This window comes from Falco rusticolus, chromosome 4, assembly GCF_015220075.1.
Source record: "Falco rusticolus isolate bFalRus1 chromosome 4, bFalRus1.pri, whole genome shotgun sequence".
In the NCBI taxonomy this organism is placed as follows: Eukaryota; Metazoa; Chordata; class Aves; order Falconiformes; family Falconidae; genus Falco; species Falco rusticolus.
Window position 1 is genome coordinate 26,055,058 of NC_051190.1, and position 279,686 is coordinate 26,334,743.

Sequence of the window (279,686 nt, forward strand, 5' to 3'; positions counted from 1 at the left end):
ATGCTCCTGCCCTACAGGACACCCCTGTCCCCTGGGATTTCCCTGTCCCCCAGGATTGTCCTGTCCCCGGGACCCCCCTGTCCCCCTGGATGCTCCTGTCCCCAGGCCCCCCCTGCCCTCCGGTCTCCCGGGTGCTCCTGCCCTGTGGGACGCTCCTGTCCCCGGGACCCTTCTGTCCCCCGGGATGCTCCTCTTCCTGGGACCCCCTGTTCCCCGGGATGTTCCCTTCCCCAAGACCCCCCTGTTCCCCGGGACGCTCCTGCCCTACGGGACCCCTGTGCCCCCGGGACCCCCTCGCTCCCCGTGCCCGCCCCTGCCGAGCAGGGTCCGAGAGCCCGCATAGCCCGGGCCCAGCCCCGGGGGCCGCCCGCCCGGCGGCGCAGCGCTGCCCGGGTCCCGGCCCTCGCGGCCGTGCGGGGGGCGGCCGCGCGGCGGGGGCGGCCGAGGCGGGCGGCGGGGCTGGAGCGGCGCCGGGTTTCCGCCGGGCGGGAGGCGGAGCGGGGAGGCGGCGGCCGCGGCCCGGGCGGAGCGCAGAGCCGAGCGGCGGCGGGCCGGGGCTGTCAGCGCGGCGAGCGGGGAAGCCCACAGCGGGGCCGGCGCCGGGGCCGGGGCCGGGCGCCGCCGAGCAGCGCGCACCGCCAGCCCTGCGGGGGAGGCCGCCATGGCGGGCGGGCGCTGAGCCGGGCGGCGCGGAGGGCGGGCGCGGAGCGGCGGAGCGGGGCGGCGGAGCGGAGCGGGGCGGGGCGGGGCGCGGCCGGGCCCGGCCGGCCGGCCGGGGGAGCGGCGGGCCGGGGCCATGCCATGCCCGTAGGGAGAGATGCCTTTTGGAAATGGAGACACTGGATCACAGCGCAAACATGGCGTCCCCGCGGCGCGGCTGCCCCTCTCGGGCTGGTGCCTGCTCTGCTCCCTGCTGTGCGGGGGGCTGGCGGCGGCCCGGGCGCCCCCCGCCTGCCAGCCCTGCGCCGCCGGCTGTACCTGCACCGGCCCCGCCTGCCTCGTCAACTGCTCTGCCCGCGGGATGGAGCGGCCGGGGAGCGGCATCCCGCCGGCCGCCGCCGCGCTGTGAGTACCGGGGGCTGGGGGGGCTGCCCGGCACCTCAGCTCCTCGGGTGTCCCCGGGGCGCCGGCTGTGCCGTCGGGCCGGGCGGGGGTGGGACGGGAGACAGCGGGGAGAGACATGGCAGAAAGTTTGCCGTCAGCCTGCGGGGTCGGACGTGGGCAGCGGTGGCCCAGGCGAGGGAGAAGGGAAAACAGCTCCAGTATGTGAGGTATGCGGGCCCAGCCTGGCAGCGCGGCTCGGGCTTCGTGCCTTCGGCTGGCACAGGGCTGCAGGCCCCCGGGCCAGGGCTGCTGGTCGCCTGGGCTGCTGGTCGCCAGGGCCGGGGCTGCAGGCCCCCAGGGCCAGGGCTGCAGGCCCGCAGGGTCAGGGCTGGCCAGGGCTGCAAGCCCCCAGGGCTAGGGCTGTTCAGGGCTGCTGCCCACCTCCCCCGGGTCAGGGCTGCTGGCCCCTGGGGTCAGGGCTGTGGGGATGTGCCCGGCTCTGCTGCTGGAGCAGTGTTTTTAGGATGCTGCCCAACCATGTCATCTTGTAACGGCTGGACCTGAAGATCTTAAAGGTCCTTTCCAACTGAAATGGTTATTCTCCAGTTCTGTGTCTTGCAATGCTGCTCGTGTCTTGCCAAGCACTGGGACACGCTGGGTAATGCCAGCGTGTGAGGCCAGAGACACCCTGGCTGGTATGCGGGGCAAACCGGGCACCCTGTGGGCACCCTGAGGGGCTGCTGTGCCAGAGGTTTGTGCCGGGAGCTTAATTTCTGGAAGTTCTGGGGGAAATTGCAAGGGGAGAACGGTGTCGGGAAATGAGTTGAATGTGGTTTAAGGGCTTTTCTGTTCACAGAAAAGCCAAACGACTCAATAACACATTCAGATGAAGATTTCTCTGTGGAAGTGCTAAGATGGGATGACAGTTGTGTCCAGATGCTGATTTTGTTGTTTTGGGTAAATTGGTTGGAAAGGTGTGTTTCTTGGAGGGGCGTTAGAATGGTCCATGTGCTCAGTCACTTGAATAAGGTTCCTGTATGATGCAAAGAACAGACTTGAGGGAAAAATGTTGTTTTTTTTTTTTTAATTTATTTGCAAACCTAAATTTGTTTTCCTTAGGGAGCAACTTTTTGTTCTTGAGGAGACAAAAGCATCGAGTGATTCATGCAGGAGAGATGACGTGGGGCCCGTTGCAGTAGAAAAATCTCACATGAACTAATTTCTACTGGTATTTCAATAAGTTAAGGGTCTGCTTTTCTTTTCGGATATTCTTAACTAAGTTTCCACTTTTTAGTGTCAGTATAGACTAAGAGAGGTTGCAGAAGTTGCAAAGTACCACAGTAAACATTATATTGTATGTTGGCAGGATGTATCTAGACTAACTTCAGGAAAATGTGCATGTCTCTAAATCTGGCAGACAAGGTGTTTTCCGACTGTTTTTCTTACCAGATATGTTTAGATTTTCCCGAACAAACTAGCCGTTGTTTGTTGCAGAAAGTCCCTAACTGGGAAAAACTGATTTTTATGAAGGGGTTTCTGATGTTGCGTTATCTTTTGTCGGTGAGATGGGGATATCAGCAGCTCTGGGGACTCAGTGTGCTGTTGCGACAGAGGCAGAACGTGCCAGCACTTTGCTGGTCACTTGTAGAGCAGCCTTCTGAAGACTGTGATGGCGAGTCCTTCATTTGGCTTTTTAAGGACTTGGGGTTATTACAGTGTGTTTTGAGGATTATTAATTTTGTTAGTAAGTGTTTGAGACTGTTTATATTATTGTTGTTCAGAGGCGTTGAGTTGTAAAAGCTCCCAGAACATTTTGGAGTAGATCCTATTTTGCAGTGACAAATTGAAGTTGGACATAAAGCTCTCACAGGTCAAGAAAACAAAGTGCCCAGAATATGGGAAGGGGAAATGTACTGAGCAAATGGACTGCAATGGCAGGATAGTCTTACTGACATCTTCCTCTGATTTTGATAGAAAAATGTTTGTTTTATAGCACTGTTGAGAGCAGTGCAGTAAGGGGAAGAGCTTTGCTCTGCTGAGGGATGATTGTCTTTGGAATTCAGACCGTAGAGTCATCTTTGTCAGCCAGCAGATTATCTTGTGTGTACAGTCACGACTCAGCTGAAAACGTGTGTGCTGGTAATATTCTGATGACTGGTATAAGATGTGCTGAAGCAGTCTGCTGTGGCACATGGATTTCCTTTGGGGAGAAGTTTACTGCCCTGTTTGACCTCCTGATGATGGGAAAGAAGACATGTGTACTTAACGTCGTCATTATAACCATGAAAGATTTACAGATTCATTTCTGTTGCGATGAGAGGGACTCTGGCTCATGACACAGTAGTTATGCAAGCGGTTCTCACTATTCATTTCATGTTCCCTTTATTGAAAACTGACAGATAAAGTAAATAAAGCTTTTAATGATAGCTGTCCTTTTTCTTTTTTTTTACTGGTCTGAAACAAACCCAGTCGTTAAGAAGGCTGAGTTAAAAAAAATTCCCAACGCCAAAGCTTCCCGATTCTGCGGCAGGCGTGTGTGCTTGCAGTTGCACTCAGCAAATGTGGTACCGTACCGTACCTCTAGTTTTAGAAGTAAGGCCTAGGAAATGAATTCCTCTTGTATCCGACGTTATAGACGTAGCAACTTTGAAGAAATAAATGCCAACTTCAGCAGCACTGTTACTAGGATTACAGAAGAAATGCCCCATCCAAAGAATCACTAAGGAAATAAGCTCTGCTGCTTGCAGACACTACATACCTAGCTGGAAGCAGTCTCCAGGCAGACCGAATGGGAATATTGGCCCCCTCTCATCTCCAGAGTCAGGTTCTTGAAATGTAAGGCAGTCTGGCTGGAATCAAGAGCAAAGTCTGTTTTTCCAAATAATCTGCAGTGTGCAACATAAAAATCCATGCTTCAAGAGCAACGTGGTTCAAGTGGCAGCATTTGCGCTTCTGAGTTTCTCCATCTGAGAAATGCTCTGATCTGATCTCTTTTAAAGTGCTCTGCTTTTAGGGCTACTGGATTTTGTTCACATTTACTTTGAGACTTAGATGTTTCATGAGCCGGTATGACTTTTACCTCCAGTTGAGGAATGAAATACCTCATAGACTTCCCTTGCAAATACTGACTATTTCTGACACATTGTCGGTATCATGGTAGTCTTGAAGTGGATGTTAGAATCTTGATTTAAAAGACTAGTGTTGAAGCTCCCTTGTTTTTCCTTCATTAATGTGGAACACTATTTGCGGATGGGGAAGAAGGAGAAGCTGAAATCAGAGAAGCTCTGCTATCGCCACACTCCTGCAGAAGCAGAAGCTTTGCAGATTTGGGGGTCGTAACTTTCATCCAAAACCCAGCAGGGTTTTTTTGTGGATTTGGCAGTGAGCCCTGGGGTTACACTGCCTAGCTGGTGACTTCACCTAAGCAAACCTTCCTAAAATAAACAGATTTTATGAATCAGGAACTTAGAGTCTGTGATATTTTAGATTTCAAGAGTGATTTAGATTTTGTTATGTGATGTAGTAAAAGCCTTTTTAAAGCTCAGGGTATCTTCAAAAGCTATTGCGGGGGTGGGGGGGCAGGGACGGAAATCCAATTAAAACTAAAATCCAGTTCAGGTAAAACCACAAGCGGTGGAAGTGTCTATACAGTAGTGTCCAGTCCACAAAGGCAAAATAGCTTTACTGCTGTTTCTAGAAAAAACTTAAACAGTCTGGAATGTCATTCTTTTAAGAAGCTGTATCCCCAGCAAAAACAAGGCTGTGTTTCTCTTTAGTAAGAAATTTTGGAGGGGGAAAAAGGCCCAAATGAGGTGCTAGATAAATATTTTGCAAATGAGATTCATTCAGCCTATAGAAGGGACCAATCACATAAGCAAATTGTAACTATCATTTAAGCAGGAAACAAGGAGGCAATTCTGTATTATTCTATCAGAGTGTCTCTGGCGTGAGTGAAGTGTCACTGCTATTGCCGCTACAGCAGTGGCATGAATCTGGGTTATTTATTGTGCTCCTTCCTAAAGCTGCAGTGAAATCTGAGCGCTGTTCCCGTGGCTGAGGAACTTACTTTTTTTTAAAAAAATTAAAACTTTGGTGGGTTTTTGGTGGTGTTTAAAAAGATGTCAACAAAAATGTGCTGCTAGGTAAGAAAGGGCACCCACCAGACAGGTGGCATTTGAAGGTGATCCTGCTCCGTGGCAAAAGTTGGAATTAAATAATCCTGAGCAGCATCGAGCTGTCTCACTTTCTTGTTAGTAGCCCAGCATTTAAAGATTTTGAGATTTGCAGTTTGGTGCAGCCAAACCTACAATCCCTGGTAGTGACAGAAAATCAGGCATTAAGAAACCCTAGTTAAACATCTCAGAGCCCCACTGTGCAGCGGGAAGACCTGCTGCTGGAATGCCCACTCCTGACTCTGGTCAGATGTTAGTAGAAAGGAAAACTGTTGCATTGATTTTTCTATTTCCTGCAATTTTTAAGTTTACTGGTGGTGTCTTTCTGCATGTGGCTTTTTCCGGTTTGGAGTGAAAGTGTGGGCCCGCTCCTGCTCATCTCCTGCAGACAAGACCCCTGCCACATCTCTCATGTTTCACCCAGCTGCTTTCATTCTGCTCTCACAAAGAGGGGTTTTAAAAAGAAGATCACTCGATCAGAAGGCAGGGTGAAATGGACTCATATGGTTTGTTAATGCTTCTCTCCCTGTTTGTAACTTAATGGGATTCCTTGTATTATCTCTTGTCATGCCACGTTTTCCACACTGTGGTTTCTACAATGCATTTCTGCGTCATCCTTTCTCCATTTCTTCAAGCATTGTTGTTCTTTGATTGATCATTGCAGTTCAGTTTGATTTTGTATCTTGTCTCTTATTTTCCCCCATATGTCCCCAAACATTTCTCTGAGTTGTAATAAGTGAATAAGAAAGTAAGCGGGGGTGAAGGACAGCTCAGGAGCGAGGATGTGTTTTCCTGTGCCAGGGTGGGGCAGGCTGGGAGCTGCACAGCCAGGGGTTCCTGCTCTTGCTGTGAGGAGAGTGCAGGAGGGAGCGTGGGGGGGAAGGCACTTGTGGATTAGTCCCACGATAGTTAACAGCATGATTTAGGCAGCCGCTGTCAGGCTCAAAGCAAAAATTTCTGTCTCTTCCACAGTGGAAAGTTGGCAGCTGTGCTAGTGGGCTGCACTTACGGTGCTGTTGCTATTCAGAGGAATGGCTGCTACCCCACGTCAGCCCACGCTTCTCCCACCCCACGTCAGCCCACCCTTCTCTCCAGGCCTTGCTGAGGTTGGGCTTAAAGGCTGGAAAGCTACATTGACTGCTGGGTGCAGAGCTACCGACCACGTACCCCTTGCAGCTTCAGCCACCTACACGAACGTGCTCTGCCAAAGGTTGCTGCCTGTCCCAGGAGGATGAGTGTCAAATCAGACTTCCCTGGCCCTTATTTCTGCCTTGGCAGCAAAGAATTAGCTTGTTTTTTATGTTGAAGGACTGTTGTTTACTTAGACACTGAAGCTAAGTTGGCATCTCTATTTACCAAAACTAAAAATGTCAAACTGAAATATAATATTAGTTTTTGCTTTGCAAAGGGCACAAAAAGCAAAGAGCATGTGATTACAGCTGTCCCTATTTTTTTAAAGGATAGCTATCATCAAGAAGAGCATCAACAACATGCAAGTTGACCATCTGTAGCATTTGTGGTATATTGTAGGAACCGTGACCACTAAACAGATTTTGTCCTCACTTTCCAGCTCCTCCCTTTCCCTCAATAGACTGCATCCTTTTTGATGATGTGCTACCACTGGATTTAAACAGAGATAATCAAACAAAGCACAATATTAATCAGTCAGCTGTTTCTGCCAGTCTTAACGGTAAAAATAGTTCCCCCTCAGGTTAGAAATGAGTACATCTCATTTCTGGCTCTTCCTGGCATCAGGCTACTAAAAACTTTAATAAGCAGAGATCAGAGACAAAGTTTCAGATGTGGTATACGGTCTTGTGTTATTTTGTTTAATCCAATGTCGTTTGTAATTTAATTAGCAACCCGTGTTAAGATAGTGTGGTATGCTGGTTTGCTAACAGTATTTGATGGAAGAAAAGAAATGATGTTGTTCACTTTTTGGTAGCAAATCTCCCACCTGTGGCATTTTTCAGTTGCAGTGCACGTGTGTTAACCATGTGGCCCTCCTTTACCTCCAGCCTGGGGTTTACGGGCTGCCCTCCGACACCGCTGTGTTGGGAGGTGATGGGATGCTCTCTTCCTGCCGTGGTTGTGCTGGCGTATGCTCTTGAGCATGATCAGAAGGCTGTACTCACTCTGACAGCAGGCATAGTCTGCAGCAGCTTTTGCTTTTGATGAGCCTGTGGGACAATCTGTAGTGACATGCATTCAGGGCGCAAGCCAGGGCTCAGCCAGCCTGTTCCTATTCCTTTGAAATTTGTACATGAACACCGTACCATGCCTGTTTTTCTTTCAGCAGCAGCTGGGCAGCTTGTATTCTGCACGCCTATACAGACAGCTGCTTGTATCAAGAAATGCATTTGGCTCTATGCAATGCTATTTTGCATATCTGTGATGAAGTTATGAGGGCTGATCCCTGTTTGAGATTTCCAGGGTGGTGGCTGTAGCCCTGGTTAGATCCTGCGCCCACCTCCCTGGTCAGGCATCACTAATGGTACTTGCAGATCCCCAGCAATGGCCTCTGTGCAGCTCTGTTGCAACATCCCCTGGCAGTACCTCGGCCCTGGCTCCCACAGCATCCGTGCTGCTCTAGGCTCCTCTAGTAGGGAGGAGGACCTAGGTAGATCCAGAAGCAGAAGAGCAGTTTTCCTTGCGGCTTTGGTTGAGACGGGCAGTGAAGCCTGTCCTTCCTCTCCCTGGTATGGTGGCTTGTATGGGATTCTGTAAACACCTTTCCCTGCTCGTTTGGAGGCACTGGTCCTGCTGGGAACGGGTTAAATAGATTTGCTATAGCAAATGCTTCATCGAGGTGGGAGTGGCTCTCTAAAAAGAGGATCTAGGGTGTGGGTTGAGTCCTCCTGAGGGAGGAACCCGAGGAACAGCTAAGCCTGGGAAAGCAAGAGCCCAGACAAATTGTGTTGGCCAAAGTTGTTAGTTTCTCTCTCAAAGCCACGCCTCGGGAAGGGGGTGGAGTGAGTCCGGCCTGAAGCATGCAGATTGTGTTTTAGGTCATGTTGGTGAAAGTATCTGTCTCTAAATCCCATCAGGGACCATGTGTGGAAGCTGCGGGTGATTCCTGCTGCACTGCAAACAGACCCAAAGTGGTTAGCTGGGGAGGGAATACACTGTGAACACAGAGCTGTGAGTTGAGGGGTTGCATCCTTTTACCATGTTGCAGTGATGTGAGCATGAGTCCCTCTAATAGCCATCCCCCCCCATGACTGTTCCTTTTTGTGTGTTTATTTTTGTAGGGCAACCTCATGTTGCTTGAAAGAAGACTACAGAAGTGGCTATTTTTATACTTCTCTGTTCATCTGCTTGCTTCACAGCTGGGCTGGTTGTGTTTTAGGGGTTGAATACAGCTTAGCCTTTCCAAGTGTGGCTTGGAAAAAACAGATGTTTCAGTTCCTGTCTCCACTGCCGATGTTCCCATATGCCACATTTCCAACAGTAGGACATCAGTGCTGGCACACAGGCCCTGAACTGCGCATGGGGGGAGGCCCCGCGGGGCTCTTCTGCTCTCCAGCATCCGTGTGCCATTTGTGGAGCTGTCAGGAGAGCCGGCCACACAAGTGTTAACTTCAAGGAGATGCACATGGCTCCTCGTCAGCACCTGTGTGCAGCCCAGTGCCGGCGGCTTGCTGGCAGCGGGACTGGCGTTCTGTCAGTATGGGAATGTTCACGGGTTTTGCCTCATGGGTTGCTTCTGTGCTATTGCTTAATGACTTTCACATGCAGAGGCTGCATAGCTGGTTGTGAGAGAGAACCATCCGAGTCACACTCTTCAGCCAGTGCCAGGCAGTCCATGGGGTGATAAGAATAATAATCACGGGCCCCATCCCGTGACGCGTGCTCCCAGTGCAGTGTCTGTGCCATGTTTCCTCCCCTGGGGTTCAGAGAGCTGAGGGAACGGTTGGAAACTGCAATGAAGTGCAGAGTGGAGTCTCTTAAGAAAAGTGTTGCAGCCACATTCCGTCCACTTAGCTGTGCTTTTTATTCCTTCAGACACCTCTGTTTAAAGCTGCATTTCTTCAACAGAAAGAGGAACGAGACAGGGTTTTTGGGACAGTGTCTTGCCTTGTCACCCACAGACAGTCACAGGAGCATTGTGAAGACCTTGTGAAAGCATCTGTGCTCTGCTGGAGCGTGTGCAGACAGCATTGTGTGCTGCCTGGAGTGTGGAGCTGGCCCGCGGCAGGGTGGTGTTTCACCCCTCCCCAAATGAAAAGGGCTGGAAAGCTTTCTGGAAAGAGTGAGTTTTTAAAAAGAGGAGTTTGGATATGGAAAGAGCAATCAACTGGCACTTTAAACATTTTCTGCTGCTGTACCACCTCTGGGATCTCATAGTTTAGGCACAGTGTGGACACAGCAAAGAGACAGCCCTCACCCAAGACCTGCAAAAGTCACCCAAGTCTAAGCAATCCTGCAAAAGCCTAAGCTTGGAACACGGGCACTTGCCTTTGAGGTGTTAGTGGAGCTGCTGCTATTCTGGTCTCATAAATGATTCCAGCAGGCCCTATAGCAACTCCTCAGTGATTTGTGTCACGAAACTGCCCTTGCGCCTAAGCATAGCCCAATTAAAAAAAAATCTTCTCCTATTTCTAAACCAAAACAAAGTACTCATCTGAAATAGTATGCAGGGTGATTCCCTGGGAGAAGAGTTTCCATTGGAAAAGATCTTGGCTTCTGACCAACTCTGTAAAGCAGTTGTGGAGGGCAGCTCATTATTGCTACCTGGGTGATTTTCTAGAAGAGGACTGTTAAAACAAGTAACAAGTTGGTGAAGCCGTTAGTCAGGATCCGTTCTCGGCTGCTTCACTACACGGTAAAAAAAAAAAGGTTCCCTGTCCTCCCGGACTCAGGAGGCAACTGGAAGTAGAGAGCCACTGAAATGAACAGAGTGACGTTGGCCAGAGATTCATAAGTAATGAATTAAATCTGTGCAGAGCAAAGGTTTTTATCAGAGTGTGGGAACGTTATTTTACTCCTACAGAGGGAAAAAATGAAGTCACTGGCTTTATAGACTGAACTCTGCCTAGATTTGCAGCCTCTGATTGCATGGATCAGTGCAAAGTTTGTATCAGAAGTCTTAAAAAATTTAGTGTAGACAAAGCTGAGGTGGTAGGACAAAAGCTAGAAGAGGCCAAGGGTTACACTGTGCTAGTCTTTCAGTTATGTTAAGAAAATTCACTGTAGCTAATATATGCGGTGGATTGCATTCATACCAGCAGTAAGTAACGGCCCTACTTAAGAAAAAGAAAAAAAGAAAACTGCTGCCTCTTTGTGCAGTAAAGCTGTTATAGGGCATAGCACATACTAGACAGCACCATGGAAACAAAGCTTGAGCTGTCTGGGTGGTACTTGAGGTTCTGCTACACTGACACAACACAATTCCCAAGTTTTAATTTAGAAGAGAAGACACACCCCGTTTTTGGAGGGAGTGCCAGAAGCATCACTGGTTCTTGAGTCTGTGTTTCATACAACACAAAGTAAGTTCAGTAGCCCAACAGCCAGATCCTGAACTGAGACCCTTGGCCCTCACTGCTTTCCCTCTTGTCACTCATTGCACCCAGCGGTTAGCCATTTCTTGAAAATCTTTCTGCCTTTCCGGTGCTTGCAGGAGAGTAAACTGTCAAGGTAGCAATGTCACTGTCCTTGAATAATTTAGTTTCTGATTACATGCACAGATTGCATCCGATACAGCCACGAATTTAAGTTACATTACTTTATATTTGCTTTGTGCTGAGTGTAGTGACCCGTGTTATGCAGCCAGTCAGATTGGAGTGTTACCCTCTGGCATAATTCAGAATCTGCAGCATTTAGAGCGTTAATTACAGCTAGCCATCAGATCTCTTAAAACAAGCCAGCAAAGCCTACTGCTGCATTCTGACTTCTTGTGGATTAGCTGTGACCCATGCAAGTCTGTAGCTTGATCCCATAGCTTCAGAGAGAACTGGGAGAGGACACTGCGTCTGGAAATTAATCTCCAACACCCCCACTCCCACAAGATGCAAAGCGTCTCCTGACGTAGATGCACTATAGCTGCTTGGGAAAGGTACTTCGTAAGTCATCAGAGAGCCCTGGCTCTTATGGGGGTGTGCAGCCCTACTTCTCATCCTCTCCACTTGCAAGTGGTTGGTCTGGTCAGCAACGTGGAGCACCTTTTTTCTCCGTGTGCAGGCTGACCACAGCTCTGGTTTGTTCCCACAGAGGGGAAGTGGCAGTGGAGCTGGTGTTGTGTTTATTGGCTTGCTCTGCAGTTCCTGGAAGTTGCTAAATTCTGCAGCAGCCATGGAGGTTGTGTGCAGTGTGCTTAAGGCCAGGGTTTGCTTCCCCCTCTGTTCTTCTCCCCTCTGCAATCAGGGAACTGACGTGCATACCTTAGTTTGGGAAGAAAGCCGAGCTACTGGGGGCAGTGTTGTCTAACAGCTGGAACACAGAGGGGAAAGTGGGACTTCGCGGTTTTGTTTTCAGTTCTGACCCTGGTTGTGTGGGCTGGGCTGTCATTGATTCATCTGCGCTCAGTCTCCCCTGTCTGAGCAATGGGGCTGGTGCTTCCTTGCCTCGTGGGAGTATTGTAGTGGTTATTTATGGGGATTAAATGCTTGTGGAGGGCCTCAGTGCTTGGCTGCTGGATAGATGCCCTGGATTTCTATTTCCTATTGCCTGGTGCTCTGCCATCCTCATGGAAGGCAGCAAAACGTTATCCCGTACCAGCTCCTGGGAAGCTGAGTCTTCACACTCAGCAAGGTAAATGGCTGGGCAGCAAAACACACACATGTACTTGTTTTGACAGACTTGTTGGTAACCTCGGTCCTGCCTTCCCACCCCTGCTTGTGCTTCAACCTCTTCTTGCTGTCATCCTCCAAACTAAGCAGGTACCTACTCTGTGGCAGGTACCGGACGGAGCCAGCCGGATCTCACTGCTAACGTAGCTAGAGAACCATTGCTTTTTCTTTCGAAAAAAGGAAAGTTTTGGTTTCTGCCTAAATGTATTTTTTTTGTTTCATGGCAGTGCCGTCAGTTTCCCAAAACAGAGACCCCCCAGCCCCAAACGAGAAGGCAGCGCTGCCTCCAGCCCAGGGCTGGCTCCTGAGAGGAATGTGGCTGGTCCCTGCGGCCCCAGAGGGACGTGGTGCTGGGAGCGTTTCCTCGCCAGGAGCAGCCTCGGGAAAGGGCTGTGTGGTGCCAGGGGTGGATGCGCCAGGCTAGAGCCATGCTGGGGGACGGCATGTCCCCCCCAGCAGACCTGCAGCCATGCTAGGGCGGCTTGCTGCAGGGTGGCTCTCCAGGGCCAACACCTCACTTTTTCCCCCCAAAGCATCCTACCTCAGCTAGCAAGCCATTTACTTCAACCAGGCAACTTTTTACTTCAGTTGGGCCCCACTTTACCTCAGCCAGGTGACTTTTTACTTCAGTTGGGTCCCACTTTACCTGAGCCAGGCGACTTTTTACTTCGGTTGGGTCCCACTTTACCTCAGCCAGGCGACTTTTTACTTCAGTTGGGTCCCACTTTACCTCAGCCAGGCGACTTTTTACTTCAGTTGGGCCCCACTTTACCTCAGCCAGGCGACTTTCGACTTCATCCAGGCACCGCTTTACCTCAGCCAGGCACCAATTTGATCTCACCGGCTGCCATACTGCTTCAGCTGTGGGGTGGCTTCTGCTGTCTTGTGCCATTTGCCTCTCCCAGGTAAGGCAGCCCACAGCTCGGGGGTCTGGCAGTGGGTTGCTGTGGCGTTAGCAGTCTGGCCCTGTTTCTTGGCCCTCCAGCAGCCCTCCTGGCTGCCATCACCCATCAGCCTGTTGCAGCCCCTGTGGCACCGTGGGGCCCATCATGGCTCTTGGCAGACAATGGGCCCTCTGGAAACTTAGCGTGTTGTCTGGGCTGGTGCATCCACCTCCTCTTCTGCCTTTATGGCCTCTGCATGGTCAGCACCCGTCGGGCACACAGGGCCTTGGTGTGGTGTGTGCCTCACACTGATGCGGGGCTCAGCCACAGGGAAAGGGTGCCATGAGCCACCCCGTGCCCCAGGCTGGGCGCCCCATGGGGCTGAGCTGGGCCTGCCGTATCCCGGGGCTGCCGTGTCCCGGGGCTGCCGTGTCCCGGGGCTGCTGAGCCCCAGGGCTGCTGAGCTGGGCCTGCTGACACCGCTGCAGTGCGGGTTCGGGATCAGGCAGTCGGTAGCTCTTGGCTGTAGTGCATACTACAAGATCCCCGCTGTTAGTTGTTTGTTTAATGATGGCTGATTAGAGGGAGAGGAGGCTGGCCCTTTCCTCCTCCTTAGGGGGTGCGTTTCGGTATTCTGACAGGGAGTTTGAGGATGTCTTGATCCTCTGCCTAATCAAACTCAGTGAAGGGCAAGAAGAGCCTGGTCTCTGCTGCGTTGCTGCCACTGCAGCCTGGAGCACGGCCTTCCAGAGGGAGTGGTTCTGACTTTTACAATACGAAACACATTTCAGCAGCATCATTTTTTTTTTCTTTATTGAATCTAAAGCGAAAAAGCCCTCAGCAGGAGCTTGAGCTTACTGTTGGGATGAGACACAGGCACGTGGCAGGGATGGGTCCCAATTCTTCTGGCTGCAGTTCAGATTTTACACTTGTTTCTTTTCACTTCTCGGGGTCCTAATTCTTGCTGGCTCATGGGCTGTCTGGCAGTAGCGAAGCCATCATTGGCCACCTATGAGGAAGGTAATCAGTGGCAGTGTGGGTGGCAGAAGATCAGCGCAGGGGCAAGTGTGGGCATCTGGTGTGACTATGAGAATGGTCCTGTCAGATTTATATTACTGAATTAATCTACAGAATTAAACAGCATGGTAGACTTGTATTGTTTTACTGTGTTTCTGTGCAGGCCACAGACAGTTGAGAGTCTTGGCATTGCAGCATCAGGTCCTGGCTTCTGCAGAGGTGTGTTTTAGTCCTTCCTACCTACTCTTTCAGATGGACCACTTTGTGCTGGGCAAGGGCTGCTCTTAAATCCCACTTGGCTGTCAGTATGTGGAGGCTGTGAAATACCCTGGCTCTCACACTGCAAGTACCGGTTTCTGGGTTTTGGGGTACTGGATATCTATGTATTTAAGGTCTCCATATACATTTTTAGCTGGTGTCTACCTGCCCTGACTGTGCGCTGTGAGGGTCCTGGTGTTGAACAGTTGAAGCAGACACCTGTTGTGGTTGCACGGGTGGCTCAGCACCACTAACTGATGAAACCCAGGCATGACAATGGGAGCGCAAGAGCCATTTACTCACGTGTTGCTCTCTGTGCCAGGGACTTTGGTGACAGGCTGTGGTGGTAAGTGGCTTTCAGCAGATGCTTGTGAAATTGTACAGTCCTTCTCCTAGTGGGAGGAAATACTGAACTTTTAATGTTGGACCCAAAGACACTTTGTCCTGAGAGCAGAGCAGAGCTTTCAGGCTCTTGCCTACTGCTAGTCCTTGGGTGATGAAGAAGAATCTGGGGATTAAATTCCTGACACATCAGCAGTGCTGGCATCTTTTTGTATGTAAAGGTACTAGAAAGCCCAATTCAAAAGGCAGAGGTTTGCTTGGATCTCCAGTGCATGGCATCCTGATATGTGTGGGTTTGTAGAAAAGACCCAAAGCTCTAGGAACTGGTTTTTATATCTGTTGTGCTGTGAGGCCTGGGCAGGATTGGGACCTTGTAGTGCTGGATGCTGTACGCAAGCATACTGCATAACAGACGTTATCCTCAGGATCTTGCAATAAAAATAGACAAGGCAAAAGAAAAAGGAAGTCTTCCTGTTTTTCAGCTGGGTAAGGCTGTAACAGCTTTATGCTCATAGAGAGTAAGGGAGTTGCCTGAGGTCATACAGGGAGTTTGTCCGAGCCTGGCACTGAGTCCTCCCAGTCTTCTGAGGTGCAGCTGAGTGTGATAAACACGTGGACTTGCACGTGCACATGGGGCCAGTCCGATGTGAAGCGTGAGATGACTTGCTGGGGGTGGACATGCATCTAACTACCACTGATGTGAAGCATCTTCAGACTGGCAGAGCTGCATCCATTGTAAAGGCAGCACAACATGGCTTAGATGTGGTTCATTTCAGAGTGGGGAGAGCAACACCTAGTCATTGTCACTTTAGTCACTTTAGCTACTTTGTGAAGAGCTGTCCCTGCACTAGCCCCTGCTCCTGGTGTGCGTGGGGGTCCTGCCTTTGCAGGCCTGTGTAGAGACTGTTCCTCCGTGGTGACCTCCAGGAAGCACGATTCATTTAGGTAAATTTGGTGTGACAAGAGGAACAACATTTCATCATGAATTTGTGCCAGGGTTCTGGATTAATCATTACTGCACTTAATGGGTTTTAACTCAAAGCTAGAACCATCTGCATCACCTAATGACTCTCCAAGCAAAACCAATGGGGTATCAGATTTTGGCATGGTTCTGCTACCCGGAACTGGGGTTTCTGCAAGGCATGAGGGAACGGAGAGTAATGGTTAATAGGTAGGATGGAGTTAATCATTCACTGAATTCCTTAGCTACAAACTCTCTCGTTGGTATGTTTTTTTGGTGCATTGCTGGAAAGGAAATTGGGGTATGCGAAGCAAAACCATATTTAACAAGTCACAGTAGCCCTGGTGTGTGTAGGATTTCTTGCCTTTTGCTGAGGGTGGAGCTCCCATGTGGGAGGAGATGCTTGGAGGATCTGATAGAGCTGAGCAGTGCTGGGAAATTTGATATATCTGCACCTTTCACTTTGGATGCCTGGGCCAGAGACTGAAGAAGGAAGTGTCTGGCCTTTCACCTGCCTGAGACCCAAGGCAGAGACCTGTATTTTTCTTGCAGCAGCCAATGGCATCACCAATGGCTCAAACAGAAGTGGGAAAACTTATCTTAATTAATAAAATAGCAAGGATCCAATTGCTTACAAGAGTCCAGCCCTGCCAGCCAAAACATGAGTCAGCTACCTCTCATAAATCTTGAGATTAAAAATAAACCAAAAAAGGCCAAATGTTGTTGCCTTCTGAGTTTTGAGCCCGAAGTCCAATGTAGGAAACATTTGGAGACATCTGTGCTTCTTAATAAGGACATGTAGAGGAAAAGAAAGACTTCAGCAAGATAAAAGGGAAGGAAAACAGAGATTATAATTTAATGTCATGATTCCAGGAGACAACTTTAGGGAACCCACCACTTCTTTTACAGCAAGGCTGAGTATATCTTCTGATTCCTTTTTTGGGGGTAAAAGTGGGTCATCCAAAGCCACGTACCGTGGGACTAGATAGAGGAACTGCTTAGGATTCAGGTGAGGTTGATACAGGCTTTGAGGTTCCTAAAGAGGCAGCTGAAATCTTGAGGATCATGTTTAGAGGATTTATCATGTGAACAGATGGATTGTATGACATTTCTGCTGTTTAGAGGTAAATATTTAATCTGTAGGTAACCCAAGGCTGAACTGAATGCTGTACCAGACAGAGCTAGCCTTCGATCCAGGAATCTGAGTCTGCCTTCCTCTCCCTCCCAGCCCTGATTCACTTCCCAAACACCATTCAGACCTTGAGAAATTTTATCCCCAAGTTTCTGGCTTTTGCCTCTTTGTGAGGCTAAAGAGTGGTTGTAGAGTTGGGGGTGGTGGCTGCAGGGTGGTTGCAGAATTGGGGATGTGATGTGCCCAACTGTGACAGATTGACTGTCCAGTGCTGGCTGGACCCGAGAGGTGTGACTGTAATTGGGACCTGTGGGTTCAGGGTGTATTTAGTGGGTAGCACCAAATAAAAGTACTGTGAAGTATTTAATGGGAAGGGCAGGTTCTTCCAGCTCACTCTTTCATTTCAGAGGTCTTAATTCTTCCAGCCTCACTTTCTCCACTATTTTACCAGTATTTTTCTCATGCTTTCTCAGGACTCCAGTGAAAAATTGTGATTGAAGCCTGATTCTGATCTGTCTTGTAGTCAAGATCACAGTGTTGTTCAGCTGAGTACTGCAAACCTACGCCAGGAGTTACATAGGTGGGAGAACAGATTCAGACTTTTCCGTACTGGTAGAGCTTGTGAGCCTTTGAATGCCAAGTCTAACAGCTCATGCCAGCCCCTGGGGTGTCTGCACATAATAGACGTGGATGGATTGCTTGTGTAGCTGATTGTTTCCAATTTGAAACTACACCCCCTAATTGCTCACTGTAAGTTAGCAGGACTCCCCATGTAGAACCTTGTTAGACAGCACAGTTAATAGGAGAGCAGAGGGAGCATTTTAAAGTGTGTTGTTTGATGATACGTTGAACTAAGGCAGATTTGTCGAAGAGTACCGATGCCATTGATGGAGAAATCTTGCTGTAGTTCTACTCCCCATTTCTGAGCCAGCAGTCGTAGGACTGGGCTGTCTTCACATCAAGAAAGGTAGGTTGTTACAAGGAAAGGATGGATTTAATTTGCTGGCACTTTCTTGCACGGCTTTTTTTTTGAGTCTTTTAAGATCCCAGGTAGGATGAGCATGCTGGCTGTTTCCAGGATCCTCTGGGAGCTGCCGTTGTGCAGGAAGGGGCTCCTGGAACCAGCTCTGTGGTTGCATTTCTTGGGAAGTCTCTCCCATTTCGTTCCATGCTGTTAGTGATGTTCCCAACCCAGTTTGCCTCCTCCATTAAGATGAAGCCACAGTCTGGCAAGGAGGGGGAGAGGTCATGGGGGGAGAATTCTGAAATCACTCGAATCCACGTTCAGAGACATCCAGTTGCGAAAGACTTTTCCTGGTAGGGGAAAGTGTTGGTTCCACAGGGTGTTTCATAAACCACTGCCTGCTGCCTTCTTCCTGGGCCTCTCTCTGTCCCTGCTGCCAGACTCTGGCCAATTAAATGTGTGCAGTCAATCAGAGTCTGCTGGTCACTTTTCAGACAAAAAAAAAAAAAAAAGGGGGTGGGGTGGGGAGAAAATTGCCAACCTTTTGGAAGCGCAGGGCCAAGTACTGTTCTCAGGAGCACTGCTGCAAATGCAGAAGAGCCTAGCTAAGTCAGGAAAGGTCCTGCAGCACTTCACTGAGGGCTGAAGCCAGCCTCATGGGGAGAGTCACCTTCTTTCTTTAACTTCTGTAGCAGTGACCTGTAGCTCTTCATATTTTTCCTCCTGCCATTCTGTCTTACCCTGCCACATCAGTTACAGTTGCCCTTTATCTGAAAGAAAGCCATATTTATATATCACTTTTGCTCACCGAGTCAAGGAATGCAGCAGCTTGTCCCTACAACACCTCTTCAATCACAGATTTGCTGGTGAACTCTTGTCGCTGCTCTGTGCACATCTAGCACACTGTTTATCACTCACTTGCTACTCTGCTGCTCTGTTTGGCTCTCCTGTCTGCTATGACAGGCAGATGGAGCAAAAAAAAGCCAAATGAGAAGGAAAAATAAACCAGTTGGTGTTAGTCATGCTGCAGAATGTGTTAGCAGTTCAACAATGGCCTTAAACACCTAGTGGGATCCAATTTAAACCCATAAAAGTGAGGAAATCCAGACTTGGAGCCTGTTCTTCTACCTGTGTAAGCAGCCATGCATGTAGCAGTTGTGGCACAAGCAGCCTAGGAAGGCGGGTTTTTTACTCCATTAAACAATTGTCATTTGTTTCCAAGGATTTTCTTTTATTGCTGCTCCTATTTCTTACAGCAGGAAATTAAAAAAACGCCAAACATACAAAACACAGATGCAAATTTTTATTTGCTCAGATTATGCTGGATGTAGGAGCTTGGGCTCCAGGTAGCTTCAAAAAAATTTCATAATATTTGATGATGAATGTAATAAAACTATATGAAATCCAAGCTCAGGCATCTGAGACCAGGAGATCTGCCTTTGTGTGATACCTGGGAACACTAGTAACAAGTACAACCCCCCTTCTGCATTTACAACCCAGGCCTAAGCATGGGCAACTAATGGTTATCTCACTTCTAATGCGTTGCCTTCCCTCTTCACTTCATCTGCTGTAAACCTTGGCATGATCCCATTATCTTAGAAGGTTTCCAAACCCCGTAGGAGCTGGGGAGCTGGACTCCCTGCGTAGGACCCAAAATGCCTAATATACCTTAGAGTCATCCCTCGCTCTCCCTGAGTCTCTCCCTTCTGGGATATCAGAAGAGCCTCAGCCCCATGGTGAGGAGTGAGGACGGAGGTTTGTGAACATCCTGCTGCATCTCTGAGCAAGTGCAGCAGCCGGCAGCCCTGGTGCAGGTCCCTCCGTGTGCTTGTGTGTGCTGACCGGGAGGACTCTGCAAGTAGGAAGCGTTTGCCAGACATGGCAGGCAGCGCTCAGAGTTTTCTGGCAGGAGGGTGTGGAAAATGTTGGAAAGGAAAATCGGAGCAAAAGCAGTCTGTAGCTCAGTTTGCCTTGAGATCAGATGTGCACACAGGGCTGGGGACCTCTGCATCACATGCTCCTCGGTCCCTCTGCTGGTATGAAATCCCTCTTCAGTCACTGCTATACTTATAATCCCTACATGCTCCTAACTTTATTTTATTTGATTTTGAGGGAAACAGTAGCTTTTTGATAACTGTCCAGGGGATAAAATGGGACAGACAGACTACTTACTGGGAAAAGCCTTGGGGTCTTTGTTTTCCTGAACCCACCGACCGAGTCTAAGCTGCTATTTGTATTGAGAGAGAGGGGTGCAATCAGTGTGGGTTGACGCTGTTTGAATAGGCATGACTGGGCAGTGATCCCAGCATGACTTAGCCAAATGTGGGACTGGTTTTGTCTTTGAGTGCATGACCCAGGACGTTTTCTGACCAGTGGTGCCCAGGCTGTGCTTTCCTCATCAGCTGGAAAGCAGCATTCCCAGCAGCTCTGCCCTCCCAGGCATGCACGAGGTGCCCAGCAGTCTGTCAGGGCAGTGTGGCCCTGAGCTGAGTGGGGGACAGCACAGTCGTGTTGCCCTGTTGGCTGCTGCTAAGGAGAGGGAGCTCCAGTATTTGTCATTGTCCCAGAGAGATCTGGGCTTAGTCCTGTCAGCAGAAAGCAGCACCTCTCATCTGACAAATCTGCAGAGAGCGGACTGTGGATTGGAGACTACCTGTCCTCACATCGGCAGCATGATGGAGGATTGAGTTCTTGCTCCATGACATCCCTTTCCTAGTGCACCGGTGATTCTTCTTTCTGTCTTAACTCTGCTTTCACATGGGATTGCACCCTTAGAGAGCCGTGGCTGTATTTCAGCCGTGGATTACAAAATCCCTGTGCAGAGAGGGTGCTTCAGTGAGTTAAATTGGTAATGTCCTTTTGGATCCGAGAGGAAGAGGGGTGCTATGGAAACGTAGCTTGTTATTATATGGGAATGAAATTTGTTATTTCACTCTTCTGCCTCAGTTTGTGATTACACCATGGAGCAATTTTTAGCCTTGGCAAGAAGGTGATTTAGCAAAAGACCAAAGATGCAGCTTAACTCAGTGTCTACTATAAATCCTGGGAAACGATGATGCCATCTGAGGCTCCGCGCGCTTTGAGAACTGGGCAGATTTTCTTTCTGCCAGCAGAGCTGATACAAGGTCTGATTTGTGAATGTGATACTTATTGACATTGCTGTGGTGTCCAAAGATTACCAGGGATGTTTTCCAAAACCCTCCAGAGTCTCTATATGGAGCCTAAGAAGGGATCAGACTGTATTTACATGTCCTGCTGTGCCAAGCCTGCTCTTGGTAGCCTTCCAGTCTCTGCAGTACTCTGAGCAGAGGCAATGGATGGTGCTAGCAGGGCACAGAGCACACCGGTGCCTGCTTTGCCTGCTACACAGCACTGGAGAGCAGGCTGCATGCCTCCGCTTGTTGGGGGCACGCTGTAGTATTTTCTTTGGCTTGGCATTGTGTGGGTTCATGTTTTTTTCCATTTTAAACAGAGCAAATTTACTGGTGGTTTGTATTTACCGCTGACACCCTCTTACACAATCACCCTCATGTTTTTTTATCTTCAGCTTATGAAGAATAGAGTAATTTTGTATTTAATCATTAAATTGAGACATAGTCTAAGGCAGTTGCCTGAACCTGAAGTGAAGCACCAGCCTCGCCAAAGACTTCTCAACAGCAATGTCAGTGTTTCATTTTGAGTAGCACTGTGCTGGAGGGGGGACGAAACTTTGGGTTTCTGTTTTACTCCACAGAAAGTGAAACAACAACAAAATCAATCTGTTTACGATAGGAAAAAAAATATCTGTGTAGAAGTGGTGTGACTTTTTTTTTTAAGGTGCCTGTCTCTGCCCCAGTGACATCAGCACTGTTGGGTCTGTAATGGTTCATTTCTCTTTTCTTGGTGTGTGCTTTGATAACTGTGTGATGTGCAATGGCTGTGGGTATTAGACAGCAGTAAACACCAGTAGTTCAGGTGAATCATCAGAGGACCTGTGCCTGGGAACTTTAAAGAGAAGCTGAACTGAGGAAGATTTAAGCTGACTAATTGAGAAAAGATTTCTTAGAGGAAGAATCAGCTCCTGGGGAGAATCCCCTGTGCTGCAGTCATTTGAAACTGGAGTGGAGAGAGACTGGGCAGGCTGTGCTGGGGCAGACCTTCCTGTACCCATGCTCTGTTCCCTGCGAGCCTTTGGCACCTCTGCTCCGTGCTGGGTTGTTTTGGTGAGGGGAGCAGGTAGGGAGCACCACGGGGTGCTGAGCCCCTGAGCCACTGTGTCAAGTCCCAACACATGCTTTGGGGAGTAGGCAATAATTTAACATATTATACAGTTTGATGTACCTGTACCTATTGACCTGGGAAAGAAACGTCTCTTGGCTTTGCATATGAAAATAGAAAAAGGAAGGTTCATAGTATAGGCTGCTGTTGCTGAGGTTCACCCCTGGGCACAAAGCCAGCACAAACACGGCCCATGAAACCACTTCAGCCTTATTCTGAGGTCTTGAGGGGGACAGGAGTGTTTCACAGGCCTTGTTCTGGTCTTGTACACAGGGGAATGCTTAACCCTGGCTAGCTGAACCACAACACTTGGGACTTCTCACCAGGGCTGCAACACATGGCATCTTGAGCAGATGCAGAAATTAAACTGTGGACTCTGGCATGTCCCCTGTCTGTTCTTGAAAATATGATTAAGAAATCGGGGGGAAAATGCATTGCAAAAACTGCAGGGAAGGGATGCTTGCCAGAAAGAAAGAATAATTAAAGAAAAAGGGTGGCTGTAGTAGAAGAAAAAATGCTGATTGTGAATCATCAACTGTCCATGACTTTCCCACTGTAAAAGGTTGAATGGTCCAGTCTGTGTATTTGTGCTGGCAGTGAGTGATCTCTACAATAACAGCCATACCCTGTTTAGCTTTGCTACTATTTGGAGAATCTGTGCCAGGATGTATTGGAATCCCCCAGACAGGCATTTAGAAGATCTTTTAAAACTGGGGAGGCTGTGGGAGCAAAAACCCTTACTCGGTCTCCAGAGAAATTGGCTTTGTTTAAAAAAAAAAAAAATCCACAGTAGGATGCTGAAGTGTGGTGAGATGTTTAATATGACAGCTTTTAATGCGATCAGGAAAGGAATACCTCCCAGTAGTATTTGCAGGTATTAACCCATTAGGAAGATTAGCAGAGTTGCAAGGCCTTTTTCTTTCCCTAGACAGTTTATTCCACATAATGATGTTTTAAAAAAAGGATTATAGGCATTGGTCCTGTGGGAGAAAGGAACAGACACTGCAGCAATCCTCTCTTTAACAGATCACTGACATGAACTGTAGCCTGAAGTGGTTGAAATTATCCTTTCTGTGATTCCCTCACAACAAAATCAGACCAACTGTGTCTCCATTATCTGTCAAATTTGAGGGAGAGACATCCCTTTTCTAAAGTTGATCAGAGAAAGAGGCACCTCCTTGTGAGGAGAGGATTGTGGGTACAGCCAGCCGGTCCCACCAGCTCTCTGCCCGCTGTGCTTCCACTAGGAAGCAGACTGGGATCTCTGAGCTTCTTCCCTGTACATTGTGGAAAGGCTGCTCTGATTTCCTCCTGTTTTTCCCCAGGCTGAGTTAAAGCGAATGCTCTGGAGCTAATGTGTTCTTGACCTGAGAGCGTGTGTGACTTACATACCTGTGTGGATGATATATGTGCCAGGACAGGGGATGATGCCTGGCACCAAGCTGTGGATGTTGCGAAGGATCAGGGCCCTCTGTGTCTTTCCCCAAGGAAGCATGGAAGTTCTCCCTAAGAAGCATGCACTTTCTGCTGGCTCAGCTGGTGGTGGCGTTTGGATGCAGCCCCAGCTTGCCCACTTAGCCTGCAGCAGGAGTCCTTCTAGGCAGCATGTTGTAGGAAGAGTCTGCAGTTGCTGAAGGTCTTGTGGGCTGCAGTAAAGCAGCACAGAAGCTGTGTTACAGCCAACAGAGGCAAGCCCAGGAGGGTCTTTGACTGAGCCAGAAGTCGGAGGTAAATTGTTCTCATTGCTCTGGACAGGTGGAGGTCAGTCGGTGTCAGTGGGGAGAGTTGAGCTGAGGGGAGCAGTGTAAAAGCAGGTTATCTCGAGGTCAGCTGCGTCTTTCCAGGATAAGCTGATGCCTTGACTGAAGCATTCTTCCAGAGCTCTTTCCAGGGATCTGTCCTTTGGTCTCCACCCCGTACCTCCAGATATGTTGCATAGTGGATTTATCAGCCATTAATATTTGGCAGAAGTGTCGGCAGTTATTCGTCCCAGGCAGATCATGTTAAAGTTTTGGCTCTCTCCTGTCTGGAGTTGAAATTTTCCAAGCAGCGAGTAGAGAGTTAGATGTGCAAGTCCTGTTTAACTCGTGAGATCCGAACCTATGCTTTCTGCAGCGTCAGGCTCGTGTCTTTCCAGCTGTATCACTGCTAACATGTCGGTTGTGCCTTCTGTACCCATGGCACATTAAGGAGCTGTTGGCGTCTCTTAACGTACGACGTGTGGACATGAGTGGGTCCCTGGGGTACTTCTGTTGGCTTCAGGGCTGAATTTGTCCCATGCTGATTGAACAACTTTTGTCCTAAAATCCTCTGTAATTCTTGCGATTTTGTACTTTGCCCTTCTCGGCAGGAACATTTGTTGGCTGTTTTGATGGGTTGAGTAGGGAAAGGCCCATCTCCTCCGATGAAAGAGATATGACTAAACCCCAGAGTTTAGCTGATAATGATGCAAAGAGTGCTAAAACCAGGATGGGTTTGGAGGAGGACACTGAGCAGACTCCTGTGCACAGTGGTACAGAGAAGAACCAGAAATGTACCTCACCTGCACCCAGGCCTGGCACATGTTCTGACTTGATGAGGACCTCCACCATGCTGGCAGCAGCATCGGTAAGACACCAACCCTGAAGAAGCACAAAGCATGGCCAGTGACCAGAGCAAACCTCCGCTGATGGCTTCTGGGTGATGGGTCTGACCTGGCTGCTGGAGGAGCCTCAAGAGAAAGGAGATTTCCATCTTTGTGCTTTCCCTTGAAACTCCCAAGAGGGAGGGCAGACAGTTCCTGTGGTGGGTGTGTGGTCAGCTGTCTCTGCTGAAGCCTCTGGGTTTGTATGTAAGCCAGGATTAGCTGGGTGATGGAGGATAAGGAGATGGCAGGGGCTCCTCAGCCCATACATGCTCTGATCCCAGCAGTGGAGGCAGTGCTAGGGAGAGGAGCAGCGTTGTGTGGTTTCCATCCCGTGCATACAGCTTGTACCGCCCGTGTCTCCTCTTGCTGGAGTGAGCGGTCAGCTCTTCGCTGCAACAGCAAAGAGACGTCTGGAGATCTCCTGCAGGGGACAAATGGGTTACTGTTTCCCAAGCCTGTTCACAAGGTCTTTTAGAGGGGGCAGCTCTGCTGCAGAGCTCGGGGCCCTGCTGAGGCCCAAGCGAGCTGCTCATTTCCCTTTGTACCTACTTCGGGGCCTCTGAACATCAGCATTTTTTGGAGCAGAAATATTCTGACTGCATCACAGAAGACTTTCTAATGCTAAAAGGAAGCAACCCAACCACACACATTATTAATGCCAGAAACAAGCAAATGCATTTTGTACTGGAACCAGCAGGTCTATATTGGGTTCTAATTGTTTTTTGTTTTCAGAAGGAAGATGTTTAAGGATCTATAGTGAACATATTCCAAAAACATTCAGAGCAGAGCCCTCCAACCCAAACAACCACATTTGAAAAAGTAAGGAGGAGCTCATGTTGGGACCAGTACCAGCACAAGGAGATTAAGGAAAGGCCTGTCCCTCGGTGTCTTCTAAACCATTTCCCTTTTCTCTGTCTGTCTGTCTATCTGTCTGTCCAGTTGCAGAGCAGAACGTCTCTGTGTTTTTACTGTGCCTTGTGATTTATGGCACATAACATCAACCAAAGTTGCTGTTTAATGAATTCCTTGAGCATTTCTATTTCAATAAGGTTTCATCGTGCTGACTTTGAATTATAGTGCCCTTGTGCTAGAACGATGTTTACAACAAAACAGTAGATTGGAAGCCCTTTCTCACTGGGAATTGTGGAAATATTGTTATCTCAAGCTTCAGAAGGAACTGTGATGCACAGAGATCACCTGAGATTCAGGCCCACCTGCCACCAGAGCACCTCTGCTGTGGTCAGACTGCACACCTCCATTTGGTTTAGGCTGCTTAACTAATCAGGTTTGCTCCCCACCCACCGCCCCCCCTTAAATAGAGGAAGCTTCTAGATTTGATTCTAAATCTCCGTTATTGCCCAGCAGACCAGAATGTGAACTATGCATTTAGGCAGTTTCTCCGAAAGTGTTTTGTTTAGCTGATAGACACAGCAACTCCTACAGAACTGGATCCTTTAATGAAGCACATATTTAGGCATTTAAAACAACAGTCCCAGATTGTTTCTGTATTTGAAGAAGAAAGTCAGTTTGGGGGCATACTGTTTGTCTGTATGTGTGTCTGTGTATGTATATATCTGTTTATCTCTCTGTCTAATTTCAGACCCAGAATATTGTAATGCCTAGGGATCCAGGGGGAAGTGAGCCAGGAAAGGAAAGGACATGTGCTGTGGGAACTAGGATAAATGATATTTGTTGGTGGATACTGCAGCAACACTCAGAATTAGAAGAGATGCTGCAAACCTAAAACCTCAGCCAACGTTTTAGAAATCACCCCTGATGTTGGATGCCTCTGGAACAGAGGGAGATCAGGGTTTCAGGAGCTGTCATCTGCAGACCCACACGGCTTCTGCTGGACTCGGCTTCTGATGGGACTGCTGCTGGCATACAGGTCACAGCAGCCCAGTAGCACCTAGGTCTTTCTCTGGGCCACCTGAAATTGTCCCAGTGCTGGTCTGATGTCCCTGCCAGCACCTCTGCTCACACATGGCCTCTCCTCATCTCCCACTTTCCCATCAGCATTCCCTGAAACGAGTCATCCATTCCCATGTCTCTTCTGCCTTCGCAGCTCCCAACAAACACTGCTGCAGTCACGCCACCCCCATGTTCACACTGTGTACCTGGGGGGAGGAGGCAGTGAAATTTGGCACAGGCTAGGCTGAGCCCTCATCACCTGGAAGGACTGGATCCCCTGACACAGCTACAGACTAGGAGAGATGGAGGAGTCCTCATCAGTGAAGTTTCTGGCTATGATTGTGGTATCTTCAGCCTGATGAATAACAGAGCTTTGCCCTTGTTTCTGTTGGGAGAATAGCCCTTCCTGAGGGCCTGCAGGCTTTTTTCTGGTTGCTGTAGTGCAGGACTTGTTTCCCTTACGTACTCATCTCACTTCTCTTCCTGCTGTTGGTACAGGCTGCCAAATGTTTTGTTTCTTCCTCCCCCATAGATGTGTCTGTATCCAGTGCTGGTTTTGTTCCTGCTTTCCTTTAGAGACTGTTTTTTTTTTAACATCAGTTGCATTTTTATCATATTTAGATCCTGTCAGTTAGAGATCACTGTGCAGCGTGTGGCAGGGGAGGAAGATGCTACACTGATCATGTCCCTCTTCCGTTGCCTGCCCCGTGGCCATCAGGATCAGACCAGGTTGGCTGAAGACCAGTGCCCAAAGGGTTTAACCAGCAGACCTGTGGCTTCCCCTCCTCTGCAGGCCATGGTGGGAAGCAGCCAAACCTCCCTCCAGCTCCTCCGGTTTTCATCTTGCTGTAGAGGGCTGTGGCAAACACTGCTTTTCATAGGTGACCGAGAGACACCCCTTGGCTTTGTGTCTCCTGGGTTTTAATACAAGACAAAATTGGGCACCTGAAAGAAATGTGGACCCCAGGCCTGGCTGAAATCTCTTGAAGGAGACCTCACAGAAGGGAATGCTCATCCCCGTGGCTAGCAACAGCGTGGCAGGGCAGCGGGTGTTGGGTCCCTGGGTATCTCCTGGCTCTCAGTGTGGGAAGGGGTGCACGGCACTGGGATGGGGCCGGAGAGAAGCTGCTCTCCGGGCTGGAGCTGGATGAGCGTTACATAACGCACCGCTCCGCTCTAGAGACACGTTCAAATGATTAATTTGAGGCTCTGGCAGCCGCTTCCCTGTAATAATATTTTAAACATTACTTTTCCACTGATCCTTGCCAGCAATCGTTATTTTGCGCTGTGGAGGCTGTAAAATTTCACTTCAAGGATGGGTTTCACTCCCGTTACAAAATGTGTCTGGAATGTGCAGATGTTTCCTTCGGGGAATAGTGAGCCAATCCGCTCTAACACATCATCCCCACGGGGAGGATTCAACGTGCTAAGCAGCCCTATTCACAAAATCACAAACAAACACACACACAGAGCCCTGTGGAGCTGTACCCGGGCCGGGCATGTCGCTCAAAGCCCTGTTGATGTAAAAAGCCCACCGTCTCTGCTGGAGCTGTGGAAGGCTTAGGTCTGGGCTGCTGCTGGGCTGCGGGGACACATGTGCTGGTCGCAGAGAGGTCCCTCTGCAGCCTGTGGGAGCTGTGCGTGCTGTTACTGCGATCGGCTTTTACACAGTGCCACATATTGCTGTTTTCTGGAGATGGATTAAAAGGACTATGAAAATTTTGGCTTACTGGGTGCAGATGAACATCCTGCAAGTGTCCAGGGGGTTTGCATGCCAAGGACAAAGAAGAGTTGCTGTAGATGCAGCAGAGTTAGAGAAGATGGAAAGATGGTATTTAATTGAACAAAAAAAAGTGCATGGAGAGTGGAGAATGCTCAAAGATGCTTTTTATGGAACAGTCACTGGTGGGTGGGAACCCCAGCAACTGGGACTTCAAATTCAGGCTGTAACCATCCCTGAGGAATATCTTATGGGGCTGGTCCTGTTTTTTGTGGGAGGATCCAGAAGATCACTAGTTTTTTTACTTGTGTAATTCTTTCAGTATCATCTTCACTGCATGGGCTAGGAGAACAAAGCTGTTGGGGACATCAGGTCCTTAAAGAGGACACCTTAAAGGGGTTGTCTGTCATGCACACAGGCATCAGTGCCCGGAGCAGATCTGCTGGAGTGCCTGCACTCTGTCCCATGCCACCTGCTCCACCCAGCTCTGAGCCTTGTGCCTCCTGCACAGCTGTGCCCATGTCTGCAGGTCAGGTCGGACAGTCTTCTGGGGAGGGGTGCTGTCTTTCTGCAGCTCCAGATGGTATATCTGAACTGTCTTATCTGTGTTGAGCTGTGTTGCTTGAAACCCTGCCTCAGGCATTGTGAGAGCATTTGGGACACACAGCATCTCTAGGGAGAACCTCATTTGGAGTGCTAGATAGGTTTTGATGATGAGGTCTGCCTTGATCCTTATGTGCCCCTCTGTATTAATCAATATACAGGGCTCCTTATGCCCTGCATAAAAACCAGGTGGAGCCTGGAGGAGAAATGAAAGCAGTTACGGAAAATAAATATACAGTACTGGGAAAGAGAGATGTTGATAGTGATGAGTATGGACTGAGAGCTCAAGTTCATCAAACACTGATAAGCTAAAGAATGCAAAGAATAGTCTGTGGCTAGTGAAGTCAAGAATAAAGAGTTTTTCAAGTATATTGGGAACTAAAGGAATTAAATGACATTGGCCTGTTAATAGATGGTCAAATTATCAATGAAAATACAGAAAAGGCAGGACTGTTCAGTAAATATTTGTTTTCTATTTGGAAAAAAGCCATATGATGTATTTGTATCATATGAGGATGATGAAACACTTTCCACTCCAACAGTAACTGAAGAGGATGTTAAACAGCTGCTATTAATGTTAGACCTTCTTAAACTAGCAAGTTCAGATATTCTGCATCCAAGAATTTTAAAAGATTTGGCTGAAGAGCCCTCTGGGCTATTTCAGTGGGTTTTGGGGCATTAGAAAAATTCCAAAGGACTAGATCAAAATGAACATGGTGCCACTGTTAACAGAAGGTAAATGGGGTGGTACAAACATTTATTAGGCTAGTGTCCCAGTTTTCTACCCCAAGGAGAAACAATACAGTGCATAGCACGGACATCAGCTAAAAGTTAAAGGGAATAGTGTAATTAGTGGCAATCAACATGGAAAACTCACTTATGGAAAATAGATCTCGTGAACCTCTGCCTTATGAGTAAGTTTACAGATGGAGTGGATGAAGATGACGTTGATGTAATACACATATGACTTCTGTAAGGTATTTGACTCAATGTCACATATTTGTCAGAAATGGGAATGAAAAAAATCACTGCATAAATTAAAGGGATTAAATACTGGCTTCAGAATGTAAGAATGAACTGGAGTCATCATAAAGAGCAGTGAAGTCTCAAAGATTGATTACTGACTGCCTCTGTAGTCTTATTTGTCAAGAGACTGGAGGATAACAAAAACATTAGCAATACTGTACTGGGAGTGCCAAAGCACAGAGGAGGAAACGCAGCTCTGCTTTGGTCGGAGAGCTGTTCACAGAGAGGAGCAGCGATGCTGCTGAGTCTAAGATTGTACATCTGGGAGCAAGGAAGGCAGGCCTGCTGTGTAGGATGGGAGCCTTCTCCTGGAAGGCAAGGACTCAGCCAGGGGAGGTGTGGTAGTCAAGTGTGTGATGAAGGACATGACCACCAAAATGACTAGTGCAACCCAGGGATGAGTAAACAGGGAACTATGGAGCAGAGGGGTTGTATTTCCTGGTGTCCTTGCTTCGTGGAGAGCACGATGACCTAAAGAATCCAACCAGAAGCCCATTTGAAAGGATGTCTCCTGAGAGGCAGCTGGTGTTTGCTGCTCCAGCAAGTAGGTGGTGGGTGACTGCAGCCTGGGGAGTATTTGTGGTTAAACCCAGAAAACATAATAGAAGGACCCTCAGGTTAGTGGACAAACGGAGTGAATCCTGCACCTGGGAACTCAGGCTAGGCAAATTCAGACCAGAAAGAAGCCTAACTGACTAACCCTGCAACAGATCACCAAAGCTGGTGGTGGCCATCCCATCCCTGGGAGTCTTTATGGGAGCGTTCTCTAGAAGGATGGGGAGCTGCTTAGGCTTGATGCAGAAATTGGTTGTGAGGAGTTGGATGGCTTGTAGTAGGTGAGTCGTTGGGATAAATGGTCATGTTAAAAATCTGTGAGTCATTCTCCTTGCTCTTTGTTAGTGCAAGAAGCAGGCTGCCAAAAGGGAAGGGTTAGTAGCTTTGTGGCCTGTTCCCCCCTTCCCCAAAACTGGCTCATGTATTGGGTAGGTCCCAGGGCTTCAGAACATCTGGAGAGCCTGTCCCTCACTGAGGAGACTACAGAAAGCAGACATAACATCAGGATTACAAGGAAAACACAAACCGGATTGTGCTGCAGCCGTGGTTTGGCCAGGTCTAGTGTCCTGAACATGCTGCACTTTTCTTTTTGCTCCAGGCTCCCCTGGTTTGTGATTTTCTGTCGCAGGCAGTGGGCTGTGAACTCTGTGGTTGTGCTCAGCATCATTGTTTTCACAGAGCAGCACCACTGATTTTGCACTATTTTTAAACATATCAAGTGCTAATGTGACTGCCCCAAATATCAGAATTTTCTCTCTGGAGAAGAAGAAAATAAGGGGCTCAGCATCTCTCCAGCACAGGCTGTGCTGCAGAATTGCTGGAAGTCATTCTGGGTTGCAAACAAAGCACTGCCAGGCCTGGACCTGGTTGGGTGTTTCTGGTCTTTACTTGTCCTTTTCTCCATGTTGTCTGTATGTAGTTAGCATCCTGTGCCTCAAGCTGAAGGCTGGTGGTGAGAACAGGGAATCTCTTAAATGAAATGTTGTAAAACATATTGGAGATGAAAATCAATTGACAGACAGGGCTAAAATAATACACACAGAAATGTTTTTCTTAAGCAACCACCCAGGAACTTGGAAACTATCTGGTCTGTTAGAGATTGCTGTTAGCTAAAGGTCAAACAAATTTGTACTGTCAGCTATAAAAAGGAAAGTGTTTGAGGGGGTATTGTCACCTGTGGGAAGTGACTGTTGAGATCTGGCTGCGCGGCCAGCAGTATCTGTTAGGTTGGCTCATCTTCGTGCTGCTCTGACAGCAGGAGGTCTGAAGTGGGGAGCATGCCATGGTCACCCCAGCCTGCTCCTGCATCCAGAGGGATGAAGGACACGGTGAGACTGTCCCGCAACTGCCTCATGGCATTTGGCCATGAGACTTTACCTATCGTGTTCTCACACTGGTTTGGATCCAGGCTGCCTTCTTCGTGTCTGCTCTACCTCCATGCATAGGTGGCTTTGGCTGGTAGGTGATGTTACTCCTAAATCAGCAGTCCTTTGTGAACCCCCGTAATGGCCGTGTTTTGCTGCCTTGTGGCTTTGTTTTCCTCTTGTTTGTGTGCTGCTGGTGCTGTGTGGTGCCTGACAACGTACTGACTGTTCTCCCAGTGCGAGAAATGAGAGAAGTTTGTCCCAACTGTTTGAAGAAATTACTTTGGATCTGATACTGCCTTATCCATCTTACTGTCTCTCAGCTGGCTTGCGCTCTGAATTCAGCTAGGAAGTGACATTAAGTTTTTTGCAAATCTCCTCAGGGCATTTCAGATGATCAGGCGGTGCCTGGTTCACAGCTCTTGTGCTGTTTTGATGCCCAAGTTGTTCCACTGTTCCTTTTGGGATACAAAACACAGATGCCCCAGAAGGTTTCCAAGGAACAGGCTATGCAAATATTTTTTCATGCTGTGTCAGTGTTTGCAAACTGGACGTGTGCTTTGGAGAAAACTTCCCTGGAGTTCTCTGCATCTCTTGGCTCCAGCTCCTGTGTCAGCTCAGTGATGTATCGCTGCTATCGGTACAACTGCATCATCCAGAGCCTCCTGCATCCCGTGAACCTTGCCTGTGGGTCCCGTTTGTTGTGTATTGCAGAATTTATGGTGCTGGGGAAAAATAGCATTGTGGTTTTGTTATTTCTCACAGAGAAATAATATCCCTAGAGGGTAGCTGTCCAAGCAAAGGCCTCGCATTAAAATAAATACAAATAGAATAAATAATAAATAAATACAAATAAAATAATAAAAAACCAGGATCCAGAGATTACCTGCTTCATCCCCTGTCCCAGTGGTGAGTTGATATCAGCACTACCTAAACATTTATTGAAAACCCTTCACTTTCTGTGTGGAAGATTAAGCACTTAGTAGCTCAGCTGTGTAATTCCTAAATTACAGCTTACAGAGGGCTTACTTTTCATGGTAAAATAAAATATTGGGCTCTGAACATGCTGACTTGGGAACACTCTGGGTTTTGAAGCGACCAGAGCTAGGCATTGAAAGAGCTCTGTTTTGGCATGCAGTGTCATGGGACTTGGGGGCTCCCGAGACAGATGCTTTTTTGGGGAAGAAGTGGGTATCAGTGTGGAAAGTGGTTGGATTTGGGCTGCAGGCGGCTGATATGGTTCGCTTGAGCTCTGCCATGTGTGCTGGAAAGATGCTTGGTTTCATTGCATCTTTGGTTTCTTAGCAAACTTTCCATGAAAAGTATATTTGCAGGGCTGACATTTAGCTGGATGAAACTGCAGACAGCTTGTTTACGTGCAGCACTAATTATGGACATTAACTTTATTTAAATATTTGGGTTGCTGCTTTCCCAAGCTGAAGGTTTTCCCTGTTCTCATCTTTTAGCATGATGTTGCAGAGGCAGAGCAGGGCTGGGTGATGCCTGATGTTTCAAGCCTTACTTTATGCCACATTATGTCACCTCTTGGCAGTGGAGGGGAGGACCATGTCCAGCGGCAGCTTCGGTCACTCACTCAGGAGGTTCAGAAGGTGGGACCTGGCATGAAAAGCCTCTCTCATAACAGCGACCATCCCTGTAGCCAGCTCCTTGTCCCACCAGCATGCCTCAAGAAGCTCTTGCTGACCCCCACCAGCACAGGAGGCCCCTGTGACTCCCCTTGTCTTTGGCTTCATTGTTTTGGTGTTGGGAATGAGGAGATGACCCCCACCAGCACAGGAGGCCCCTGTGACTCCCCTTGTCTTTGGCTTCATTGCTTTGGTGTTGGGAATGAGGAGATGAAGTCAGTTGCAGTCTAAGAATAACTTGTAAAATGAGCTGTGCTGTGGGTCCCCGTGCAGACAGCAGCGCTCTGGTTCCTGGGAGCCTCTTGTGTGAAAAAGCCCTCGCCCAGCCCCCCTGGCCGGGGAGGAGAGGGACGGAGCGCATGGTGCCATTGCCTATGATCCAGCCCTGCCAAAACATGACGTCACTCCATGAGGTAACGCGTCCCCTTTGTTCGAGTGGCTTCATCCCTGGTCCGACTTTATAACCATATTTGGGAAAGTCTGTGGAAAGCTGCTGGCTGTGGGGATCCGAGGAGCTGCTCCTTGAGCCTCAGCTGCACTGCAGCCAGCTCCCACCTGGAGAGTGGGGATGCCCTGGCTGTGGTTGGGGTGCCCTGGCCATGGTTAGGATGCCCTGGCTGCGGTTGGGATGCCATGAGTGGGATACCCTGGTCATGGTGGGGTTGCTCTGGTTGTGGTTGGGATGCCCTGGCTGCGGTTGGTCACCCTGGATGGGATGCCCTGGTTGTGGTAGGGATGCTCTGGCTGTAGTTGGGATGCCCTGGCTGCAGTTGGGTCACCCTGGATGGGATGCTCTGGTTGTCGTTGGGATGCCCTGGCTGCAGTTGGTCACCCTGGATGGGATGCCCTGGTCGTGGTGGGGATGCCCTGGCCATGGTGGGGATGCCTTGGCCACGGTTGGGATGCCCTGGCTGTGCATCCAGCAGGCATGTGCAGCCTCACCTCTTCTGTCTGCTCTGGGGATGGAGCACAGGCACAGGAGCAGAGGTACTGTGGGTGAGCAGCAGCTGCCGTGTCACTTGGGGTGTCCCGAGCTCTCAGCTCAGTCTTGTGCAGGGCTCAGGGCTCAGTCTTTCCTATGCTTCTTGAAGCACAGGCTCGGGCAGCCCCTTTTCCTCAGCTGCCAGCAGGGACACCCACTACTCAGCTTCAACCCTGAGCTCACCCGCTCTGCTGAGAGCAGAGTGTTTTACGCTGCCCTGTGTGCAGCCTCCAGCCTCTCAGCGGGGTCGTGAAGAACTGACCCCAACCCAGCAAGACGAGTAAGATTTACTGCTGCAGATCTTAGGGTCACATTGTGGTGATGCTCCGGGAGAGGCTTGTGGCAGGACGAGGCGAGGCGGTGAGGTGGGGAAGGAACATTGCTTCACTGCTGTTGCTCGGAGGGGAACCCACAGAGATGGAGTGATGTGCTTGTGGTCCTGCAGTGAGTCTGCAGCAGAGCTGGGAGTTACCTCTGGGTCTGCTCCATGTGAAACCCACCCGCTTCCTGGCACAGCTGCCTTGCAAGGGCATATGTCAGAGTGCTTTGCAGTTCTCCCAGGAAAGCACAAAGTGTACAGAACATTGCAAAAATGTTTGTATCCTTGCCTTAGATTTTCGTATCAACAATTACGATTTTGCTGTGGGAAGAAAAACATTTAGTTTTTAGATGAATATTTGTGAAAAAGCCTTTTGGGGCAAATTCCTTAGAGAGAGCTAAGACTTGGGCCGGCATTTGAAACTCATAATTTCAAAATGAACAAATAAATTGTCATCGTGCTGTGATAGCCTCAGGGAGATGAGGGTGCTCACTGCTGTCTGCCAGTCTCAGCACGCAGCCCTCTGCTCAGGATTCGCTCTCAGGAGCTGCTGGTGTCTCCCTGAGCCTTTCCCTGGACAGCCCTCCACCTCCTGCATTTGCTCCCTGACAGCCTTGCTGTTCTTTGGGAGCTAATCTCCGCAGGGAGTTCCTAGGCACACGGACAAAGTGCAGCCTCCTCTGGGGTGGGATGCATTGGTTCACAGCAACCCACTACATGGCTCTGGGAAAGAAGGGGGTGAAACCCACCAGCAAAAGGCCCCTCTTCGTGTTCAGCTGCAGCTCTTGGAGGTGATGTGTGGTGGGGCTAGAATCCCTTTGCTTTGGAAAATCCCTGCTTCAATGTGATTGAAACCAGTAGCTGGTGATGAAGATCTCCATATGCTGTTGGCCCCCATCAGTACTGAAAGGCAGAGAGCTCATGGTGCAGGAGAGCGGCTGAGGCTGTTCCAGCCTGCCAGCCAGGGTGTCCCTGCATCTCGTGCAGGATGACAGCGTTGCTGCCCGCATTCGGCACACAGAAAAATCTATGGGTTTTTTTCACATTTTGGTAGCCACTGTGGCAAGAATCTCTGTTCCCCACTATGCACACAAGTGCTATTACTTCTACTGTGCTTCCTAGGAGAGGTGCAAGGCAAAAGACAAATTAAAAAAGGAATCAGATCAGCAAAACCCTTTAATTTTTCCTGGGTAAAGCATGCAAAACCACATAGGGTTTTCCCTCCTCTTTTCTGGAAAGTCTGTTATGTATGTCGGGCAGTATCAGTGCAGCACTGCTGCATGGGGCACTGCGCTGCCTTTTATTCCTGGAGACTAGAAAAGCATTTGCCATGGTAACACGTAAGACAGCATTTGGGCTGTGCAGGCGACCTCTTGGGCAGCTTGCTGCTCTGTCAGCGGATGGAAGGCTCTGGAAGCTGTGGGCTTCGTTGTGCCTCATAAGCCATCTCACATGGCCCTCTGTCACTTGTCTTCTCTGGTTGCAAGGTGTGGAACGGTGCAGCCTGGCTTTTGGTGAGGGTGAGAGATGGGAGCATTGCTGGGCATTGGTCAGGGCATTGCTGGGCAGCTGCTGCTGCTGGCGGTGTTTTCTGTGCCTTGGTTTGCTGCTCACTTTGGTTGTTGCATCTCCTCCCTGGTTGCTTGCAAGGCAAAGAACTGCCAGGGACTGAGCACTTTTGTATCCTGAAGGTGAAATTCTGTGAGTATTTTGATAAAGTATGTGGAGTTGAGGTCAGAAAGGGAGAACTGCTCCCACTGGAAGATGTGCTTGGGAAAGAGGGCCAAGGCAGTCTGGGAGAAGCTCTGGAGTCAGAAGTGGGGCAGGGGAGATAAAGAAGTACATTTATTCAGTGTTCACAGTACAGAAAATTAGGCAGTATCCAATGAAGTGATGCCTCTAGCAGGTTTCAACAAACTAAAGAAAGTACTTCTTTTTTAAAGCATGTGAGTTATGGAGCTTGTTGCTGTGGGCTCTTGTGGAGCCCAGGCTGGCTCAGGAAGGGGAAGACGGCATCAAGGAAGATCCATCTGTTGGTGGCTGTTAAATACAACAGTTCAGTGCAGTCTCTGGCTCTGAAGGTCCTCTGTTGCTGGCTGCCAAGAGCTGGGAGGTGTGCTGGGGAAGGATTGCTCGTGCATCTCACTGAACACCTGGTACTGACCACTACTGGGGATGTGATCTGGGGCAGGATGGACCCTTGATCCAGGGGGCAGAGCTGTTCCGATGTCCCTGCAGCCACTCCTGCTGTTAAAACACAGTATCTGGACCAAAATGAGGGCCAGCCCTGTCCCCAGGACTATTACTGGGGTCACACAAACATGAGGCAAACTCCATTCTAGGGGGGGTCTGTCCTGGATCAGGGAAGACTGGTTGGTTGGGGAGGCAAGTGGGGAGAGCCCAACCTGCATGATCTACAGGGAGAAAGTGCTTTTCCCCAGAGGACAGTGTCTGTTGCAGATGCTCCATGCACTCACCCTGTGTGTCCTGTCGGGCCAGCCTGGCTCAGGAAGATGGGTTGGAAGATCTCCCTTGCCTACAAGCTGCACCCGGCAGCCTGGAGGGCAGATGCTTTATTCCTCCTGCACTGTTGCAGGTCCCTTAGTGGCCACTGTAGAGGCTCCTGTGCAGACTCTGGGTGGAAATATGACTGTACCCAAGCTGCCGTCTTTGCCTAGCACCGCTGGAGCTTCACTGACCCACAAAAATCTTACCTTTTATTGTGGCTTACAGACCTGGAGCTTCTTCTCTACTGAACTGCTGCAACTCTCCCTGAGCCTGCACACAGGCTCCTTTCTGCACAGACGCTCCTCTCTGTCTGTGGATGCTTTTCCCATTACTGTTCTGGCTGGGGTCCATGCACCAAAAGGGCTGGGGAAGGCACAGGCCAGCATTGCCCCCCCTTCCCTTCCCTCCCCTCCTTTTTTGTGAAATGAAGGCAGAGCGGGCCCGCAAATGACATAATGAGAGCATGACATCAGGCTTGGCAGATGGAGGCGTGCTATACTCTGCTCAACATTATATGTTCTGCGGAATTAAGAAAAAAACAGCAGTGCACCAAAAAAAGCCTGTCCACCACAGCGCTGCAGAAATAAACCCTCGGCTGCCCTGAGCTTGCAGCTGTGGGGACGTGGAGCCCATCTGAGCATCAGGAGGGGACAAAGTGGGTAGCAGCCAGCCCTGCTGCTTGCTTCCATCAGCAGCTGCTGGAGGGCAGCAGCTATGTGAGGGCACACCAGTGCTTGATGCTTCTTACCCCCAGAAGTTACCCAACCCCATCTGCAGGAGATCTCGCTGGCAGTGTTTGTGACTGATCCATCCTCATGCTCTTGGTCAGAAAGGCTGCTGTTATCCCTGCGGTACACGTGACTCTGGCAGGGTTCAGTGGTGCACCCAGCATCACACAGGGAGTTGGTAGCAGGGCTAGGATGGAGCTGAAGGCTCCCAAGGCTCGGGCTGACACCCTCGTTACTAAATGTTCCCTTATCCGAAGCTTCACCTTCCCCACATTACTGAATCCACTTCCAGAAGTATTTTAAAATCTTCATTTGCTAGGCATGTAAGGTGAACATGTCTGCTGCAAGGGGAGCTCCCTGTAAGGCATCTTTTGCACAGTTGTTGTTCTATACCATAGTGTGGAGAAGTGGGCCAGCTGTCCCAGCCTCCTCTGGCTTACATGGCTCCGTTTTGCGGGTGCGGAAACTGAGGTAGGATTGAGAAGTTGTGACTTGCCCATAGCTGCCCTCTTCCAGGCAGCACAGGGTGTTCTCAGTATCCCCCATGTCACAGTAAACTAAATTTTTCTTTCTTCTCGTGGAGAGTGCGGCAGTCTGTGTGCACCGTGCATTTCAATGGAGAGCCTTGTTTTCTGCTGGATTCAGTTCTGCTTTGAACCTGCTATGAATTTCCTCCAGCCCTGGCAGTGGGCTGGGAAAATACAGTCGTGGCAGTTTGTGGCACCAAGAGGCTGAGCTCTGTCCCACAGCCTTTGCGTTGGGTTTTATTGCTCAGTATTTCCTGATTACTTTTTTTTTTCTGCAACCTAGCTTGGTTCACAGCCATCTTTCCCATGCCAGGAAGGCATAATATGATTTTCCATACAAGTTGGAGAGGGACCAGTGGGAGAAGGCAAGCAGGCGGCTGGCAGCCCAGCTCACTGTCGCGGCTGGAGGTGGCAGGCACTGGCATCCACCGCTGTTCCTTGCTCCTCCAAGCTGTCCTGTCAACAGGAGCTCTGCTTCCTTTGCAGGCTCTTGCACCCAGGAGGTCTGGGGAGTTTGAAAGTTGGGAGGTTTTGTACCAGTTTCTCATCAGATCTTGAAGGCAAGGGTAGAAAATAGTGAGGGAATTGGGCTCTGGGTTGTAGGTACCGATGGGCTGCCAGCTAGTGCCTGGTCTGAATGGAGTTCAGCAGCATCTGTGGGTGCTGGACAGGAGCTCAGGCTGTGGAAGACAAGAGGGTGGGAGCCAAGGTCTTGAGATCCCTTGAAAGAAAGCACGTGAATTGTAAAGTGACAAAGTGTCAGGGAATAGACAGGGCTTGGTTAATTACTCCAAGGGTTCAGAGCATCTCGCAGGCTCTGAGGCAGCCTCACCTGTGAACCGAGCCCCAGCTTTCTCCTTTGAAGCCCACTGGTGGAGCTTTTCTGCATGCTGGGCTGTGGGTCAGTGTTGGCTTTGGGTGACGGTAGTGGGTACAGGATAGATATGTGAGCTCAGATGGTATCTGCCTGTATCAGCTTGGGGATGTGTGTGCGGAATGGCAGCCCAGCTGTATTATCGGGAGAAGAGGAAAAAGGTGGAGAAGAGGAAAAAGGTGCAGGAGCCCTCTCCAGCCTTTCCACCATGACGCTGTGGAGGCTCACTGGGGCACCCCAGAGACACACATCCAAGTGGCCTGACACCCTCACAAGCTGTCCTGGCCATACAAAGCAGCGCAGTCCTGAGAAAGAGGGTTGAGGGCTGTCACTCATTAGTTTATGGGGCACAGCTCCTGCTGACCTTTCCTGAGCAAAACCTGCTGGCTGAGCCACAGCACCAGGTGTCCTGCACCCTTTGAGTGGATCACTCTTGTTCACCAGGAGCTGCTTCCCCTGTGTGTGCTGCTCAGTAGGCAGTGACATCTAGTGTCAGTCCAACACAGTGTGTAAGAGCGGCACCGCAAGAAATTACTGCCTCTGTTTGCATTTTACCTGTTTGAGGAAGCTGGTGGGAGCAGCAATGCTACTGTGCATCTTCCTGGAGCAGGTACCAGGTCACAGTCATCCCTGGTCCTGCTCTTGGGTAGGAATGAAGCTGACTGACCCCTGGGGGTCAAGGATTTGGGGTCTTAGCCTTCACTTACCTGAGTTTAAAAGCTTTCTCTGAGGTGAAATGGAAATAATGATAAGGGATGTTTGTAAAGGGATGGGGAAGGCTCCCAGCTATGGACCAGCCCCTCCACACCTGGCACTTGTGGCAGAGGGATGGAGAAGAGCAGACCTACCCTGCTGGAGTTCTTCACTTTCTACTAGCCAAGTAGCAAGATGGGAGAGATGAAAAGCTGCAGAGAGCTGCAGAGGAGGCGGCTGGGCTTGGGGCTGGGTGTCCCACTACCCTGCACGGCTCAGGTGCCTGCTTGTGCCATCTGTGATGGTGAGAGCTTCGCCCTGCTCTGCGTACTCTCTTCTCCATGCAGCCAAGTGGTGCTTTTGGAGAAGCTCTTCAAAATGGCAAAGCCCTGATCTTGTAGCAGAATGGTTTGTTTTGGAGGTCTCTCTTGTCTGGGCAAGGAGTAAGAAGGCATCAGAGGTGAAACACCATTTCCTTCTGGCTTGGGCTTGAGATGCTGCCTAAAAACCAAAATGGGTTATTTCCAAGTGTTTTAAAGGAGAAGAGAAATAGTTGTACTGGTCTCCCTGTAAGGTAACTGATTGGTGGTCTGATCCTTTCCAAAACTGGTCAAGTAATGCAAGAAGGTGCAGAGTCAGAGGAGCACAATTTACAGAAAATGCTCAAGCAGGAGTGGAGCAGGAGCCTCCCTGAGGAAGGATCTGACCTGGCTGGCAGCAGTTGGGATTCCAGTCCAAGCTATCTTTTGTGTTTGTCTTGCAAGTGGGAGCTGGAAACTGGTTTGGAGGTGACTTTCTTACCCGTGTGCAGAATGTGACTCTCATGTGGTCTGCATCACTTCAGCAAAGGATGCTCAGTATTATTTAACTATTGTCCCAGCTACCCTGAGACAAAGGAACACTGGCTGGATTGGGTATTTTTGCTAGCATCCTTTTTTTAAGTGTATTTGTTGAGCTTTTATTTTGCACATTTCTTGGACTTCCTTATTGGTGTTGCTGGTGAACTCTTCTGAATCGACTCTTGGCTTGGCAACGAATTCCCACTTAGCAAAATCAGGGAAAATAAACCTTTTAAAGAGACATCCATCCCTGTTACTTATCCCCAGTTTCCTGGAATCATACGTAATTTTCCTGCCAGTTTGGCAGAATTCTTTTCATTTGGATAAATTAAGTTTAAATGTCAGATCAAACAAAGAATTAACTGATTAGGGCATAAAAATAAGAGGTGAGACAGCGAGGAGAAATTGTGAGAGATGCTTGCAGGAAAAAAGGTGAGAAGGGAGGTGAGCAGGAGAATGTCTGTTGACACAGCACGCTGCGGCTGCAGTGAATCCAGCCCTGTCCAACTCCCTGGAGCTCTGCCAGAAATCCTTGAAAGATAACAACCATTGCATGGGCTCAGAATAAGTATTTTGATGCTGCTAGAAGAAGGTTTTGGCCAAAGGAGGTTCATCTGAAACCAAAGAGTGGAGTTTATTGGGAACAAGTGGCGACCTATCAGGGAAACTTTCACTTCTTAGCTGAGTGACATTTTAAAATTGAAAAAGAGGACATGGGGTGAAAAGAGCTGGACTGGAGGACAGAAACAATTTTATTTTGGATGAATTGAAGGCTATTGGTGTTACAGGGAGTGATCAGAGATTTTTTAGAACAGTGTTCCTTTTATAAAGACAATCTAACCTGATTTTAAATGGAAAATATTCTTTGTTACTACTTCTTTCCTTTTAAGCTTTTCCAAACAGAGACAAAAAGTAAAAGACAAAATGTAAAAGTTGAACACATCAGTTGTGTAACTAATGATGAGTTCTTTGGCACTAGAAATGGACTTGGAAGTTCCTCATAAATTTTTCTCTAAGTTAATTACTACTTCAGTCTAAAGTATTTTTTATTACTTCTTTAAACATATATTAGATGAATATTTTTGTCAAAGGATACATCAAACTTAGTAATACATTTGTCATGTCTGTAATTACTCTAGATACACTGCAGAATGGTATGCATATAATGATAGTTCAGATCTTTATCTACACATTATACAAAGCTTTGAGTAGCAAATGCTTTATAGCTGGGAAAGGTGTTTTCTTTGGCGGGGAGAAATGCTGTGCTCCAACACATCAAAACCCTCCAGTCTGGAGTCTGGATGGAGTTTGGAGAGAGGCTTTTCTAAGGTCTAGTAATGGAGGAATGACAAAATGAAGTTGAACGAAAACTGAAAATTGTGTTTTCTTTCTCTAGGGATCTTTCCAATAACAAGATCAGTGGTTTAGATGTTCAGATATTCAAAAGCCTGACTTCTCTGGCAAAACTGTAAGTACACATTCCGCCCTTCCAGTCCTCCAGCTCGCCATGCACATTTGAGCTGGTATCTAGAACACATGCTTGTGTTTCACAAGTTAGCCTTGTTCTTGCTTGACCTCATCTGTCGAGCCCCAGACAGATGTGTCCTTGGATTCCTTCCTCAAGGTATTTAGCTGCACAGTCTGGTGATTTGCTTACGGATGTTCAGAGTCAGGGAGGATTTGACCTGCTGTACTGCTAGGTGAAGAGGAGATCAAGGCAAGAGGAGATTTATCACTAAATCTGTGTTAGTACATGGAAAATGATGATAAAGCTGCGGTATCCAAATCCTATCTATCCTGACAAGGAATTAGGTACTGAGTCTGAGGGTCCTTTGAGGAGCCCAGCACTAGTGGGGGACAGACTCCATGTCTCACTGCTCTTCTCAGCTTGAGCTGTCCTGTTTTACTAAAGCTTTCCATACTCTGTGTGGGCCAGGAGAAGAGGAGAGCTTTGACCATTAGCAAACTCACTGGTTCACTGCTGATCAAATGAGTTTGCACTGTTACCTGCTGATGGTTCTTAGAGAAGATTAACTGTTTTTTAAAGAAAGACTGGACTGTCAGACCGAAGCAGGCACCAATACAGCTAGCACCAAAACCTGCTTTAGTGATTCCAGCTGAGTAACTGGCAGTCTGGATAGCCTGCCATCTTTACACCTCAAAAATCTAGAAGGAGGACTGATGGAAGGGCTTGGAGCACTGAAATGGACTTGAGCATGGGAATAGGCTGCCTGGAGAGGTTATAGAATCTCCATCCTTGGGAGATACACAAAAGCAGTCTGGACATGGCCCTGGGCAGCCTGCTTTAGGTGACCCTGCTTGGGCAGGGGGGTTGGACCAGATGACTTGGACCAGATGACCAGAGGTCCTTCCAACCTCAGCCACACTGTGATTCTGTGACTTAGTGCCTGGCTGGACATTTTTCTATTATATGCATGTGACTTTTGAGACTGAAGGTGCTCAGAAGGTAACTGGAACCCAAGCAGAGCTTGGGACAGAGGTTGATCCTGTGTGTGGGCCAGGAAGTTGTTACCAGCATGATGAACTTTCCTTTTCATTTTACCTCTTTTACAGAGATATAAGCCACAACAAGATTTCTACATTAGAAGATGGAATATTTGATAATTTATTTAATTTAAGTGAAATGTAAGTACATCCTCTTTGTTTCCCAGTTCTTTATTGAGACCTTTCCTTGAAACATCTCTTCCTTTCCTGGTGGGGTGGGATATGGTGCCGTCTGGGGGAGATCTGGGTGTGTACCTAACCAAGCAGCTACCTTTTAGACTCTCAAGTTCTTCCTCAAGCTGTGTCCTGCTCCTGGGTCCTGTTGGTGCCCTTCAAGCCTTATCTCTTCCTAGAAATCGCTTCTGTCTCCTGGATACTTCCGACCTCTGCCACTACCTTCTTGGCTTCTCTGCTTCACTCCCACACCAGCCCTGCTGAGGTTCTTTGGCTGTGCTCTGGGTCACACTTACCGTTCCTGTTTGTATGGTCACACCTTGGGACTCTCTGGTCTAATAAAAAGGGCACTGACCTGCAACGCAGGAGGCGCTGACTGAGGTGTCTAAGTCACTTGAAGATGTTCTCCCTAAGTGATCCACGTTCTTAGGTTCATAGGTTTTTTACTGAAGTAATTAAAATCTGTGGTGTTAGGTGAAGCGAGCAGAAGCCACATTTCCGGGAGAGATACATGAAGTCACAGCACAGAATGGCAGTTCTGCATCTGAACGAGCCAAAGGATTAACCCCATGCAGTTGCTCTTGGCAAGCAAGAAAAAACCTCAGCCACACATTCTTCCTGAAGACATGACACAAAGGGCATTTTCAGCTCTGCATTTTTGCTTACAAGTGGCACCGAAAAGACACAAAGGATCCAGGCTAGGTCCGAGTGAGTCTGCCCCTGCTGAGGCTGGCTGGCAAAGTGGTGCTTTCAGGGTGAAAATCCTGGGTTCAGCCCCTGTGGCAGCCCAGCCCAGCTGGCGTCAGCTAAACAAACAGCTTTCCATCTCTGTCCTGTTCACAGCTGAATGCCGAAGGCTGTAATTTGGATCAAGCTTAGCTGCAATTAAAGTTTCCATCTTTTCATTAGGCTGCCACATGGAAAGATTATCATTGACTTTGCATTTCTTTTTTGACAGATCAATTTTATTCTCTTAGCTATTTTTTAATGGAGCTGTAAATAGTCTCCCTTAGCTGGAGAAGCTGCCATTACATCCAATGGCTGTTAGATGGCAGACTATTTTAAATATAAGATTGTGTCTGTAATTCGCTTCTAATTGCAACAATTATTTGTAGAGTTAAAAAAGTACTTGAAGTACTTGCCTAATTCTAGCCTCTAGAAAAATCACGTTAATTATTGCTTGATTCCCTATTCATTAACCCTCCTCGCAGTTCTTTCTGAAGCATTTCAGTGGAGTGGCACAGATGGGAACAGTGAGGGATCTGCACACTGCTGTAATTAACACCTAGCACATGTCAAATTAATGCCTGAATTTTGTCTGATCTCCCTGTTACAGAAACTTAAGTTGGAATCCATTTGTTTGTGACTGCAAACTTTCCTGGTTGCCCCATTGGGTGGAAGACAGACAAGTGAAAGTTATTCAGGCATCAGATACGAGATGCGCCCACCCCCCTGAGGTGGCAAACCTTTCCCTCTTTGATGTCTTGTTCGTCAATGCTACTTGCGGTAAGGAAACATTGTGGGCTGCCGTGGGAGAGATGCCTAAACCAGTGGAAACAATGGTCCCGAAGGCAGCTGGGGATCACATCTAGACCTCTTTAGACCTCAAGCCACCAGTTCTAATCTAATTAAGCAAATAATGGTAGCATATGACTGATGCCTTAAGGGTTGAGTTGGTCATACCAGGGCTGAGACCAACAGACTCATTACAGACCAAGCTTCAGGCAGCCATCAGATGACACTAGCTTCGTGACCTCTGGCCTTAGGCTTTTATTCTTTCAGTCTGACTTTAGGCAGTGATAATCTCACTGAAGTTGATGGGACTTGAGGACATGCTAAGTTGAATCTTTGCAGGTGACAGGGCTCCACATCGGGAGTGTTGAATGAACGCTGCCCCCATCTACAGCCCATCGCCTGCTCCGGGTGCTTTCTGACTGCCTTGGCTAGCAGAAAGGTTGGACAGTGTTTAACAGGAGAGTGGGAAGGGGGAGCCCTAAGAAAACTTATCCTGCCTGGATGCTGAGCTACCTCTGAGTAACAGAGAGGAAGGGAGAGCGAATGCTCCCCCCAGCAGGCAGCAGGCATCTCCTTTAATACATGATGGGAAGGTGGAGTGATGAAGGCTGTGGGAGCCAGAGCTGGTGGGAGCCAGCTGAGCTGCCTGGTGAGGTGCAGTGCTCCCTGGGGCCAAAGCCCAGGTGGTGGTTGCTCCTCTTTCCTCAGCAAGGTTACCCCAGCCTTGCAGCACCTTGCAGGAATTATCAAGGAGACTAATACCGACACTGTTGTTCCCTTGATAATTAGTTGTTCCCCTCTTGAACTACTTTAAGTTAGTGTGGAAACAATAATGGGAGACTGTCTTCTCGGTAATTTAGTGTGATGGGAGTAAGCTGGGGACAGCCTGCCAGCTACTGACAGTTGTTACTGAGCAGCAGGGAACGAAGAAGTACAACCAGGCTGGTGTAAAAAAGCAAAGTAGTTCCCATGCCGTGGTCTTCCTCATGAGATTTTTCTTAAGAAAAGTGGCTCAATGTTTGCAGGAAGGCTGTGAAGAAACCCAGACAATTGGATGGATTTGATATGGGAAGATCACACAAGACTGGAGCTGTTGAGATGTTTGGGGGGAGATGTTGTAGCAACCAGCAGAAACAGAGGAGCAAACATGGCTCGGTTGCGTGGGCAGAATTGGAGAGGAGGCCAGGCAGTCCCAGCTGGGCTGCGGCTGTGCACATGGCGGAGGCCCTGCCTGTGTGTTTGTGGCAGGGAAACGTTGCTCCTCTTGCAAGGCAATGAGCAGGAAATAAAGTCCAGGGAATTAGCTGTTGCTCTGAGACCGGGGCTATTGTGGCTGCCATCGTACATGCCTGCATATCCATGCATATGTGTACTTGTGCTCACTGTAGCCAGGCACATGTTCCCATGAATGCATACATGTGCGTCCTTCTGCACCCCTTAGGTGCAGGCTGTGTGTGGCGTTGCCCTCTTTTCTAGCACCAGATATTGTCTGCAAGTCAGTGGGAAGCTCTTTGCTCTCCCCATGGAGGAAGATGGCTGCAGTGTCTGTCCAGCTCTGTCATGGGCTTGGTGAAGAGTCCGATGGTGTTTCCCCCGTGCCCCATCTGCTCAAGTGTGTTTCCTTATAGACTTTTTGCTGGAAGTCCCAGGCAGCATGCAGTGAAACATCCTGCACCAGACCAAGCCAAGGTACAGCCAAGGGACAACCTTTTGTCTTGGTCTTACTTGGTGGCTAGTCCTGTGGGCTCCTTTGAGGGTCAGACTCAGTGGCTCCATGTCCCATAGGACTGTCAGGCTCTCTAAAGACCCATTTTATTTACTGAGTGTTGCTGCTCCATAAATCTGTGTGACCAGCTTGTAATTTCTGTCATCATTAATTAGCATAAAGAGTTTGGAAATTGTCGCTGAGGGATTAAAGGCTTCCCAGGCAAGTCTCAAAAAGGAAGTGCTGGGAGTAGGAGCTGCCCAGGAGAAGTCCATTCCCAGGAGTGTGGGGTGGCGTGTCTTGGAGGGTTTCACAGTGTCAGTTTGCAAGAGGATCTTCTGTTCTGTCCCCCAGGAGCTCAATACATAACGTGTCTGACAAGCAACCACACAGAAGGGACTGAATTTGTCATCCTCTTCACATCTGTTCACCCTGGGAACCTCACTGAGGAGACTTGCAGTGCCCTCTGTTATGCTGAAGATCAGGAATATGGAGGTTTCAGCACCCAGGAGCAGTGTTTGTGTGGTACTGCCCATGAAACAAACTCTTCCTACGGTTGTTTGCCATTTTGCACTGAGCATTTGTCCGGGCAGGCCTGTGGTGGCCCATCACTCGTCCCCTCTCCCTTCCAGGCACAGCTATCTGTGTCTTTCACAGGACTCCAGCCCCGGTACAGCCTACGCCAGGCCGTGCTCTTCAATGTCAGTATTCCCATTGCTGTCAGCACTTTACTGTGGGAATTTGGGGACCAGACAGAGGTTCTCAACACCACTGGAAATACAGCTGTCCACATGTATGCCTTACCTGGCCAGTACAATGTCACTGCCACCATCTCTGTGGGCACCAAGGTCTTATACGTGCAGGCAGAAATTGAGGTGGTGGCTTCACCCCAACAGTTAGAACTGCAGTGTCCTTCCTTGGTCAAGACTAATGAGAGCCTGGACATACGGATCCGCAACAGAGGTGGCACAGGCCTTGCAGTGTCGTACAGTATCACCGCAGAGGCTGGGGAGCTGGGCAGAGGTAAGCAGGGCTGGCTGGCTGGGTGCTGAGCAAGGGAGGGGTGGCAGTGGGTTCTGGGCCTTCCCTTTCCCTTCCTCCCTAACGAGGAGAAAGGGATGACTCCTCTGGGGCTCCCCTGACTGACCAGGCGGTGTTTTGCACTGTCCTAGGCCAGGAAGATGACTGCACAGGGTGCATTTCAACAGCAAAGGGGATTTATGGGCTTCAAGAAGGACGAGACATTCCTTCCTCACTCCCTGGATTGGGTTGGGGTGTGTGGTCCCATAGAAAGGACATCATGCGTGTATTCTTCTACCTGATGCAGCCGTTCACCCCCTGTGTCCCCCTGATGGCTTGGTTTTCCCGGGCAATAACCACTGCTATCAGCTGGTGGTGGAGAAGGCTGAGTGGCTGGAGGCCCAGCAGCACTGCCAGGAGCATGGCAACGGAGAGCTGGCTTTTGTGAGCAGCCCTGAGATCCAGAGCTTCTTGGTTGCTCATGTCATCAGGTAAGCGAGAAGGGTAAGAGTTAAAATTTCCTAGGGATGAGTCTTGTGTTCCTGGGGTCACATTTGCAGAGGGTCTGGAGGGAGGGTCCTGCCGAGCCTGGTGGCAGCCAGCCAGGCTGGAGAGACACACGGGTCCAGGCTGAGTACGGGGAGATGGTAGGGATGAGGCTGGTGAACAAAGAGGAGGAATAAGCAGAGCTTGAGCCCTTGCTGAACTTGGCTCCTTTGCTTAAAGGCTGTGGAGGGAAGAAAGGGAACGGGGCAGAAAGGCTGGAAGTCAGAACTGGGAGTTGTGGGATTGCTTCTGGTGGGCATCTCCTACTCTACTTTGGTGCCTGTGTGTACATCTGAAATGGTGCAGGGTGGTGCAGGGTCAGGAGCAAATGGGGCTGGGCCAAGCAGACCTTCCACCTCAGAGTTCAGCAACATCTGCCCTCTGGGGCTGGGCGATGGAGAGGGTCTGTGCTTGTGTCCATGTGGCTGCCAAGCAGGGCCTGAGGGTGACCTTCCAACCAGCTCCCTCCATCAGCAGAATTACAGCTGGATTGCCCCACGTGTGACACTGTGGCGTTGAGCAGCCACTGTAGCAGAGCCCAAGCCAGTCCTGCAGTCCTGCCCCCGAGCTGGGATCCCACACCCTTCCAGACATGGCTGCAGCCTGAACCCAGACCCTTTCCACTCTTCTTTTGCATCCTGAGGAGGAGCAGCACTCCTCTCTGAGTGTCAGGCTCCAGCAACGTCTGTTCCACCTCAGGACTTGGGCTTTATAAACAGAGAGCACTGAAAGTGTCAGCCTTTGATTAAATCTGCTCCTCTCAGAGCACTTTCTGCAACCAGCCATCTTGGAGAGAATGACCAGGAGAGCTTTCAGGGGCCTGATGGCTCTTGTCAGCGCTCCCAGATGCAGATATTGGAGATGGCCTCTTAATAAACATGGCCCAGAAAGCGCATGCAAAGGGAACAGCTGCGTGTGACGTAGGCTTTGAACAGTCCTGTTGAGGGTCTGACATCCCCTTCTTCCCAAACTTGTATCCTTGCCCTGTTCCTTTCACACTGGGATTTATCCTGAGATTGCAAACACGTGGTCCCTGCTCTGGGGAAGAGGAGTCTGTCCCTCTCTGTGGGTTAGGAGCTGGTCACTTGGTGCTCTGATTTATCAGGCATTGCGTGCAGGGCTTTTGATGGACTGCAGTGCAAGGAAATCATGAGACCTCAGAGGGGAATGAGCCGCCCAAGCTGTTTCCCAGCTGCTGCCCCATGTTGCTCTCCTCCCCAGCCCCCTTTATTTCATGTATTTATTTTATTAATCCATTCAGATAAACATGAATGAGGCAGTTCCAGGATGCGATTTCCCTGGTGATAAAAGACAAATCAGCCGAGCTGCAGGTTTTTGGAACATGCAGCCTCCATAGTTTCTTGTGGGAAAATGACAGAAGCAGAAATCTGTTTCCCATTAGAACATGCGACAGCGAGGACTGCTCTCTCCTCCCCTTCTCTCCTGCCGTTTGATGGCCTCCCCAGGAGCAGTATGTGCTGAGCTGGTCCCCTCCCCACCTCCAGAAGCTGAGTGCTCCAGCCCACACCCCTTCCAGGGGACCCCGCTTTCCCCTCTGCGGCAGCGCAGGGAGCCCCCCTCCTCTTCCAAGCCTCCTTCAGGCTTTGTTCTGCTCCAGGCAAGGCAGCATGGTCCATGGTCCTTCCTCAGAAGCAGAGGGGTGCTCACATCTTGCTTCAGAGAAGGATGTCTAGAGTTCTCTTCTTCCTCTCTGCAAGGTAATGGGCCAAGCAGTGGGGCAGGGGTGGGAAACAAGCCAGACACCCTTTTTCTTTTTCCCTTTTTTTTTTTTTTTTTTTTTTGATGACTTGCAGTTAGATCATAGCTGGAATTAGAACAGGAAAATCTCTATCGAGTTTTACTGGTGGCAGCAAACAGGCGGTTTCCTAGCCCATTCTCCCTAATCCCCTGCCAGTGGTGCGGGAGCAGAGCACAGTGGTTATTTATTTTTTAATCTTATTTGCAATGAAAACTACTGATTCACAGAACAGTTATTTTTGTTGTCGTTTTTCAGCATGACCTCATTAATCATTTCATCTGGCATGAGCCTAGTGGTGGAGAAACACCAATGATCTTCCTGGTCTGCTTTCTGCAGAGCAGTTGTACCACGCAGGGAGCACACTGGAGCAGAGGGGCAAGACGTAGCAGGACTGATAGCAGCCTGCAGGAGGGAGCATGGAGAAGAAGCTGGGGGCTTTGAAGGGTGCATGATGAGGCTGTTACCCACCCCCCAGAAGTTAATATGGAACAAATGCCTCACTTTCTGCTGGGTGCGATTAGAAACAGTTGTCCAGGCTGTTTGTGGCTATGAAAGACCACTCAGCACTTTCCACCAGAATCTCTGCTGGGATTCAGCCAGTTTCCAAATGTGGAAGGACATTTCATCTTCCTAAAATGATCCTGGCAGTTTCTTGTGTATGTGGGGTTCATTGGCCTCTGCTGCTGGTGTTTTGTTCCCCCACGGCTGCTGCCTTTCAGGAGTAGCTGAGCATCTCCACACAGCTGCATCAAAGAGAACAGGAGCTCTCGTGCCTGGCACCATCCGAGGTTTAATCCTGCACTGGTGCCAGTTCCACTTGCAGTGGAGAATTGACTAGTGCCAAATTCCACAGATCTGCCCAGATGAAGCACAGATTTTCTAAAGGATGCAGCTTTTTCAGACAGTGTTTTGTATGACCATGCTGTTCCTCTTAAGTTATGACTCAATACAGGCTTAGAAGTGTCCATGAGGGTCATTTGGAGTGCAGTGCAGGCAGGCTGTTTTAACAGACTGCTCTCCTGAGAGGGGTCTGACGTTCAAGTCAACCTGCTGATACTCCTTAGTTTGCAGCTAGTCCCGCTTCTCTGTATTGTGTGGGGTTTACTCTTTACGCGGGAGAGCTGGTCTCAGCTTTTCCAGCCCCTGTGAGTGGCTGTTGACCCTCTGTACCCTCAGATAGCATAGTGATATTAATATATTAATACGAAGAAAGCAACTCCGGCTTGGGGAAGGAGATGTGCAGTTTTAGAGTCCTGGGAATTTCTGAACACACTAAAACCTTATGGTTCTCCTCTCCAGCCAGTGCCATCTCCTGACCCTGTTTCATTACCCTCACTGATGTCTTTGTACCAGTTGAGGCTGGTATGAATCAGTGTTCACCAGTATGTCACAAGCTCTGTGGTGCCGATGGAGCCTTTAACTTGTAAACTGAGCAAGTGAGACTGGCATTTTGGGAGTGGGGTGACTCAAGTTGTGGGACAGTGATCACCAAGCATCTGACTCAGCTGCACACAGTGGTCCCCTGAGCTGCTTCTCTCTCCCAGCTCCGCTGCACTGTGGTGTGTTGGTGTTGGTTGCTCTGTCTGGATCCTCTTGGCTCAGCTCTCCCCCCTGTTTGTCAAAGGGCAGGTGGCTTTCTGTAGCTCTTGGGACAGAGGTTTGAAGGGCTGGTAGACAGCAGGATGGTGTGCCATGAAAAAGCTGTTACTGAGGAGCCAGGTTCTCGTGGTGGAATGGATACTGAAATCCTTCAGTAACTACAAGGCTCTGTTAAATGCAGTCTGTGACACCCAGATGAAGCTGTTGTTGTTAAGATGATTATTTTTATAGAGAACCATAGATGGCATCAGTCCCAGATCTTTCTAATACTCATGATTTCCTGAAATCCACCCCCCCCCTCCTTCTTTTTCTGTTTGAAGGAGCCTCGATGTCTGGATTGGGTTCAATGATTTTGCAAGCACTGGAGCACAGCAAAGAGGTGAAGGATTTAACCTGGAGAGCTGTCAGAACTGGCTGCCAGGAGAACCACATCCATCAAATGCTGACCACTGTGTCCGGATGGGCCCAACAGGCCAGTGTAACACAGACCTGTGCATGGCCAAGCATAGCTACGTCTGCGAGTACAAGCCAAAAGGTGGGCTCTGCTTCGCTCCTGCTGTCTGCTGGCCTTGTGGGCAGGCAGGTGTCCTGCTCACTGGCATGTACCAAGGAAAAATAGAGCTGCTCTGGGGGGGTTGTCCAGAGCATCACCCTAGATCAAGTGGGACTGGCAACAACCACAATATTCCCAACAGAGGTTTGATTGATAAACTTTCAGAAACTTCTCTTAGCCCAAAGGGAGGAATTTGGCCCACTTTAATCTTTGCCATCAACAGAAGTAGAGAGGGAAGCAGAGCTCTGAGGCAGAGCTTTGGAAATAGCTTTTCTCTCTTATTTGACCAGTCTCTGCGGCTGCTAGGATCTGAGGCCACGGTGCTGCCTTGGTAACTCTTGCTGTCCTTCTGTGGCACCTTGTAGTCTGAGATGTTGGGGTCTTGTGAGATCATCAGGCCTCGGAGATCATTAGGCAAGGTTTTATGTCGTATGCTGTGCAGGTTTGTGTTTATGCAGCCTCCCAGATCTTCCCAAATGGTGTAGGGAGTAAAAAAGAGAAACAGAAAGGACATGAAATGTGGGAGAAGATTTAGGTAAGAAGGAAGAGCCATTGCTAGGAGGAGAGCTCACTGGCCCTAGTAGGAGGGACAGCATCAGCTGTCTGAGTGCAGTCTGCAGAGCCTGACCTGGCTGTGAATGAGCCAGAGGTGTTTGCCTGGTGGAAACCAGCTGGTTTGGGCCACATTTCTCATGAAGTGCAGGTGGGGAGGGAGGATGGGGAGTACACCTTGTGCTCAAAAAATCATGGGATTTTGGAAGGGAGAAGTATTTGTAGAGTTCCTAGAAGTCAAAAATGCTGAGAATTGCAAATGCAGACATCACTTGTGCAGGATGAGAAAAATAAGAACACCTGTAAGAAGAAGAAGGAAACTATGGGATTACAGCAGCTACTTCTCCGGTAAAGCTGAAGTTACAGATTCCTGAGTGATCCAAGCCCTCTACAGCTTTGCTGGATGGTTTGAGCAAGCATGAGCAGGATGGGGGGAATAGCTTCAGGCTTTGCTGAGTCTCCTGAGCTTTGTTCACATATTTCCTTTGTAAACAGGAGTTCTCTTAAATGCCAAAAACTTCTTTGTGGGAGACCCTGTGTCAGACACACATGAGGCTGTGAAAAATGTGACAGAAGATGCGCTGTCAGCTCCATGGCAAGCTGTGGAGGTAAGAAGGGTTTGCTCATCCTGCTGCTGCAGAAGGTGCCCAGGAAAATGCAGGCAGGTGAGAGCCTTGCTTGTTTTGCAGGTGATGGTGTTCCCTGAGCTGGCATTCAGGCACGAGGGATATTTGACTGCCCTGGAGTTTGTAACACAGGATCTGCATCAGCCCGTTCAAGTGAGGTTCCAGGTGCATAGACCGATAGATGGAGAAGGTGAGGCATCTCCTCTCAACACTTGTGATATTGTTAGAGCTGACACCATCAGAGCCATGGCAGGCTAAGTGTGTGTGGCCTTCTTGTGGCCCCTCTGTCTTCAAAGGTTCAGACATGTGGTTCCATTTTTTGAGGACACTACAGTGCAAAATCTGCAGGTATGGTTGGACATCCTGAGATGTCCAAGTGCTTGTCCTGGAGAAATTGATAGAGGGAGAAACTTGTCTTAGTGTGTGAAGAAAATGTGGGTGTAAGGAACATATGTAGAAGTGAGTTAATCTTCTGAGCTATACTTTAATACTTTGGGAAGACATGACATGTCAAATGTTGGGAATGTGTTTTGGTCCATCTAGTCCCACAGGTTAACAAGGAAGAACATTTTAGTGAGCCCAATTCTTCCTGGTAGACGAGATAATCTAATAAGCCTTTTATTCCTTGTACAACAGCTCAATAGTCACAGTTTTGGCAACAGTTAATTTTGCAGCAAAATGTTTGCTATTGCCATAGGGTTGGCTGGTTGCAAAAGGATATTTTTTGACACTGAAAAGCTGATACTTTGACATGGAAACTTTAACTTAAGAAAAGTTGCTTAATGTGTTTTCAGTGTCAAAGCCAGCTCTACTTTTGTTTGGTCTTGCTTTGGCTTGAACATAGATCTCTTTTAGATTGCATATTGGTGTGTTCTCACTGGAAAAGAGGCTAACTTTGTTTTTAATGACCTTCATGCCTTTGTGAACCTTTGCAGTAAAACAAGGACACTTGTCTTATATAGCACCATGATGTGTTGCAGTTGCAGCTTTTACTAAGAGTGGAGCCATCATCAGTCAAAGTGGGAAAAAATGGGGAATTTGGAGCAAGGGACAAGTGCGCTAGAAGTGTTACTTGTCAGAATGTGATTGTTGCTTTCTCTTTCACTTCTTGCAGACTACCAGGAGGAAAAAAATGCTACAGAACCATTCTACACTTCTCAGGATGATGGGAACTGGACACTATTTGAATGTCCTCCTGGTTTCCAGTGGTGTCATTTGACTAATTTGTGCTCATCGCTAAACAACTGCTGCAACGCAACTGAGTGTGCCAACAGTTCTCTTGCCAGCAGCTCTACCCCCGTTTCCCTTCAGCACAGTGAAAGCCAGCTCAGCTATGAACTCATCGAGGAGTTTCTCTTTACAATACCAGCTGGCCCTTCTTCCCGGTATCTGGTCAGTGTTTATTAGCTGCTATAACCAGTGCGTAGGTGGGGCAGTTTTCTCCTGAGTGCTTTCGGTAAATAAAGAATTGTTCCCAATTTTCAGATGGAGATGCCAAAGTCCATTCAAATGAAGTGACTTGCCCAGCGTCACACGTGCCACCGCTTTCAATCTTCCCTGCTCTAAGCCATGGACTCCCGACAGTAACCTGTTGCAATAGCATAGCTGGTCAAAAGGCTGCGCAGATTTCCTGGGCTGTTCCCGTTGCACTTATGCAGTGGGGATAGAGCATAAGGCTGGCTTCTGTGTTAGCGCATTTAATTCAGAGTGACCAATGGTGAAATGTCTCCCTGTGCTGTGTTTGCATCTGCAGCTTCCAAGTTGGTTTCCACTTGGCAGTAAATCCAGCTGTCTTGCCCAGGCAATAGTTGGGTGCTGAGTGCTCTTGATTTGAGGCATTAATCCAAAAATGTCTCCTCTCTCTGCAGGTCACGTTCAGAAAAGAAAATATATTTGTCAGGTCTGAGGATGTCTTCAGTATCCAGCACAATGCAGGCTTGGGCTTACTCCTCCAGTGCCAACCAAGTACCACATCCCCTTACAGAACCAACGTCTTAAGCATAAACTCTTCGGAGTCGGCACTTGGCTTGTCTGACGGCTTCATCGGTGCCACCTGGATGAACAACACTGTTTGTTCTCTCCGAGTTTGGTACGCTGAGGAGCAGCTGGTCCCGGTGATCAGCTCCCACAACACGGGGCTGGAGCATCCAGGTCGCTACACGGTCAGAGCCAGCGTGGACAACGGGGTCTTCAGCACCAATCTGTCCTGCAGTTTCTGGGTGGCTTCCCAGGTGTCAGGCCTGCGTGTCATCCACCCCGCTCCTCAGGGCGGCAGGGTCTACCTACCATCCAACCACACTACCCTGGTCATCAAACTCTCCTCAGGGGTGAATGCAACAGCTAGCTGGCTGGGAGACAACCGCACCTTCCCCTTCGAGGGGTCCTGCCCAGCGGCTGTGGCCCTGCTGACAGCAGACTGTGCCAGGGAGACCAATGACACCTGGTTTGCAGTGGTCAGCCTGAGCGGCCTCAGGGAGGGGATGAGCACCCACACGCTGGTTGCAGAGAACACTGTGAGCTCGCAGAACATCACTGTCACAGTGAAAGTGGAGGAGCCTATCCGTGGGCTGCGGGCCACCCCTGACCCTGAGAGCAGAGTCCTGCTAAATACACGAGTGGTGAGTGATTACTGCTGCTTTTAATTTGTCAGTAGCATTTTTAGCTTTTAAGACTAAGGTGGTGTGTTTGGCTCATGAGGAGGGCAGGGGCTCAGCTCCACGGTGGTTGGGTGTAGCTCTGCTTGCTGCTAAGCGCCAGCTCCCAGGCCATGCAGACAGCGCCGCTGCAGGCAGAGGCATGTGGCAGAAAGCACTGGTGCTCTCCAGCAGGAAGACAGCTCAGCTGTACATTCACTTGGGTTCCCTTAGAGGTAAGGCAGTACCTCCTGTGAGGTGGGTACTGCCTTTCCAGTTCCACAGAAAACTGGAGGCATTATAAAAAGCCAGTATTTACCTTCTTTTGACTTGTCAAGGTAGTTATTCCTTTAGGTGTTAAGATTTGCTCTACTAAATCCTTACATCAGCTAGCTGAAGCTATAAAAATGTTTCATCCATCTGTCAAAGTCTTGGAGTTACTCTGGTGTTTGCAGTCTTTTTTTCCTCCAATCCCCTGTCCCCAGAGCTACAGCTGAGCCCTAGAAACCTGTTCAATAACTGCCCCTTGGTATCTGTGAATGCTCTGTTCAACCTCTGGCTGCTTACGGCAGAACCCTATGCCTGCAATGCCTGATGGTCTCACCCTTCCTGGCTGCCACGGTCTGCTCAGGAGGCACTGTAGGAGTGAGGAGGGAGACTATCCTGTCCAGTGCAGTTCAACCATTTTAGCCTTTGGGTCAGGCACCGTCAAGGGATGAGGGTCAGAGACTCATCTTACAGGTGTAGCTAAAGCTGAGTTGTTTCTGCAAAGATATGGGAAAGTTTTTTAGCCAGCAAGAAAGAGACCTGATCACAAGAGCAGAGCACTAGGATGTGGGGGCAGGCAGTATGTGTTCTGCCCCCTGCTCTGCTGTTATTTATGGAGTCAGAGTCTGCATTTCTTTATCAGCAGCAAAGCCACAGATGATCTTGCACCTCTGTGTCATGCTTTGAGGGCAGTGTCTTACAGGTGTGTGATGCCTCCCAGTCTGGCTCTGCTCCTTCTCCAGTTCAGCTGGAGGTCTCCTGGGAACTGCTGTGCATGCTTTTCTCTTGCACTAGTATAAAATGTTCTCATGCCTTTCAGAGCTACATCCCTGTGATGGAAGCTGGGTCAGATGTGACTTTCCGATGGACAGTAGATGATAAGCCATCTTTCACTTTTTACAATGTTGTCTTCAATGTTATCTACCAAAGCCCAGCTGTGTACAAGCTTTCGGTAAGCCAAGGCCTTTCCCATAATACCATTTCAATCCTGGGTTTCCATCTCGTCCCGCAAACTAAGCAGGAAAAGCAGCAGGGAGAGGAGAAGGCAGAGATGAGTTGAGAAGGTTTTCACCTAACAAGCTCGCCTACTATTTCTCACTGAGCTGCTCTTGCAAATGCAATAGTAAGTTTCTTCCTATTCTTCCATTACAGCTGACTTTGCTGTCTTCCTCGTCTTTACTTTCTCCTCTTTTCTCCATGTTCTCCTTTCTGTTCATGGAGTGTCTGTTCTTACTCCTCCCCAACAGGAATGAAGCAGGGAGCCCTGTTGCAGGGTGCCAGCCACTGCTTTGGCAGGCAGGAGACGTGAATTCAGGCAGAGGCAGGATGCAAATGTAAGACTTTCATAGGCAGCACAGAGCTTCTGCCACAAGCTCTTCTGGTCTCTGTCCTGTTCTCTCTGTGCTGGTGCAGGCTGGAACACTGGGCTTTGTCATGACCCAGAGGAATGATAGAGCAGAGAGTCTGGGCAGAGGGAGGTATCTGTTGTGGAACAGGAGTTTATCCCTGGCCAGAACATCCTTCTGTGTCATGCCCTGTACTGCCACGCAGAGTCCTGGTCTGGCTCCAAGCTGCTTGATCCGTTAGCAGGGTAACTGCTGGCTTCCTGAAGAGACACCAGCCCTGGCTCTGAGGGCATGCTAGCACTAATCTGCTTGGTGCAGCACTATGCTGAGTAGCACTGATTTGCTGGGTGAAGCACTCTGCTGACAAGCCTGGATTGCTTTCACTTACAGAGCTGACAAGGTGGCATTAGGCTAGGGTCTGCTGGATTCAGTGGAACAGACCCACAGAAGCCAAGACATGAACTTCTTTTATCTGTTGGGGTGGGAGGTCTCTGCTCAACTGGGTTTGAAGGATCCTTTCTGTCAGCAGCTCAGCTCTCCTGCAGGCGAGGAGATGGCAAGATGCTTCATTATTAGGTGCCTTGTCAGTGTTAAATGCCTATATAACCTTGAGGATCCTGTTCTACTTCTGTCATGTCTCTTCAGTCTCTTGCCTCCCTTTCCCTCCTCTGCCCAACTTTGCTTTCCCTCTCTGTGCCCACTGCACCCAGGACGCTGGAGCTGCACTTGGCGTGCTTTTGTGAGTTTCTCCCATCCCCGCTCTCTGTGCTTGGAGGCACTCATCCACCACTGTCCTGTGGAAACTGGGTGGCTCTTGCCCCCTCGGTGGCAGCAAGTGCCTGGGCTCAGCAGCTGGGGACTGTGCAGGGCACCTCAGAGCAGGCAAAAGGGTAACTAGCAAGTTCAGAGCCAGAGGAGTCCCCACATGAGAAGATCTTCTCTTGTCCTCTTGCTGTAGAACCAGTCAGTCTTGGACTGACTTTAGTAGTGAAGATGTGGTGGTTCCAGCAAGAGGTGGCTTCACCAGGTAGGTGACCTTCCAGTCCATGCTGCTTTCCAGTGCCATTCAGGCTGTTGCCCCTGTCTCACTGTCCCACAGGCCGCTCTTCTCTGACCTTACCTGCTCGCCTGCCTGGTGGGACCTCTTCAGTACAGTGAAGCCCCACTCTCAGGAGAGGGCAGCAGGGAAGGGTGATCCCAGATGCATTCTTTGTCCCACTGTCCTTCCCAGCTCACCGCCTCCAACCACGTCAGTAACTTTACGGTCAATTACAATGTCACGGTGGAGATGATGAATAAGATGAAGAACCTGACTGTGTTGGGTGTCCTGCCAGTCCTCCCGCAGAACAGCACCGTGGAGCTTACAGCAAGAGTTCAGGTTGATTCAGCTGTGGATGCTCTTTTCCTGTGAGTCCTTTGCAAGTTGCCCAAACTTAGGATCTTACTATGCATAGCTTACCAGTCTTGCCTGCACTGTTTCTCTTCCCAGGGCCAGCTGATGTCAAATGGCCCATTTCTCCGCTGCTGTCTAGTTAATTTGAAATCTCTGCAAGCGTGGTTCAGTCACACTGGCTGGGACCTATAGTTGAGGCTGAAATACTTTTCTTTTAAAGGATTGCAACATTGCTTTAATACTGGGTTCTTCCTCTTCTTACTTGTGCTGTACTCCTCTCACAGCAACAGTTCTGCAGCACTGGGCTCAGCTACTGCTCTGATACTTGGCATTACACTGCCTGTGGTTTTTCTGGAAACCCCAGGCCTGAGCCTGAAAGACAGTGCTAGGCCAGGCCAGTGTTCCTCTGGGATTTCCATGAGTTTCCTGCTGTGCTGTGTAACACGGTTTGCATGTTTCTCCAGGTGGGATTTTGGAGATGGTGTCCAGAAGACATACCTGTTCCAACCTCCCTACAACAAGTCTTTCCTTGTTCCTGATCCCAGTGTGCATGAGGTTGTAATTGAGCACAACGTTTCACACGTCTATCAAGACCCAGGTATGCTCAGGACAGTTCTTTGGGGAAGAAGGGGCTCAGATATTTTACTTGCAAGGGGGCTATAATACACCTTCAAATAAAACAATGGCTTGAAAGTCATTACCTCGTTCCTGAGCAAACAGCCAGAGTGACTGGGAGTCTCCAGCAATTGCCATCCTCTGTAACTGTTTCCAGGAGAGGTTTGTCCATGTTGTAAGAAGCAAGACCACCACACACAGTCCCCTTTTTGGGCAGTCACAGCAGACAGACGAGTGGCAAGTGAGCTCTGTGCTGATGGGAGAGGGTAGGGAGCGCTACTGTGGGCAGCAGGATGGGGGTCTGTTTTGTGAGCAAACAGAAAAAAAATCTTTTCTCCATATCTGTCAGACTGGCTTCTTACTTGGTGTTTGGTCCTCACATGGATGGCCTGGGTGTAATTCCTGCTTGTCCTGGAGCAGAGGAGCGAAGCCCAGGGTGTGCACAGTGCAGAAGCAGAGTATCTCCCTGCAGTCCCCGTCCTGCTTCCCACACTGCTGCAGCACTGAGCAAGTTGTTGCGCAAGCGTGTCCTCACCACTGGTCTTTTTCTGCTCTCTTCCAATGCAGGAGAGTATGCCTTGGTGGTTGTCGTGTCAAACCAGTTTGAGAACCTCACCCACTTGACCCCAGTTCACATCCACAGTTACCTGACTGATGTGAAGATGGAAGCAGAGGAGGATGTTTTAGTTGTGAACTGTCCGGTCACCTTCAGAGCTGATCCATTGCCATCTCCTTATGGCGTCGTGTACACCTGGGACTTCGGGGATGGGTCCTTGCTGTTCACAGAGAGCCAGTCTACAGTGACATACAGCTACCCCAGAAGAGGGGTGTACAACATCACTGTGACTGCCAACAATACCATAAGCAGCGTGGAGACAGTTGAGCACTACCAAGTGTTTGAAGAGATAACTGGGCTTCATGTTTCTGCAGATGAGGCAGCAGAGCTGGGAGCATCTGTGACCCTTAATGCTTCCGTGCAGACGGGGGACAGCATCACCTGGATATTCGATATGGGGGACGGGACGGTGCTGAGGACTCAAGTGCCAGTGGTAGAACACGTGTATGTAAAGGACATCAACTGCACCGTGAATGTGACAGCTGTGAATCCTGTGAACTCTGTCTCCCAAACTGTGCCCGTTAGGATATTTGTCCTGGAAGTACTCAAAATAGAGCCTACTTCTTGCATCCTTGAGCACCCGGACGTGCAGCTGACTGCATATGTGACAGGAAATCCTGATGAATACATCTTTGATTGGACTTTTGGAGATGGCTCGTCCAATGTCACAATCAGTGGGGACCCTGTGGTGATGCACAACTTCACCCGCAGTGGGACATTCCCCCTCTCCCTGACTCTCTCAAGCAGGTTTAACAAGGCTCACTATTTCACCAGCGTCTGTGTGGAGCCAGAGATTGTCAATGTCACACTTCTCCCTTCCAAGCAGTTTGTGAGGCTTGGTGAAGAGAGCAGCTTCCAGGTCAGTGCCGTGCCTCTCTACCAGTACCGCTACCGCTGGGATTTCGGGACCAATGAGTCCACTAGATCGAGTGGGACTGAAGTGACCTACACCTACAAGAACACAGGGGTCTTCCTGGTCACAGTGACTGTCTCCAACAATGTCTCTTTCAACAACGACACAGCGTTTGTGGAAGTCCAGGAACCGGTTGGGGTAGCAAAGATTGAATATAACGGGACAAGTGTTTTGGAGCTGAACCAGATCTACCTGTTCTCTGCCAGCATGAATGGAACCAAAGTGAGTTACTGTTGGGACTTTGGAGATGGCACTACCCAGCCCGGGCAAATCGCCGCCCACTCCTACAACAACACGGGCCATTACACTATTAGTGTGGTGGGCCGGAATGATGTGAGCTTTAATGAGACCGTCATTGATGTCACAGTGAAACGGCGGCTCCAGGGGCTGACCATCAATGCCAGCAGGACAGTGGTGCCGTTAAATGGTTCAGTGAGTTTTGTAGCCACACTTGTAGCTGGCAGTGCCATCCGCTACTCGTGGATCCTCTGTGATCGGTGCACTCCTATCCAAGGCTCGTCCACAATTTCCTACACTTTCCGGTCCGTGGGCACATTCAATGTCATTGTGACAGCAGAGAACAAGATCAGTTCGTTGCAGGACAGCATCTATGTCTACGTCCTGGAACAGATTGAGGGGCTGCAGGTGGCTAGCAGTGACCTGGTAGAGGACATCTATTTCCCAACGAACAAAACACTCCATTTGCAGGCAGTGGTGAGAGAGGGAACAAACATCTCTTACAGCTGGGTAGCCCAAAGGGATGGCAATGCTGTGCAGACCTTCACTGGGAAAACCTTCTCCTTGGTTGTCCTAGAAGCTGGAAACTACACTGTCTATCTGAAAGCCACTAATATGCTGGGATGTGCAACTGCTAACAGGACACTGGAGTTCATTGAAAGCATTGGTCTTTTAAAGCCTTGTGCCTTCCCCAACCCAGTTGCTATTAATGCCTCTGTTAACATAAGTACCACCATAACCAGTGGCACTGGCATCACGTACATTTGGTACCTAGAGGATGGCTTCTCTCCTGTTACTTCTGAACCCTTTATTATACACTCCTTCCAAAGCCCTGGAGTGATAGAGGTCATCGTTGAAGCAGAAAACAAGCTGAATTCAACCAATGCAACAATTCCTATCTGTGTAGAGGAGGTCATAGAGGGGCTGAGTATAGGGACTGCAGAACTGGACTGTAGATACGTCTCATCCGGCTCCACAGTGGTCTTTGAGGGGGAGCTGCAGAAAGGGACTGAAGTGACATGGCTTTGGGAGGTGCCAAATGGAACGCTGACTGGCCAGTCTGTGGCAGTCATGTTCCCCACAGCAGGGTTTTATACAGTCTATCTGAATGCATCAAATGACATCAGCTGGGCTCTGGCCAGCAGGAATATCTCAGTGCTGGACAGGATTCAAGGACTGGAAGTTCTTGCTAGCAAGAAGGTGGTGGAGCCAGGGGAACAGGTCACCTTTGTGATCAGGATGTTGTCAGGTACCTCTGTGAGTTACTTGGTGAGCATAAGTGGGGACTACTCTGTGGTGCTCAATGGGTCCAGGTACACGCATGAGTTCACCAAGAGTGGCGATTACTTGGTAACTGTGACAGTGCAGAACCAAATCAGCATCGCACATGCCCAAGTGCTCATCTCTGTCCTGGAGGCCATCCGTGATGTCAGGCTCCTGAACTGCTGTGAGGAAGGCATACCCACAGGCACGGAGAAGAGCTTCCATGCCCAGGTGGGGAGTGGCTCCCGTGTGGCATTCTCATGGCAGTTCTCCCTGTGGAAAGAGAAAGGACGATCTGTGGTCACTGTGGCAGGAGAGAGTGTTTCCTACACTCCAGAAGCTGCAGGGCTGCTTGAGATTCACCTCAATGCCTTCAATGACTTGGGAGGTATCAATATCACCAGAACCATCCAAGTCCAAGACCCAATAGTCCAAGTCTCCCTCACTGCCTCCAATGCCTTTGTCAACAGGACAGCACTGTTTGAAGCAGCAGTGGTGCCCAGCAGCAGGAGTGTTGAGTTCTTGTGGACCTTTGGGGATGGTTCTTCCACTCAAATGACCAGGGTTGCAGTGGCCAACTATTCTTACGTGAGCCCTGGGGATTACCTGGTGGAGGTGAATGCCACCAATCTCATCAGCTTCTTCATAGCCCACCTCACTGTCACTGTCAAAGTCCTGGAGTGTGAGGAGCCAGAGGTGGAGTTAGCCTTGCCCCCTCAAGTAGTCATGAAGCGGTCCCAGAGGAACTACCTAGAGGCACAGATTGACCTCCGAGGATGCATCAAGTACCAGACAGAGCACCTGTGGGAGATCTACCAAGCACCCAGCTGCATGAACTTGGATGACTCCAGCAGGATCCGTCTGCCAAATGTTGATGTGAACAGGCCCCAGCTAGTTATACCAAAGCTTGCCCTGGAAGTTGGGAATTACTGCTTCATTTTTATTGTCTCCTTTGGAGACACCCCACTGTCCAAAAGCATCTTTGCCAATGTGACTGTGATACCGAGTAAGCTGGTCCCAATCATTGATGGGGGGTCATACCGTGTATGGTCCAACACTCAGGACTTAATCTTGGATGGGGAGAAGTCCTATGACCCAAACTTGGATGACGGTGAACAGACTCCGTTGTTATACGATTGGTCTTGTACATTCTCCTCCAAGGTAAGAACAGTTTTGCACAGCCAGAGAGGGTTTGGGAGCCACACAGCAGCTCCGCTACAAACATATGTCTGGGTTCAAATGGTACTGGGGGAAGCTTTTGTGAGCATCTTTAACAAAGCTGCTCTGGAAGGAGGGTTGCAAAGGTTTCCCATTTCCCAGCTCAGGATGGTGGTACAAAAATTGCTGTGAGGAGCTGTGCAGTGTAGCCTGCTGCAGCCCGGTGCTGCAGTGTCCTTTGCACGGCAGAAGTGTTGGCACTGGCAGCTGAGGCATCCGCGTCACCGCTGCCTCTGCACTTGGCCTCTGGTTCGTGGTTTCAGTGTGGCCACTCCATAACCTGAAGGAATTGCCGAGCTGCTGATTGCAGCCTGCGGGGCTGAGGGCTCTGCTTCCTCACCTGGTAACAGTTAAATGTCTTTAATTTCAGCAGGGGCTGAAGTTAGACTTTGGAGGAGTCGAGTGAGCACAGGTCATGGTCACTGTGGGCACAGGCAGGTCACTGTCCTCACATGCTGAAATAGTCTTGACACTACGGTGACAGAAGGGCAGGGGAGAACTGCCCTTCAGATTCTTACGGGAGATCCCCCTCAGAGCATTTTTGATTGAATGTGCAATTCTTTTGCTGGTAAAATGTCATTGTTTTCTATCTTTACCTCAAAACAGAAAGTTGTGGAGTGTGTGTGGCTTAGACTTTTGAGTTTAATGTGAGCTTTTTGTGTTGTTTGGCAATGTTTGTAAGCTATTTAGTGAAGAATTAATTGCTGTAAAATAAGAAATTGATGCTCAGATGAAACACAGGAGTATTCCAAGTATTGCTTACTAACCTGAAGAATAGGGTAATGTGCTTTATTGCCCACATGCCACCCCATTTCTCCCACCCCAGTGGTGGCATTGCACAGTAAGATCTGTAGCAGTGACTTGTGTGAACCTGAATGTTTTGGCTGTGGACTAACCTGATGTGCACCCGTACCAAGGAGGGTTTGAAAGTTCTTTTCTCCTTGCAAGCAGAGCTCGGCTGCAGGGTGCTCTCTGAATTTCAGTGCCAAGGAAGGAATTGTCACAATTTCCAAAGCTCTGTTAGAAGCAGATGTGGAGTATACGTTCGACCTCACCGTCAGGAAGGAGGGTATGAGTCCTGAGGCAACAAATCAAACCGTACGTACCACAGACAACTGTCGCTTTCTGTCCTTGTGTGCCTGTTGCTGGAGACAGCCGAGCTGGAAGTCCATGGCCCTTTTCATAAGGAATTTTCTAGAGGAGAGCGCTGCTGGCTCGGGACAGTGGCCAGCTATGGGTGACTTCCCAGGCTGTGTCCCCTAGCCCCATCTGCGAGCCAGTGCCAGTTCAGCTGGGGTGGTGGAAGCTAACACTACCCACCTGCCCCAGCCAGCATGGGAAAGCAGGGGAAGCAGATTTTAGGGCATCGCTGGGGCTCCCTAACCCATCTCATCCAGGTCATTGTCAGGAACCGACATAGGTATTTCTGTGACACATTCATCTTACGCTGCCTTGGGCAGCACTTTCTGCTTGTCCTGCCAAGTCCTTTTAGTTTCTTCCTTCCTTTAGACCTTGCATTCATCCGTTCATCCCTTTCTGTGCAGAGGCTGTGTTAGTGACCCAGCCCTGGATGGTACCGGGACTGAGGGTCTGCGGCAGCAGCACAGCAAAGGAGCCCATGATAGGTGGCTCTTCCAGCACCCTGTGCAGTACCAGACTCCTCACATGGCACAGCACCAGGCTCCTCCCCAGTTTTTGCCCAGAGAGAGCTTCCTAAGAGCTGGTACTTAATTTTACTGTCAATAGTTCCTCTCTTCTCTCCTTGTGAATTTTTTTAAGGGAGGATTTTTTTTAAGTGCATGTTGTTTATGTCAAATTAAGCTTAACGCTGAATGCATCTGCAGTCCGACAGCAGTTATGGTTTATGTCAGAAACATTCATCGTGGTGTGTTTGGCAATTAGAGATACAGTTAGTCTGAAAGTGGAAACTCTTACTGCCTGGGTCTTAAACCAAAGCTGGAGGATAAAAAGAAAAAAATTAAATTGATAGTCTTTCAAGGACATTCCGTACTATCTGGTTTCCATGCATGAGCACAAAACAATGATTCCAGTGTCGCAGGAAATTTGCAAATACTGTAGGAATGGATGAAGCTTCAAGGCACTTCAGCTTAGTCCTGTGGAATATTTATCCTCTTTTAAAAGTCTGCCATATTAAACAATGTCTTCATTACTGCCTTTCTTTGAATTCAGAGTATTCATTATGCCAGGGCAGAGGGCTCTGCTGAATGCTGGACAACCCCATTTCCTAGAGGATTAAAGGAATTTAGACAAAGTACTGGGGTCAGAGCTCAATAGCCGTTGTGTCTGAGCCATCAGTGCTCTCCTCTCTCCAAGTGCTTTGCCGAGGAGGTGTGGTAGACGTTTTGAGATGTGCAACTTAGATCTGAGCTAAAAGCCTGGAACACATGCAGCTCTCTGGAAAAGGTCATTCTTCCAGGCTGAAGAGCAAAATGCATTTGATGCACAGTGGGAGTTGTGTTTTCTGGCTATTTTTATCTCTCAGAGACATAGGTAGTGCCAGAAATGATGATGGTTCTGCACAGGCAGTGGACTCTGAGAGCCCAAGGGTTGGGTCCTAAAACGTGACGTGATTCTAGTCCAAGCTCTGTAGGTCAGAGCAGGGCTGGGGGTGGACAGCAGGACCATGCTGGCTTTGCACAGGGCAGCGTATTCTCAGTAAACTCTGGCTTGCCCTAAGCCCTCTTGCTAGTCTGGACTGTAAACACTTCCCATTTAGCCTTCCGAGTCGAAGACAGGGACCCACAACCCCACAGTCCTCTGTCCACGGCAGATCTGTTGTGACCTTACCAGGTCAGGCATTCCGCAGCTGCAGAGGCAGGACCAAGAATTTGGCCTACAGGAAACAAAGGAGAGCTGCAGTTGTTTCCCAGGGCAGGTGCTCACCAGATGTTTGGTCTGTGCTGTAGTGGAGGGTTTCCTCCTCCCAGTTACACTGTCCTCTTTTCCTAACTGTAACATGGATCCCACTTTTGTAGGGTTAACAGCTGTCCTGGGATGGCTGGTCCACCAAAGTGCTTCAGTTAGCATCATCTCTGCCCAGCAGCACAAGCAGGACTTGCTGAGAGTTCAGCACAGGGTACCAGAGGGACATTTTGAAAGTGATGTGTCATTAAAAAGTGTAAATAAAGTAAATCCAGAATTACCTAGATTGGCCCAGTTTGGCATTGGATGACTCTTGAAAATCAGTGACAGAACTGGCCAGTGTAAGGAAAGTGATGTAGCTTAGATGATGACCTGAAATCCTTTAGAAATCCTTTTCTGCTGTTCCCTTAGCACAGACTGGGCTGTGGCAGAGCAGAACCAGGTGCTGGGATGTCTGCTTAACTGTTAGATGTATGTATTTTTGTCTCAGATCTTCTGATGGAGTCTCTTGCTTTCCCAGGTATTCATCAAGAGGGGAGGAGTCCCTATCGTCTCCCTGGAGTGCGTTTCCTGCAAGGCTCAGTCTGTCTATGAAGTTAGCAAGAGCTCCTACGTCTACCTGGAGGGGACCTGCCAGAACTGTCACAACGACTCCAAGCTTGGGGTAAAGTCATTAGCTGGTCTTTGCTTCACCTTTGGTGGACTTCAGGGAGAAGCGGAGAGTCAAAGAGGACAGGGTGGAAAGAGCTGTGTGAGAAATAAAGTCTGGGACCTAAATTGCTGTGGAGACACAGAGGGGAAACAATCGCTGACTGTTAATGCAGTGGCAGGCTGAGTCTGGCTGAGGGGACGAAGAAGGCTGTTTGATGCTCGTCTCCTCATCACAGCCCCTGGAACTGGCTGCAGGACTGGCTTACAGAGTCAGAAGTTTAAAGCAGGCCCTGTACGGAGCTTGCTTTGTGTGACATGGGGCTTGTTCCGTGCCTCGGCAGCATGGAGGAGGCTTAGGAGGGCCTGTGAAGGAGGTTCCTCATGTCCTGTAACCACTGGACCCCCTGTTGAGATATCCAGAGCTTTTCTTTGCCCTGGGTTGTGCCTGTAGGCTACAGGACACATGGCCTGACGGTCCTCCATCAGTGTCTTGACCTACACAAGGGCAAGTCCTTGCTGGGTCATTTTCAAGCCAAGCTCATGAGTGACCAGCTGTTTCCACACAAAAGCCACTTTTTTCCTAGAAGAGGTCTGTACAGTGTTTTCTTCTCCCTGCTGGTTGGCATTTTGCCCATTATTGTGGTGGCTCAAGCAGAGGTTGTTCTGTCTCTTCTGATCCTCCAAGTCCCTCATGCCCTCCTCTAATGACAGATTCCACTCCGCAGCATCTCTGCAGCCTGTTGAATGAAGCAGGTCTCAGAAGTGGAAGTCTTGTTGTGAGAGCTAGTCTGTATTGCTCCCAGCAAGCCCAGCATGTACTTGTATGGCATTTTCTGGCTGGCTATCTCACTGTTCCTCTTGTTATCGCAATTGTACATTTGTGCTATTAACAGTAACCATCCAGGACACGTTCAGCTTGAAGCATATAAAACATGGTATCCCATGGAGACTCCACCAGTATTTAATTTATTTCCTGTGTTTTGTATTCTGTATTATGAAATATTCTGTCGGAGGGTGATGTAATCCCAGAGACTAAAGTAGATCTCACAGTGGAAATATTCCCACCAGACATTTTGGAAAGGTTCCAGTTCTTGTTGCTGTAGCACACAAGACTAAAGCTGAATTATCAACTGCAAATTTGGCAGATGCTCCCACTAGAAATCTGTTACTTTTTATAAGAAACTCAATCTGAAAACATTTTAAGGACATAACTTCAGATTTAAACAAAACCTCTCCTGTCTTTTCCCCTCTTCCTCTCTATAGAGATGGGCAGCACACAGCTTTAAAAACAAGTCTCTCATCCTGGACAAAAAAACTACCTCCACTGGCGACACAGGCATGAACCTGGTCTTGAGGCAAGGGGCACTGAAGGATGGGGAGGGATATACTTTTACCCTTCACATCACAGACCTCACAACCGGGGAGGAAGGATTCGCCTCAATCGATCTGCTCCCCAACCAGCCACCTGTTGGAGGGTCCTGCCAGCTGTCTCCGGAAGGACCCCTCAGGGCACTGATGGCAAAGGTGCACTTTGAGTGTGCAGGTGAGAGCGAGCGGACAGCGGTGCTGGGCACTCTGCTCCTCGTGGGCAAAGGTTTCTCATGACCAGTGTGTTACCTGCTGCCCTTCTTCCCACAGGTGTTTTCTTTACTCTGAGCTCCTACCCCAGGTCACTGTTGCCCAGGGCTGAGTTCAGAAGTGGATCTTTCCATTTCTGATCCCCAAAGCCTTGACCATGAGGCTTTGTGTACCCGAATTATGGTGCTCTAAAACACATGGTAGCAGGCCTACCAATTTAACATCCTAATTCATGTAGCTGAATGGTGATATCCAGGCCAGGGCAGTACTTGTGGAAGGAACTGGCATTTCAGTGCAGGAAGAAGAAGGGAGGTGCCAAAACTGAGTCACACATGGGAAGAGTCAAAAGACAAAGCACTGGGGCCTTCTCTGCCATGTGGGCTGGGTGTTCCCGTCGGCATTTACCTTCTCAACCAGCTGCAGAGATGGCACAACACGTCTAGCTTTGGAAAAGTGGCCTGGCTGACATCCTGTAGTCTTGGGCCGAGGATTAAGTGCCTCTAAACCATATTTCCCCAAATTAGTGTTAGAGGTTAGTGCTGTCTGTGCACAAATGCTGAGAAGCCACACTGCAGAGATGATGAACTCGTCTGATTCTGGGGAGGCTGGTCACCAAAGCACTTCTGGGGGAGAAGCATGAGTGTATTCAGCATCATATGGTTGTAACTTTGGCGTGTTTTGAGCCACTCAGAGTAATTAGGAAATTGCTGTCTCTTTGGAGTGGTGGGAATTTTAGCTGTTAGTAATTGTTTTAAGCTGAAGTGAAACACGCAGGATACAGACTCACTGGTCACATGTCCAGTGCAGTGAGCCTGGGCAGAACCAGCACCTTTGGTGGTGCTCACTGGGAAATGCACAGTGAATTTCCCAACTGTCTGGCTCCCACAAGACTCCTCATAATTCTTGGGAGCTCCTATGAAACCTTTATGCAGGTTTTATCCTAGACTCAGTTATTCCTGAGATGTTGAACTGCTTGAGCACTGTGCTGAGCCTCTGTCTTACGTCAGCTTTGCAGGGCTTGTACAGAAGCTGCAGCCTTGGGTCAGTGCTGTTCCCAGCCCCAGTAGGGTTATTCCCATTTTTATTTTGCTCATGAAGTCTTCACAAATCCCTTTAAATGTTACGGGACCCAGACAACTAGGCAGAAACCCCTAAATATCAGAAAAATTCAGAGAGGGTCAGAGCTTTTCATTGGAGGTCCTGAGACATCCCTGCAGCCCAGTGGAGTCCTCAAGCTGTCCTCGCCCTGGGGACAACATGTCCCTCTGCCGGAGCAGGGTGACACCTTGCTGGGGACAGCAGTGAGGGCAGGTGCCATGCGGAAGGGCTGGGCAGGGTGGGACATGCTGGGGGAGGAACGGGGCACCGCCAGGCAGTGCCAGCTCTGACGGTCAGGCTGCGCTTTGGGACGGTGGCTGCAGCCCCCGCTCTGTGCCCTCGACCCCGTCAGACCCCCTGTCTGGGTTTGTTTTGCAGGCTGGCGAGACACAGAGGACGCGGAGGGCCCGCTGGTGTACATCCTGCTGGCGTCTCGCCACAGGGCTGGGCACTACCATGAGTTCTGCGTGTACAAGGGCAGCCGTGCAGAGCACAGCGCCTTCCTGCCCCCGGGCTTCCATGAGAGCGGCTTTATGGTGTCTGTGGCGGTCCTTGTTCAGGACCAGCTGGGAGCCACCGTGGTAGCCATTAACAGGTAAGACCCACCGCTCGCAGGCTGGGCTTACGCGGCCGCGCCAGTGTCCGGCCTGGGCTCCTGAGTCAGTCCTACGGCTTGACTGCTGAGTCCCTGTCCTGAAGGGCTCGGCAGATGCTGGGTGAAATGTTTTGCTCCTGGAAGAGACTGTTGGTGGGAAGGGGAGGGGAGGCTCAGCAGAAGTGCAATACAGAGAATCCAGTCCTTGTGGATCATCGCTCAAGGGGGAGACTTCCCCATAAGTTACTGCTTTCCTTACCGCTTACCTACCACCTCCTTAATTCCCTAGTGACACCTTGCTTTGAAGGCACAATGTCACTTTGGCAGAAGATCTCTTAGCTCTGTGCTCCATCACCTTCCGCTGCTGAGAGCCAGGGAGGTCTCATGGAGCCAAAGTGGAGAGCACATGCATTTGAATAGGGTGGAAGGACTGACTGCAGCTTGAGTCTCAGCGGGGCCGGTACTGTGCCAGCCCAGTTATCCCTTCTGCAAATGCCTCTTGGTTTCCAGTGCGTTCCATGCAGGTGACAAGTGCCCACAGGTCTTTGGGCAGCATCCTGAGCTGGTCTCTGCTGCCTGGCAGAGCTGTAGGACTGCTCCTTCTCGAGGCTGATTTGGAGCTCCCCATGCTGTACATGTGCTCCTGGCCTCCCAGGCTGGAGCGCAGTCCTGCAGTGCCTGCAGAGGAGGATCTGTGTCCCAGCTGTTCCTCAGACCCCAGGGAACAGTGCCAAAAGCAGTGCAGCTTCTCCCAGACACTGACTCTGGTTTTAAGTGCTCTTTCTGCTCCATCACACTGAACCTGAATTTTCTTCTCTGGGTTCAATGCAATGTGTGCATCCTCCACCTACAGCTTCGCAGAGCTGGACCAGTGAGGAACCAGGATGCAGGTCCATGATGTTCCTACATACAGCTTGTGCAAACTGGGCACCAGGGCAAGGTTCAGCAATGCTGTCTTTGTTGTTTAACCACCTGCTTCCCCCTTTCTCTTCCTTACCAGCGGAAAAGCAGATTCTGCCTCCTTCCCCCAGCCCTGTTTGATAGTTGCACTTAACCCAAATCCCTCTTTCCCTTGGCAGCTCCATGGAAATCGGCTTACCTGAGGGGTTCCCCAGCCTCTCCCACTGGCTGTACAATCAAACTGACACGGTGCTCCAGGGCTTAGTGAAACAAGGGGATCCTCAGCAGGTCATTGAGTACTCTCTCGCCCTCATCACCATCTTAAATGAGGTAAAGCAGCACCCGCTGCCCAAGAGGGCCTCCAGAAGGCCTTGCAATTGCCAGTAATGTTATTTGGCCAGTTTATGTACAGTGGTGTAGGGAAATGATTAATGCTACAGTTTCTCATGTATATCAGTGTATGTCCGTGCTGGGAGCTGGGCTGGACCTATTTTCATGCATCAAAAAGGTTAGCAAGCTCCCAACACACAATGACCAGGGAAGCAGAAGGGCTGCAAAATAAAACAAGGATCCTAGAGAAGGCACTGGCTTGGGTATCTCCCATGCCACCTGCTTTTTTGTCCTCATATTCAGATAGTTTTTCCTCTGTACTGCCAACCTTAAGTCTAAACATTGAATTTAGAAACCAGAATCTTAGCTCAGATTCCCCCAGCTCCTTCATGCTTCCCCTGAGCCAGCCATCACGCTCCAGCTCAGCAGGGCTGGAAACTCCTTGTAGCTGCTCCAGTGATGCTATGGGTGCTAAGGAGACCTTGTTCTGACTGCTGAGCTAGTGCAGCTAGAAGGATCTTCTGCCTGCATACAAGGTCTTTAATCCACAGTCCAGGAGCATCATCCTCCTGGCAGCATTCACTTTCACTTGTACCTAAAGTAGTGCTGAGCCCCTCCATGTGCATCTCTATAGGCAAGGCAGGGATTTCGGTCAGCTGCCCAATAAGAGCCTGCTGCATGCCTGGAAGCCAGGCAGGGGTGATCCCCCTGAGCCAGGCTCTTTGCTTAGCTGGATAAGGACTGCACACTGGTATACTACTGAGCTGTCAAGTGCAAGGCTGTTAAGATAATTGCTTAGAGAGCACAAGTGAAATTGAGAGAGTTCTACTGAAAAAACAGCTCATGAGATCACCCTCTGGGGAAGAGCACAGGCAGGGAGATACAGAGTGCAGGGAAGAGGTGACTTAGCACAGCTGATCATCCTCTGAAACAACCTGATACATTTCCTCACTTTGCCTGCTTTTCTCCTTCCCAGTACGAGAGGTCCATGCTTCTGGAATCTGAGGCTGGAAATGAATTCGAACTCCGGACCTGGACTCGCAATAACATCACAGAAACCCTGAACTCGTTGAATGTGAACACAGTTGATGACATCCAGCAGATCTCAGCTGCCTTGGCGCAGTGCACGGTATGTTCCCCACTACCGCCTCCAGCCTCCCGCTCTTCCAGGTGCAGCTTAGATGCTCTTCAATTCTTGATGTGCTTCCCTGTCTCTCTGCCCCACACATGCCACACAGGGAGGACAGGTGTCACTTGTTGACATCATTAGGGTTTCTGTGGTGATGTACTAAGTGTTGTGAGCTCTGCCCCTTGCCATGCCACCAATCTAGCAGACGTTGATAAGATGATGTATTCACGTGCTGGAAGGCAGCACCTCAGAACTGTGTGCTTTTTCTCGTACCAGCCCTGGTGTGGCAGCTTACTAGCAGCAGGTTCCTTCGCTTGCAGATGGAGTCTGTAGGAGATGCCACAACAGACTGGAGAAGCACTGGAATAAATTGTTGGGGGAGTCACAGAATCTCTGAGGACAGGCTGGACTCCTATCAGGAGTAACACAAGTAGAGCCGGACCTGCCTTGAGCCAAGGGACAGTGCCAAGGACTGATGTTCCTTCCAGCCCTGTTTCTACCATACAAGATTAGAAACACTGCTCTGCTCTGCTGCTGACTGGAAGTGCTGTGTTCCCCAGCCAGTGTGCAGTTTCAGCTCCCCGGTGCTGGGGCTGCTGCCTGGTGGATTTAGGAGTGGCTTTATGTGTTTTGTCAGATGGGCAGAGGGAAGAGAGCCCAGTTATATAATGTGCTTGGGGTTTGGTGGTCAGCCAGTCTGCTCTGGCATGCTCTTCCTCCCTGCCCTCCCAGATCTTTGCTTTCGGGACTGGAGTCTGGTACCCTGGCCTTGGCTGTGCATCACCTCCCCAGCCAGGTCATCAACCTTGCTCAGCAGGAACAGGCTGTCATCAAAACGATGGACAGACTACCGCATCCCACCCACAGAGTCCTTATTCTGCTGCTGCTTTCTCTGCTTCACAGTCTGGAAACCTCAAAAATCACTTCTTTCTGTTCATCTTTGTTCAGGGATTTTGGGGTTCAGCACATGTCATTCTGATGCTGGGTTGGTTCGTTCCTGTGTCTCTGACGTGCTCTTGCCTTGCGACTTGATCTCGCTGTGGAAGCTTAGGTCTAGAAATAGAAATTTTTTTTCCACGGGAAAAGCTGACACTCCAGGATTAGTTTGTGCTCTGGTTTGGAATGAAAAGCTTAGAAAAACAGTAATCTAGAATTTCCCAAGCGGTTGAGACCAGCACGGAGTTCACACATTTCCTTTCCTGTAGAAGTGTCAATCAGTGCTGATACTTTCTTGATTTTACCTACAGAGAAGAGGAAAAATCAGAATGAATTTCTCCTGAAGGGGAAAAAAAATATCTTAGTCGTCTTAGTCAATTCTCCTTCCTAAGTAGTAGCAGCTCCCCTTGGGTGGTTCTTCCCCATAACCCTTTTTCTTCCTCAGCTTCTTGATACCTGACTGTGCCTTGTGGACTATAATTTCCACAGTATGTCCTTGCTTAGCTTACAAATAAAAGCAGAAGAGGGGGAATTCTAGACCTGAAGATGCTGTTTTGATTCTTCACCAAAACATATGGTGAATCACGTCTGAATCCTATGATGCTTAAAAGAAAAAAGATGAATAAAAGCTAGGAATGGGTTTGTGGTAACAGCTTCCATGTGTTGCCTCAGTCCCTCCCATCCAGCCCTTGAGAGTGCGGGGAGCTCCAGGCCATGGCTAGAACATTCTGTTTCTTGGATACATCTGGGAGCAGAGGGAGGGACATCCATCATGCCTGAGTGGCAGGATCCCTCCCACAGCTTTCAGGAGTATTTGGACACTGAAATGGATTCAGTTAGGGCTAAATCTTGCTTCCATTGAAGATAGCAGAGTGGATGGAGGAATCCTATCCAGCTCCTCCTGGTTGATTTCTGTAGGAATAGTGTGTAGCCCTGAAGGGGTCCTCATGAGATACAACAGCAGGAGAGATGCTTGGTCCTTACACGTGAATTCCAGGAAACATGAATATGCTGCCCTATGTTGCTCTTTCCAACCCTCAAGCAACCTCCATCAGACTCCTGGCATGCCTGGCTGTACGCTGGCAGATTGTAATGTGAGGGGAGGTGGATGGAAGAGTCTTGGAGATATCGTTTCTTGGCATCTCTCAGTGTGAGCAGAGCAGCCACAGTCTCTGCAGTCACCTCATAGGGGCTGGAAGGAGCAGGGGTGACTTTCAGAGTGCAAATGGTGTTTGAACAAATGTTTGAACGAATTGTTGAGGGACTGAGCCAGCTGAACTTGCCCACAGCTGCTTTTGTCTTTCCCTGGGTGTGCTCCTTCAGACTGTGTTTCCCTTTGCAGGTGGTGAGCAAGGAACTGGTTTGCAAGTCATGCCTGACAAGGACCTTGAACAAGCTAGAGACCATGATGACCATTCTACAGGGAGAAACGACCCAGGGCACTGTGACACCAACTGGCATCGCTGACAACATCCTCAATATCACAGGTGAGTTTTGTTCTTGCAGGGACAGGTGACAGTTGACCCGATACTGCTGAGGGCACAGGTCTCCCTGTGCAAGGAGCTGGGCAGATGTCTGCTGAGAGCAGCTTTGTGGGCTTTCTCCTGTACCATTAGGAGTTTGGCCTTTTCAGGCTGTTAGGAGAATCACAGCTAACATTTGGAGTGTGGCACCCCAGTACTTTCTTCTGCTTGCACTTTTCTCAGGGTTGTCCTGGCTTTGGCAGCTGTCTCTGCAGACATTTAAATATGACAGTTGTCAATAAACTCACTAATCGTTCAGGGAAATCCCATTTTGTAAACAGTGAGTAACAGCTATGGCTTCCAGATGCTTGCCTTCCTGGTTGCAATCTGAAGGGTACCAAGCTTCACTGGGGCACCTGTGAACACTGGGTGGGAATTCCCACCTGGTTACCCTGGGAGGATGCAGACACCTTGCTTGTACTCCTTGTTACGCGTTTCTGAGTGTTCTCCACTTCATAGTGCAAAAACATAGTAACATATGTTTGCTTTATCTATTCCTTCCCTGTTTCCCAATCTGCCATTCTAGTCACTATACAAGAGGAAAATAAAGCCTGTTGTGATCAAGTACTCACCACCAAACTTTGTAGATTAGCTGAGAGACTGCAGGAATTGCTGACAGCTCTATTTTTAGCTATGGGCTACTGAACACTTTGAGTGCAGAAGGTCACGTGCACAGTGTAGACTTACAGTGAGAAGACACTGAGGAAAGACTTGTCTGATTGTTTTGGGAAGGTATCAGATGTTATCTAGACTGTAGCAGTTATCTAGGCTATTTACCACTTCCTCTGTTTGCATCTTTATTTCTTTCCTGGCAGGTGACCTAATTCACCTTGTCAATACAGTTTCACAAGAGTCCAAGCCCCAGGAGCTGCTTGCTGATTCCCACAATTTGCTGCTAGCTCCCAAAGCCTACAACCTGTCTTCCAGCCTGATGCGCATCCTCATGAAGTCTCGGGTGCTGAATGAAGAGCCTCTTGAGCTGGTGGGAGGAGAAATTAAGGCCACAGGCAAGCGGTCTGATCCCTTTAACTTGCTTTGCTACGAAAACACACCAAACTGCCAGTTCTCCATCCCCCAGGCATTCAACACCACCCTTTCCAACCTGACGGATGTCATTCAAGTCATGTTCCAAGTGGACTCCAATCCTTTCCCTTTTGGTTACATCAGCAACTACACTGTGTCCACAAAGGTCGCCTCCATGGAGTTTCAGACACACAACGGGGTGCAGATCCCCATTGGGAGCCTGGACTCAGAGAAAGCCATCACCGTTATGGTGTCAAACAACACAGATGCTGACAATCTCTCTGCTGGCACTGAAGTCATCGAGGCAAGAACATCTGTGAACTTAATTGTGATTATGGAAAGCAACAACAGAGAAGCAGGGCTGCACTTCCAGCTCACTTACAGAGTCCTGAACGGTAGTGTGGACAGATCCAACTTTCTGTGCTCTTTGCTATTTCTTCCCCTGGGAGAGGAGGGCTGGGTGTTGCAGCAAAGGAGACCTCTGTCAAGAGGTAGCTGGTGTGGGAGGGGATGTCAGGTGTAGCCAGCAACCGCATGGTTGAGTTTCCATCTGTCGCAGGCATTATCCAGTTCCCAGTGTAATCCTTGCCTGTGGATTGTGGCATGGAGAAGCCTTTTGTTTTTCTCAGCCTTTCTGTTGAGCCACATCAACACCAGAGGGAGTTTGTCCAGTCTGTGTCTTGGTCAGGTGTAGTGGTATCGTGAGTCTCTTCCTTAGGGGTCGTCTGAACTGCAGACTGAGAGGGTGCAATCTGGAAGAGCATCTCTCCTGGCTTTCTGCATTCCTGATACTCCTCCCTGAACATCCACTGCTGGTAACAGGCTTGTCATTGAGCTCTCCCTGTTTTTTAAAAGTACTTTTTGTTTTCCCTCCCCGTCCCCACACAGATCGCTACATCGCAAGCGAGCCTGAGCCATTCATTATGGCTTATCTCCATCACGAACCAGAGCCCAACGAGCACAACTGTAGTGCCTCTAAGAAAATCGGCCTGGATGCCCTGGCTGGAAGGGACCACAAGCTCTATACCTTCTTCACTTCACCCAGGTAAGAGAAGCCTCCCGTGTAGTACCTGTCACCCACATAGGCCTGTCCCGTGGATGTATGTGAGGGATGCTCAGGGCCTTGCCATGGTTCATACCAGGCTACTTTGCAGGGCTGATGCTGCTGTAGCTATTCACAGTGCTCCTCTGTCCTTGGAGGAGGCAGCTCTCCCGGGCAGGGTGCTGCAAGCTGCCATTCCTGCACCCCTGTATTGGCACCTCTTCAACCCTGGCATTCCCTCCTTCCCAGATATCTGCCGCTGGTGCAGAAGGAGCTCAGTGCTCTGTGATTTGCCTTTCTGATCCAGGTGAGGGAGGGTTCCCCTTTTTAGAGCTGTAAATCCTGTTCCCTGTGAGTATCACAAGCCCTGATGATGAATCTCCCCACACTGCCCTTTTCTCTGCTCACTTGCCTGATACTTACTGTAGTCTGATTGCTGCTTGTCCAAGCTTTCATCCTCCGTGCACTGCTGATCCCAGAGCTGCCCATATTTACCGGGACTCTTTCTCCGAGGGACTCCCACTGACCTTTGCACATTCAGGGCTTGCTTCGTGCAGCTCGTGAAACCATTTCCCAGAGCAAAGCACCACGCATTAGCCTAGTTCCTGATCTGCAGTGCAACCTGCATGAAAGCACCTCTGTCCTCAGAGCTCATCTTCCCAATGTGTGACAGGAGGAGAACACACTTTCCCTCCTGGGCTCCCGTATACCCTGCTTGCCTGCTGCGTGGCTCATTAAGCACTGCTGTTGTGTTGTTGGGTTTTGCAGCAAAGCTCTGTTCCTTTTATCAGAGCAGTCAATCTTGTGACTTCAGTTGCTGCCTTGCTGCCTTGCCTGGGAGCTTGTGTGTCCGTGCCTCGTGTTATTTATGAGCCATTCTGAGGCATTATCTGAGAAGAAAAGATAGGCAGCTTGGGAATAGGTGGGGCAAAAGTGGAGCCACTGTTGTGTAAGTTGATACAGCTTCCATGGCTTTTGATAACAGAATTTTCGAAGAGGGATTAATCGTCCTGATAAGCATATCTGCTCCCAGCCAAGAATCATAGAGTAGCTATGTAAGTGTTGTGTGGGTCAGTGGGACACAGGGAAGGGCAGGTGGGAGAGCTGTGCAAGGCTGCCAGCGCAGCAAAGGGGATGTGCAACATAGTGCTCCATGTGCTGAAAGATAAAGCAGAATTGAAGTGGCCTGTAGAACCCTAGAATGTAAATTACAGCACATTCACTGGGCTTTTCCTCCTCGTTGTGGGCTTACTTGTCTCTGCAGCAGGGTGCTTTCTGTGGGCACACATCCACCAGAACAGGATTAGCGCCCCTTCAGCAGGCGAGTTAATAATGACTCCTTGCTGTCTTTCCTTTCTCCAGAACGGATGACACCATCCAGAAATACTACTTCAACATCACGAACCATTTCAGCTGGTCCCCGGTGGAGGTGACTCTGGGGCTGTACACCTCCCTCTGCCAGTACTTCAGTGAGCAGGAGAAACGGTGGAAGACAGAAGGGATCATCCCACTGGAAGAGACCAGGCCAGACCAGGCTGTGTGCTTAACCCAGCACCTCACTGCCTTTGGAGCCAGTCTGTTTGTCCCCCCAAACTCTGTCCAGTTCATCTTTCCTGTGAGTAAAACAAAGCAAAGCACTGTCACACAGAGCTGTGCAGTGTTACCACACACTGAACGGATTGTAGTCACCTAGAGGAAAGCCTTGGGCTCCCATTGACTTCACATTCAAGCTGGGTCGTGGTTGACTCGTGCCCAGCTAGCACAAGTACCTGAGAGTCTTTAGGAGCTCTGTCCTCTGATGGTGAATCCTGGCTGCTGCTGCTAAAAAGAGACCTTTGCAGATGGCTTTGGTCTCTACCTGGACACCTCGCAGTGTGTTCACCTCCTAGTGCGATGCCAAACACTCCTCCCAGCTGTCACCCAGCACTGTTTTCTCCCAGGGAGCTTGCACCCGGCAGCTGCTCCCTGCCTCCCAGGGGTGTTCAGGCTCTTCCTAGCTCGCTCTGTGTGACGTAAGTGGGAGCAGAGAGCTCTCGGCAGCTGCTACAGCAGCTTTGGCCAGCTGCTGCAGTATGCTGCACATGGCCTGTGCGGGGAGAGGTCTCTCTTTGCAGGTGGTGTCATGTTGGTGAACGATGGTAATAGCCAGGAAGGAGGCAGCGTGACTCCTGGGGAATGGAGGGGGGTCCTCCTGGGGAAGGAGAGTGCCTTTCAAGATACATCTTTTCTTCTAGGCTCCAGGTCCAGGTCTCAACTACATCGTTCTGCTGACATGTGCCGTCTGCTTTGTGACCTACTCGGTGGCTGCACTGATAGTGCACAAGCTGGACATGATTGACATTAACCGAGTAGGGGTGATACCCTTCTGTGGGAAGAACGGGCTGTACAAATACGAGATCCTGGTGAAAACTGGCTGGGGCAGAGGATCAGGTTAGTCCCCAGTCTATTCCTGTGCTTGATTCCTAGTGTGACATCTGTGTGGTTCCCCTGAGATCTCACCTCAGCACATCATGCACCAAATGTTCCCCTGCAGGGCCCAGAGTTGGTGTTTGAAGCAGCACTGAGCAGGCAGTCGGTTCAGGGCTTCCCACAGCATTCACAGTTGTTATTTTGTGATGATGGGGCAGGTCAACAGCTGTGGAGAAGAGCGTACTGCCCCACTCCTTGCTGTTGGGGTGGGACAAGCAACTCCTGCTGGAAGGAACCACCCAGTACAGCAGTACGCCCAGCCTGCTTTCCCTGGCTGGGCTGTGGTTGCAGGAGCAGCCCAGAGGCAGTGATTGTTCCTCACTTCTGACCCTCTCCTGCAGAAGCATCCAGGCCTTGTGGGCCCTTTAGGTGGACCATTTTGCTGTCCTCCAGCATCCGTCACTTGTTCTGCCACCTGAATCTTTCCCAGCGGCATGAAGGCAGAAAGCTTGGCTTTCTGATCCACGGCTGGGTTTGTAGCTAGAACTGCCAGAAACATCACCCTGGACTTGGAAATCCAGGCAGCTGGGATGTGGAAGCTCTAAGCAAGAACAGATTTGGAGTGCCACCATGTCACCGCCAGAAACATGCTGCCATTGATCTTAGTGTAACCACTGGCAGCAGCTTTCTCCTGAAGCTCTCCCCCAGGACCATCCAGGTTGAGCAGGTAGACCAAGGAGCATCTGGCAAATGGTACCGGAGAGAAGTCAAAGAAAACAAGTCTTTCAGCTACTTGGTGGAAAAAACATCCAGAATAAACATCTCCTCCCATTAGGGTGTTAGCAAGGCAAGGAATGTCAGAATAAGTCCCCTCCAGAGAGGAAAACCTTGAGCATGCCAAAGTCCATGCACCAAGCCAAACTGAGCAGCTGCCCTCCACAATCTGTACAAGCTGTAACACAATCCCTGGGTGTGAGATGGCTCTTGAGCACATTCCTTCCTCCCCAGCCTCCAGGTGGCCCTTCTGAAGGGTCATTGCATCTGGTACCAGGTCACTGACAGGAAGGCAGGGCTGCGAAACAGCTCCACCTTGGGTGGACTTACTGAACCCATCAACTCTGGCAGGTACCACGGCCCATGTGGGGATCGCCCTGTACGGTGTAGACAGTAAAAGTGGTCACAGACACCTGGATGGAGAAAACGCCTTCCACCGCAACAGCCTCGATGTGTTTCAGATCGCAACAGAACGAAGTCTGGGGAGCATCTGGCGCATCCGCATTTGGCACGACAATAAAGGTGAGACGTGAGGGGGCACATGGGGCTGAGACAGCCATCACAGGTCACAACCGGGCTCTGGGCCAGGAGAGAGGTACCTGGGCCTACAGTCTGGACTAAGCCTGATGGGAGACCGTGGTGACCCACTGGCTTGGGGGAAGATTACTGGGGAGGGGGACGTGGAGTCTCCATCACAGGGAAGTGTGAAAACTGGTCAGCTGTCATCCCATACACATACAGTGCAACGTGCTGTGCACTGTGGCAGCGTCTGTAAATGTCTGTACAGCCCAGGAGGTGACCTGGCTGTGCCAAGCGTTTTGCTTGGGTACCTGCGTTTCCTATCGATGAAGGTAGTGTCACGGGGTAACTTCTGCTGTCACACTGACGGGCGCTTGTGCTGCCCTCTCACCTTTGCAGCTTCACGCAGGGAATGTCTGACATGAAACACATTTCTTCATCTCTTAACTTTTAGGACTCAGCCCCTCTTGGTACCTGCAGCACGTCATAGTCCGGGACCTGCAGAGCAGCAAGAGCTACTTCTTCCTGGTGAATGACTGGCTGTCGGTGGAGAGTGAAGAGAACGATGGCATGGTGGAGAAGGAGGTTTATGCTGCCAGTGAGTGCTCAGCCCCTGGGGTGTGGGGCTGGGATGGCTGAGCAGCGTGGCAGTTCTTACCGTGTTGGGGAAGGGCCCTCGCAGCAAGAGACTGCAGAGAGCCCATAGAGCCTGCACACTGGCTCCTCCACGCTGCACTGATGTCTTGCACAGCCAGGTGCTCTGCTGGGTCCTTTGTGCCAGAGGACAAGGCGTAGCAGGGACCCAGCTGTGCAGGAGGGGCCATATAGATGCAGCATGGATAGTTCCTTCAACATCAGTCTGCAAGGAGGACCGTGGCAGGCCCAGCCGGGTCCCCTCTGCGGTGCAGCTGGCCCTGAGAGCCTCTCTCTTTTTGTGCTCAGGTGAGACAGAGCTGAGGAGCTTCTCCCGGATCTTCATAGCAGAGCTGCAGCGAGGTTTCTTTGAGAAGCATGTCTGGCTCTCCATGTGGGACCGCCCGCCCCGCAGCCGCTTCACCCGTGTCCAGAGAGCCACCTGCTGCTCCCTCCTCATCTTCCTCTTCCTCTGTGCCAATGCTGTGTGGTACGGCGTGGTGGGGAACGTACACCTCAGGTGCGCTGTGTCCCTTGGTGCTCTGGCCACTCCCTTACCTCTTCAGGGTCACTCCTGCACTTCCCGTTACGTAGGGCAGGACAGACCTTATGTCTGCTGGGAACAGGCGACTTGCTTGTGGCCCTGAGTCTGCCCTTCCCCTTCCAAAGAATGTGGGACCAGGAGATGGATGGTGGACAACCAAAGACAATCAGCAGTTTTCCCCCTTACCTGGTTTTGCCGTGTCATCTGTTAGTGTAGCCCATGCCCATTTCTTTCTGTACACATCTGAAAAACCCAGCTGTGCAGTTTTGTCTCACTGCTTGCTTAGCTGGCAGCCCTGAGTGCTCTGCTAACACCAGTGTCTGATCTCTCTTAATTCTTTCCAGCAATGGGGCAGTTTCTAACCTGATCCCTGTTAACGTGGACACAGTGGCTGTTGGTCTGGTGTCCAGCGTGGTGGTCTACCCTCTCTACCTGGTCATTTTATTTCTCTTCCGGATGGCTCGTGGCAAGGTAACGAGAAGGAGTTGCAGGCTGCCCAGGTGGCTGTAATGCCACCGAGTTTGCTTTTCTGAGGCTAGATTCTGCCCTTTGTGGTACATCACTTTTCCAGGTAGTCTCTGCATTTTTCCAGTTGTGCCTCTATGCTGCCCTGCACCATGGCCAGACCCTTGGCAAGCCTCTGCCTTCCCTCTTGAGCTGGGAGCAATCCCTGACCTTAGGGACAGATCACTGCCTGGACTCCAACAGTGCCCAGACAGAGACCAAAAGGGCAGATTTTAAAAGCTGCCTAGGCACTTACTCTCTCTTGGTTTCAGTATGTGATAGGTACCCAAATGCAGTGTAAAGGTATGACTCTTTGCTGTATTGGCGGGAGTTTGAGAGATGCTCAGTAGAGCATTTCTAATGAAATATCTACCCTGGGTACAAATTCAGCTGTCTGAGCAGAGCTGTGGTTAGGCAGCTGTGAAGGGATTAGCTGGGGATTTAATGACTAGTTAGGCACAATTAGCAGCCCCATTAAATACTGCAGCCGGCTGCTCAGTGACTGATGAGCAGCAAATGTCCCTGATATTTTTTGTTCCTGTAAGCACCTCTTGCTTTGCAGGAGGTTGCAAACTCATGTGGCTTCCTGAGGACTTGTACCTGAGCAGCCTAGATGGCACTGGGCTGCGGTACCTGTGGGCACAAGTGCCGAAGGTGCCTGTGGGGCAGTGGAGGACGTGCATGTGCCTGTTCTCAGCTCCCCTGGGTGGGCCGGGGGTCCCCCAGCCCTGCCTGTGCAAGTGTGGAGCTCCCCAGCAGAGTAGCGAGCTGATGAGATCTGCTGAGCAGCAGGGCTCCGAACCACTGTGACATTGTCACCTCCACCCCTCGCTCTTCTGCTCAAGCCTTCCTGTCTCCTGCAGGTCTCCATCAACCACACCCTGACTCACTCAGACCAGCAGTCCTTGGAGATCGACAACTACCTGGACTCCTCAATCCTTGACAGCTCCTTCCCCACCTTCCCTGGGCTCCAGGCAGAGGTAACCTGCTTTTCACCCAAAAGCTGGGCAGGCTGTGTGTGCCCCTGTACGGACCCAGTGTCCATCCACAGCTGTCGGTGCAAGAGCTGATGCACTCGAGTGCTTCTGGCAGATACTGGTGATGGGGGAGAGCCACAGCCCTTCGTCTCTCACCTGCATCTCTGCCCAGGGCAGTCCTGGGTACCGAGCACAAGCTGTCTCCAGCGACTGCTCTGTGTCTGTGAGCATGGGGATTCCCAGCGTGCCTGGGCGCTACCTCTGGAGGAGAGCAGGCTCCCGGAGGCGTGGACCCAGGGCTAGCAGCAGCTCAGGCTCCAGGTTCCCAGTGATTGCTGATGTTAATAACCTGTTGTTTTAACCAGCCACAAAACAGTGTCATGTGCCTGAAATGCTTCTGCTTCCTCCACAGGCCTTCTCTGAGCAAACCAAAACAGATCTCTTCTTGGAGGACTCCAAAAGGTAAGTAGGTTTCTGAGGATGGAGCGAGTAGTTTAGTGTAGTTCACTGCTCTGGTAGACTGGGGTTGTGCTGTTGCCCTTCTAGACAGTTCCCTACACACTAGCACAATTGCTTTTCTCATGCTTCCCATTTGCCCTGCATACCTAATTGCACCCATTCCTCTCTTTTCCTGCAGCCTCATGCGGTGGCCCTCTAGCGAGGCCCTGCTCAGCTGGCCAGACCTCCTCAGCGACCCCTCCATCATGGGCAACACCATCCAGAAGCTGAAGAGGGGCCGGGCCAGCCGCCACCTTGGACTCGAGGCCCCATTGGCAACTGAGGAGGACAGCTTGTCGCTTGGTGTTCACCAGGGACAACCTCGATATTTCTCTGCCTCAGGTGGGTGTGTGAGTAGCAATGGCTCAGTTGCTGTGCCAGGGTTTGAATGCCCCAGGGAAGTGCGGAAGGAGCAGTCTGGTCCCTACGAGCCCTGGCTTAACCCTGGAGAAGACAGAATAGCCAAACCTGCCACCATCACCACTGGCTTCAAATTGAAAGGCAGAGGAGGAGGGTTGTATTTTCTTAATGGGAAATCCAGTCTGGCAAAGCAGAAAGCCCGTTGTAGATCAGTCTGAAGTGAGTGGTCACCACTCCGTCAGCAGACTGGGAGCAAGGAGAGATGCGTTCCCATGGGATCTGAACGTTACAAAGCAACCAATGCTTCTTCACTGGTTACGAAGCCACAGTGTGTCTCTGAACCTCTGTAAATGGCTGGAGAAGGAGAAGAGCTTGGCCTCCTGTACCAGTAGTTTCATTTCAGGCTCTGCAGCCAAGCTGGGGATAGACAGGAGCTAGAAGACAGGGATGAGGGGAGGGCTGTCCCATGAAGAAGGACCTCACCCTGGCCCTCCTTCTCCCCAGTTCCATCAATGTGGCTGAGCCAGAGCAGTACAGACCCATCCCCTGGTGCAGCGCTGGGTGCTGTGCTCCTGCCAAAGCTGTTTGCACACTCTCTTTCCCCAGATGAGGATCTGATCCGGCAGATCCTGGCAGATGGAGCTAGTGGCATCTCCCACTCCCAGGACCTAGGGCCGTACATGAGGGCTGAAACAGATCTGATCTCAGGCCTGTAAGTATTCGGGGAGTGGAGTCCCGCCCTGAGCCAATGCTCCTGTCCCTTGCCCTTCCACTCAGCTTCGCAGTGGCCAGTATTGCACAGCCAGTTCTGCACGCAGCCACAGTGAGCTGTGCTGGGTGTTGAGACACTGCAAATGCCTTGTCGTTACTCATTATGTTCTTGCTGGCCATGATTCCTCCAGCCCCCACAGCCAGAACTCCAGGAGAGGGCATGGCTACCCTTCCAGGAGCCACCTGGACTATCCCCTTAAAGCCCCAGCTGAAGATGTGTCTTCAGAGCTTTGCAGGCTGCTGACAAAGTGCCGGGACATGGGTTCACTTCATGGCACTGACAGGAGGGAGAAGGGGGGGGGTTGAATCTCTGTTGTGTTATTGTGCCCAGAGCTCCCTGCTTTGGGACCCTGACCACCGCCCAGCCGGGCTGGCAGCCCACCACTGGGTAGCCAGTGCAAAGTGGCAGATCAAGGGAGGGGACAGACTTTCAGCCCTTCCCTATGAGATGCCCGAGCAGAGCGTCTGTGTGCCTTGGCGGGCTGGGCCCGCTGCTGTAGAAGGAAGAGCTTGTAACTGGCCTGGGCGTGCTGCACGGGTGTCAGCACTGGAGCTCAGCCCACCTGGGTGCCATCCTGCTTACCGCAGAGCCAGCAGTGGCACGGCTCAGCAGTGGCATCCCTTGGCCTTGGCAGGTCCAGCATGTTCGGGGAGAAGGTGGAGACTGTCATGATGCAGAAGCTGAACGACAAAGGCCAGGGCATGGCAGCTCCTCCCAGGGAAGTGAACAGATCGGCCAAGTCGACGTGGACAGGTACCAGCGCTGCAGGGCTGTGCCAGCATCGGGCAGGGAGGTGGGGGTGCGTGGGAAGAGCATACAGCAGCACTTGGGAGGGGCAGGCAGGTAGATGGAGAAGGAGCTTTAGGAAAGGCTGCTCCGCCGCTTGGGACATATTTGCTCTTTCCTGCCGGCTTCTCTTGGAGCCTGAATCTCAGTAAGCCCTGGGCCACCAGTTGTTCTGTGACAGTGGTGTGTGTGACTGTGCACCCTGGGAAAGCTCTGCTCACTGCTTCCCCAGTTCCTGTGCTCTCTGCACCCCTCTGCGGCCACCAGTCCCTTCATCCATCCAGCATGAGAGCGCAAGAGTCTCTGGTAAATAACCAGAGGGGGAAGGCAGGCAAATACCAGGGAAAGTTCAAATGGACAAACAAAGCAAAGAAGAGAAGAGATGCTTCCTACTGGGTCATGCAACATGACAGCTGGCCAGCTGGGCTGGCACAAGGCAGGGAGCAAGCTGTCAGGCCTGCAAGGTCTGGGTGGTCAGAAGTGCCTGGGTGCCCGGTGGAGATGGTCAGCATCAGTTCTCTTACCATGAGCTCTTGGCTTCCTAAGGCGTAGCCTCCCTGGGCCAGGCTGCAGCATGGAGAATTGGAGGCAGCAGCAGTACTCTTGGGTCTGTTGAAGTCCATCACTTCATCTTGATTGATGAATGGTTGTATTATCTTCATCCAGACATTGATTTGCATGGGTGGGTGAAGGAAGCTGTGCTGAGAGAGCCCCAGGGCAGGGTGGCTTGGCAGTCTGAAGGCAGCCAGAGCAACAAATCTGCGTGGTTTTCATGGGTTTGACAGCAGCTCCTCCAGCCAGGCTGGGCATACCCAATGTCCTGGAGCTCTGAAAGAAAGTAGGGAACCCATCCCACTACCCACACCAGGATCCCATCTCTTCAGGCCCACCCTGTTGTCTGCAGATGGGAGGCTGCTCTTCTGAGGCTGGATGTGTTGCAGTGTGCTGTCTGCATTGCTACTTAGTGGGAAATGTTTGGGATAACTCACCTCCAAACTCACCTAGGACTGGTGGTGAGCTCTCTGCTGGGATGAGTGGTGTGCTCAGCCCTTCCTGTACCTGTTGGGACCCTTAATGCTTATGCTTGTTTTCCCTCCTCCTTCCAGTTGCAGATCAAACATTCAGAAAGCGCCTGCTGCCACCCTGGTGCTCCTACCTGGCTCATGGTATCAGTCTCCTCCTCTTTGCCACCTCCACGGGGGTCTCTGTGTGGATCGGGGTGGGCTTTTCCTCCAGCGTAGCCCTCATGTGGCTCATCTCAGGGATATTCAGCTTTCTGGCATCCTTCTTGGTCTGGGAGCCCCTGAAGGTAAGAGTAACATGAGTTCACAGGCACATATCTGTACATGTGTATATATTAGCTGTAATTAACATCTTGTCCAGACACTAATCAAGTCATACTGAATGCTGCATGGATTGAATACTCCCTCCCGTTGCTGTATCCCTGCAGGAGGGGAAGGGTGTGCACACCAGCAGCAGCAGGAGAAGCAGAGCTGGTGGCAGTTTGTTTTAAAGGTTGCCTAGCTGCTCCAAGAGAGTGCTCAGCAGCTGAGCCGTGCTCGCTGTCTGTGCTGAAATGCCCGTGGGAGCTGCTGGCCACGGCGGTTCTGGTGGCACGGCTCTCTGCAGGCTCGTGACACTGCTTCTCTCCCCAGGTTCTGCTGGAAGCCCTCTATTTCTCACTGGTTGCCAAGCGCTTGCACCCAGAGGAAGATGATACCTTGGTGGAGCATCCGTTTGTTGAGCATGTTTCCGAGAAGATCAGCAAAGTCCGACCACCACAGGGGTTTGCCCTTTTCCAGGCCAAGGAGGAGGCCAGGAAGGTCAAACTGCTACACAGGATGCTGAAGGTAAGACATCTCCTGATGCCTGTGGTGCCTAGGGCAGAGGCAGAGTGCTAGCTGTGGAAGCTGAGATACATCCTTGTGTGGGTTCTCCCAGTCCAGCTGTGGTCGATCTCCTGAGCTAGTAGATGCATGTCTCCCATTTCTGCCTCAGTTTCCCCATCTGTAAAAGACTGGCAGTGACATTCATCTTCTCTGTGAAACTCTTGAGATCTGAGGTAACTGGAAGGCACAACCATAAGGGGGTTGATTTGGAGCGGCTGGTGTGTTTGACTCCTTAACTCGGGTGTTTGAGGTTAGAGCAAGGTTTGCAGTGTGGAGTAGACACAACTTGCACAAAAAAAATCACTGGTGGAGTCTTGCGAAACACAGAACTCCCTGTGTAGGAGCAGAAGTTTCAATCTCTCTGTAGCTCATTCAAGACTAATCCTCCACACTTGTGCTGGGAATACACAGCTGCTTTAACAGAGTCAAGTTATTTTTAACTGAGCGATTTCCCTTTAAAGGATGGAAACCCCCGTAACTATCCTATAAGCCGAGCTGCCAGCATATAGGAGCTCGTGCAGGGAGGTTGTGCGATGTGTATCAACTGAAATGTGGTGCCGGGCTGGCTGCTTTCAACAAAGAATATTGTTACGAGCCTGTGGTCTGGGTTTCATTTTAAGCTGCTTCCCATATGGAAAAAGAAAGAACAGCATGCTGCGGGTCCTGATCCTGCTGCATGGCAGGCAGCAGGCAGTGGAAAGCACCGGTTTGCTGCAGGATTGGGAACCAGCCTGTGTTGGGTGCAAACCACCCCGTGCTTGGGTGCAATCCCTTTCCACTCTCTGCCAGAATTTCCTCATCTACATGATGTTCTTGCTGGTGATCCTGCTCACCAACTACGGAGACGCCTCCCGCAACAGCAGGGCCTACCTTCTGCAGAGCTCCATCAAGCAGCAGTTGGGCAGCAACGAATTCCTCCTCATCAAGAGGTAAGTGTGAGGGGTTGGGGAGGAACAGGGTGTTGCTTTATACCAGAGAAGCTGTGCAGGGCTGCAGCGAGGAGTCGGGGAGCAGGCTGGGATTGGCTGCTGGGCTCAGGCTCGACAGTCGCTCCTTTAAGAGGTTCTGGACTCTATGGGGAGCACTGGTGCCTCCGTGGAGCTGGGCACTCACACGAGCATGGCAGAGCAGTGAGCAGGTCTGGTTTTGTCCCTGTGATTCCGCTTCCCTCCTGGAGAACAGAGGGACCTGTTAGGGGTTGAGAGCTTTAATTTCTTTGACTTTCGAGTATTTCCTCAGTGGGGAAGGGACTGTGTGAATTATAGATGTTCATCTTTCTGTATCTGGTGAAAAGGACACAAGTTTGCTCTGGCTCCAAAATTTACAACTATAGGGTTTAGCCACAAAACAACATCACGAGAACCAAAAATAACATCTCATATAAATACAGAGTCCTTCCCTTCCTTGCTCTGCACATACAGTTTAACTAGATTAAATTTTCCCAGCTGAGTTTCCACACTGCTGCAAGCTCCACCAGTCCAGACTGACACTGGAACAGCTGCTGGGGATTAACAGCATCTTTGTACCCATCTCACCACAGACCCCTGGATTCTTCTGTGCAAACAGACATGGCTTGTCCGTGTCATGCAAAGTCACAGAAACTTTCATTCACCGCTGTATGAGTCAGGACTGATTCCAGCAAACTCAGTGGAGTTTATGGGGTGAAAGTGGTGTCAAGGGGGAAAGCAGAGCAGAGTCTGGTCCTACATATAATCTTTTTCCACTGCGCTGCCACAGACCCTCTGGTCTGATCCTCCTCCAGGTGCCAAGTGGATTCAGTCACCTTTAGGTCTTGCATGTCAAATAAATGTTTTCCTGACCACAGCCCAGCTCTTGGGATGGATGGAAGTGCTGCCCCTCCTGCCAGCCAGGCACCCGGCAGGAGAGCAGCTCTCCAGAACTCAGCCCCCCCTCCAGATGAAACACTGCTGGTTGTGGGTGAGACGTGCAGAGGCTGCTGTAGCAGAGTTGCACCAGCAGCTCTGCCTCTCACACCTTTTCCCCATTGCAGGTCAGATCAGTTCTGGGTCTGGATGTCGCAGGTCTTCCTCCCTTACCTCTACAACAACCAGTCAGGCCAGGAGAGCTACAGCACCACACTGGGAGCAGCCCGGCTGCGCCAGCTCCGGCTGCAGGAAGGTAGGTGGGCGAGGGCCCGTGGCTCTGCTGTCACAGGGTGAGAGGTGACAGTCCTGGAGGGTTGAAATGGCCAGGTCTGGGCGTAACTGGGGCTGAGCGAAGCAAGGCTAGAGGTTATGGAGGCAGGTTTTTATTTGCAGCACGTGTATTAGTGGTGCCTCTGGTTCTGCTTCTGCGGAGATGAACTGGGGCAATCGGTCATGGAGATTTACACTTAGGGGTTGACTTGATTGCTGGAGGTGTGACTGAGGCTGGGGAGATGGAGGGGGTTTGGGAAGAAGGGAGATGCTAAGTGTGAAAGCTCAGCTGTGTGCCCCAGCACTATTTGGGTTGTGTTGGGCTCCCCACGGGTTGACAGTGTGGGTCTTGTTGCAGCTGAGTGCCAGCACAGTGCCCGGGACATCCTCCATAGCATGGGCACAGCTGCCAGGAGCAACTGCACCAACTCGCACAGCTTTTCTACTGCTGACTATGCAGCTGGCTGGGAAAGGGCGGCCGTGAATGTGTCAGCTGCGTGGTCCTACTCACCACCCGACCTGACGGGGTAAGTTGCTGCCCAGCCTGCACCTGCACCCCCTGCTCCATCTGCCAGAGACATTGCATCTTTACAGTTGATTTGGTGCCCAGGGTGGTCCCCAGGCCTCGCCTCATGAGGCCAACTGCAGTCCCTGAGCCTGCAAAGTGCAAAAGAACAGAAATGCCAAAGGCCTTCCTTCCCTGGACATGTCCACACTGGCAGTGTGAGTGATGGGAGGCACGTAGCTGCTGCTCACCCAGCTTCCCTAGAGATGTGTGTCACCTTGAGCTGTCTGAGCGGCAGTGTAGTGCTGTCCTCAGGGGCCCAGGGGCAGAGGGCTCAACTCCCCAGCTTCAAGGGCAGAGACGAGCTGCAGGACAAGGTAACCCAGCTGGCCACAGAGGCCGTAGAGCAGCACCGGCTTTCTGTTAAAGTGGGGTGTGGGAGGTTGGCCTTTACCATCATACTGGATATTAAATCACTGCTGGTTTCTGCTCTGGTTTGTTTGTGGATGTGTCTTCATTGAAGTCTGGGGCTGTTCTGAGGTTGGGAACACTTGGGATGGATCAATGTGCTTCTGTAATTTGTCTTGTGAAACAAACAATGAGGCAGCTGTCACCCTTGGATGAGCAGCATAGGGGCTGGGGTCTGCACCTGCACCCTCGCTCCTGGCCTGCTGGGTAGGAGAGCATACCGTGGTTGATCTGTCCTTCAGCTCTCACCTCGTGGCTCCTCTTCCTCTGCAGGGTCTGGTACTGGGGTTACATCTCTTTCTACGATAGCAGCGGTTACGTCCAGGAGCTGGGGGCTTCGCTAGAGGAAAGCAGGGCTCAGCTGAATTTCCTTCAGCAGCACACTTGGATCGACAACATGTAAGTGTGGCGAGGGTGAAGGAATTGTTCTGCTGTCACCCAGGTTTTTAGGGGATGCTGCTGGAGTGTCACAGGGGCAGAGGATCTGTGATCTTACAAAACAGTGGCACCGAAGCCCAGAGCTGGTGTTGTCCCAGTGCCCTGAGCTGCTCTTCTTCCCTTCGCAGGAGTCGGGCAGTCTTTGTGGAGCTGATGCAGTATAACCCTAGCGTGGACCTGCATGCTGCCATCACCCTCCAGCTGGAGTTCCTGGGGGCCGGCCAGGCCATCGCCACGGTCACCATCAGCCCCTTCCCACTGCTGCGGCTCAGCAGGGGTGTCACGCTGCAGCTTCTCATGATGGTCAGTGTGTTACTTCCCCTCTGTGCTCCTCTTCCCTCTTGGTCGCTACACAGAGGGCTCTGGGGACTCATTGCCTGGGCTCCCGGAAGGGCAGCGTTAGTCACTGTGGGCTAAAGCTCCCCTGCGTGGGGCCACTTGTCTCCACACCTGTCACCGCTCTGCTTCCAGGCCTGGATAGCAGACGGAAAACATCCCTGGCACCACCAAAGGGAAGGAGATTCCTCCTCTCTGGTGGCACTTGTTGGTCTTGTCTCAGCCTTTTTGCTTCCTTGGACTCATGCGTGTCGCTGTGGGATCTTGAGGCTTTTGTTCTGTCCTTGGCGGGGACAGCAGCCAGCTGAGCCATGTCCCCAGAGACCTTGCCTGGGCCACGGTTCAGTGTAAGCAGAGCCCTCTTCCCCTGCACACTGCCACCCTGCCCCCAGCGCACTGGACGTGGTTTGAGGAGCTTCACTGCTAGGGATGGAGGGAGCGAGGCACTGAGTGAGCGAGGAGGGCATGGAAGGGCTCGGGGGCGTGCTCCAGCTCTAGGCTGGCAGAACTCAGCCTAGTACATGGGAGTCTTGCCGTTCTGGGGTGCTGCAGGGTCCCCTGGTGCAACACAGCAGTCAAACGTCGCCCTCTTCTTCACTGGTAACCTCTCCGTTCTTCCCTCAGGTCTTCCTCATGATGTTTGTGGTCTACTTCGTGGTGTCTGAGTCGCTGTCCATCAAGAAGGAAGGCAGAGCCTACTTCACCCTGTGGGGCAACTATGGCCAGTGGGTCTTCATCCTCCTCACCACGTGCACCGTGGTGGTGCACCTCAGCCAAGCCACCCTTGCCGACCAGCAGTGGCTCAAGTACCTCAACAACCGCAAGGGTTTCACCAACTTCTACCAGGTGGCCTTTCTCAACACCATCTTCAGCACTTTGGCTGCATCCCTCCTCTTCCTTCTGACTGTGCAGGTATGGAGAGGGCTGGGTGGGAGCAGCACCTGGGCAGGGACGTGTGCTTCCATCCTCCTGTGCTAGCTTGTCATCTGCGCATAGTCCTGTGGCAGGGGCAGCAAAAGGCCCTGAAGTAAAAGCAAATGCAAGACTGTGGTCCAGCTGTGCCAGGCACTAACAGAATGCAACAGGGCTGCTGCCACATCCAGACTGCTGCAGGACGGAGGTGGTGGGCAGTGATGCCACGTGCATCTCTGCTGTAGCACTTCAGGTCTCTAAAGCCTCTGGGCCCTCGGTTCCCTTGGGGAATTAATTCAGCCTAGTGTGGCTGATGGGGTGATTTTGTCTGCAAGGAGCCCACTGACTAGGATGTCCTCTGCTCTGCCAGAGTCTGCATTTCTCAGACTTGTAGAGATGTTTGAAAGACCCTTCCCTGAGCCAGAAGGATCTCACAGCAGCCTCTGTGATGGGCCCATGTTGTAACACCGTGTTCTCTCTTGCTCCTAGGCTGCCCAGCAGCTGCGTTTTGTCAGGCAGTGGTCTGTGTTTGGGAAAACCCTGCGGAAGTCGGCGAAGGAGCTGGCTGCTGCAGGGCTGGCCTTCGCCGTCCTCATCCTGGCCTACGCTCAGCTCGGCTTCCTGGTAACTACCTGCTGTCCCCGCCTCGTCTTGCAGGGGGCTGCCTGGGGTCGCGTGTCCCCTCATCCCTCAGCCTGCTGGGCCCTCTGGGAGCACCGGTGCCCAGCCTGCCCAGGCTGCTCGTCTCCACGGGCCTGGCGCCTTTGACCAGGGGCAGCGTCTTGGCTGTCCCCGCCGCAGCCGATTTGTGGGCCGCTCCTCAGGGCTTATCCTTGTAATGTGGGGTAGTGAGTACTGGTGGTCAGGGGAACATTCTGCCACTGATCCCTTCTCCCGACATCTCCAATGTCCCCTTTGCAGCTCTTCTCCTCCTCCTCGGAGTCCTTCCGCAGCGTTGGCAGCAGCCTCCTGCTGCTGTTTGCCATGCTGCGGGGCAGCGGGACCCTCCGCCCCTGCCTGCCCGAGTCCTCGGGCCTCTACTGCCTGTTCTGCACCAGCTACATCGTCCTGGAGGCGTGGATTGTGCTGAGGCTGTTCACCGTGGTGCTTATCTACAGCTACCGGGAAATGCACTTTGAGCTGTACCGCCCCGCCTTCGAGCCCCAGGACTACGAGATGGTGGAGCTCTTCATGCGCAGGCTGAAAATGTGGATGGGCTTCAGCAAAGCCAAGGAGGTGAGCACAGCCTGGGAGATGCCGTGGGGAAGGGGCCCTGTGGCAGGCAGGCCGCAGAGGTTTGCAGTGTTGATGCCCGCCATCCTTAGCCTTCCCTTTGCCTCTGGCTGCTTCCCGCTGCTGTTCAGTCGGGTTCCTCCGGCGGGTGAGGGCTGGAGCAGCGGCCATTCCCGAGGGCCCAGGGGCTCGGTAGCGATGGGGCATTGCAGAGGGCCCGGCTGCCAGTTCTCGGTTCCACCTGGTTTTGTCTGGGGTCTGTCCCCAGGTCAGGGCCATGGCCTGGCGCACCAGGAAGGGCTGGGAGCAGCCCTGGGGCTGTGTGGAGCGGGACACAGTGCCACAGCACGGCACTCCCACTTCCCAGCTCCTGAAATAACTGCCCGCCCTGCCCCGCACTCCCTTATTCTCTTCCAGTTTCGGCACAAGGTGAGGTTCGAAGGGATGGAGCCGCTGCCTTCCCGAGACTCCAGTGACTCCAAATCCTTTCGGGGCCCCACTCCCAGCGCTGCATCTGACAGCTCCTGGGCTTCCACCTCCTCCAGCCAGCTGGACGGGCTGAGCCTCGTGCTGAGCACCCGGGACAGCCTGGAAGTGGACGCTGACATCCAGCGCCTCCTTTCCCTCTTTGAGATGCTGCTTGCCCAATTTGACCGGGTCAACCAGGTGACAGAGGACGTGTACCGCATCGAGCACCAGCTGGAGGGCTCTCAGAGCCGCCGCTCCAGGAGGAGGGGTACCCAGGTGTCCGAGGATGTCCCGAGCAGGTACTGTGCGGGCAGCACAGAGCAGGGGCCCTCGCCTGAGACCCCCTCCAACACGGACCTGCAGCCCCTGCGGGACGCCCCATTGTCCCCCCACTCTGCTGCCGCCCCACCAGGCACCAGGGGCTCTGTGCCCAGCCGGCTCCTTCGAGCTAGCAGAGGCATCGGCATGGCGGCTTCTGTGCTGCCCCCGCACAAACCCTACGCCGCCGTGGCTCCGGCGGTGAAGAAGAAACGGCCTCTCCGGGCCAAGAACAGGGTGCACCCCACTGTCAAGTAACAGGTGGCCTGCTGGGTATCGCGGGGAGCAGTGCCTCGGAGAGCCGGCAGCGCCTGGAAGTGGTTTGCAAAGGGCGGGCTGTGCCTGCCCTGCAGACCTGGAGCCTCAGGAGCTGCCGCTTCTGATGGCTCCCGCCGCGGCGGCTGTGCCTGCCGGGGCGCACGGGGCTGCTGCCTGCACCGGGGTGGCACCGCTGCCATCCTCCACGGGCCTGACGTCCCCATCGGGTGTGCTGACCTCTCCGCTGGTGGTGCCCAGCACTGTGGGGGAGGCTGTGCAGGGCACGGTCAGTGTGCAGGAAATGCGTTAGCGTAGGGCAGTATTAAAAAGTTGTCTCTGAAATGGCTCCATCTGCAGACAGCCTGCACATGGTGACTGTCACAAGGACACTTTACTGGGGACTGGCACAGGGTGACCGGTACAAAGCTCACCTCCCTTCCCCACTGGCTGTGCCGGAGGGAAAGGGGGAGAGGAGAGCCCCAGGCCTTGAAGGTTTGAATTGAGTCTTGGATTTTTGTCGACCAGGCACACTGTGGAGGAAAGCTACAGCTTTCGAGAAGATATTTAACCCTTTTTTTTTTTTTTTAAGCATAAATATATATAGATATAGATAAATGATATCTACACCCAGATCAGTTAATTTCCAGTATTGGCTACTTTTATCCTCCAGAAATTGGTACTATTATTTGTATTTAAAGAAATCCAATATTTAAGACCAATGACATTGGAAGCTGCAGCGAGCTGCCAGCCCTGCTGCCCGGCCAGGTCGGAGGGGATAACAAGCCGCAGCCGCAGCCCGAGGGGTGCGGAGACCTGGGGCGCTTTCGGCTGTCTCTGAGCGTGGGGTTGCCAACGTGCTGGCTTCACTGCGGTCCCCCACCCACCCCCTGCCCACCCGCCCTCGCCCCCACGCCGCAGCCCACGGGGTGTGGGTGCTGCTGGCTGCTTGGCTTTTCTAATCCAAGGAATGTATTGACGTAAGTATATGTATTTTTTTGGTTTACTTGTTCGTATGTACTGCCCAGCACTTTAAACAATGCTTTCCTCAGCTAACAATGACACATGCGATCTAACAAGAACGGGATAATATATCACAAAAGCAGTATTTTTTTTTTGTTTGTTTGTTTAAATCATAAACTGAAATGAGCAAGCGCTGATGAAGTGAACGCAGCCCCCAGCACGCCCCAGCCTGAGGCAGCCGTGCCGGTGCCTCCTGGCACCTTCCCTACGAGAAGCACAAAGGCGCGGGGGGAGGCAGGTGAAGCCCAAATGGAGCTTTTGGGGGGTCCCTCCAGCCCTGCCACCCCGCAGCTCCCCGGGACTCACCGTGCGCTGGGCTACAGCTGGGCTGTGCTCGCCGTGCCCGGCTGGGGAGGGGCTGCGCTGCGGGGCACCCCCTGCTTGCAGTGCCGGGGGTGCTGAGCAGCAGCTGAAGCCTCCCTCGGGCCTGCGCTCACTTGTTCGTCACCGCTTCACATTATGTATATTGTAAGTAATTTATACGGTGGTTTGTTTTTTTGGTTTATTTTAAATGTATATATTTTTGTATGTTTGCTATATTTTCATAGCATTGGTAACGTGTTTGAAACATGTAGATAGGAGACAGAATACTATTGTCAGAGTTATTTAAAGGATGTATTAAGTGCTTCTTCCTGGGAATGTCCCGTGTATATAAAGTATTAGGTGTCTGTGTGCATGTGGTGCGTGTGCTCTCCTCCCAGCTGAGGTTTGGCCGGGCTGGCTCTGGGCCAGTCAGTGCAGGTGGAGCGGAGCGTGGCGGGGCCGGGGAAGCCCTGCGTGTGCTCCTTGGGGTGTTCCCAGAGCCTGCTGCACGCTTTGGGAATGTTGAGGGCCGGAGGGAAGCTGTTAGGCAGCGAGACCAGGTGGGCGGTGCCGTGGGGTGGGTTAGTCTGCGTCTTGCTTCTGACGCTGGTGGTCCTGGCAGGGGGGACCTTTCTGGGCAGAGAGAGGGGTCTCCCCAGTCACCTCATGGCTCATCACATCCCCCTGTCTCCCCATCCAGCTCCCAGCACTTCTGCCGTGCTGCGTTAGATGCTTTTAAAGATTTTATTCCAGCTGGCTGTGGGCTCCGGTGCCTCCGGGCGCCTGAGGGACGGAGGGACGCGGGGTGCGCTGTGTGATGGCTTTGGGGCTGGTGGAAGTTGCCTTCGAAAAACTCAGTTGATGTGAAGGACAGAGGCTGTGGAAAGGTTGCAGAAGGATGGGAGCAGGAGAAAACACGTGTGCTGTAGCTTGAAGATTGCTGAAAGTGAGATGGTGGTTGGTCACCACAGAGGTTGTTGAAAGAGCAGATTGCACAGAGGGAAGTAGAGAGGAGAGGGGAGAAAACTAATTCTGGTAACCGCGAAGCTTTTGTAATGGGAAGGAAAGGCCGGCAGAGGAGGAGATGACAGGAGTGCCCAGAGCGCGGCAGCGGGAGCTGGAGGTTCCCAGCCCGGCGGCAGCAGGTGCCTGGAGCAGGTAGACAGCAGCGAAGGGCCGCAGTGCTGGCGTCAGGGCTGCTGGTAGAAGCGATTTGTTCCTCCTTTTACAAACGGCTCCATCTGCTCCACAGCTTTTCTGGTATCTAAAAGTGGTTTTCAAGCCAGAGATTTAAAACAATTTGCCTTGGGGTTTTTGGTCCTGTTTACTTACCCAGGCAGCACAGCCACCAGGCTCGGCTCCGGTAGATGCCCGTGACTTTTTTTGGTGACAGGGGTACAATGCTGGTGCATGTGCCTGCAAGCCATGTCCGAAAACCCTTAAGGCAGTAAGAGGAGCAGCTGTGAGATGTACCAGGACACCTGGGATGTGGCTCTGCGGCTCTGATACTGGCGCTGGGCACACATCTGCAGTTGCATCCAGCTGCTGAGCTCGCCACCCCTCCGGCATGCCCTCCCGGGGCTGGGCAGGCCAGAGCTGTAAAGCAGAAGCCCGTTCGGTGAGGTAGGCGCAGGCACAGGTGAACCGCAGGAATTCTGTTCTACTTCTGTCCTTAAAAGCCAAAGTTCCTGACGTTCTAGCTGTGCCTCAGAAGGAGAGGCACTGGAGAAGTATTGAGTTGTGTAAACAGCAACTACTCACAGACAAAAACAAGTTGCTCACCTCCTAGCCCCGCTTGGTAAGCACGCAGGAATTTTTTTGGCCAACAAAGTGATGGAAAAAGGAGAGTAATGGTAGGAAGGCGCTCGCTGGCACGTGCTGCTGGGTGGGCCACCAGCTTTTACTCGCTTTTGGGTTCCTACATGGGAGATCTAAGCACAACTGCACCAAAACAGCCACTTTAACCTCTAGCTCCGTACCCGGCTGCACCCCTGCACCCCTTCCCCACTGCAGCGGAGCAGCGTGTGTAGCTCCAGCCACCCCGAGGGCCATGTGAGAGCGTTCAGCGAGTTAAACAAACCAAGCAGGTCTTGGAAATCTCTTGCATCTTCAAGAGCCTAAAAGTTCAGTTCAAGATCCACAGTTCGGGTCTCAGCACCTCCCCACCCTCACGGCTTGACTGTGCCCATTTAAAAGAGCCACTAACTGGAGTTGAGCGCAGGGAGGAGAGCCAGAGGCAAGAGGCAGCAGCGAGCCGGGGCCCGACTGCTCCCAACAGCCTTGAATAAGCTACGGGAGGCAAGCGGGCGGTGTAACCGGGATGCTCCCGAAGTGAGGCACCGGGATTTTTGTTCCCAGGTGCCCGTTTCTTACCAAGCTTGTTCTGTGTGTGTGTGAGTGACTTGATGCGTGTGACTGACTTACCAAGCGCTTCTTCTAATCAAAGAGGAGCAGAAACAGGATAAGACAACTGCCCTACTTCTTTCCTTCATTGGAAGTACGGAGAGCAGCTCTGGAACCCCCAGTTGTTTCTTGAAAAGCCAAACACCTCCGCGCGGGCCCGTGCGCGCGGCGGGCACCACTGACAGCTTTCGAGCAATGATAGTTCTCATCGCAGCATTTATTTGTACAAACTGTAGCGACACTCACAGGGTTCCTTCACTGTCCCAGCTAAGGTACCGCGTACACATGCACTTAGCTGCAGCCGGAGTTACTAGTCACAGTTAGACCCTCGACAGCAACAAACCTGACTTGCAGCCCTAGCCAAAAAATACTCCTGAATGTATATTTCTGTGTTTGTAGTCACCAAGAGAGGGTTTCTTATTTATTGTCTTAAGCCTCACAAAGATGCAACAGTATCAAGCTGCTTAAATAAACAACCTTATCCATTAGTTTAAAAGGGAGAGGGAGGGACTTAAAGAAGTGCTTTTTTTTTACAAAAACCAAACAAACCAAAGCAAATTATTATGACCGATATGCCACCTGTTACTGTCCGGTCAGCATTTCACTGCGAACAAAACTATTGTATTTTGTAACTGTGGGGATGTTTCTTAGAAAATGACAAGGTCAAATAAAAGATGACTGCTATAACCTGGCTCTGGTGCTTTTGTTAACACTCGCTTGCTTCAGCCCAGTCGGCACCACCAGCGAGAGCTCAGCAAAGGCTCGGGGCAAAGCAGCGCCTGCCAGAGCTGCTCCCAGGGCACTCCTCCCCACCCCACTGTCATCCTCTTTGTCTCTGACCGGAATTTTCATTAAGGTTTCCGGCACAAGACACCTTCTTACACCAGCCAGCCTACTGGGGCGGCTCTGGGTTGTAATTAGTGACATCAGCTTGTCCGTGAGGGCTCTGCAGTCAACGTAAAGGAGCCTCAGCCCGGCAGAGGGTGGCACAAGGGCTCGCTCGGCCCCGGCTGCACAAACCTCGGCGAGGGCACGCGGCTGCTCTGGCTCCCCTGGGTGGGCAGCGTGACAGAGGCGGCCCCTGTCCCAGGGCCACCTGAAGCTGAACCAAGGGAGCATCCCCAGCGCAGGCACTGGAACACAGCCCGGTATCGCACCCCGTCCAGCACTGGGTTACTGAAATGAGTGACACAGATCAGAAAATGGAAAGGGGAAAAGGAGAAAGGAATTTACATTATTACGAAACAGTCAGAATCTTCCCAGGCCGGCAAGAACCCACTGACCAGAAGAATATTTTATTTCCTTTATGACTTGGAAACACTCAAAACACAACATACACTTAGAGTTCCCAAACAGCCCTGCACAAGCTAGTAGCATCACTTCAGTCCCCTCGCCTGCCACTTCACAGTTCCCTGTGCAGATTGCACTTGCTTCATCGCCATCGCAAGGGCGCTGCTGTTACCTGGTACCAAAAAGCCGCGCTTCCCATTTATTGACAGAGCAGGAGATAAAGTACTCACAGTATAGTCCAGCTTACATGGTTTCTCCCAGTTTGGTAGTGTAGTGTCTGATGACCATCTTACCACAAGATGGGCTACATAATCCCGTTCCACCTGTACCCGCATGCACGGACAGGGCCGCTCGTTCCCGAGGTGCCAGGAGGAGACTGTCACTATGCGTTAGTGCAACAGGCAAAACTCACTCGGAGATGATGCCCCAAGACATGTCAATAGTCTTTCAAAAAAGGATTTACTGGGTGCACGGAGAAGGACAAGAGTTACCCCAGCATCGCTGCAACCAGTGGAAATCCTGCAGGTGAACCTGGAAGCCAGGTCTGTCCTTGGGCTGGATCCCTGCCATCAGCCTGGGAGCTCGGGCCGGTCATCACAAGCACCTTGTGGCCCAGCGCTCTGCTGCTCGGGCAAGTGGCATCTGCCCCCCTCTTCTGTGTTACTTCTGGCAGCAAAATTGTTTCTGTTGAACGAGGAGGGGTTGCTGTGAATCTCTCTAAATGGAGATGAATCCTTGGGAATTTAAGCAGCATCTGGCAGGTCACCCGAGAACCCAAGTTAACTCTTGCCAGAGCTGGCAGCAGAACGTGTCTGAGCCTGAAGAGTTCAAGTGCTGAGAGGCACCGAGGCTGGGAGAGGAGCTGGGATTCCAGGGTGCTTAGAAATAGTGACTGGATTTTCAGTACTTCATACTTCATTCCCAATAAAATCATCAAAATTCCTGCATCTTCCAACTACTTGATGAACTGCAGAATATCATACTTTGTCTGCTTCCACCAGACGCCGGTGTGGAAGGAGTCCAAAGAAAGGTTCTGCAGGAAAATTCCCATCGGAGATGGAAGCCTTGAAACAGCTCAAACCAAATAAAAACAAAACACATAGAGTTGGTCCTCTCCTGGAGCATCTGCTGGGGATACAGTGTCCTCATCCGACAACAGTGGCAGGCTGAGACAGTGAAACGTTCAAGCCTCCCGGTGTGGTTCAATGCCGAGTCCACGTGCAAGCAGCACAGCCACGCCGCGCCTGCCAGCCCCTCCTCTGTCCATGCAGCCGCACGGAGCCGGCACGCAGGTAAAACGCTTCCGCTGCCTCGTCCGTCCCAGAGCACACACCGACCCGCTGGGACCTACACGAACTCGGTGAAGTCGTCCACGGAGGAGATCAGCCGCTTCCTCTGGCCGGTCTCATAGGTGGGTGGAGGGTCCTGGGCGATCTGGGGAGGGGGCTTTGTCGGAGCAGAGGGATGCATCTGCAGGGGAAGGCCGGGGGTCTGGTACTGGGTTTCTTCACGTAGCTGGAAGTCAAATGAGAACAGGTAAGCTCCATTCTCTGAAACTCACTCTGGGCAGGGCGGAACAGGTTACGCAGGTTTGTCCCACCTTCCCTAGCACAGGGCCGAGGGGGTGCAGCTCTGTGTCCAGATACTGGGGTTCCCAAACCCTTTGCCACCAGGGATGGAAGCTCACATGTCCAGACCTACACTGCTACGCTTGTCATTCCCACAAGAGCTGGATTCTAACCTTCACGCATGTATTGCTCCTCTTACTCGGCAAGTTTTGACAGCTGATTTTAGCGTGCCTTGTTTGTAAGGCAGAGCCCAGTTCCAAAGCCGCAGAACAGCCAGCTTTACTCACCCGGTGCCGTAGCCTCTTGATATGGCGCAGCCTTGCAATCCATTTGGATGGGTAGGTGTCAGTAGGGTTTGATCGACTATGATGAACCTGGGACGCCATCTAATGTGGGAAGGGTGGGGAGAAGCAGGGAATGAGAGGAGGCACATTAACATAACCACAGCAATAAAATGAACAGCACATCTCAGTACAGTTTGACAGCAACTGAAATACAGCTCTAAGTTATAACCGTTTACGTACTAACTTTGACTTCAAAGGTTGACAGCAATAACTGAAGCAGAAAACTTACTTATTTGCTTTCACAAGCCCTACTCATTTCCTTGGAAGCTGGTGACGGACTAAGACACCAGCTGAAAGACAGCAGGTCTTGGGGAGCTCAGGGGTACTCACGTTAGCGTGCAAGGCCATCTGACGGGCCACGAAGGGCAGGTTCTTATCAGAGATGATCTTGGCAACACTCGTGTCCACGAGACCCTCCATGTCTTTATTTTAAAAGAATAAGAAAAAAAAACCTTGTAAGACAGTTAAGAACAAGCCAAAGGTTGCCAAGTAACTAAACAGATATGTAACATAAACCTGAGGGACCGCATCACAGAACCTCAGAAGTTCCTTTCCATCCAGCTCCACGGCTCTAATTGTAACAGAACTCACGCTGCAACTTAACACAGCTGGTGCCCAAATTCCAGCTGCTCTGTAAAGGTTTGAGGAGAGACTGCTGGGCCCGCGTCGCAGAACCAGAGCGTGAGTGCAAAACACCCAGAAGTGCCCCTTTGATCAGAGGACAGCAAACGCCCCTGCAGCTCACTGCACCAGCACTGCTGAGCTCGCACGGAGCCGTGACCAGTTCCCAAGTATCGGGCCCTGTGGTGCTGGAAAGGACAGCAGAGGCCAAAGCCACAGGGACCTCCACCTCCTCTCTCCTCCAGTATTCCCAAGCAACTGTTGGAGGGACCTGCTCTGCTCTGCTGGCACTTTGTCTTAAGTCTGAAGAGAGTGTGAGTGGTACAACGGGAAGATACCTCTTATCTTGGGGAAGATACATGAACAGGACATATCCAGGCATAACTGGGCAGCAAATGGCTTTCGGAGAGTTTCTCCTGGAAGTTTTTACTTTTGAAACACAAAAATGCTGCAAAGTGAAGGCAGTTATTGCACCACCAATACGGGAAAGCCTGAGAACAAAGGCTGGAGGGATTCCTACCTTTCCGACACTGCAGCGTCACCAGGTTACAGTCATAGTCAAGCGGTGTGATGATAACGTGCACAAAATTGAACTGACCCTGGTCAGAAAACGATAAAACGGTCATATACATTTTACTAGCAGCCATCGTGACTTGTGAATGCCATAAACACACATGTGAACCCACCAAGGCAAATAACCTCCATTCATGATCTCGACACTGTTTGCTAAGATAACACGCATCAGATTAAGGTTTTACAACCACCCACGCGCCTGTTTCATAACACACCCACAAGTAAGATCTTGTACCTTTATTGTTCCCAGTTTAAAGTCTTCTCCAGAATCATTGTAAATGATAGAGACAAAATCATTCCCCAGGTGCCTTTTCTTGTCACAGCGATATTTATCCAAATCCTTTGTGGGCATCAGAGTAGCAATGTGGAAAATGGCTGAAGAGGAAACAGAAAAATCCTCAGGCTGGCCTGGGAAAGCAGTGCTGCAAGCAGCGGTGGGCAACATGCAGCACTTTTCTGGAAGACAAAGCAGTACCAGCACCACAATAATAAAAAAATAGTTATGCCCCCTCGATAGGTTCGTCCCCATTTGTGACAGCTGAATCCATTCCCACTGGATTGCCCCAGTGGTACCTGGAGCACGGAGCGCAGTGGCCAGCGAAAAGGCCGTTCCTGAAACTCCCTCCAGTTTTTAGATCCTGCCCTGCCAAGCCTTCCCCAGCACCGCACTCAGCAAAGTGCATTAAGGGCCCGGCTGTCAGCGTGTGCCCCGCACACACTGGGAGCAGCGTGCTGTCACGCCGGCCAGCTGCCTCCTCATAGGAAACGAACAGGGAACTGCCGAAGTGCTGCCGGGGGTCTCCTCCGTGACCACAGCAGCACGGTGAGCAGAGGCTGGTTTCAGGAGGAAGAGTTAAACAGCTTAAACCAGGAGTTCCCCTAACTGAGCTCTGCAGAGCACCAGGGCCACAGTGAGTAACCTGCAGCTGCTCCGCTGAACCGGGCTATGTACGGGATGCAGAGAACTGTATGAAAAATCTGGGAAGTTCATCATGGCTTGTTGGATCCTGGATGGTATCTGCACTGCTTGGTGCTGCCAGAGCTGGGTAATGCTGCAGTTCAATTAGCAGTGACCACAGTAATGACAACCCTCCCGCTTTCAGTACTGTCCTTCAGAGAAACGCTTAGCAGTTCTGACACGTACACGCTACCCTCTGTTAACGGCCTTCACAGCAGCTCAAGAACAAACCTCTACGCCAAACCATATCAACCTTCAATAAAGCACACTATTTTAAAATTGCTGTAGAGTAAGTAAGGCAGGTATATGCACCTCTCCAAACTGTAACATGTGGCTTGCAGAGATACCAGAGAGAGAACGGGAAGAGAACAAAGCCCCAGGTTGTCTTTACCACATCCCTGGAAAAGAAACTGTTTGCAGAAGGCAGGTCAGTCTCAAGATGAGAAGAGACCATCCTTCCACTTCCAGCTTCTGGAGCCACCTTACCTTGCATAATGTCATCGTGCCAGCAGTAGGTGAACTGTCCGTCCTCCCCACACACGTCCAGGCCACCAAGGTAAATTTTATCCGGCTGACAGTCTTTGAGCTCAATGAGCTTCCCTAACCCAGTCAGGAACTCCGTATAGCGATAGGATCCGTGTTCATTTGACAGAATTGCGATTTCATTGTTACTCTAGGAAGTAAGAACATGGGAGTCCCACACTGAGCGCTGAGAGCACTCAATCAGCACCAGTGATGGTTATTACCCTCCTAGAAGGGCTTCAGGCAGGCACTGATTTTCAGTGCAAGAAACTAAGGAAAAGGCAGGCTACTGCAGCAGCAGGACAAATCTCACAGCTGCAGTAGCACTCCCTGGCCTTCTGTGCAGATGTAACTATTGCAGGATTGATGCGTCTGCACACAACTCACCTGGCCCTCTCCAACGTAGAGCACTGCGATCTTGTGTGTGTCGTACGAAGGGATTTGATCCAGGAGCTGCACCGATCTTTCAAACGTCTACAATCAAAACATCGGTCACGTCTTTAAAAACTTTACCTCTGCACACGCACTGCCCTCCCTAAAAGCCCTTCAGGACAATGAAGTAAGCACAATTTCCTGACCTTCACTAGTGACTTCCTTGACAAATGCTGCCCAACTCTGTCCTGCAAGGGCACAGGACATCATCAGTCCGAGGTACAGAGCAGTGCTTATGGCATCTGCCACCACACCTCCTTGGTTTTGTACTACAGGTGAGATCGATCTGGCAAACTGCACGGGTTAGATGCGCTTGCCATGACAAATTACATCACATCTTCATTTAAGCTCCAAGCATGAAAAATTATCACGTGCCGTGCTCTGGAGAACGTTTTTAGCCCAAGGCATCACCTCCTCTCACCGAGGCTCCCTACGGCCTGACCACCCGAACCTGAAGTGAGGGGAAAACCACCAGCAGGGGGTCTGTGGTGCTCAGTTCACAGGACCCCCAATTCCAGCACTGCTCCTCCAGGAAGTTTATGACTAATTTCTCATGTGGCCGCAGCTCCTTGGCCACTCCCGGTTATATGGAGGGCTGGCAGGTTTGCCCAGTGACATTCTGCCAGTATCACCTAATGCTCAGTTCTCAGCCGGCACTCCTACCAGCAAGCCCCAAAACTCCACAAATCATCCTGCCTTCTGGCTGGGATTCTGGAACGGCACCAGCACAATCTCCCAATGTCTCAAATTCAATCCAGAGCCATAAAGCGGGAGCCGCCAGGGCTGGGGTACAGAATATCTCCCACCTGTAGCATTGTTGGTAGGAAACGCCTTTAAATCACATCATCTGAGCTGGATGTTCATTACTATCATTTATGTTAAAAAAAAGTAATGAGCTTAGAAAAATTAACTGCAAGAATTAAAAAAAAAATAAATAAATCCTTGCCTACCTCATTTGGCAACAAAAGGGGCTTGTTGTTTTCATCGCCAAAGAATGGGGAGTGGTACAACTGTAAAAACACAAAGCTAAGGGGGAGAGGGAGGAAAAAGGCTTGTTACCATAAAAGTTACGTCCATTTTGATCTGTTGTATATAAGAACGTTATGTACAGAATTAAAAACAGAGGCGATTAAAATGCTAACAGAGTATTACTCATTTTCTACAGACGCTAGGTACCTGGACTGCCTGCAGTTTGTAATAGACCCCGTCATAAAATACAATGGTTATGTCAAACAGCGGCAGCTGCGCAAATTCCCCGTTCAAAAGGCAATCTTTATGCAGAATGGAGGAGTAGGAATGCACTCCTGCCTCACAGCTACGGGGGCAGTTCTAGGCTAGCAGAGAAAACTATTTTAGAGACGTGTATTTTACCTGCCCTCAGTAAGGTGAAGATTGTCACATAATGCAATTTTGAGCAAAACCCAACTATGACACCCCCTTTCCTTCTTCTTAGTATTTTGCACATTGTATTTCTTGAACTGCAAGACTAGTAAATACATCCTGGTCACAGCAGAATTAACTCTAGGTGACCTGCACTCAAGCCACATGTCCATTTGGACCCTAACCTGGGATAAAGAACATAAGGAAACTATTTATGTATTTCTTTCACCATTTAAGTGACCTGTTTCCTAAATCACAGTTAGTTTGGTGGTAGTGGGTTCAACATGTCTGTATCAGCTCCTGAAAAAACAGGTAATTAATCTTTCTTTTTAATCAGATACAGTTTTGTAGATCCCACAAAACCAGCAGACCCCCTCAAACGAATCCAGCCACGGCTGCGGCTCTGAGCTCACCGTTTCCAGCTTCAGACCAGCCCCTCCACCCACCTTGGGTTTATCCCAGGTACTTTCTCAGCATTGGAGGCTGCTGTCCTGCTCTTGAAGGCATCTCTCTCGATCCTTTTTCCCCTCCTTGATGGGGCTGAGTCAGAGATGGTGTACCCTCGGGGCCGGTGCCCGGAGGGGGAGCGAGGCGAGGTGACAGGACCGGTGCCATCCAAGCCACCTGACCCAGTCACTCCAGTGTCCTCCCCCTTGCCCAGCCAACTGCCCAGTCCTTCCCCTTCCAGGTTCCCAGACTGGGATTTGGATTTCACTTCTGTGCTCAGCCTCCTTGTTACTTCTCTGCCATTTGCATCTTTGAGGACCTCCTGCAGCGTCTGTAGCTCGGGGGAAGAACTCGACTTGCTGAGCGGCTGGGATGGCTGGAAGGAAAGCTCCTCCAGTGTTCGGCCGTCCTCTGACGGCAGGACTCTCCCGATGGGAATTCCACCCTCTACCAGGTCTTCCGACTTCAGAGATTTTTCTTCTTGGCTGGAGGTTGAGGAGGACTTAAAGAGGGAGAAACCAAGATTAACAGTTTTCCTGCTACTCAAAATAAAAGCTGACAACAGTAGCGCTCTAGGCACCCCGACACTTCCAGCGAAAGGCGAGCGGAAAGGTGCCAAGTACAACGCAGCGCAGGCTGCGCCGCTGCACAGAACAGGCAGGTACTGCCACCGCTCTGCGGGCATCGCTCGCAGGCCACCCCCACTCTCAGTCGTGACCCCATGGCACCATGAGTGACTTGTTTCAGAGGGTGCCAAGAGGGACTCATCCGAGCACGGGCACTTCTCCCGTGTGGCTAAAGATGGGGCTGCCACAGAGGACACAACTGCTTAACCTGTTTTTTCTTACCCTGCTGTAAGGCTCCTGGGGTTTACCAAACCTTTCCTCACTCAGGACTTGTTCAGAGCATGAAGTCTCAATGTCCTCGCTCTCTGGAGACTCAGCTGGGAACTCGGTCTCCTTTAGCTCCACCTCTGAGGGGCTCCCTTCCTCCAGCACCACCGCGGATTCTATCGAGACACAAGGCAGAAGAACTGAAGTCTGTAGAGAGGCACAGACCGGCAGGCCCCCATCCTCTCCTCTGAAGTACCAGCCTTTTCCCTACGGGATTTCAACGGAAGGCCACATTGAATGACTGCTCTGGTTCTTTGATTTCTTGTCATGTCAGACTTGCTCCTGGTCCCCCTTTCTGCATAGAATAACTGATCACCTTACCCTCACAGCAAAGGGCTGCATCTGCTTTGGCCAAAATAAGTGCAGCTGTTTCCAATTGTTACTGATGAACAAGCAGGGGACAATGAGGAAATGGGACCTTGTACATCAATGCTCGGTTATCAGGACAGACAGGAACTACAGAGATGTAAGAAAGTACAAGACTAGCATTAAAAGTTCATCGTTATCCAGGCAATGAAGACATCAGTTCTATGCGAGGGGGCAAAAAATTAAGTTTTTCTTGTACTGAAATGCAATGCTCCTGTGCCTTGTAGTGGTCTAGAAGGAGATAAGAAATTTTACAAGGAGCCATTTACCTGCAGTTTGGCAGTTTTTCTGGTATGTCTCAGTAGAAGCAAAACAATTCAGCCCTAGACGTATGAAAGGACACGAGAGCAAAAGTAATACATGCACTGCAGCAGTACTGGGAAACCTGCATGTGGCATCTGATCAGACAAATGGTTAATGAAACCACGCTGACAAGAAAGCTCCTTGAAGCCTTGCCTAGGGTGGAGGAGGTTATCGCAGCACTTAACCTTGTCTCTACTCCAGGCAGTGACCCTGACCACAGGGATGAGTCTGACCAAAGGCCCCTCTTGGCCTTGCTTTTTTGTCCTGAGGAAAAGGCTGGAGAACAGGAGGCTTCCCATTATGCACACAAGGGGACCGGAAGACCAATCTGAAAGGCCAAGATTTGTTTTCCAAAGTAAAAAAAAAAATAAAATAAATAAATTAGCACACACAAAAAAATCAGCAAAATAAAGAAAAAAAAAGAAAAAAGAAATCACTAAAGCAGCTTTTCCTGGATTGATTTCAGCTCGCAGGACCAAAGTTATTTCAAAGAAGCAATTAAGAGTTAGCATTGCACACACATACCTTCTAAAAAACATAAAACAAAATAATAATAAAAAAAAAACAACCCCAAAACAACGTGCTGATCTGGTTAGCTGTCCAAGCCAGAACACACCTGCACATACCCAGTGTTTCCAAGCTGCCCTAGCTCTTACACTACTGCCAAGATTGCTGGTGTTTTTAAATAATGCAAGCACTCACTAATTATTCTTTAGGTGGGAAGAGAATAATATGAGCAGAGAGAAGTACAGAAAAATATTTTACTGCAGCATTTTTGTGTTGCTTTAAGAGGCTTATGTCAACAAGAACCAGCAGTTAAGAACACCCTGCTGCTCTACAAAGAATTTTCCAGTGAAGGAAAGAAGGCAGAAAGACATTTCAACCCTCTAATTAAAATCACAAAGCACTGCAGATTATCAAAGCATTGCAGGTGTTGTGCTCATAAGGTATGCAATTTGATCTCCATTTAATTACTAAGTCAGTTTTACTAGAGAAAGATTTTATGGTACTAAAGAGCCTTGAAAAAGCTAGAATTTAGCAGGTTTTCTCTTGAAATATATTTCTTCTTTCTTTATTTAAAAAACTTTTAACCAGCATCTGTTGTAACAACGTCAAAATTCACATATATATAAATATATATATATGTATCAGATATATGTATCAGCTCCTTTTATCTTTTCTGTGTCCAATTCTGACAGATTCCTGTGGGCTGAGTAGCATGGGATTTCATTTCAGGGTAGCTTGTCCTGTAGCATACTATGCTGTTCTCAGAAGTGGGAACTTTTACATTTAGCAGAACACAAAGCCAATTGTAAAATGAAGCTGAAAATAAGTCATTCAATTAATCAAGTCACTCAGACATTTTGACAGGTCATTTAACACTGTGCCTCATGACTCACAATCCACCCCAGCTAAAACAGAAGCTTTAAGAAATTGTCTGCACTTGCAAATGTTGGATCTGGCTTGGACTTCTTCATGCTAGTCAAGATCCCATTTGTTGAGAGTAATGAGACTGGGTACAGACGGGAGACATGGAAGGGGAAAATGAAGTATGAGGGATACATTTTCTATGAATCAGAGGTGTTCCGCTATGGCAATACTTTTTTTTTTTTTTTTTTCCCTTAAAGATATATAAATATACCTGCCCAGGATATGCTCCTGTGCAACTTCCCTTGACAACTGGACTGGTACATGGAAGAGAAAGAGGCCACTGCAAAGGGAAATCAAGTGAGCAGCTACATCAAAAGGAAGGAGAGACTATATGAAAAAAAAATAAAATTAAAAAGCACAGAGTTTAAAATGTAACCAAGAGCCTATTTTAAAATAAATAAATTAAAAAAAAAAAAAAAAACCAAAAGGAAAGAACAAGCTGGGATAAGCTCACTAGATGCCAAAGGGATACTTTAAGGGTACAAGGTCTCAACACAAATAAGGAGGCATAAACACATTCAAACAATGTAGACTCAAACTGCTCTCTTTGAAGAACGCATCTTTGTGAGTTTTAGAAACAGAAAATTCCTTAGTTATACCCTAGCACACACAGGAAACCAGTCTGAGCTTTTCCTGAGCTACGCATTTTTGGCAAACGATCATTTTTAAAACACACAGAAGAATCTGAAGAGTAGAAACATAGATAAAGATTCACAGTTTTAACCTCTAAAGAGGAAGAACAACATGCATATGACAGTCTGACACCAAAACTTCTTCAAAACATCCATTTGCCACTCAGCTCCAGCAAGTCTACTCTAGAAGCCGTCTTAAAAAGAATGGGGCCAAAATTATTTCCCTGGACTGCCACAGGAGTGGCACTCAGGTGGGTGCTTCTTTCAACTGATCAGTTAGCACCTATACACCAACAATTTGTAGGAGTAATAAGAAGTGTTCATAGATAAGAATTTAGATTTTTTTTAAAAGGTGATAATTTTATTTTTACTCTAATTATGTGTTTACACATTCCGAATCCTAAAATCATATCCTGCCCTGTTTAAAACAAAGCTGAAAACCACCATTTGTACCAGCTTTCCAAACAGTCCACACCATTGATGCCACCTCCCCAAAAACGCCTTGTCTGCTGTTACCACTGCTCAGGTTTGATAGCGCCAGCAGTGCGGAGAGCCCCAAGTGTTGGATATTAATGGTAAGAGCTTTGAGCAGGGATTACACAAAGCTTAAAAAAATCTTAGCTGTTGGTCAACACCAACCCCCCAACAGCAACAGCTCTTTCAGAAGTGAACTAGCACCGAAGTAAATCCAGTGAAAAGCCCTGGCCACTGTGTTAATCTAAAGCTATCGAAATTCAGCTGCACCAGCCTGAAAGCTACAGTCCTTTTAAGAGGTGTGGAAATCCACACCCAGCAGAATCTGCGTTCTCTATCTCGTGCTGTAAAAGACAGTGGCAACCAACAGACCCCGGTGGCAAGGTCTGTAGCAGGCCATTCTCGCAGGGACCTAGCGCTCCGAGTGCCCGACACAAACTCCCGTGCTGAAGACGAATGGAAATGGAAACACTGCATGGGAAGATCCATCCACACGTGGGATGCCCACATCAGCCCCAAACAGGTGGAAGAGGGAAAGGATCCATGACTTTGTTCATTTTCATTTGGGAAACAGCAGGAGACACATCACCCCTCCAAAGAAGCTCCATCAGTCCTCTCTTTCTTCTCTTTAAGAAAGAGACGTACTTTTCCGATGAAGCATCAGAAGCAAGGAGGACGGGAATTTTTCACTAAAAACTTCTAAGACAAGAACTGATTCCCCTTCCCATTGCTATCTTATTCCTCATGCTACTAACTTTACTGTTCTAAAAGACCTCCAGAAACTTCAATGGACTTTCAACAGGCTACTGACACAGGCTACTACGCTGGACACGCTACTTGGCTTGACATCCCTCACCTGTGTTGGAACGCTGCAGAAGCGATGGTTTGGCCGTCCCGGTGGCCAGGCTGGAGGAGGGGACAGAGAGGGATTTATATAGAGCCGTTTCTCGGTGTTCTTTAAAACGCTCTGCAGCCATGAGTGCATTAGAGAGCTCTTGCAAGGGCATGTTGTTAATATCTGAAGAAAATGGACTGAGCGGGTTCTCCAGACTCATTAGCCAGCTTGTGTTACCTGGTAAGAAAAATTAGGGAAGAGTATTAAGTATTCCCAACTCCAGAAAGTTTACAACTCGCATTGAAAAAAGTAGAAATTGTTTTGGATTTTGCAAGTAAAAATCGAAACGGACCAAGTTCCCAGTTCTCCAGACATTAGGCAGAATCACTTGATTGATTTCCCATTTTCAGTAAGTAGCTCCCAGGGCTCTGTACTTCACCCCAAGCTTGGTAACTCATTACTACAGCAGATTCCCAAAAGGCATCCAAAACACTCAGGTATTGTAATTAACGATACCAGGTCAGTTTCTTTCTCATGAAGCAACTTTCAGCTGAAATAGACAATTCCCTGTTAAAGTTGTTTAACAAACCAGTATTCAAGAATTCTGACCATGAATAAGTCATTACTCCTTCCCTAACAGCAGGCACAACTATGCAGCTGCTCTAGCCGTAAGCCTCACTCATCTCGAATCTAGCATGGGAAGCTAAAACACCGCACAGATTTTCAGAAAAGACCACAGAGCAGTGTAAAAACGGGAAATGTAAAGTAGGGTTGACATTATCTGGCTCCATTTCTGTAACAGTGCCTACTTAACATACAGATTTAAGCCCCTGCTTCAATCTTTTCACAGGTCTTCTGCAGATTTAAAACACTAAAGAGTGATTTCAAAAAATCAAATACCAAATGTGTAAGCTGTAAGCACTAAAGAGATCCATTTACAATTAAATATGGATTTTTCTTCTTCACCCAAGCTCTGGTTTCTTAGCAAGTCAAAGAACTCACTCCACACCCAGCTCAAGATACCTGTGGGTCTGCGCACTAGGATTTCTGCCCATCCTTGCGTCAGAAGCGGGACATACGCAGCTAAGTTTGCTTTTTCTTTCTGCAGAGGTGTCTGTGGAGCAGGATTAGTCTTCTCTGATCGAGATGCAGGAGCAGGAGGACCCTGTGTCCCTTGGGAAGCTGAGCCACTGGGAAAATGGGAGGCTGAGCTGTCTAAGGCACCAACACGTAAGGCATGACCACCTAGCAAGACAGACACAAACCAGAAGGTAGAGCCATGCTTAGTTACCACTAAAAATATCTCAGAAGTAATAAATCTTTTAAGCTCCTCTAGCAGCTGCACACACAATGTTGGGAACTGTCCTGGTTCCAGCTGGGATAGGGTTAATTTTCTTCCTAGTAGCTGGTATAGTGCTATGGTTTGGATTTAGGGTGAGAATAATGTTGATTCCACACTGATGTTTTAGTTGCTGCAGAGCAGTGCTTACGCTGAGTCAAGGGATTTCCAGCTCCTCATGCTGCCGTGCCACCGAGATGGCCAGGGACGCACCAGAAGCTTGGGGTGGGGGGCACATGGCCAGGACAGCTGACCCCAGGTGCCCAAAGGGATGTTCCATACCATACGACATCACGCTCAGCACAGAAACTAGAGGGGAAGCTGGCTGGGGGGCTGCTGCTCAGGAACTGGCTGGGCATCCGTCACCTGGTAGTGAGCGATTGTTTTTCATTTGCATCACTTGTTTTTCTTGGGTTTTATTTCTCTCCCTTTTTGTGTTATTTTACTTTTCATTACTGTTGTATTATTATTATTATCGATTTTTAAAATTTTTATTATTTAAATTATTAAATTGTTCTTCTTTCAACCCACAGGTTTTCTTACTTTGACCCTTCTGATCCTCTCCCCTGTGGAGTGAGCACACGAGCGGCTGTGTGGTGCTTAGTTGCTGGCTGGGATTAAACCATGACAGAGACCTCGGAGACCTTTACCTTCCACGTCTGTCTTAGAAACCACGAGATTAGATAAACACAGGTGATTCTCACTGCAAGTGCTCACCGCTTAACTGATCACAAAGCTTTCCTGGAAGGAGAGGCAAGCAGGAGCAGCACCACCACCCCCAAGGCCAGCAGCTGCTGCTGTCTGCCTGCTATTAAATACCCGACAGGTCCAGCCTCTCAAATCAGTTCAGACACGGGTCCCTTCAGGAGGCACTTGGGCACCTACGCCTGCGACCTGGCCCCAGAAATGGCAGCAAGACTCCAGTACAGGAATTTACCAGACATGGATCGGACTCTGTTGCGGGAGCTTCTGCAAACCTGCTGCCCAGCTTGAGATTCCAGTTTTGCTGGTGCTTCTTTAGTTTGTCTCACTTGCAAAACAGGGTCTGAGCTGTGGAGAAAGAGGATACTGATGATACTGAGAGAGCAATCAGTCAAATGGACAAATAAGACATTCATTTTCCTTTAAGAGGGAAACCTAAAAAGATGCACTGTAACAGCGGTTTCAGTGCCTTTGTTAGGTGGAAAGATCCAGAAAGGGGAGCCAAAATTACCTTGATTCTGTGCTGTTTTGGAGCTCTCCAGAGTCGAGGCCAAGCAGGGACCTTGTGCCTGTTCCAACACTTGTTGTGATGGTCACCAGCTTGTTACCAACCAGCCACGTCTTCGTCCTTCCTCCAGCCAACAGAAACTCGCCCACGGGAGACCTAGAACCACGTCTGTGATGAAGACTGCAGAGCACAGAGCCTACACGGGTGGCTCGTTTCACGTAACTACGCAGGAGGTACTGCCTGCTCTCCTTCTTCATACGGCATTTTTAACATATACCCCCTGCTCATCCACATACACTTTATCCATCAGGACATGGGATGAGCTGAATTTAATACCAATTAACAGGACACCCACCACTAGAGCAGTCTAGTTCAATCCTGGACACACGTCAGAAAGCAGAAGGGAATGAGCCCTGGCCGAGCTACGTGTCTCCTTCCGGGAAGGGCTGGCAAGAAAAGCAAATGCCCTCCATTTGAAGCCAGCTGGCGCCGCACTCGGTGCTACAGCGAAGACTGTGATTACCCGGCAAGGGCAGGGAGCAAAGCCCGGCTCACAGCCAATGTGCCTTCAAGGCATCTCCCACGGAACACTTCAAGGCCGAGGCAAAGACCGATCGGCTACAACGGATTTCTCTCATCTAACCTATTTAGCCAAGCCAGATTTTATCTGCGAGGAATGGCTTCCGAGCTTGGGCCCTGCCAGAATCTCAAATGTGTCACGGTAATTTTCCACTAATGCAGTGAAATATGAACCTCAAACACACACATCTCTCCCGTGGTCACCGACTGACCCCTACCTTTTAGGCACCGCAGTGAAGTTTGAAAAGACGTATCGAGCCATCATATCCAGACAGGTCTCAGTGAGTTCCAGGTGGAGATTTTTTAAGTTGTCATCAGCCTGAGCCATCGAGTTTTCATCTGCAGAGCCCAGGCTTGAACTAGTGATGGATGTTTGTATCCGACTAGAAGAGAAATTTTCCAACTGACAGATCACATTGCAAAACACTTGTCCCTGTCACCCGAAAGGCAGCGTGATGCAGAACAACCTGCAATACATGCATGTGCCAGATCAGAGAGGTGGCCAGACATTAAACCCAGGATGTAATAAAAATATTTTTGCATTAGCCTCATGTTGTGCTTTGTAGATTGTCACTGCAGAAAGTGTATTTTACCTTGAGAGACTGAGAAACGTTTAAATGTCTGTCACCTGACTAGGCCAGGCCAGTGCTCTCTGATGTTGGTGGCCCATGGGCAAGTGCACCAAGCAGCGAGTGGCAGCACCATGCTTTGAGTTCCCAGTTCTACAGTGAAGGCCAGTGTCCCATGACCTGCAGTTTCCCAGGCAACATATTGCCCATGAGCCATAAATCGGGGCACTCTAGACTTAACTTTATAACCCTGTGGTTTGCTTTTTTCTCTGTTGCACCCCTTTCGTATATTACTTTTTCCCTCCAATTTCAGTAACTACGTAAAACCTAATTTAATTTGAAATAGAAAAAAATTGCACTCTGAACAGGAAATTGGCACAAGAATAGAGAGCTACTCTGCTTTCGAATCAGCCACGTTAGCAATGCGATTTAAAGCAATTGCACTAACAGTCTGGATTGCAATATTTTATAAACATGACTCCTTATGCCACTGTAATACAAACTAAGCTGAGGCACAGCCAAATTTTTTATGATGTGGCAACTTCTTTGGCATCATTACGGGTAATTATCTGAACTTTTAGCTGCTACCATTTACACATAAATACAAGAGAAGAAAATGACCTAATAGAGTAATGGGGATATCAGAGAATGAAGTGCCAGAATTGTATTCACAATTCAGTCACTGCAGTGTCTTTCCCCCAAACACCCCACAGTCAAAGATAAAAACCACAGAAAATAAAAAGTTCCACTGACAGCAATCCTTACAGATTAAGGGACAAATCTTCAGGTTCAGATTTTAAACCAACACATCATAGGCAGCAGTTTAACGCTTCAAGGGAAGCACTCCAGAAATAAGTTTTAAAAACTAGCGTAAATAGATTTGTCTTTCCTGTGAGCAGATCAATGCCTGCAATCAAAACTTAAGTCTCTTTAGTCATGAAGGCAATAGCTTCATATGGGCTGAGCATTCATTTCACTGCTCTGCAGAAAGACAAACCGAGGTTTTCACAGCATCATACTTTAGACCAAAATACTTCCATCAGCTCCCTCTGCCTCCAAGAACAAATCCTAAACGGAGGCCAGAACTACTCCTCATAGTCTGGGAGGAGGGTCTGTATCTAACTTTGCAGAGTATTAAAAGCCTCGCCTGGGGCAAGTCACTGCTTAGAAGATGAAGTTGTAAGCAGGACTTTCATTTCCACAGAATGCAACCTTTTTCCTTTTTTTTTTTTTTGTGGGTTTTTATTGTCTGTTTTTCTCCCCTGCACCACTTTCACTGTGAAAAAAGAAAATTTTGTTGCTAAAGCATCAGAGAATAGGGCAAAGTAACCATACACAACACACGGTGTGATTTGACAGCCCAATAGCCAGCGTTGGGAAGCCATAGAATATCCATGATACTTTCCCAAAACCTTTGGCTGTGGCTAAGGCCAGTTTTTCATCGCGTAACAAAGTCATGCAAGCATCCCACATGCAAATCCACCCTGCTTCCACCCACCCTTGCAGTAAAATTTCCAAGCGCTAAGTTGCTCTTGGATTCTCCCCATTTAAAGTGCCTCTACCTGCGGACCACATGTTCAGACACACTGATGCTGCGGGATCGGAAGGCATCAACTGCAGAGGATTCTTTCAGCTCTTTCACTGGAGGAGAGTTATTCAAGCCTTGCTTTGCATTTTTGGCTAGTCTTAAACTACTAGGTGGAGAAGCACCAAGCCCCAAAAGAGGTCACAGGAAGGGAGGAAATCATTGTAGGGATGTAGGTTGAAAGGTCACAGGTCACAGGGTCAATATTGGGGGATCCCGGAGGGTGATGTAAAATAAAACAAATGCCAAAAAAGGAAAACAAAAATTAAAACATACAAACAAGCAGAGCTGAAAGCATTAAAAAGACAAACCACATTTTGAAAACAAGATTTTAAATGTGCTACGAAACAAATGAAATTAGTACAAGTTAAAACAAAAAACTGATTGAAATGATAGTTGGAATACTGCGCTGTTAAAAAAAGGCAAGAGCACCTGAATGCTAATTTGGCACAAATTTCTCAAGTCTGAGAAGTTTTGTGCAGTTCAGCCACCTCGTGTTGCCCCAACCCACCACTTCTGCACGGCTAAAAGCCCGACTACTTCCACAGAGACCAGATCCTAAAATTCTTTACCAACACCAGGCAGCAGCACATTTTTCTAAGGGACCCAGGAATGTGTCAGCCATCTCTACCGCTGCTAGGCCTGGCCCAAATCTGAGCTTCTACCCTGAATCGCAAAAAAAACCCCAGGGCCACTCAGGGGTGCCCCTCAGCTCGGCTCGAGACACTGGGGGAGGCTCAACCCGTGTCTATGGGACTGATCCTTCTCACTGCACAGATGGGAGGGCGAGGAGACAAACATCCTCTTGGCTGTTGCTGACTGCGGGATGCTTTTCTGTCAAACAGGCTGTCTTATTTCGGTGGCTTGAGGTAACCCACTTGACTTTCAACTGGAATAGAAAGGAAGATAAGCCTTTACATTGTCAGGTGCCAACCACAGGTAAGAGGTGACAGCAATTAACATCTAAGAGGCACTTTAGCCACAGCTGAGTTGCATGTCTGGGATCGGTACTAATTTGGACATAACAGTTGGTCCAACAGTTCACATCCCCCTATCTAAAATGAAGATACTAATTTAACCCTTCTGGCTCTTTCTAAACATGATTACTTGCCATCTTCCTTTCAGTGAATTATTACACTTCAGAGAGCCACCTGGAAGAATCAGAATTTATTTGTCCTTCTTCTCCCAGCAACCTCTGACAGATCACTTTTGGCCACAGATGGAGATGCAACTGCAGAGAGCACAAGCCTGTACTCCGAGATAGTCACCTACACCAACATCAGGCCATTCAGCAACGCTGGGAACCACGGGGATCATGGAACACCCAGCACCTCAGCTACGGCACAGAAATGCTTAATCTTTGGGCTTAAGGAGTGAAAAGCAAGCACACAAGCTTCTCAAGCAAGGAAACAGATATTTGCTTGAAGCTCTTTCCTCTCTCACTTGGCCAGAACCCAGGTTCAGACAGACTCAGAGGCAGTGGCATCCTGCCATTGTGGTGTTTTGGGTTGCTGCCTGAGTACAGCCCACACTCCTTAGCAGAGATTTCTGTGGAAAGTGATCCAGCAGTGTTAGCAAAAGCCTTTAGATACAGTAGTATTCCAACCTGGTAGAATTTAACAGGTTTTTGGAAAAAAAGATTAGTTGAAATTCTAATTTGAGAGACAAGTGTCAAAAGGCTTCTCTTCCAAGTTTCTGAATGAAAGAGGAGGAGATGGGAGAGATGAAACACAAAACAGGGTTCACAGCTATAGCATTAGGGCAGGGATGGTGTTTCTTCATTGCAAGATACTCATTGAGCCTTGCAGTTAAAGTAGAGGCACTTTCCCCAGGGTTCAAATGCCACTGTATGCTTACTGCACATTAACACTGAAGCAAGTCAAGTGAACCAATTTAGGTAAGCCCTGCAGGTAAAGGACGTTAGAGAAACTGAATGCCTTCCAAGGAATACTCTCCTATCCTGGCAAATGTTACTTGGAAAGACTGCGGGCAAGATACCTTCTGACTTCCAAAGACATTAGGTTAGGCTTTGCTTAAAACTGACATAATGGCTTCAAGATTTAAAAAAAAAAAAAAAAAAAAAAAAAAAAAAAAGAGATCAGGACATCCAGATACACAGAAGGCAGCTGTCTGCCACCCAGTACACCAACTTGACAGATAACACTATGGAAAAACACAGCGTTGGCACTCTCAATTTATACAGGTTGCTAATCACAACAATTTCTCTGGCAATCATTTAGTCATTACAGATCAATTATCTAAAGGAGTTAACACTATCAATATGAACATGGTATTCTGTTACTTCCGCTATTACCTTTCTCTATTACTTCTGGCAGCATTATACTGACGCACATCAACCTGAAAGAACTGTTGATTTTCAAAAATTAACCACAAAAAGCCCCACACCTTACTGCAAAGGCTTACAGAACAGCTGGTGATGCCCTCATACGTACTATCAGACTGTCAGCTTGGTTTGATTCCAGCTTCTTACCAACCCAAGTTAGTCAGTTTGTCATTTACCAGTCCCCTGACCTAAAGAGGTTTACTTTGCTTGCTTAAATGCGCTGTCAGATTTTGGATAATTAGACCCAGCCTCCTTCAGAAAAACACAAGGAAGGGTGTGAGCACTAGAACAGGGAACCAAGACCCTGCTGGAGTCAAATATAATTTACCTTTTTGGCCTCTCATTCAGGCTTGTACTGCGAGCCCTGAAACTGTCCTTCTCAGGCGTGTCATCAAAGGAAAGGAGGACATTCGAGCGCAAACCCTGCAGATCGAGACAAACAGATTAACCGTCTGGATGGCTAGGACATGCAGCTGACAGACTGCAATCATGGGCAACGCACAAGAACTCACAGTCAGTTTTGAAAAAGATGTTGACAAGAAAAGTAGAAATCTTCTAGCTTCAAACAGAACCTTTTAAACTTCTCAAACTAGTTTTTAAGTCATCATTTTTATTATGTACTGCTTCATTCAGTAGCGTCCATTACCTTTGTAATGTAGGGGACAAAGTCCTTTCGGAAGGGAAGGCGACACCGAATGAACCACATAGCTATCACGTGATGGGCCAGACAAACAATGTACTGGTTAAACCTAAAAACAGCAGAAAGATCTCAGAGTTTAATGCTGCATTACGATGCCACCACAGAAGCGAACAGAATTACTTTTCAATCTGAGAAACAGAACTGTTCCTTTACCCACTCTAAGTATAAATAAAAAAAAACTCAAAAGCTCTGTTCCAGAAAAATAGATACTTTGTCCAAGGTGAGTACGTTCCTTCTTCAGAAAAAGCCTAGAGATAATGAGCAATATCCTATAAATAACCTTGACCCAAGTACTACAAAAAAAAGCATGTCTCATTTCCTTAATTTCACAGTTGAGGTAGAAGCACATTTGCTATGAACTTACTTGGAAGGGTTTGTGTATGGTAGGGAGATGGCGAACACACTGGCGTACTGCTCTGCTGCAAAGTTCCTGTAGAGGTGAGGCAGCCTTGCTAGAGCTAGAACAGTTCAAGAAGAAAACCAACACAGGTGAGGTCTCTGAACACAAACTATCCAACATCATAATCCAGTTCGATTTGAATTGTTTTGTTTCTTCTAAATCATCAGCTGACAAATAAGTTAACCTCATGGTCTAACTTTCATGCTATTTAAATTGTAAGCAGCAACGTGGAAACAGCAGCTTCATATTTCCTGTTGCTGTATGGCTGCATGACACAAAGCATGTCTCTTTCTCCAGTGTGTGCAAGCACTTTAAATGGAAAAACAGTAACAAACAAGAGATGATCAAACACTGATGTCTGGAGCATGGTGCAAGGGCATCACCAAAACCCAAGAAACCCTTACAAGCCATTCCATATGACTAACACAAGCAAATATTCAGTGCAAATGACACATTTATGACTAACACAATTGCCATATTCAGTGCAAATAACACATTTACAACTAGAGAAGATCTAAAGTAGAAGAACATTACAACTTACTTGAAAGAAATTCTAAGAGAGGAATTGCCATATTGGCTGTAGCAGAAATGTGGGTTAATTTGACTATTAAGACAGGAAGTGCCTTTATGATGATGTCGGGCATCTCGACGCTACAGACAGAGAGTGCCACAACGCACTGGTTTGCACAGCGATAAATAAGACCATGTTCCAGGCAATACACTATTTCACGCTAGAAGAGTAAAAAAGAAAAAAACGTCTTAACACAGCGAAAGAGAAAACCTCTGATGTACCATCTCCTGGCTCCAGTTAGCATTTCAGCATGGCTTGGAAGGTATGACTACTGCCAAGCCTGTATGACACACATGAATTCTTAGCCAAAACGCACTAACACAGAACTAACACAGAACCCCATATAACGCTGCATATATTCTAGGCCAAAATCTTAAGGTGGGACTTTAATCAAGAAAACATTTTAGAAATCAGTATTTCAGTTTCTGATTAAACAGAATTTTTATGTTTATCAGGGTCTTCTGGCAGAGGGTAAGGTCACCCAGGAATCTGAGGAGGGGACAGGTATGGGCAGAGAGCAGTGAATGCAACTGACTCGACAGCTACTGCTGTGCAAAGTCAGCAAAGTGTTTTTTCACCTCGACACCACGCCAAATACAGCAGATGCAACTTTTTATAACAAAAGGGCAGTGTTACCTTGTATTTAAGTCTCCTAATGGGCTAGCATGAGAAAATGCTCTATTACAGAGGCCCAGGTCCCATCCCCCCTCTACACTCTCTTACTTTCCACATACCTGTTTAGCTTTGTCCAGATAATTATGGTAGGATATTAATGCCGTCAGTACTGGGACTACAGCCAGATGCAAATCAGTGCGAGAAAAGCCTTCTGGGGTACCATGGAGCCTGTCGGTAGTCTTTTTGTCTGTGAGCTGATACATCACACAGTCAGTTAGAAGACTTCACGCTAAAAATACTCTCTAAAAGGCAGTAGACAGGCACTGCCTATAGCTCCCTTTTCACATGTACACATCATACATAAAGAACACTTATTACTACCTACTCCCATCTATAAAACAACCCCCAAAAAAAGGAAAGGTGCGAACTGACAACCAGCACGCTAATCTTCAAAATATTAGATCAAAGAAAAAAAACTACAAACCAACCAACCCTCAAGCAAACTAAGGATCTGGTGATTATACACCAGTAGGGTGCATGCCATTACCATGTAGCTCAGTGCAGAGGCCAGGAGGTCTATGTTACAAGGAGAGGTTAAAAATAGCACTTTATAGCGGAGGGATTCAGGTAATTTGTTGAGGACTAACTTCAACACCTTCCAGTCTGTCTCCTGGAAAGAAAGACAAAGTCAAGGTGGAAAATTTTTGTAGGATTTCAGTTCAGTTTGAAAGTAAGACCAATCAAATTTCAAACAACATGCCATTTCCTAGGCAGATGTGTCTTGTCATAGTGGCTACATAAAAAGAAATGGCATTTAGCTGTCACAAGTTACTTCCTATCTGTCAACTAGCTCTAGGTGCAATACTGGCACCAACTGGAAGATAACTTGTATCCAGATCTGACTGAGCTCAAAAAGACAGAGCCAGAATTCAATTTTCCTAACCACTACCACAAATTAGCTTCCAGAGCAGTTACGTGCTGAGGCGCTGTCCTATGTCCAATACAACACTAACGAACAATTTATATTTAGTTTATTAGCAGTGGAAACATTTATCAGTTCTCAACATACTTCAAACACTTGCAGTGGGAGGGTTTCCTTTCGTTTCAAATGCTCTTTCAGAAACAAGTTCACTTTTTTAATCTTCGTTTAACACATTTTTTGCTCTTGTCTATTCTGAAGCAGAAATGAAAGCGTTCCTTAATTTCTGAAGAGCTGAACTGGTGCTCCCACTGGTGGTTGTACACAGATTCTGCCCAAGAAGGATCCTTTACATAACGCTTTTCAGACATTATTTAGATACTCTGGGACAGGATTCTCTAGCCAGCTGGTTTAAGCAGACATGTTTCACACAAAGACGACACATGTCATTAAGAGTGGACGTACTTGCTTCAAACACTGCAGAAGGACGCCAAAGACCATTGAGTATGGCAGGTGCCCTATACGGATAGTGGCGTTCTGGGAAGGCACACTGGGGCTTCCTGAAGGCGGGGAGAGCGTACCAGTAGGCTTCTTCTCCGAAGTCCTCTTCTCTGCTTCTCTACAACATAGAAAGGGAGAAAAATACTTGTAATGTAAAGTCAAGATCAGAACCGCCTATTGATGTGACCTACAGTGCTACCCTATAGGGTAACCAGTTTAATGACGAAACAATAATATAAATTGCCTTTTCAATTAATAAATACAGGATTGCTCAGTAGATGGACAGCAATGAGTCAGTTTGGTGAGGTTAAGGGTTCTTCTATCCAGGCGTGCAGCAAACTTAAATATCTTTTGGTGCGTGTTACACAAAGAACTTCAGACTAAGCAATAAAATCTTAAATAGCCAGATTTGTACAAATCATTGAATCAAACCTGAAGGTGAAAACTGGTTTGAGGCAGGAAACTGCAAATATTTTTGTGAAGCTTTGTGAGCAGAAGCAGAAATTTCATGCCTGAGAAATTTCTAGCTAAGTGATTTATAAGAACAATTCACCAATGAGTTATTCGTTGAGACAATCCTAGGCTGTAACTATAGACTTGTCTAGCAGCTGATTCATCAGGATCTGGAAGATTCAGAAAAACTGCAGATTGCTACTGATGGACCATTAAGCTCGTGCAAAAATACCAGACAGCGTGGGAAACGGCTTTTGCTTAATGCAATGAGAAACCTACACAAAATCACACAGACAGTAAGGGCTGAACCTCACTGCTCCATCCTTGTTGGAAAGGCCAAGACGGTGGAGGGAGTCAGCTCGAAGCATCAGCAGGAAATCAAATACCTGTAACAGAGAAGACACTGGAATCACTCAAAACCCATGCCAGTGGAACACCCTCCCGCCTCCCCACGTGATACTTGTGCAAGTACGAAGGGATTTTTAATAGGTGCTGTGGCTAGTTCTGTAGGAGGCATCACTACTGGTGTTACAGTACACACTCATATTCCTATTAGCCAAGAAACATTTAATTGTACTTCTGGCAAGCTCTAGAGCACACATTCCCAACCTGCACCCAAGAATTCCAAAGACTGCATGCAGCTCTCGACCTGAAAGCATAGGTTACTGCTCACACCTGCAATCTGATGCTGCTAGCAACTGCAAGGCTGTATGCATATATATAATGGCGTTGGACGTGGTGAATCAGCATCTCGTACACCCGCATCGCATGGCTGGAGGGCAAGCTGTAGAGTTTTGTCTACAGAGGAACAGAAACACAAATCAAAGGGCAGACTGACATTTGATATTCAGAAATGTGTATCCACACTGAGAATTCCAGACAAACACAGTAAAAACTTGCTCCTGAAAGCAAGATGAACAGATGGCTCTGGACTGAACCTCTGCAAGGACTCCAGAGCAATAATGCCTGGCTCCAGAAGGGCACTGCCTGGAACAACCTACTCTTCACAACTGCTTAACCGTATCTCAGAACAGGCTACCCAAACACAACAGATCTGTTCAGGGTTATGAATCACTCCTTTTCTGCTAGTTTGTGAACACATCTGCTCACCACATATGGAAATGTGCTCATATTCATTGTACAATGGAAATTAAGAAAAGAAAACATTTAGTGAACAGTCATACAGTACCCAAAAGCAAAAGGAATGACTAAAAAAAAGTTAAAATACTAAGTGGATAAAACAAAAGTCGGACTATTTAACAGAGGTAGAACAGTTATCTAAAAAGCCAAGTTCAGCAGAAAACTATTCTGAAGATGACACGTTTAATGCTCTGCAGCATTTACCTGAAGTATTATCAGGAGTCCAAGAACTGCTGTCTTGACATCCTCCAAAGAAGCTGAATACGATAGCAAGTCCCTCTCTTCCAGTTCAGAAGGAGATGAGAGAGAATGTGCAGCCACCTTTTAAAAAGAAATACATGGTTTAGATCTGCAACGTATCTTTTCCTTATTTCAACCTGGACGGTAAGGAAAGCCTACAGCAGGTCATACTTGCTGGAAATTCTTCAAGCCCAGTCAGATAGCTTGGATGTGCATAGGGTTTCTAAATCTCCTTCCACTCTGCACTTCAGATTTGCATCCTCCAAACCCCAGCAGTTTTACAATATCCTACTAAGCCATGCAACTGGTAACAGTCACGGGTTAGTCTCCTCAAGCCACAGTAAGAGGATCTGGCAAAAGACGTGGTGATGCCAACTGACAACTGACCAAACCCTGCCTCACCTTTTCTATGATATCAAGCAAGCTGTTAAAGTGATGTGTGTTGCAGCCTTCCGCCAGGTCTACGAGTAGCTGAGTGGCCAGTTTTCGGACTTGATGATCTTTATCCTCTGGAATGTGAGCCAGCTGAGAGATGACAACCAAGTTTATCAGCTCTTCCTGCAAGAGGACAGACCTTAATAAGCCTTGACATTTTGCTGTCAGTTGTTCAATCAGCATGTTGAAGAGACAGTAACTACAAATGAAAGAACACTGCTATTCTGATATTAGGCTTGTTCCTAACTAACTTGACCTTTCCTCTTCCATCCAATTAAGTATTTCTGTATGCCATCCCTCCAAATATTTATGACTTTTGTTGAACATTGCTTTTGGTTTTGTCTGTCCTACAGACTTGATAGCCCACGCTCTAACAGACTGTTGATAAGGGATTTCTAGGGCTTGGTTTTTTGAAAAAGAGAGGAAACATGAAACAGCATCATGTTTTCACAGATCTTGAAGGAATCCAAGAAGCACCTCTGCCCCTTCCTGTCCTCTGACACTCTGGGTACATTCCAAGGAGCTGAAGACACCCCCCAGAGCTCTTCTGTAACTCCTCTCTCAGACAGCTTCCATCTTGGATTGCAATTAAACTGCAAGCACCAAGACAAGTCAATCTGCTCATGTCAGATTACATCCAGACTTCATCTTTTCATAAAACTTTCAAGTAAACTCTGCATCTCACAAATTGACTTTCCTTTCTTACAAAACCAAAATGCATATGGAATTAACAACCTTAAAACAGGGAAGCAAATACACAACCAGGTATGTCCTCAAAACACAGCAGCTCCCACTGCAAGTTGCACATACCTGTATCAACTAAGGGCTATTAAAAGGCAAGTCTTCTCACAAGCATCCTAAAGAAACACGTCTATTGTGTGCAACATTTCAAGCACAGTTCTGTGCGTTCCCCGGTGGCAGAGACAACCTGAAGCACGCCATAAAACATGCCTCACCAAAGCCGTTCCCACCCACTTAAGATCTCGCATGAGATCATCAGAAACAGATAAACACACACCTCATAGAACTGTCTGTTAATACTCAGGACAAAGGACAAGACATCCAGAACTTTAATACGAACAGCACTACGACTTTCGTTCCTAAAATGGGAAGAGCAAATTCAAGATGAATAAAATAAAGTTGCTGATATTTAGGGAACGGGGAGAGGAGAAAAGGAAAGTAAAACTAAAGCAAACTAAGAAATTTCTTAAGAGTTAGAACAATAGCTGTTAAGAGATCAGTTGAGCCTTCAGTTAATGTCTTTACATATGAAATCAGATTAAATTGGAAACTGGAATCCCAATTCTGCTTTTACTACTTCTGGAGACCTTCTGCAGTTTTCCCATTTCCAATCCAAACTAGGAAGCACACGTCAGAAAAACAAGTGCTCTGGTGAGCAAATTTAAAACCAAACATATGGCACCCAGGAAGAGTTGTTCTTTGGCAGCATTTCACAGATGAGACAAAAGTGTGTTATTGCTGCATGCTGGTATCATAGAGCACAACACTACTTCCAGGAGTACCAATTCAAAAACGGGTAACTTCAGTACTGGATAACCATATGCAATCCTGATGCTTAACAGGAAAGTCTTGTTTGGTGTCAGAACTACAAAGTGCTGTGGAGTGGAACACATAACTGACTAAGCTAATTGGAACAGCACCATCCAATGGAAATAAAGAAAAGAAGAAAAAAAAAACCCAGCATAAATAACTCAGTGGAAAGTTTTTGTGCTGTTAAACAAAATCCCTTCATGTATTGTGCCTGGAACTACCATACTTCTTAGCAGTCATCTACTAACATTAGAACTTCAGAAAACAAAATTATCTAACATGAAAAGGTGGCAAGAAACATTTGAAACTGCCTTATACTCACAAAGTTACGATTTCATACCTGAAGAATCTCTCCATTAACATCTGCAGGTTGTGAATCCAGCCATCTTTGGCAGGATGAATGGATTGAGCTCTGTATGTTATCAAGTTTAATACAGAAGATTCCTTTCACAGAAAGATCAAGAATTTTTTTTTTAGCGTATAAGTAAATACAATATATCCATTCCCCCAACCTCCGCCCCAAGAAAAAGGCTCATACAAGTCCTTGCTGCTATCCACTTGCTATTGTAGGACTCCCCACTTTCAACTGTACAAGTAACAAAATGGATTCAACTGGCAACAAAGGAAGGCAACAATAAATAAAAGTCTTACTGGTCTCTGATCAGCACATCTTTCCACCAGCTCAAAAAATCTCTCTTCAGAGCCATGGAATTCATTCTGATCACAGAGTTCTTCTACTGTAGTCAAGAGATCATGTACAATGGACTTAAGCTCTTGGCTCTCCAGACTCTGAAACAGAGACAAAAAACATTCCTAAAAGGCTCCTACCTTACCAGATAGTGCTAACTTTTAAATACAAACAAAAAACTCGGTTGAGAAGCACAGTATTGAGAACTGGGGTAAACCTATACTCAGCTTCAAAGTTCGCTAGAGGGTACAAACAGGAGATTGATTTGCAAAAGTATTTATGGTAAGGTCTTTTGATTGAAAGCACATCAAGGCAGGCTTTACTTACCTGCAGCTGTTGCAGTAATCGCTCCATGATGTCCAAAAGGATATCCCACGTTACAGCTTGCAGCTCCTTCCCATACTTCTTTATTAGACGTGTTATGGACAGAACTATCTCATAAGACACAACTGCGTTGGGACATGTCATGGCCTGGAATACAAAGCACTTCACTCAGTTAACAGTTGGAAAGCAGTGATCAGAAGCCCTCTGAAATGCAAATGAAACATGCCTTACCAATTAGGAACTTAGCCTGAAGGCCTGAGATAAATATTCAAGTCTACACACACAAAGAGCAAAGCAAAGAACCACTTTACAAAGTGCAGTTATGCACTCCTGCAAACAGCTGTAGATCAGATGTCAAATACGGCCCCATCTTACAGAGCAGACACATGAGGTTAAAGCTAGTAATTCCTGCTTGACGCATTTGGATGAGACAATTTTAAGAGTTCTGAGGCTGTCCCTGAAGACACCATCTCTCACTTTTTGTACCACACACTGGAAAGAGTGAAAGTTTTTGCTGTTTTTGTTTTTTATGGCAAAGTACCCACAATGTAGACATTGGATAAAAAGCATTCAGACTTTGCTTTTGTGGCCAACAAAGATATCCCAGAAGGGCACCTCTGCTTCAAACTTAAATCCTCTGTTGTTTTACTGTTTCCCCACACTTCACCCCACATCTAATTGCTGTCTCTTGTCTTTCAGGCATACAAATATCCCCCTGGTGCAGGGGACCACATTTTTGTTCTAACTTTGTACAGGTCCAGATGTAAACCTGATTATAAAGTTCCTCAGCATCCCATCCTACCTTGAGGAACGAAGGCAGCACTGAAGTTGGGGAATTCTTGAGTGAACTGAGGCGATGAGCACCCCACAGAGCCATCCCAACAAAGAACACAGCTCCTCTCAGCAGCGCTGCATCCGCCATGTAAGCTCTAAGAACAGATGGGAGAGAAGTCTTAGACCATGCCACAATTATTTTAGCATGGAAGAATCAACAGAAATACACACTGTCACAAGAATTACCAGCTGTTATACATCAGAGCTTTGCACAGCAATTTACAAACATTAAAAGCAGTAAATCATTTAGTACAACTTTAAGCAAAGGAAAACTGAATTCAGAAAAGCCTAAAAATGAGCACTTCAGCAGCATAACTAGGAAGGGAATTAATTTCTAAGCACCAGAACCTTCAGCTTGTTCTACTGAGGTCAGTGACTCCCTATCCTTGTCAACTGGACCTCTACTGAACTCCTTGGCTTCTGCGAGATACACCTTCTTTACCTGTCTTCCATGATCCTGCACATGTTGTAGATGGCACTGTGTCCCAAATGAGTTCCCAAAAGGTTGCGCATAAGCTGCAAATTCAAAGAAAACACTTAAATATCCAATTGTTAAAATGCTCATTAGCCTAAATACGCAGTTAGCTGGCTGATCGTGTCCGCTTACGTAAGTAAACGTGTCCAGCCATTTCCATGCCACAACAGAAGCCTGTCACACCATCTGAGAGGAAACTATGGGTAAAGTCCATGGACTTGACAGGACTTACACTAACGACGTGCTGATCCCTTAATACTTGTAACAATTTTAAATTTACTCTTAAAACCAAACTGAAATCATGGCAGATGTGCACAAGCACATCTGGCACTTCATCTGTGAGGCCAAAACAGTGAGCTCATTAAAAAAACAAAACTGCAAGAGAGTTCTGACCTTCCAGCATGGCTCGCAGAGCTCCTTCACGTTGATGGTACGGCACAAAGTGATGATAAATACTGGCAGGTTCTCCGAGGGCAGGCAATTATAGCAAACAACTGCATCTAGGACTTGCAAGGAAATCTTTGGGAAAGAGAAAATGATTATACACTTCTCTCTGAATAAAATGCAAGTCAAATCCTAACCTGGCAGAGCCTGGAAGTCAAAAGGGACACAGATAGGTCTTTTTATTTTTTTCTTTTAATCATTGCAAGATGGAAAAAACCATAAAAAGCACTGCTGAAAAACTGATTCACTTATCGAAATTATCAACGCTCTGTTCATTTTAGAATAAAATTATTATTTGCGTATGAGATCCAATGGCTTACAAATACTTCATAATATTGTATTAGCTCTCTTGTACGGTGGGAATAAACTGAGAGGAGAGTCTGATGATCTCATTTTGTTTGCAGAAGTTACAGTTTCAAAGAATTTTAAAGAATTCTAAAGTACTAAGAGAGACTCAAATCACTGACCTCTATGTCCACAGATGATGAAGTCTGAATGCACAAGAGGCATATCTTGCTGTTAGGAAAGAAAATGTAATTATAATTGTTTACTTAATGTGATTTTAGGCAAATTACAAAAAGCCAAAACAGATAAGGAAATCGGCATATTATTTTACTCATCATTCCCTTTATTTACAATTGACATGGTTGTTAACACTCTTAGAGGCACTGAACAGTACAACCTCTTTTATAAAGTTAAACTAACTTTAAATAATTAAAATTGCACTGAAATGCAACTCAATATGCCTATGCTAATACAATAGCAGAGACCCTTTGTGAGACTAAGCAACACAATCAGGTCCCCCACATGCAATGGCAAAAGCACATGCAGCTAAACTGAAACAGATTTGAACATTGTAAGAACTGAAAATCAAATGTTTGCCAGAAATGTCAGTTATGACCTGGAATGAAACAGATCCAAACTAGATGAAAAAGAATTCACTTATCTGTATATTGAACTGCAACTTTCTCCTGTAATTTACCAAGAATGAGCATGCAGGAGTTAAAAGAAACCAACTTACTGGACCATGTCAGCTACGTAGTCTTCCAGATAGCAGCTATTGAATTTCACCAGGTTCACTAAAACCAGAAGGAACTCAGAAGACAAACCAACATCCATCCACTGTAGTACAAAGTCAGCTGAAGAAGGAAAACGAACCGTCACAACATGCTTTCTACCCAGAACTGTTACTACGTATCACTGCATGCCTGTCCCTTGACTTATTCCCACCAAACTGAACAGGAGCAGACACAACACTCACCTAACTCTTCTTCTAAGTAGGTGATGTATCGCCCATTCCCAGTTAGAGCCTTGAACACTTCAAGCCGTTCATGCAAGTCTTCATTGGAGGGATAGTCCTTAATAACCTTAAAAAAATGTGCTCTGAGGATCCCTAATCTCTCACCCTTTAAAAAAAAAAAAAAGAAAAAGAAAAAAAAGAAAAAAAAAGAAAAAAAAGGGAGGGGATAGTTAACAGTGTCACTAATGAAAAAAGACAGTTAAGGCCTGGATCTTATCAAGGTCTGTAACAGCAATCTTCATGCTTGAAATTATTTTCTTTTCCTATGGGCTATGAAAGTCTCCTGAAAATACCTCCAGCCTCTACTGGCTCTTGACAGTGGCTCAGGTCTTCTCAACCTGTTAAATCAGCACTCAGGACAGGAGGCATTTTGTCCAGCAACACACAGACAGCATCCAATACCCAAAGTAATCCACAGAAATGCAACTTCCAGCACTGCCAGTACAGCACTCAAAAAACCCCAAAGCCAACAAACCAGGATGACTATTCTTTTCAAAAGCATCTACCCCTACTTTTTCAGAATAGCGAAAACCAGAACTTTAGTCTGATACAGTCTTACATTTGTATAGCACACTGTGAAATTCAAAGAATTCACAGTATGCTTAACTTGGCGAGGCCAGAAAAGTATCTCAGACAGAAGCTCTTGCATACTTGACATGCTGAAACATCAAAACCAGCTGCAGACCAGGACTAATGGGTCTGGGCAAAGACCATATAAAATTTGCTGTACTATGCTGAACTTAACCCAAAGTATTTCCTCTTTTTCAAGAACATTGCCCCAAAACAGAAAACTTTTCTATGAGTTTTATAAAAAATTCTGCTGAGGTCAAACTAAGACGTAAATTAAAATGCTTCCTCTGCCCATTTACTAGGCACAACCAAAATAAGAAACACAGAAAATTGTAGAATAGAGGATTTTTCATGTTCGTACTCTGCACAAACCCTATCTAAGTGTAGTGTTTCTTCCACAGCTTGTTTTTACCTGTCCTTGAACGATTGACTTTAGCAGATGAAGAACAGCATGTCTGGCTTCAACGGGGCGCTCTGGCTGGAGCATATCGGCTACCACTTTCCATATTGCTTCCACTGCATGCTGCAAACAAACACAGCAGACAGGCGGCAGTAGGCAAGTTAAGCTTCTTCTAGGATCTTTACCCAGTAGATCAGTCATTAATTATGGCACGTTAACGAACAAGATCTCCAGGGATTTTATGTCCAGAGTTATCTTTTCTGAGGGACACTCTCACTTGCCCAGTCATAAACTCGGACAAACCATACGAGACACCAAATCCCATCCTACGTGACAACCTGCACCCCAGTAACTGAAGTTCTTCCTTCACACACTTACTTCAGTGTGAATATGTGTGCAGAAACCTCCACCCAAATACAAGACGACCTTAAAACCAATTTGAGGTTGCTTATTAACAAGACAGAAGGAGCTAGCAAACACCTCTTCTGCAAGATTAATATCTTTTCCCAAGAACCATCCTGAACAGGCCTGAATATTCGCAGCATTCTCCAACCATTCAGTTCAGGAGGCCCACCAGCTATGTCCTCCCTGCTCCACTGCTGGTAGGCTGGACAAGACTAATTTCCAGGGCCTGTGAGCCATCCATTTACAGGTTTGGACAGCACAAAACAGCTTCTGGGATTATCAGTTTTAAAAGGCAGTCTAAAGGAACTTCTTACAATAGGTTAAGAGCTGTTGCTTAAATTTTCATCTTTCCACTATTCACTAAACACTTTGAAACTTACCTCTTCAATTTTTTTTGTTTTTGCCACTTCACAGATTTGACTGATTGCTCGTATCCTATTACTTAATCCACATTCTATGCTCAGTTCCTGGAAAGAAATGTAGAAATAAGCTAACAGTTTATCTTACTAGAAACACTTATCCATTTCTCAAAGGGGATCGTGAACCACTGAAAAATAAATTACATATTTGTCCAAAATGATCTAACCATTAGTCATCACTGGAGCTTTCCAAGAATTTCTCCAAAAACTTTTTTCCATTAGCAAATGATTTGTCAAAACTAGAACTTCCACAGAACTGAAGCCAAGCAGCTTTCCACCTCCAGGACAGAGTATCTCATTTTCTTCAGAAAAGTTAGTAACTCACTGGCTGTGGCACTTGCCCAGTTCATGGGAGAAGGGTAGAGAAAGGAGACCAGCTCCTTAGCCTTCCAGCAGGTAAGAGCTTGGCTGCTCCAGCACAGATGGGATTCTAGTCTCCTCCTTTTTATGTGTTTTCATCCCTGCATGCCAACTATTCTGCTTACAGACTTGCTGTACCAATTACTGGAATAATTTTTTAAAAAATTGTTTTATATTTCACAAAATCATAAGGTTTTCATAAAATAAAACCGTTTCCAGCTTGTGCTAACTGCCACCACATAAACTTCATCAAACTCGGACTATAAAAAAAAGCAACATGTTTTGAGGAAACACCCTGTAACCAGACATAAGACAACACCATCCTATCAAATATCTCAAAAGCATTCAAACACCAAACAACTAAAATGCTGTAACTTCAAAGTAGGTGAGTTTTACATCTGTTTCGTTAGAGAAGGAATAGAGAGATACAGTGAAAAAGCATGACTGGAGAGGGAATGGATGTCAAAACAGAAAGGAGAACGAGCAAGCCCTCCTTCCGACCCTGTCAGCTCAGGTCATCCAGGCACTATCCCCACCTTTACTATGGTCAGTTCTCACACCTTGAGTATTTCTGCAGTGATGATAAACTCTGTTTGTTTGCCCTCCGATGACTTTGAACTTCCCCGGGATGTTCCCAGCCCCAGGAGATTCCTGAACTTCTCCTTCAGTCCAGAATCCTTGCTCTGAGGCTTTGCCATTGCTGACAAGCAAGCAGCGCTGAGCCCCTGCAAATACAGAACAAGGTTTTTGTTAAGGGCAGCCCAAGGGGAACCTTTAAGCAGGAAAACACCAGTAACACCTGTCATGACTTGGCTTTTACAAACTGCTCTGGTGTCACAAGCCGTTTCAAACAAGGGAGAAGCCCCACACTGAGGATGAAGCAGCGAGGAGCCTGCGTGCACGGGGAGCCTGTGCTGCTCCTGCCTTCAGCACCGGCATCCTGCAGCAACCCAGGGAACACGGAGTTCAGGGCTACCATTTTCTGGGAGCTCTGAACGGCCAGCACCACCACAGCCCATGCAGAGCAACCACCATTTTAAAACCACTGAGCTGATTTCTGAAGTATAACTGCACACACACACACACTTTTTGGCGGTACTCATTCCCAGTCCAAAAGCAGTGGACAAGCACACAGCGCTGTAAAGCAGATGCTGAAAGTAGACAGACGTGAGGCAGGACTTAAGAACTGCAGCGTTCAAACGTCCAAATGGTGCCAAGGCAAGGAGAAAGTGGGGAGGTGAGAACAAACACACCCATTACAGCAACAGCACACTGACAGCAGCATCCTTCAGAAACTGTCCCCCCCGCCTGCCCAACCCGCTGCCCCTCAGGGACCCCCGGACCCAGCCCAGAGCTGGACACCCGCTCCCTGCACCCCTGCCCAGCACCCTGCCCTCGGCACAAAGCTGGCAGCCCCTCAGCTATGCCCTGTGCCTCCAGGGACACACCACAGCCTTCCCCACACCCCGGGCACCTGCCACAGCGATCACTTGTGCTCCCCAGGGACACGGCACTGACCCTGTCCCAGCATCACCAGCGGACACGCCATGGTCCCCAGCCCAGGGGACACACCGCAACCCCTCATACAGCCCAGGGGACATGCCATGGCCCCCAGCCCAGCATCACCAGGGGACACACCACAGCCCCCAGCCCAGTGGACAGGCCATGGCCCCCAGCCCAACACCACTGGGGACACACCGCAGCCCCTCACACAGCCCAAGGGACACACCGCAGCCCCTCACACAGCCCAGGACATGGCAGCGTTCCCCCATGCCCCACGGCCACGCCGGGACCACACCACAATTACCCCCCGCCCCCAACACCACCACCACCACCACCTCCACCCCGGGACGCGCCACAACCCCTTACGCACACACAACAGGGGCCACCCCACGGGCCACCCCCCCCGTGTCTCCCTGACAGGGGACACCCGGGGACACCCCGCAGCCGGGGCAGCCCCACACCCCTCCCGGGGCACGGCCAGGCCCCGCCTCCCGCTAGGCCCCGCCAGGGCCCCGGGCCCCAGCCCCCGCCCCAGGCAGCACCCCCGGCCTGGGCAGCGCGACCGCCGCTCGCCCACCGCCTCACTCACCCGCCGCCCCCGGCCCGGGCCCGCCGCCCCGGCCCGCGCCCCGCTCCGCGCCGGCCCCCCCGCGCCGCGCCCCGCCCCCGGCGGAAGTCCCGCCGCTTCCGGCGTCCGCTCCCGCCGCGGGGCACGCTGGGGCCGGTAGTGCCCGGGGCTGCCGCCATGTCCGCGGCCGTGACCGCTGGCGGTGGGCGGGCGGCGGCCCGGCGGCTTGGCAGAGCCGGGGGGGCGGCCGGAGGTACGGGGAGGGGTGACGGGGGCGATGGAGGCATCCCGGGGCGGGACCCCGGCCCGATCCGGGCACGGGGAGCGGGGCCTGGGGGCCTGCAGGCAGCGGGAGCGAGGGCCCAGGCCAGCCGGGCGGCAGGGGCATGGTGTCCGTGTCACGTCCCCTTCGTGAGCCCGGTGTGGCCTGGCGGCTGTCCTGCTTGTGGCACTGGGCGAGGGCCTAGGGATGCATCTTGGCCTCCAGCAGCCTCCTGGGCGTTTGGCACATGCATCCCTGCAGTGTGACGTGTTCCCGGCTGGCACCTGTTTCCCAGGCCCTTCCCAGCCCTTCCTTGTCCCGCAGCTGGCCCTGGTTAGGGCTGGGTGAATGGGAAGTGCTGCTGCTGGCTTGGGACTACGGGGAAGAGGCATTCAGCCTTCATCAGGATCCCCTGGGTGGTTGCTGGTGCACTGAGCCGATGAGCTCTGGTGGGAGGCGAAGGCATCTTTCCCCTGGCCTCAGGTGTGAAAATCTCTCCTGTCTCTTGCAGTGAGCCAGGGTCACAGTGCAGCCGGCATTCCGAGGCGCAGCAGGAGGAGGAAGAGTATTGCCATTGCCTACGAGTCTGGGCAGGGTCATGGTGCCGAGCAGGGGGCATCTGAGCCCCAGAGACCACGCTGGGAGCCAAGGGACTGGCAACAGCAACTGGAGCGCATCCGGGAAATGAGGAGGAACAGAGATGCTCCGGTAGATGAGATGGGAGTGGAGAAGTGTTATGACAGCAGCGCTCCTCCACAGGTAACAACACCTTGCTGCCCTGCTCTGGCAGGCAGGCCCATGAAAATATAGCCCCACTTCTGCAGCCCTCCAGTCTCCCTCATCCTCATGTTGCCCCTAGACACTTTGGATGTCTTCAGAACAGAAAAATAAACTCAGGGCACATCAGGACTCTAGCCTGGGACTGGTCCCAGGAGAGGTTACTGCAGAAGCATGCGTATGAGAGAAACCGTTCATCCTGCTAGAGCAGGAGAGTCAGCTGCGGCCTCCTGGTACCAGGCTCGTTGGCTTCAGACAGCCCTTGTGAAATGGCTGTGGATGTTTTCTGAGACGTTCACTGCTGGTGTTCAGCCCGTGCTGGGCATTAGAGACCAACCATCGAGCACAGCTGTGAAAGGCCCTTGTCCTCTGCTTAAACTGCTGCCGGAAGAGTTAGCAAACTGAACCAGGAGTAGGGGCTGAGGCAAAAATAGGATGATTTTGGACTTGGGAGTGAAAACCCCAAGAGTGTATTATGTCAGTGCTGTCTTCTGGGGCAGGCTGACAGGGCATGAAGACATGTCCTTTCTTTTAAAAAAATCTCTGTAGGAGTCCAAGGAAAGTATTTAGCAAGATGGCTCTGTAACACAGAGGAAAAATAGTATGGAGAAAAGGCGAGGGGAACTGAGGAAAAAACTTCCCAGGCTGCTTTTGTGCTCTTCATACCAGCACATAAGCGTAGGTTGGCTTCCTCCCCTCTTGCGGTCCACTTTTAAGGGGATACTGGTTGAAAGGAAGGGCCATGCTGGGATGGCACTGTGCTCCCCAAGCCTGGGAACACAATCAAAGGCCCCAGATGACACCTCCCTCTGCAGGAACCATTTGCATCAGTACAAAAAACAAAGCACAGCGAGGCCATGGTGTGGCGTTGGGATGCAGGGCTGCGCTCTCCGTGCATGGTGCTGGTGTGGGAACATGGAGATAACCCGCAGGCAGGCTCGGTGGAGCAGCGGGAGTTGTGTGCTCCACAGTGACCTGCTGGGCTCTGAGGGGAGGGGTCTCAAAGACACAGCTGCACAGTTTCAGCACATGTAACGCGGTCCTTGTTGTTGGCATCATGCCCTAGGCTTGGATCCCTGGGGGAAATTATTAGCTTTGATTCCAGATTCAGACAGTGTCACACGCTCTGCAGCCATGTGGGCTGGCACCAAGTGCAGCTGTGGGGCAAAGGGGACTACGGTGCATGATACAGAAATAACTTTTCTTCCCGAGGGAGGCAGGGTGGTTGCTTCCAAGAAAAAGTGGATGTTGTAACCCTCAGCACACACCAGCACTCCTCACACAATTTCCCTGTGCTCGGTCAGAGATTTTTCCTGGTGCACCTGCAGTTTTGTAAACTTTGTAAGAGAGCTGGAGGAAGGATTGTATCCCACGTTGTCCTGGGTCAGTCCAGGTTAGTTGCATCATCCTCCTCATTCTGGTGGGGACAGAATTGCATCTGGGGAAAAATCAATTGAAAAAGAGAAGGTGGGTGGTCTGAACTAAACCCTGCATGACAGCATCAGAGGAACTCTGGGGGTTTGTGCTTCATCTCCCAGTCTCTCTCATCCCAGTTCTTTAGATTTGGTTTTGTAAGGAGCTCACTGAAGTCAGATACCCAGTTCCTGCTGAAGCCTAGTGGGAAAGCAACAAGACTTTCAAAAGCTGCTTAGAGCAGAAGTCTCATAAAAAATCACTGGGTGTTTGTACTTCTGCGTTGTGTGGGGTCTCCTGAGAATCCCATCATCAGGAAAAGCGTTGTCTGGCCATTTGTGGCTAAGCGCTGGCATCTTTGGGTGTGAGATCCCAGCAGACAGTAGCTGATCTCTGACCTTTTACGCACGCTGACTGCTTAGATTGAAGGTGTTTCTTTTCTCCCTTTGTTGTGTGGTAGAATTAAAAGATTATGGATCATTTATGTTGCAGCCTTCCAGTCTCTTGTAGATAGATGTGGCTCACCCAGGGTAGCTCCATATCATGTACTGGACAGAAGATGGTGTGGGATGGGAGAGCTGAGCCATGCAGGTAGCCCGATCCTCCTGAGGAGATAAAGAGCGGTGTCTCACTCACTGTCTCCTTTTCCTCAGGTTATGCGCTACCAAGTTTTGCTGTCACTGATGCTCTCCAGCCAGACCAAGGACCAGGTGACATCAGCTGCCATGCTGCGCCTGAGGCAGCATGGCCTCACAGTCGACAGTATTTTGCAGATGGATGATGCAACGCTTGGGCAGATCATTTACCCTGTAGGATTCTGGAGGGTGAGTGCAGGATCACAGCAGCACTGACGTGCACATAGAGGAACCCTCTCCAGCATCCTCTGCTCCCATGCAGCTGCCTGGGACAGCTCGGAGGCCCAGAGGAGAAGCACAAAGCGGGTGCAGGCTTGTCCTTTGCAGGCTGTGCTCACAGCGAGTGGCTGAGCTGACAGCAGGTGATGAAGGCAGAAGGTGGGTGTGAACCACCCCTGAGACACACCCCCAGCTGGTATTCAGCCTGTGTGCCGTGCCCCTTGGTGATCTTGCTCCTGAATTCAAGCTGAAGGCTGTATTTTACCCCAGTTTTAGCAATTTGTATTCACAGCAAGATTGTTGGCTGTGGTGCGTGGAGTGTGCAGGGGAGGTTAGCACTAATCAGGTCTCAGCATTCAGCTTTCAAGGAGAAATCAAAGAGCTTTGTCCCCCCTCCACAAACTCGTGTGTGGCCTCACATGTAATATATGCTCAGGAATATTTTCTTTTCTGAGCTCTTTGTCTCTTTTCCCTGTATTGGAGGGCAACTTGGATTTTCTGCCTTTCCTCTTGGTTTTCCAGAACAAGGTGAAGTACATAAAGCAGACGACAGCCATCCTGAAGCAGAAATACGGGGGTGACATACCGAGAACTGTGGAGGAGCTGGTGCAGCTGCCAGGAGTTGGGCCCAAAATGGCCCACTTGGCCATGAACATTGCCTGGGACAGTGTGTCTGGGATAGGTAGGTTGGACCCATTCTTTTCCTAAATACTGCCTGATCCATTCCCCAGGCAGAGGGGAAGCATCGCAGCTGGGTAAGCTGCCTGCCCCGGGAGTCTGGTAACCTTGCTTCAGTTTAGTCATCTGCAGAGCATTTGGGTGGGTGAAGGATGTGACTCTCACCCACTCACAGCGGATGAGTGGCTATAGAATTCAAGCATGGATCCAGCTACGGTTTTTCCCCAAGTTTGATAGCAGAAATCCCCAAGGGCAGTGACTCCCTCCCCTCTGATGCTGTTAAGCAGTGCAAGTGTTGCAGTGCCTGATTGGGTGGGCATAAAAAGGATGTGCTAGCGGAATAATGCTTTGAAATCTCTTTGGTGTCAAGTGAAAGAGAGGCGGGGGTAATTTTGTGATCTGGAGATAGTTGTAGGATAGTCTGAGGTTATTTTTTCCTAGGGTTGCTTCTGTTGAAACAAATCTCATTTGGGAATTTTGTTTGGCAAGGCGTAAGAGGGCGGAAGCAGGGCTTAGTCAAAATTGCCGTTTGAATTTGTTAATTCATGATGGGTCATAGAAAGAAATGGTCTCTGGTGATCTGTGTCTACAGAATTTCTGATCTGTTTCACTCCTGTGGCAGGCTAATAGGTGACCACAGGTACATTTGTTTATTTGTCACGTTTATTGAACAGAGAGCGTGTAGCTGTAACTTGTGGAGCTGTGTGCTTTACCACTGATGGGCTGGGAGGAAGTCTGCGGTGGAGATGGGCCCAGGCCAGACCCAGGGCAGGTTCATTCCTGCACAGTGCCCGGTTGGGGAGCGTGGCTGGCAGCAGAGCTGCCTGCAGTAGCCGGCAGATGGGGCTGGACGATCAGCTGCCCGGCCTGGGGGCCCCTGGGGACAGATTAATATTCCATGTGTATTTTCTGCTTAATGGAGGAGCCCTGGGAAAGCTAGGAATGGTGTCACCTGATGAATGACTGCTGCCGCAGCGAGGTTAGTGCGGGCAGCAGCTGACTCCCGCAGCCCCACTGGTGACAGTCAGCTGCACGAAATGTGGCTCTTGCACTACATTCGACAGCGCTTGGGGTCTGTTGTTCTCTCCCTGCTGTGGGGGAGGGAAGTCCAGAGGGAGCCAAACTAGCCAACTGTTTTCCAAATAATTGTGTGCTCGGTTTTGATTTAGGAGGCAAGACTTAGTCTTCCTGTTTACAGCAATTTCCTGGGTTTTGCCCAATTAGCCATAGAGACAGGTTTATCGCCGCTGATCTAACAATAATATACTTTGCATTCAGAGCTTTTTAGCTCAAAGCACTTTATAAACATTCGTTTAAGCCTCACAAACCCTCTTATGTTGGTAGGTATTATGAAATGTGTTTTCCAGCTGGGTAAACTAAGGGGCAGCGATTGCAACTTGCGTAACGTCAGCTGAAACACAGGGAGGAAGAGAACCCTGGACAGGCTGCTCTGTGCCTGCTAGATCAGAGCGTGCAAACCTTTGAAGGAAGGCTGGGTCAGATTGTGTGAGTGTGGCTGCGTGGCATGAGCTATCCATCCCATCTGGCTTTTGGCTCTGGGCCTAGGAAGAAAGCAGCACGTTTGTTCTGCGAGTAAGCCTCCCCTCCTGTTTCACCTGCCTGTTCCTGCCGGCCCCTGGAGGAAGCCCGTGCAGGGCGCTGTACCTGGTGTGCTGTGACAGGCAGCTTTTGGCTGTGCTCTCTCCATTCAGGTGTGTCTGCCCCCACCTAAACTCTGGGCTCTCCCTTCCTAGCTGTGGACACCCATGTGCACAGGATCACAAACAGGCTGAAGTGGGTGAAGAAGGAGACCAAATACCCCGAGGAAACTCGGGTAGCGCTGGAGGACTGGCTGCCCAGGTGAGGTCTGAGACCCCAGCCTCCTTCCTCCACACCAAGCCCCTCGAGCTAGCTGCAGGAGCTGTGTCTGCATGCAGTCCTGCTTATAGCATTTTCGGTGACTGCGCTTTGGGTCCCTCCTCTTTACAGGGACTAGCCTGCAGGTGTTTCTTCTCTCCCAGGGAGATGCAGCAGCAACATCTCAGCTGCTTGGTTGTTTCCTGGCTACCGGATATATTGATCACCACTAGTGTAGCCGGGTACCTGGAGGCCTTGATGCCCAATTCTTGCCTTGACAAGTTTACCATGACCCAAGCCAGGTGCTTTTCTGCACAGGACCTTGCTGAGCCTAATGGCCACAGCAATATCAGACTGTGGTTGGATTCTGGCCTTCATTGATGCTTAATCTTCAATATCAAATGCCAGCTGACAGGCACTCTGTTGCAGTTCCGCATCTGGCATATGCCTTAGCAGAAGAGAACGACCACAGACTCTTTGTGTATCTGTTCCCTGCTCCCCACCCCAGTTCAGAGGGATGAGGAAAGGTTAGGAGGGCTGTTCTTAGTAGCTGGGATCCGCCTCCAGATGCCTTGGGAAGCCAAGAGGAACAGGCAGTAGGCGAAAGGGATCCATTTAAAAGCACGGGCTGTTCTTTAACTCCTCTGAGCAGCTGTATCGGAAAGCTCATGTTTTTTCCTCTCACTACAGGGATCTCTGGAGGGAGATAAACTGGCTCTTGGTGGGCTTTGGCCAGCAGACCTGCCTGCCTGTGAATCCCCGCTGCAATGAGTGCCTCAATCAAGACATTTGCCCGGCTGCTAAGAGACGCTGAGCGATCATCCAGTCTTTGCAGAGCAACAAAGCTGCTTCAGCTCAGCAGAACCCCAAAGCTGAGCCCTAGTTAAAGCTGTGCTTTGCACAGGGCTGGCTGTGTGACTGCAGAGAAACAGGAGACTGCTGCAGCCAGCTCAGCATCTCTTGGGAGGGAGCAGCCGCTGGCAACGGCTGAGCTCTTGAGAGGAAAAAGGGTCTTTCAAAGTACAGCAGTCCTGCTGTGTCAGTGCTAAAGGCTCCAGCCCCCGTGTGAATGCCTGGGCATGCCCCAGCGGAGCAGCAGGCTGTGCCACATCAGGAGTAGCTGGAGAGAAATGCTTTATTGTAGGGGACTTGCTGTTGCTTGTAAATGCGCATTTAATAAAGGTGGTGGGGTTTATTTTCCACCCGTGAGGTTTGCTGGCATCTGTACAACGCAGGGCAGGGGGAGGAGAGCATGGGTGACCTCACCAAAGCGTAAGAGCGTAAGACCACAGCAACCAGCCCTGCCAGCCGAAAGCAGGCAACAGCAACCTGCCAAGCTGCCTGCCTGGCCTGGGCAGCAAGGGGCACCACAGTGAGTAAGGTGTAACTGAAGGCTTCACAAAGCAGGATCAGAGGAGGCCATCGCCTCGATAAGTGACCTTTGGGGTCCTGGTAGAAGAGCAGAGGGTGATGCAGAGCAGGGCAGGCAGGAGAAGAGCCAGTGTCGCACTCAGTTCTGTGTGTGCCAGCAAGGGTTACAGTGGCCACAGGAGCCAGGCTCATGTGTGCCTCAGAAGCTGACAGAAGGGACACCACCACCGTCCGTGTTTTGTTCTTCAAAGAAAGGGCAGTGCTGACTTCATTGTAGAGCTTCAAAGGAATTACTTCAGCTACTCTTTAAACAGGCAAGGGAGGAAACAAAGTTTATAATGTGCTGAAGAAGGCTGTAATTCCCCTCTGAAGTTCCCTACCAAACAGATGAAGAACGAGCAAATAAGTACTCAGTACATGGGAAAACGAAGTTTATTACTGACATTACAGTGTACATTATGTTTTTGCAATGCAGTTGACAGCCTTATACTTCATTGATTTTTTTTCCAAGTTAAATGTACAGGAACTGAGTAATTACTACTGAGCTACAAGATGTCAGAAATACAGTAAGTGCTTTAACCAGGAGCAGTTTCCATGGACTAAGCAGAGATTAAGATTTTAAAATCTTATCAGTACAGACTTGCACACCTGATTTCTTTTTATCTGCATTCAAAACTACATGCTCTTTTTTTTCCCCCCTCAACTACAGCGGCCCAGTCTTGTATGAGAAATGTGGTATTTACAAACAGGTCTTTGCTCTCTGACATGCATCAGAGAATGCAACATTTAGGTCAGTGTTACGGGGAACGCTCTGCCCTGCGCAGACTGGGGCACTGCCTGGGGTTTGGCTATGCAGGCACGGGAAGCAATGTGCATACCATGAAAAAGAAGGGCTCCTTCAAAAGCTTACTGATTTATAGAAGCAAGTATTTTAGGGGCCAAAAAGAGAGCAGGTAATTGTCTTTGAAGTGGGGTAGGGAAGAGGTGTCTTGTTAATGGCAGTCCTGGAGGGGAAGCAAACCTCTCCACATCCTGAGCTACTGTCCTGCTGCCAGTCTTGTCACCGATAGCCAAACACCTGCACCAGTTCCTCTCCAAAGTCATTATTTTCAACCTGTTCAGCCCATCAACATTCCTAAAAAGATATCTTTCACAAAAGAGAACTCATCTCCTTCACCCCTGAGGCTCTCCATGCTCTCCTCCCAGCCAGCTAATGGCCACGGGCATCAGCTGCTCCACACAGTGAAGCCAAATGTTCTGGCTCTGCTGCTGCGGTCGCACCCACCCGCCGCTGTGCCGAGCCTCAAGCTGCTGCCGAGGACGGCAGTGTTATAAGGCACCTTTTTAGTTCAATATTTAGGAATACACACAGAGCCATTACAATATCCATAGCGCACTGACTACCCAAAGGCTTGTAGCACAAAACGGTGCTGGACTAACGCAGGGCAAAAACCACAGCCATGTGTTTTAAAATAGTCATCGCTGTCCCAGTGATTGCTGCCATTCACTTTTAGCTGAGGAAAGTGGTTTTGTACTCGACTGTCTTGCTGTGCCCAGTCCCTTCCCACTGCTGCCGTGGCATTTGAGCTGAATACTGGGCAGCTGCCACAGCTGGGCTCGGGGAGCTGCCGGAGCATGGGAGGGAGGGGGCCAGCCCCATCACAGCCGGGACCCTGCCCTGGTAAAACTCCTCTGCCACCTGCGAGAGTGTGATGTAGTTCAGCATAGTCACCTTCCCTCCATTACTTGCCCTTGGCTGTAAATAAGAGCTTAAATGGGCTTAATTTGTAATGCTTTCAGGATACGTGTTTGAGGTCTAACGCCACGAGCAGGGTGTTTCTAAAGGAGGCCACAGAAAGCCCAAGCGACTGCCCATGCCATCACGCCACTGCCTGCTTCATAGCCAGCCCCGCAGGGACCCTGTGGCTTCAGAGGACGCCCTCCCGATGACGAGACGGACTCGGTTATTCCCAAGGGCTGGAGGCATCAAACACCAGCCCAGAAATAACAACCCAGGCGAGACGCAGACCCAGCACCCAGGCACAGCCACCGCTCAGCCCCACTGCCCCAGCGCCAAGCCCACAGCTACAGCCGCATCCCCACGTTCTTCCCTGGAAACATGCTGGGTTGTGCTCACTCTCGGGTCTGTCCAAAGAGGTTATGTAGCATCTCATGGATCTTGTCTTCCTGCAAGGCTGCCGGAGCTGCGCCGGCAGCACTGCCCCTTGCACCACGGGGCAGGACTGGCCCCTTCCCTGTCTTCCCCTGCTGCTCAGCACTGCATCGACAGCTGCAAAGGGTCAGGCCTGTGGCATTTGGGCTGTTGGGTTTGGGGTTTGTTTTTAAATCCTGCCTCTCCCCTCTGCAGAGAAGTTGGGGATGAAAAAGGGGCTTTTATTGCTGGGGCAGAAGTCACTGGTGGGGAGGGAGGTTCCTAAACTACGAAAAACATATGGGACTTTGTAAAAAAAATAAATAAAAATGACAAAACAAACTTTTCCATCCAATAGCAAAGCCAACAAGAGCGATTTACAGCCACTGTCCATTTTCCCCGTCGTGTGAGTAGTTGATGCTGCAGACAGGGTGATGGGGAGGGGGTGCCAGGTACAGCCCACCCTGCGGGCCCCCACCACTGCGGGGCACGGGGCCATGAGACAGGGGCACAGAGCATCCCATGGGGCTCAGTCTGGGACACCCACAAAACCAAAACAAACACCCCAAATAAAAAGGAGAAAAAAAAAGTAATAGAAGCCTAAATGATACAGGTAAGAAACAACAGTTAACTCTTCCAGTCCTTTCTCATAGGAACGGGGGATGGCAGGCAGCCAGAGCAGCAAGAAAGGAGCTTTGGTCACATTTGTCTTATGAGAATCGCTGGTGAGTAACAATAATAATAACAATAATAATAATAAAAAATAAAAAAAAGGACTTTAAAATACGCCTTGTAAAAGCAACCAGTGAAGAGCAGAGCACAAAGCATCTCACGTGGACACTGAAGGACAGGGCGTAGGCACCTCAGAAACGTCCAAGCTGAGGCAGGGGCAGGAGAGCGGCGGACGGCAGCCACCAGGCAAGGTTCAGAAATTGCTGAAAATCTCTCGCTTCTTGTTCCAGTCCATCTGCGGAGCTCTCTTCTTCACCCGCTTGGCCCGCACCTTCTCCTTGGCCTCGGCAGCCGTGGGGCTCAGGGTCAGACCGCTCTCCTCAAACGGGTCCTTCTTCTCTGCATCTCCATCCTGCATGGAGAAGGGAGACAAGAGGTCAGCCCACGGCAGCGGCCTCACCGCCGTGGTGTCCCGCAGCATCTCACCCCACGTGGCCCCGTGAGGCAGGAGGCATCTCCTCCAGCGTGCACGGTAAGCGAGAGCGCAGGGTGGCTTTTCGCCGGCAGCATCCATGTGGCCACAGAATTAATTACTACATTGCATTTGGGGGGGGGTGGGTGGGGGGGTGGGGGGGAGGGTTGTGGTGGTTTATTTTTTTCCTCCCACCCGAAGAATGTGTGGCTGCCACAGCTGGAAGTGAAAAAGCAGAAACACAGAAGCTGCTGCCAGCGGGAGAACGAGCTGCTCCGCTTGTCTGCTGCAAAAATGAAAAATAAGCCCCCGGTGTAGACAGAGAGCAGGGATGAGGGAGCAAACGGTGAGCCTCAGGGCTCGCAGGGAAGGGCTGTGCCAAGGCCCCCCGTGCCCACCTGTGGCTAACTGGGGTGGGATGGGGCGCGAGGAGGGCAGCAGTGCCTGCCTGTGTGCCCACCCAGCTGGGTCTGCCCACGGCCGCCCACGGGCACCAGGCAGAGCAGTGTTTGCTTTGGGAACTGTATGGAAAACAGCATCTTTCCATCTGCTTATTACAAAGATACTGTTATACTAAAAGAAAAAATAATCAACTTTCCTTTCTAAAGTCACTGCCAGTGCCGCGATGTGCCCTCAACCAGAACCCCCCCGGTGCTCCTCCACTAACCCCAACCCTCCTGCTCCTGCAGCGGGTGAAGGGGCCACCACGTCCTCGGGTACAATGAACGTCCTAGCCAAAATGCCTTTACCTCGCTGCACCCCTGCTGGGGCCGGAGCCAGCACTGGGTCTCCAAGCCCCTCAAACCCCACCGGTCTGGGAAGCACCATCCCTGCGGGGACGCGGCTCATCAGAGCTGGTTTCAGCAGGCAGCACGCTCCGTAGCGGGCTCAATCTAAAGCTCCTGCTTGACTGATGGCACCTGTGCCGAGGCTTTGCCAGCGCCTGGTCGGGGTGCCAGGCAGGGCAGAGGGGGTTGCCCCAGGAGCCGGGCTTGGGGAGAGGCGGCTGCACCTCAGAGCTGCACGGCCACGCTCCACAAGCACCGCACTCACGTCTGTAGTGGGCAAACATACAGAATCATGACCTTCAATTTAAGGAAACATTTTAAAGCCCGCCTGCGGCACCGCTGCCCTACCATGCATGCGGAACTCCAAAATCATGATTTCGCAGACCCTGCTGATAACCATGGGCGGGTCTTCCACCAGCGCGGCAAGATGATGGCTCCAGCTTTGCTCTGACTTAATGAACACAAACTGAAGGGGGTGGTGGCTTGAATAAGCACACCAGGCTGTGAGCTGGGAGCACGGCCACCTTGCCATCCCCTGGGACTCTGGTTGCTAGTGCAAAGGTGGGACAGTGATCCCTGAAACAGCCCAAAGGTGACTCCATGGGAGGAGCTGCTGTGCTTGGGCACCAGGACACAGCCTGATTTTCCAAAGGCAGAAGCCACTGGATCAGCACATGTATTATTTAATGCTCAGAGAGAAACAGAGATGCCAGACTGCAGGCGTTTGGCCACAGCTCTGGGACGCAGCTGGTGTTCGAGATGTTTTAGAGGCTCTGGGAGCTCAGAGGAGGCTGCGTGAGCACTTGCTGCCGTCAGGCTCCTGCTCCCAGCCGTCTCGGGGCAGGGGGCAGTACCAGCACCAAGAACCGGCAGGGACACCTCACCCCCCCCAGGGTCCCTGCACAGAGACATTCCCCTACTTTTAGCAGAATCTCATGCTAAGGATACATTTTTAAGTGCTTTGGAAAGCTCCTACTTATTATTTCAAGAAAAAGAAAAAAACTCTGCTAAATTAATAACACTGAGGGAATACCAATCCATGCCTTGTGTTTTATTTTGGTCGCTTGCTCGCCTTGCACAGTGAGGTCTGCCTCTTCTCTGGCCCTTCGCTGCAGCTTTCAGCCAGGTTCCACCAGCAAAACAGCCCCAGCCCTGTAGCCACCAAACCCACACTCCTCCCAGCTTGAGCAGCTCCTTTAAACACCAATAAATTCACCGTGCTCCAAGCGAAAAGCAGCTTGGCTTTTTTAAATTTTAGCCTGCCTTGTTCCTGTTAGCAGCACTTGAACCTCACAGCTCAGCTCCTCCTGGCTTCCCAGCCTAGCCTCCTGCCCTGTAGCTAGTCAGTACAATTACACTGAAGATCCACAACTCTTGTAGACATCCTTTCATCTTACACCTCCTTTCAAACTATTAGAGCATGAGTCACTGCCCGACAAAGTGCCAATTAACTTGTTGCCGTTACCCATTGACGTTCTGGGCTGCCCCGGGCTGCCCGGCTTGGGGCAGCACCATCTCCTCCCCGAGGTCACGATGCCTGAAGGGATGAGCACGGAGCATGCGTGAGTGCTCCCAGAGCCGGGACAGAGCAGCATCCGCACCCTCGCAAACCCCATCTGTTAATATATGGGACATCTGCTGCTGCTGGCCAAGGCCACGCAACGCCACGAGCTTGGCTGTCCCCTGGGCAAAGGGGGGAAAGGACATCCCTGTGGCAGCAGCTCATGGCACCTGTGCCGAGGCTTTGCCAGCGCCTGGTCGGGGTGCCAGGCAGGCAGAGGGGGTTGCCCAGGAGCCGGGCTCGGGGAGAGGCGGCTGCACCTCGGAGCTGCACGGCCACGCTCCACAAGCACCGCGCTCACGTCTGTAGTGGGCAAACATACAGAATCATGACCTTCAATTTAAGGAAACACTTTAAAGCCCGCCTGCGGCACCGCTGCCCTACCACGCATGCGGAACTCCAAAATCATGATTTCGCAGACCCTGCTGATAACCATGGGCGGGTCTTCCACCAGCGCGGCAAGATGATGGCTCCAGCTTTGCTCTGACTTAATGAACACAAACTGAAGGGGCTGGTGGCTTGAATAAGCACACCAGGCTGTGAGCTGGGGGCACGGCCACCTTGCATCCCCCCGAGGGTCCCAAGCCCTGGACCAGCTGCCTGGAGGAGTTACAGAGCCATCCCAGCAGCGTGGCCACCTCTGTGTTGGAACCAGGAGCTGCTGACAGCTCACAGCTCCGTTTCGTGCACATCTACAGTGCAAGGGATGAAAGCAAACTCCGGATTTTTGTTTGCTGGATGGATACAAGGGTACTCAAGTCTGAGAGCCAAAACTGAAAATGCACCGTTACATGGTGCCATAAGGCAGGCATGTACCTACAGCAGTATGTAAAAGGGAGGGGGGACATCTGGGGGTTTTACCTCTGATTCCTTCCCAGGACTCTGAAGGTCGCTGTGAGATGAAGACGTGGATCCTCCATTCAGCTAGTGGAAGTGAACATGTTAGTTCCATTTGCACAAAGACAGAATTAGAAAAAAAATAAAAAGCTAAGCAGAAAAATGCTCAGTCCTGGTGGGGATGGACATCCCAGCTGCCCTGCCAGGCAGAGAGCAATGCCTGGCTTGTCCTGGGACAGGAACAGAGCCTGGAGAGGGGGGTCCTGCTGAAGGGACCCTGCACACACATGTGCCCACGCACATGCATGCACACATGGGAGCTCCCTGGGATTTGCTGGCAGAGCCACTCTCTCCCACCAGGCAGAGCGCAGTCCCTGTCCTGCCAGCGCCTCCCCACTCCATCACAGGGGACAGTGATGATTAAATGGGGCTGAAACCAGCCTTGTTCAACCCCTACATTAAATCTGCAGCAGGAAGCAACTGAAATCAGCCAGCAGCAGTTAAGCTGAAATAAAGGAGCCTTGGGGACATCAGGAGCATCCCTCTGCTCTGCAGGCTGGCAAGTCATTCTGACAGGCTCGTGTGTCACTGGAAGGAGCCAGGGAAAGCTGGCACGCCAGGAGCCTGGCCTCTCACCCCTGATCCCTCTTGCTCACTCCAAAACCCAGCTGCCCCAGTATGCTGCCCAGCCACCCCTGGAGCAGGCAAGTACTCACCTGAGTCTGTGCGGATCCGTTTGTCATGGGCTGAGGCACCACACCTATGGACCACACAGGGAAAACACGTGGTAAACACACTCAGCTGGGATTGCTGCCCTTGGGTCCCAGGCAAGGCATCCCTCAGCATCGCCCACCCGGCCGTGCCGAGCCTGCCTTCTCCCCTGCCCGCCCCACCAGCTCAGTGTGTCCTGTCTCTTGCCTTTGCCCTGTGCTGCTTCCCAGCCCAGGCAGAAGCCTGCCCGTCCCCCTTCCTCCCCCTTCCAGAACCAAATTCTTCCCAATATCCCTGATTTCACCCTGTTTTCATCAGAAGAAAACACTTCCAGGAAGAGAGCCAAGTCACCTTTTTCTATAAGCACTAACTTCAGCGCACTCCCATTTGTTTTGACTGTTTAGTGATTTTTCTTCAGAAGCTGTTTAATCAGAAATCTTAAATAACAACCCAATGTTTTTCACAGAAAGCAGCATCTTGTTGGTGTCACAACTGTGTGGCAACCTCCTCGCTCCCCAGGTACGCTCGCATCTTTTTTGCTCACTTTTGACGATTTGTACTACTAATATTCCACACGATGGCAAATTCTACGCAGATAAGCTACCAGTCACCACGATCAAGCCATTGCTAATGGCATTACCACATCTCACCCGTCCCAGGCTAACAGATGTGTTAACTGTGACAGGATTAATAACTGAATTATGTCGAGCACGAATGCTTCTCAGGGCAAAGCCCTCGCTCTGTGCATCTCTCCGGCAGAAGACAATGATGTGGATGCACGTTGCTGCGTAACCCGAAATCCAGCAAAGCAGGCACGGCGCAGGGTGCCAAGCACAGCCTGCACCCACACGAACGCCGGGCGGCTCACGGAGCCACCAGCCTGCCCGCACAACCTACAGACCCTGCTGGGCTTTCCAAAGGACCCACGTGGGGGCTGCACCAGTGCGAGCTGCAGGGATTCCTTGTGCCAATCACGGCACCTTTGTGTTTAAGAAAAATAAAGCCAAATCATAATTTTGAGAGTGTGCTGGTGCAAAAGCCTCAGTTAGGGTGTCGGGATCCTGGAGTGTTTTACCATACCGCATGTCAGACTTGTGTTTACAGGACGACAGGCTCTGAGCAACAGTCATCAGAAGGAAGTCAGCTCGCAGCAGAAATGATACTAAAGCTTCTGGCATCATAAGAAGCTAAAAGATAATGTTATTAAAACGAGAAGCAAGCTTCAAGTCACAAGCAATATTAAAATGGACCTGGACTTTAAAAAAAAAAGTGATTTCAAAATTTGGCATGTCTGGAAATACTTTCATATTTCCTTAATTCTGAGAAGCACCCAGCTCTTAAAATACACTCATTGGCTAAAACACTGGGGTGCTTAGGATCAGCTGTAAGACTTCGAACATGTCAGCTTGAGGTCAAAGCAGTTTGATTAAAGAGTGCAATTATTATTTCCTCTTATCCTGCCAACAAGAGAATTCACCAGAGCACCGTGTCACCAACACACGTACTGTCACCAGCCAGGCAGTCCCAGTCCCTGATCTCTGACAAATGCGTCAAGGTGGCAGCGAGAGCCGCAGGGCCAAGGCGGGGGCTCGAGCACCCCCCGCACCCCCCGCAGTGGCCCTAGCTGCGTCCCCACCCCAGGGAACAAGGGCTCCTTTATGGCTCCTGCCAGCAGACAGCTCTCGCCCCAGCTCCTCCTCGAACCCATGCAGAGCATCTGACACCGCTTTCGCCCCGTGCGCTCCGGCATTGTCTGACCCATTTCTTTGGATAAATCTCCCCATTGAGCATCCGAGGGAGCGGGAGCGCGGATCAGATAAGGAACAGCTGTATTGGGAAACAGAGCTCCCCATTCAGCCGGGGCAGGACAGGCTGGGAGCGCCCCGCTCCCTCCCCACCCGGGAGCTGCAGCACAACAGGTTGGGGAGCGGACGGGCAGCTTTCTCTGCCAGGTTTCAGCAGCGAGGGAAGTATTTCCCACAACAGCCACCCTTCTGATCGCTGTGGCGTAAAACCCTTCCCCTTGCATGCACACAGTGTTTGCTCTGGTATGTCTCGATGCACCCTCAGGCTCCTTCACCCCCAGGCTCCTTCGCCAGAGCAAACAGCAATGGGGGATTTATGGCACTCTCCCTCCCCAGATCCCAGCTCAGCCCCCTGGGCAGACCGCTCTGCTCACCTGGACCCTGGGGGTCCCTGGGCTCTGACACCAGGCACCCCCTCTCCCAGGGGGCGGGTGGCCACCGAGGGGCTGGCAGCATTGCCAGAGAGGCTTCCCAGCCCCAGCCAGATGGGCCGGTCCCATCTGAGCATCCCTCACGGAGCACGCAGCTCCCCCCAAATCCCACCACCCTCTACCTTGGCAGCAAGTTCCTAAGTTAATTATTCACCGTGTAAAAATAACAAATTGGGTTTTGGCTAGCTTAGGAAGTATTCTCACTATTTATAAATAGCTGGGTGGTGCTCAGGAAACTACCAAGGGATGAGACAGAAGGGAAACATGACTCCCTCGCTTCTGAAATCCCACCCATGCCACGGTGAGTCATGGGAATAGCATAGGGTCACCCAGGGAAAGCAAGGTCTCACCTTTGGTGTGCTCCTCTGTGGGGGTCACCCCCAGCTTCTTAAAGTAATCATCCGTTTCGGGGTCCACCACCAGCAGCCTGGCTTCGTTCTCCCTGGACTTAATGTGGGACACCACCTCCGAGTGCCGCAAGCCTTCCACATTTATGCCATTCACCTGCAAAGCAACAGCATCAGAGCCCAAGTCTGTGGCCCCTGCTGCAGAGATGCTAGTCCCAGCCCACAGACTCCCAAGCAGCCTGCTCATCCCCTAATGCAGGGGTCCTCAAACTACGGCCCACGGGCTGGATACGGCCCCCCAGGGTCCTCAATCCAGCCCCCAGTATTTACAGAACCCCGCCGCCAGGGGTTGGGGGGGGAAACCAAGCAGCCGCAGATGACCTCCTGCCCCTTCGTCCGCGCGCCGGCCCCCCGGTTAAAAAGTTTGAGCACCCCTGCCCTAAGGGATGGGATTTTCCATTTTTTAATCTCCATTGAGACGACAGGAAGGCTACAGGTTTTTTCCTTCCCCCTCTCAAGCCAGCCATGGCCTCCTACTGCCCCCCCCAGCCTACTCAGTGCCTTTTTGCCCAAGCATCCTCCGTGTTACTGCACACCTCTGCCCGAGCATCCTCCGTGTTACTGCACACCTCTGCCCGAGCATCCCACACATGTCCATTGGGGATCAAAGACCCCAGGCTCTGCCACCACCTGAACCACCCAGGTCCTGCCAGAACACTCCCGCTCCGGCTGCCCTCTGCAGCCATTCCGGCCTTCACCTTGGATGTGCCCCAGGTATCTCAGGATGCTGCAACCATGCACACAGGCAGCGGCCTGGGTGCCACCAGTGCATCCTGCTCCCCGTCCCCGCCCAGGCGACTGCGGCATCACCACACCATCGTTCATCCCTCCGTGATGGAAAGCTGTGGATTTCCCATGCCCCCAGTGCATGAATCCCCACACCTGCCACATGGATTCATTTCTCCCTTCCCTGCATGCGAGCCAGGACCTACCCAAGGAACGTGATCTCACGCTGCCAATCGCTCCCTGCAGCGAGGGGACAATCGTGATTTCAAGGCATTATTCACAGCGGGGAACAACTCGTCCTTTGTCCCACAGGGGAAGGTCTCTGCACCGCCCAGACCCTCAATGCTGGACCCGCTTTTGTGTGACAAACTCTTTTCAGTGCTCCAGCCCATCTCTGGCAAAACTCAACCCACGCTCCGCTGCCCGCCCTGCCTTCGGCATCTGAAGGTGCCTGCCCGCAGCACAGTGCGGCAATGTGCTAATTCAGCCTGGACTGGGAAGGGCAGAGGGTGCTGGTGATGCAGAGACCACCGGGAGCGGCACAGCCTCCTCCTCTTAAAAACAGCTATTCCATTCCTACAGCCTTCTGAAACAAATCAAAGACTTGAGAAATCCGCCTAGCACAGAAATGCCTTCGTTAGGAGAAGCGGACAGCACATTTTGTTTATTTTCCTAAGCCACACAGAACGCTGTAACTGCATGTTACACGCCTGCTCTCCTGCAGGGCCATGGCTGTCCAGGTTCACCAGCATCAACACATTTTTATTCCTCCTCCGCCTGCAGACAGACAGCTGCCTTCTCCCGTGCCAGACCCTGAAGCGAAGAGCACACCGATGCCAGAGCTGGAGACTGAGCCCGGGAGTGGGGTGACCCCAGCCCAGCCCCTTCCCTGGGCGCTGAGCTACACCAGGGTGGCACTGCCCCAGCAGCACCCAGCACGCTGCCACCAGTCCCAGCAAAGTGGGACAACGAACGAGGCTGGTCCTGGCCCAGCCCGGACCCTCTCACGGCAAAGTCACAGCTGCTTCGAGGCACGGATGAGCAGCACAGCTCCTCTGGGTCGTGCCGAGGCTGTCGGGGGGGCTGAAGACTAGCAGGAGGGTCTCCAGCCCTGTGAGAGCCTCGGCACGACCCAGGGGAACTGGCTGCTCATCCTCATCTCAACAGGACAAGGCAGGTGAACGCTGCAGAGCCTGAGCTGGGCCAGCTCCAAACTTCGGGCTCCCCATTGCATTTGGAACGCCTAAACAGAAATGTGGGGCAGAAGCAGGTCCTGAGGGCCAGGACACAGCTGCAAGGGTTGGGATGGAAAGGGAACCCCCTTCCCCAGGCTTTGCATCTCCCTCTGGCTGCCAGCAACCTCAGCTACTGGCTGGTAACCCTGCTCCATCCTCCTGCCGCTCCCGATCACCCTGGTCCATGCCCAGTGCTCACCCCGGTTGAGCTCGGCCAGGCAGCACAGGGCTGCTCTCCCACCACCCCGGCACAGGGCTGGGGGGCATCAAATATTTATCAAAGCCCCAAAGAGCCGGTACGGAGGGGATTGGGTTTCCAAGCTCACCAGCTCACCCCTCGCCGCTTTGTGTGTGCCAGGCACTCTGCCAAGCACCAATAAATAAATAACACAACCCTCGCCGCGACACCGCGCTGCCAGGAGCCGCCGCCACCGGCACCCCGCTCCCAGCGCCATGCTGCTCCCACCATTAAACTTTCAGGTGCTGGGAAGAGGCAGCAGCTCCCACCGGCTGCAGAACAGTTATTCACAGGGCTAGAAAGCAGGCGAGTGCTTTGGTCTTAGTACTTCCCCAACTTGCCCAGGACACCAGTGCTTTCTGCCAGGAGCACGAGCCCCATTCCCCCTCTGTGCCAGCAGCGAGGGCCACGGCTGGGTCCCCGCAGGAGGGTCTTGGGGTTCACCCTCCCAGGGAAGGGCCACGCATCACCCCAAGCAGGGGACATCCACTGCTCCTGCAGTGAAAGGGGTGATGGTGGCCATGCCTGAGGCACCGGCCGCTGGATCAGCCCCTGCCTGTCCCTCTGACCCAGGCATGGGCAGCTCTGGACCGGGGAGCCTCGTTCTTCAGGAAAAACATGACACAAACAAGCCAAGGGAGGGTGATTTCCAGCCCCACCAAAACTTGTGTTGTCCAGCACTCGGCAACCAGGAAGATACTTCCAAGAGCAATTTCCCCCTCGCTATCTTCCGCAGTTTTGTGTCATAAAACCTCTGCAAAGCCTTTTCCAGCCGCCTGCCCGAGTGCATCAGCTCAGCCAGGCAGCACCGCTCTGCCCGTGGCAGGACGCAGACCGGAGGGTGGCTGGGCAGGGGGCCACCCCCTCCCGAGCACCGGCGGTGGGATGGGTCCCACATGTCCCCATGACCCCTTCACTGCAGTGGGCAGATCCAGCTCCAGCACCAAGTGCCATCAGGCTATGCCACCGACTGCGGGGCTCACTGTGCTGCAGCAGGGACATGGGCACCCACCAAGCACCCAACCTGTCCCTGGAATCCCGCTGCCACCCCTGAGCCATCCAGACGGGTGCAGGGGCAGCAGCTCGCCTGCTCTGACCCTCCTCTGTGCCCGCAGCATCCAGATTTCAGTGCTGGCAAGTGCCTGCGCTGAACGAGCTGCGGAAGGGCCACAAAGCCCCTGCTTAAGCACCCGCACGGGTCTTACAGATTACAGAGGAATCCAGAGGGGGGATCTGATGGAAAAAGTCATGGGACAGGGCGCTGTTTTGGCTTCAGGCTTCCCAAGGGTCCCATCCCTTCTGCCACCCCTCTTCCCACCTGCCAGAGGGGAACAGGACCCAGCTGGGCAGGATTGAACACCCCTGCGCGGCACACACCGAGGGAAGCCCGAGGGCAGGGAGGTGCTGAGCCCCCGGAGGTGCTGAGCCCTCGTGCCGTTACCTCCACCAGCCGGTCCTGGGGCCGCAGCCCCGACCTGGAGGCCGGCGAGTCAGGGTCGACCGAGCGGATGAACTGCCCCGGCCGGGACTTCTCGCTGTGCAGGTTGAAGCCGTAGCCATTGGGGCCTTTCTTCAGGTGGCAGAGACGTGGGCACAGCTCCTTCTGTCCGTTTAAATCCTGAAGAACAGAGGAGGGGTTGGGGGGAGAGAAAACACAGTCGTTAATTTATAGGTTTGGGTTTGCTCTGAAGCAGATGCAATCGTAAATAAAGCTACCAAGGAAGCACCGTATCTGCGCCCTGTCCTCCCAGTCCCCTGAACGGGGACAGGTTAACAAATGGATTTCCTCTCATTGAGTCTATTTTAGAAAATCAATTGTCCAAAACCATTCCAGAAAAATTAAAACAAAACAAAAAGTGCATTTCCTTCGCCAGAAGCAGCCCAGACAAAGTCCACCCAGACGCCCAGAGCCCCCTGGCAGCAGCCAAGCCCCGCAGCCCCCAGCAGAGGAACGCAACCTGGGGGCCCAGGCACGGCACACCAGTTCACCCAGGCACTGGATTAACCTTAGCTATTTATTTAAGGCAGCGCCGTGCCCTCGGTCCTGGTGACATCAGCATCACCCGCAGCTACAATCACCTCCCAGCGGAGAGGCTCTGGGGACCAGGGCGACGGACCCCACTGCTGCCAGCTCCCTGCAGCACGGGAAGGCTGAGCTTGGCATAGGACAAATGGTTCAGGAGCACGTAAGGAGTTTAGTGCTTTCCCCCCACAGCCCTTGGCAGATGCTTTACGGCTCCTCAGGAGCAACAAACACCAGTTTTTCTCTGGGTCTGCGCGAGCCATTACGCTCCCTTGGATGCTGCTCTCCCCACCAGCCCACGGACCGAGCAGCACCAGCTCACAGCACAGCACCACGTCCCCGGTGAAAGCCACTTCAGAGATACAGTTTTCATTTTCATCTGTGGTTTAAGGAGAGCCATCCCCTGTGGCTGAGTTTTAATCTTTCATTAAAAGAAATGCTGCACGCTCCCCTCCTGCTAACAGACCGTATTTTTTTCAGATCACATTTACAGTGAAATCTCTTACAGCCTTTCATTTCAAATTAAAAACCCAGGCAGCAATTTCCTCCACGTTCCTCTCTCAGCCAAAAGGCACTGCGGAACACCAAACCTGCACCCCCACCTCCTGCCACGTGCCCAGAGATGTCCTCCCTCCTCCCGCAGCTCCGGGCTCCTACACGCCATGCTGGCACTACCCGTGCCAACAGCTCCTTGCACTGGCAGCACCTTGGGCTTCTTTCTGCAAAATACCTTCAATAATGCTTAATTTTTTTTTTTTTTTGCTTTAATTGCTTAAAATGTTGCTCCCTCTCCAGGAAGGGTGGCAGGAGCTGAGGGCACCCGTGCCCGATGCCCAGGAGATGATGCCTGGCCACCACCAACGTGAGGGACCCCACGGGTGGTGATGCCAAGTGGCTCCAGCTGCACATGGACCCTGCATGGCAAGAGCCAAACCAGCCAAAGGACGTTTCCCGCTGCCACCGTGGAGCCGGACTACCCGCAGGTCCCTGCGTGCCCCGGTGACACAGGGAATAACTGTTTGCAATGACACGAGGCAATTTTTGGCCACTGAGAGTCACGGGGGGGGGGGAATATGGAGGGCAGCCAAGAGCTGAATGGATTCGCCAGCACTCGCTGATGCCCCAGCTGCCTCGGGGACAGCGGTGACCCACAGCTGGGGTCGGTGCCTAATGCCCAGCACAGGCACAAGCTGATTACCGGGCAGCCGGGCACTGCTGGCGAGCTGCCGGCTCCTGCTGCTGGGACCGCCACGGCTAAGTCACTTCGGGGGCTGATCCCATCTCCTTCATCCTCTCGAAGAAAGGGATTTTTCTGGAGGAGCACCAGGTGGGGACACACAGAGCGGTCACCCCCCATGCTGAGGAACAACTCTGCCACATTGCCCCTTCGGCACAGCCACGGAGCCAGTGGCTGCCAACGGGGATGGAGGGAGCAGCCCTGCAGGCCCCTTCCCTGCCGGGGGCACCGCATTAATGCAAATGGCAAAACACGACTGATGTTGCTCAGCACGTGTCCCTGTCCCCAGCTGGGTCCCCCACTTTGCAGAACTCAGGGCCAGAACATCGCCCCTCAACCTGCGCTGAGCACGGGCACCTTTGGCCACGCAGATGTCCCCAAGCCCAGGTGATGCTGCTGGCAGGGGACAGGGGCCACAGGGCAGCCGCAGGGAGCAGATGACCAGAGATAAACCCAAATAATCCCAGCAGGAAACACCCGCTTCGTGCTGCAGGGAGCACGTGTCCCCGTGCCGCAATCTGTGACCGCCCGGCAAGCGGGGGATCCGGACCCCTGCCCTCTCCCCCAGCACCAACTGCCTCTTGCAGGTTTTAATGCAACAGGGAGAGACCTGGGGTGGGGGTGAGACCCGGGGACAGGGTGAGGGGAGGCAGAAACCCACCACGACTGCTTCACTGCGGGGACAAACTCCCCCTCACCCCATCCCGCACTCGCTCCAGCTCGGTGGGATGCAAATAGATCTCCCAGCATTGCTCTTAGGGAATACCCGGGATGGTGGGTTCCCAGTGGGCTGGAGGAGGTCAGGGGATGACCCTGGCGTGACTGCAGCCCCCACCCCCTGTGGCCCTTCGTTGGGAACACAAATGCAAAAAAAAAAAAAAAAACACCTTTCTGCCCCATCACTTCAGGCTGTATTTTTGCAAACCGCCTCCTCCTGTTCTCTGCAACCTGCTTCCCCACACAGAGCTCATCCGAATGCAGCCCCTGCAGGGCCAGCCTGACCCCCCCCGCGGGCCCCCAGCCCCACCGAGCCCCATAGCAGGGAGGTGAGAGCAAAGCCCCCCCCAGGGCCAAGCAGCAGCAGCACTTGGCAAGCCCTGGCCAAAGCAAGAGCTGGAGCTGCACTCACCTGCACCCGCCGCTCCCCCTGCGCCCGCTGCTCCTGACTGTGCCCACTGCACCCACCGCGCCCACCGCTGCCGCCTGCACAGGCGCACACTGCCTGCGCTCTCCCACACCGAGCAATGACATCGGTCCCAGACCCTGGAGGCAAAAAGCAGGGGGAGTTTTGTAGCTGCCATGCCCAGAGGGAACGGAGGTGGATGGGGACTACAGGACCGGCTTGATCAGTTCAATCCTAGCATCTGGGAAGAAACAGAGATGTGAGGTGACCAGTGCTTGCTGGACGCCAGGTCAGAGCTGCCTGCAATGGCTGCTCTAGCCCAGGAGAGACACCCGGGCACCCCGACTCCTCGGAGCCACAGCACCAACATCCTCAAAAAGTGCCTGCAAACAAGGGCCATCAGCAGATATCGGGGTGTGCCTGGGTCAGCTGCAAACCGCACCTGAACCCTTACAGAGATTAACTCGGCCATGCAGGTGTGTTTATAAAAAAAAAAAAAGCACAGAGGGAGCGGCAGGAAAACCCTTACCAACTGCTCAGGCTGCAGCTGAGCCTGCAGGGTGCACAGATGCTACCCGGGCAAGTTGTAGGGGGAAAGAGACCCCCAGGCACCTGTCTGGGGAGATGCTCTTGGCATCGACACCTCAACGCACAGATCAGTTCTTCGAAGGGGGGAAAAAAAAAAATAAAAATCATCCGTGCAAAATCCACTGATCAACAAAACCCAGCTCCTGCCAGAACGGGCCAAGGCTCCCAAAGTGCCTCTGGTACCTGCCCAGCCGCAGCCAGGACCAGCCCCGCGCCCGTGCCCCCTCCCTCCCCAGACTCAGCACGCCTGTGGTTTTCCCATGGCCCCGGCGCAGCCGGTTCACCCTATCTGCAAACATTTCCAGCTTGCCTCCGAGCTCTCCAAAAACCGAAGAAAACAGGAAATGATTCAACTGGCCGAAGAGGGTCGGATCTGCGCGACCTTAAAGGATGCCGGGGGCTCTGCGCAGCCAGGGAAAGGGGGCACGTCTCGCAAGCAGAGGGGAACATGTCTGGAATCACCTATTCGGGCTTAAAAAGGACCTTTTGAAACCATTTTCCTCTTGCTCCATTTTTACAGGGTCAGAGTGCCAGCAGCCGTGTGGAAGCACTGAGGAAACGCTGCGCTGCAGCTGCCGTCCCAGCACGGGGATCCCGGGGCTCAGCACTTCAGGGGATCCCTCGGGATCACCATGAAATCAAATTACTCAGTAAATAAACTACACAGGGGGAAGCTTCATCTGCAGGATCTCTGTGGCTGCGAGGGCAGTAATCGGTGCCGCGTCCTATGCAGGCTTCCTCTGCTTTCACCACAAAATCCTGAATTCGAGGTTCTTAACTGAAATGAATTCAAGATCTTAGTTTAAAAAAAAAAAAAAATTATGAAAAAAAAAAAGCCAATTCAGCATCTGTTCTGAGCAGAAATCCTTGGGCAAAACTGCTTATCCTCCCGCAGAGATGATCCGGGGGTTTTGCTGGGCTCTTAAACCTCCCGACTAACGCAATCCTTGGCCACTAGGAAAAAAGAGTTCTTAGACCACAACTCTGCAAAGCCCCTTTCTGGGATTAAGCAAACACAGGCGCTCCCCTCACCTCACCCAGAGCCGAGCACATGCTCAAACACTTTGCACTTATGTGCGCTGTTGACACGGAGCTGCTGCCTCTCTTGCCAGCTCTGCTATTTATTTTCTTTTCGACCGGTGCCAACGTTTCCCTGGTTGTGTTCTGGGAAGATATTTCCAAAGCTCCCGGGGGGATTGTGCCTTTGTGAAACCCAAGCGCTGTGACCAAGCGTTCCCTGTAAGAGTGGCACGTTATCTGGGCTCCCCAGAAACCCACCACTCGCCCCTGCAGAAACGCTTCGGCATTGCTCCGGAGGAGGCTTCGCCACCCTTGCACATACAAAGAACATAAAAGCTGATTTGGATAAGTCAGATTCGCACCTATACTAGAAAGCAACAAAAATCACCTGTATTTTTTGTCTGTTTGCATGCAAAAAAAATTGCAAAACTAAGCCGATTTTTTTTTCTAGGAATCCAGCAATTTCACAAACTGGACTAAGCAGCAATGGCATGTCGTACCCCACCTACAGGCATCGCTGCCTATACCCACCCGCAGGTATGTGCGTGCAGATAAATGCTGCTCAGACAATAAGCTGCATTGCCACACCACCTCCGGAGCTGCCGCTTGAGGCAAATCATCATTTTAGGATAAAAGTTTCGGAAACACTGTTCAAGCTGGTCCATTTAACAATGCACAAAAAGACATTAAATAACAATTAAACACTTTCAATAAAAAAGAAACAAAACAAAAAGAAAAAAACCTGCTTGGGTGTTGCCAGCTCTCTCAATCTCATTACAAATCTTGCAGCATCTAAATTTTTTACCCCTTAGAGTTTCCAGTGCTGCTGCTGGGTGCTGGGGTCCCCTGAGGACACCCCCCAGCTGACTGGGTTGTCACGGCACAGGCTTCGTGCCACCTTCATGCAGGTCCCTGCAGTGACCGGGACCATTCCCATTTCGTACGCCTGTATGTTTCAGGCACACTCCACCATGGAGCCGCTATCAGAAATGTCAGCAACTCTGATTAACGAGGAGTTTCCATGCAATTAATTAGTGCGTGCCAACCTCCATGCAAGCAGGATCCACTCACAGAAGCACCAAACCGCCGGCACTTTGCTCTTCTCTGTTCCCTGAAACAAACTTGCCTCCTGGATTTTGAGGGGCAACAGAGCAGCCCCCCATGCCCCGCTGCCCAAGCAAAACCCAACTGCCCCTAGAAAAGCCCTTCAGAGGCGTCAGAGACCCACTTGTGTCACCCTGACCCAATCCCAAGCTCCAGCTCTGGGACGGGGCTGTCCCTGTGCTCCCCCCAGCCTGGACCCACCACCTTCCCCGAAAGGCACAAACTCACAGAACTGACCTGCGACTCCGAACCACCCCCCGCAGCCTGCCTTTGAGCAGGAGAGGGGATGAAAAGGGCTTTTCAAAGACCTCTGCCACGCAGGCAGCACGTGCTTTTGAGCAGGAGCATGGATGCTGCAGGCTGCACGATGCAAACTTACCAGCAGCCCAGCCCAGCCGGCGCAGGTCTCTCCGCACCCAGGATGCTTGCAGCCAGCAGCGGCCAGACCCCAGGACCGTCTCCAGCCCCCCTGCCCCACAGCTCCTCATGCTGCACAGGCAAACGCACACCCTGTGACAGGCTAAAACACCTGGAAAAGTCACGCTTCAGGGGCTTATTCCAGGAAAAACACAGCAGTGCCAGTGCTGTGCCAGTGTGGACACCTGGCTCTCCCAGGTCCTCCAGGACACGACGAGGAGGAAGAGGAGGACAACCAAGCACACGCACGGACTAGACTAAGCAGCCGAGGCTGTGTCGGTACCATCTGCTGGGGGAGCCCAGGGGGTCCTGGCACACCGAGGGGCAGGGCAGCTCCTGCAGACCGGCACGCCAAAGCCAGATGCTGCTGGGCACCTCAGCAAGGGGAGGTGCCCCCGGAATGCCCTCCAAGGCTGAAGGGATGCTCTCGCCACAGCCGGGAAGCACGCGATGCACCACTGCAGCATCCCATGGCAGCACCACAATGGGAGTGGGAGCTCCAGCCCCGCTCGTCCCCTCAGAACGGGGATTTGCTCAAACCGAGCTGAGCTCATCCGCCGCGGGCGTCACGGCTGCCTTGGCCCCGTCGCAGCATATAATCACCGGAGATCAGGGCTCGCCACCTAATCGGGTCAATCCTGCCTGGGACCACCTCACCCACCGCACTCAGCACCCACCAGCGCTATCAGGGCTGCTCCCAGCACCAGCCCCAGCCCCCCGCAGCACAGCCTGGTGGGCTTCGCCATTTCCTGGGGGCAGCCAAAGCAGCTCTAATTGCTGCTGTTGGGAATTGCACCGCCTGGATGCAATCCCGGCTCCGGATCACCCTGCAACACGTCCAGCCTTTCCGCCTCTGCTCGGTGGAGCTGGAGAAAACGCAGGCAGGAGCATTCCTGCCTAATTTACATTGTTAACATATTTTCTTTTAAGTCAGCTCCCGTGGCGTTTCCTCTCCTTTCGCATGTGGTTTTGGTCAGAAAATGGCTCCTTTGCTCGCCTGCTCCCTGCAAAGCAAACCTCTGCTGGCCAGGGCTGGAGGACACAGGGCTCCTGTCCTGCCCTGAGGCCACCTTGGGATGCACACATGTCGGGGGGACGAGGGACACTGCTCAGGGCCTCCGTGTCCATCCCCACTGCCTCACCTCCAGCTGGGATCTCTCCATCCCCTGCAGGCAGCAGGCAGGGAGGGATGCACGGCCACCTTTGGGGGTTGTGGAGGAGAAGGGCAGCTCCAGCAGCGCAGGATCCTGACCGAAACCCAAACACCGGCAGGCAGAGCAGCGCGGGGCAATGCTGGGAGCCAGGAGGGAGCCAAGCCAGGGGGATAAACCCATGGAGAAAGGGGACCCAGGGCTGCAGCACAGCCAGAACAAGGGGCCCGTTTACACCCACCCTGACACGGGCACCCTTCCTTGGCAGTACTGGTTATACTGGCAGCTGAGCTGAGCCGCGGGCAAGCTTTAATTGCTACTATTATTACTACAATTTTGTTGGAAGTTCAAAGGCTGCTGCCTTTGCTCAGCTTGCACTTAACTTTAAGCAGATGCTTATCGCCCTGAAGGGCAGGGGGGTCCTCACATCCCTGACTTGAAAACCCAGAAGAAACCATCTTTCACGCTACAAAGATGAGGAAAGCTGGGAGAAGCGGGAGCCCTCGCCGTGACTGCCGGCAGTGCCCGTAGCCCTGCTTGCCATGAGAACGAGGGAGGCTTTGGGCTTGCGCCATGGCCAGGAGCAGGATTACTGCTCCATTCACTGCCGTGCCAGGGATCCGCAGCCTGCTACGGTGGGGCTGGTTTTCATTCCCCTTCCCCCAGGAATGACTCAAATTTTCCCATTAAAGCAGCACCAGAAAGGGGGCTATTGTAGCCCTGCATCCCCTGGGGCCAGGGGGACCTCGGTGACACTTTGCGGGGGACAGACTGGGCTGATGGCAAACCTCAAAGGAGCCTCCAAGCTCAGGCAGAAAGTGGGAGCACCGGCCAGCACCGCTGCGAGGGGGGAGGCAGAGGACCCCCAGGTCTGTGCCACGGGGCAAGGACAGAGCAGCTCTCCCACCATCCCCACCACTGAGAAAAGCAGAGTGAGGATGCTCCCGCAGCCTCCCAACCTCCGCATGGTCCTCAGCACCACGCTGGGATGCTGCGGCTGCCCACATGCTGCAGGGAAGGGCTGGGGGGCTCCCTCCCTCCCCGGCCGCCCACGTTTCACCCGGCTCCGTCCCCCAGCTCAGAGTCAGCCAGCGCCGAATCGGCTCAAACTCCAGATGTTGGTGAAATGTTATAAATAAAGGAGGGGGAAGGGGAGACGGGGCTGGTGGGACGTCAGACCCACCGAAACACAAGCAGATGTTCCCCTTCCCTGCGGGGGTCCGCAGCTGGGGCTGGGGAGAAGGGTGGCAGCTCCAGCACCCAGAGGGTCCCCTGGCTGGCGAGACCCACCCCCACACCTACAGAAGGGAAATAATTCGCAGGTTTTCCACCAGCCAGTCCAGGAATAAAACCTCATGCAGGCCCAGCTCAGTAAACAACCTGCTTCCATTTTTATACAGCCACAACCCTAATTGCCACCTGCCCTGTCAGCCGCGGAGGTGTTTTGGCTCCAACACCAGTGGTCAAAGCAGAAAAATCTTGCTTCCTTCTTCCAACATAGACCCAACAGCCGGACCGACACCAGCTCTTAAAGCCCTTTGCTTCACAGCATCTCCTGGGCAACAGCAGCTGCCACCTCCACATGCCAGCAGAAAGTTTTGGGTGCTCCATGGGGACTGTGGCAGTGCCCATGGCAATCGCTGCCCCGAGAGAAAAGCAGGGGCTCAAACACACTAAGTTGCCACAAAACAGCTCTTGGCAGAGCCTATGATCACCCTGAAACATGCAATTATCTTAAATATCACCGGGAGGAGAAGGGGGTGCTGCAGGTTCCTGACGGCGCTGGCACAAGCGGTGCCACTGTCCCTCGCCTGTGTCAAAGCTTCGTGTTGCCACCGACCCGAACTGCCGGGCACCTCGCCTGCTCGCACAGGCTGCCAGCTCCAACTCCAGGTCTGGGCTTTTGTAGCTTATTTAAATTGCTTCTATTATTCAAATTGCTCCAATTATTTAAATTGCTCCAGCTGGGTTTGAGTGATAGAAGAATCGAAAAAAAAAAATTATTATTTTTTTAAAGGGCAGAAGACATTGAGATTGGTGCTGTTCTCCCCAACAGCTGCAGCACTGCTCCCTCAGCATCCTCACACCAGCCCAGGGGGCTGCACCAGCAAGCATGCCCAGCACCCTCTGGATGTGTCCTGCTGCTTTCTCTGCCAACACGCAGCACAAGGAGTGAGCGAGGATGGCAGGCGAGCCAGGAGACAGCCAAGCGATTCCAATTAGCAGTGGAAAGCATCCAGCCGTGGGTACTCAGCAGGACCCATGGCCAAGTTGCAGCTGATATGGTAATTTGGATATTTTCAGTGAGTTTCCAGCCCCTGCCGGGGCCACTAGAGCAGACGGGAGCATGGAGTCTGGGGCTGGCTGTGCCAGCTGAGGTGACACCAGGTCCCTGCTCTGCCCTCGGTCGCAGCCCCCACGAGGAGGAGGATTAGCCGGGCAATGGAAACCCTGTGCCCACCGGGCAGCTCCTTCCAGCTGCGGAGGGGACGGATGATCCCGGACAGCCACCGAGCCTGGCAGAAACTCGCTGCTCCCAGGGCCACTTGCCCTGAGCCCTGCAGCGGTCAGACCCGGCAGAGGGGACAGTGTGGCTCGCCACTGGTGACCCGCAGCCCTTCCCAGGGCAATGCAAAAGCAATCAGAAAAAAATTCATGAGGTCCTTTGCTGTCCCCTGGCACCGCTTCTTACCACTCTTGCGCTCGCCCTGAGCTGTGCACCCAGCTCCCCCAGCCCGTGCACCCCAACCTGGTCCCTTCCAGGCACTATGGCATGCAAACCCCGCAGAGAGCAGGGCGGCTGTGCCAGCACCATGCCGCAGAGCCGGACCTCGGCCACGGTCCCAGACACGACAAAAGGTTATTATCCCGAGGAACTGCCGGGCAGGAGAAAACAAGAGCAGGAAGGATGTGAAGGGTGGGGAGGACGCCTGATCTCCAGCCCACGGTGACAGTGCCTGCCAGGCTGGGCTGCCCAGAGGGAGAGCACAGCTCCCACCTCCCCCGGGCACCCTGCACCGCAGCGGCGTGATGGAAAAAGCATTTCACTAACAGCCTCCCACCAGTGTTCCACCTTTAAGCAACTTGCTGCCAAATAAGTAAGAGCTTGACCTTACTGCTGATGCCCTAAGGCAAGGGGGTAAGCCTGGATTTGCCCCACTCCAAAATCCCCGGCGCTGGGCCACAGCTCCGGCTGTGGCATTACGGAAATCCCTGAGCACAAAGAGGCCTCTCAGGAGAAGGGCTGCAGCCAGGGCCACGTCCTGGAGAGGACCACACATCCCCAGCTGGCACAGCCCCGGGCGAGGGTCCCCAGCTGGCTGCTGCAGGATGCCAGCCTGGTCCAGCTCTGCTGAGTCCGTCTGGTCCCCCCAGCAACGATGCCTCCAGCCGAGCTGTCCCTGCCATTCCTCGGCAATCCCACAGCTGCAGAATTTCTCAGCCACAAGCCATGAGAAGCAGCTTCCCCCCCACCCCCCCACCCCGTTTGCTGGCGTTTGAGCCGACTCAGACAGCGAAGGCACTCGCGCTCTCCCTCCGGGCAGGGCTGGAGCCAGAAACAGCAGCACAGGCTTGGCTGGGAGCAGGGAGCAGCTGGCCCAGCCCAGGGAGAGACAGGGAGGGAGGATGGAGGAGACCGAAACCGCCACGTGCACGTGTTTTCTTTAAGAGACAACTTTTCCAGCATGATCTGCCAAGGGAACACACGGCCAGGATACCGGCAAGCTCCCCTGCTCCAGAGGGATCGGCTCTGGGACAACGTGGGATGGCAACGTGGGTCCTGGCAAGCTGGGATTTGTCCAAGGGGAGAAACACAGGATCTCCATTCAAAGGGATCTTGCCAGATCCAGCGGGATCTGCTTTCCGGAGGGGAGGAGGGAAAGGAGGCAAGGAGCATCAGTCACTCTGTGCAGGGCTTGAACCACAGCCTGAGCTGCTGGAACAGGGGGAAAAGTCCTTCCCACGCTCACCACGGGCCTCCTGGGCAAGGGGAGGGATGGCCGCGAGCAGTGGGAAGGCAGAGGGAGATGCTGGGAATGAGCCTCCCTGATGGCACGGTGCTCCCCCTGCACAGGGACCGTACCGAGCTCGTGGCCCCCAGGGCACAGACTGCCCCACTGCCACCCATGAGGGCAGGTCTCCACGTCCCCAGCACTGCTCCAAGGACAGGCGACGGATCCCAAAGGGAGCCTCCAGCACAGGGCAGAGCCCGAAGCACATCCCGCACCCAAGCGCGCGTTCGCTCGCAGCCAGAGGCTCCGGCCAGAGCCGCACACCATAAAACTGCTGACCACGTTGTATCAGCCTACCCTTTGGAATCCTCCACTTCTTGCTGAGGCCAAGCCTTGAGCAATCACCAAATCATTCATTAATGCTGGCCCCATCCGTTGCCTTTAATAACCACCCCCGGGTCATTAGCAGGAATCCAGTCATACAAGCTTTGCGCTCCCACGGCGACCAGCTTGGCACCACGGATGCAGAGGGAAATCCCCCTCGAGACAGTGGGGGCTCCTGTGGGCTGTGGGACATGCCAGGGAGCACGAGGGGCTCGTGCAATGCCCCAGGCACGGCGGGGAGCACCGCTGCCTCCGCAGAGAACACCCCCCACCCTGCCACAGGCAGGGCGCTCTCAGACACACACCCAGGGAAGGAAAGATATTTTCCCAAGGGTTGAGGTGGCTCCGGCTCTTAACCCCTGGCTCTCACCCGGCGGGCTGCACAGCCACACCGCAGCACACATGCCAGGCTGGGGTCACCATCACAGGACCACACAGCAAACCCCACGTTCCACAGCATCCTGCCCGCTGCCAACCACAGCCCACGGGGGTCAGCACCAGCCTGCTCAAACCCACTGAGACTTGCCCCAAAAAGCCTGATTTTGGGGGACAGGGCTCAGTCTGCAGCATGTCAATAGCAAGCCACAGCCCTGCAGAAAGCCAGCTGTTAGGTGGGATGTCTAACACGGGATGGGGAAGCCTGTGTTGTGCACAGCTCATGGTCCTCCCCCCGAGCCCCCGCAGCTTCCCCTGGCCGCAGAGGAAGAGGTCATAGGTGCTATATTTAGACTTGCAGAGCCCAATGAAGCACGTGCAGGGCAGGAGACGGATCGCACAAGCCATCATAGTGGCCCTTTGGGGTGAGCTTTGCCCCCTGCTCCACCACCAAGCCCACCTCATGCCCAAGCTGCACCGAGGGGTGTGACGGACACTGGGCAGGAGCTGGCACAGCCCCCGCAGGTGCTGCAGCTCTGCAGAACGCACCGCACGCTCGCCATGCAGCTCCCACCGCTGCAGAGCGGCTGCCACGGCTGTCCCCAGCGAGGGGACACATCTGCACCTCCCCAGCATGGCCCCTGCCCGGGCAGGGGGAGAACAGGCACTGCTCTGTGAGTGCCGGCAAGCGCTGGGACCAGGGAAGTTCAATAGTTTACTACCAATATTTGTCTTGGCCGGGCAGCACGGCTTGCTGGAGGAAGCAGGGCAGGGGGAGGGCTCCAAACATCCTCTGCATTCCTTATAACGAAAGTAAAGCCAGCGCTGTGGCACTTGTGCTTGGGGTTAACCAAATGTAAGGCCTTTTGTATTTAAAAATCCTGCAATAAAATATCCAGGGGTACAACTTTCCAAAAAGTGGGAGTGAGGGGCCTCGGTCATCCCCCTCCTCCCAAAAATTCCCAGCCCAAAGCTTTTGCACAAAAGCTGCCCACAGAGCTGATGTGGACACAGCACCCAAGCCCTCAGCTCTGCCTGCAGCTCTCCTTCCCCTCCCCTCCACCAACCCTCCTTCCACAGTCACCACTGCAAAATGCACCAGCTCCATCCTACAACACTGCTGGAAAACACGGGATCAAACTGAGATCTGACGCAATCGTGGAACATCAGTGCTCATTCACTCAGCCCACTCCACCACGACGCTCAGCTCCATAAACTACATGTTTTAAACGCAGCCCCTTGCAAATGAGAAGACCACAGAAGATGCCCCTTGCTTGCCAAATTCTGCAGGGAGCTAAGCACCCTCCTGGCCACTGCTCCCTGGGCGAGGGGCTGGTTATCTCCAGCTGGGGCAGCCGAACAGCCCCTCTGTGCTGGGGCAGATAAGTAGGTTGGGAGGCGGCTCTGCCAAAGGCCTGCGCAGCGGTGGGGGGTCCGGGACAAAGCGTGTGTCCGAAGCAGCACGGGAGGACCTGTGGCGATAACCCCCACAGCCAGTGCCAGGCTCCGGCTGCTCCCGCTGATAAAACCTGGCGAAGGCGGGTGCGCGGCGTCAGGCAGGCTCCGGTGCCGGCCGCAGGGTGCTGAGCACGCTGTGGTCCGTGCCCACGGGAAAGGCTGAAAAGGACCAGAAAGCTACAGGAAAAGTGGCTGCTCCGGGAACAGCCCCGGCACGATGCTCGCAATGCAGAGATGGATCTGGGTGCCCAGCAAAACCCAGCAGCTGCTTCAAGGAGCAGCACGAGGCAGTTTATCTCCCCACATTCAGGCTGCCCCAAGCACCTCTCCAGCACAACGTGGGGTCTCCCGTGCACCCCATCCCCAGGGCAGACCCAGGCCCTGATGCCAGTGAGCGCCCTGCGCTCATTAACAGCTGCCAGACAAGAGCAGGGAATTCTTCCAGGCAAAGCAGACTATTCACCCCTCTTAGAACTAATTAGGGCTTGTCTTAATTAAATCCTGCTAACCATGCACAACCCCAGGGCCAGAATTAACTGATTTACCTGGGATGGCCTTTGGCCGCTCACGAGGGACTGCTAGCCCGGCACGAGCCAGCCAGCCCAGCACCGGCCACGGTGGCTGTGGATATGGCAAGGCAGGAGCCATCAGGGCTTGGGAAGAGCCACTGGAGACCTGCCCCATGGCAGAGCATCGCTCCCCGGGGGATGCCAGTCAGCCCCATCCCCAAGGGCTGCAGGAGGAGCTGCTGGAGCACACCCAGATGAGTGCTCAGCCCGCCGAGGCAGGAGTGCAGGGATTAGCCCTCCCGCCACCTTTTGTGCTGCTAGTTTCTTTAACGGGATTAGTCCCTGTAAATCCGTAAGAGGGTTTAATCACATAATGCCTTGGGTGAGCGGCAGGGCTCTTGCGGGGCTACGCACTGGTGAGCCCCACCGATGGAGGGGACCAGGACTGCGATCAGACACCAGCTCCCAGCCCCACTCCTTCCCCCAGCATCCCTGGCTGCAGGGCAGCGCGCGGGATGGCTCGGTGCCAGGGCTGGAGACCCCTCCGAGGTAACGACCCCCTGCAAGGAGTCAGAGCCCAAGCGCCCTCAAAGTGGCCCCGCACACTACTGCTGCATCGGTGCCTATAGGGAATCATCTTTCTTACCTTCCCCTCTCTCATAAAGCTACTTTACAGTTCGGCTTTCACAGACTCACCACTAACGGACGTTTATTACCTACTTGTTTTACCCGGTAACAAACTCTTGCAAGGCTTTAGTGGGAAAAAGAGAGACATTTAGCCAACAAAATCCAGTTACAGTTTAATAAATGTATGCAGTAGTGGAACCAAAACACTCAGGAGTCCAGGCAAAAGCTGTAATGAAATCAAATTACAATACGCCAGAAATAATTATGTTGACAACTTGGGTTTTAATTTCTTATTTATAGAGACTTATGGATCTGGAGAAACCCTTTGCTGATTATGAGCTTAATTTTCTCTCTCTCATATCCCAATCTGGAGTCTCACAAGACCACTGCTTGTAAGATGTCCATACCTAGAGATACCCAGCCAAGGACTGGGAGCCCAAACCAGCTCAGTGCAGACGTTACTTTACACACCGAGCTCTCCTGTAGCGCTGGGTGCATCACCACCTCACAGTCTCCCAGACCAAAGGGCAGGAATGAAGCAGACAGGCAACACCACAGCCATCGCATCTCGCCTGCACACTTAGGGCTGCCAGCAGCAAAGGGATGTTGCCTTATGGATTTAAAGTCTTACGGATTAAAAGCAGCTCTTCCAAACCTTGTTTGGAAGTCAGGTGTGCCTGGCCGGTGGCTGGAAGCCCAGCTCCCTCCGGCCCAGGAACACGTGCTGTAAGTCAGCATACAGAGAGCATCTTTGCTCCATGTTTCCATTCCCCATTCTCCCCTGGGTAGAAGCAGCCCCGTGCCTGGCAGGGTGGGCAGGAGGAGGTGGGATTCACCCAGACCCACAGCATCACCAAGTCCGGGATCAAACTCCCGGAGATGTTTTATCCAACCACACTGTACAGTGGCACCAGAGACAGCCCTGGAGGAACAGCTGGAAACGTGCAGCATGTCCCCTCCTCCACAACTCATTTGGGTCTTGGGAATAAAGAATCCAAAAAACCAAACAAACCAAACCCAATAATGTTTTAAGGTTTCCCTCACCATGACAGGACCACGAGCCCAACCAGCCCAGAGAAACACCAAGTGACAGAGCAAAGTCACAGCAGAGGCTCTGTGCAGCTGCCAGGGCACATGCAGAAGGCCCCAATTCTGCCAGAAGATTTTTTAATTTATTTAAAACCATTTAATATTTTTACTATAGAACAGACCCATTAGACAGCTGGCGAGCAGCCCACTTGCAAGCGGGGCTGTTATTAAAGCAAGCTGCTCAAGTGCATCCCTGCAAGCAGAGGGGGCCGGGACTGGCTGTGCTAGAACAAGCTGCATTTTGAACGGCTCCCATTTAATATCAGTTTTCAAATCATTTTGAGGAAAAGCTTTTGATTACTCGAGGATGCAGAAGGGAACGTCACCGGCTGGACCACACGCAGCATCCCTTGGTACCAGCAGTGTCACCGCTCTGCCGCCAGGCAAGGGGCTGGGATGCAAACACACACCCCCACTCCTTTCCCCTCCTAGGGAGGTGGAGGGTCCCGGGGTGACCCCACTGTCCCCTCACAGGACCAGGTGTCCCTTGGGAGCATGTGGCCCCAGGAACAAAGACACTTGGCAGGGCACAGCTCCTCCCGATGCTAATCTGCCTCCTGCCTCCCGCTCCCTTCCACTCGCTTTGTGTTTCACTAAAAATATCACAGCGGAGGAAGTTTCTGCTGCGGGGTGGATGCTCTCCTCCCCGGGAGGGGCTTCCTGTGCTGCCCCGGCACAAGAATAACCCCCCAGCCGAGCCCTGTGCGGGACCTGCTGCCGCACCGAGCCTGGGCAGGGAGCAGCACGCAGGGGACCCTGCTCAGACCCCTCCTCCTGTCCCCCACAGCCCACCCATAGCTCCCAGGTGTTCTAAGTGACAGGACACAGCCACAATCCACATGAAAGGAAGTGCTCTGCATCCAAACCCCCTCCCCACAGCAGTGGGAGGCAGTGACTGCACGGGACCTGGGGGGCTCAGAACAGCACGCTCCAGCATGGCAAGCGCCACACTGCCTTCTTCACCTTACACCCGCCGTGGGTAAGCATCCCATCTTGCCTCTAGGTTGCATCCAGCGGGACGAGGCTCAGATCCCCGCCAGCACCATCTCTGAGCACTGCTGCAACACCCCACAGGCTCACCACAGCCCCAGGCTCAGCAAACGCTGCTCCTGACTGCAACGCTACCCCAGACAGATACCAAACCCAGCGAACAACAGCCCAAAGTTAATGGCTCGCCGATGCACAAAGGGCAAGCAGGCAGGACTGTGTGGGGAATGAGGCTAGGGCTGCCCTGGTCCCAGTGTAGGGGTCTATGGGACGCAGAGCCCCGCAGCCCCTCGAGCAGTGGGGACCCCACTGCTGCCAACTGTGGGGGCTGAAGTGCTGCCAGCTCCTGAAACACCCCAGCCCTATGCAACGGGAGCTCTGCAAAAACGTGTCTTGTCCTGTTCCTTCTAACCAAAAGCCAAGTCAGAGGGACCAGCGGTCTGACGAATCAGTTATTTCTATGCCTGTATCCTATTGCTGCCTGCACGGGAAAGGGGCAGGCTCCCAGGAAAGCACAACACGCTGGGCTCCTTGGAGCAAAGCCCACGGTGTAACAGGTTCCTGCAACCTGGACCACCACACCATTGCCCGCAGGCGAGGGGGGAGCATCCCACAGCCACCCCCGGAGATGTGCCCCAACCTCCATCCCCCAGAGGCTGCAGCTGCTCCAGAGCCCACCCGCACAGACTCTGCCCGGCCCCATGACACACGATGCCAGCGAGCCCAGCGCTATCAATAATGCAGCGGGGTCAGTGCCGGCGCAGGGCTGCCGGCTTCCCCACACACCAGCCCAACAGCCGCCTCTGCGATGGGATTGAAGCCCTAACCCCAAAAACAAGCCCAGCTTTGCTGCCGCTCCTCAGCTGAGCTTCTGCAGCAACCAGAGCGCTCACCATCCCCGTGCAGCCCACCACCCGCTGCAGTGCCGCTCTCCATGGGGAGGCAGGGGGTCTCCAGCACCGCTGTCCTCCTCCCGGCTCCCTGCAGGCATCTCCCCTTCCCCAGCAGGGATGTGGGAAGCCACGCTCCCACCCCATGCCCTCAGCCAGGCACAGCAGAGCATCAGCCCAAACTGCCAGCAGCCCTGGTGCAGAAACAGCTTTTCAGAGTTGGTTTTTATTTTAGCAGTGACACGCAGAACACGCACAGTGACAGCATCCCTGCCTCAACAGGGCACGCACACAGCTTTTCCTCTCAGCTCTGCCCTTTCAGACCTGCAGCAAGTGCTGCCGGGCTGGCAGCTTTCACAAAAATAGCTGCTGTGGGAAGGGCAGGGGACGCTGCAGGGACACAGCCACAGCTTCTCAAGCTCCACGCTGGAGGGCTTCCCCAAACCCTGCCCGCATGGAGGAACCTCACCCAGGTTGTACCAGGGACAAGCTTTGCTGTCCTGCCCCATCACCCTCTCCCTGCAAGTCTGAGCCTGCCACGGGGGCCCAGGAAGCACAGGATGCTGCAGGGATGTGCTTTAATTTAAACCATGCACTTATTTTTTTGTGTGTGTTTGGTATTTTTTTTTAATCACATAATTACTGCAGACATTTCTGCTCATGTTAGGTTTTATTACATCTTTGTGGTTATTCTACAAGCCCTAAATTTTGGGCCTCAACTGAGCTGGCAAAGTTCTCTGAAAACATCTGTCCTGAGTTACTCCCCTTCTAGCACTCCGGCAGAAAGCTGGCAAAGATGTTGCAACACAGTTTTCTTTGCAACAGAAAAAAGTTCTTATTCCTGACCCAAACAGAAGGATAAATATTTACTGCCTCAATGTCAGCGCTGGCCGCACACCTGCGGGTCCTGACAGACACCCAGGCACTGATCCATCCTCCTCCAGAAAACAGCACGTCTGTCCCCAGGCATGGCAGCTCGAGGGCTCTGGCTGCACACGGGAGCTCAGTGCTGCTTTCTGTCGCGACAGAGCTGGCCACAATCCCCCGTGTCAGCAGCGGGACACACATTCTCTGGCTGTTTGCAGTTCTGGCCAGCTGCAATGCCAAGGTGACATCGTCCCTCCCAGAGCAGGGGCAAATTAACAACCAGCTGCTAATTCCCCCCCATTAAAATTCCCAGACCCAACAGGCTGCTTGAATGCAGCAGCTACAAGAGGTGGGTTTGTTTCCCAAAAGATAAATGCTGGTTGTAAAGGTCCCTTTGCTCACCAGCTCCCTGCAGCCCTGCTTTGGTGTGACCAGAGCAGCAATGGAGGGGAACTGCATCACCCCGAAAGCATCTCGGTGGCTTTACTGCTCTTGTTTCTCCTACAAACACACCTGGAGAAAGCAGTGAGGCAGCAAGTCCCAAGGACACTGCTAACGTGGCTGGTGCGACCTGTGCAGCTGTGACGGGTCCCAGTACCAGCACGCACCACGCAGCAGGAGCAGGGACAGCCAAGCAAAGGTGCTGCCAGCCCCGGGCCACGCTGCTTGCACAGCACCAGCACTGCCAGGATGGCCAGCAGCACTGCTCAGCACCAGCCCAGCCCCACAGCACGCCTGCCTTTTATACACAGTTAGCCCAGGCATTTTATTAACTACCACCAGCAGCTCAGCCTGCGGTCCCAAAAGCACCTTTGCAATAAAAGGCGCTCACCACCAGGCAGTCCCTGACACGGAGACCCCCTGCCCGCTGCCTCCGGACCTTCCAGGGGGCTCGATGGTGGGTGCTTGGCCAGGCAGAGCCAGAGCCCCAGGGAAAAGCAGAGAACAGCCCAGTGGCCACAAGAACGTGCCTGGGACAGGGGGATCAATGGCACGGAGGTACGTGCCCTGCTGCTTCCCTGCCCAGGGGACACAGCGTGGGGCAGGCAGCAAGCAGGCAAACCCCTCCAGCCACGGACACGAGTGCAGTGCTGTGGGATGGGGCACAGCGCACCCTGCTCCCCGTGCCACCACGGCCATGCAGGGTGCAAGTCCCCAGGGTGCCAGGGCCAGCAGCGCTGTGACAGCCACAGCTGCTGGCAGCCAGCGCTGCTGACCTGCTCTCAGGGCAGGCAGCATGATTTTAAATACATGCTGAATTATTCATGGCATCACCGTGGTTCCTGGAGCACAAGGTCCTGGACACCAGGTCTCTGCCACAGGTGTGCACTGACCTCCCCACTCACAGCAGATCTCGGAGCAGGGGGGTCACTCTTGCAAAATAAGTCTGGGGCAGCACAAGGGAGGCTGGCATGGCCATGCCCACCCTGCCTGCTGCACCACCTTCCTGCTGCCCACCGCTACAACCACCCTGGGTGCCAGATTTCCCTCCTCTCTGTTTCAGTTGCTGGCTGCTTTGGGCTGCACTGCACAACCCAGCCTCAAACCAAGGAAAACTGCAGCCTTTACATAAACAAACGCTGCTCAAAGAAATGCTGCTCCATGGGAGTAGCCCAGAGTACCTCCGGGGAAGCTACACAAAAAGCCCCAGATGTGGCTGGGGACAAATCTCTGACTGGGCCCCAGCTGCCACAGCCCCACTGCAGGGGCAGAATCTCCCAAACAGCCCCGCAGCTCAGACACTGCATGCCCCCTGTGGTCCCAGCACCTGTGATCTACAGGATCTGGGTCAGGCTACAGCTGCTCCACAGAGGGACATGGCACTGGGGGGCTGAGCACTGCAGGGACTGGGGTACACCATCGCTCCCCTGGCCTCCAGCTGTTGTGGGACCTAGCAGGAGGGCCACATCACCCAGACCAAAAGCCTGGAGTAGGTCTTCCTACCATGAAGCAAGCAGGACTGCAAGGCACAGGAGCAGGATGCAAGTCCTGCTGCTCCAGCCACCCTTGACCTTGCACCAGGGTCAGTCACGGCCCTGGCACGGAGAAGTGACCTTGGCCAGGAGCACCCGCAGCACCCAGCTCTTCAAAGAGCCGCCACCTGCAGCAGCGAAAGCAAACCAGCCGCTGACGTGAGCTCCGCAAACACCCGACACTCAGCAGCCCGTCCCCAGTGTCCCCAATGCAGTGGGCATCGCCCCCAGGGTCAGCTCCCTTCGTCCAGCTCCGGCAAACACCAGCCCCAGCACAGCAAACGCCGCAGCCTTGCCGGCCCAGGCAAAGCCCCCAGCCAAGCATGGGTGCTTCTCCCCCTGCACCCCAGCCCTGCCCGGCTCTCCCCTCCCCACCTACCCCCTGCCTTGGAGGAGCCGAAACCCAAAGGCCGGAAAGGACCATCCCATTCCCCTCGCCTGACTTCCCATCAGCACGCGCTGTTGGACTGCGACCAGCAAACGCAACGGAGACAGGATAGGAAATCCCAGCTTGGAAAGGCGCCCCCAGCCAGCCACCTGCCCCCCAAGAAAGGCTCCTCTCCCACCAGCCATCCTGGGGGTGGGTGACCAGCCCTCCACCGCACTGACCCCCAGAGGAAACACACCCATCACCATCACACAGACCTTCAAACAGCTTCAAACCACACAATAAGTTAAAAAAAAATATTGCCTCCATGCCTGCTCCTGCCAGCCCAAGGGAAGCAGGGAGCCTCCGCTGCGAGATGCCAAACAGGGCCAGAGGGAAGGACTGGGGGCGAGACCCCCTCCTTAGCGCTGGAGACTCACATCCCTTCCACCCCATATCAGCATCACCTCTTATCTCTGCAGGGGAATTTCTTCAGCTGTTTCGCCATGGGAGCTCCTGAGGACACGAAGCTTTCCCGACTTTCCTACTTACACCCTCCCAGCAGCCCAGTGACCCTTCTGGGCCAGCATCCAGCCAGCACCCCACCTCCGAGGGGGCAGAGGCCGACCAGGCGCTGCAGCCCCTGCCAGCCCTGCAGGGGGGAGGAGGTGGAGGCATGTGCCCATGGCAGCTCCAGGCTGGAAGAGGCTGCTGAGCACCAGTGCTCCCTGGCTAGCAGCACAGCTGGGCTGCATGCAGAGTGGGGATGTGGAAGGGAAGGGGACAGATGGCTGCAGAGAGGTGCCAGAGTCACCGGCTCAGCCACGCGATGCCCACACCGCCCCTGCCAAGTTCACACCCTGAGCAAGGGCAGCGCCGGGACTGAGCCCTGCTATCTGCCGAGAGCAAGGCTGCGCCGTCTCCACCAGCCCAGCCCCAGCAGCAAGACAGCCATGGAAACTGGATGTTTTCCACACCAAATTCTTTCCTTTTTTGAAAGTTTACCAATAAAAGGCACTTACTGCAGAATCACAGTCCAGACCCAGGCCACTTGAAAAAGAGCTAATTTCCTTCCTATTTAAGCAAAAAGCTGAGAACACATTTGCCCCATATGTTCCCTCCCTCCTGCAAATAATGGAGGAGGGAGAAGCTCATTCACAAGCTCCAGCTTCACCGCGTCCCTGGTCCGTGCAGCCCGTCCCCACAGGCTGGGACACCAGCCTCAGCTGATGCAGTATGGGGTCACTCTTCCCCAGGGCTGACGAGCACACACACCCCCCAAGCCCTCCAGCAGCTCCCAGGGCTCCAGAGACCCTGGAGGGGCACAGGAGGGGACAGCAGCACAGCCCCTGGCAGCCAATGCTGCTCTGAGCAAGAGCAAACAAGGGTAAGGGGCAGCTCGCCCACTGCATCGGGACACAGCGGGGTCCCCAAAGCCAACAGCCGTGTACAGAAGGGTTTTCTCCAACCAGAAGCAACCCATGCTTGCAGAGGGAGGTAATTCCAGGGTGGCTGCACCCCCTGCCAGCTCTGCACCCAGCAGCCCCATGCACCACCTGGCTCTGCCCTCACCTTCCTGCTGCCGTGCGAGGAGAAGCTGTGCGAGTGCCTCTGGATGCTGCTCCCACTTAGATTCAGCTGCGGCTTCCAGACCTCCCCATTGTCGCTGCTCACCGACTTGGTGGGTGAGATGCCAGAGTTGAGCAGGATCCCACTGTGCACCATCTCCTCTGTGCACGTCAGGCGCAGGCTGCACAGGTACTCGTCCGTCTCCTTGTCTACCACAAGCAAGCGGGTCTCCGTCTCCACAGCTTTGATGCGCTGCACAACCTGGAAAGGAGAAGAACAACTGAGAAGAAACCCAGGGACCTCTCAGAGGTGGCAGGAGCTGGAACCAAGGACCACCAGCTCCCTCACACCTTCCTGCAGATTTGGTCTTCCTGCAGGGTGCGAGTTTGCCGTCACCTCCAGCCAGCAGTGATGGGAGAAGGGCAGAGCATGGCTTTGGGGGACCCCCAGGATGGAGCAGCCTGCAGCGCTGGGTGATGATGGTGATGCCTCCTTCCAGCCCTCACCATGCAACCCATGTGACAGCTCTGCCCAGAGCACCTGTACAGACCACCAGGGCTCCCCCACCCTGCTCAGACAGGAGCTTTCACAGACACTGCTCCGTTGCCCCCCAAGCATCAGAAACCCTGCTGCCTGGCTTTGTCCCTTAAAGGGACAACACAACCTGTCCCACCATGCAAGCCACCTCACACACCCTCATTTCCTTGATCTGGGGTGTCCTTCCTCCCCCTTACCTGGGGCAGGGCAGAGAGCCAGGGTGCACCAAGCACCCGTGCATGCATTCAGTGGCTGGGCTGCCTATGCCAGGTGCTCCCCACCACACCAGCATATGGTACCCCCAGCCCTGGGTGGATTTACAAACGAAACAAGCAGATCTGCGCATCCACCCCTGGTCCATGCTCAGGGCCAGCAGAGATAAGGGAAGGCAGCGCTGGGAGCAGATGGGCCCATCTCTGGCAGGATCCAGCTCCAGGCAGCGCTGAATGGGGACCATTGTCCCTTGGCGGGGATCGGTGACTGGCAGGGGCTCTGAAAGGAGCTGGCAGTGTCGGCATGGTGGGGAGAACCGGGAGAGCTTGATCCCACCCGTGGCCGGGCAGGGGGGTGGATCACACCAGGGTGAGCTGCAATGGGAACAGGGCAAAACCAGGACATGCACCAGAGCAAGGGAAACCACCTCCAGACTCCCCCCGGCAGCAAAGGGCTCTGCTGGGCCACCTCCTCTCTGCACAGCCCTTCATCCGGAGGAGGAGGAGGAGGGGTCATACCACCAGCAATGCTTGGCAGCCATACCATGGGGTGGCTCTGAAGACCACAGACCCGGGACCCCCCCCAGCGTGCTGGGAACCCCCCAAAGCAGCACTGGGTTTCCTTACAGGGCTCCTGCTCTGATCTAGGTCACACCGGCCAGACACACTGCAACCACCAAGGTTATAAGCAACAAACAAGCCTAATGTGCAATTAACTAGCATTTATTTACTCCCCTGCAAGCTCCATTCAAGGTCAGAGCCAGTATCTGCAAACAAAAAAAAAAAAAAACGAACCACACACACCCAACAATTTATAGACTGCAGACCAGGCTGCTTGCTTGCCCCAAACCAAGTGATCTGCTGCAGGCTGCAGCCTCCGTCCCCACGTGGCACGCTGAGCGGCAGCATGCCCAGGGCTCCCATCCGGAACCGCCCTGAAGGGTGCTGTTCCATCAAGCCCCAGAAAATCCATCTGCTCGCTTTCAGATCTATTTACACACGACATCAGACAGTGCTGCTGATACCAGCAAGGCAATGCCTGCGCCAGGCCCCTTCTCCCAGAGGAGACCTGCAAGTGGGCAGCCAAGGTGCGGTGGCACAAGATGCAGACAGGCAGCACCTGTGGGGAGCGTGCAGGAGAAATGTGCCAGGTCCTGCACAGCGACATCCCTCAGACCCCAGGTTTGGGTGCTGCAGGCATTAGGGCAGCACGGTTAATCACAGGCAGGGAGCAGGGTGCCACAGACCGCAACAAAAGGCAGAGGGACCAGAGAAGCACTCCAACCCGCCGCGGTGCTGGGGCTCAACTTGCTCCCAACCTCCCCAGCAGCCATGGCAAGAGCAGCGATGAAGCAAGCATCCCCCCAGCCCTGCGAGTGCCAGGGGCTGAGCCCCGCAGGGATGGAGAGCAGGCACAGGGCAGCCCTTCGCCCTCTCCCATCAGCAGGGATGGGCAGAAGGGGCTTTCTGTGACAAAGTCCCAGGCAGCGCATCACTCGGGGGACAGAGTGGGGAGGCGGAAGGCAAAGCAGCATCCAGGCACATGGCGAGGTCCTGCCCAAGGCAGGCAGAGCCTGGCACCCTACCCGCTTCCGAGCCATGCTCACAGCCTCCAGTCCGCAGCTTTTCTGAAAACGACACAGCCTCCCCTGTGCATCTGGCGCCTGGGGACCTTCTCAGCACCGGTCCCAGCCCCATAATTTCCGCAGCTCCACCCAAAAAGACTTTCACCCCTGGTTACACCAGCACCAGCCAGGCAAAGGCGGCCCGGGCTCTTCCACCCTTGCCAAACAACAGCTGCCCAGCAAGGAGGCTTGTGGTGCCACGCGAAACAGCTCGGCTCATCCCTCCCACCCCAAAAGAGGTGCCCCTGCCCGCACAGCACGCTGCCAGCTCGGCAAGGACCTGGTTTTCCTGGCTTGGGGCACAGCAGGAGGGCAGGAGCCCACCACTCTGCCTGGCACATGACACCCGCCCAGTGAGGAACCAATGAGCCAGGATGCAATTTCACATCCGAGACATGAAACTCCCTGAGAACACGTTCTGCCTTTGCTCCTTGGGTAAGGCCAGGAAAAAACAGAGAACAAAGACACAAATGCTGCCAGCTTCAGCTCGAAACACAGTTACACCCAAACAGCAAGGCCTTGTGTGCTGCGGGCTCCATCCTACCACAGCTTCAGATGCACGTGGAGAAGCATTACTTACTCAAGGTCAGGGAGCTCAGTAGTGCAAGGAGAGGCCATGGCAAACCGGCTGCTCTAACCTTGTGCCTGATCCGCCATGGCATTGCCCTTCCCGCCGTCCAGCAGTGCCAGGCATTATTTTTTTTTGGGGGGGGGGGGGGGGGGAAGAGGTTCTTGCTGTATTGAGGCAGGAGGAAGGGTGATCCCAGCACACGTCCCGGGACAGGGCTGCTCCTGCTCACACCACTCGCATGCTCACACACACACACTAATGCCATCCCAGCAGGAGCACGGCACAGCAGCGAGCTCCACAACACCTGATGGGACACTGCCTCCCATGCACCACTCTGCAGCGGGGAGCGAGCGCCAGCAGCTCCGTCCTGCCTCCGCCAACAGAAAATGGAAGACAGAAAGATTTCTCCCATTTCACTTCACCTACTGCAAGACCCCAGCACTTTTCAAAGACACAGCTGGCTGCCTCAGCTCCGCTATCACCCATGCCCAGCATCCCAGTCTCAGCAGGGAGGTCTGATGGTTTCCAGTACGACGGGTGCCTTACAGGAACGCAGCCCTCCTTTCTGCCCAACCAGATCAAAGATGTGGATCCTCCTTCAAGGGTTTTGAAATCACATTCAAGACAAACATTAACTTTTACACAGCTGGCTCAGATCATCAAAACAGGCTCCATTCACCACAAAACCCCACCAGGCCCATGGAGAGGGGCTCACAAGGCTTTACTGGAGCCACCAGGAAGGCTCTGCCTCACCTTCAGCACAGCAGCATCCACACCTGGGGGGTGAAGCCCTGGAACCCACAGCCCCCCAGAACTCGGCCAGGTCCCCGAGCTATGCAAGGCACATCCCTGCCCTGCCCCGGTAACGCGCTGGCAGGGGGGCTCGGCCACATGTTTTAAGTTACTGAAGCACCAAACCCCGCAGCGTCCCATGAGCCATTAGGCAATGGGCACATTCGGTGCCATGCCTTGCCAAGCTCTTGGACTCTGGTGGGACAAGAGCTGCTTCAATCTCATCACTTTTTTTTTTTTTTAACTAAACTGTTTAACAAATAGAAGTTTCAGTTTTATAAACAGAAAAATGACAAGCCTGAAGCATGCAGCTTCTGTTACAGGGCTGAGAAACAGCTCGCCTGGACCCACCCCACCCCCAGCCACAGCCACGGTCTAGGAACAACCATTACCCCCACACACGCCCCATCTCCATTAAACCGGACTGCTCAGCACCCGGAGAGCTTTGCCAGCAGGTTTTAGGGTACCCCTGCACACTGGGGGCTGCCCAAGCCCGAGCAGCTCACCCAAGGCGGCCAAGAAAAGCCACAGAGGAGCTGGAACTAAAGCCTGGGTCCCCCATTCCTCTCCGCCCCCAGCTGCGCCCTACAGCAGTGCCCTGCCCCACTGAAACACCTCTAGCTGTCCCCCCCCGTGCCCAGAAACCCAGCAGGAGGAAGGGTGATCCCAGCACACGTCCTGGGGCAGGGCTGCTCCTGCTCACACCACTCGCATGCTCACACACACACACTAATGCCATCCCAGCAGGAGCACGGCACAGCAGCGAGCTCCACGACACCCGATAGGACACTGCCTCCCATGCACCACGGGAGCTCAGCATCCCTGGCGCACACCCCCACAGCCCCAGGCCCAGGGTTTGGGGGGCACCCACCGCTGCAGCCCCCAGGATGCCAAGGCCAAGGATGCTCCAGCGCAGCGGTTTTGGGGAGCAAAGCACGGCTCCAGCCCGGCCCTGGGTGGCTGCAGCCGGGCACAGCCGAGCCGGGGGGGGGGGGGGCAGAACCGGGGAGCAGCAGGCAGCTGCTGCCCTGCCCGTACCTGGTGGTGCGTCTCCTGCTCCACGTTGAGCCCGTTCACCTCGACGACGCGGTCCCCGGCGCGCAGCCCCGCCGCCTCGGCCGGCGAGCCGGGCTCCACTTTGCGGATGAACTGCCCGCTCTTGCCCTTCTCGCCGTGCAGGTGGAAGCCGTAGCCGCTCTCCCCCTTCAGCATGCGGCACAGCCGCGGCTTCAGCTGGTCCTTGGCCATGGCCGGGGCGGGCGGGGGCAGGCGGCCGCGGGGCCCCTTTTATGCGCGGCCCGGGGCGGGCGCGGAGCGGCGGGGAGCGGGGGGGCGGGCCGGGGCCGCGGCCGGGGCCGGCGCTGGGGCTGGGGCTGGGGCCGGGGCGCTGCGCAGCGCGGCCATGCTGCGCGCTGCCCCGCGGCGCCGGGAGCGCGGCGGCCGGGGGCGGGGCCGGGGGCGGGGCGGAGCCGCAGCTCGGGACGGGGCGGGGAGAACCGGCACCGGCACCGGGCGGACGGAGCCGAGGGACCCCCGCGGCCGATGGTGCGGGAACGGCCGGGGTTGATCGGAGCCATCCGCGGCGCTGCGGCTCGGCTCCGGCTCCGGTCCAGCTCCCCCGGGGCAGCGCCAGACCTCCCCCCAGGGCAGACCCCGCCCGGGGCAGCACCGAGACCCCCCTGGGGCAGCGCCGAGACCCCCGTGGCAGGACTGAGCCCGCTCCTGGTGTACCACTGAGCCCCCCCCGGAACAGCACTGAGGCCCCCTGGAGCGGCGCTGAGACCCCCAGGGTAGCACCGACCCTCCCTGCGGCAGCACCGAGCTGGTGTAGCACTGAACCCCCGCTCAGGGCAGCACTGAGCCCTCACCCCACCCCGTGCAGTGCTGAGCCCCCTCCTGGTGTTGCTCCCCCTCCCCCCTCTCCGGTGTAGCACCGAGCCCCCCCCGGGCCACGCCAGCAGGCAGCCCCTCGGACTGGAGCCCACCACCCTCCAGGCCAGCCTGGGGATGCTGCCCCCCACATCTGTTGGCCGGGACCCCCCACCGCTGCCCACCGGGGAGGGGTACCTGGGCCTGGGCTCATCCATGGGGCAGCGGGACACAGGCCAGGGGCACCCCGTGGAGGGGAGGCTATGGGGGGCAGGGCCCCTCATCCCCAGGGTTCATCCCAAAGGGATGGGATGCGCTGGGAGCCCCCTGGGTCCGGAGAGGGCAGGATGCAGCCCAGCGGCTCCTGTGCCCACGCAGCCCCAGCCTGGGACGGCAGGAGCTGTGGAGCTCCTTGTGGGATGTCACACGTGGAGCTCGTCCATGCCAAGGGGTTCAGAAATGTTTTGTGACCCTCTGAACACCAGGCTGGGGTTTGTTAGTGGGCAGCTCCGCTGTGCTGGTCCTGGCCATTCCCGGCTCCATCCCAGGTGCCCAGGCAGAGAGGCCATCCAGGTTTCCCCTGGAATCAGCTTGTTTTGGTGAAACGCCGAGATCCTCGTCTTCACCCTCTTGCATTCCTAGTCTTCATTTCCTTGAAATCTTTCACAAGGAGGAAACGACCCAGCTCAGCCGGGGCAGTGCTGCCGCTGTGTGCTGCCTGCCTCTCACAGGTTTTCTAGCTCTCCTCTACTACCTCTCCCTCCTCAGCTGCTCTCCTACCCGGTTTTTACAGAGCTAAAGCAAATGCAGCACCCAGCTTGGCATGGTAAGTAAACCACTCCAGACATGAATCTTGATTCTCTTTTAATTTGCAGTCAACCCAACAAAGAAAGACTCCCACTGCAGTTATACATAAAGTCACTCTTCAAAGGGAAGGTGTCTGAACCAAAAAGCTGCTCGGCGGCGTGTCTTAGAGGAGAGTCACTGTTCTGGAAGAGAATGGCATTACGTGTCTCCGGCGATGCTTCCCACCCTTGTTTCCTACAGGCAATGTGGCTACTTGGGTGTTGTGCCCAAGGAGAGGGCGCAGTGTGGCTACGGCCGCGTGCTGGGCACTGGCCCCCACGGGCACTCGGTGCTGGCCCTCGAGGTGCCTGTCACCCTCAGCCAGCAGCGGGCTCAGCCCCGGCTCCAGCACCGTTTGCAGCCAGGGAGGTCGCACCGCGGATGATGCCAGCTGCCCCTGCTCCGGGGGTCCTTTGCTCTCCGCGGCGCAGCAGAAGTGCTGATCTCGGCACAAAATCTTGGGTGACACAAGAGGAGGCCAGAAAGCCGGGAAATTCGGAGGCTGTTTTATTTGCTGTACGACACAAGTAGTCCCTTGAGCCTCTTTGTGGAGTCCTGAAGCTTTTTATCAGGCTGGAGGAGTGCGAATAATTGATTTTTCCACTCACTGGCCAAACCAAAAACCTGGAGGGAGGAGGGGGAGGAGAAGGAATCGTTTCAAGTTTATTTGAACAAAAAAGTTTCTTTTTATTCAGCGCAATAAAAACACGAGAGACAAAATCTTTTGGGTGGTCAGACAGAATATTTTAACCCTTTTGAATGTCTTTAAAAGAGTTGGTAGCTTGCAAAATAAAAAAAAAAAGGGACAAAAAATCATTTCAAAGAGGTGAATTTTTCAAAACTGCTTATTTTCTTGAGCACAAGCATTTTCTCAAGTGTGACCTGGACTTGTGGTTTTTTTCCAACCTCAGTGTCCCCAAAAGGTGTTTTTTTCTCCAAAAAAACATCTATTAATTGTAGCGAAATTAAGGAGGGTCAGGCACCAAGCGTCAGCTGTCCAGCAAGAAGATGTAACCCAAAAGAGATGCCGGGATCTGCAAACCATTCCCAGGAAGGCTTTAGCAAACCTTCCCTGCCCACCTCTGCTGGGTGCAGGAGGCAGCAGCAGCCCAGCACCCACTGCCTGGGGGCACCGGGACCCCCAACCCAGCCCCCGCTGGGTCCCCTCTCCTGCAGGGACACACGGAGGGTTTGGTAGAGCCCCGACTCAGCACAGCAGTTTTGCCTGGCTGCTCCTGGTTGCGCACCTTATGAGCCTAAACCAGAGCATTTCTGTCACAATCCCACCACTCTACGGACCGATGGAGCTGAGACAGTGCAGGGGTGGGGGCTGTCCCCCTGCCCTGGGACGCACAGCTCAGCGCACGCTTTGCCACCGGCATGGTGCAAGGAGAAACGCTGTATTTTCTTAGTGCAGCTGGTGGGGGATGCTCCTTTGTGCAAAGAAGCTGGAACAAACTTGAAAATGCTTTGTGCGAAGGTGCATCCTCACACGGTGCAAGACCCCTGCGGTGCTCAAGGCTGTCCTCCCTTTTCCCATCTGTGGCCCATTGTGGGAAAAAAGGAGAGAGCACAGGAGGGCTCCTGCGCTTGCTGGTATAACAGAGCCATGATTAAATCTGGCAGATACTGCACAGGCAAGGTTTTTCCACTTAAACTTCCGTGTGTCTTGATTTGGGCACATATTTAAGTCTGAATTGGGCCAGCCTGGAGCCTGAGGAAGTTCACTGTGTGCTTACTGGCTTGGAAGCGTTTGAAGCTCTTTTTGTTTGACATCTGCTTCTAATTCCTTCACTGCACTTGGTTGAGCAGAGACCGAGAATTACACCTGTGTCCTGAACCCTGTTTGCTTTAGGCCTGATCCTGTTGCATCACTCAGGCAAAACACAGATGCTGTGAGGAGTTTCACAATCACAGAAAGCGGGCTGGACCGGCAGGCTCCCTGTGGTGTCTGAGGGAGGAATTTTTGGAGCCCATGAAGCCCATCTTCATTCAGAAACTGGAAAAACCTTGGCTGATAACCTGAGCCTGTTGAGAATGGTTCATTTCTAAGGTCAGGGCGTCAGGGTGAGGAGCTCTTTGATTCGGAGGATGGTTTGCCATGGTGGTGGTGGGGTCGCTGGGCTGTGCTAGTCCTTCCAAAGAAAGAAGGTTTTGCACGTGCCTTTGGGCCATCTTCTGCCAAAGAGGACACACATTTTCAAGATGCCAGGAGCCCCATGTCTTGTTCGTGGCTCCACATCGTGCCTGCTGGATGGCTTTGGGCAGATCTTGTGGCTTCTCTGTTTCCCCCCTCTCCCCAACTCTCCCCTGGGATGCGGGTCTCTCCTTGTGCCTGTCCTGCTTGGCGACAGGAGCATCGCCAAAGGCAGGGGGAGAACGAGGAAAAGGCTGGGTGCTGCCAGACACCCCTCCCTTCAGCTTTCGTGAGACACTGGTTTCCATCTCAGCCATGGGAGCAGCTGGCAGGGAGATGCTCTTCCTCCCGTTCAGCCTCCTCCTCCCCAGCAGCACACGTTGGCTGCTGTTTATCCACCGCCTGCTCCACACCCAGCTTTCCACCGTGGAGCCAGAGCTCACTGGGCTGGTTGCAGCCAGGCTCCACATCCTGAGAGACCTTGGCCACCCACAGCACCTTCTGCCTGGGTGTGGAGGAAGACCCGGGTCCCTCTGCCCAGGCTCAGGGATGTACCCTTGTCAGCAGTGGTGTTGGACAGTCCTTGCTGGGAGCTGCAGAGAGCTGCTGCTACTGCAGTAATTGGCTCGTGACTATTAATAAACGAAGTCTCGGGCTTTCCGCCTGGCGTGGATGCGGCCGTGCTCATTCCTCATTTGTTTCGCCATCACTCAGCGTGGGGCTGCTGGGTCCTGGCTGCTCTCGGGGAGCAGCAGCTCTCATGGAGCGGGGAAAGGCCAATGATTTATTTGTGCTGCCAGAGGAACTGGGAACGAGAGGAAAGCTCATAAAAGGCACGGTCTCATTTTCTCTAAGCCTCTGTGTGTGGCACTATTGAGCTGTAAACATTTTCTAGGTTAGATTTATGGGGATAGAAGGGGAACTGATCATTAGGAGGATTAATTATATGCTCTGTGGATTGTGAAAGTCCAGAAAGTTCAGTTATGCTGCTCTTGCACAAGCTGTCAGGTAGGAATCTGCCCAGGTCCTTTATTATTTGCAAGCAGATAGCAGCGCTATGGCTACCAAGCTGGATGAGGCCCGGCAGCACATGGTGCTGTGCAGGCATGGAGCTGGCGATGGTCCCCAGCCCGGCTGGGCAAACCCAAGACCTCCCACATGCCAGCACACCCACAGACAAGAGTACAAGCAATGATGCTGCTCCTGCACCCTGGCAGCGTGCAAACCTCCCTGCTCCACACCCGCCGCGTCCCCATGGCACGGGCACCCTGCTGCCTCTGCCCATCATTTTCCCCTGGAAAAGCTAAATGTCTCTAACAGCTATGGGAAAACCATACGGATAATATGACTGCAGAGGGACTTGCTTCTGGAGAGGCCGATGCTGGCACAGCTCGTTTCCTGAGCTGGATGCCAGCTGGTGCCGGTGCCATCACCGGCGTGCCGTTGTGCCTGCCGCAGCAAGGATGTGGATGTAAGAGAATCAGTGAGCCCTGCAGCTGGCTCTGAGGCCCCCTGTCCCTGTGAGCACCCATCGCTAGCAGCATCCCATCCCCAGCAGCATCCCATCCTTGGAAGTACCCATCCCCAGCAGTACCCCACCTCCAGCAGTACCCCATCCTTGAAGCAGACATCCCCAACAGCATCCCATCGCCAGGAGCACCCATCCCTGGGAGTACCCATCCCCAGGAGCACCCACCCTGGGTGAGACTGGTGGCAGAGCAGCGCTGGTGAGCAGGTCCACAGAAGTGCCAGCGCAGTGGCAGGGACCTCAAAGGTGCTCCAAAGAGAGGTCCCTGCCAGTGCCCAGCCAGGCGGGCAGCGCTACCACCCAAGGAGCCATCGGCATTCGTTCCTGCCACGCTCCACCACGGCTGGCTCCTGTCCTGCCAGGAAAAGCGGAGTCCCCATGTGCTGACATGGAAGCTGGACCCAAGCCCCAGGGCAGGGGGTGAGGGTGGCCTCAGCAGGGAGCTGCAGAAGCACCTCAAAGAGGCTCTTTCAGGGCTGGAGGTGGATGGAGATGGTGGGGCTCCCAGCTTCACCCAGCTGGGACCCCCCCCCCCCCCACCAGCCCAGCCGCGGCAGCCCGGGGGGCTGGGAGTGCAGCCGGCCCGTGCCGGGGTTTTAGCCCGGCTGTGCCTGGGTTTAATCCTACTGTGCCATGACAGTCGTGGCCCAGGCTGAGGGTTTTGGAGGCATCAGCTCTTCTGCTGGCATGTCCAGCCCCAGATGCCACCCCAGCACCCAGGCGACACTGCAAGGGCTGGGACCACTCCTGCAACATTTTCTTGGCACATGGCACTTAGGGACATGGTTAGTGGTGGCCTTGGCGGCACTGAGTTAATGGTTGGACTCGATCTTAAAGGTCTTTTCCAGCCTGAATGATTCTGTGATTCTTGGCATAAGCAGAAGGGCCAGAACATCCCCGGGGACCTCAGCTGGCCCCTGGGGTGCTGGCAGCTCTTGATGGGGTTTGTGCAGGGCAGTCTGTGGGGCTGCTTCTCCTGCAGCAGCTGCATGGCTGGGCTGGGGGTCAGCAGGTCCCCTTCACCACCCGGTGGGGGATGCATCTGGGTTTTGCTCTCTCCTGCAAACATTAGAAGGAACATCCACCAGAAAATGAGACAGGGGAAATGTCCGAGGCTGGGAAGGTGCCTGTATCCCAGCACCTCATTACTCAGGAGGGGACCCCAAGGGGACGTTTTACCTTTGCTGCACCACCTGCCACCACTGTGCCAGAGCCAGCAGCAAGCCTGCACATCCCCAGGAGACGGGCACGTCCAGCAGAATGGCCGGGGAGCAGGTAGAGCAGGCAGGGCAGCGCTGGCATGGCTCACCTCTGCTCCCTGCGGCACGTGCCCGCAGCAGGTGAGCTGCTCCAACCAGGCGGCACGGGCGCTCCCCAAATACAGCCCTGTGTACAGTCAACACGAGGATGCAGCTCCAGGGTGGCCACATGTGGGGCCAGCACAGCCCTCGGGAGACCGGTGGGGACGCATGGGTGGCAGCATGGGGCCCATGGGAGGATCCTGACCCTGCGTCTCCCCAGGAATAGCCCTGGGCTGCTGCAGCTCGGCCAGGGAGGGCTCTGCCTGTGTCTGTAAGCCACAGGCGCCTTGTCAGCACTCGGGACATCTTGGAAATCAGCAAAGCAGCAGGCACAGAGATACTGTTATCTCCTACTCTCTGCAGCTCCTACCCCGTATCTCCAGCCAAGGTCAATTCCCCCGGGTGGTGTCAGTGGGAAGCTGTGGGCAGCCCAGTGGGATGGGACGGGACCCCTGGCAGACCTCAGCTCAGTGCTGGGTCCCGCAGCCTGGGCCCCCCATTTGGGGCCATTGCAGGGACCATCTGCCCAAGGACTGTCCATCCCCAGCCACCACCGCACCCAGCACCCGCCGGAGAGGGACTCAGCCCCAGCCGCCTGCATCCCGGCAGGGTGAGGAACAGCTTTTGGGCAGAGCAGACGACGGAGGAAATTCTTTGGGGAGTTTTCTTCCTCCTGGTACATGCAAGGGCCCTGCAGTCATTGTGTGAGTGCATGGGCCAGCACGGGTGTGAGCTCACGCCGGCTCCCCCAAGGCTGCTGGTTCCTGCCCCAGACACTGCCCCCCCAAAGCCCCCAGCCCCGGCGTGCCCGGCCGCCTCGGTGAATGCTGCTGGCCCCCTGGGAGAGGTTGGGTAGCCGGGAAGGAAAAGGAGACGCCCCAGGCTCAGGGTGGGTTGGGGTGGGACGTCTTCCTGCCCGCCGCAGCCCCTGGGATTCGCTTGCCTTTTGGACTGGGATAAAATGCATCCGCTGGCACAGCAGGCTGGGTGATGGCGCACCCCATCCGGGAAAGCCTTGCTGCGTCAGCTGGCCCCGGCTCTGCCCAGCGGCACTGGGTCTGCAGAGCTGCCAGGTGGCACCTTGGAGATGGCCCTGGACCAGCGGCCACATCCAGGTCCAAACCCCACGTGCTGCGCGGGGACCCAGAGCTGGGAGCAGCCACATCCCTGGGCCGCCCTGGTCCAGACATGGAGCAGCGGGACAGGCTTTAGCCCAGAGCTTCCACCCCCTCCTGGGCCCGTGGTCGCGGCTGGGGCTGTGCAGATGGAGGGGCACCCGTGGGGGCAGTTCCCCACTCTGCAAGGGCGCAGGGATGCGGACATGGTGGCAGGGCTCACGCCTGTTGCAGCTCCCCAGCCGTCCTCATCCCCTGGCATCGCTGTGACCACAAGAGGGCACGGCAAAGCCACCGGGTGCCACGGCACTCCTGGCACCCCTGCCCACCGCCCCACAGCCTCAGTGACCAGGTGGGACGTGGTAGGAGAGAAGGGGTGATGTGTCCCACTGTCACCTGGGGGGTTCTGAGCCCCCCACATCTCCCAGAGCCCAAAGAAGTGACAGAATTTACCTCCTTGGCTGCACTTACCCCCCTCAAAGCTGCTCCGTGGGGGTCAGGGGTCACCAGGACCCTGAGCGGGGCCAGGAGCTGATGTGCAGCTGCAGCTCTGGGCCCATCCACGCTCCCCCCGAAAGCTTTCATACCCCCGCTTTGCTCCCAGCTGCAATCCCAGCCTGTGTTGGGCAGGGACCCAGCACCCTCCCTGGGGCTGCATTTCATCTTGGGGCACCCATGGGGGCCAGGACAGGGGGTCCCTGTGGTCCAGGCATGCAGCCCCCCGGAGTGAGGGGGACGGGAGGCAGACCGTGAGGAGTGCAGCATCTCCCCCAGGACCATCTTTTAGAAGGGATCAGTTGAACATCCATCAGGGATGGCTGGGTCCTGCCCTGAGGCGGGAGGGGTAATTAAACACCCTCTTAAGCTTTCTTCCATTTTATTGGGCTTGTTGACCTCTGGGGAAGACCCAGACCTCTCCGGAGAGCTGGGAGCACAGAGGAAATTATTTTACAGCTCTGCTGGGGAATCAGTCATGCTCTTCAACAGCAACAGGAAAAATTATTTTACAAGATGGGAAGTGAAGGGCTTGTGGTTAACTACGTGTCTTGCTGGTTTTGCCCCAGTAATTGGCATGTACAAGTGCTTCTCTCCGACAGATGAGGGCAGAAGCATGCGCTTGAGTCACATCTCTCATCACATCACCCTTCATCCTGCTCTCTGCTCATCTTCCCGTGCAACGATGACCTTTACATTTTCTACCTCATTTTATCACTTACCTCCATCAAGAAGGGCAATTTGCCTCGGTGGCCACTCCACCGGCTGATTGGCACCCTGACAGGTATGTCCCTTTTCAAGTGCAGCTGCCTAATGGGTTATTGGCAATCGAGTCTTATTTGGCCCATCTGAGCACCATGCTGCTCTAATGAAGAGCAGAAATTGGAAAATCATGGGGGGCAAGAGAGTGGGGACAGGGAGGAGTAACCCGTTGGGAATCATTTGGGAGAGGATGATCCTTCACATCTTACAGAACCCCAAATCCTCCCTGAGACCCAGCGAGATGTGCCAGCAGCCCAGCAGGTGCGAGGGGCAGCACGGCAGGCAGGGCCTGGTGTGCACCTGGCTCCCAAACAAACACCACGAGGGGGTTTTCCTTTCAGATCTGAACCAAAGCAGCACAAACCCTGCTGCCCCCACTCCACAGTCAGCTGCAGGGGCTTGGCAGGAGCAGGCGGTTCAGGCGAGAGGGGTGGAAACGTCTCGTTTTGCCAGATTTCCTGCAAAATCTGCCAGCGCTGGCAGGCGAGGGCTCAGCGATCCACTGGAGCCAGACTCAGCCCCCCAAACCTCAGTTTTCTCTAGAGCCCAGATCCCACCTGCTCCAGCACACCTCACTATGTGCTCCTGCCCGGCCCTGAGGCTTCTCCCCGTTTAAATGGGGAATAACACTTACTTTCATCAGCAGACATAATAAAAAATGAAGCTCTTAAGCAAGCAAAAAACCAGCTAGAGCAGTGAGGAGTCACAGAGCTTTTTTTCAGCCCAGTCCACAAAAGATGTCTAACTCTGTCATCTTAATTGACGCTTAGCCTGGCAGTAACTGCCTGACGGGTAGTAAAAGAGATTTACTGTAAAGCTGCAGAAGAAAATGTGTCAAGGAGTTAAATCATGTCAGAAAAATCTGGGAGTGACCTACCACTGAAGTGCCTGCCCCGTGCAGAGCCGTACCAGGTTTTGCTTTTAAAAAAAACCCAACACACCACAACAGTACAATGAAGCCAAAGTTTCCTTTGATCGATTCTCATTTTAATGAGGGCAGGTTCCTAGGAAGCAAACAGTACGTTTGTATCATATTGCAAACAAGCTAGTACAGAAATCTAAAAAAAATAAACAAAAATAAATATCTTCCCTGTTTATTTCTCCCCAAGTTTATAGCACTAGGTTGACCTGAAAACAAGATGAATTTACCACTGCATCTGGACAGCGGCCATGAAAAATTAGAATTTTTTTGGAATGCAATTGTCTATATGGTTTCAGAGAGGTCAGAGTACCGGGAGATCTGCCGATGAGAGTCTTCCTCGCCAGCTAGGGTGAATGGTTTCCACCTTGGGCAGTCAATGCTCCTCCGCCGCTTGAAGCATCTCTGCCGGGCCCCTTCAGTGGATCAGAGCCACGTCTTCAAGCGGGAGAAGCTGTAAGGAGAGGGGCTGGGTTATTGCAGAGCATCCAGCTGCACACCTGAGCCCTGCCACCACCTCCCTGCCCACGTGGGACCGCATCTCCCCACCGTACAGCGCCGGAACCAGCGCTGCATTCGCGGTCCTCATTTAATATTCTCTGTGGGCTCAGATCCAGCCCAGGGTGGCTGCAGGCTCCCGAACGCCGAGCTTGGCCCTGCCTGCCAAGCTCCCCTGGAAATGTGGCTGTGACATCGGGGGGGACACACGCATGTCCAAAGGTCTGGAGCCCCAGCCATGGCACCAGCACCGCTCTCCCCGCATGCAGCCAGGCTGCGGGAGGACACGGCACAGTACAGGCATGACGCAGGGCTGAGCTGACCCGTCCGGGCTTCCCCAAAAAGATACTAATCCCGTTATTTCCTCCAAAAATGCAAGGGCGGAGGAATACAGCTACATGATTCAGGGGCTGCTCCAACAGCTAACAGCCCCCGTGGATTTCAGCTGGATGTTGGCTCCAGTGTGACATAAGAGGAAAGAAATGTCATGTCCGGAGCCAGCCCCGAGCCAGCCCCACGCAGCCTGGCTGAGCCCCTTTTGGGGGGCAGGGAGAGGGGTCCGGCAGAGGGGCCACACCAGGAGCACCGCGGCATCACCCCCATGGGTACCCTCCCAGCCCTGGCAGCTGGGTCCTGCAGGGTGCAGGGCTGTGATGCACCAAACAGGGGGCACAGAAATAATCCCCCTCCTTTTTCAGTCTTAAAACCAAAGTGCAGCTCCCCCACAGACATCCCCTGGGGAGGAGGAACCTGCCCCCTCCTCCCGGCCGCTTTGCGGGGCACCACACACCTTGTGGGTCAAGTTCAAAACCGTGGCAGAGCCACAACTTTGGCTGTGGCACCCACACAGTGGTGACGGGGCTGAACCCCCCGGACCTGGGCTGTCCTGTGGGGTCACGGCTCCCCTCACCCCCCAACACCCTCCCAGCCCAGCCGGGGCTGGGTGCAGAAGTGGTGCAGGTGTTGAGGGGCAGCTCCCCATATCTGGGTGATGCCATGGGGCAGCCCAGCTGACTGCTTGGAGCACCCCAAAACCCCAGGGCCTGCAGGATGGGACACCGCAGCAAGGCTCCGTGCACCCCCATTCCCTGGTGGAACCCCTCCAAGGCTCCATGCACCCCCATTTCCCTGGGGGAACCCCTCCAAGGCTCCATGCACCCCTGTTCCCTGGGGGACCCCTTCGAAAACTCTGTGCACCCCATTCCCTGGTGGAATCCCTCTAAGGTTCTGTGCACCCCCGTTTCTCTGCTGAAACCCCTCCAAGGCTCCGTGCACCCCCATTCCCTGGGGAGCCCCCTCCAAGGCTCCGTGCATCCCCGTTCCCTGGCGCCCCCCCCCAGCACCGCGGTGGTGCCACCGAGGGACCGCAGCACGGCTCTAGCGCCCCGCACACGGGTGTCACCCCTCCAGCATCCTGCCGAGAGGCCGTGACACCCCCCCCCCGGGCGACACCCCCCGGGCTCCACCGCCCCCGCCCGCCCGCCGGGGCCCCGGGGTTACCTGAGCTCGGCGGGGCGCGGGTGGGGCGCGGGCGGGGGCCGGGCGGGGACCCCCGCGGGGACCCCCCAGCCCCGCCGGAGCAGGCGCTGCAGGAGGCGGCCGGGACCGGGCGGCGGCGGGGCGGCCGGCGGCGTGTCCCCGACGGGGCGGCCCGGGGGCGGCGGGGGGGCGGCGGGGGTGTCTGCCCCGGGGCGCCGGGGGGGCTCGGCCGGCAGCTCCCGGCGCCAGAGGTAGGGGGAACGGCGGACCCCCATGAGCAGCCCCGAGGCGCGCCCCACCGTGTGGTACCGGGGGCTGGCGACGTGCTTGTACCAAGCGCCGGCCGGCAGCATCAGCCCCAGCAGCACCAGGGCCCCCCAGGCGCCCCCTGACAGCCGCCCCCTCGGCATGGCGCCGGGCTGGCAGGGTGCGGGCAGGGTGCGGGCAGGGGCAGCCCCCGGCCCCGGCCGCCCCAGCGAGCTCTGCCCCGCGCCCGCGCCCCGCCGGTTTATAGCGCCGTCGGGAGGGGCACCCCGCGGCCCCGCCCCGGCAGCCCCCAGCCCCCCCACCTCCTACCTGCCGCCTCCAGTGGCCCCCCGCCCTCCCCCTGCAGCACCCCCCGCGGCCCCGAGCAGTCCTCCCGTCTCTGAGCACCCCCCTTCGCCGCCCCCAGCATCCCTGAGCATCCTCCCCGCTACCTTCATCATCCTCCTCATGGCCCAGGAAACCTCCCAGTGGGGCCCTCTGCAGCCCCAGCACCTTCCCCGTGGCCCTAAATACCTTCTCCGTGGCGCTGAGCATCTTCCCCACCATGCTTAACATCCTGCCACAGCACCGAGCATCCTCTGCAGCCCCCCAAACCACCCCACAGCTCCCCACAGCCCCCAAAACCTTCCCACAGCCCCACAAACCTCTCCACAGCCCCCCAAGCTCCCTGCAGCCCTACAAACTTTCCTGCAGCCCCCCAAACCTCCCCACAGCCCCTCAAACCTCCCCACAGCCCCCCAAGTTCCCCACAGCCCAGCATCCTCTCCAGCCCCTCAGCACCTGCTTGACACCGGCAGGATTTGCTGCTGGAGGAAGAGATGTTACAAACTGACTGCAAGTGAGGACCCTCGGAGGTCCTGTGCCCCCAGCCTCACTGCCTAGAGTGGGACCAACAGCAAGGCAGCAGGAACATGCCCTGGAGGAACCAACTGTAAGAACAAATTGCAGTGATTTTCAACAAAATTCATCCCACGTGGGGTACCAGATGGAGGTGAGTGATGGAGACTGAACCCTGCTGTGGTTACCTGCCCTGGCGTAGAGATGATGCTGCTGCTGCCTGGGGGGTGCAGAGGGCCCATGTGTCCCAGGGAGCTCAGTGTCCTGCTGTGCTCTCCACCTTCGTAGCACCCACGGAGCGTTGAGACCCAGATTTCACTCCGATCTCGCTCAGCTCAATTAATATCCCACCTGTGGTTTGTGGGTCCTAGTGCCCATGAACTTGCCTTGGTGCAGGGCAAAGTCACGACTGCGTAAGAGGTGCAAAGCAATAGGAAGAGATGAGATACCGCACCCATGCGGGGGGCTCAGACTGCTGCTACCCCCGGGATCACCGCCTGCTCTTGGTCACTTGTCCATCGCAGTGTAAAGCGGCCAGCTGCCTGACTCCCACCCGAACAGCTCCTTCAGTAATTCCTGCTCTTCCCTCTCTTCTTTAGGAAAAAAAAGATGACCCAGGAGGTGAATACCTGATTCCCGTGGGATGCCTGCCAACTCGTCTTCCTCTTCACCAAAGCCTGCTGCCTCCATAATCCAGAGAAATCACAGGACCTGGTATTTCCAGCCCCTTCCAACACTCCTCTGGTGCCACTTCTTAACAAACAGGAGGACTGGGGATTTGGTGACACCATCCCTGCTGCCTCCTGCTGAGAGCCACTTTATGTTGCCTGGATCCAAATCTTGTGACCACACGATGTTTTGCCTGTAGATATTTTGGAGAGATGTGAGGAGCTCCCCGCTGTGTTCTGCAACCCGCCGCGATGCGGGAGCCCACAGCGGACAGGGGCTTTGTCCTGCAGCAAAGTGCTCAAGACCATTTGCAGTGGGCTTGTCAGGCTGCGTCCCCTTCTTTTCTGCAACTCAGGTCTTCTTAAATAGGACATTACTGCAAATTTTGCCATTCCAGTCAGATGACTTTTCCCCTCAGATTCCTTAATGCAACCAAGCAGGTAAAATTCATGCTCATCAGGGAGCAATTCCAGTTCCTCTCATTTATTAGCCAAGTTCTTGGCTTTATACACTGAACTATGACTAACTAATTTCTTTTTTTTTTTTTTTTTTTTTCAGGCCACACAGTAACTTGATTGACTTTATTCTCAGCATCTGGGTGCCCATTTCTCTTTTTGAGATTATTTTAGCATGGTCCCAAGGAATGTGGCCAGCCTGCTTCCCACCACCAGGCTGCCCAGCTCTTTACCAGCATCCAGCCAGCCTCCCCCATCCCGCCCAGCAGCGAAGCTCTCTCCATCAGCCCAGCTTGCCCACACCGGCATTTTGTGATCCTCTGCTCAGGCATGGGGACGTGTTTGCACGTGTAAGCAGGAGACAGACCCACGCTGGGGACCCCTCAGTGTGTGGGAGCAGGTTCTGCTCATCTCAGCCAAGCGACAACCTCCTGCTGGAGGAGCCAGCCCCTTGGCTAGGCAAGGGCCAGAGACAGCGGGGCTGCGAGGAGGAGGAGGAGGAGGAGGAGGAGGAGGAAAAGAGAAGTGCAAAGCAGCAATAAGACATGGGGAGGTATAAGATGGTCTGTCTCAGTGAAAAGCCTCATGATTCTCCTCTTCTGGGAAGGCTGGGAGCGAGTGAAATCCCAGTTGGTAAGAAGGAGATCCCGGCCTTTTCCCGAGCAGAGTACTGGAAGTTACACTGCGTGGAGCACGACTCATTTCTGTTAATGAACCAGACCCAGAGTGTCCAACTCACCCATGGCCCAACTTCTCGGAGGCTCCCAGGCTTACGGTAAGGAGAAAGCTGGGTTCCCGTCTCCCACCAAGCAGGTCATTGATGGGTGGGCTATTTTCATCACCCTTTGAGTGCTCTGAGCATTACAAACGGCCTCACCACTTTCACGTTTTAACAGAGCCATTAATGAATGGCATCGGTACAGCACACAGACAATCACATCGCAGCCTGCCCTGGTCACCAAATCCCAGTTCACAACCGGACACGCACTGCCAGGTTTATTCCACTCAGTAATAAGCCATTACAGTTCCTTCTCCCCCCGAGAGCCAGATCAATTCTGAATGACCTGACGCTCAGCCTGGAGAAGGCAGAGGCTCGTTCCTACCTCTGCCCCCATTCCCGAGCAAACAGGTTTTAGGAGCTGATGTTTCGCTGCAGCAGTACACCAACGTGGGCTCAACCTTCCCACCCAGCAGTGGAAGATTTTCTCATTCCTAGAGATCTGCCTAAAGTGTCTTTTATGTGTATTTTTGGTGTAACTTGAATAACTTATCACACATATAGACTCTCTGGGAACTGAACTGAACTCTTTCCTTCCAGTGCATTGAATGATTCCTGCTCACAGCCAGCCTCTTGTGTCTGCAAGGCACTTTGAGACCCTTCAGGATGATATAGTAGGGCTCCAGATCTCTAGTAGAGTGCATGTTTTTTTCTCTCCCAAGTATTTTTACGCATCTTTAGAACAAAACAGCTGACAAGCAGTTTGTCTTCTATTTATATTCTAAGTAACTAAAATATAATTTTAGGATTCCTGCTCCCCTCACAGCAGTCGATGCTCCCACAAACACTGCAGCACGTCAGCGGACCCATCACACCGTGCTGCTCCAAGGTGGTCTTCGTGTCAGGAACTCCCCCAGAGGAACAAAATCCTTCTTTACAGATAAAAATCTTTTGAACAAATCCTGGCTCCTGTGGAAGTATTCTACAGACCCCGTGAGGGTAAGATTTCAGCCTTTCGGGCCACTTCTATAAGCTGCAGGTACTTGGGTTCACCCAAGCAGGATCCGGCTGATCTCAAGCCCTTTTGAAAACCCCACTTTTACATTTTCACTTAATAAACACATTATTAGCTCCAGCATCACATTTATCAACTACACAGACACTGAGCTGAGACTTTGCTCAGCTTACCCCAGTGCTTGGACAAACCCTTCACAATGTTATTAATTTGTCGAGGTGGAGTGCGATCTAACCATATGGCTCTGCTGCTGAAAGGATTTAAGGTCATCTATTATTTTGGAACAAACCCAGTCTTTCTGTAAGAGGAAGATCCAGCTGCAGCTCCCCATCTTTTTGGATGCTCGGGCTCTCCAGGAGGTAACTGCTGCTTCTCTGCTGGACCAGCCATCTCCCCCACAGCTCTGAGCTATCAGAGCATGAACTGAGGTTTCTGCTGAAAAAACACAAAGTTTCAGTCTGAAAAACTGCCCAGGGGTCCCCATGGCTGGGGGGAAGGAGGGATGAGCAGCTGGAGGCATCACGTCTTAGACCCCTGCAATAAACCCAGCCGAGCTCCCTTAGAGCCCTCTTTACCCGATTTAATGCCTGTTGTGCTCTCACCTCCCACCACACACATTACTGCACCCATTCAGGATTTGTGGCTTTTGAGAATGATCTAAATGAATTTGATGTCCCAGAAAGAGGCACTTGAAAAATAAACCGGTGTGGTTTAATGACAGCATTTTCCACATTTTTATTATAATGACTCTGGTGTTTATTGGAAGGTTTGCGACTCAGCCGAGCATGAAAACAAAGCAATTGAGGAGGTCGGCCCTGTGATGGGGTCTCGGCACACTTGGTCATTAATGCTTATTCTATACATGACAGGTTTTTGGCCATTTGGGCTCTACAGCATCTTCCCGTGGGAGTATGATGAGAGGGTGGAGGCAACATCGTTTTGAACAAGGAGCCTCATGCACTCTGGTGCAGAGCCTGCCCTCCTCCTCTGGCTGTGCAGCACTCGGCAAACTCACATCACCTTTGGTAATTGTGATCATCCTGTTTTTCAGACTGGGAAACTGAGGCCCAGAGCATTCGAGTGAGTTGCCAAAGGCCACGCAAGCTAATGGCCAAGTCATGGAGCCTCCTGCTCTGAGGTCCTTCATGGGGAGACTCTGCCAAGCTCTGCTTTTCCATGCAGGGCACAAGCTTACCTTGCAGAGACAGGCACAAAACAGCCAAAAGGCAAGAGAGGCTTGGCTGCCGTGAAATCAGCTGGAGGCACAAAACTGGCAAAGGAGCTGAAGTCAGAGGCTGCAGCAGGGATGAGTTTTGCTGTCCATCCCTTACCAGGCAGCACCATGCTCATCCTGAACCGGTGCAAAGCCCACTGCAGGCAGTTGTCTTTCAGGCAAGGTTTGAAGCTCAGCACCTGAGTGACCTGATATTGAAAATCCCACCTGAACAGTTGAACGTGATAAACACCCTGCCTGGCTGCCCAGGAGGTCAGTGGTCCAGCTCCCTGCCGCTCCATCTCTGCCTGCACACCAGATTTCTGCAGTTCACCCTTCACCTACTTTCCCAGATTCACATCCCTGCTGCCTCTTGCATTACTTCAATGCAGGAGCGAGTCATGTCTTAATGGCAAGAAAAAGATATTCCCACACATGTGGCTCAGCAAACTCTGATGCTTTCCAACACCCAACCCACTGCTGAGCTTTCTTGGTGAATCAGAACGAGTGTGTTTTGCTAAGGAGTGTGGATGAGGCACTTAGCGAGCGGGACCCAAACGGGCTCAGTCCCTCGGGTACTGCAGTGACAGCACCCCAGGAAGATAGTCCCAGGAATAACAACTTTTGCCATTTTCTTGCATCTAGAGTGTGTCCTCGTGTAATAAATTCAGATTATGGAGCAATACCTTTCACCAGTGATTCAGAACATGCTGATTAAATGCTATTTCTTTGTTCTTCTGAAATAAAGGAACTGTAGCTGATACAAACAAATTATGATTTCAAACTGTGAGGCAAGACACACCTTGACTCCACGATAGAGCTGCTGCATATTTTGGTGGCTCTGAAGAGAAAGAGGAAACAGTAAGTAGTGTTTTCTAATGTTACAGATCTTATTAAAGTGCACTAGATTAATTATTTTACTCCTTATGAAATGATTAATTCCTCCCTATTTTTAGACTCTTGTACTATTTTAAGAGATTTTTTTCCAGGGTCCAGTCACATGGAAGTTAAACAGCAAGCAGTAAAGTCTCCAAAGGATAATAAAGATCTCAAATTACTTTGCTAATGGAACAAAGAGTACTGTAAATGTCACACACTATTACAAGAGCGGTAGAAACCTTTACATGAAACAATGGATCCATTAGTGCTAAGTCAAAAAAAACACAACAACACAGACTCGATACTTTTGCATAGTTTCGTGGAGCTGGCTGCCCCAAGCCAAATGAACTTGTTTGTTCACTCAAAGTCTGCAGCTGAGCTCACAACACAGCATCCAGCGTACTAATCACACACACTCTCAAGGCATCGATCATTTAGGATTTCAAAGCGCTTTACAGACAATAATTAAGCCCCATTGCACCCAGCTGAGTCAGTGGAATTATTTCTGCTTAAAACTGCAGTACGAGGAGGGAATAACTGAATCACTGATGAGAGACCAAAACTGAACCGAGGTACAGACCCAGGTCCTCTGCACTACGCACCAAACTCCACTAATAGGTCCTCGCCTGTCCAAGCTTAATGAAGCAGTCCATCATCTTACAAGCTACAGGCGTGATCCTTCACTTCTTACGTGACTCATCAACTCAAGAACCCAACTCTGACAGGGTTACTGGGTGAAAGGATGAACTGTCAGAACCCATCACATTGCCCATTCATCCAGCCCTGCATTTTGCCTATTTTCCCTCCAACAGTTGAGGCTGGCAGAATGTTAAGAGAGTCCCTAAACATCTCAAGGGCTGAAGCGATGTCATCATAGAGGGATCTGGACATGACATAACATCACCAAAGAATCTTGATAAAAAAATCACGATGATGAGGCATGACAGCATTGCCTCAGAAAAGTAGCAAGTAAGCAGGAAAGACAAAAATCCAAGAAGCAGGGAAGGGAGATGCCATCAGATAGCTCTCTCTAATGCAGGCAGACTTCTCACACCCCTCCAGTCCATGATTCAGTCCTTCTCCTGGAAGTAATTTACAATACCGAAAGCGAGCTAATACCCAGATGTGTGAAGTGCAGAGTATATTTGGCTGCAATCTGAAGCATGTTTACTGTAAGGAGGAAGAGTTGTGAGATTAATCTTTTCTTTGACAGCTCTGAGATCTCTTAAACAAATCCCACACAACCCCAAAGTGCTCTCCCATTTCTTGAAATTTAATTAGGTGAGGCAATACAGTACACACAATTATATACATGTAGGATAATTGGAGTAGAGGGTTCTAAGGCATGTAGATGAGAATAAGATTTGTCTTCAAGCAAATCTGCACAGGTGGAGTCTGTTTTGCTTGGCATGAACACTTTGCCAGACTAAGAGCTATATTTGTAAAACACTCTGTGATATCAAAAAGGAGGCACATTAGCAGTCTCATTCCTGGACCATCACTACAACAACTAGCATTAAATATGCTACAACTGCGTTGCAAGAAGTACAAGGCTACAAGAAGCCCAACGTCCCCGCTGACAGCATGCAATTCTCACTGCTGTTTATGATGGCCCTGTAGGTGTGAGATTGACATCCCCCTAAAATCTAGCAGCAGACAAAAAAAATCAAATTATTCAGAGCAGGGTGGTCAGGCTGGCAGGGCACCAAATGGAGAGTCGGGGGCTCCAAGCTGCACTCCCAAAGTTATCAATTATTGCCTATCTGACCTCTGCAGCTTCCTGAGCTGTAGCAGTGCTGAATATAGAAATGGGAATGAAAAGGTATCTTGTCATTTGAAAAGCACGCCCCGACCACCAGGCAGAACTTGCATTTGCTGAGTCTGACACCAGGCCAGGTTAGATGAAGTGAGGTTTGGTCACAACTCAGCTCCACAGATGCTCCCGAGGCTCCCACCCTGCCCCGGGCATCACGCAGTGCCCTTCTCTGCCTGCTCCGTCCTCTCCGATGTGCCCCAGTATGAGCTCTTCCCCCCATATGAAAACTGGACACGCCTGCTGCCGAGTTGCTTTGCCTCTGTCCGTTGATGTTAGCTCCTGTAATGTTATTTGAAAATCGAGCTCATCCTGTTCTGGGAATTTGCACATCGGCACTTCACCTTGAAAGCCTAATGCCGTTTCCTTCCCCCACTGTTCCTTTGAGTTCCCATCTAGGTACTGCGTTTTCTGTAAGCTGCACTTACCCTGCTCTCATCCTCCAACAAGCCGCTGCTAAAGAAAACTCTATCACCAAACTAATGTTTGTGAATGCCTTAAAATACAACTCTGCTTCCCAGCATGAATCTCTCTTTTGACTTTCAGGATCCTGCCCCTGTCCATTCATCCTCCTCCTCTTTAAGGAATCACTACTTTTCAGAAAAGCTTGTATCACTAAATTACGTTTTTTCACAAATAAAGATCTTGGAGGAAAATTCTCTCACCAAATCTGAATGGATTTGTGCAGAGTGTGCTGTGCCTGTTGACAGATCAAAGGACTGCAGTATGCGTATGCCTCTCCGCAACAGAACTTTTAAATAGAAAAACATCTTTTGGTTGAAAAAAACGGTGAACAACTAATGTGATTAATAATTGCAGACTGGGATATTTCTTAAATGCAGGAAAATAACAGACAGACTTCTTATCAGTCCCACAGGTAGGGCCGTTGGTATATTTGATCCAAAACCTCGTGAAAACCCTGACCCCGCTGTCCCCTGGGCAGTTTGAAATGGCACAAACTGGTCTGATTGCACACAGCAGCACAGTGATGGGAGGCCTCAGAGGAAAGGGGTGTGATATGTCTGGGACAAGCAACGCCGATCCTACAGCAGCCTAAAATGCTATTTTAAGCCTTAAACTCTGAACCATAAACTCCAGTCTCTAAAGACTATGAATGGTCAAGGCTGTAGATTTAAACACGCCCTTAAATGAGGTACTTGTGTGAAGCCACTGCTAATAAGAGGCGATCTGAGACTTACACGAAAAAAAAGAAGCCCTGAGAAAATTATCACTTTTAACAGAAACTTTGTCAAATGAAAGCAAATCTCACTATTACGCACGAAGTATCTTGGCTGCAAATGAACCGCATCCGCATCAAGCTGTGAACATGAAATTAATCTAAGGCATAACCTTTAGCTCTACACTTTGACAATATTTTAGTGCTGAACTATAAATATTTGATCTGTTGCTCTTCTGAGTGAAATGGATTTGTTGTGCTCATCTGCAGTTATCAATTATTCCAAAGTATATTTATTACTGGTTAAATGACTTAAAAAGTGCCTTTTTCTTCTGTTATTATGTGATATTTAGCAAGTAAATATGGAAATTAACTATCCCTAGCATCAATATTAACCCTTTATCTTGGGAAGAACACATTTCCTGTCTGACAACACGTAGAACTAAGTACCAACCAAGATATTTACAATACGCACTGGAGCCTAGTTAATTATATATGATCATATTTCTTTATGTTTTGGGGTCACGGTGCTAAGACCGAGCTTCCATTTACAATCACTAGAGAAATAAAACAGCATCCTTAAGTCATCAGCAATGAATGATTCAATCCATTGAAAGAGTATTATAAAAACCTCTTTGCACTGCAAAATAAATTAATCTAAACGCATGACTCACATACACCAGCAGGATGATTTTTCAGAATGACGATGAGTTGAAAACAGTCTTTGGTGAATAGTTTGAATATTGGCTTTTTAGCACTTCTTTGTTCTGCTTGTGGAAGGTGCAGACATGAGGGAAGCAGGAGTAGCTTGTGCAATGATATCGAAATGGCACAGAGGGATGGTGGTTTTTTGGCATTTTACACCTGTGGAAAGACCTGGCACATCACTGGAATTGCAGTGTTATAGACAGAGCTGCAGACTGCGGAACGTGGCTGTTCAGACCCGCTAGTGGGGGTAGCAAGAACAAGAGGCAGGAGTTAAGGAAATCCAACCTTTGCCGAAGGCTGCCTCAGTGGTGTGCCAGAGCTGGGGATCTGGGCCGGTTTGGGTTGTCATATGGCTGCTGGTAGAGGACAGGGCTGGATTGGGCCTCCCAGCCTGCAACTGGAAGGATTGATAACCTTACCCGGGTTTTGTTCCAAATAAATTTCCTGGATCTAGTTTAAAATTGACAACTCTGTGAAAGTGAGAAATCTGACTGCTGTGAGCTTTCACTGCTGATGGAAGTTTAGCTGCACCATGAAAGGACACGAAACCTTCAGCAGTTTTCCCCTTCAGACACCAATTATAGCAAATACCATCCGAGAAGCAGAAAATGCCCCAGCTGACGAGCTGCCAGCGATCCTGCCTGCCTACAGCACCCTGGAAGACAGCCAGTGCTTCCTTTCACCTGGAACACCACGCATGCTGCTGGTGGGAAAAGCATGTTGGTACAAACACGCTTTGCAGGATCAGGTCCTCAGTGCTCCTGGGTGGGGAGAAAGCGGTGTCACCGGCCAGCTCCCACCTGCACAACTGAAATCTGAAAAGTACAAACTCCGGTTCTGCCCGGTCACTTTGTCACCACGTTCCTTGTGATGAGTAATGTCATTTTTGAGCCTAATTATGCAGGTATATTTATTACCCTATGCTTGGCCATAGCACTGGGGTACTTGCGTAATTTCACAGACGAGTGACACTTAAGACAGCACATTACTGTCAGCAGCCTCCATCTCATTTCATGCTAATTGCTCTCCAAAATTGTGTGATGCAGTTTTGACAAAAAAACATTTTCAACAGTATCATTAATTCGGGGAGGGGGGGAACATTTCCTGAAATAATTACAGCCAACATCCTCAGTCATTCCTAATTATTTAATAGAGCCCCACCCAAACACACTTTAATGTTGATTACCAGAAAGACATGTATTATCTACTCTGCTTTGAAGTATGATACACGGGTCTCTTCAGAAGAAAGCAAATATTACCTGTTGCAGCCGATGATCCAAAACATTGAAATACTTCATTTATCTGTTTTCCAAAATTCTTATCAAACCTATTATTTAATTTATTTTATGGCACAGATGTTTATGTTGGACAAGATAACACCATGATACATTTTAATTAACTTGCTATGTTTTATATGCCCCTCTGTTTTAAAATGATCACTTATGCCTCAAAGAAAACAAGAGCATCTTTAACTCAAATGACAAGGAATTCAGTGAAAAGAAAGCAATCTGAATGATAAGGATGCTGCTCATCTGATCTTCCACCTAGCCGTGATGCACACGAGTAGATCCTAGGAATTTACTGTATGTTTTAATGTGTAAATTAATGTGGTTTGTCTCCATTTTCCTTCCTAGAAAATTTAATTTGTTTTGAGATGTTTTGCCTTTAAGGGTTATCATATTATGCCAATGAGTAACCTGAGCACTGACCTGCTTCACTGAGGATGGTGTGTCCCAGAATCATTTTTCGATCATCCTCTTATACCAGCTCTACAGGTCACTGGAGACACCCATGAAAAACTGAGCCATTTTGTCATTTCTGGAACAGATGGAAGCTCTTGACTCAGGGGACAGGACTCCAGGAATGTTTGCCAAGTGGAGTGACGTGCCACTCATCTGGTGACACATATGATGATGTGGCGGAATGAGCACCTCATGCCAAGATCTTGGGCTTTCTTGAGACTTTTTGGGTAGATCTAGAAGCAGAAGTTCTATGTTTGACCAGGGATCTGCTCTGATTTTTCACACGTGGAAAGGGAAGCGACCCCACATCGGTCATTTAGTGAGAATCTGGGAGAAAAAAAAGGCAGAAGATCCTAAATTTTGAAAATCTTTCCGTCTCTTCCCCTGTGCTGTCCCCAGACAAGCTTTTATTCTTTTTTTCTTCCAGAGGTACATGGCTGCCGAGCCGGCATTAACGCTGCTCTCCATGCTCCTGGAGCACCCTCTTCTGTTTAAGGAGCTACAATTCTCATCTCCGAGCCCCAGCAACACACAGACCTCTAAAATACTAAATCAGCCTGCAAAGCAAGTGTGGGAACACACATTTCTTTGCCAGCCAACCAGGCATATCAATGATTAACTCTACTTTGCCTAACTCACTCTGAAACCCCGGACAGCTGTCACATGCTCTGATACTGAAAGCGTGAATCATGACCTGTAGCAGAGAGACTTCTCTAACAGACTGTGCTCTTAACATACCAATGCTGACAGAGCCCATTTGTGGTGCTGTTTTAATGGGTGCGACATCCTATTTTCCACAGCATTTCAAGTATGCTTCCCCCGCCCCCCACCCCTATCACACCTAGTTTACACAGGCTACCAGACAGTTGCGTTATAAAATCAGATCAAGAGGCAGAGCGGTGGGTCCGATACACCCATTGCGGGGCTGTTTGCACCGTCAGGGTGGGTGTTTGCCCCGAAAGATTCCCACATGTATCACCATCCCGCCACGTCCACAGATGGCAGGTCACGGCGCTGCCACATCTGCGAGACACCAACCCCACTGCACACGCAGCGGCCAGAACACCCTGTTCAGGGGAGAGCCTGTGCTGTGTGGCCTCAGAGCCCCCACTGTGGGGCTGAATGGTGTGCGGCAGCGCCCAAGGGTGCCAGGAATGGTCCTGGGGGGGCTACTCACTCCACAGCCGGGGGTGCAGGGGTAGTGGCCTGGGCCCCCCATCTCCCCACAGCTAGGGGTGCAGGGGTAGTGGCCAGGGCCCCCCATCTCCCCACAGCTGGGGGTGCGGGGGTAGCGGCCTGGGCCCCCCATCTCCCCACAGCTGGGGGTGCTGGGGTAGTGGCCTGGGTCCCTCATCTTCCCACACCCGGGGGCTCCCGCTGCCCCGGGGGCAGGCCCTGAGGTGACACAGCACAAGCCGCAGCCGCCCCGCACTGACCCGGCCCCAGGGCCGGGTCGGTTGCCACCGGGCACGGGGCCGCCAAATGGCTCCCGCGGGCCGCCGCCACCTGAGGCAAGACGAGCGAGAGGCAGCTAGAGGGGCTCTGCCGCGGAGGCGCTCCGAGCAGCGCTTCTCCATGGCCAGCGGCCTGCAAGGGGAAGGCTAGCGCGGCGCGGCGCGGCGCGGGGCGGTGGGCGCTCTGGGCTGTTTTTCGACGGTCGGGCGCTGGAGGCCGCGGGGGTGACGTCAGGAGGAGTGGCGCTCTAGCGGCCGTGGGGGGGTGATTAGGGGAGTGAGGCACCGCTCTAGGCAGAAACTCGGTGGTCGGTCAGCCAGACCGGTGCGACGCCGGGTAGCCGCGAGGGCGGGTCTCTATGGTCAGGAGCCGGGCGGAGAGTCGCGCGGCGGGCCGGGCGGCGCTCTAGGCCGCCTCTCGATGGTGCGGGCGGTTGCTAGGTGGTGCGGGGCCTAGGCCGCGGCGGGTCGGCGCCGCCATGGCCGCCTCGGCCTCCGGCGCGGCGGCGGGCCCCGCGGACGGGTCGTGCGTGCTGTGCTGCGGGGAGCTGGAGGTGGTGGCGCTGGGCCGCTGCGACCACCCCATCTGCTACCGCTGCTCGGTGCGGATGCGGGCGCTGTGCGGCGTGCGTTACTGCGCGGTGTGCCGGGAGGAGCTGGGCCAGGTGAGGCCGGGACCGGGCCCCCGCACCCGGCGAGCCCGGGGCGCTGCCCCCGCCCGGGACCGGGCTCTGTCAGCGGCCGACGGGGCTGGGCCGGGGCCGGCAGCCGTGGGGAGCGGGGCCGCGGGGCGGGGAGGCCTGGGGCTGGGCCGGGGCAGGGTCGGGCCGCAGAGCAGCTCGTGGAATCTGCTGAGTGGAGCCGCGGGGGGGACGGGCCCTCCCGGCCGGCAGCTCTCCGTGGGGGAGGGGGACGGACCCCCCCGGCAGCTCTCCGGGGTTATCTGCCCTCAGCTTCCCTCCCGGTGGCGCGACGGTTGGTCAGAGGAGGCAAGAGGCATATTGGAAACAAAATAAGAAGGAAATAGAATTTAAAGGGAATATTTTTTTGTTTGTTTGTTTGTTACATCAGCGGGGCTTGTTCTCCAGAGTATTACGTGATCTCGGATGACTCTATCATCCTGCCGGATTCCTGACTTCATTTTAAGCATGGGGGAGAACATATTTTGTATTCTTTCAGGGCTCGCTCGTGCCTTGCGTGACAGCACCCTGCGCTGCATTGGCCTCCCGTTCCTGTTAGCGTGAGCTGTCTGTCGGGCATATGCGTAAAAAGTAATTTCCCCTCAGTTATAACTTTTCTGATGGATTTCTGTTCTTCTTGCGGCCCGCTGGTGCGACAGCACGGGGCCCTGTGGCAGAGGTCGGGGGAAGCTGCTGTGGTGGCTGGGCTGTGTGGATGGAGCCAGGGTTCAGTGCGGTGTGAGCTGCGTGAAGCAAGGCTGCTGAAGGATATTTGTAAAAACTACTCTTCGTACATGAATTTGTTTGGCGGAACTGATGCAGAGAAAACCAAACTTTTTACAAGTAAAAGAATTGGTACTAGCACGGAATGAAATATACTGTGATGGTTTAGGAAATGAAATAAAACAGATAGGAGGGGGCTCTCCCCTTGGCGAAAGGAAAGCCCTCCCTGCCCACCCCAACTAAACTGTTTGCTTTGGCTGCTTTTCTTGTTGCTCATGTGATTTGAGGGACTTAAGATCTCTGGTTGTGTGCTGGAGATCCTCAGACCCTGTAGAGGCCAGAAGGGTTGCTGTGGTGTTTAGACTGAGCTTACTGGCACATGAGTAGCCTCTGTGTACAGAAAGATACTCTGTGAAAGTAATTTTATCTCTGATCATCCTCTGGGGAGCTGCTGTGCCACTTGTCTCATCTTAGGAAGAAGCAAGCTGAGATGTTGCTCTTCATCCTTAAACTTGCTTGTCTTAGGGTCACAGATGGACTGTTAATCTCAAGAGCTTTTAAATTGTGTAATAGTGCTTTATTATGCAGCTTGAACTTTGGTTCGTTCAGCCATCTTTCTCCCTCCTTTATTAACTGTTTAAAATGATCCTTTTATCATAATTGACTGAGAGGTCATTTTTAATGGCTGTGCTTCCCCCCCCCCCCCCCCCCAAGTGCCACTACAATACTGTTCTGTCTGTTCACCCGTCTGCCCCAAGGAAAGAAAAAAAGATACCAGGGTGCATAAATCACATCAAAACTGCCACTGAATGAACTGAACTTATATGTAGGACATAAACCTGGCCTCTTGATTTGCATAGCGTGTGTGGAATTAGCAGAGGCAAGTGTGACACTACCAAATCTCAGCTGGTGTCGAACAGAGTAGCGTAGACTGAACCGGTCAGTGTCACAGCAGAACATCCAAAGGAAATGTAACTATAAAGATGAGTGGCAGCCCAGGGCATGACGGAGGAGAAAGCAGGATATACTTGTTCTGGTAGTACATGCTTTCAGTGATGCATAATTGTCGCAGTGGAGTTAGGAAGGATTACTTGTTGACCTGTAAACTAACCGTGACGTATACTTGGATCAGGCTCCGAGGATTGTTGGTGTACTCATCGTGTGTGTGTGTGTGAGATTGATGTAATTTTCTACAGCAGTTCCAAGACCAGACTCCTGTGATAAAATCTACTTTTCAGCAATCCGTTCCTCTTCTTTAAAACTCACTCTGGCTGAAATTAAATGTCAATATGATTTCACTGAAACTTAAACTTGTGTTCTCTTTATTGTTAAGCTTGCTATTTCAGCAAGTTGAGTGCATTTTTTGTTTTGGTTAACTTAAAAGTAGCACAACTGTAAAGAAAGCTTTAAAAAACCCCACAAAACCAGACAAAAGACTTGTTCCATGGTATTTCACCCCAACAAGGGTAGAGGAGTGATTGAACAAGACTAAACTACATGTGTATTGTATAATTGAATGCTTTTATTAAGGTTGTATTTCTGGATTTATAATGGTTACTGTAAGAACTGAAAGACACTTACTATATTTGTGTCTCAGCCTTTCTCGGCTGGTGCAGGTGACTCCAGCTGTTTCACAAATGTTGCTGCTACCCCAGCAGTTCCCAGATGGGGAACACGTGCTGGAGCAGAGCGGTGGTAGGTGGCTCCTGAGGAAGGATGTGATAACGTGAACGGCTGCAGCATGAGACCCAAGCTGCCAGGTGGTCAGCGGCAGCAGCTGTGAGCAAGCAGGTTCCCTTAGAAGGGGTATGTGGTACACATCATTTGGGAGACGATGTAGCATCATGTTTCTTGCTTTCCTGGTAGTTAAGGAGAGAAGAAACAGTGGTTTCCCAGTCAGACTCTTGACTAATGTTGCTTTTTGCTTACAGACTGTAGGTTTCTGTGTGATCTACCAGGAGTTAGGAGGGAGCCAAGTGCATGACCGGCATTTGCTGCAGAAGAGGTTGAATTGGCTGGGAGTATTTACTCTCAGCACAGCTGTGGTAGCAAAACATACCATAAAAGAGTTTCCTAATCTAGTTCAAAATCCAAAGACCAGGCTAGTCCAATCCACCTTCATCTGAGCTGGCTCACTTGTTGGAAGCTGATAAGAAGTCACAGTGGCATTGCTGACAGTTGGGCGGGCAGTAACCGGGAGTGGGTGGGGGTGGTGATGAGCAGCTGGGGCTGGTACAATCCAAGCTTCAGGCTATGGTGAGTTCCCTGGCAAAATTTGTGTTGAGGAGTTTAGCTGGAATCCCAAGGACTGTGCAGCCTGAGTGTGCTTTTGCTGATTCTTATGTTGTGTTGCCTGCAGGTTGTCTTCGGACGGAAGCTTACATCTTTCTCAACAATAGCACTTAACCAGTTGCAGCATGAGAAGAAATACGACATTTATTTTACGGATGGAGATGTTTATGCACTGTACAGGTAAGTACTGGAATCCTTTCTGGAACATGCCCCTAAAGCAGGTTGTTCTTATCTGCATTGTGTGGCAGGAAATGCGTGCTTTAATAGAACAGTGTGGTTTTCTGCGTCCATTAGTCATCGCGCGGTGCAGGTGGCATTGGTAGGGTGAGAGGCAGGAGCAGCGCGGCTGGTGTGAGCGCTCAGTACCACGGCTGACAAAGGGAGCAGCTCCTCGAGGCTGGAGTGTTAGATTCACGGACACATAACCCAAAAGTGTTGCTCTGTCAATACAAGTTGCTTTTTGCTTCTTTAGCAACAGCGGGCTTGCTGGAAGGCTTTTGGTTCCTTGTGTGGCCACTGTGGAAATTGGTAAAGACTGAATTACTATTATAATTGTATTTATTGCTGTGCTGCATAAGGACTAATCAAAACCAATCGTACCAAATATTGTGTGAAAAGAAGAGCAACCTTGTCTGCCTACAAAGACCTTAATTCTAAATGGGAGAGAAAATGAAGTAAAAAAAACAATGCAGGGTAAAAGAATGTGGCATCAGCATCATGTTCTGAAAATATTTTTCATAATGTGCTTAATTGGGAGGCTTTAAGATAATTAAAAGCACTTAAAACGAAAAAAAAGTGAAAAAACATGAAACCATGCAGATAGCAGTACCTTTTCCTTGGAGAATTGTGCTTTATATCCAGCCTGATTTGGGCTAAGAGTGTAGCTTTGCTGATACATTTACAGTTTTGCATGACTTCATATTGATGGAATTGCGCAATGGGTTTAGGGAGCAGAATCGGTTGGAAGCATGTTCTGATTAATTACACACTAGGTCTGGGAATTGCTTTTGATGATACGATTTCTGGAGATTGCTGAGATTACAGTTCCATGAGCAACAATCAAGTGTGAGGGAATGGGGTCTCCCACTGAGACTAGTGCTCTTTCAGCTCTTTTTTTTTTTTGGGCGGGGGGGAACCTTGTGGGTTTTCGGTTGGGTTGTTCTTTTTTTTCCCCTCCTCCTTTTCTATTCCAGTTCTTTCTCTCCCCACTGTATTCTTCAGTTTCCGACAGTAGAAAGTGTAATTAAATTGGAAGTGAATGTTGCAGATACCAGCTGAATCTTCAATAAGCAAGGGGTTTGTTGCATGGGTGTGTTACAGTCCACTCTGAATTTTATAGTGGCAGTGTATTACTACCACTGTGGCTGTTCAGATCTTACAGCTGAAGTCTTTGCATAATTCGGTTTTGTTCTGTTCCTGACATAAGACAAAGTATTCTTGGAATAAGCAGGACGCTAACCTCATTACACATTGCTGGAGGAGCTATAAAAATGCAGCCTTCTGCCACTGATTTGTTTTTTGGTAACGGTATTGGGTTCGTGAGAGGAAATCAGATAATTTTTAGGAAATCTTTCTTGTTCTTTAGGAAGCTGCTGCAGCATGAATGCTCTTTGTGTCCAGATCTGAAGCCATTCAACACCTTTGCAGACCTGGAACAGCACATGAGGAAGCAGCATGAACTCTTCTGTTGCAAACTCTGTGTTAAACACTTAAAGGTGAGCTAGTTCTACGTTTTAATGTGTGGGAAGGAGAGGTGCTTCCTTGCGTGACCTACCAGAGTACCTGGGGAGGTTGGAAGAAGAGGGTAGCTGAACAGCACTGATTCATTTTTTTAAGTTTCCTCTGTCTGCCAGAGGACTGAGGCCAGTTCCTTTGTTTTAAATCTCTCTTCTTCCATAAACTGATTAATGAAGAAGGCCTGGAGGTTCTCGGTGGGTTACATTTTAAAATTAAACCCAACCATATTAATAACCTTCTAATGTTAGCTGCTTTGCCGCAGCATGTGTGAATGTCAAACCCTAACTGATAGCCAGTTAATCCTGAGCCACAGGCAGACTTTGTTACAACTGTAAGGGTAGAAATTTGATGTCTATTAAGACTTATACTCGTAATGACTTTACAAGCTAAAACTGTAACTTAAGAAAATATTTGGTGCCAGCTCAGAAAGCAGAATGCATCATGGAGTGATGCATATATTTCTCAGATTAGAGTCAACGTAGCATATACAGTTGGTTCATGTACAGGATGATAATCTATCTTGCTCGTTTAATGAAATATAATTATATTTCATTATCTTGTTTATTTGTTCAGAGCAAATTTCCTGTATCTTGTTGACTTGATTGGAAAATGAAACTTACTGTTGCCTGCAATTGAAGTCTGCTGTGTTTGATGTACACGCGTAGGATGTGACATGGGGCTGTTTTAAAATGTATTTTACAACCTACTAAAGATTAAAAAGTTACTGGAAAGCTGAGTTGTCTGTGTCTGAAAAGGTGATGTGTAGTAAGCTCAAAACTATTTAGCATCACCATCCTCATCCTTTATTATTTCTTTTAATCTCACCCAAGTTTTCACTTAAAGGGCTGGTGTTAGGTGATGTTTTTTCATGGTTTGAAAGTCAGAATTCCACCCTTCCCTAGAGCTAGAGTGGGTTTTGTATTTCCAAATTGTACATCGGACAAAATTAGCAGCTACTGGGACTGTGAACCCCTGTGTCTAATAGTTGTCAGCATTCCTTACTGTTGTAGGAGGGAATTTAATGCATGAACGCATATTTTTAGAACTCATTACACATTGTTTTGTATGTGTGTGTGTTTACTCTGAAACCAATTAAATATCAAATCAGAGAAACGCATTTCTTCTGTGGCGCCACAGTTGGTTTGTGCCAACTGAACTGTAGCTTACTGCCAAAAGGGACAGGCTGCAGAAGTGATCAGGTTGATCTGAATGAATGCTAATACATTGATTTGGGGTTGGTTTTGGTTTGTTTTTTTTTTTTTTTTTGCAGGGTTAGCTTTCAGTGAACTGGTTTGACTCTTTCCTGTGGTTGTGGAATCGCTAGAGCTAATGCAAGGGAAATGGTCAGAGAAGGGAAAGACCGCTTCTTTTGGTTGCAGTGTCCTTTGAGCTCTGGTGAAGACGTGTTTCCATGGTCAGCTGCAGTAGCTAGCACGAAGGGGACTTGTTTGTCATTGTCTGTCCCAGAGTATTCATGAATCATAGTAGAACTTGTTGGCTTTTAATTTCAGAATATTGCAGAGACTTTTATTTCACTGAAAAAAGCTCCATATTACTATTACCCACTGCAAAAAAGTTTTTACACTTGCAGAAGCTTCAGTCTGTAGCTAAGCCAGATGAACCTTTTCCCAGAACAAGTTAACAGTCCCTGTCTAGGTGAAAAATAAAGGTTATTCTGTTCTCCAGACTGTGTTAACCTTTTTGGAGTCTTCAGAACCCTACCCACCAAAACAACTTGTGTCTTAGTAGGGACAGAAGATTGGCTTATAATACGAAATTTGTTCACTGAACTGTATCCTTTGTATGTGGCTATCTTGGGGTAGTTGCTAGCTGAGGGAAGTAAAACAGCTTGCTTCTGGTTTACATGGTTTTTTTTTTAGTTCCAAGTATGCAAAGTACTGTATGTTCATACATATATATTTAGGATTTTTTTCCCCACCAGAGATTATAATTTAAAGTTTGTTGCATTACGTTAATAGAAAGAAAAAAAAAAAGTGAAAGGGAAGAAGGTGAATTAGATCTGTTTCCAATGTTCAAGCTGAGTGAAATGCAAGTTAGATTTAATTTGGATCTTTTACTTGAATTTTGTTTCCTATTCACTGAAAATTTTAGGGGTCGATTGTCAAATTGCATCTTTCTGAAGCAAATCTTCCACTCCTACAAATGAACAAGTTGTGTACAACCCAATTTATTCCATTTTGCTCTCTGTCCACAATAATTAATACATGTGTTTATATCTCTTCAGATTTTTACTTATGAACGGAAATGGTATTCTCGTAAGGACCTCGCCCGTCATCGAATCCATGGAGATCCAGATGACACATCTCATCGTGGGCATCCCTTGTGTAAATTTTGTGATGAGCGTTATTTGGATAATGATGAGTTACTGAAACACTTAAGACGAGATCATTATTTTTGTCATTTCTGTGACTCCGATGGTGCTCAGGAATATTACAGGTTTGTGCAAGCAGTTTATTCCTTTTTCTGTAGCTTAAATTTTGAGGGAAAGTTGCTTGGGTCTGCTTTGAATTTTGGGGAAAGTAGTGCTCAAAGACACTGCAAGAATACGAGCAGGTTGGCTGCAGTCTCTCTTGTTCCTCAAACCACTAGCTGAGGTAATCACTTTCTGTCTAGTTCATGTTTTAAAGTTCTCTTCATTAGTGTTAAACGTTAAAAGGTACATTTTGCTGCGTGACAGCAGGTGTCTGCAGCTGCCTAGTGTGTCAACTCTACTGCTCCAAAATTAACATGCAAAGCAGATAAAGTCAATTTTCTTATATTAAATACATGCCTTATGTCCAGCTGGATGTGGTGAGTGTCAACCAGTAGGTTTAGTTTAACATCTGGGATCATGCATGAAGGTCTGTGTTGACTGCACACAAGTGGTTTCAGCTGGAAAGCTTGCTTGGGGATAAAGAAAGAATCAACTGCCTAGGCTCGTCTTCTCTTCTTCATCTTGGAAAAGTAGCCATATGCTGTTAGCAAAATACGCCGGGAAGGTTGCAGCTCAGACTCTTGTCTCTTTCCAGTGATTATGAATACCTTCGTGAACACTTCCGTGAAAAGCACTTCCTTTGCGAAGAGGGACGGTGCAGCACAGAACAGTTTACCCACGCGTTCCACACGGAAATAGACTATAAAGCACACAAAACAGCCTGCCACAGCAAGAACAGGGCGGAGGCCAGGCAGAACCGGCAGATAGACCTTCAGTTTAACTATGCTCCGAGGCACCAGAGGAGGAGTGAGGGTAAGTGTGGCTGGGCAAGGAGGTGGGCAGACACATACTCGTTCTTACTGCTCTGAGGACTTTCAGGAGTACCTGGTGAACATTTCCTAGCCAGGAAGAAATTCTTTACATGGAGGGCGAGCAAACCCTAGAACAGGACCCTGAGAGGTTGTGGAGTTTGTCCTCGAAGGTAACCAGAACTCGACCAGACAGGGCCCTGGGCAACCTGAAGCAGTTTCAGAGTTGGCCCCGCTTTGAGTGCGGCGATGGAGCAGACAACATCCAGAGGTCTCTTTCTGCCTAAATTGTTCTACAGGTGTTCCCCTCATGCGTGGATTTAATGGTGATATATAACTTTTAGGAAAACTGCTGGTTTTCCTCCAACTTGTAATTACAGTTAATAGAAACCGGTGATGGGTATAGACCATGAGACCAGAGCAGCATATCCGCTTAGGGGTGCAGAGATCGACATACGTATGAACTTCTCTTCCGTGTGGAACTGTACGTAGAGAGATCTCTGCATAAAACCAGAATTACTCAAACCTCATGTCACAGGTTACAATACATGGAATTTATACTGCAAAATACATTTTAGTGTAGCAACCCTGAAGGTTATACAGACTACTTAATCATCAGAAATAAATTAAGATAGATTTATTTGTACTAGAATATTTTTGCTTTCTTCAGGCATAGTGTGATACCCAGATTACAGAAATATCTGAGAGTGATCAACCATCCCTCCTGTTTAGGTGTTATAGGTGGAGAGGACTATGAAGAAGTTGACAGGTATAACAGGCAAGGGAGGTCAGGCAGAGTGAGCGGCCGAGGAAGTCAGCAAAACAGAAGAGGCAGCTGGAGATACAAGAGGTGAGTAGCACAATATTTTGTGGATTTTTATTGCTGTTTAGTGTTGTGTTTTTCACTTGCCAATTAACACTGTTTTGGTGGACCAGTAGGAAGGAATTTGGTACAAAATTTGGAAGCCACCGTAGTGAACCCTTAGTTGAGAGTAGAACTAGCTTTCGGTCTAAGCCTGTGTGCTGACTACATGCTTGGTCAAAGTGAAATTGTTTTGTGCGAAGTTTCAGCTCTCTGGAGTTGACACAGGAAGCAAACAGTGTAATCTGCAACTTGTGGGTTAAATGAACTCAGAATCCTAAATTGATTTCAGCAACTGTTTCTATGCTAACTTTTCTAAATAGGATGTTCTGAAGGAAGTGGCAAGTCTTTGCAGGTTTAATGGACTTTTTGGTCTGGGTAATCGTGATGTTCCTATTCTAAGGACCATGCTTTTCATTGAACTAACAGATCTCTCTGTGGCCAGACTGAGTGCTTTGGAAAAAGAAGAGGGTTAAGTATTGAAATGAAATTTTGCATTTATATGTTTCGTCATCCACACAAGACCTGAGTGCTTTATACATACTGCACATCTATTTTTCTTCTTTTTCTCACTGGACGATCAGCCGGTTCATTACTGGTGATTTCACTGGGGGAAAACGTCCATCTCTAAACACTTCTATGTTGGTGTCGCATGTGGATCGTGCATGTGTTGAGAGTTTGTGACAAACCATGTTCCAAAGAATTACTGTGGCCTACAAGTATGATTTCATACGTTTGAAAATGAATGGGAGAGACAGGTGTCCCCATGCATCCTTGGTACTGTCTCTCCCAGTTCAGCCCGGTTTCTCCTGGGGCCTGGATTGTTATTACCACCTGTAGAACTTTCAAATCCAGGGGGTGAATGTTGCCTGTCTCACCAGCCGGCCCCAGGGTGTGTTGGAGCAGTGGGTTTGTTTTAGCCTTCTCAGCCGGTGGCATCACAAGATCAGGGACAGTCATCGGAGCTGACACGGGAGAGGTGAGAGCTGGAGCGAGACAAATCTGCTCAGTAATCCTTACTGTTTAACCGAGAAAATCTGTCCTGTCCTGTAGGGAAGAAGAAGACAGAGATGTTGCAGCAGCAGTCAGGGCGTCTGTAGCAGCTAAACGGCAAGAAGAGAAAAAACGGGTAGAAGACAAAGAGGAGAGCAGCAGTAGAGGTAAAAAGGACGACTTGAGGGATTCTGAAGTGCTCAGCTCCAAACGTGTGCCAAAGTCTTCAAATGATACTGCAGGTTAGTGTTGAGCGCGTTCTGCAGCTGCAGGGAGGCAGTGTGGGGCTGGAGATCAGCCTGGTGAAAGAGGGAGTCGTCAGGCGTTGTTCTCGGAATCTGGTGGACATGGATAGGGCTGCTCGGAATCTCAGTCCAGCAACAGGGATTTTCAGTGAAATGTGCTCTGGGGTTCCTGCAGCAGGTTATACTTGAAATGGAGCTGGGTAGAAATATCAAATGCAATTAATATATGACGGTATGTGTGATGTTCCATCCAAGTCAATATAATCTAAGAATGGGCCATTTCCTACTCTAACGTGCAAGAACTGATTTATTGGGATGCTCTAGCTGAATTTCCCCTTTTTTTGAGAACATTTCCAGTAAGATGAAAGCAAACCTTTAACTGTTTTGACCCAGGTCCAATTTGGGTCAAATAAATATGACTTAACTGTGTTTAACATTACCGTTGCTCCAAATCCATTTTCCACTGTTTTAATTGCTCCTGCAACAGGATTTCCACTTAAAGATCATATGCTTTCATGATGAACCAAGAGCTGCTGAGAGCTCTGCTTAATGGTACAGTTCACTTGGGGGTGACAGGCAAGGTTATCTCCCCCAGCTTTTGCTGCATGTATGTCAAAGCTGTTATCAATCTGTCCCTGAACTCCTGCAGTCCACAGCGCAGGATTTGGATTTTAGGGCACATCTACACTGGGAATGAGTTACGTTCTGATGTAAACCAACTGCAGAACTAATTGCAGAGCAGCTTGGGCATCTGCGCAGCAGAGGTGTGATGGACTGCTTGGAGGAGCAGCTTTCCAAACGAAGCAGCATTAGCATATGTCAGTTGTGGAGCGCTGAGGCTCTGATGAGCATCCTGACCCTGGGCAGGCTGTGGAGGGCTAACCTGGTATAAGCATGGAGCAGATTGCTGGGGGTATTGGCATCTCAGTCTCTAAAGGGTTCCCTCACAAAGTACTTCTCAACCAATGTTTTGCTCGTGTTAATTGTCATGAATTTCCTGTATGCTGCAGCCAGTATACGGTGACATAATGGTGAAAGCAGTAGTGGAAGGAAATAGCGATGCATGGATTTAAATTGTTCTTTTGGAATGTCACACTTAATGACGTCATCAGCTGCTGAAAATAGGACTTGTTAATGCTGCTGTCATGTTCAGTGATAGCTTCTACCCTGAAATAAATGGATTTTAGTTGAAAACATTTCTTTGCTCTTTTTGTCAATATTCCAAAAGAAGCAGCTGCTAATGGTGCTTTAAGCCAAGATGACTTTCCAGCAATTGGTTCGGCAGCAGGACCTCTACAAGGGTAAGTTTGTGCAAGGCTGCCGCGATGAGAAAGCAGATTTAGAAACTTAAGTTCTGCATGTCTGGAGAAAATAATTTTACAGATCACTTAAGCTATAAATGCTTCCCCCCTGCCCTGGTCCCCTTCTGCCTCGAGCTGTTTCTGTGCTGGTCACCTGCATGAACAGCATCGGTTGTTGCTTCAGTTCATGGCTTGATCTTTTGGTGGTGCGATTTCAGGGGAATTCTCAAGATTTTGTGTTCCAGCCACTTTAACTCGATAGCTTATCTTGAAGAAGCTGTATGCTGAGAGTTTTAAAATTCATCATCTCCTGAAATTGGTGATGATTAGAATAGCGTCTTTGCAGGCTGTGGCAGCTCAAATGTGCCTGTGTGTCCAGCTCTGGTCGAGGTGAGATGTGCTGAGGCAGTGCGGATACCTCAGCAAGGCTAGTGTGACTTCTTTGAGGGTACTGATCTAGACGTGGTTTATAAGCTTGAATGCATTTGCATCCTGTTAACAGTGGGCCAGTTGTGCCACCCGAAGGGATAGTTTGAGGAAGAATGCAGACAGGTGCGGAGCTTATTCTGCCTGTTGGAGTTGTGCTGCCTCTGCAGCACTGGTATAATGGGATGTACTTTTCCTTTCTTACAGCTCTGCCCAGCTAGCAGTGGTTAAGCTTAAAGAAGAAGATTTCCCAAGCTTGTCATCCTCTGCAGCACCCACCATCTCTTCTGGGATGTCTTTGACGTACACAGCGACTGCAAAGAAAACAGCCTTCCAAGAGGAGGATTTTCCAGCTCTGGTGTCCAAAATGAGGCCTAACAATAAAACAGTAACTAACATCACATCTGCATGGAACAATGGTTCCAGCAAAAATGTGGTCAAAGCCATTAGCAACCCCTGTGTAAACCAGATAGCCAAAAAGCCACCCTCCTTGAATAGCACTAAAGGAAATAAGAAGAGCAATAAACTCTCTCATTCAGACGATGAAGACAGCGGTAGTGGCTTGACAACCCAGGAGATCAGAAATGCACCGACGATGTTTGATGTGTCGTCCTTGCTGGCAGCTTCTACCTCACAAACTTTTACGAAAGTGAGCAAGAAAAAGAAGATGGGGGTTGAGAAGCAGAGACCGTCATCCCCACGCCTGTTACAAGAGACATCGTTCCCCAGGTCATCGACTGAAAAGCTGCCAGAAGCAGAGCAGACATCAAATGCATCCTCTGCTCTTCACGCCCCTGACAGATCCGCAGCTGTCATGAATGGTCATTCGGAAAAATCATTAGCAATCTGTAGTACACCCAAAGAGCCCCCTGGCCTTAAAAAGCCCACAGTGACTAACAAATGCCCTTTACCTCAGGAAGACTTCCCAGCTCTTGGGAGCTCAGGATCAGCTAGAATGCCCCCGCCACCAGGTAGGCGCTGCAGGGCACGGCCAGCTTTGCTGGGAGGTAGCTTAGAGAAGTGTGGCACGGAGATGAGATGTGTAAATGGCTCCTTCTGGCTGTTACATGAGTAGCAGTTCTGCCACCACGTTCTAGGTTAGGCTTTGAAGTTGAAAAAGGTAGTTAGGGTGAGGTAGGTGGGCTTGAATGTCCTCTGTAAATCATGGCTGAAGCGGTGGCTGTGTTGGGATACCTCTGCTCCATGCAGCTGCAGGTCTCTGCCTTCTGAGGGTGGCTCACATGAGCAGCTGATATTTACCTTTTGCTGCTTTTCTGATGAGTCACTGCCGACACAAATATGTGCTTTAAGATCTAGTTAGGAAGACCCTGCAGGCAAAGGGAATCTCTAGCTGCAACCTGTGCCTGCTGGGACTTGTCGGTTGGCTCGCTTGGTCATTTCCCTTCTGTGTTTGCACAGATTTAACGCCCTTGCTTTTAGCAGTGCCGTAATCTTGTAAAACTGGAGTAACATAGCAACAAACTGTGACTTACAGTGGCTTTAATGAAAGTCTGTACCGCATCAGGAGATGCTTGCGTAGCTGTTTCATTCTGTGCTGCTCTGCAGATACTGCTAGGTGGAGTATGCTAGAATGTGTGATGTCTAGTGCTGTTGTGACTTCTGGAGCGATTTCTGTTTGCTTTAATAATGTAAAAGTGTGGTTTTCATCATGAGTGGGTTTTTAAAACACAGTTTTCTATTGAAAAAGTACGTTAATAATTAAAGCACTTTCTCTGTAGAGTAACATCAGCCGCTATGAAGTGCTTCTTGATCTGACTGCTAAGGCAATAGATTCTACCTTTCTAATTTTTGGGTTTTTTTCCAATATAGTGATGTCTGTGCTGCTGACTCCTACTTCTTAGTGCTTCTGGAGAGTACGTCAGACCACTAGCGTTAATTTTAGAGAGTGGTATGTGGGTGCCACAGATACATGCTCTAACTTCCTGCCCGTTCTCTGCTTCCATTTAGGCTTTAACACTGTGGTGCTATTAAAGAGTCCTCCGCCACCTCCGGGACTGTCGGTGCCTGTTAGTAAACCCCCTCCAGGTTTTGCTGTTATTCCATCCACCAATATCTCTGAACCTGTCACTACATCTTTGAAAGAGTAAGTAAAATCCTTTGAATTAAGAGTTACTTTACATCGCGGTTATGTCATACGGGCTTCAAACAACACATGAAATACTCGGAGGATTACTCTAAACAGGTGCTGCCGCAGAGGCCAGCCACTTGATGGTTGCCGTTGGGGAGTTGGCTCCCTGGCTGTTGTGGGCTGGATTCAGGCGAGCTGTGTAAAAAGCACAAGTGTTGTGTGAATACAAGGCCAAGGAAATGAAAACCTGCGTACTGTGGTAGCTCAGACTTTTGTCTTTTCTAGATTTATTTGAAAATCTGGAGCTTCAACATATTCCTTAACCTTTCCATTGATTCTGAGTCCCAGAAGCAAGGTGTTGAACTGTGTTTTCCTTGGTGACCTCTAAATGCCTTCATTGGTCTGATCTTTCCAGCAGTTGGTCTCTGGCCAGGGCCCTTCTGGGCTAGAGAGATGACTGTATGGGAAAAGGGGAGGGGAAAACTTGTGTAAGTTTAATACAGACATCTATATTAGTCAGGTGCGGTCTTTGTTGCTCATGTCTTGGTTGTTTTTTTTTTCTTTCGTGACACTAGCTTACAAAACAGCTAGTCAAGACTATGTTAGGCTTGTGTTTTAAATATTCTGTCTAGGTAAAGCTGGAATACAATAGAGTAATCCCACAGGACACTTTTCATCATCCTGTCAAGATTGCTGTGTGCTACTTACAGTAATTGCATGTGTAGTTGGGTGGAGAAAGGGAGCGCATCCTGTAGAAGAGAATAGCCATGTAAGATGTATCCCGCAGCGTCTTTGTACAGCACGAACCAATGTCAGAGGCATTTTTGGTCTTTTCAATGCAGGCCAAAATCCTGTCACGGATCGTACTTGATACCTGAAAACTTTCAGCAAAGGAACATTCAGCTAATACAATCCATTAAAGAATTCCTTCAAAGTGATGAGTCCAAGTTCAATAAATTTAAAACTCATTCTGGGCAATTCAGACAGGTGAGTGGGCAAGAACCTTTGGGTTCCCAAAACCGTCCTCTCCTGGAGAAAGTGAGTCCCGGTGGGATTTTTCCACTCCCCCACCCCACCCCCTCTAACTATTCCAATTCTCTTTTCACTGAAGGGTCTGATTTCTGCAGCACAGTATTATAAAAGTTGCCGAGAACTGCTTGGAGATAACTTCAAGAAAATTTTTAACGAGTTGTTGGTGTTGTTGCCGGACACAGTTAAGCAACAAGAACTGCTTTCTGCTCACAATGATTTCAGAATCAAAGAAAAACAAAGCTCAAACAAACCCAAAAAGAACAAAAAGAACGTTTGGCAGACGGACTCCAACTCTGATCTCGACTGCTGTATCTGCCCAACGTGTAAGCAAGTACTAACTCAGCAGGACGTTGTCACCCATAAAGCTTTGCATATTGAGGATGAGGAGTTCCCTTCCTTACAAGCAATCAGCAGAATCATCAGTTAGCTTTCCTGAAAACCAATAAACCAGTTTCTGTCTATGAATATGCACTTTTTGGAATGAGGTTTGGCAGTGTAGTGTGTCTGAGAGCCGGTGCCAGTTGAATAGTCATATGCAGGTAACGTAGAGAGCCCTCTCAGTGCTGTTCATAAATACCGTGCAAAGGGATCGCTGGACTGCGCCGTAGCTAATTAACATCCAAAGTCTGAGCTTCCAAAATGCCTGAGTAGAATTAGGCTGAAATCGCAGGGTGGGCGGGCAGGGGGCCACCTTTCTCCTGTAACATGCAATAGCTGAGAAAATACTTTCTGATCTGATGACTGACAGGGGACACAATAGGGAAATAAGCATCTGGTTTGGGGGTTTTCTTTCTTTTTTGGGGGGGTGGGGGAAGATTATGAATCACTGAAATGAGTGGAAGCAAAAGTGGCTTCCTTTATAATCTGATACTTTTTTTTTTGTGCTATTTCTGAGGCCACAAAGATCATGGTAGTCAGGGGTACGAAAGTGCAGGAAAGGAAAAGATGCTACTGGCTGGTGAGTCAGACCGTTACTGCGTGTCTGTAAACACTGGGCTGCTCACACAGCAAAGAATATTCCTGTCTGAAAACAAAATTAATTCTCCTACTTGAAGAATTGGACTGATCTGTGCAGTTACTGGAACGTGAGATTTAAACTTGCCTCTGACCTTTTATGTAACATGTTCTTTAAAGAAACTTATTTTGTAGCACTGCATGTAGAATAATAACATTAAGGCTTTACTTTCCGTAAAGCACACTTCACAGTAATTTTATTTAATGACTGCCATGTTTCTAATTTCTTGGATGTACTAATGGTGGTAGCTCCAACCAACAGCATATTTGGGACATTAAATGCTGCTGATCACTGATGATGTTTATCTGCAGTGCCTTTAAGTGCATTTATCTGTTTACAGTGGTCTGCACTAACAAGGATAACTTGTTCAGACTGTACGGAGTGATGCCTCCTGTACCTCCCTTGGTAATACCGGTTTGAAGTAGCTTTGCGTTGTGTTGCTTGGCATCTTGGAATTCCACCTCTCGGAGACACGAGGGGAATCCGTTCATCGGTTGAAGTAACTCCTCCAGCAGCAGCTGTGACGTGGTGGAGTGACAGGAGCCCTCCCTGCAGCGCACTTTCGTGGCTGTAATTCAGCATTTGATTCTCTCCCATCCTGGCAGACCAGGTTTAGTTATTTTTAACACGTAGGGATAAAGTTGAAATTAATTTATGTAATTTCTAGTGACAAAACACTGCTTTTATATAAGCATCATTTCTATGAAATTTTGCTCGGAGTATTACTGAAGAGCTAGTTCTGGCTACAGAAGGTTTTCCTTGCCTTACACTTTGTATTTCTGCTTGCTGTCAGGCTGCAAAGTGCTTTTGGTGTCTTTTCCAAATAATTAAGACAGTTTCGAATACCTGAAACATGTTGTCTTCAGCACGGGGGCCAGGCTGCACACCCTGGAATGGGGATTGGGAAGATTATTTTGGCTGCATGGCTATTTATAAAATGCATGAATACATGGCAAGTAGTGATGCTTCCACATTCCTGCTTCGAGCTGGGTTCTTCTCAAGCGGAGCAGGGTGTGATGCCTGTGACACGACCACGCCACCACCGATGTGATGGCCACGGTGCTTTGGTTCGGGGCCACCTGCCCCCAGTGCTTCTAGGCAGCAGTCACTCTGCGCTGGCAGCTCTCCCCATCTCTGCCCTTGGTTTGTAAAGTTCAGGGGAACTGAAGCGCGTTGTCTGCAGGAGTATCTTCATGTCTTCCCTTGACTTTCAGTTAATTTCTTCTGCGTTAGCAGATAGGTAGTTCCCGCCGGGCGGATGCTGCTGCAAGTGTCCTCGAGGCGATCGATCTCTTTGGCCTGATGATGCATTTTCCTTGTTCCTTGTGCTCACCTGATTAAATAAAGTATTACCAAATTTTTTTTTAGGCCGCTTCTAGTCATTTTTAACTCTTTATTGAAAATAAGTTGCAGTTGGTACACGGACACTGAAAATACATTGTCACAGATTGTTCTCTCAAAAGATATTTTTATATATATAATATATACAAAAGTTGTAAACATTTTTAACTTGTTTCCATACACAGTCCACTTTATACTACAATGCACATAAGGTTAGAGACAACTGCAACTCTTTGAAGCGGTCTGCTTATACAGAGGTATCTGAAAAAAAACCCCAAACCAACAAACCCTTAAATTTTGCAAACCACATTTGGTATCAGTTTGATATTAAAACTCTTCAGGAATGTGAGGTTTAAACGCGTATTGCAACAAAGTACAGGCAGCTGAACTTGGGTTTCAAGTTGACAGAGCGAAGGCTGTGTCTGAGCCTTGCTGGTGGGGGGAGAGGGTCTTCTGCCACGCACGACTTCAACATGCCACTGAGGAAAGTACTGGGAATAAACAAGGGTGGAACCAGACCCATCCGCTCTCTCCATCAAGCTTCAGGGGAAAAAAAAGGCTGAAAGGAAGTCTGTGAGCACATGCAGTAGTGTTTATGGAGAGGAATGAAAAGGAACGGTGTGATTTACGCATGAGTGGACAGTGACCACAGGCAGCTTGGTTTGGTTTTAGGTGACCTCACCGCTCGCTGCAGCAGGCAGAGCTAAGAGTGAGACAGCTACGCTGTTCTGTGGAGAGAGGAGGGGGCGAGTTACCCTGTGCGGAACTGCTGCCCGACGGAAGCAGAAGAGCAAAGCCATAGCTGCTGCTGCTGGAGCATAAACTGGGGGGAACTCATCCTACAAAGCGCCCAGGCAAAACAGCTGGTGAAACCCCAACTGCTTGTAGACATGGCTTAACAGGCTTTAACTGCTCAAACCCCCGAGAAACAGAAGTGTGTAAGGGGGGAGATGGCTTCCCTAAGTATCAGTTAAGCAAAACCCACCTCGCTAGGAACAGCTTCAAATGGGGGAAAAAATCCTAATTCTTTCAAATCTTTTAATATGCTTAAAATTAAAACATGCAAATCCCATGGTGCGGTTAACTTCTGAGAACTACGCCTGGTGTTGCCACAGAACAACATGGAACAAGGATTTGGCAGAACACACCTCCGGCACAGGCGGGGGTGGTTTGGGTTCTCTTTACACCCAAATCCAGCGCTAATGCCAGCCTGGGAGCAGCAACTCCTGCCCTCCGCAAGCTCGAGTCAGCTGCTGACTGCCGAGATGGCTGGGAGAAGAGCTGGAAGCTTGGCAGGGAGCACGGGGCAGCAGCTGGCACGGCAGCCCCCGCGCACGCCGGGCACGCTTCTGGGACGTGGGCTGGGTTCGAAGGGAGCCAGCGCGCCCGTATCCCGGCCAACACGCGGGGAGAAAAAAGCGGGAGAAAGACGTCCGAGGACTGATGTTCCAAATACCTGAACCCCAAATAATGCACTACAGTTATTACACCGATGGATCTAGTTCTCTAACCATAAGCCCGTGAGGTTCTATTAGCTACAGCCCGTGCCTGCCCACACTGGCCTGCCTGGCGAGTCCTGGACACGCCGATGTGCTCCAGCAGCCGCTGCACAGCACTGCCGGCACCGCGGGGCTCGTGGGGACCCTGCGGGGGCTCACGGGGGCGAGCATGGAAAGAGGATTTCATGCAAGGGGGAGGACGCTGCATCGCGGGGCTGGTGTCACCCTGCTGCTGGGCACGTTGTAACTCGGCAGGGCGACGGCCGCCAGACAGCGGGTTTGGTTCGAGGTGGGCAGCTGCTCGTCCCAGCGTGTGTGTCTCGGGTGATGCACGGTAATTACGGCTCATCCCGTCCTGCCCGGCTGACACAGTCTAGGTGGGGCAACAACATCTATAAACCCAGCACTACTGCCCCAAAAACATCCACCCGCTGTGGGCTGCCTGCCCCTGCCTGCAGAGCAGCCCAGCACTGCGAGCCGACTCTTCCCAGTGCCACCCTGGTCTCCACCGACCGGGACAGGCATTTGTGGTGGTAGAGGGAGCAGGGTTAAGCTTCCTTGAGGTGCCTGTTGATGTGGCTGGACACGTTATTCCCGGTTTAATTAAGGAGCAATCTGTCCTGCCTTCCCGCTGCCAGGAAGCCTCTCGGCCACCCGAGTCCCTTCCTCCTCCTCCTCCTCTCCTGCCCAGCACGACGCAGCCGGGTCCCTGCACGCTGACCGTGCGACTGCAAGTTCACGGTAACACTGACTTCGGGGGAGCTGGAAAAAGCCGCTGACCTCGAGAAGAACAACGGGGTCTCGGCCGGGGGCTGGAGTCAGGCTGAAAGTCGTCCCCGTTGCACCGTTGCTGCTCTTAAGGTCAGTCGTGGCACGAGAGCGTGCGTGGGGGGTGCATGTGTGTCCCTTCTGCGTCCCACCGCTGGCGGGTGGGAGTGTGGGGAGGAAAGAAAGGCAATGCAGGCCTCGGTGCGTACATTCAGATGTTGTAATATTCAGCATGGTTACACCAGGGGTCAGGACACGTCCCGCAGTCAGACAGAGCTTTAGTTCTTTACGGTTACAAGGAAACTCTGGAACAGTTATATAGTTAGAAAAAATACAATGTACTGAACAAACATTATCTCACATACAATCAATTTAAACATTTAAATTGATTATAATTTTGCTAAAATATTAACACAAGTACTGTTTGTGCTGCTAAGATTTCAGTGTTCCCTCTAAGGAAAATATTGCTACAGTTCTACCGTACCCTGTATTAAAATCCTTTGCCTTTTTTTTTTCTTTTTTGACTCTAGAAAAATCACAAGGGTCCCGTCACTAATTTAGGCTTAGACCGTACTGGGGTTTGGGTATCCCTGGTCTGCTTAATGTGAAGCTGTCTCCCTGCTCACCAAGCCCTGCCGGCACGGGCCACCAGCAGATGCCCCTGGGTCACCTCCTTGCTCCTTGCATTAGCCAAGCAGGGGACACTCCAGTAAAGCAGTGCAGCATCCCCCTGCTCGCCCCTGCCTCTGCCGCGGGCACAGGGCCAGGCAGCGGGGCCGAGCTACGTACCCCGACGGCGTTTGGACCTCCAAGTGGGTGCAAAGGTGTCCAGAGGGAGAGACATCTCTGCTGTCACCATGGGGAAAGCCCATGGTGGGGACTGCGGGGGAACGCCAGGTCTTGGTGCCGCCGCGTGCGGCTGCGCTGAGCAGGGATGCTACAGTGGCGCGGGAGAAGTGTCCGAGCTGGGAAATGCTGCCCAAACAATCCCAGCACAGCTCCAGTGGCTCCGGTGCCATCAGGCGAGCAGGAGGAGCGCAGCGCCAGCAAAGCCAGCCCTCGCTGCAAACGCACCTTTATCCTGGCCTCAGCAGGAGGGGAGTCAAGTAATGCACTTTGTCACGGAGAGTGACTGCTTGTGATGAGATTCGCTGCTTATTAATTAATGCATTTATTTGCAATTTAGCAGCAGAAATGAGCCGTGTTAATGATGACAAAATAACTGCTGGATGCTTTTGCTACAAGGAGAGCTGGGGCAGTCGGGTCACTATTGCTTGTCACAAGGTCAGAAGGCAGCACGCAACTTTTGCCGGTGTAAAGTGGCAAGGCGAAACCCCAGCTCGCCGGGAGCCAGGAGGACCGGGGGCCTCTAAGGATGGAGCTGTCAGGAATTCAAGTTTCAGCTCCTCTGCTTAGTCTTTAGTGACAAACAGCTCAGATCACAGCCACCGCGCAGGCAGGCAGGCAGGGCAAGCAGGCAGGTTGCTGAAAGGAGCTACTGGATTTTACACATTCAGCTGTTTTTGACAAGACAGGAATTTTGCAGCTGAAAACCAGACCTGAGCCTCTTTTTCCTGGGTCCTTTTCATTCACCCTCTTCTCCCGCTATTTGCAAACATCGGGCCGTGAGCCCCCACACGATGGACTTCCATGGCCTGTAAAGTCTTTCCAATTCTCTGCCTGAATTTCTCCTTTCTAGGGACGGCGGGGTAAAATGTACGTTCACACCTGAGGCTCTGCGGCAGCTGATGACAGATGGTGGCTGCTCCCAGTATAAAAATACAAGTTCAATACCGCTCCTAATTGACTTGGACTTTAAGTCGCTTAGACGCCCACCCCTTTCGTGTTGGCAGCTCTGGGTTTGAGCGTGAGTAAGTGTTCAGCGTTGCCAACCAGAAACTATTTGTAAATTTGCAAACTTTCCTAATCCCTCGGTGAAGAAGTGGAACCGCAACACGCCGTATTTTCCACTGATAAAAGGCTATTCCTAATTAGCAGCCAACTATTGCTGAACTGGTTTCCAGTATCAAACAGTAACTTTTTACACCCTCAACCAGAACCCTGCTGAAGCGTAGAAGCAATTTGGATATTCAACATCACCCCAACCCACTGTGCCCCCCGCCATGCCGCTTGCATCCTAAGCTAAGTTTGAAACACCTTTTTGGATTTTGTTTTGTACAGTAAATATATACAAATAAAAGTAACACAGATGCCACTTATTTCTTTGTGAATCTGGCACTTTCCATGGAACGCGTACAGGAAAGCTGTGCAGCGGGAGCGGCGTGGGGCCAACCTCCCCAGCGCCGCCCACCCACCCACCCTTGCCACCATGAGAACGATTCTGTGTTAGCTCTGGAAGAACGAGATAAATAGCAACTCCTCAGCTACTGTGACTACTAACAGGAAAAGTTATTCTGGGCTTTCCCGGGCGCTCAGCAGAACCCAACGCCGACTACCCAGTGTCAAGCCTCAGAGAGGGCATTTATTCACCTTTCGCCACGTGTAGGTGATGCGGTAGCAACCTTCCTTCCTTCGGACTTAGAGGGAACACTGCTTTTATAAAACCCTTGGACAGGTAAGACAAGAACCAATACCACTGTACAGAATTCACTGCACAACTAGCTAATAGTAAGGAACCCAGCACTGACTTGCCACATTAAGGAAATGGGACTGAATACATTTGCAATCAACCAGTTAAGAGTACTGCACCGTAGGACTCGGTCTCTTGGTACGCGGCCCTCGCCCCTCAGTACACTGGCACTTGGTAACCTTTCGGGTTGGTGTCTAAGGTCTCGGTGAAGGGGGGGCTCTGGTAGGTCTCTGTGCTCTCGATGCCGCTGCCAGTGGGGTAGCCGGGGTACGCCGCGTTGGGGTCAGCAGTGAACTGATCGGTGGCAAAGAGTGACATGTCCGTCCCCAGGCGGTACCTCTGCAGCGCCTTCACTGCCAGCGCGACCTGCCACGGGATGGGGGAAGGTTAGGGGGAGATGGCAACTCCGTGGCCAGGACCCCCCATCCCCCAGGACCACGCATCCCCCAGGACCCCATGTCCCCCCAGGATCCTGCTCCCCCCAAGACCCTGCATCCCCCCCAGCTTGCTGCAAGGCGCTGAGCTCATCCCAGGCGGCTGCTGGCCCTGCTCCATTACAGCCCAGAGCCAAACCAACCCCAAAGCACAGCCCCTAATGCCAAAGAAGTAATTTCTGCATGCCATATTGACCCCCAAAGCTCTGTCTGGGGTGGGGGTCCCAGTCTGTGCTCGGGTCCCCGGCCGTGCAGATCTGACACTGCTGGCACCAATAAACCCATCTGCTGTGGGGTGGGAAAGCTGCCGAGTGCTGGGCCAGCAAAATAGGTCAGTTCTGCCGAGACTCCTTCACCCTCTTCCAGGTTGCCGGTATTCAGGTCGCAAACCGTGGGAAATGCGGGCGGCAGCGCTGCGAGCGCACCACACTTGCTCTTATTTCAGGAGGTTTCATTAACAATTCAATTAGTTTATAAATGACAGGCTCGGAGCGGGGGGGAGAAAAAACCACCCGCAGACACCAAGAATGGCTTCCCAGCCACCGTCCCGCGCCCACTCCCTGACCAGTGCCGGCGGGGCTGCGGCAGCAGAGCGGGCGCTGGCTGTGCGCACCTATTGACCCCACGGAGCACCCGGGTTGATTAATGGTACCAGTGGAGGGGCAGCTGGTGTGTCCACACACCCTGGTCATCCTCCATGCTGCTAGCAGGGGACCGGTGTCCCCAGTGCCCTTCCGGGGTGGGAGCGGACGTTGGTGGGATGGGGGAGAGCATCCCACCTGATGCCCTTCCCTGGCAGCTGTGTGAAACAGGCAGTCTGGCAATACAGCAACAGAGAAGAGCTGCAGGGGAGCTGGGATTAAAAGAGATTTATTTGGATAATAATAGAGGGGGGAGCAGTTAAACTGGTGAGTGACTGGAGCCAGGCCTGCTGTCGGAAAGCCTCAGACTGGCTTTTGCCCCAATTCTTTTAAGGCAATATGGCATGAGTGCACATCTCCGGCGCTCTCTGCCCACGAAAAGCCAGAGGAGGGGTGGATGTGACGCAGGGGCCATCCCTGCTTCTCCATGCACAGTCTCTGGAGCAGGATCCCCTGGGTGGCGCAGGCACCCCCAGGTATGGGTGAGGTCCAGCGATGTCCCTCTGCCACTGTGTGGCTCTGGGGACACACAGAGCCTAAAAATGGGAGCAAAAGGGGGTTTATGGAAGCCCCTGCCTCTGGGTGGGCAGCAGGGAAGCCAGTTTGGCTTCTCCGGAGGGTGAGCTGGTGAGCCTGAGAGCTCCCCAGATCACCCTGCCACCCCGTGAGAGCAGCTCATCGCAGTGATCCGCTCCTGGGGACTTGCTCGCTTCCAACCAAGCTGCTCCCGGGGGTCTAATGAGGCCCTGAAATGAGGGCGGCTCGTGGCTGGCGACACGTTTTCGATGGGAATGCAACTTTCCAGCCGCAGGAGAAAGGGAAGTCTGGTATTCCCCAGCGAGAGGGGGCTGAGCTGATGCTTCCCGGGTAAGAAGCCACAAGTTTCACCTCTATTTGCAGGGACCGCAGGTTTCCTCCGTACAGCCCCTGGCTGAGCACCAGGATTCACTTCTCCAAACTGTGCCCCCGATTCTTCCTCCCAGCTCAGTGCTGAGCCCAGAGCAGGTTTCGTTTCTCCTCTCCCCACCTTAGCTCTGAAGCTGAACTCACCCAGGCGATGATGGAGAAGAAAGAGAAGGTGATGGCAGCCCGGGCGGCATCTGCTCCTTGTGAAACCCCTCTGCTCATTGTTGTCCGTTGCCACTGGTTTGCTAGGAAGCAGAAGGCTACAAACCACAGGAAGGACAAGAAACCTGAAAGAGAACGGAGCTGGTCAGTGCTGCCCCTGCCCACCGCCTCCGCTGCTGCAAGGACCCCCGTCTGCTGACGGACAAACACACTGCCATCAAGATTTTCAAATAGCGACAGTGATCTTGGGTGCCTTGGCCTGCGGCATGGCCCAAAAGGAGCTATTTTAAGAGGCTGATTCGCGGTCGCTGGAAAATCAGGGATGGAAGGAACCTTGTAGGGTCATCCAATGTGTTGCCAGCCTGAAGTTCAGCGCACCTACCTCTCAATCTCATCTCAAAGACCTACAGGGACAGCACACCCTCTCTGGACACGCGGTCCTCACCGCCTGTGGGGTTTCAGCCTGCTCACAGGCGTCAAGGTGCTATCAGCTCAATTCCAGCACCCCATCCCCTCAGTTCTCTGGACACCAGCAGCTCTTAGAGACTTTGGACTGGATACTGCAATCCTCACCCAGCAAGAAGCCAGCACTCCCGGGAGCAGCACCAGGCTGCTCAGTTGCTGCAGGAGGTGGCTGTACAGCTGTCCTGCGATGGGCTATGCCTTGGTCCAGGATACAGCCGGAGAGCTTAAAAAAAGGCAAGTAACAGTCACCAGGAACACAGACAGGCTGCGATGAAGCCTTGCTCTGAACACAGGGATCAGGAGTGACCCTGGGATGTCAGTGCACCCCACGAGTGCAGCAAATGAGCAAAGGGCAGGGACACGGCAGGGCTGCCCATGGAGCCGAGGGGCACACGGGCTTCATGTGAGAGAGCTCTGCTCACCCCTGCAACCCTCCGCTGACGGCACTCCTGTTCTCAGCCTCTCTGGGCTCTGCGGGATTGAGGAAAAACGCTCTGGTGATTATTCCTTACTGGAAGCACAGCTGGCTGAGCAAGATAGGGCTGCAGCTCCCCTAATTCAATCACCAGCCAACAGCACTGCCTGATGCCAAGGAGCTCAGAAAATAGCCAAGAAGCAAGCCACGAGCACACAGTGTAAGGAGCAGTGATGCTTTCCAGTGCTGGGAAGAGAAGTCACACAACCTGGAGCCTTCCATGATGCTGTTTTAAGGGTCTCCAGCCTTCCTGAGCACCCCCAGCACAAAGGTTCCTCACCCACCAATTCTGGGTGTCAGTGCACATGCTGGGCACTGGCAGGTGGGATGCTGAGTTGCCCAGCACCTTCCCAAGGATCATTAGCACATCAGTATGAGCAGCCACAATGCCAGTCCCATGGGGCAGCCAGCTGCAAAGCACAGTCTGACGGTAGGGAGAGGAAAGATGCTTCCTTTATTCCCCTTTATTTTGCCGGTTGTTCCTAAGCACGACACAAAATGCACGCGTGCATCCACACCCAGTGTGAGTCACAGGGCTCATCGCACACCTCACCTTTAATTCAGAATTTGCTCCTACCTGCAGTTTAAACAGACACACTCCTTATCTCCTTCTCTGGCATGACTGGGCCTGGGGCTTCCTGACCGGTGATGCTTTTATCAGCCCGGTCATATTTGAGCCCTTGAACTGCCCTCACAGCAACACAACCTCCAGCGAGGATCATGCAGGCTTTCCTTTTCCAAATCACAGACTAATACAACAGCTTCATTTTGCCAAATACAGCTAATGCCTGCAACCAAAACTGCCCCAAATCTCTGCACAGACATTTTCACTTCCCCTTGGGATGACCACTGTCAATGTGAAAAGAGACCTCTGGGGTTACTCCTTAAAGGTCATCCTCAGGGCTAGAGATGCCTTCTAGTCCCCTTCTGTTATAATGGGGCTTTATCAGCAGCTGGCCCCTGTTAGAGGAAGCAGATCCAACCCCTAAATGCGGACACAAGGAGATGCATGCCCTAGATACAGCACTGGCTGCAGCTCAGATGAGCAGTATGTGGTGAGCATGGTGGGTAGCAGTCCTCGGGTCTCGGTGCAGGAGATGCTGCACCACATCTCCAGATGCTGCACTGCTGCAGTGCTCCCACCTCCAGGTACTTGGGGAGCAAATGCCAGGGCAGTGGGGAGCACTGCCCTCCCGGGCTTGAGCAGCAAGCCTCAGTCAGGACTTTCTTGTTCAAGAACGCACTTTGCTGGAGACAGCGGTGTTTGCAAGTCAAAAGACCAGAAATGAAACAAGAGCAGTTCCCAAGAGATTAATTCTGAGCTGCACTGTGGGGAGCACAGGGATGCTCAGGGACAAGCTCTGGGGCTGTGCAGTGCTGGCACCAAGGGACATGGGGGTCTCCATCAGGACTAGGCTCTGTCACTGGTCTGTAGGGGGTGAGCTTGTTTGGGGGGACTGTTTCTTTGTCTAGCACAGTTCGTCCTTCCTCATACCGCTCCTGGGCAAGGACACAGAGCAGGAGTCACAGCTGCGACGCGGGGTTGTCCACTGACGGGTGCCATAAAGCTCCATCTATCACTGCTGTCTTCTAAGGGTTTTCAAGAGTTAAAATGACATCATGCACATCCCTGAATGTGCACCGGCTGCGCTGGGTATTGCAGCTACCGGCTTCCTCTGCAACACTGAGGTATGCGAGATGCTGACCTTCCCCGTGCTAAAACCATCAGCTTCTTCAGCCAGAAATGTCTAGCTACGGCCGCTTCTGCTGCCACCCATGTGGACTCCCCGGAGGTTTTACAATGCATAGACAAGCCATTCCCTCCACACCCAGCTCTGCCTGGATCCCTGAGGAGGAGGAGGAGGAGGATTCCCTCCAGTGCCCTGGGGAAGGGAGAAGGCAGGTATTGCTGCCAACAGAGAAGACAGGGTCAGGCATGGAGGGTACCTCCAGAAACACAAGCCACGTGTTGTTCAAAGTTTGCAGGACTGACACATGCCCGCCTATGAGATTGGACCTCCCAGGCAGCTCTATGGGAACTGTATGGAAACTCTGCTTCTGTACCAGCACTTACTTTCATTTGTGATCACGTTCAGCTTCTGCTGGCGTTCCTTTGAGATGAAGCTTTGCAGCCAGTCATGAGAATCAGACTCGCAGGCTTGCACTGACTGCCCTCGCACCGGTGCCTCACGGGGAACGTGGCTGTGCCCTCATCCGGCACCCGCACGGTCCCGGTCCTGCGGAGGGGCTGGCAGTGCCTGCTCCCAGCCCCTGCTGTATTCACAGCATCAGGTGTAAGTGGCTGTTTTGGAGGCGGCTGTTGTTACCCACGAGTTTTAAAAACCTCGCAAAGAGGGCTGAGCTGCCAGTGGCATGGTGAGGCTACGTGTGCCGGCCCCAGCTCCAGCCAGGGGCACGGTAGCAGCTCTGCACCCTCCGACACCCTGGGGAAAAGGAGAATGCCAGGAAGCACGGCAAGAGCCGGTAGATAATTATCATTTTAGGCTCTGCAAGACGACAGAGTGCAAACACCAGGAAAGATGTGTTACAGCCATAATTACAGCCTGGTCCCAAGCAAGCACACGTCTACAGGAGCAGCTGTAAGAGCAGATGGAAGAGAAAGTTGCAAATGCCGTTTGCACAGCACGGCAGCCCTGCCTGCACCCCTGCCTGCACCCCTGCCTGCACCCCAGCGTCACCTCCCAGCCAGCCTGGTGGCTCTGATCTGCCCCTGATCTGACGCACAAGCCCTCTTTCCTTCAAGCGAAAGAAAGCCTTAAGTTAACGCTTTCATTAACTCCCCCCCCCCCAACCTCCACACAGCAACCGCCAGTTGACATCTGCTTCGCTGGCAGCTGGCATCAGGCTCCTGGGTGACACAGGCAAAGGGCCAGAAGTGACCTGCTTTTCTCACCCCCCATCACTGCCCAGCCTGCAATACTCCCTTGTACCCCAGCATGTTTCTCACCCGGTTATCTCCCAGATGCATGTTCAGCTTTTATATCAAGCAATAATGCAGAGATCACACATGGAGAGAAAGGATGAAACAGCTGTAAGAAGCAAGAGGAAACTAAGAATCCCATCCTTGATGGGGAGGAAAGAAGGGGACAGCAAAGGAAGATCCCACAGGGGAAGTCTCCAGGGGTTATTAACACGGAGGTAGTTAACAAGGCAAATTACACAGGTTAGCTCTGCCTCCTGGCAGGTTTGGTGCCCAAGGGTGCCAGGAGCAGAGCAGGGGGGTACATCGGGCTGCCATCTCTGCCGCTGGGGAGGCTTCATGTGCCAGTGAAACCCTGCACTTCATCTCTGCTGTCGGATCTGCTTGTATCGACACTTATTCTGTGAGCAACCAACTGCCTGGCATTTCTGTGTGAGTGGGTGTACAGGCTACGGCAGTAGGGCTGTAGGAAAGGTTTGGGGCAGCCATAATTTTAGAAACATAAAGGCACAGCTACAGGAATTGGAGGAAATACGCTGGGCAGGAACCCGCCCTGATGTCTCTCAGCAAAATGAACCCACTGCTTGTCTGCACAGCAGAAGGTTGCCTTGCACACCGAGGATCCATGCAGCTAACAGCTCGTGCCACTGCTCGATTTGGGTGGGAAGGGACCTCTGGATGCCACATGTCCAACCCACGGCTCCAAGCAGGGTCACAAGTGCTGCAGTGAATTTGGGCTTAGGAGATGTAAAAATTGGAACTAGGGGTAGATGCGTTCACCTGTAACAATGGACTTTGTTACAAAAGCCCCAGACCATGCTCCTCTTTATCTGAGCACCAAGCCGGATTTCAGCGCAGCATTCGCTAGGGCGCCCTGTGGGAAATGGTTCATTAAGTGGGGAAAGTGGAGACTGCATAAGAGCAGCGAGGAAAGTAATGAGCTGCTGGCAGGGAGATGTACCAGGCAGCAGTAACAGAGACAATGCCAGGCTGGAAGGGAGCTGTGGAAGACCACTCTCTGCAGACCCCAATAGGTGACTGTCAGTCACAGGCGTGCATCCACACCACCCACACATAAGTGCTTTATTTGTTTTCCCAGCAAGGAAGCGGCTTGCCTGTTTTCTATCAAGAAGCCCACAGAGGGGATGGCCTGAGGGAGCAGGACGTCTCTGCCCAGACACAGGCTGCGGACACGCTGTACCTGGAGCACACGCAACGATGCTGGGGTAATAAATGTCACCGCTGGCAGCACAGCTGCATTGGGTGGATTTACCAGCACAGACCTCTGGTGCAATACTGCGGCCTGGCCCCGGGGCAGCGCAGCACAGCAGAGGCTTTGCAGGGCAGAACCTGTCTTCTCCGGCTTGCTGCTGAAGCCCATGAATGCACACACAATGCATGACAAGTACAAAAGAGAAATGAGGCAGAGATTGAGAGCGGTACCTTTTCACATATGCCTGGCAGGGGAGAGAACGGCTGTTAGGAGGTGGAAGGCATGGAGGATCACAGCCTCGCACCACGACATGCAGCTTTAGCCAGAAGATGGATGTGATGTTCCCCTCCTGTTTGATTCGAAGGGTTGGAGGCAGTAAGCACCACAGAAGGGACTGTAAATATCATCTAACAAGGTCTGGATGCCGTTGCTCTAGCACCATGGAAATAAGCTTTCCAGCAAGGAGAGAACATCCCTAACAACAGGCAAGTGCAGGGAGGCGATGACGGATATTTTCATTTGGGACCAGAGAGCCATCAGCAATGCTTGTGCTGGATAAATCACCTTCAGACTTTGCTAACACAAGAGCCTGGAAATGGAGAACATCAGCTGAAAACTCAGCCAGGCAACTCCCAGAGCAGCCGAGTAAAGGATGGCCTCTCCCGGCTCAAGCATCCCACCTGCTCGTGTTCGCATAAATGAGCACCAGGTCAAGGGGTTCAAGGTGGTGCAGAGGAGCCCCAGACCTACCTGCACATCGCTGTGTAGAAGCACGTATCTGCTTTGTTCCAAAACACACATATACAAAGTGAAAACAGACACAGATGTAACTGATAAAACGACATTTGCTTGAGCCAGAAACAGGAGATGTGGGAGGCTAAACCACCCCACCTAGTCTCTGAGATGCAACCACCAAGCCTCACTTCTCTGGGTGCCCTCACAGAACCGAGCTCAGCAAATGTCTACAGTTGCAGAAGTGACACAGACGAGAAGGACACCCTGTTCCCAAGCCACCACACCCCGGCTTCCTCGCTGCTGCCATTTTCCCACCATGGCTGGGTGGGAAAATCCATCCACCACCCTTGTGCTCCCTGACTGAGGCACACCAGTCGTGCCACACCATGGAAGGAGAAGGAAGGGCTCAAACACAGAGCTGCAGGGCACAGCAATGGCGTTGCGCTGCCCACAGAACCAGCATCATCCTTTGCAAGCACAGCAAAGCCAGAGACATACCTGAAAAGCCAAGGTCCAGCAGGACGGCCCGTTTGCGATCCTTAACGCTGCTGATCTGCTGGAAGTAGAGGTCCACGACAAAGAAGAAGATACAGCCAAAGAAGGCAATGACGCCAACAGCGATGCCGTAGCTGCAGGCACTCTCATTCTCGTTGAAGATGCAGAGCAGCTCAGGGTGCTGGCTGTCCTTGTTCACGTAGCACTCGTTCACGATGGAGCCAAACACCACGATGGAGAAGATCTGCAGAAGGAAGGAGAAAACACGACTTGCTGCTGTTTACATTTAACTCTGTTTTCCAACAGCAACATAATTGGATTCAATCCTGTCTTTGACTCCATGGCAACATGGCATTTGTTAGACAGATCCCAACTCTCGTCTGGTTCGTGGCCCTAAGCAATGGGCTGGTGGATGGTACCTAGGTCTTCCTTCTCTGCGAGCCTGTCTGCCTCTCAGTGGCTTGGTGTGCAGGGTATTTTAAGAGATGTTGTTCTCCAGATAGGCTGGGGAGGGAAAAAATAAATAGATGGGTCAGGTTTCTGCACAGTCTTTCTGCTTGCGCTGCTCTTCACTGCCAGGCTGCGCTTGATAAACCCCCTTGTGTCCCTGCGGAGCGCAGAGAAACGAAGTTACAGAGGATAATTGAGTTGCTGAGCTGGCTGACCCGGGGAGGGACTGGATGCCCAGTGGAGGGGGACAGGACATGGCAGCAGAGGGAGGTGGGGAGCAGCTCACCTGGGCACAGCGAGGCAGGGGGACAGGCTGCTCTGTGAATGACAGGGCAATTTTTCGCCTGGCTTAGCAGGGGTTGAAGGATGCAGCGCCTGCATCCATTATCAAGTGACCTGGTTTCAGCCCTGAGAGGGACAACAAAAGGGTGGGGGGTTGCTGGTGGCTGCCCAGGTCCCACCGCTGGGACCCGAGGGGGTTTCACAGCCCTGCAGGCAGGGAAGGAGCCGGATGGCAGCACACAGCCAGCTGCCTAAATTAATACCATTCACGATGCTGCATGCTAAAGTAATTCCCTTATCTCTCCAACACCAAAGGCAGCAAGCGGAAGCCACGGGACCAGCTGCATTACAATTTGCTCTGGAGCCTGCTCCGTTAGAGCCTAGAAAGCGCTGCACTGCTGTTTGGATTTCAAGGCTGCGAGCAGGGAGGGAAGCAAAGCGTGCAGATGCCCCTCCATCAAGCTGTGAACCTCTGATCTCCTCCCTTGCTGCCAGCACCGGCTCCCTGCATGCCTGCCCCACTGCCTTGCAGGACACAGCTGGAGGCCACTATCCAGAGGAGAGATAAGAGGTTCCTCCAGCATGCCCCGGCGTGGTGGCTGCCTGGGAGCAGCTGGGGTCTCGGGGTACATCGCAGCTCCCACCCCCGACACCCCGCTACTTCTTCTCTGTGACATGAAGTGCACAAGACCGAGACAGGCGGCAGACAGAGGCAGCAGCTGAAGAGCCACATGATAAACTGCAGCCAGTGGCCTTTGCAAAGTCACCTGCATCTCGATGGCTGATGCCGGGCTGTGGGCCACCTCCTACAGCCCCGAGCTCCCTGAAGCACCGCGTTAGCAGAGCTGGGTGAAATGGAGCAGAAGGCACTAAGAGCAAAGCATTCAGACAGCTCTAAGCACTCTTTAACATAACTTTGTGATAGAGGTTTTCTCCCAAGCACTGGCCAAATGTCTCACTCCTGCTTGCCCTGAAGGATTTCATTCTCCAAATGGCTCTCCAAACTCTTTCCAGTGCCGGCGTGAAGCTGGGCCAGAGCTGCTTCTGTCTGAAGCTACTTAGAAACACAAGTGTCCCATTAGCAAACCTGTCTCAGAGCGTACCCACCAAGCCTCCTCCAAACTGGAGACCAAAGAAATGCATCTGCAAGGGACTGAACTACTAAATGTGAAGGGATTGGTGAGGGCGTAGGGTTTTTTCTTTTTCTCTGTACGGTGTCATCTGAAATAAATGATGAGCAGAAGCAGCAAAGTCTCTGGAGCACATCCTACCTCAGGCATGTAGGAGCTCCTGCACGCAGCTACCCCAGCACCCCAAGCCCAGGAATTTGCCACCAACTTCTCATGCTGTTATCTGCAAGCACGTGATGGATGAGCAGGTTGCACCATGCTCACACCCGCCTCCAGAAACCTGCCAGCAGGACAGCCACGGGCAGGGCTCTTCATTAAAACTTTTTAGCCAGGAGCTCTGTTAGTGACAGCAGATTCCTATTACTTCCAGCACTTAAAATTCAGGCCAGCAGTAAGCTGGCCTGCATCGAGCAGCAGAGATGCTCCGAAACCTGCTTGCTAATTTAGCTGGCATCCCTGAGGTACCCGGCGTGCTGGAGGTCCTGCTGTGGGGTGAGGAGAGAAGAGCTCGCCCAAGCACCCGCTGCTGCTGCTGGGGTGGCTGGAGGGAGCAGCCTTCCTGCCCCGCTCAGTCGGGAGTGGGTGAGGTCCTGCAAAATTCCCCCCAGGATTCACCCGCAGGTCCCAGCAGCAGCTCTTTGGGACTCTGTCCATCAAAATACCTCATGTACCTGCCATGCTGCCCTAGACCCCCACCAGCTCTGCGCTGGCCCCTTCTCTCCATGGCCTGCTTGGCCGAGGGGATCAGCATCTCCACCCCGGTGGAGGCAAGCATGCATCCCTGTCTACGCGACAGGCAGCAGGAGTGGGTTTCAGCCCTGGAAACGCTCCTCAGCCCCAGGAATTAGCCCATTCTTGAATAACACCCTCCTAGAAATGTGGGTTTCCAAACGCTCATCTGCAAAATTCAGACGCAACCTCTGACTGCCCCTGGAGCGCGAACAGGGCACAGAAAGTACCTGTCTCCCACAGACCACTCCACGGCTGGCACAGGGAGACAATCAGGCCTTCCTCCTCTTTTAATTTAACCACAACCCGGGGTTCTGTCCCCCGTCCATCCCTGGCTCATCTCAGCTCTGAGCACCAGCCATGAGCTCGACGGCCACCCAAGTCACCCGAGTGCGTCTGCACCCTCTTCCTCGCTGGCGCTGCACTTCGGGAGCACTCGGCTGTCACACCGCAACGGGCACATCATCACCATGCAAAGAACAAGAGGGCTGCATTGTAAGAAAGAAACAACAACAAACAGTAATAATAATTTTCCCAGTGCTTTGGCAGCAGCTGTAATATCAGCAGTTGTAGAAATCTGTTCATAAATAATGCAAAATTGTTATTTACCATCAGAAATAGCAGCAGCATTTATAAAACAGGCCCTGGAAGAAATAATGTGATTCTGGAAAACATGAATAATTGAGAACCTCTGATTCCACGGGATTATTTCCCTGGCAGGCCAGCGAACTTGTACTCAGCTTCTTCGATAAGTGTTTTGTTAGTCCTCCCAGGATTAACCACCTGGTCTACTTCCCTGTGCTTTCGGGTGCCGACCGGGAGCTCATTTTCAGGGGGTGAGAGAGGGCTCCCGTAAATACGACGAAGGACGCTACAGGGCAGGGTGTCTGGCTGCCCGCACGGGGGATGCTGCTGGGATGGCTGCAAGCGCATGTACTACCAGAGATGGAAGAAAAAAGATGTTTCACTGCTTAACTTCGAACTCCAGAGGGTTTTGCAAAGCAAAGCATCCTTCTTGCTGCAAGATGACCTGAGCAGCTCACCCCACGAGACCCCCTTGACTGGGCGCTGCCCGCAGCGTTTCGGTGTGGGCAACACGGGACATTCCGCTTCTTCTCGGGAGGTCAAAACAGTAACAAATTGCAAGCGTACGTATTTGATAGATGTGCTCAAAACATCAGCACTGGCTGAAACACTCCTGTCAAAACATGCTTTTCAGTGAAAACAAGTCTTTCCATGGATTTTATCTTCCTCCCCCCATGACTGAAATTTTACAGTTTTTCTCAAAAAAACCCAACCTAGTGCTGGTAAAAGATTTGAATGAGAATAGATTTGGCATTGCCTTTCTAAGTATAAATGAGAAAAAAATTTTTTTGAGAAAATGTGGGTAGATGGGGGAAAATAAAACCCATAGGATTTTTTTAAAGTTCATGCAAAACAAGTGGCATTTTCCAATCACCTCTACAAACTGCACTTGCTCAAACCCACAATCCCTTCATCAGAGACTTGAAAGCGAAAATACAAGGTCAGATTTTCCACTGCGAGTGAGATTTTACAGGTCTGAGCAAGGATGCAGAAATCCTGCTCTCCAGAGGCACTCCTCTGACTCCCACTGCCCGTCAGGTCAGTCCCCAGAACCTGTCCCCGTGAGCAGGCTCGGCAGTGACAGCACTCAGGACCAAATGCCAAGGTCACTGGCACGCACAGCACCAGGGCATCTGCTGTGTGAGCCACTGCATCCCAAGCCTAGCCACCCTTCTAACGGGGCTCTTCCATATCTCACAGGCTTTGCAAAGGAGCCTGAGCATTCACAGCACACCCCGTTTTCCATCTCAACAACCCAACACAACCAGCAACAAATTTTGCTCTTGCTGGGTGAACCCGTGCAAGGCACAATAAGCAAACTGGATTACCTCCAGCCACCCCAGGATGAAATTGCATCCCCCCTGCCAAAGCTTTCACATAAATCTGCTTGCAGCTCGGGGTCTCCTGGCCAGCAGCCTGGTGTGCGGGTTGCCCAGCCCTGCCTCTCCCCAGTGTCAGAGAACAACTGGGAGCCCCCGGCTCTGGCAGCTCCAGCGGCACAGACCATTAGTGCTCCTCTCTGCACTCAGCTGCAGGGAGGGATGTGAAGGAGGAAAGCTGTCTTCTCCCATCCTTCCCATTAAGGCTTGCACTTCAGCCACACAAAAGAGCTTCTGTGCCTTGGTCACGCCCTGGGAGGGAGAACAACGCTGGTCAGGGAGATGCATGAAGTGCTTGGACCCACGATGATGCAGATCAGCTGCTCGTGCAAGCGCAAAGTGAGCTCGTGTTACACCAAACCAGGGAGAAGCCAGAGACCTCACTTCTTAATGAAAGCCAGCTGCCCAGTTCCCCCAGTTCAAAGCTTGCTTCCAGGCAAGAGGGGACACCTCTCCAGGCCAGCAAGTATTTCTGTAACACAGGACAAAGGGACAGGTCCTGGCAGTGACCGGTGACAGGCTCGGGGTACGCCAGCCGTGATAGACTCTGGCAAATGGCTGGCGCAAAGCTGAAACCAGAGGGGTTTTGAGTATCACCCTAAAAACCTGGGAGAGCACCCCAGGGCCACCGCTCACCCGAGGCTGCAGGCTGCAGGCTGCGTCTGGGCAGGAGCCTGCAGCTCCAAGGCTGCCTTCAGTATCCAAAGTGTTGGACCCAGATGCACATTTTGCCCACTCCCCTTGCTTGCTGCCCACCTCCCGTTTTCCCCACTCACCCTATCTGAGGCAAGACCTCTTGCCTCTTTTGTCCCCTCTGGTAAGTGCAGGGGACCGTGACCGAGTGCCCAGTGCCCTGTGCTGATGGCTGCCCCGGCAGAGGCTGTGCTGGTGGGGCACGGAGGTGATGGCGCATGGTGGGGAGGCTGCTGGCAGCATGGACGTGCAGGCAGCCCTGCAGCAGAAGACGGAGTGAAATCTCATTCTTCCGCCAAAAAAACAGGAAAAGGGGAGCCTGGGAGGCTCCTTGCTCAGCAGTGTCTAGGCACTCATGCCCAGGCTGCTGGACCTGCAGCCACTGTCAGACCCTCGCAGGAACCCAGGGCGCTGGGGACACCCGTGTGCCCCACGACAGAGACACCATTTTAGGTGTGCATAAAGCTGGGAGACCTGCGTCTGCCTTCTCTGCACCAGATTTCTACCATCTGGAAGAATGTGGCTGGCCAGGCTGCCTGGCGCAGTTCTGTAATTATATTTTGCAGATCCACGTTCCCTCCCAGGGCTTGAGCCGGCTGGACCCCAGGACACGCACATTTTTCATCCCCGTTGCTTTTAGCCTTCTGTAGCCCAGGCACCTAAAATTCCTTCAGGAGACCTCACAGTCTGAGCACAGCCATCGCAAGGAAAACAAAAAGCAAATAACGCAAGAGAGCACAAGCTGAAAGCTTCAGTGTGTGAACTGTCAGCCATTTTAAGGTGAGATGTTTCCACTGCTGATGCACTGTACTTTGATTTGGGACCTATAAAAAACATTACCAGAAGGTGTGGGGTTGTAGAAGACTGTAAAACCTTGCTTTGATTACACATGCAAGCAACCATTAATGTCGACATCAAGGAAATTTAATGCATGAAGAAAAATAATCTACCGCTAATTTCCTCTGCTGAAGCTCACTATCAATGGCGTTGGGCACAAACCGCACGTACAGACAGCCGGTACCAACATGCTTCACCACTCTAACGTGAGCATCAGTAAGACAGATGCCTCCCTGCCCAGCACCCTCCCCTCCGCGAGCCATCACCCAGCAAGTGAAGGATGGCCTACCAAATGGGAAGAGAGAAAATTAAGGTCAAATCAGCGCAGGCCCAATCCTGCCTAGCACTGAGCGCTTTCATAAACCCCAGTTAAACCCCTGTCTTGAGTCATGTCTGTACCTCGTGCAGACACTCCGCTCATGGATGAGTTAGACCCCTGGCAGAGGGCCAGCCTCCTTCAACACCCACCAAGCTCAGATTCTGGGGGAATCGGGTCCCAGGTCCCTCTCCAGTTTATCTTTACAGTTGTCAGTCACGGGGACGTTTCCAGCACTGATCTGCATAATTTATTGGAGGGTGTGAAGACTGAAGAACTACTTTAAGCACTGCCAGATTTCCCACAAGGACTGTGGATATGACCACAAAGGAAAGACCTGACGCAGTTTCTGGCACAGAAAGAGGCAGTATGATGCTGGCCGTAACAGGTTTATGGACACATCGACTGGGCTAGTCAGCTTGGGAAGGATGTGTATTGATGACCACATGACCAATTTTTACTGAATTACTTTTTCTAATGTGGCAGGAGATGCTAGCTGAGACACAGCGCCCATTCAAAGTTCCTAATCTAGTAATGCAATCTGAGCACATGGCGAGCCAGCAGTGTTTTGAACCAGTGATGACAGGAAAATGATAATTTAGCAGCATTTTAAACTCAGATGCAGTGAAAGTTCTGTATAATTCCATTACCAAAAATGTTAAATTTAAGTTCTGCCTTTAATCTACAGCCCACAGAAAAAGAGAATTAAGATGGAAATCTGGTGACCCTACTGAAAAGCAGCCAAGACCAGACAAAGTCCAAAGCAGCTGAGATCACACTAATGATTCTTAGCATCACTGCAGGCTCCTTAAGTGCCAGACCAGCCTTGCAGCTCTTCTCCAAGAGCCCCAAGTGCTCCAGGGTCAGTGAAACCCCTGAAGGCCATGGGAGCTGTTTGGATCTTGCAGCACCACAGCTCCTACCTTGTATTTCTCGGTGATGTCCCCTGGGGAGTTCTCAGCCCAGTGCTGGGTACGTCAAGCAGCCAAGTCCACCTGTATGTGCAGGATGCCTGGAGCAGGCAAGGTCTGCTCCAGTGAGGGAGCTTTCCAGGCTCCAACTCTAGCCCTTTACAAGAACTGTGTGCTGTAGCTCTGCAAACCCAATCGTACACACTCCACAGCACCTCAAACCAGCCTCACCCCAGGTGTGAAGCTCCTCAGAAGTGTTCTGGCCTGAGGGTGCAAGGTAGCACCAGTCCTGAAGCCATATACTTCTTTGCTGCCTGGCTCTTCTGTTCCTGAGCTTGTTTTTCCAAATAAAAGCAAACACACCTTTTACCATGAACACAAATAGCGCCTTTTCCATCCCTCTGGAGAAACAAAACAAACCCGGACCAGGACGGAAAGGGCACGCTCCCTCCCTTCAAGAACCACCAGCTATTCCTAATACATCAAACCACTGCCCGGCACATCCCTCACCAAAGTCACAACTCGGCAAAGCACATTTGCCTTGCTGAAAGACAATGATCTGCTGCAGTGTGGACTGAGACCCAGATCAGTGCAGAGCCGAGCACATTAAGACTTTGCTGGATCTGAGCCGAAGTAACCTCTGGCCATCAAAGTTCCTTACCGCATATCAAAGGCTACAGGGACTACCACTCCACTGCCATGCCTCTGCCAAGTGATCAGATTTGGCCGCCCTTGTCCAGTTCCCTAATAAAAGGTTTTGCTCTTAAAAGCATAAGACCGCTGCAAAGAAAACCCAGACAAAATACTGAGCCTAATGAGATAAAATACTGCGTAGGAAAAGCTCTCTCCAGTGATCCAGGTGATGAACTACAAATTTACTCAACTTTAAGAAATAAGAGAAAAAGGCAGCAGAAAGGGTCAGGCAGCTGCTGATGTGCCAGTTGCAGGCAAGGTTGTCCCAGGTGCGTAGGTCATGCAGGTAGCAACAGGGGGGTCACTGGAGCAAGAAACAACCACATTAAAGAAAATACCTAAATGTTCCTCTAAGTCATAGCAAAATCAGGACCCGATCTCCTGCTGAGCTCCACGGAGGGAGAGGGAATGGCTGGGTGGTGGGAGGAGGCAGAGTGCCCCAGCCCTTCCGAGCTGGCTGTGCTGGTGGGACCAGGCACTGTACTTTTACCATTGCTCTTACTGAGATTCACAGGAATTACTGAAAACATTTACTTTACCAAAGTATTTTCCAGAACTGCTTTTTAAAAGTGAAACCTAAAGCTATGTTAAATGAACAATACCCCTGCAAAGCTGTGTGACCACTTGAAAGTCTAGCTGGTGCTGGCAGTCACAGAGAAAGGAACTCATGGTTCTGCAGGCATCCTTTGTGAATATCGAGTTTGTTTTGCTCTGCAAAAAATGTCTCAAAAGGAAACCACAAGAGTGATCACATCTTCATCTGACAAACTGCATCAGACGGAGGGGGAAGAGATGAATGAGGAACTGTTAAATGGTTCTTTCCAGCTTTTGATTTTACAGCTCAACCCAGGAGTGCGTTTTTCCCTTCAGATACTCAGAATTACTCTATCTGTCAGGGAGAGGTTGCTGTGTGAGGTACAATCAGGAATCTCCTTTTGTCATCACTTACATTTGGGGATTTCTGCATTGAAGTCACCGTTCACCCTCCAGTCCCTTAGATGTCTGCCAGCACAAGGGCTGAATCTGTGGCCCTGAAGCAGCTACCAGAGTCATGGAGCGGAGCTGGACCCTCCTCTGGTGGTAGCTGATCATGAAACCCCAGCAATGGTCATCACCCAGATCGGCACCATCGGCTCGCATCAGGTGCACGAGGCTGGCTCCAAAGCCTCATGGTGGTTCTCCATCACCTACATTCCCAGCCAAAGCCTCATGCTGCTCCTCCACCACCCGTGCTCCCACTCAAAGCCTCATGGTGGTTCTCCATCACCCACATTCCCACCCAAAGCCTCACAGTGGTTCTCCCTCGCCCATACTCCCACCCAAACCAGCACATCTGAGGCAGCTCCTTCCTTTTCTCACCAAAGGAACATAACGTCATACACACAACAACGGTTACATCTCCAAGGGCTGATCCAACTGTACAGGTTAAATGCACTTGAAAAGACACAACAACAAAGCACCAGAAGGAAAACCACATGAAGAAAACCCACTCCAACACCTAAACTCAGTCATCCTCAAAGCCTCAGTCAAGGGCTTTCTGAGTAACCATCCACGGCTGTTACGTGCAGGCACAGGCAGCTCACCTCCCCCGTGATGGCAGGCAGGAAAGCCGGGAAAGGTTTCTGTTTGCTTTGTGAATCAGGGAGCATCACGGTGGGGCGCCGGCCCATGCCACCCACCCAGCTGCCAGCACGGTGTGATAAGGAGCAGTCACCACCACGTGCCACAGCAGTGCCACACTCTCCCAGGACAGCAATTATGAGTGTCAGGGCAAAGCAGAAAGGCAGCAGAGACCTCACGGGCAAACCCTCCTGGCTGCCTCCTCCATCCAGGCTCTCCATCTTGACATGGGTCCCATCTGGCAAGAGCAGCAAAGCAACCGCTCAGAAGGAGCCTGGGCACATGTTACTTTACAAAACCTGCAAGAAATAGCAATGGCCATGCAGGCAGATGGGAAGGAAACCTCCACTCATACCTCTCACCCAGCTGTAGTCCCTGCTCACGCTGGAAAGGAGCCATGAATACTGAACTGGCTTAAAACACAGGTAACCGGAGTGCAGCAGCCCAGCAAAGGCCAGTTGGGGCTCTGAACCCCCAAGCTGGAGCAGCAATGGAGAAGGGTCCCCGACAGATCTGCCAGCAAATGTAAGACCTGGGAAAAGTGGTCCAAAGGGCTTGTAACGGGACCTTCCACAGCCTGATCCCCAGCCCTCTGAAAACAGCAAAACCCCTCCCTTTAAGCTCAGTGGGGTTTGGAGTCGTCCCCAAATACCGCAAACATTTATGCTTGGGACAGCACAGTGCGCATCCCGCATTTGTCACATCAGTGGCCCCCTGCACTTGTTTAGAGTTAAGTTCATGCATTCATGTAATTGTAAGCACTCAGTCTTCACAGATCCCCTGTGAACGCAGAACCATGAAACGAGTGACTTTGCCACTGAATAAACCAGCCAGCGAATCAATGCATAAATATTTTCTAAGCTGCAGTTTTTATTGTATCTCTATATTCAGTATTCTGCTCGTGCTTCCCAGCAGCATCCTATCCTCTTCTGTATGACAAGGATGGTGAGCTCTTTACGAGGGACCTAACTCACCATCAATCTGTCAACAATTTGTCTAACTCTACCCAAACCCAACACTAATACCAACAGTTGGCCATTGCCACCTGAGGAGGATTAAGGAGGATCCAGGTGGATCCAGACCGAGTTTTCTGGGCTGAGGCAACGCTTCTAGGAAACGACTGCTGCCAGGTACCCGAACCCTGCCCAAAACACCCCATCCACCCCAAGCTGGATGCTCCAGATCTGTACCTGGCCTCTGTCCTTCTCCAGTAATGGTGCTGGGGGCTTTCTCGAAGCCCTGGCAAGCACACTGGCTCCCATCCGGCAAAACACTTAAGCATGTGGTTTAACTTTGAGCGTGTGATCGCAGCTGGAATTGCTCATGTGCTTAAAGATAAGCACATGCTCCCATGCTGTGCTGTACCGGGGCTCAGCTGGGGCACCCCACCCCGGAGAGCCCCACAAACGCCCCTGCCATGACAGCTGGAAGGAGGGCAGCCAAGGGTGCAGCACCTTCTCATCGCACCTCTCCTTCACTCACTGCCTGATTTGGCACTGCTGAAGGTGACACAGAGCCAGCACAGGTGGCCAAGGGCCTCCGTGCACAGCAGAGTGGTGACATAGGCAAGGATGAACCCCCCAGGGTTTGGCTCATCTGCAGCCTCCAGCCAAGCACCAGAGCCAGGAGCTGGTGCGGTGAGAGCCGGGCAGACCCTCCCCACCGGGGCCTTGTAGGAAGGGCCGGGCATTGCCGACCTCCCAGGGCCATGAACACTTGCAGATCTCAGCAGGTGAAAGCCAGGATGGGGGTGGCACAGCAGCGGCTGCCTCGACCCGTCGGGCAGCAGCTCCCCGTGCTGCTTATTCACGGACCACGGGCGAGCGAAGCCTTCCCCGAGCGGCTGCACAGCGCATCCCACCTCCTGCCCCCTGCTCCGCGGCAGGGACTCGTCGATGGGAAACGGCCAAAACCCATGCCATCCTTTCAGAAGACCATGGAGAGCTGGGCAGGGCGGGCTGTCGGATTTCTTCTGTCACACGCACGGATGGATGGAAGGTGGAAGGAAGGAAAATGTCCTCTGCCTCCTGATTTACACCCCATCCCTTTGCCCTTTCCTCAAGCAAAGAGACAAAACTGCGAAGGTGCTGCCGCGCATCCACCCACCGCACCTTGCCCCATTCCCGAGAAAACTCCCTGCGAACACCCACGGGAGCCTGCAAGCCCTGCCGCCGCGGCCGGGACCCAGCCAGCCCCACTCGCCACGGCGGGCCACCACACGCCGCGGCTGCAGAAGCCCCGCACACTGCACGAACGCTGCACGCCTGCTCGCCGCACACCGCACGGCACGCTGCACAATGTAACGGGCACGGCGCCTTCCCCGGGCACTGCCCACCGCACGGGCACTGCCCAGCGCCCGGCACCGAGCCCCGCGGCCCCGTGTCCCGGCCAGCACGGCCGTTCTGCCTTACCCAGGTCGTCACCCGGAGGATGGTCTGCGGCTGCTTCAGGAAATCCACGGGGTCGATGGCCCCCCCCGCCCGGCCCGCTCCGAAGGAGGCTCCTTCCATCTTCCCCCGCCGCCCGCTCCGCTCCGCGCCGCTCCGAGCCCAGCCGCGCGCGCCCCGCGCCGGCCGCGCGCCTGGCCGCCCCCCGCGCGCCTCCCGCGTGGGCTCGTCCGCAGCGCCGCGTGCGGGCAGCGGGAGGAACCACCCGCCAGGCCGGGGGGGGGTGGGGGGGAACACCGGCAGGTGCACGCGCCCGGCGCGCCGCCCCCCAGCGAGTCCGCGCTGCGCCCCGGGGCACCGTGGTACAGGCGCGGGCACCCGGTGTCACCGTGCCGTGCCCGTGGGCACCATGTACAGCCACGGGCACCCGGTGTCACCGTGCTGTGCCCGTGGGCAGCCACTGTCACCATACTGTAGCCATTGGCACTGCGGTAGAGCCATGGGCACCCAGTGTCACCACGGTACAGCCACGGGCACCCACTGTCACTGTGCTGCAGCTAGAGACACCATGCTACGGCCATTGTCACTATGCTACAGCCAGGGCCACCATGCCGTAGGCACAGCCACTGCGCTGTGGCTGGGAACACCATGGTACAGCCAGGATACCTTGTCACAAGCCAGGGTCACTGTGCTATTCCAAGGATTGCCATCCTAAGGCACCACATTGCTTCTGGGAGATAGTGTGCCAAGGCCAGGGGTATGGTGTTGTTGCAAGGGTCACCCTGCTGTGCCACTGTCACCATGCAATGGCAAGGGCTACCTGTGCTGGGGCCAGGGCAGCCCACGTGGCTGTAAGTGCCTGGGCCGCTGGCAGGAAGGAGCTGCTATGGCACAGAGCCCCACGGGTCAGCACACTGCTCAGCGCACCTCTGCTGCAGAGGCACACCTTGGCCCCCTAATATAAATGCCCTTTCCCTGCCCAGACCCAGGGGTGTCCCTGCTGACAGCGGGGACAGGCAGATGTCACAGCAGAAAGGGCCGCTGTCACCAATTCTGCGGAGCGAGAGCCTTGGGGGCCGTGCAGCAGGCAGCACCACCGCAGTGCAGGCAGGGCTCTGACTTACAGTGCGACCTGGGTGCCCACAGGCAGCTCACACGGGACCGTTGGCCAAGAGCTGCCACGCTGGCGTGACCGAGGGGAGGGGTTGGTGGCTGCTCCAGAGCAAGGCACGCTGCTACACACCCGATAGCTGGTGCAAGAAAAGGGGTGAAGCCTGATGGGGCTGCAGCTCTGGCTCTCCTCGAGCAGGAAAGGAGGCACCCAGAGCTGCCGTGGGACAGGAGGAGGTCAAGCCCCGTCCCTGCTCCTGCCTCAGGGACACTAGGAAGGAGGAAAAAGGAACCTTCAAGGGAAACCCTCTATTACTGCAAAGGGAGTTCCCCCCCGAGGCTCCAGGACCATCTCTTGAGTTAGTTTTCGTAGCACCGTGATGATGATCCTGGTTCCATAGATACGGATGCCATGACAACTCTGACATCATCTCTGCTTCAGATGGGAACTGCAGGGAAAGTCACAGAGAGGAATATGCATGCATCGCTGGTATGGAGCAGGCCTCCAGTTGGGGCTGGGGGGCTTCTCGTGGCTGCACCGCTGGCTCTCCTCCCGACCTGCTGTCCATACAGCTGCTTCCCCATGTGAGGGACCGGTGCCACTGCCAGATCGCACAGGGTACACGTCTAGCAGGCGCGTTAAACCTCTTACATGCAGAACACTAACAGAGCAAAGGATTTCCATGCACTGGGCCCTGTCTCTGGCTCGTTTTGGCCTTTTGCAGCTTTGTTGGTCTGTTCTTTCTAGCAGGTGGAATCAGAATTTAACTGTTAAAACTCATGATGATGCCATTCAGTTTTTCTCAATTACAGGTGAGTCATCATCTCTCCAGATCTATTTCTGACTCTCAGCAGGAAAAGCAGAATTCAGCCTTTCGTTCCTCAGTGTCACCAGCTCAGTAGAAACCACATTTTACTATGCAAAAAAGAAATGGCTACAAAGAAGATGCCAGGTTGGTCCCCCCTGCTTTCTTCTGGCAGGATGTCTCATGGGGCTGACCAAGGATTGCACTCCAGTGTCAAAAGCATTGCCAGCTCATCCCTGAATTGCAGGTTGAGAACAAAGACCATCGAAGGGATTATCATAGGTGATTTTTTTTTTCAAACACCTGCAGCAGTTTAGAAGCAGTTGTCCAAGCGTCCTCACAAATAATTTTTTCATGCTTTGAGAACAAACTGTCCTGGATCCATCAGCCCAGAGTTATGTACAACAGCAAAGGCAGCCCTGCTCTCCAGGGGGGGCTGGTGCCAGGGAAGCTCCCTTGTCTGGGTTGGGCTCAGCACACCCCACACCTCACCCCACAAGCAGGTGCCCTGTACAACCACTGCCACCCTAAACACCCCAGGTTTGTCTGTGCAACACAAGCAGCTCGCATACGTAAAAGGTTGTGGACAGACCCTCAGAAAACCAACAGAATTAAGAAAGCTGTGCCGTGGGACGTAGACACAGGAGAGCTGCGTGCTGCCAGGGCTACTGCACAGGGAATCCTCTAGATCTCTGGGGTCTGCTCTTGGTTTTCTGATGACATGGGGAAAGACACTTCAGTCCTCCCCCTTTCTAAAATGTCTTGCCCAGCTCATCTGTCCTGACTGGGACAGGCATATTTTAGACAACACAAAGCACAAGGGACCAAGATGCTGCCTGAATCTTTCAAATGCAACTGTAGGACAAATCATAACTGTTTCCAGACAGATACATGGTTTGTTCGCTTCAGGGCATGACTGTGATGCAGGGGGCAAGATTCCCACTGAAACCCCCGCTTCTAATCTTGTCTTCTTTCTTGGAGGTTCATATCTCCAACTTCTGCTGTGTGCAGTATGTTCACAATCATTTTTCACATCATGTTGTGCTAGCTTTTTTCCCCTGCTATGGTGCAGATACAGACAGTAGCTATCTCTAGCTGACATGCAAACTGTATTTCTGTTTCACTTCCTATTGCTGCAAATAAGCTAACAGACACACTGAGCCGGCCAATAACGGGAAAGGATATTGCATCTTGAACATCTTCCCCATCAAATGGGGGAAAAGAACAATGTTTGGAAATGGCACTTTCCAGAGCATTTGTTCAGTTTGAACAAGTTCCATCTGCATTTACCATTCCCCCTGGATTTCAATGACAGGGAGCAAACAGAGCAGCATGCAGACAAGTGCCTGAAATCTGTCTGTGTTTTGATTTTACATAAGTTTAATTAAAGGTAGTGGAAAACATGAATTTGCCTCCTGCTTCTTGTAGTCACGTTGACGTCTTAATCTTTGTCTCCAACACAAAAAAGCGATCAGGTTTTTACCCAGGGGTAAGTACATGGACATGACAACCTTGAGGAGACAAGATGTGGGGCTTTCTCCTTCTTCAACGCCTGCTCAAGTCAGCCCTACCCACTCAGCTGAGGGCTGATCTCAACTAGCTCTACAGAGTTGAGTGGCGATGCTTTTCAAGGGCATATGGCTGAACATAACCAATTCATGAAAGCTTACCAAGTTACCTGTTGTCAGCTGAACGACTGTAAGCGATGCTAGCATCACTCTGTGAAGCAGAACACATCTGCAAAAATTTCCAAGCAGATGGCTGAGGCCATCGCACCTGGCTTCACAGCCTCAGTGCTGCAATCACTAGGATCAGGACCTGGCCCACAGGAAGCCCAGAAATGAAGATGATGAGTTAATACTATTTCTTTAGCAGGACTGACCATATTTTTTCTGTGGCAGAGGGTAGCAGTGGGATGCTCCTGATTTGGTAGGCAAAACAATCAGCCACACTTTCTGCTTAACATCTCTAACACAAAATAGTGATGTGAAACAGCCCTGCTCTCAGAACAGCTTTGACAATGTATTTATAGTGAAGCAGCTTTGGCCAAGCAACCCAAATAAGCAGCACGCAGGCTCTCTGCAGCGTACGGCTTGAGGGAGCCAGCCAGGCTCCAGCCACGCTTTACAGCCCACCGACTTCAGCAGCTCCGCAAGGTCTGACACTGTCTTTTGCATCGGCGTGGGTGGTAAAATGGCTTGCCCTTCACATTCCCTGGGCAGCACGCTTGAAACAACACTTCAATATATGTTCATTCACTTGTTGCTCTGAAATGCTTTGCTTGACATTCATTAGAGTTCGGCTAATACTGCTTTCAGCCATTAGTCTCTAGAAAAGCAAGAGCTGATGGAAATACTGAGAGGTGCTTAGCAATTCACAGTGCCCAGTAGCAAGAGAACAGACTTCCCGATTAGCAATACCTTAGCACACTATCACTAGAAAGCTCCTTAATGCCTTCTGCCCTAAGGGATCCAAAAATATCTGGAAAATCATTTATTAGCTGGTAACTCATCCACTTCTGAAATGCAGCCATTTCTCAGGTGGAATTCAGCACTTACTGTGCAAGTATAAATGTGATAAGTATATTAGAAAAAAATGCAGTAAAGTTTACTAACTGAAATTGCCAGGGGGAGATTTGGATAATAGAATTCAATTAATTGCAATAGCTTTTGTTTTGAACAAAAGAGTTAATATCTCAGTACTTGCTTAAAAACCAAACCAAACAAAACGCCCAAAGGGTTTCAAAATGCTTTCCAGTGGTGCAATTGCAGGCTTGACATCTCATCTAGTTAACTTATTCTTTGCTGCTTCTTAAAATATTTCATAGCACAAAGCGTTTGGGGGTTTTGGCAAACTAGTAATCTAATCTGATTCAGTCACTGGGCCAAACTCTACTACAGAAAAGTGCACAACACCTTGGGAGGAGCTAGGCAAAAGGGAAATAAGATCTCTAGCTGCTTTCCAAGTCAAACTCCTTAGGATCACAACAGCAAGTCACATCGTGTAGGGCCTGATCAACAAGTTGATTTCAGTGCTTGTCATATGCTACCTGCTCGGTGTTGCAGCTAAGCAGGTATGGTAATGCAAGCAGAGCTGACAGCTATGAGGACACGGGGCAGCCTCTGAGCAGCTCAAGGCATGCTCTGACATGCAAAGCTTCTACAATTCTCATTTGAGCTACATCGTTTTGCTGCCAAAGGAGCTCTCCCATCTCCCTCCTTCTGTTCTTATCATTTCTGCTCATCTTACACCACAAAGCAAGATGCACAGTGCAAGTTCTTGCGGAAATAAGGGCCACGACGTTTGCATAATGAATGTAGTAATACATGGAAAATAAACTCCACTGTTTCTTAAGCAAACATAGCAAATATTGAGCAGGTCCTCAGATTCAAAAGCAAGATGTAACCAGATGTAAAGGAGATTTGTGGGACAGACTGATATGAGTGATTTTATTATAGCGAACGATCTCAGGCCCAGGACTGTGCAGTACAAGCACATTAAAATAGCCTCCCTGAAAGAGATTTTCATCTAAATAGGAAATACAGGCAAAGGCTGCTGAAACTGCTATTTTTATCCCCATTTTGCAGAAAGTGAAGCATGGCTACAGAAGATGAAGTTACTTACCTGGAGGCTAGCAACAAGCTTACGACTAAGAAAGAACTAAATTTTAATCTCTTGAATCTCCAGCCACATGCTCTAGCCATATAGGCTACTTGCCTACCTCTTATCCCATCTAAGAAGCATGGCAAGAGGCATAGTCACAGAATCCACTTTTTTGCACTACTAGTAGCTTGGGCCAGATGTCAAGAGTGGAAGAAGCAGGGAAAGTCCAGCTTTGCCTGACCGTACTTGGCATTTGAAAGGGAAGTCCCCATCCAGCACCAGCTGGGATTTGAGTTTAGACTTAGAGCTTGGTGTTCTGGGAAAAACAGAACTTTGAGGGACTCCATGAAATAACTGCCCGATATCTGCTGTGGGAAACACATTAACTTAACTCAGCTGTTTTCTTTCTCACAGATCCGCTAATTCAAAGCAATGCTTCCGTAAAACTCTGTGGGATTTCTTCCTACCTCGGCCCATGCAGAAAGGTTGGGTTGCATCCCTGTATCTCAAAAGAAACAGCTTTGCTGAAGTCGTGACTGTCTTGTGATCTTCCTTCCAAATTCTCTTTCTCCTCCATAAAGCATCCAGAGCAGACAACCATGCCAAGTAAGTTTGATTCCTTCTCTAAAATCGATGCTTGTTTCATGACTGCTGTGTATCAGTCCCCTTACCTACGTCTGGTCTGTGTGAGCCCACACATGTCTGCACATGCACTAAAGAGATTGTGTGTGGCACAACTGAATTGTGCCAGCAGAGACCTTCTCATCTTTAAGCAAGGTACACACCTGGCTCCCATCTGCTGTTGGCTTTGGCCACGGGAGGAACAAAACAAGCCACAGGATCTAACCCAAAGCAGCCCTGCCACTAAGAGAACCTCTGAAGGCTGGCCACAGCTGAAGTCGCTTTCCTACAAGCAAAGCAATGCCCTATATCACACACAGAGCGCTCTGTGAAAGAAAGCCACCGTTACAAAATTATCAGATAAAACTCATTCACCCTTTCCAATCTGTTAGTGACCTGATAAAAAAGCCAGAATTTCTCCATATATGATCAGGCAGGAAACATGCTGGAAATAGCATCCAGGGCTTTAATATACTTCCAAGTGCAGACTTTAGCTGCAGGCAGAAAAATAACACGTCCCTCATTTAGGTAATTATATGAGAGGTATCGTACACTAGTTTGAAATATAATTGAAGTCACCAAAATCTCCCAAAACCACAGAAAAGGGACTAGCATGAGGTAAACATTTGATACCTGGAGCAGTCCGCTATTCCAGGGAAGCCTAAGACAGGAAAGTCAACGAAATGCATGCTTTGTTGCCCTCTACTGCTTGCTTCGTTAAGATGCAAAGCAAATTTTCCCCGTAGTTTCACCCTTGCGAAGCACCGTTGCAGTAACGGACGACAGAAGCCAAGAAGCGCGGTGCGATGTGATACACGGGAGGGAAAACCGAGGAGCAGGAAGAGGCTTCCGCATCGGGAATGCTCGAAAGGGAAACCGACAGCCCGCAGTAGCACAGCACACAGAAGCAGAAGGCACCTTTACGCAGCAAGCAATGCAGCAAGGTCACAGGAGGCAGGGGCAGAGCTCAGCAGGCCTGAGTGCCAGCACCACTGTCTAGTGCTAGACCGTGCCAGATGCGGTGAGCCCAAATGCCAGCATAACTTTCCAGGCTTTATTAGCTACCCTTCGCTAGCCCAGTATGTGCAGATGGGATTGTCACACACCAAGGGGAACAGAACAGTTTCAAGCTTGGCAAATGCTAGTGTTGCTTGTTAGACTTTACCTCTGGAAACATTAAGAGCAATTAAAAAAACTAAGACCTGACAGCAATAATAGATACCCCAGCATCAGCACAGATAAAGGTACTGAGTCCCATTTATCCTTAGTTGGCAGGAACCAACCTTTGTTCCGGAGCTGAGGGTTGCGGCAAGTTTTCTGACATGCAGTAGATGAGTGTTGCATGCCAGCTACGACCATCTCCCAGCTCCCTCGACTGTCAATTGACTGTGCATTGGTGCAGACACACCTGAACTGGCTGCGTCAGCCAGCCTGGAATTGGCACATGTTGCTCATGGACACTTTCCTGAGGGAATTGCCAAACCAGGTCAGTGCTCCAGCTCATCACAACGCTGACCCCCATCCCCTCGGACAGTCCTCTGCATTCTAACCGCTGATTTGCCTACATGCTATTAGCTGTGGTTTTGCTTTACTTGCTTTATTGTTATTTCCTATTAGCCTACAAAAATCAAGAGTTGATTTCCCACAACCTTGTTGGCAGTTCCTACTGAAGTGCTTGTTCCTGACTACACAAAATACCGAACAACTCCTCACCATCACTCAGACAAAAACCCCTGAACAGCCATTCCGGGAATGGAGGGATGCGTGTGTGTGTGTGAAATCAGTGCTGATAGGAAGGGGTAAACCCCTCACAAACTACAATCTAAACCCTACCCTCTCCAAGCCTGTAAAACTCCAACAGGAAGAAATAGTAGATACTGCCTGTAACAGGCTGGAGCAAAAGACACATGTGAGCAAAGCAACTCTTGGGAATCTTACTGTAAAAAGGAGACTGTATATGCCCCACATACTGTAAAGGAACAGCTAATCCCTAGAAAAATGCCAAAGGCATAGCAGTACTTCTGCCAACATCTGCACTTGTAACTTGCTTAAGCAAGTCTGCCTCCCATTCATGAAGCGGATGATTCCCTCGTGGGTCCCTGCTCGTTGCTTTTGGTGGTGGGGGGAGAGAAATGAAGCGGAAAAAAAAACCACCCACCCACAAGGAAGTACAGCTATGAATGCAAACCATGCAAGAAAACAGTTAAGTTCTTCGTGAAGCTGAAAGGTTAGCCAGGTGCCTATTACATAGGAGCAGCTCTTGAGTAAGATCCCACAAGCTCTTTAGGCAGCACCTGCTCCTGACCGTGCTTTGCCTTGCATAGGCTCCTCCTGTTGGGAAGCAGCTTCTCCCTTCTGGCAAAAGCGATGGGTTGTGCGGTGAATATGCAGTTAACAAACACTGCCCTTCAGTAGATGACATCCTCCTCTGCCACCCTGCTCAAATTCAGCAAGATTTGAGCTACTACCAACTGTAACACTATCCTTAATACTGTTAGAAACACAACAAAATGTTTGAAGCCCATTAAAAAAAAAATCCCACTGATCCCCACATAAAACCAAACTCCAATCTGATGGGCAAGCACCTGCTGCACAAATTTACTGCATTTTTGTAGCTTCTTGGCCCACAAAGAACTGTGTCAATTCACTAGCACAACAGGAAATCACCGGCTGTAGCCCCACCTTGTCTGATCAATACACACAGAGAATCACACAACCTCAGTTGAGCCATTAAGCTCAGACAGTCATATATTGGCACGCAGAAGGTTAGACACACCAGCACAATACAATGCCTTTTCCTAAGGTCTCATCCAGTAGGGAAGCCAGGAATTACCTCAGTTGCTTTATTATTTTCACATCAACAGGAAATATAATTTGAATACAGGTATTTTTAAAAACAGATTTAATCAACTGCATTTAGAATTTACAATTTTCTGTACACAAATACAAGTATCTTCAATAAAAATTCCTTTTGTAAGATTAAAACTTGAGATGTGGTACAAATGAGCAGCAAAAAAAAATCCCCCCCCCCCTGCATAGTCAAGTCCAGAGACAATGATATGCCTGAGAAACATCTAAGTCAAAGCTCCTCTGCAAAGCCATAAACACAAGAGAACAAGAGTGCAAGCATAGATTTCACCAAACAGCCACTTGACAAAGTTACAAACTGCCCTAATAACATCTAGTAGCCACAGCTGGTGGCCTCATTATTAGGAAGCATTTACTAAAGACACTGGCTTCAGTTTTAAGGCTCTTTCCCTACCCCTGTGCCGCTGCCAGGGCACAACAGTACATGCTGGCAGAAAAGGCTTTTTCTTCTGCACGCCTCTGCAGCCTCCTTGAATGACATAAAGTGACAAAATGTGCTGCCCCAGCTGCTCCACCTGATTTTGAGCATGATACACATTTATCTTCCTCTCTACACTGAATATATGCACAGATGCTGCAGTATGGTAGAAGGTTACCATGCACCCACCTGTCGGTGACCGCTTGCCAGCGCCAGACAGCAGTGGTCGAAGGACTCTGCAGCAGAGATCAAGTGCAACTCACTGACCCAGCCCATTTTCAGTATTAAAATGGGTCTTGTACCAACTTGCTCACTTACACTGAAACAAACTAGAAGAAATCTCATCATCTGCTCCATGGACGATGAAACTGTTGCAGAGAATAGTCAAGGGCAGACTGGAAAGGAAGAACAGTAAATTTCTCCTCCAGCACAACCAAGTCCAGAAGAAAATGCCTGTCCACACCCCCAGCCACTAAAACTATCCTGACAGAACTGGGTAATTTTGCACCCGACAAAAGCAGAGGGCTACAGTCTTTGTGTTGGTCCTCTCCCAACTAATGGATATCAATGTCCTTCATTTTGGGGACTGAGTTTATTACCAAAAAGACAAAAAACAAGGGCTGGAATTCATTTGTTCCAAGAACCTCAACATGCTAATAAGGAAATTTTCTGAGCACTTCTAATAACCATAACAATACCTTCGAGTCATAAGTCAGATTGCATACTTGATGAAGTACCTTACCAACATTTTGTTGGGTTTGCGTTCAGAAATCCTATGATGCAAAAAACTTCAAGAATAACTGGTCCATAAAATTTGTCTCATATGGTTTTAACAGGTCCAACTTAAAAGAACTGAAATACATCACAAAATATTAAAATGTATTTCCAAAGTTCTTACTGCTTTCTAAACACTGAGCTGCCACACACACTGGTTTGAAGATCAGAGTTCTTAGATACAAGCTGTCATCATTCTACCACTACTATAAAAGTACTGTTAACATGTCCAGGCAACACGCACTCTATCAACAAGAGTAAATCTACAGGCGTTCTGTAGTGCATAAAAGTAACTAAGTTCACTGAAACATGCAAGAAAACCTCAGCAGGAAGTACAGAAAGAAAAAGCTATTATTGTCACTATTTGTGTGAGCTCCTGCAAACTCTTCACAGACAGAAATGCAGTAAGGGCAGGACATCACTATTTACTTTAAGAATTTGAAATTATTTGGACATTTTTGTGAAAACTGTCTCTTCTTATAGAGAGATGTGCTTACATGCATTGTGGTATAAACCATTTATGCTGCTATTTCACTTGAATCTGAAATTCACACTTAGTATCAGTACTCTGATGCAGTATAGCTGATCTAGGAAAAATACACAGAGCATGGATTCTGATCAGCTTCTACAGAGGGAATTTACCCTAGGGACTCCCTTCAGGCCCCTGTGCAACAATACTATGTAAAGCTGACGCCACAGTCTTAGGCAGGACTCAAATACTGCAGGGAGCTTGTAAAGTGCTTTTGTTCTAGAGAGGCTTTTAGCTAGGGGATAACAGCAGAATATCAACTGGGTCAGTGAGTATCAATCAAAAATTTCAAGTGACATCTAAGAAATACTGTGTGCTAAACAAAGCTGAATATGCTTCATTACAGTTAGCAGTCTCAAGCTATTTTCACGACAGACAGAAGTTCACAGCAGAGACAAAGAGGTTATCTGCTTTAAGATTAAGTAGTTCAGTAGAACTTACCATCATATCACTTCTGGATCCAAAGAAAATCAGCAATCAATTTAAAACATTTGAATTTCACCCCATTGATACTTCATTCCATTCATCAAATGAGGGTGGTTTTTTTGTCCTGCTTTAGTTTCCCTTTCTACAATGTCCTCTTACAAGACAAATTGAAACACAAAAATAAAATGAGAGATCTGGGCTCCATGATTTTAGTATTTAAATTAAATGTACCTGCCTTCAGGCCTTTTATCAAAGGAACTGGATTCAAGTTTAACAACATTGGTGACCTCTGAAAGAGATCTGGGGATACAGGCTTGGCACAAAACACAGCGTGAGTTTTCTCTATTAGAACAACAGAAACAAAAGTTTGAATTAATTCGATGCATCTTCTATAACATCAAGATAAGGCCTGCAGATAAACGTAAAACACCACAGAGCAGCCTATACAACTGTGTTCAGGTAAAACAAATTGTAGTCACAGAAAAAAACAAATGCCATAATGAAAAAGTTTCCACTTGTGACTTAATTCCACAGGTTTCTATCAATTCTTATGTCAAATGAAGGCCTCAGTCCCTCAGATAATACATTTACGTAATCATTTATCAAAATATTATTAGGATAAAATTTTCAAATTTACTTTTAGAATTGGTTTACCTTTATTTCCACAAGCCACATCAGTCACACACACAAGCACACAAACACACCGTTACTGACTCGCACATCTCCCTGTAGTGATCGACACGCTGTGACACCAGATTGAATAGGTCTGTTAGATTTCCAAAGCAGTCTCTATGGATTAATCACAACTACCATCTTTCCAACCATCTCTCCAGCGCTCATCCACACGAGAGCAGTCAAATTCAGATTTTCCCAGTTTCCTGTTCACTTCATTATGAAGAAGACACAACCACTGGGAGAAGTTATTTCTGTTGCTAGTATCAGGCTGATTTGTACGTAATCTGCAAACAGGGAAGAGGAAACAAATGTTACTTCTTTACAGTCACCAACTTCAATACCCAAAGCAGGCACACAGCAGAAAAGGCGACTGGCTGTCTGCGTGCTATGGCAAACTGAGTCCCAAAGAGAACACGGAAGAGAGCACACAGGTTGGTAATTATCAGAGGCCAAACTTCCACTATAAAATACTGATGGCTGCAACTGGCTGGGTTTCATTCACTGCCTAGTCTTGTCAACTGGAAAAGACGCAGAAGTCAAACAGTTTATAATAAAAAGCAAGAAGTACTCAAATACATCAAAACACCAAATTAAAAAAAAAACAAAGAAATAATAAATGAAAAAACCTGAGCAGCTGTTTTGCCATGTGATGTCTGCTAAGTCAATAATTAGGTTTCAAACTTTTTTTTGCATGTTCATCATCCCTGAGAAGAGTTAAAACTTTTGAGAAACAAGCTGACAGCAACAACAGTAGAAAAGTTTTATCAAACATCTCAGCCCATTTTGGTCTTTGCCTCCACTGCTGAGGTTGCTGATAAAGGGAATTTTCTGGGACAGAAAAACACTTGCCTCCCGACAGCCAAATTATTTCAAGAGTCACTCCAATTTCACAATTGTGCACAAGTCCAGCTTGAACCAGAAAATCCTGAAATCGCCTCCGGAAGCCCCTGGAGGCAGCATACAACCTAACAGCATGAGAAAAGGTATTTGTTTTTTAAGTAAGTGTATCTCTGATTTATGCAATAATGGAAGAAACCAGTTCAGGTAACCTACAAACCCCAACTGCAAGAAGAGCTGCTGATATGCAAATAGCTGCTGCAGCCCAGCACCTCAGGCTAGCCTCTTCAGCAGCAGCCACCACAAAAAAAATCTCTGCGAAGCAACTTACCTTTCCCTCAGATCCTCAGCGCAGTGCTGGCAGGGGTAGAACTTGGAGAAGAGGCTGATGAAGTCCCTCATCTCCTTCTGCTGGGCAGCAGAGGGGTGGTCGGGGTAGTAGGCTGCCATGGTGTGCAGGAAGGCCCAGGTGCTGCGGCCCAGCTGCTCGCTGTCCAGGGGACAGTCCGGCGGTGGCTCCTTCTCTGTGACCACCGGGTCCTGCAGCAGGTGACAGGGTTGTGAGGGGACACTGGTGGCGCTGGGTGGGGGGTTTCCCACCGTGTGCCCCTCTGCGCTCAGGAGGCAGGATGAGCGGGGGGGGGGGGGGGGGGCAGGCCCTTCACACCCCCAGCGGGAACAACGGCTGCGCCCCCGCCTCACCCGCTGGTGAGAAGATGGAGGCCCCTCACACTCGCGGAGGGCAAACCCCGGCTCCTTCACACCCTGAGGAGGGACACACACAGCCCCATCACACTTGGGGGGCAGGATGGAGGCCCACTTCACAGCTCGGCCGAGGGCCGACAGCCCCCCCAGAGTGACGGGGGAGGCTCCCGCCGGCCCTCCCGCGGGCAAGCCGCCGTCTTACCCCGCCGCCCGGACCCGCCCGCTTCCTCTGCTCGCGGAGCCAGCTCTTGAAATCCGTGCAGGCTCGGCACGGCTTCTTGGATGGCTCCTCCGCCCCGGAGCCCGCGGCGCCGTGCGGGACGGCGAAGGGGAAAGTGAAAGGGCCGTTCTCGGTGCCCGGGAACGGCGAAGCGCCACGGCCCGGCCGGCCCTCGCTGGGCGCCGCCATCTTGGCGCCGCGGTGCACCACGGGCCAGAGCGGCCACCGCGGGAGGCCGCCATTTGAATGGTCTCTGGGTTCCCTCAGGCGGGAGCGGGCGACGCGGCTGGGCCCGGGGGTCCCGCTGCGCCCCGGCCCGGCTCGGCCCGCCCCGAGGGACAGGGTCTTTCCCGGGGCTGGGCGAGGAGGGTCGGCCCGGGCCTTTGCCGTTGAACACCACACACAGAAATGTGAGTTTCTGATAGTTTTTGCCAATGCAGCAGCAGGCTCTCGGTCTGCGTCTGGTGTCTGAGGGAAACAGGGTGGATTTTCCTTCACACGGCACAGTGACAGGAGCCTCCTGGCAGCGCTTGTCTCCCTCACATCTGTCTCTGCCTCTGTGTGTGTATATGGATGTGTATATATGTATACATACACATACACATTGTGTGTGGCTGGCAGAGAGCAGCTCTCCTACGTGCCTCGGGCAGGGAAGGGCACTTCAGCGTTATCTCCAGCACAGAAATACACTCAACAATGTGATTTAAAGAACAAACAGATAATTCTAACTCATACACCTGTAGCAGAACACACCCATATCAAATTTTACATGATTTAATACCTGCCGTGTGCTTGTAAAACTATATTGAGGAAGGGTTTACACAGCTGTCGGAAAGCTTTTGCATGTGTTACTCAAGGACAGGTATATCAAGAAGTGAGCCCGCACCTGCAGCTGGGTGGGCTGCTGGGGGGGGGGGGGCGGGGGCCGGCGGCGGCGCAGTGAAGGAGAGCCCAGGCCCTGCTCCAGCTCTTTGGTCTTAAGTGGACATTCAGCAGCTTTCCTTCTACTCCTGGTGAGCCTCAGGCTTGCGAGTACATGAGGATGGTGACCCAGCCCTTGAGTGATGAGCCAGCATGGCATTGGCTTCAGAGCTGGGTCTCTCACCCCTTGGAAGGGTTAATTAGCTGTGGTTTGGCACTTTCACAAAATCACAGAATGATCAGGGTTGGAACTGACCTCTGGAAAGCATCCAGTCCAAACCCCTGCTGAAGCAGGTTCTCTTAGAGCAGGTTGCACAGGATCACATCCAGGCAGGTTTGAATGTCTCCGGAGAAGCAGACCCCACAGCCTCTCTGGGCAGCCTGTGCAGCGCTCTGTCACCCTCAAGGTAAAGAAATCCTTCCTCACATTCAGGTGGAACTTCTTGTGTTGTAGTTGGCACCTGTTGCCCCTTGTCCTTTAGCTGGGCACCACTGAAAAGAGCCTGACCCCATCCTCCTGCTACTCGCCCTGAAGATATTTGTATGCATTGATAAGATCCCCTCTCAGTCTTTTCTCCAGGCTAAAGAGGCCCAGCTCTCTCAGCCTTTCCTCATGAGGGAGATGCTCCAGTCACCCCATCATCTTTGTAGCCTCTGCTGGACCCTCTACAGTGGTTCCCTGTCTCTCTTGAACTGGGGAGCCTAGAACTGGACACAGCGTTCCAGGCACAGACTCACCAATGCAGTGTAGAGGGGGAGGATCACCTTAGAATGTGAATTTTGTATTCACTCCCACTTTTCACCTCTTAATGTCCTGCAGGTTGAGTGAAAAATATGATTATTTGTTTAATGCAAACAAATGTATGGCTGGGATTCAGGTGGACCAAAACATCATCTTAAGAAATCTTGTATTGGCTGGCTGGTATGGGTTTTTGCCACCCCTCCCTCCTCCTCTTCCCCTTCAGGCAGCACCAACCCTTTTCATGTCCCTTCAGGCAGTCATGGCCTGGGACCTTTCCCCTTAGCAACTCCTGCCCCTACAAATAGCTGTACTTCTACACATCCTATTCCTTCCAGGCTGTTTTGTAGCCTATTTGAAATGCATCTTGAGTCTTTTGCCTGATGTTAAGTGCTGTTGTGCTGCCAATTCTGCAAAGACACAATTTGTATGAAAGTTGCTGGAAAAATACTGCTCATTTTCAGCTGTTATCCTCTGATTTATTTAACACAGCATGGTGTAAAATGTTTAGTAGGTAATGCATCATTTCAGAGAAATGCTTCAAAAACTTGCCTTTGAAAAGTTTTCAAAACTTAGTGTGCTTTATGTGGAAATGGCTGATCTGTCTCCTGGTCTCCATAGCACTGGACTGATGATCTGGATCTCCATCTCTGGGCCTCCTATTTACCAGTGCTCCATTTTTTCCTTTGTTTGCAATTTAATGAGAACATTCCTTTGCAGATATTCGGGAGGGAGGGAGAAGAGACAGGAGTAACTGATAGGAACTAATGAAATGTCTTTGTCTAAAGTTATAGACAACTATATATCTACATTTCACACACAAAGGAAAGATCAAGTAAAGGAAAAGACATTCTTTATGTTTGTTTTCCTTGCCCACCAATAAATGCTTAAATAACGTTGATGACATTTTTTTTTTTTAATTCAGGAAAAAATGTATGCTGGTATCTCAAAGAGACACGGGGAATTTCCTACAGTGCTTTATTGCTTAGCCTTCAAGCAATTAAATAGTTGCAGAGATGGTTCTAAGTCAAAGCAATCTCCTTGTTTGGCTGTTAACAGTCTGTTTGCTTTCTTGTTAGTGATTTCATTTATTGAGTTGGTTAAAATACAAGCATGTTTTATTGTTGCTTAAAAGAAAAAAGAGGTCAGAACCTGGAAAGAAGCTGTTGCTTACAGAGGGATTTGTGGTCATTGTTGCTCCCCCTGCCCCTTTTCTGGTCAGTTCTAAGAGCAGAGCTGGCTCTTTAGGAAAAGGTGCATTCAGTTTTCTCTATTTGCCCCCATGGCCAGCTTCATCTTGTTTCAAAGGTAAAAAAATGGAGATGCTCAGATTCAAATCAGAGCAAGGAAATCCACTTTATTGTGTCTAATTGAATCCAAGTACAGAGCCTAATTAATTCCATACGAAGGAAGGAACATAGTGCAGAGCAGAGGAAGGACACAGTAGCCCTCCTTCCTGCTCACCCTTGGACAACCTTTCTGTTAAATCCCAGCCGGAGCTGGTGGATGCCCCGTGGAGGGTCCCAATAGGTGCTGGTGTTCAGCTGCGTGTCCCTCACCACAACTGTGTGATGCTGGAGCATCCCCGTGGGTCCTTGCACCGCTGCTGCCCTCTGCCCGAGGGCGCTCGGAGCAGGCAGAGGAGCTGCAGCGTGGGTGGGCAACACTGAGCTCAGTGGGGATGGAGCTCCAGGGCTGAAGGAGCTGTGATGAGCCCTGGCAGGCCGCCGTGCTGCATGCTCCCACCTGGCCCTCTGGTCCCAGCACTGTGATGGAGGAGCTGGCAGTGTGCTAGAGCCTGTTACCAAACAAGCTCCTAACAAAGACCCCTCCTAAGAGTGGCTGTTTCCTGGGGGCAGGGAGCAAAGCACAGCTCCATCCCGTGATGCCTAGTCCAGGCTTCCTTGGTGTGTCCTCCAGGCACCTGCTGGCAGTGGCACCTTGCAGTGATCCTGGGTGTGGGCGCTGCCAACAAAGCACCTTTTTTTCAGTTACTTACATCTGCAAGACTGGGCTCACTGAAGTCTACTGAATAGGTGCCTTTTCCTAACAGCTGCTTAATCTGTGACTAGAATAGGGTACTGCGCAGGACAGCAATGATGGTAATTACCAGGAAGTATTAGTAAAACCTGCGCTTGAGAAAATTAAAAGGGTGTGTTTGCCTTTCTCAGAGGAAGACTGCTGTTTGATGTTCTGCTGTTATCTTTGGCACTTGCTAAACAAGAGTTTGGGAAATGGCAGGTGACATAGGACGGGAAGGAAAAAGAAACAGGCTGGCAACGGGATATGACCCATATTTGAGGCCAGATATGCATCCCTCTGCTTGCTCTTTAGCGTGAGGGAAGCAGCTGGGGCCAGACAACCCCCACCCCTTTGAGTAGAGCAAGCTAGATATATATAGAGATATATATATATATACACATACCAAGGTCTATACCCTGCTGCACCATGCCCAGGAAACTGAGTCAGGATAGGCAAAATGCGTGGCACAAACATACCCACAGTGGGCTTCAGGCAAGGACCGAGGCCTGAGCTTAAATGCAGCTCTTGAGCAAAGGAGGGGTGACCTCAAGGAGCGGTGTCCCCAAGGACAGGAAACCCCAGGAGGCTTCACACAGCTTTTTTCCCAGCAGTGTGACCCCCAAGTTACAGCAGGATGCTCATTTATGTATAAGTATGATTATATCTATGGAAAGGCTGCTAATTTTCAAAGATAACTCTTTCTAGGATGTGAGGGAGTTGTGTGGAAGTGTAGCAGCCTGCAGAGCCAGTGAGCCCACACTGCCTGCTGGTATGCATTTCTCACCATTACTGCAATAAAAAAGTTAAATTTGGACTAGAGAACAAGGAGTAATATTCTCAGAGCCTTCTGCTTCATTTGGGAACCTAAACACCACTGACTTTTCATTAATTAAAGTTCTTTAGAAAATTTTACCCTATACGTCTTAGGTATATTTTATATATATTATTATACTACAGATATACAACTCTTACCATGTTTTTTGTGATGGTTTTGCGGATAGTTCCAGTTGAATGTATGTGTTGCCCTCTCCAGGGGAATACACCAACAGGAAGCTGATTTGTATTTGCAGATAAGGATGTGGCCTGAAGTGTCAACCAGTTACATCAGGAATTAGTCACTCAGTTGTTTGTGAAATTAAAGTCAACTAGGAAATAGCAGCAGAAAAAGATAATGTGTACTTCCAGGGAAGTGAATCATATTGAATGGTTTTGCATGTATACATGAAATGCATTGCGTGCAAAGTTTCCCCAGGCATGAACTTATCTCCCAGTTATCAGGAAGGAGCCTGCTGCCATGCTGACATGTTTCACTTCCAGTGAGTGGGTGAGACACCAATTTCAGTTCAGATCCATCCAAAACTATTAAAATGTGTTCAAAACAGTCTGAGGGTTAAGACCTTTCAGACAGTATACCAAGGCAGCCTACACCCAGAGACTATATACCAATATATATACCAAGGTCTATCTATATACCAAGGTCTATCCCCAGAGACTGCAGTATGTTATTTTAAAGTTCGTGACATTTTTATGTGTAGATCCTCCTCTGATTACAATGGGAATTCAGAAGTAGTGGTGTTTATATTGCAATGGCAGGGATAGAGAGGAAACTAAATTATTTTCTACAAGTTGATACAAGCAGTTGTCTGATGCTTGTCATGCTCCAGTCTGTCTGCTACATCCCAGACTCTCTCTGAGCATCCATGTTAATGTTAATGCATTCTGAGCACAAACACAGCAAAACTGGGGGTTTCCTTCTGTTCTTTTGAAAAATAAAACAAAATCTTCAGCAGGCGGCTCCTGTTCCTCTTGACTTCGCAAAAGGAGACTGGCCCAACTGCTTTCTGTGACGGCCAGGAGAGTTCAGAGTGGTCTCCGGTGTGGCCAAGGGCTTCTGCTGCTGCTGCAGCAGAACTGACTGCACAGTGAGAGCACCCTTTGTTTTAGTAAAAAGATGCTCTTTGCAGTTTATTAAAAAAATGTTGTAGCATGCTGTTTGCAAAGTGGATTTTGAGGGTCCTTCCTTATCAGAGACTCCCATTTTTGTATCCTGAAAATTAATGACCATGTTGTTGAGAGAGCTGTGCTATTAAAATCACTTGTCCCGTACAGGACAGGTACACGTGGTGGTTTCTGTTTTTTTCCTCATCTTTATGCAGCTCTCCCTGATTTTGGCGTGCTTCCTTTTTCTAGAAGTAGGTCAAAGTAAATGGACAATATTAAGTCTCAACCAGTGGTGGAGGAAGATATTTTTCTCAGATAACAATTGCTATGAGAATGTGTTGAATCGTTAAGGATTAAACATTAATGAAACAACAGTTCTCCTTCCACGTTACTCTTCTCCCCTCCAGACTTTTGAGTGAAGAGTAAATATTGTTTTCCCTGTTTTCTGAAGGGGCCAAGGAATGTGAAAGCTTGCCTTTGATCTGAAAGAAAGGTGAACTTCTAACTTGAGCGACCAGCGCTGGTGAAAACCCCAGGAGAGATAAAGCACTTTGCATATTCTGCTTATCAATGGCAGTGGGGAATGAGGAAAGGGTAAAAATAGGTTGAGCATTTCTCGGAGTAATTTGTGAGGAATACAACAGTCTTGTCTCTGATCAGACTTTACTGTATTTAGCATGAAGTAAGAATAGCTTTTGCCCAAGTGAAAACATTATTTCTATGTGTTCATCGATATTGGTTTTGCTTGCCATTGGCTGTACAGGTTGTGTTGCTAGGATTTTCCCCTGATGGATTTTGGAGAGTGCAGGACAGGCTGTGCACTGCAGAGGCACAGCCTCCTTGAGGCTTGAAACCCCTTGGAAACTCAACCCTGCCTTCCATCTCCCTTCACATCCCTTAGCCGGGTCCCAGCATGTACACACACTGCTTGACCTTTACCACTCAACACACCCATCAAACACTTTTTTTTGGCTATTTTACTGTAGGAAATGATCAGTAAACTTTCGCTTGCAGCAGCTTAAGTAACATTCTCATCCTTCCTGGAACTTTATGTTTTGAATCATGCTTCTGTCCTTGGCACAACCTTAGAAAAACATGCCACTTTTACAAAGGAGCTATGAAATAACTGTAACATGTGCTTGGTAAACAGGGGCCCATCCAGCATGCCTCAGATGGCAGGCAAGTCTCCTGTGAAAGGCAGCTTTCTCCCTGGGCTGGGTGGCTGGATCCCAAGGGCATTCCAAGGAAGATCTGCTCTTTTGCTTTCACCCCTCTCAGCTGGCCGGTGTGAGGTTTCAAAGAGTTTGATGTGGTGCTGCAATTTTATATCAGCTGTTTGGCTGTGGCCACCTTGTCAGTGACCCAGCAGGCACCACCGTGTCCTGAGACCTGGTCTCTTGCATGGGGGCAGTAACCAGGGATGCCACAGGCATGAGTCCCTCACAAAAGATTGCAGATTAAAAGGAGTGGGACTGATGCTGAAATGAGAGGGTGGCAGAGGAAAGCAGAGACAGGCATGGAGCAGAGAGGAGAAGGAAGATGGCCAAGGGGATGGCTACAAGCCCCTCTCCATGTGCTGACTCATGAAGCCACGGTGATCGTGTGCAGTTGCCTGGTGGAAAAGGCGAATTGAGGGCTTGTAGAAAACGAGCACTGTCTTTTCCCAGCACTGCCATAGGAGGCCTTGCTGGCTGAGACTGTTTCTGAGACAGCTCAAGTAGCAGCACTGCAAAAGTAGTTTTTCTTTCTTCCAGCAAACGCTGCCTTACCAGCCTGAGCTGGTGGGGATCAGAGAAACACACTCAGCTGTAATGGATCTTCAGTCTCCGTAGCAGGAGAAAACTGTTATAAGCTGCAGCAATTCACTGTGATCCAAGTGAAAACTCGGCTCACAGGTATTGCAAAATGCATTCTCAGTGCTGTGTGTGCACTGCAAGTTCACGGCCTTGAAAGGCAGGTCCTGCACACTGCCCCGGTGCACACACCTACTGTCCGGCTCCCGTTATTGTACATACAGTGCCAGTTACCACAGCTCTTCACGCTTGAGTCCTAACTATTGTGAAGTAAATCTTCCTATAAGGAGTTAGTGAAGCCCCTGCATTGAAGATGGACATGCATCTTCTGAAGGTTGTGCAACGCCACTGCTTTGGGGGGTGGAGAAGGGCTGCACTGCTGCATATGTTCAAAGTATTTCTGAATCGGATTCCATTGGCTACTGAAAAATGCTTTAGTGCCTGCAGCAGCTGCTGGAATTAGGAGGAAATGAAATTCCTTCTTCTGGATTAAATATTGCAAACTGTCTCATCCCAGCCTGTGTGAAAGTTCAACTGCTTCCTTTGTTTATGATGTGAAGGGTATTTTTGTCAACTCCAGTGTCTGATGTGATAGTTTTTTTTCAAATAAGGGTCTGTTTCTCTCTTTATTGGAAGTCCAAAACCTCTTTGTACTCTTAAAAAATCAGCTTTTAGCAGCTGGGCTTTTCATTAAAGGTGCTGATAGGTCATGTGTTATCGCAGGTGACCTTCAAGAACAGTAAAGGGCAGGTTTTGATCCTGACAGTGATGGTGGGAAGAGATGAAACTCTTACCGGCATCATTCCAAGTGAGGGCCCCCCTTGCCTGTGCCCACGGCTCCTTTCCATATCTCTTGCAGTCGTAGTATCTCAAGGGTAGTTTGAGGACGTTTTCTCTCTTTGCCTTTCCCTGGTGAGTTTGCAAGAGGTCAGTGAGTCTAACCTCTAGCGTCCCTCTTGTTCTGGACATAGAAAGGGAAATGCCTGATTTAGAATGTGACACATCTTCAGCCTTGAGATGTACAGGTCACTAACCAGCCCAGGCCTGACTTCTGTATGCAGTAAAGGATGTTCATAACACGGCTCCCCCTCTTTTTCACTTGTGGGCATTTGTGACAAGGCCATTACTTCTTACTCTTGGAAAATGGCTGTGGTGGAGCTGGCGAAGAGATGTCTTTGGCTACCCCCAAGCATCTGCACACTCACTCTTCTTCTGGCTCTTGTTGGACGCAGGGAAGGATTGGTCCAGGCACTTGTCCCACCTAGGCTGCCATACTTTGGTTAAACACACTGGATTAAGTTATTATGGATCCATACTGAAATGGAAAGAAACCCAGACCCTCAGTGTTTATTTGTCATGGAGATTTTATACACTGTGATGGAGGGAAGCTGGTCTTGGAATGGAAATAACAGAGGGGACAGCCCAGAGACTCCCTGAAGCCACTGCATGACCTACCCTGTCCTTTAGGCTGTGGGCTTTTTGGGGCAGGGACTCTAGTGTGACTCCCGTTGACTACCCCTTAGTCATTGTCTGTGACACAAACAGTATTTCACATTTCCAGAGCAGCTGTTTATGGCGGTAGTGATGTTCCTCGAGTAGCAGGAGGCAGAGCCTCACCTTCACGAGGTGTGTGTGGCTTTCTTGAAGCTGGCTGCAAAACGACTGCAGTTATTTTGGAGAAAACTTGTATCTTGTGTTTCCTCAGTCTTGTCAAAGCTGTAGAGTTCACTCCTATATATTACCTGTTAATTTATGATCTTTTTTGTACCTTGTAAAACGACTGAAGAAAAAAGTAATTGCTGTCCTCAGAAACTATGTACATAAATACTGATGATAGAATAGCAGTGCCCGGCAGTATTTGTTAGTTCTACTTTTTCCAGGTAGACCACTCCTACCTTTCAGTTAATAATTACACATAAGGAGGTACCAATGTATGACAGGATGATATGGAAGTAGTAGAAGGCACAAAGTAAATTTGACTCTCAGGAAAATTATGGGTTTGGGTTTTATATGTGTGCTCAAATGTACCCGGCAAAGAAATCAAATTAATGGCCTCTTCTAATGAGTTATGCATCCTTCCCAACAGAAATGGCCCTGCCCTGCCAGGATTTTGCCAGGAGGTGCATTAATGCTGTTGAGGAGCACTTGTGCTGAGCGAGAGTCAATTTGGCATGGCCCTCCCTTCAGTTTCACAGATAGCGTCACTTTAATATGACGTGACTCATTACATAAGCCTCCTGACCAGTTTCTTGACATCGGACTTGACAACAAGGCAACAATACTTTTACCGTAACTGCAGAGCCTTGCGCTGAGCTCCTCGGCATGACACCAGAAGTATTGTCATTGCTGAGTAGTGCCTGCCCGTTCTCCTCCTCTGTACCTCTGTTCTGCATTGCAATGACCTTCACTTCTGCAATACCACTTCCTCAATAGCTAATTACCAAGTTTTGAGCAGTTTTGCTCATGCTTCACGTTATCTGAGATCCCTGTCACCAACCAATCTCCCCCAAAAAACTGACTTTTCAGCCTCAGGTGACTTGCAAACCTCCATGTAGTTTCACCTTCCTGTTGTAACATCTAACTATATGTTTTCCGTGCCCCCCTTCTGCCTGTATTCCCTGAGAATGGCAAAGTAAGGCAAAGCCTTTGGAACTAGCACTTGCCAAAAACAAGGCTGTCTCCTACTCTTTTTGCCTTCACTGACACCCGCTGACACGGAGCAATGTGCTGTCTGAACCTCCCTGGCTGGCTCCTGTGCACAGAATGCAGCTCCTCTAAGGTCTTCATTGTCTTTGGCTTTTCCCATTCAGGGTAAATATGTTTAAACCTTTATGCTCTTGGAAATACATTGTGTTTTGTGTTTGCTCTGAGACAGGGCACCAATCAAAGATGCTTTGTTGAGAGCTTTGGTTCCAACTATTTCTGAGCCACATTAAAGAGCTATGTAAAGGCAAGCTTGGCCACAATTTGGCTGCCAAGAAACCTGTCAGCATGGGTATGATGACAGAGACTCGGCAAAGGGTTCTGCCACCTGAGAGACCGGTAGTTTCTAGATAAGCACGATCGTAAAGAATAAACTCACTGGTTGAAGTGATTTCCTTTGTCTCCATGAAAACCTTACCTTTTGAGTGAGGTAGATTTTAACAGCACGTGCCTTTGCTGGACCCTTTGTGAACAGAGGGGCAGAGCATCTGACTCTGGGGCTGTTGAGGGCAGCGAGCTGCTTTGCATCACCTGTCCTCAGGGCAGCTCCTGCCTGGCTTCGTGAGCCAGGAAGTGCCCTGGAGATGCCATCAAAGGGGTTTTCCCACCAAATGCATGCACAGGACTGAGGTGCTTTCTGTAATATTCCATTCTTAAAGGAGGACGGGTGTCCAGCAGCAGGAGATCAAACTGCAATGAAACCACTTCCTTTTCCCCCAGAAACTGCCATCCTGCTGCACAGGAGCAGCCTCACGTGCTTGTGAAACGCAAACCAAGGCCTTACTTGTATTTTCTGGCCACACAGAAGGGATCTTGTTTGGCTTCCTATTCAGATCCTGGAGGTTTTTTAGGAAGATGAAAAATCATCTGCATCTGTTGCTGAGGGTTTTGAGACACCAGGTGTAACTGGAAAATGAAAGGGAAGGCAGGGCTGAGCCTCTCAATTTGGGCTCCAATAATGATAATGACTTAATTTAGGCTTCATCAAAGAAGAAGGGGAGGGAGGATGGAGAAGGCGGTTTGATCACACGGATGCCTATCAGCCAAGTCATAACCTGAGGCATGCTAAAGGCAGCAGTTCGGTGAAAGGACAGGGTTTCCAGGGCTGTAATTACAGGTCTTGCAGTGCCTCTGGGCAGTGGGAGCTGTGCCATGGGAAGAGCTGTTGGTTGCCCTAGGTGGCACCTGGCTTGATGCAGAACAGAGCACAGGGCACCTGGAGCTGAGTCTTCATCATGTATTTACACCTGAGAAGCTTTGGGACTTTTTCAGTTACACCTCAGGGATGTGTTTTTTCATTCTTTGCTCTGGCAATATTGGCATCAGCATCTCCCACTAATTTCGGAGAGTGTGCAAATATCGATACAGTTACCAGAAATCCATTTAAAATGAATTTAAAATGAATTAGCAGATGGGACAAAGCAGTAAAGAAAAGAGATTTGCAACAGCTAGCTCACACTAGTAACTAGCTAACAAACACACAACATCAAGTTGTGCCTGATTTGTGCTTTACAAAAGGCATGTTCTTAATTAGTTTTTGGGACTGGTGTGAGCACAGCCCAAGCCACAGGCAACTCCGATGGGCACATCTGTGCAATATAGCTGTAAAGACAATATGTCCATCCCCAGAAATGTACTTCAGTTCACAGCAGATGCTGCTGTCCGAGTGACAACCCTGATAGGGATGATAAACGGACCCAGCCGCAGGGCCAGGCTCGCTTGTTGGTGTTATTCTAGTAAGGATGTGATAAGATGCTTTTCCTCCTTGACTCTTTGAACTATGCCCCACCATCTGCACTGGGGAATATTTGCATGTTAAAAGCAGAGGGGCAGGTAAAAGGCACGTGGTAGTTTGCCAAATTATGGAATTTCTGCCGGCGTTACTAGGCGGAGGAGGAAGTGCCGTGCAGGAACACTTGTGCCCTGCCTCTCACTCCAGCGTATTTAACCATGGGACTTGTGTCTGGAGCTGCATCTCTGCTCAGTCTCCAGCTGCCCTGAGGAGGAAGAAGCAGGCTTGGGGAAGATGAGCTGCAGCAGGTACCCAGTGGACGTGAAGGCTGTAGGCTTGATGCAATGCAGAAAGCAGAAGGTACTTCAATGGTTTTTTTGTTAGGCTTTTTTTTCCCCCCTCCTTAAATATTATTTACAAATTGGGAAACTAGAGGGCTCTTTGAGTTACTCTTACAGGGACATGTTTGCTCATTTCCCTGCAGTGCTGGGATTAGAACCTTGTGATCTAGGACAGGGACCTCTCAGACTTGTTTTTTAATAGGCTTAATATCCTAAGAAAATGGTTATCTTGGATTCTGCTGTCTTTCTGTTCACAGTGTAATCAAATTCTTCTGGTTTCAACAATGATTATCCATTTGGGGCCCCTAAAATTAAGGAAATATTTTTGTAGGTCTAATGTTGAAATAATGTGACGGTCTTGCAGCCTGAAGCTGGAACTAAACCACAGGTCCTGGCAAATGCTGATTGCTTGAAAGCATCCAATATTGAACAATGTGATTAAAAAAATGTGTTTCTTTTCTCTTTTATTTTTCCAGAACTACATGATGTTTGTGTCTTGGTCAGATCAGAACAACATTCTTATCTATCGGACATTTGAAGACTTTAAGAGATTCCATGTAAGCAAATATCTCCTGAAAATAGGATTCCTGTTCTGGGGAGGGGGGAAGGAGTGCAGCCGTGTGTCAGGGCTGCAAGGCACTACTATTCTCTCTTCACTTTCAGAAAGAGCTGAAGAGAAAATTCCCCATCGAGAGCGGCTCCCTCAGGAGATCTGACCGAACAATACCCAGGTTTAAAGGTAAGGAGAATAAATCTCTGATGGACCAACAAACATGACACAGTTGTCAGTGATGTCATAGACTTCAGTCTCCAAGTCTGACCTTCCTCTGGAACAGATTAACAGCTCATGGCATGGTATTGCTGGGTTACATCAACATGCTTGGGTCTATTACAGACTTAAAATAACCCAGACTTCTTTTTAATCATTTAATTAATATTCCACTTTAAATATTGGCCCAGAACTCCTTGTAACATTTACATGTGAGCAAAGATAAATTTTAGGTATTAAAAAAATTTTATCAGGAGCTATTAAAAATGATAGGGAGGCAAAGACAGCTGCTGTCTCGGCTTCTTACAGTTTGGGCTTGGGTGGGGAGGGATAGTAGGTGAGGGCACCCCTGTGACCCAGCAAAAGATGCTGCTCTCAAGGCATCCAGATCTGTTGTTGTCTAGCTTTGCTCTGGTTATTTTAAAGATGCAAATGTGAAGCAGAGGAAGAGTGGGAAGCTGAACAGGTGCCTGGAGATACTGAAACTGCTAGAAACTTACTCCCAGGAACTGCTGAAAATGGATGCTAAAATCTCCCAGGGTGAAGATGTGACTCAGTTTTTCAAGGCACAGACCCAAGACCTAGATCCCTCCTTTCCTGAAAACAGGTATGAAATCATATTTGTTTATGTCTTCATGAAACAGAAATGTTCTAGAACACGGGTAGAAGAGGAACAAGTTACATAGCAGGGCAGCGGAGCAGGGAAATTCTACAGAATGCTTTAATGCCTCTTCATGTTGTTTCTGATGCCTAAGCTTTTCTTACCTTACTGCATAGACAATTTTGCCAAAATTAATACTAAACTCAGCCTTCCATGTGAGTTTTCAGTAAACAGATATTAAACTTTACTTTTCAGTGTTGTGATCATGCCATCGGAAATTGGAGGGGAAAAGAAAAGCCAGCCACGGCAGCAGCTCTCCTCTATTACACATCCCCAGGCATCCCAGAGCTACAGATGCATTGAAACCTTTGAAACCAAAGACACAAAGAACAAGACTTTCAAAGTCGCTAAGAAGGAGATTATTGAAGTGTTAATCAAGGACATGACTGGTATGTTTGATAGGGGTTCTTCAGTTTCAGGGATGGATAGCGTAGATTGATTCAAAGCTTGGCAAACACCGAGTTAGTAGCATCACGGGTGTGGGTGTGTGCTTGCACGTGTAATGTGCTTACCTGGATTTACACAGAAAGAAAGAACAAAGTTTCAGCACGGCATCAGGGGGGCACCGAGCTGCTCTGCAGAATGTCCCTCCTGCCTCTTGTGGCAGAGCAGCCCCAACCCAGGGATTATGGTCATCTACTTGCAGGCTGTTAAAAACTTTTTCTTTCTTTTGTTTGCTGCAGGATGGTGGCTGGTGGAAAATGCAGACAAGCAGATAGCCTGGTTTCCAGCCCCGTACCTAGAAGAGATTGACGTCCACAAGAACATCCAGAACGCCTTGAGCTCAAATGAAGAGGGTAAGTCTGCTTCTGGCTCCCTGGGACACTCCATGTTCCTCCTTCAAAAAATGAATTCTGCAAAACCCCACCACTTTAACCATTGCTTGGAGTCCCTGCCTGGATCCCTGGTGCTCTGACTTGTGATCAGCTCTGTCACCAGCTGTGGGTCTCTGAGCAAATCAGTCACTCACAGGGACACTCCCCCTGCCGCTCTTGCTTGCTCGCCAGGGCTGGTGAGCTGGTCTGGCACAGGGATGGAGGCATTTTCTCCACAAGGCAAAACCAACCTCCCTCTTCCCTCTGCAGCCAGC

At 50.9% G+C, this 279,686-nt stretch overlaps 9 protein-coding genes and 2 long non-coding RNA genes across 23 annotated transcripts in view; 5 read left to right on the forward strand and 6 right to left on the reverse strand.

Moving 5' to 3' along the window:
* Positions 1 to 758: 758 nt before the first annotated feature.
* On the forward strand, positions 759 to 99,650 carry PKD1 (polycystin 1, transient receptor potential channel interacting). Its single transcript, XM_037383310.1, has 46 exons — positions 759 to 1,065; positions 42,137 to 42,208; positions 43,315 to 43,386; positions 44,756 to 44,925; positions 46,994 to 47,662; positions 47,967 to 48,150; positions 51,884 to 52,098; positions 53,164 to 53,276; positions 53,358 to 53,484; positions 54,409 to 54,686; positions 55,163 to 55,912; positions 57,015 to 57,146; positions 58,772 to 58,947; positions 59,398 to 59,531; positions 60,116 to 63,738; positions 64,747 to 64,893; positions 67,199 to 67,342; positions 68,593 to 68,872; positions 70,384 to 70,600; positions 71,680 to 71,830; positions 72,807 to 72,959; positions 75,238 to 75,382; positions 76,234 to 76,836; positions 77,330 to 77,486; positions 78,846 to 79,098; positions 79,718 to 79,913; positions 81,018 to 81,188; positions 81,640 to 81,783; positions 82,128 to 82,338; positions 82,707 to 82,833; positions 83,730 to 83,846; positions 84,256 to 84,305; positions 84,481 to 84,683; positions 85,308 to 85,413; positions 86,108 to 86,226; positions 87,366 to 87,568; positions 87,915 to 88,109; positions 88,938 to 89,077; positions 90,160 to 90,287; positions 90,663 to 90,831; positions 91,551 to 91,676; positions 91,844 to 92,018; positions 92,676 to 92,963; positions 93,453 to 93,587; positions 93,885 to 94,199; positions 94,614 to 99,650. The coding sequence occupies exons 1-46, from the start codon at positions 818 to 820 to the stop codon at positions 95,238 to 95,240; spliced, it is 13,158 nt and encodes a 4,385-aa protein (XP_037239207.1). The 5' UTR covers positions 759 to 817; the 3' UTR covers positions 95,241 to 99,650.
* A 553-nt stretch (positions 99,651 to 100,203) lies between these two features.
* On the reverse strand, positions 100,204 to 135,514 carry TSC2 (TSC complex subunit 2). Of its 9 annotated transcripts, XM_037383316.1 has the most exons (42): positions 135,498 to 135,514; positions 133,966 to 134,130; positions 133,007 to 133,093; positions 132,234 to 132,344; positions 131,213 to 131,357; positions 130,973 to 131,090; positions 130,419 to 130,467; positions 129,901 to 130,026; positions 129,475 to 129,548; positions 129,001 to 129,127; positions 128,202 to 128,345; positions 127,838 to 127,975; positions 127,527 to 127,630; positions 126,654 to 126,735; positions 125,603 to 125,758; positions 125,165 to 125,281; positions 124,496 to 124,618; positions 124,100 to 124,206; positions 123,332 to 123,485; positions 122,495 to 122,617; positions 122,067 to 122,201; positions 121,303 to 121,492; positions 120,726 to 120,819; positions 120,308 to 120,410; positions 119,990 to 120,084; positions 117,295 to 117,426; positions 115,382 to 115,546; positions 114,588 to 114,740; positions 114,312 to 114,424; positions 113,059 to 113,280; positions 112,057 to 112,272; positions 110,306 to 110,374; positions 107,950 to 108,110; positions 107,101 to 107,603; positions 106,225 to 106,300; positions 105,230 to 105,316; positions 104,807 to 104,993; positions 103,598 to 103,737; positions 103,310 to 103,388; positions 102,499 to 102,590; positions 102,112 to 102,210; positions 100,204 to 101,771 (listed from the first exon to the last, which is right to left on the reverse strand). In XM_037383316.1, exons 2-42 carry the CDS (start codon positions 134,101 to 134,103, stop codon positions 101,604 to 101,606), a joined length of 5,502 nt encoding a protein of 1,833 aa, XP_037239213.1. In that variant the 5' UTR covers positions 134,104 to 134,130; positions 135,498 to 135,514; the 3' UTR covers positions 100,204 to 101,603. The 9 variants fall into 9 exon arrangements, with proteins under 9 accessions (XP_037239213.1, XP_037239210.1, XP_037239209.1 ...); XM_037383313.1 differs by lacking the exon at positions 135,498 to 135,514 and having other exon boundaries at positions 131,213 to 131,318; positions 133,966 to 134,716; XM_037383312.1 differs by lacking the exon at positions 135,498 to 135,514 and having other exon boundaries at positions 117,295 to 117,423; positions 133,966 to 134,715.
* A 90-nt stretch (positions 135,515 to 135,604) lies between these two features.
* On the forward strand, positions 135,605 to 142,519 carry NTHL1 (nth like DNA glycosylase 1). 3 transcript variants are annotated; one of them, XR_005103673.1, is made up of 7 exons: positions 135,605 to 135,729; positions 136,250 to 136,497; positions 138,582 to 138,752; positions 139,305 to 139,464; positions 140,805 to 141,053; positions 141,173 to 141,320; positions 142,008 to 142,026. XR_005103673.1 is itself a non-coding variant. In XM_037383644.1 (6 exons), exons 1-6 carry the CDS (start codon positions 135,654 to 135,656, stop codon positions 142,129 to 142,131), a joined length of 885 nt encoding a protein of 294 aa, XP_037239541.1. In that variant the 5' UTR covers positions 135,605 to 135,653; the 3' UTR covers positions 142,132 to 142,519. The 3 variants fall into 3 exon arrangements, 1 of the variants encoding a protein (XP_037239541.1); XR_005103674.1 differs by lacking the exon at positions 142,008 to 142,026 and having other exon boundaries at positions 141,215 to 141,304; XM_037383644.1 differs by lacking the exon at positions 140,805 to 141,053 and having other exon boundaries at positions 141,215 to 141,320; positions 142,008 to 142,519.
* A 583-nt stretch (positions 142,520 to 143,102) lies between these two features.
* SLC9A3R2 (SLC9A3 regulator 2) lies at positions 143,103 to 183,479 on the reverse strand. The gene is made up of 7 exons (XM_037383643.1): positions 183,210 to 183,479; positions 178,438 to 178,695; positions 156,165 to 156,341; positions 152,468 to 152,621; positions 149,887 to 149,930; positions 149,195 to 149,257; positions 143,103 to 145,924 (listed from the first exon to the last, which is right to left on the reverse strand). Exons 1-7 carry the CDS (start codon positions 183,417 to 183,419, stop codon positions 145,766 to 145,768), a joined length of 1,065 nt encoding a protein of 354 aa, XP_037239540.1. The 5' UTR covers positions 183,420 to 183,479; the 3' UTR covers positions 143,103 to 145,765.
* LOC119146256 lies at positions 145,931 to 148,468 on the forward strand. The gene is made up of 2 exons (XR_005103675.1): positions 145,931 to 146,044; positions 146,593 to 148,468. It is a non-coding gene; the product is annotated as an uncharacterized LOC119146256 (long non-coding RNA).
* Positions 183,480 to 193,204: 9,725 nt separating the features above from the next.
* On the reverse strand, positions 193,205 to 195,559 carry NPW (neuropeptide W). Its single transcript, XM_037386363.1, has 2 exons — positions 195,142 to 195,559; positions 193,205 to 193,597 (listed from the first exon to the last, which is right to left on the reverse strand). Exons 1-2 carry the CDS (start codon positions 195,528 to 195,530, stop codon positions 193,570 to 193,572), a joined length of 417 nt encoding a protein of 138 aa, XP_037242260.1. The 5' UTR covers positions 195,531 to 195,559; the 3' UTR covers positions 193,205 to 193,569.
* A 10,444-nt stretch (positions 195,560 to 206,003) lies between these two features.
* On the reverse strand, positions 206,004 to 208,260 carry LOC119146956. The gene is made up of 2 exons (XR_005103901.1): positions 207,791 to 208,260; positions 206,004 to 206,940 (listed from the first exon to the last, which is right to left on the reverse strand). It is a non-coding gene; the product is annotated as an uncharacterized LOC119146956 (long non-coding RNA).
* Positions 208,261 to 208,492: 232 nt separating this feature from the next.
* Positions 208,493 to 224,155, forward strand: ZNF598 (zinc finger protein 598, E3 ubiquitin ligase). 2 transcript variants are annotated; one of them, XM_037382955.1, is made up of 12 exons: positions 208,493 to 208,732; positions 211,830 to 211,942; positions 213,348 to 213,477; positions 215,745 to 215,956; positions 216,529 to 216,746; positions 217,475 to 217,592; positions 218,658 to 218,839; positions 220,074 to 220,143; positions 220,777 to 221,540; positions 222,538 to 222,673; positions 223,501 to 223,645; positions 223,770 to 224,155. In XM_037382955.1, exons 1-12 carry the CDS (start codon positions 208,547 to 208,549, stop codon positions 224,115 to 224,117), a joined length of 2,622 nt encoding a protein of 873 aa, XP_037238852.1. In that variant the 5' UTR covers positions 208,493 to 208,546; the 3' UTR covers positions 224,118 to 224,155. The 2 variants fall into 2 exon arrangements, with proteins under 2 accessions (XP_037238852.1, XP_037238851.1); XM_037382954.1 differs by having other exon boundaries at positions 208,494 to 208,732; positions 220,071 to 220,143.
* Positions 224,156 to 224,516: 361 nt separating this feature from the next.
* Positions 224,517 to 251,553, reverse strand: SYNGR3 (synaptogyrin 3). Of its 2 annotated transcripts, XR_005103595.1 has the most exons (5): positions 251,407 to 251,553; positions 239,374 to 239,614; positions 233,029 to 233,171; positions 228,326 to 231,269; positions 224,517 to 226,774 (listed from the first exon to the last, which is right to left on the reverse strand). XR_005103595.1 is itself a non-coding variant. In XM_037382956.1 (4 exons), exons 1-4 carry the CDS (start codon positions 251,503 to 251,505, stop codon positions 231,060 to 231,062), a joined length of 693 nt encoding a protein of 230 aa, XP_037238853.1. In that variant the 5' UTR covers positions 251,506 to 251,553; the 3' UTR covers positions 224,517 to 231,059. The 2 variants fall into 2 exon arrangements, 1 of the variants encoding a protein (XP_037238853.1); XM_037382956.1 differs by having other exon boundaries at positions 224,517 to 231,269.
* An 8,540-nt stretch (positions 251,554 to 260,093) lies between these two features.
* Positions 260,094 to 265,197, reverse strand: GFER (growth factor, augmenter of liver regeneration). Its single transcript, XM_037385822.1, has 3 exons — positions 264,957 to 265,197; positions 264,381 to 264,589; positions 260,094 to 263,496 (listed from the first exon to the last, which is right to left on the reverse strand). Exons 1-3 carry the CDS (start codon positions 265,161 to 265,163, stop codon positions 263,334 to 263,336), a joined length of 579 nt encoding a protein of 192 aa, XP_037241719.1. The 5' UTR covers positions 265,164 to 265,197; the 3' UTR covers positions 260,094 to 263,333.
* NOXO1 (NADPH oxidase organizer 1) overlaps positions 263,506 to 279,686 on the forward strand; it is a 17,215-nt gene continuing 1,034 nt past the window's right edge. Inside the window, exons 1-7 of the mRNA XM_037387339.1 lie at positions 263,506 to 264,195; positions 277,643 to 277,723; positions 277,830 to 277,905; positions 278,362 to 278,542; positions 278,792 to 278,985; positions 279,280 to 279,393; positions 279,682 to 279,686. The exon at positions 279,682 to 279,686 is cut by the window's right edge and continues 113 nt beyond it. Coding sequence (XP_037243236.1) covers positions 277,649 to 277,723; positions 277,830 to 277,905; positions 278,362 to 278,542; positions 278,792 to 278,985; positions 279,280 to 279,393; positions 279,682 to 279,686 — 645 coding nt within the window. The 5' untranslated portion in view covers positions 263,506 to 264,195; positions 277,643 to 277,648. The remainder of the gene's footprint in view (positions 264,196 to 277,642; positions 277,724 to 277,829; positions 277,906 to 278,361; positions 278,543 to 278,791; positions 278,986 to 279,279; positions 279,394 to 279,681) is intronic.

Bases quoted from the DNA above. Each gene is read 5' to 3' on its own strand.
- TSC2 (XM_037383311.1), bottom strand. From the start codon at position 134,211: ATGACAGGTGTTACTGGTGTTTTCCTGCTTAAAGGTTCCCCTTGGGCT. The intron at 123,486-124,099 runs GTAGGTTTCTCA...TCTATGTTGTAG, and splicing joins TACTGTCTGTGTGATTTTGT to AGAAGCAGAGAAGAGGACTT. The intron at 103,738-104,806 runs GTAAGGTGGCTC...TTTCCTCTTCAG, and splicing joins GCACGATGACATTATGCAAG to CCATTTTCCACATTGCTACT.
- GFER (XM_037385822.1), bottom strand. From the start codon at position 265,163: ATGGCGGCGCCCAGCGAGGGCCGGCCGGGCCGTGGCGCTTCGCCGTTC. The intron at 264,590-264,956 runs GTAAGACGGCGG...CACCTGCTGCAG, and splicing joins GGGCGGGTCCGGGCGGCGGG to GACCCGGTGGTCACAGAGAA. The intron at 263,497-264,380 runs GTAAGTTGCTTC...CCCTGTTTGCAG, and splicing joins GCTGAGGATCTGAGGGAAAG to ATTACGTACAAATCAGCCTG.
- PKD1 (XM_037383310.1), top strand. From the start codon at position 818: ATGCCTTTTGGAAATGGAGACACTGGATCACAGCGCAAACATGGCGTC. The intron at 77,487-78,845 runs GTAAGAGAAGCC...TCCTTTCTCCAG, and splicing joins ACCTTCTTCACTTCACCCAG to AACGGATGACACCATCCAGA. The intron at 85,414-86,107 runs GTAAGTATTCGG...TGGCCTTGGCAG, and splicing joins ACAGATCTGATCTCAGGCCT to GTCCAGCATGTTCGGGGAGA.
- SLC9A3R2 (XM_037383643.1), bottom strand. From the start codon at position 183,419: ATGGCCAAGGACCAGCTGAAGCCGCGGCTGTGCCGCATGCTGAAGGGG. The intron at 156,342-178,437 runs GTGAGGGCAGAG...TCTGTTCTTCAG, and splicing joins CCTCGCACGGCAGCAGGAAG to GATTTAAACGGACAGAAGGA. The intron at 152,622-156,164 runs GTAACGGCACGA...GTTGCTTTGCAG, and splicing joins CCCAGGACCGGCTGGTGGAG to GTGAATGGCATAAATGTGGA.
- ZNF598 (XM_037382954.1), top strand. From the start codon at position 208,547: ATGGCCGCCTCGGCCTCCGGCGCGGCGGCGGGCCCCGCGGACGGGTCG. The intron at 211,943-213,347 runs GTAAGTACTGGA...CTTGTTCTTTAG, and splicing joins GATGTTTATGCACTGTACAG to GAAGCTGCTGCAGCATGAAT. The intron at 221,541-222,537 runs GTAGGCGCTGCA...GCTTCCATTTAG, and splicing joins TAGAATGCCCCCGCCACCAG to GCTTTAACACTGTGGTGCTA.
- NPW (XM_037386363.1), bottom strand. From the start codon at position 195,530: ATGCCGAGGGGGCGGCTGTCAGGGGGCGCCTGGGGGGCCCTGGTGCTG. The intron at 193,598-195,141 runs GTAACCCCGGGG...CTCTCCTTACAG, and splicing joins CCGCGCCCCGCCGAGCTCAG to CTTCTCCCGCTTGAAGACGT.
- SYNGR3 (XM_037382956.1), bottom strand. From the start codon at position 251,505: ATGGAAGGAGCCTCCTTCGGAGCGGGCCGGGCGGGGGGGGCCATCGAC. The intron at 233,172-239,373 runs GTATGTCTCTGG...GTTCTCTTTCAG, and splicing joins GCTGGACCTTGGCTTTTCAG to GTTTCTTGTCCTTCCTGTGG. The intron at 231,270-233,028 runs GTGAGTTCAGCT...ATCCCGTGGCAG, and splicing joins TCTTCTCCATCATCGCCTGG to GTCGCGCTGGCAGTGAAGGC.
- NTHL1 (XM_037383644.1), top strand. From the start codon at position 135,654: ATGTCCGCGGCCGTGACCGCTGGCGGTGGGCGGGCGGCGGCCCGGCGG. The intron at 138,753-139,304 runs GTGAGTGCAGGA...TTGGTTTTCCAG, and splicing joins ACCCTGTAGGATTCTGGAGG to AACAAGGTGAAGTACATAAA. The intron at 139,465-141,214 runs GTAGGTTGGACC...CTCCCTTCCTAG, and splicing joins GGACAGTGTGTCTGGGATAG to CTGTGGACACCCATGTGCAC.